This window comes from Acinonyx jubatus, chromosome B1, assembly GCF_027475565.1.
Source record: "Acinonyx jubatus isolate Ajub_Pintada_27869175 chromosome B1, VMU_Ajub_asm_v1.0, whole genome shotgun sequence".
NCBI lineage: Eukaryota > Metazoa > Chordata > Mammalia > Carnivora > Felidae > Acinonyx > Acinonyx jubatus.
This window is the reverse complement of record NC_069382.1, coordinates 157,607,681-157,896,038: the sequence shown is the minus strand read 5'-3', so window position 1 is coordinate 157,896,038 and position 288,358 is coordinate 157,607,681. Positions and strand designations below refer to the sequence as shown.

Genomic DNA, 288,358 nt, shown 5'->3' with positions numbered 1-288,358 from the left:
TGCAGTTCATGGGATTAAAAGGTCAAGTCCACAGTGACTGGTTTCCTGAAAGGTTGACATGGCTATTAATGGAAGGGCCAAGTACCCACCCCCTGCTGGGAAAACAGTCACTCTGGAAGCCAGAGATCTGGAAAAGCATCTTCAAGTATAAAATATGATAAATATATTAAGAAACAGATGATGACATAAAGAACTGTTCTAGAATTCGCAGAAGGAGAACTATCAATGGCCTATAATATTTAAAAACTGAAACCTCACTAACAACAAAAAATAACAAATAAAAAGATAATGTTTCTCACCAATCAGCTTTTCAAAGATTTTTTGAACTTTTTAGTATTCCGATTAGGGAGAGTACAGAGCCATTTGGCGATATGTAATAAAAGTCTTAAACCTCCTCATGCTCTTTGGTTCAATTATTTCACTTCTAGAAATGATGTTAAGGAAATAATCATTGATATTTGCGAATACCGAGTTTGTTTATATTATCAAAAATTGGAAATAACCCAAAAGTCCATAATTAGGGATTTCTTAAATAATGTTTTGTCGATCCATACAAGGAAATACCATGCACCATTTAAAAGTACACTGCAAAACATTATGTAGTGACGTGGAAATTGGTTCATTATATATTAATTGGAAAACCATATATGAGGAAAACAGTATATGAAATATAATACCATTCTCGAAAAATATATGATATAGGATTGCTGCAATCAACCAGGCTTCTCTGAAGGGTAAGGTAATGAGTGATAGTATTATTTTTTTATCTTTTTGGTAAGGTGTCTATAATAAACATTTACTACCATATTGAGAAAAACAGGTATTTTTAAAACCAGAACTGGTTAGTAGGCCTTGGCACTGTAATTATTGTCACAAATATTTGTTGAGCACTTACTATGGACCAGTACATCTAGGCGGTGGGAAAGCAGGCGATATCCCTGTTCTCATGAGACTTATGATTCAGAAGATGTCATTTTTATTGCTCAGTCAGTTAAAGTGGAAAAGATAAGTACCTTTCAAGCAAGATTCCTTCAGCTGCCAACAACAACATCTAGTTCAAATTGGCTTTGGCAAAAAAAAGAAAAAAAAAGGAAAAAAATATTCAGGAGTTCGCAAAAGTGAAGCCCATGAAAAACTGACTCCACATACGGCTAGATTATTTGGAATCTCCAGTACTTGGTATCTCATGAAATCTCAGCCTACTTTTCTTTGTGACTGTTCCATCATCAGCCAGGCTTTCCTGATAGGGTCAACATGGCTGTCAACAAATCCAGGGTTGTATCCAATGTCCTCAACAACACTAGGCAGAAATAGAGATACTATTTTTCCAATAGTTTAAAGACAGAGACAGAGAGAGAAGGAAAAAAAGGACAAGTCCAGTTGGTTCTGACAAGGCCACATTCCCATCCATGAACCACTCACCATGGCCTGAAGAACGTAACGCTATCATGGGCCAATCCTAGGTCACATGGCTTCTGCTGAACAGGGACTGAGAGTGGAGAAGACGTTTTCCCCAAGGAAAACCATAAGACTATTACCAACAGAACAAGAAATGGATGCTGAGATGGTAAAACAAGTGAGATGTCCACTATAACCTTCTGGCAGAAGTGTAGAAACCTGATGAACAAGTTGGAGTCCTTGTGTCAAAGCACGAAAGTTAACCCAAAAAAAGCAAGCTTCATTTGACACTGTATTTAATGTACACAGACAATGTGAACATCACCAGGCAAATTTGCTTTTAGACTCACATCAACCTAACTGTAGATGTATTTGGAAAATATATTTATTATATTGTATTTATATTACATTATATAAAATATATTAATATATTTACTTACATGCATATTTTGACATATGAATATCTCATACATATGACAGGTAAACAGAGGATCAACTATGTTAGAAATCAGTTCATTTGGCAGGTGATGTGAAGGGGACCCAACATTTTGCTGCTACACGGTAGCAAGACCAGCCCCGGAACTCTGACTTACCTCTTTCCTTTCTCATTTCTGCTGCACCTTGAGGACTCTCTACCTCATACAACTTCAGCCAACAATAATTTTTCAGACTTTTAAGATTACACTGTAAATGAAGCACACTGAAAACTTTAATAGATCAGCTCATAAACACCTCATTTTTGCTCTGGCTGAAGATTAAACAGTCTCCATCCATAGGAATAACTAGCTAATTAGCAACATATGTCCCCCATTTATCCCTAAGGCTCACTTCAAGTATGTGCTTCCTTTATTAATTATTTTCCATAAGTATTTTAAAATTTCAAAGCTCACACTTAATGCTAAGAAATCGGGCTTGCCAAATATATTCAGAGCAGAACATCTGTCATTCTATTCATAGTTCTACCCTGTGCTCACCTGTCTCTCTATAACTGGGACCAAGATTAATAATGTTCAGTTCTAGAACCTGGGTACGTATGGGGGATGCTGAGTTTGGGGAATAAGATCAAGATCTCCTAATTAGGATTACGGTACAAGATCAGAACTGGTCCAGCGGTCAGTCTGATTTGATGCTGAGTGAATGAGTATAAGTCACTGCCCTTAATAACTTCCTTTCCACCTGTGCACTTGGTCAAAGACCCTATTAGCAGCTGTGTCTACGATTCCAGGGCTCAGGGACTTCCTCCAGGTTCCACCTCCCATTCTTTAACTTTGAACCCTATTGTTTTGGTCTGGTTTCCCTGGTTCCTTCCTGTTTCCTTGAATCTGGATTTTCCCTCTTTGCCTATTCCCTTTAGGTTGATAACTGGGTTGCCTGACTTGCCTCACTCCATCTTGGACCTTGAACAATAAGCTCTGTAGCCCTTGGCCAGTCCTTTCTATCCTTCCCTGTAACACGCCATGGTGAGTCCAGCTAGACTAGGAGTAGCCTTTGTCCAATGGCCTGGACCCTTGCTTGTCTGAGAAGAGAGACTGAAAACTGAATTCTCTTGAATGGGGCTCCTGGAGTCCATTTAGTCTAAGATGAAGATTACATCTAGGATGGAGCAGGGAGCTCAGTGACAAATACTAACTGAACACCTATTACGTACCAGGTACTACTCTAGATGCTGGGGATATAGCAGGGAATGAAACAAAGACTCTGGCCTCATGGAGTTTATAATAGAAGTTGGAAAAGACAGATATATAAACAACTAGACCAAATAATAATAATTATAAGTCAGGTTAGAATTGTGCTATAATAACAATAAAACAGGGAGGGGCCCCTGGGTGGCTCAGTTGGTTGAGCGTCCGACTTCGGCTAAGGTCATGATCTCATGGTTCATGGGTTCGGCCCCTGTGTGGGGCTCTGTGCTGACATCTCAGAGCCTGGAGCCTGCTTAGGATTCTGTCTCCCTCACTCTGCCCCTCCCCCGCTCGTGCTGTCTCTCTGTGTCCCTCAAAAATAAACACATGTTAAAAAAATTAAGAATAAAAAAATAAAACAGGGTGGTATGGACAGATTCTAGGGTAGTTAGGAAAGACCTCTTGAGGAGAGATATGAGTGACAAGGAGCCGGCCTCAGGAAGATTTGGAGGAAAAGAGTTTTGAAGGAGAGGAAAAAACAGATATAAAGGCGCTGAGGCCAGAATGAGCTTGGCATCTTCCAGGGATGGAAAAAAAGACCAGTGGGGCTGGAGCCTCGAGACAAAGCCGTAATCGACAAATAAATAATTTGCTTTAAACATGAAAGGGGGCTCAAAAAGTCAGCTTAAAAGTGTGCCAATTTTTCTTCCCAATTCAACCAAGATTGCAACATAAAATGTGATGTGTACTTGTACATGTTTGTGTGGGCACAAATCTTATTGGCAGCTCTGGTAAATAAACGTAGGACTAGTTGAGGTCTCCTTGACACCCATCACAACTGTGAACACAGCCTCTGATAACATTGTTTTGTCACTTTTCACTCCCACCAGCAATGAAGACAGATAAATGGCTTCCTGACAAATGGCCCCATTTTCCAGGGCCCGGGGCTCTGAAGGAAGGAGACATGAAGGAGACGTGAGCTTTGGAACATTTCTTGGGGTGGACTCCTTAAAGGGTTCATGGCCATGAGCCCTCTGAGTCTACGCCAGAAGGAGCCACTGCATTAGTTCTTCTGAAAAATTAGATTTTGCTTGCAGCTCATTAAAATTTCAAAAGGCTTATGAAATGGATTCCAGACTAACTATGTACCATTATAATTTGCAACAGAAAATACCTGTTCATAGAAACGATAGGGACTTAAAATGAAAAATACTTTATATTTGCCTGTGTCTAGCCACAGTGCCCTAGGGAAGGTAAAAATCTGTCGTTTCTGGGAGGAGATTTTCCCCTAGATTGTATTCTTCCCGGGGATGACAGCTGTGGAGGGTTGAATAGTGTCCCTCCAAAATTCGTGTCCACCCAGAACTTCAGAACGTGACCTTATTTGGAAATAGTCTTTGTAGATATAATTCATTAAGTGGAGGTCATACTGGATCAGGGTGTGTTCTAAATCCGAGGACTGGTGTCTCTGTAAGAGAAAAGAGGGGAGACTCAGATACGGAAGGAGGCCATGTGAAGATGAAGGAAGGGATCGGAATGATGTCGCGGCAAAGCAAGGAACAAGAAAGACTGCTGGAAACCACCAGAAGTTAGCAGAAGCAAGGGAGGATTCTTCCCTAGAGACTTCAGAATGTGGCCCTGCTAACACTGTGATTTCAGACTTCTAGCCTCCAGAACTTAAAACTGTTGTTTTAAGCCATCCAGTTTGTGGTAATTTGTCAGTGCACTGCCAGGAAACTAATACAACAGCCATGGTGCCTTCGCCCCAGCACCAGAAGAGAGAGAGAAACTTCCAGGTGATGGGGTTCAATTGTATCTACACTAGCAAAGTAGAAAATGGAGTACTTATTTGAGTACTTATTTGATGAATTTGACCAACGACAAGTTGGGATTAGGCGATTGTGTGGGGTTAAAAGGTGGGGCTTTGCGATTAGAATGTCTGTGTTGGATCTTAACGCGGTCATTTACCTTGTGCAAGATACTCAACTGTAAGCCTCAACTTTTCCTACATAAAATGGTGACTTGCCTCCCAAGATGGCTAGGAGATTCAAGAGAAAAGAAATCCCTGTGAAGAGCCTAGCAGGCACCTGTCGCATAGTAAGCCCCCAGGAAAGGGGAGCTGCTATTTTCACTGTTCTGTTATCACTGCTCCTCCATCTTCAGAAATGCTTCCTACCCGTGAAGGAAGAAATGAGTGGTTATTTTCAAATGTGCTTTTAGACTCTGTTGCTCTTCTGTTCTATGTTCAGCAACCACTCAGCAGGACCAATCTATAAACTAAAAGTACAGAATGTTCACCAATTTGGAATGAAAGACAGCCTTGCTATGTTCACAGAAAGTCCAGACCCCCAAAACATATTTTGAAACAATTTCTTGCCAGTCCCAAGATATCAACATTACCCCCCCCCAAAAAAATGTGTTTTAAGGACAACACATTTTCAACAACAGTATTTTCAACAACAGTATTTATTGAGAGCTCATCGTATGCCAGGCACTTTCCAAATGTTTTTCAGTTAGACCTTATGACAGTTCTGCAACTAGGCTATAATAATCCTGTTTTACAGATGAGAGGCTTAGGCTCAGAGACGCTTCTAACTGAGGATTCCAGACTGACTGCAAATGAAAGCAGGAGATAAAAGTAGCATTGGGGACAGGAATGAGGGAGGCAGGAATATTGTCACAAATACACGGTTTCCTAAAAGGCAGAATAAAACCGAATGGAGGGCCAGGAGCAGGCATCAGAAGGCCTACCCTGGTTCTCTTCCAGGCTGCACCATCACCCGACTGAGTGCAGTGCTGTTTCTCTCTGGGCCTCAGTTTCCTTCTGTGAAGCAAGGAATGTGGTCTATATAATCTCTAACAGTATTGTCATCTGTTACTCAAAATTTTTAAAAACTGGGTTGTTTTTGTTTTTTAAAACAATTTTTTTTAATGTTTATTTATTTTGAAGAGAGAGAGACAGAGCATGATTCGGGGAGGAGCAGAGAGAGCGGGAGAGAGAGACACAGAATCCAAAGCAGGCTCCAGGCTCTGAGCTGTGAGCCCAGACCCTGACACGGGGCTCGAACTCAGGGATCTCGAGGTCATGACCTGAGCTGAAGTCAGATGCTTAACCGACTGAGCCACCCAGATGCCCCTTCATTTAAAAAAAAAAAATTTTTTAATGAAAAAATTTTTAATTCCAACTTAGAAAGTCACAATGTTATGACACACGGCATCATGGATTTTAATTAGTCTTTAAGCAATGTGAGGTGGAAAAAACTTTAAAGATGCTGAGGTTGAAATTTTCCAAACAAGTTCATAATACTTACAATACAGTATTGTAATTTTGGTTTTGATTACACTGATCCTACTCCTACACTGATCCTATTTCTGTAGTTAGCTCATATCAAAACAAAAGCTGGGGAATTTTCCACTAAAATCCTATTTTTTTTTCTTTTTATGTAGAAAAGTCTGAGCAATACTAAAATAAAAATAATAATGCTTCGTATTTAAATAGCATCTTTGACCTGAGGTCTGTCTGTAGAGTGTTTTTATAAGACGTGGGTTACTTTTTTTTTTTTTGATAGGTCACATGTGCTAGGGTGTCTAGAACACTGGTATCATGGGAGCTCCCCAAAGTGACACAGTGACATTTATGAATAAACTCAGCTTTTTGCTTCAGTTGTACCTTACATCCAGGAAGTGCTGCACTTTTTAGTTTTAAATGATATTTCACTACCCTGTGTACCTCATAGGTAGAAAAATGGAATTAAGGCAGGTTCTAAAGAAGAATCGAGATACTTGTGATGTTTATCAATAATAATAGCAAGCAGGGGCACCTGGGTGGCTCAGTTGGTTGAGCGACTGACTTGAGCTCAGGTCATGATCTCGTGGTTCATGAGTTTGAGTTCCGCGTCGGGCTCTGTGCTGACAGCTCAGAGCCTGGAGCCTGCTTCGGATTCTGTGTCTCCCTCTCTGCTCCTCCCCCACTTGTGTGCGCTCTCTCTCTTTCTCTCTCAAAAATAAATAAACATTAAAAGAATATTAAAAAAAATAATAATAGTAGTAGTAAACATTCATTAGGTGTCTACTCTGTCCCAGGTGTCATTCTAAGCACCCAAGCATTAGCTCATTTAAGCTTCACAACCAGAAGAGGTAGGTGTGACGTCTCCTTTTCCAGAGGAGGAAACTAAGGCACAGAGAAGGGAGTAGCCTGGCCCAAGGGCTGTCTGCCAGTCACTCATAAAGCTGGGACTTAGCTCCAGCAGTCTGGCTCCAGAGCCCACTGTTATCACCTCCACTCTCTTGTGAGGGCACTGAGGCTCTTGGAAGTTTAGTAGCTTGAACATTTGCCCCTCCTTCTCAGACGCTCACTACCCCATGGTGACCCATTCCCAGAGGAACGAAATAGCTCTCTCCATCAGTCTTGTTGACTGGCTCCACTGACTTGCACTGTTCCTCATCTTCAGTGGGTCCCAAGCCAACGACTCCACTAGACCGCATTAACCTTTTGCATCCAATAACTGAGCTTCACGTCAAATATTTCATCTCCTTCCAATACATCTTCTAACGCCCCATTATTGTTTTCATCATATATTCATGCATTGCAAGAAATTAACACACACACACACCTGAAAAAACCTTCCGTATTGCTCCAAATCCACTCTGAAACGTTTATTGCTATTTTTTATTCCTTGGAATTACTCTAGGCCGCGGTGGTTAAAATTGCTATCATCTGTGAAACATTTTAAATCCCTTGACTCAGAAGCACACTCGTCAAACTTGATTTTTAGTGAGTTATTTTACCAGACGTTACCGTCCTCCTACGATGTCAACTCTAGCTCGGGGGAAGCAGATTTCATTTCTCCCCCAGAGGAAGGTGGAATGACCTTTGAAGCTGGTATAAATGCAACTAAGGAGCAGTGATAATGGCTGTTCTAGAATCACTCTTTATAAAACCTGTACACACAGAGTGTAGCAGCGAAGCAAGCTTCTGGATCATTTAATTTTATAAAATTTATTTGATCATTCATTTCTTTATTCCAACCCTTGCTCTCCCAAGGACTCAAAGCTCATTTTTTTTAAGGTATGCTGCTTAAGAATTGTTATCTTCCGAGTGAGGGATTTATTCATTTCTATGGGCAATGCATTCCTCATATTCCTGACTTTCCTCCATTTTTTATGTCAGGTAAGATCTTAGATCCAAAATAATATAAATGCTCCTCCCCAACAAAGCCCCTCTCTGCCCATGCCTACCAATTTCCTAGGGACCTCTTTGAAGGAGTCCAGAAATCAAATCTGAACTATCGCACATAATCACAAAAAAACAGAAAGAGGGCTATTCAGTGTGTAGAAATGGCTTTCTCTTTCATGCATTTGCTTTCATTATTAAGGAATCCTTGAGGCCCACCATCTCCCCATCTGCCAAAAAGGGCTGACATCAGTTGAGGCAATCAGAGTTATCAGGTGATGTGAGGGGAGGAGGACCACGGGCTTGGTGTGTGGACGCACAGATTCACAGAGCCGGGCCATGTCATAAGCATTCTTTCCAGAGGAAACCAGGCCAAAAGGCTGATAAACTCCAATCTCTTTTCACAGCTTGCCTTCAGAGCCCCTTAATGCAACTCCCTCATTTGTTCATCAGCACTTTATGAGAAAATAAACAAAAACATGGTCTGTTTCCTCATTGTCAGCACATCAGGACACTTCCTGCTCAGAGAGGCCATGGTCCCCACCTAAGAGTCAGGGGTCCTGTCTCTATTTTGCCTCAACTTTTTAACAGCCCATTTTCTAAGCTGAATTCCAAGGCCCTAATCAAATCTGAACCCCCCGCCCACCCGAACTCTAGGTAAGTTAGATGTCCTAGATTCCAATGCTCTGCAGAGCAGGGGCCCCTCTAGAAATACCAGGAATGAGCCGTGCTGAAGCCATGGAGGTCACTTCCTTTTTCTCCATTCTTATAGTACTTTACAAAATAGGTTTAAGGAGGCCGAGGAAAAGGAGACACACATAAAATAATTAGCTTTTCACCAGATTGCCAGTTCTATAAGGTAACACAAATTCTATAGTTATTGTAACATTTTCAGATCAATTCAATCTTTCCAGATTTTTCATTAAATCTCACTATCAGAAGAAAAAGAAGGAGGAGGGCAAGGAGGGAGGAAAGGGAGGGGGAGAGGAGAAGATAAAGGGGGAGGAGAAGGAGAAGGAGAAGGAAAAAAGGGAATAGTTAAATGACAAATGTAAAAATTGGAGGGTTATGATTCCTATGTTTAAATTTCCAATGCCCAAGTGGCTTACCAGTGCCCCATGGTAGACCTAGCATTGGTATCTCCCGTCTTAAGAAGATGCAAACATTGAAGCGGGTTGGAGGGGACACAGAGTGTAGCTGGAGAGCACAGCCAAGATTTTGGATGGATGCTAGAATGTTTCAGTAGTCCAGAAGTACAGTGGGTATCCACCATGCCAACTTCTAGGAGTCTGGTACTTAAAATTCATGAATAGTATGGAACCTCAGCTAAGGGCACAGGCTCTGAAGCCTGACAGGCTTACAGCATGACCCCAGCACATTCTATCTCTGAGAACTTAAATCAGCCCCTTAAACTCTCTAAGCCTCCATATCAGCCTTGTAGGGATGGTTATAACAGTTAAGTGCATGGAAAGAGCAGAAGCCTGTGCCTTCGGGCTCAAGAAATGTTGACTGTTAAATATCAGATGACATTAGTGGATTCCAACATTTCTTACACTGTGCAGATTATGAGTATAATCCTAAGGGGCTGGGTTTTTTTTTAATTAAAAAAAGTAAAATAAAATAAAAATAAAGAAAACAAGAGAAATGAAAGAAAGAAAGTACGGACACAGTGGAAACTAACTTGGCCATATTTGCTGAGGAACAGAATTCAGTATAAGTTGCCTCTGTCTTAGACCCCATGCAATAGGGTTTGTATTATGACAAAACAAAGAACTCACTGAAACACAAAGCAACTCCTGGCATGAGCCTGGAGCTCTTTGGAGCCAAGGAACCAAAATCCTGGAGAAGTAAGTGGACATTGCCACCAACTGTGTAACCAGTTGGGCAAGGCACATAACCTCTCATTGCTTTCATTCGAAAAGAGAGAGAGAGAGAACTTTGGCAAAAGTTATCAAAAATAACTGAGTGCCATTCACCCTAACATTCTATGATTTTGTTTAATGCCAAGAATGGTCTGAAGTAGAATGAAACCAGGTAATGAGAGCAATGGCCCCCAAGCTGACACAGTCTAGGAGAGACAATTTAGTGCTGGATCATTTAGACTCCTGTGAATACGTTGTTGTTGAGAGTCTTTTAGTCTTGCTTCCCCAACTAGATGAAAATCTCTTTGAAGGCAGAGATCATGCATCGTACTCATTCCTCTGTGTCCTCTGACCAGCACTTAACACCGAATAGCCATCAGGAATGTACATAAGTGGAACCTAGTTTCATAAACCATCCACATCAATCCATATTATGACTTTATAGTCATGCTGGGCACTCGTTGATCAATCAGAACAACCTAACTCAAAACAGGCATCAGTGAGAATAGCCAGGCATGTGACTCGACAAAGTGTGTTTCTACCCTTTGATTTATTCACAAATATTTATTTAATAACTATGATGTGCCAGATGTTAGGATGCTCTACACCACCATCCCAACCGCGGAGGTCTTCACATGGGCAATGTGTAGGTCACAGATGTGTACGAATGGAGCATTACTAGAAACCAAACTGGGTCAACCACCCTCTATTTCCCCAAACCATATCTCCTCTTGCAGATGAAGGGGCTTCAAGGTTCACCCCGAGAGTTTTATTAGTATATTATCATGTCAATAGGTGTCATATTACTCAGGGTTTTTTTTTTTTAATGCATTTATGGAGCTTTGTCCCAGTCTAAAACCTAGTATTTATCAACAATATTTTGGCCTTTCTTAAAAACAGAACTATTATACCATAGACTGGCGACTCCAATTCCCAGAAGCCTTCTGAACTTAACATTTCCTGCTGCTGTGTTTCTGGTCTTCAGTATGTCAGCAAAATACTCCATGGTCTGTAGATTATCTGTAAACCAACTGACAAGTATCCACTGCAGACCATGTGCAGACGTTTCTTAGCCCCTATCGCTGCCCTCAGATGATGTTGTGAAAAGTAAAAGTTCATCAGATGCTGGCCGGGTTCCTGATAGACCCGCACTGTGAATTCCTAAGGCTGAAAGGCCGTTTGCAATTCATCACTCCTCCAGCTTATCAGCCAAGGAGTGACTTTCCTCCATTTAAATAGCAGCCAGCTTCCCTCCTATGGCTCCATCCCGGTTGCCAAGGTTCTCTAAATGCTAATCAGGAGATAGAGAACACCCTGTGATCTTGTAAAGTGCTCACCCGGCAATTTGGTAAAAACAGAGTGTAAACATCAAGCTTGGATACCTGCATTTGTTGGTCGAGGATCAATGCAGAAATGACCACCACAGAGGCTGTGCCTGCCACCACAGAGGGAAATGGAATATTCAGATGTTTTTATAGAAATTTCAGATGCATTTAAAATAATAATAATAATAATAAAGCCAGTTCACTTATATCATTGGTTATTTGTGGCAAAAAAAAAATAGGGGGGATGGAAATTATAAAGCTCCTAGATCTAATGCTAATATATAGAGGCATAACCTGATTCTATGAAAAATATTTGAGATAGGAATATATAAACATTTCCAAACAATATGAATAATGACATCTGGGTGCTTAGTTAGCAAATAAGAGAATCAACAATGTTATGTTTAACAGCCTTTTTTAGAAAGTTGCTGTGGTTTCATGGACAGAAAAGTCAACTTGGAATTGAAAGGTTTGTTTGATTCAGCAAGTGTTTATAGAGGGCCTTCACAGCTTCACCACAAATACAATGAGTGAACATCAGAAAGTCATACCTCCTCCCTACAGTTTATTTTGTAAAGTCTTCTGTGAAAGGGTCCGAGTCCTGTGGGTTTTTTAAGGCTCCCAGTCATCAGTAGTACTTACAAGAAATATACTAGATAATCAACCAACAGATTACTTTGCTTGAAAGCTAGTACAGAATTCTGTGTGATGACTTTTAAAGAATCACCTGCTAATTTTAGATATGCACAGAGTGTCACAAAACCTCAGAGCTGGAAGCATGCTCAAGAGGTCACAAAATGAAGTAAAATTTGGCAACTCTCCATATATAAGTAAATCAACCTAGACAGAACAATTCATGCTCAGTGTTAATCAAGTAGGGGATCATAAGTGACCTAAACTGTGCAGAAATCAACAAGGGATGGTTCCCAGAAGGAAACAACAAAGATAAGATGTTGAGCCAGGATTACAAAATCAAAATTAACCTCAAAACCATCGGAGAAATATAGCCTCTTGAGATGCTGGTAATTTCAATTCAGCGTAACTTCTTTTGAATTTTTATTCATTAATGTCAAGCCTGGCTTTAATATTAATTGCTAAGGGTCAAGTTCAGACCCAAAAAGCATAGGCACGCAAGTAGATACAACCTGACGTGTTTATCTTTTCAGCGCACACTTTCTGCTGCAGGCGTGTGCCAGATGTAGCAGCAGCTGTAGGAAGTTGTTTATCTACCCTCTTGACCTTTGTGAAGTGTTAGGAGATGGTAAAAATCATGTTTTTAAATTATAGGCGTCTCCTTTCAAACTAACATCGTCTTAGTATCAGTCAAAACCTATCAATAAAGGCCTGAGAAGGTCAAGAAGATATTGTGTCCCAATGATACCTGTAAAAACATACTTCTATAGTTATTTATGATGCCACAAGGGTTCGCTGATTATTTCCAAATTCACTTCATCCATTCAGCATTCAGTACATATTTACTGCAGTCCTACTGTGTGAAGGGCACAATTAAAGAGTGCAAGTCAGTGGAATCCTAATACCTGAAACATGGGTGTCTTACCTGAATGTTTGCACATGTCAGTTGTGTTTTGCAAATGTATCCTTTAAATTTTTCAAGATCTATTGATAGTCCCAGGATGAAAGATAGTTCAAAATCTTTAGGCATACTTATTAAGAAACATTACCGGGGGGGGGGGGGGAGGGCAGACAAATATAAAAATTTCAGAGGCAAATGCCACATCCTTCTTGCAGAGAAGAGAGCTTGGACTAAGCTTGGACAGGGCCACACAGCTTCTGTGCTGATGGGTCATCACTCAGGTCTGCAGGGATTACACTAAATGCAAGTGGGATTGATCTATCAATCCCTCATGAGAAATTATCACTCACGAGAAATAATAACAATGTCATTAGCTAAGTTTCCAAAACAACCCAGTTCCTGCTTGAAAGTCAATCCCTCAGAAGCATGCTAAGATTTACTTTTGTTATGACACTTGGATGAAGTCACAAAGGTTCATTTGGTCTTTCTCTGTCAACGTCAATGTCCTCTAGGGACACCAGTGTGGTGATATCAAAAAACAAAGAGAAACAAGTCAGGGTCTCCAAAGAGAAGGACACAACAATAATAACAAGAGACACAAACTCAGTTAGTTTCTCATTTGGGTCCCGGAAAAATTAGAAAATACTATGTTTCTTTCCCCAAAGGTCAGCTTGCAACCAAAATCAGAATGTTTTCTCATTTGAATTCTCTTTGAATCACGTTTATCAGTTTACTCAAATTCTCCTAACCTGATAGAATATTTGTCAACTTGGACAGTCACATCCAGCTATATTTAGACACATTTATTATGTGTACATAAGTCAATTATACAGGCATAGATGGATTCGAACTCTAAGTAAAAGAACTGACACAAGATTTTATTTCTCTTTGAGATGTGTGCTCATTCATTGTGGGCACACCAGTGTGTGTAAATGCCTGCACATATGTGTTTGCTGGGAATACAGGGACTAACAGATGTGGCCCCTGCCTTCAAGGAGCTCTTAATTTAGTAGCTGTGCCTAGAGCCATTGGCTTGGCAAGATTTTCTGTGGCAATCTTTGTTTATATGTTAAAAGGCCATTTATTCACTGTGCAGTGACACAATAAAAGATTTGGAATTGTCAGCTTCCACAACTGGCTCTCTTTCTTTCCCTTCAGTATGTAACCTGAAATTAGCCTTTAAATCCTCTGAGCCTCCACTTTTCACTATCACATCAACTTGCCTTAAAGAGATGACGTAAATCATTCAAAACAACAATCTCCGGGCATTCTGTTGCAACAACAACCTGTTCAACTGATTTTCCAGTCGTGCAAATTGCATATACTCAGGCTGAAGGAATGACTGTGGCAAGACTGAGAGAAACATGAAAATAATTCTGAAAATATTTTCAGATGCCAAAGAACGAGACAATCATTCAATCATTCAATAAATATGACCTAGATATCTATTTGGTGCTAGCTGTTGTGACAGAAAATTGCTTCCAAATGTCCTTTTCACTCACTTTAGAGCCATAGTGAATCATGATGACCAAGTCTTGGCCATGGTCATAGAAAAACAGCCCAAATCCCTTTCCTAAGACATTTTTGCTAGGATTCCTGTGAGAGTGTGTTGATGGGGGAAAAGTTGAGTGCTACTGAAGGAAAAAATATGTGCGTTATTGGAAAGGTATATGGACTATTCATATGGTGTGGTATACATAAACATAGAGGAACTTTAGGGAAGAAAAAGCGGTGAATGGTCCCTATTCCTCCAAAAGCATAGCCAACAACAACAACAAAAATAAACTAGATTACATTAAAATTAAAAACATCTGTGCAAAAGGATACAATCAACAGAGTGAAAAGCCAAGTCATAGAATAGAAGGAAATATTTGTAAATCATATATCTGATACGAGGATAATATCCAGGATATACAAAGAAATCATACAACTCAATAACAACAACAATAACAAAAACAACTTAAAAGATGGGCATAAGACTTGAGTAGACATTTTTTCAAAGAGCACATGCAAATGGCCAATAAGTACGTGAAAAGATGCTCAGCATCACTAATCATTAGGGCAATGTAAGTCAAAATGACAAAGAACTACTATTTTATACCCATTAGCATGGCTACTATCAAATAAACGGAAAATAACAAACGTTGGCAAGGATATGGAGAAATGGGAACTTTTGTGCACTATTGGTAGGAATGTAAAGTAGAATATCCACTATTGAAAACCATATGGTAGTTTCTCAAAAAAAAAATAAAAATAGAACTGCCATATGATCCAGGAATTCACTTCTGGGTGTATATTCAAGAGAATTGAGAGCCAGGCTCAGAGGGATATATAGATGATATAGATATAGATATAGATATAGATATAGATATAGATATAGATATAGATATAGATATAGATATAGATATAGATATAGATATAATCTATGATTATAGAAGCACTATTCACAATAGCCAAATGGTGGAAGAAACCCAAATGTCCATCGATAGACGGATGGATAAACAAAATGTGATAATACATAGAATGGAATACTATTTACCTTACAAAGGAAAGAAATTCTGATACATGCTATAACATGGACGACGCTTGAGGACATTGTGCCAAGTGAAATAATCCAGTCACCAAAGACCAATAGTATATGATTCCATGTATATGAAGTACCCAGGGTAGTCATACCTGTAGAGACAGTGGAAGAATGGTTTCCAGGAGCAAGGGAGAGAAGCAGATTGGGAGTTGCTGTTTAATGGGTGTAAAGTTTCGGTTTTGTAAAATGAAGAGTTCTCGAGGTCTCTTTTCACAAGAAGGTGAATATATTTAACACTATTGAACTGGACACTTAAAAATGGCTAAGACAGTAAGGTTTTTTTTAATGTTTATTTATTTTTGAGACAGAGACAAAGCATGAGTGGGGGAGGGACAAAGGGAGAGTGAGAGGGAGAGAGAGAGACACAGAATCCAAAGCAGGTTCCAGGCTCCGAGCTGTCAACAGAGAGCCCGATGCAGGGCTTGAACTCACAGACCATGAGATCATGACCTGAACCAAAGTCAGACGTTTAACTGACTGAGCCACCAAGGTGCCCCAATAGTAAGTTTTATATTACATCTATTTTACCACAATTAAAAATAATAAGAATACGTAAATGGTCCCACAGCATTTTTAGGAAGTTGATTTCTTTAAGCAAATATTATTCTCAAGGTTCCTTAAAATCTACAATATTTCAACCAGAGTCAGACAGAGGCCATCAGTCCAAAGGAATATAGACTGCAAAATTCAAGAAAGGGTTAGCAAGCCTTTCTTCTCATAACTGATAGTAGTAAGAACAACACACAACAGAAGGGATGACTTTAAGATTTGGGGAACAACAATTGGTAATTGCATTAATCAAAGTTCCTCAGTGAAACAGAAGCAATAGGATATATGTAGAGACAGATTTCTTTTAAGGAATTGGCTCCCATAATTGCAGGGGCTGGCATGTCTAAAATCTATAGGGCAAGCTGCAGATTGGAAATTCAAGCAGGATTTCATGTTGCAGTCTTGAGTCCAAACGCTAGAAACTCAGGCAGGATATCTATTTTGCACTCTGGAGGCAGAATTCCTTCCCATTCAGGGACCTCAGTCTATGCTGTTAAGGTTTTCAACTGTTTAGATGAGGCCCACCCACGTTGTGGAAGGTAATCTGCTTTATTCAAAGTCTACTGGTATGACATGTTAATCTCATCAAAAATAACTTTGAAGCAACATCTAGATTGGTGTTTCATTTAAAAATTGATACTTTAGCCTAGCTAAACTGTCATATGAAATTAGCCATCAGTACTGGTACAGATTTTCTTTTAAACCATTTGTATTTGGGGGCACCTGGGTGGCTCAGTCAGTTAAGCGTCCGACTTCGGCTCAGGTCATGATCTTGCCGTCCGTGAGTTCGAGCCCCTCGTCGGGCTCTGTGCTGCCAGCTCAGAGCCTGGAGCCTGTTTCAGATTCTGTGTCTCCCTCTCTCTCTGACCCTCCCCCATTCATGCTCTGTCTCTCTCTGTCTCAAAAATAAATAAACGTTAAAAAAAATTAAGTCATTTGTATTCGTATAATTGAATTTCTAATTCCAAGTAGTCATCTCAGAAAGCTATACACTTATTCTACTGATGTTTTCTTTGTTCTCTTTAGGCAATTCCGTTCTCTTTAGGAAAATTCCGTTATTTTCTCTTTAGTCTTTTTGTACTAGTCATAGAACCAATCTCAAACAAACAAAAAGATTTAATATCCTGGATTATAGCCAAAACGCTATTATTTGCTCAATTCATTTAAAAACAAAAACAAAAACAAAAAATTTTGTTCCAAAGATTTTGGGGCTATTTTAAAAAATCAAATTCACTTTCAGAGTTAAAAATTTACCACCTCTGATAATGGCACAAAAATAGACACATAGATCAATGGAACAGAATAGAAAGCCCAGAAATAAACCCACAATTGTATAATCAATTAATCTATGACAAAAGAGGCAAGAATATACAATGGAAAAAAGTCTCTTCGACAAATGGTGTTGGGGAAACTGAACAGCTACATGAAAAAGAATGAAACTGGACCACTTACAACCATACACAAAAATGAACTCAAAATGGATTAAAGACCTAAATGTGAGACCTGAAACCATAAAAATCCTAGAAGAGAGCACAGGCAATAATTTCTCTGACATGGGCCATAGAAATATCTTTCTAGATATGTCTTCTAAGGCAAGGGAAACAAAAGCAAAATAAACTATTGGGCCTTTGTCAAAATAAAAAGCTTCTGTACAGCAAAGGAAACAAGCAACAGAACAAAAAGACAATCTACTGAGTGGGAGAAGATATTTGCAAATGACATATCCAATAAGGGGTTAATAGCCAAAATACATAAAGAACTTATACAACTGAACACCAAAAAAATAAATAATCCAATTAAAAAATGAGCAGAAGACATGAACAGACATTTCTCCAGAGAAGACATACAGATGGCCGACAGACACACAAAAATATGCTCAACATCATTAACATCAAGGAATAGCAATTCAAAATCACAATGAGATATCACCTCACACCTGTCAGCTTGGCTAAAATCAAAAACACAGGAAACGACAGGTATTGGTGAGAATGTGGAGAAAAGGAATCCTTGTGCACTATTGGTAGGAATGCAAACTGGTACAGCCACTGTAGAAAACAGTATGGAGTTTCCTCAAAAAAAAATTAAAAATTAAATTACCATATGATCCACTAATTCCACTACTGGGTATTTACCCAAAGAATACAGAAACACTAACTGGAAAAAGATACGTACACCCCTATGTTTATTGCAGCTTTATTTATAATAACCAAAATATGAAAGCAGCCCAAATGTCCATCAATAGATGAATGGGCAAAGAAAATGTGGTGTATATATACAATGGAATATTAGGCATAAAAAGAAGAAGAATGAGATCTTGCCATTTGCAACAACATAGATCGATCTAGAGTTTATTGCTAAGTGAAATAAGTCAGTCATACTAAGACAAATACCACATGATTTCACTCATATATGGGATTTAAGGAACAAATAAAAAAGAAAAAAAGAGACAAACAAGAAAACGGACTGGTGGTTACCAGAGGGAAAGTTGATGGCGGGGAGGGGAGGAATAGGTGAAATAGGTGAAGGGGATTAAAAGTACACTGAGTCATGTATAAAGATGTTGAGTCACTATGTTATACATCTGAAACTATACAACACTGTATGCTAATTATGTGGAAAATAAATATGTACATGTATACATATATACAAACATACACACACAAAGAAAATCAAACACTAAAAAAAAAAACTGTGCCGCCTTTGGGAATCTTTAAAAGCATGTATCACCAAAACTATTGCACAGGTGGTATTTCAAAACATTCAAATCATTCTTTTACTTGCCATTTTCAGTTTAAATTCGTAGTATTTCTTTCTGCTTCTTAAAGCAATACATATCATTGCAGAAAACAGAAAGTACAGATAAGCCAACTGCAAAGCAAAATAAAATAACAATAAAACTACTTATAGTAGTTTAATACTTACAGTAGATTAATGCATTCAAATATCAACATTATTGGATTTAGTGTAACACTCCCAAAAGTAAAAATCTTCCAAAAGTTGTCCTGTGTCTTCTGCATGAATGCACTACAATCACTAATAGTTAAACTTTTGAGGGGCGCATGGGTGGCTCAGTTGGTTAAGCATCCGATTTCGGCTCAGGTCATGATCTCATGGTTCATGAGTTCGAGCCCCGCGTCGGGCTCTGTGTTGACAGCTCAGAGCCTGGAGCCTGCTTCAGATTCTGTGTCTCCCTCTCTCTGCCCCTTCCCCGCTTGCACCCTGTCTCTCTTTCTCAAAAATAAATAAACATTAAAAAAATTAATAAACTTTTGAGCTAAGTTGTAACTATGAAGGTGTAGTATTGGGAATTGTAATGTGAAGGAATACTGTAATGACAAATATAAAGGATCCCAATCACATTGTCCAGGATAGGGAAAAGATATCTACAGGAATCTGATTAAATAAATTATAGGATTAATTTAAACTAGTTATAATACTGTGTAGCTGTCTATAATGTTACAAGCAGGGACAGGAAATAAACAGACAATTTTCAAGCAGTGAAACTCCCAAAATTTGTATGCAACCTTTTGTGTGCATGTTCACTTTTCTAAGGTAAGAAATCATAACTTGGAAACATGTTACAATCCATCTATGGCCATACCACCCTGAACATGCCCAATCTCATCTGATATTATATTATTATAATTATAATCCAAAAATAGTTAGGAAACCATGTAGCAGAAGAATATTTAATGCAAGGGGAAAATGTTCAAGTTATATTGCTCAGTAAAAAGACAAGATATAGAAGTACGTATGGTAAGGTGTATTTAAAATATTTTTACGTATGCTTAGTAAATAATGATGAAAAAATAGGCACCAAAATATCAGCAGGAACAACATCTGAGTAGTGGCATTATAAGTAGTTTTATTTTCGTTATCTTATTTTGCTTTGCTGTTGGCTTATCTGTACTTTCTGTTTTCTACAAAGATATGTATTACTTTAAGAAGAAGAAAGAAATACTAAAAATTTAAGTTGAAAATGGCAAGTAAAAGAATGATTTGCCTGTCCATTGACTGATGAATGGATAAAGAAGATGTGGTATATAGGGGTGCCTGGGCGGCTCAGTTGGTTGAGCGTCTGACTTCGGCTCAGATCATGATCTCACGGTTCGTGAGTTCAAGCCCCATGTCAGGCTCTGTGCTGACAGTTCGGAGCCTGGAGCCTGTTTCAAATTCTGGCTCTCTCTCTCTCTTTCAAAAATAAATAAACATTGAAGAAAAATTTTTTAAAGATGTGATATGTATACAATGGAATATTATTCAGCCATCAAAAAGAATGAAATCTTGCCATTTGCAACAACACAGATGGAACTAGAGGGTATTATGCTAAGCAAAATAAGTCAATCAAAGAAAGACAAATACCATATGATTTCACTCATATGGGGAATTTAAGAAACAAAACAGATGACCATAGGGGAAGGCAAGGAAAAATAAAAGAAGATAAAAACAGAGAGGGAAGCAAACAATAAGAGACTCTTAACTACAGAGAACAAACTGAGGATTGCTGGAGGGGAGGTGAGAGGGAGGATGGGCTAAATGGGTGATGGGTATTAAAGAGGGCACTGGTTGTGATGAGCACTGGGTGTTATATGTGAGTGATGAATCACTAAATTCTACTCCTGAAACCAATACTACACTGTATTTTAACTAACTCGAATTTATTTTTTTTAATATTTTTTTAATGTTTATTTATGTTTGAGAGAGAGAGTGTGTGCAGGAGGGGCAGAGAGAGAGAGAGAGACACAGAATCCCAAGCAGGCTCCAGGCTCTGAGCTGTCAGCACAGAGCCTGATACAGGGTTGGAACCCACGAACCATGAGATCATGATCTGAGCCAAAGTCAGATGCTTAACCAACTGAGCCATCAGGTGCCCCTTAACTAACTTGAATTTAAATAAAAACTTGGAGAAAAGAAAAAAAAAACAATTATCTGTGTGTTATCAACACAATTCAGACTACACGAGTTCTGGTTCTAGTCAACTAGTCTCTGTTTGATATTAATAGTATCTGTAATAGCAATGCAATTATCAGGACAATAATGATAAGTACTTTATAACAACCTATGCAGATGGTCCCTCTATTAATTAATTGGGCCTCGTGTGTGTCTCATTATAAGTCAGTTAGCTGGAATTTTGGTTTAGAAATTAGCTTAGTGTGAAATTAGTTGACATGAATCAATCTCTCTTGGTCAGTTTATCCATGACTGGGAAGAAAATCAAATTTCTGAACTTGCAAAATTAAAAAACCCATATGATTGTATCTTGATTATCTTATTATGATCCTTTGAGTTTGGCAAAGATACAAGATAACTACATGAGATAATGGCAGTCTCTTCCCCCCAAAAAGTAGATTCATGGATAGATTATCTCCATTTTTATTTTTTTTAATTTTTTTAATGTTTATTTATTCTTAGAAAGAGAGGGGGGGAGGAGAGCATGAGCAGGAGAAGGGCAGAGAGAGAGGGAGACACAGAATCCCAAGCAGGGTCCAGGCTCTGAGCTGTCAGCACAGAGCCTGATGCAGGGCTCAAACTCACGGACCATGAGATCATGACCTGAGCCGAAGTTGGTCACTCAACCGACTGAGCCACCCAGGCACCCCAGATTATCTCCATTTTTAAAGTGTTTATCTTTTTGTAATGTTTTCTTGAAATGTTGGTATTATCACTTACTGCTAGAAAATACCAGCAACTGACAAAATAAATGATAAAATAGTAAACAAATATTAACAAACAACAATTAGTTCAATAGCTCATTGTTATTTTTTCATAAACAATAGTGTTTTAGATTCTCATAATCTGGGGGCCTCCAGGAACTAGGACCTCCAGGAAGCAGAATTAGACATGTAATCAATTTACTGGGGGGAATGTTTATGTGGACAAAAGGGGAGAAGCAGCAGAAGCAGGCCAAGAGAAATGCCAGACCATGTTTCTGGTCTGACACCCATGACAGGAGAGAAGGAAGGAAGAAGGAATTGGTCGCAAGGACTTCAGACTGAAGTGACTGACCTCTGTGAAAGTCTCAGCCAGACTCATAGGGAAGCTCAGAGTGAAGATCGCCCATTGACAAGTTCCACATTGAAACAGAAAAGCCCCAACTGGGGTCCTCTGGGTGGCTCAATAGGTTAAGCATCTGACGTCGGCTCAGGTCATGATCTCACAGTTTGTGAGTTCCAGCCCTGCATCCTGCTTTGTGCTGACAGCTCAAAGCCTGGAGCCTGCTTCAGATTCTGTGTCTCCCTCTCTTTCTGCCCTTCCACTGCTCACGCTCTCTCTCTCTCTTTCTCTCAAATATAAGTAAACATTAAAAAAGAAATGGCCCACCAGGGTGGCTTAGTCAGTTGAGCACCTAACTTTGGCTCAGGTCATGCTCTCACGGTTCGTGAGTTCCAGCCCTGCCTTGGGCTCAGTGCTGACAGCTCAGAGCCTGGAACCTGCTTCAGATTATGTGTCTCCCTCTCTCTGCCTCTCCCCTACTCAGGCTCTGTCTCTCAAAAATAAACATTAAAAAAAAAAAAAGGAGACAAAAAAAAGAAAAAAAGAAATGGCCCAGCTCTCCTACCTTTGTCATTCCCAGTCACTGGCCAAGAGCAGTCTGGGGAGGACTTGACCTTGGCACGAGTGGCAAATGTGCAACAGCTGACAGCTCACTGCTCTCCTCAGAGTAGTTTCTGTCTTGAAGGGAGATCTGAGTGGCATACTTGGATCGTTGCCACAGGTTAATTTTTTATTTCTTACACGTAGATTCATCTTTTGCTACTAAGATTGTTCTTATTTCCTATGTTGGAATTAAATATGCCATTCTTTCCCCATGTTCCAAAAAGAGCATGGTGTTCCTACGGGGCGCCTGGGTGGCTCAATCGGTTAAGCGTCTGACTCTTGATTTCGACTCAGGTCATGATCTCACGGATTGTGAGCTGGAGCCCGGCATCAGTCTCTGCACTGACAGTAAGGAGCCTGCTTAGGATTCTCTGTCTCCCTTTCTCTCTCTGCCCTTCCCCCCCCTTCACCCACTAACTCGCTCAAAATAAATCATAAATAAACATTTTTTTTTTAAAGGAGCATAGTGTTCCTAATCTACGAAGACTATGATTTCCAGGTGTTCCCACTTTAACAATTTTGAGGCCCATTTCTGCTTTGGAGTCAGAAGATTTGGACACCTTCATCACTTTCTACCTTCATTTTCTTGAACAAGATACCTGACCTTGCTGAACCTCAATTTCCTTATCTGTAAAGTGGGAATATCCATGCCTTACCCCAGAGGATTGTTTTAAAGATGAAATACAGTAATGTATGTGAAAGTTCCTGGCATACAGAAAGTGTTTGATAACAGGTATGATTGCATATAGCTTGTCAACATTATCTTACTTTACCTGGACAAGTTATCTAATTCATAGCCTCAGTTTTCTCATCTATCACATAGAATAATATTACTCCCTATGGCACTAGGTTATTGAAATAATTAGATGAAATAATGGAAACAGAGCATTTATCCCAGGACCTGACCCACAATAAGTCCTCAATAAATGTTACTGATTAGAATTATTTGCTATAAGCACATTAGTTCATTTTAATTTTGAAGTTTGGAGAAATTAGATGTATTATATATTATGTGGCAATCTTAGTCTCATAGGAACCACTAATATCTCAATTGTTATTATTCTCAGATTGACGTCTCCCTTGAAGTAAGTGCACAAAAACACCACTACTTACCAAAGATGACCCAGTAATGTATGATAATAATTAGACTAAGATAACAAGCAGCTTTACTTTATTAATCATCCATTTTCAAATTTGCTCTTCTCATAGACATGCTTGGATTTGCCCACATGTGCTGGTCATTGATTATTATTATCACCATTAGAAATAATAACTATGAGGGGTGCCTGGGTGGCTCAGTTGGTTAAGCATCCAACTTCAGCTCAGGTCATGATCTCGTGGTTTATGAGTCTGAGCCCCAGGTCGGGCTCTGTGCTGACAGCTCAGAGCCTGGAACCTGCTTCAGATTCTGTGTCTCCCCTTCTCTCTGCCCCTTCCTGGCTGAGGGCTCTCTCTCTCTCTCTCTCTCTCTCTCTCTCTCTCTCTCTCTCTCAAAAATAAACAATCATTAAAAGAAAAGGAAAATAAATAATAACCATGATATAATTTGTACCTAAAAGCCTCAGTTTCTTCTAGGTATTTTTGCTTAGTTTCAAAGTTTCAGCTGGACATTTAAAATGTAAATTAGATTCTTTGTTCCTTCTATTCATCCACCAATTTTGCCCCCTGACTAGTTTATCACTTGAAACTTCATAGAGTTAGGGACAGGGAAATGTTGGGGGGAGCAAGGGGGAATAAAAATGGTTTAAAATAAGAAAAAACTATAGAAATGTATATATCCTATAATTCCTTGAAAGTAAGATGGGAATAAAACAGGAGATGGCTAGGGTGCCTGAGTGGCTCAGTCTTTTGGGTGTTGGAATTTGGCTCAGGTCATGATCTCATGGTTCATGGGTTCAAGCCCCTTCTCAGCCTCTGTGCTGACAGCTCAGAGCCTGGAGCCTGCTTCAGATTCTGTCTCCCTCTCTCTCTGCCCCTGCCTCACTTGAGATCTGTCTCTCTCTCAAAAATAAATAAACATTAAAAACAAAAAAACAGGAGATGGCATTGGAAGTTTCCAAAGCCAGAACTCCAAACTCTCACTTGGACCACTGAGTATTAGAAAATGAAAGATGGTCATAGATAAGCCAAACTTTATTTCTCTACATTTACAGATTGATAGTTTCAGATTTCACAAGGCTAATATACCAGACTAGGCTAGTCTCTAGACTCAGGATAGGAAGCCTTTCTTTTAAATTTGAAAAGAGAGAAAGAAAGAAAGAAAGGAAGGAAGGAAAGAAGGAAGGAAGGAAGGAAGGAAGGAAGGAAGGAAGGAAGGAAGGAAGGAAGAAAGAAAAGAAAGAGAAAAAATTTCATTGACTTTAAACTCTTGGTTAAAATTGTCACTCAAACATGCTTGTTCCTAATAAGGAAATCAATTTGATTAAGACCACAAGCTCTTTTCTCCTAGAGCCAAAAAGCAGTCACCCCTCAGTGAGTAATGATTTTTCCATTCTAATCAATAGAGCTTATGTACAGCAACTGACTCAAACATAAGTCTCTTATTAAATTAGCTATTGATTCAAAAATCTATGACTCAAAATCTAGATTTTTATTCAAAATGTATAATTTTGAATTTTCAAAGATTTTTATTCAAAATGTATTTTTCAAGATTTTTATTCAAAATGTATAATTTTTCCACCACCATAGATTACCAAGAATTCAAAACTATTGGCCACCTTTGACAAAGATGCAACAGAACTATATCATTGCCAAGCACAGAGAATTTTTCATGAACTGAGAGTCAGGACTCAGATTTCAGTCCAGGCCACAATCAATGAAATTCAGTTTACCTGGTCCTCTGTCACAGATATGAAGGCACCTCACTAGATAGAAAGAGTGGGCTTTGTCTCCCAGCAGCGGAAAGGAAAAAAAAGAGAAGCAGCTAGAACTGCAGAGGTTGGCACAATTTTAAAAACACAAACAGACAGGGGTGCCTGAGTGGCTCCACCAGTTAAGCATCCGACTCTTGATTTCAGCTCAGGTCACAATCTCATGGTTCTTGGGATCGGGCCCCACATGGGGCTCTGTGCTCCACAGCATGAAGCCTGCTTGGGATTCTCTCTCTCCGTCTCTCTCTGCCCCTCCCCTGCTCGTGCATGTGCAGGTGTTCTCTTTCTCTCCCCCCCCCCCCCGCCCTCTCTCTCTCTCAGAATAAATACATAAACATTAAAAACACACACAGACACACACACAAAAAACTCCTGATAGAGGTAAACTTGAGGAGCAGGGGAAGCCACAGATGAGCAATTGGCAAATGTGTATCATTTCTTCATTCCATTATCAGGCATTTATTGTGCGCCTACTGTATGCCAAGCTCACTGCATGCTGAACAGGCTTAACCATACTACAATTTCAGGCAGCCCAAGAAACCATCACACAAGCAACCAGTGTCGACCAATTACAAGTCTGATTCCTAATAACATCCCCCCCACTATGAAAAAGGGATTCTTTTTGCTATTAAGTGATTCGGAAAATAGGTCCTCCCCCCGCTACTGACCAGTATCTCAGGTAATAAAATTTACTTCAAGATTTCTATGGTTTGGATTTTTTTCAGGTACAAATTAAAGACCTAAACCAGATATTTTTGTATTAAGTTAAAAAAAAAACAGATAAATTAAATTAAATATATCAATATTTCTCCTTATCTACCTCACTTCTACATGCAGATTCTTAGTGTGCATAAAATTCCCAACATAAGTCACTTGACCCTCTCTTCTAAAATATGTCTTGACTAAAAAGAAAGTGCAAATATAGTGAGAGGTGGGTTAGGGATACGTAACACTGCTCAGAGGGCCAAGGTTTTTTTTTTTTTTTTTTTAACATTTATTTATTTTTGAGAGACAGAGAGAGACAGAGCATGAACAGGGGAAGGGGAGAGAGAAAGGGAGACACAGAATCCGAAGCAGGCTCCAGGCTCAGAGCCCCACACGGGGCTCGAACCCATGAACCGCGAGATCATGACTTGAGCCGAAATCAGACACTTAACCAACTGAGCCACCCAGGTGCCCCAAAGAGCTAAAGTTTTAATGCAATTTTGTTATTAAAGCTTGGAATCTAAAATACGGGTATGGGGGCACCTGGGTGGCTCAGTCAGTTAAGAATCAGACTCTTGATTTCAGCTCAGGTCGTGATTTCATGGTTCATGAGTTCCAGCCCCCCATGGGCCTCTGTGCTCACAGTGCAGAGACTACTGGTATTCTCTCTCTCCTTCTCTGTCTGCCCCCTCCATGCTCACCCCCTCTCTCTCTATCAAAATAAATAAATAAACTTTAAAAAAATTAAATGAATAAAATATGGGCATGGAAGGAGATAGGATTCATGGCAGTCATGTTGTACCCCAAGTCCCTGTTCACCCTCCCCAGCATTAACATAATCACAGGAGTGGTAAAGCCATAGAAAAATGTTTGCTCTTCTGAAAAGCTGCCTTCATCCTAGCACTTTAACAAACCCCAGTATATGTTTGGTTCCCTTTTATAAAAACAGCATAACGCTTTCAACCACAAATCATTAAGAGACCACAGAGGACAACTTAAGTGTCAATTTCCATTTTCTTCTCGATGACCCTCATTTCTGTCATCTTTATTAAGACATCAAGTGCCTGCTCAGGTCCCTCTGCCCTTCAAGTAAGAAAAGCAATTCCCCTGAGGAGACCGAAGGAAAAGCAAAAACTGATAGGGTATTTGAAAAAGAGGTTAAAATGGGTGAATTGAAGGTTCATATCCCCTCAGCCCAACTCAGAAAATCAGGTCCCAATTCACATCAGCTTAGAAAATGTGCCCGTCAGTGAAAATCTGGGGCAGAACAGAACAAGGCAGCTTTGCCACAGAGTTTGCATGACTTAGCTTCCAGGCAGTTTGGTAGGTTAGGGCCAGTAGAAAAGAAACCAAAACAAAAATAAATAAATATGTTAATGAATGATTGTGTTTTAGGAGGAACTTTGTTCAATTCCATAAAACCACGCATTTCAATAATTATTACTATAGGGGCGCCTGGGTGGCTCAGGCAGTTAAGCATTCGACTTCGGCTCAGGTCATGATCTCACAGTCCATGAGTTTGAGCCCCACATCGGGCTCTGTGCTGCCAGCTCAGAGCCTGGAGCCTGCTTCAGATTCTGTGTCTCCCTCTCTCTCTGCCCCCTCCCCACCCACACTCTGTCTCTGTCTCTCTCTTTTAACAATAAATAACCATTAAAAAATTATCATCATAACCAATTTTTTAGTGCTAGAAAATATCAGGCACCATATCAAGCCCTTTACAAACATCATATTTAATTCTCACAAAAGCCCTATGAAAAATGTACTATTATTATCCCCATTTCCAGATGTGCACATCAAGATACACAGAAGTGAAGGCACTCGAACAAGGTCAAGAAGCTAGCAAGTTCCAGATTTTAACTCCAAAGTCCCACTGGTCAACAATAGCCTAGCAATCTGGGCTCTTCCCAGAGGAATTGTTCCAGTTATCTCTTGGGGTGTAATGAACCACCCCAAAACATAGTCACATAACTCTAATTTGCTCTTCTCTCTCAGTGAACTCAGCGAGGCAGTTCTTGCTCAGGTTCACACGGTGACAGTCATATGATGGCTAGGGCAAAAGTTATCTGAGAGCAGGAATGGGCTGGGTTGGATGTCCAAGATGGCAACTGACATGGCTGCCCAGTGATGCTGGCTGCCAGGTGCGAGCCCAGGTGGGGATGTCAACTAGAGTGCCAACACATGGCCACCCATGTGGCATGGGTTTCTCATGGCACAGTCCTGGTTTCCAAGAGGGAGTGCTCGAAGAAGGGAGTGTCCTGTGAGCAAGAATTCCAAAGAGAACCAAGCAAAGGTTATAAGGTTTATGACCTAGTCTCAAAAGTCCTGTCATATCATCTCCACCAAATTCTATGGGTCAATAATAGTGAATCCCAGCCACAGACAGGTTCAAGAGGAACAGACTATAAAAAGCATGAATTCCAATAGATACTGGGTTGATCTCTGGAGACTCATATTTGACTCATCTGTGACTCACAGTCATATTTGTAAAGTGAAAATCTTTATGTTCCCCTCTGAGAAGAAGCCAGAGAAGGGAGTTTGACCCCACAAGGCTCTGGGAATGGAGAAATTCTTACAAAGATGTCAAGCTAAGTACATTACTAAGAGGCACATCTGAAAACAATGACAGCAAAAACAAATGGCAGTTATAGACATAAATTTAAACTGAATCCTCCTATGTGATTTGTGCCAAAATGGCCACTTATTGCACACAAATAATGAATTCCTCAGCATCTTCTTCAAAGCGCTGCCCTAAACATAGTCTTCTGAAGGCCTCATATATTTTGTGGAATACATGTGATTTCTTCTTCTTCTTCTTTTTTTTTTTTTTTTTTTTTTACTGATCCTTCCTTTTTATATCCTACTGATTAGAGGCATTAGGCATAAGCAGAAAGAGGGTAGTGGGCTCTGGATTCAAACAGGCCTGAATTCAAACTCGGACTCGATTAGTACTCTGAGTCCTTAGGGAAAACTTGAATTTTTCTGACATTCTGTTTCCTCATCCGAATAACAGGAATAATAATATCGGCATCTACAGCTGAGTATAGGTATGTCTCTGTATGTTGCTGATATACCTAGTCATTATATATTCAATATCCAAATTGAATGCATACACATAATTCATTTTCCTCTAAAGTCCATAATACCTAGTAGGGAAAAAAAAAAAAAAACAAATCACAGTCATGTCTCATTTTATAAAGGACACCAAGAAAGAATTAAAGAAATTGGCAAGAATTTCGGCCGATCATCAGCCTCAAAGCTCTGGTCCCTAGGGACCGTCCCTGGTCCACTTTGCTCTGGAGTGGGGCCTCTGCCCAGCCAGGTCCTGTATCTAGGAATATATGATCCTAAAAATTCTAAATCTAGACAGGAAGACTGTGTGAGGCAGGAATAGAAAGGAGACAAAAGGCATAGACAAAGGTGGTTTTCATCGCTAAGTATCTGCCTCAGAGTAGATATACTAATTCTTGTTGAGTGGGTAAGGCACATAATTGGGTGGGTAGGCAAATGGGTGGATAGACAGATAGATGGATGGGTTTTAGTTGCAAATCTTTCCCTCATTCCGGTATTAGGAGAGAGACTCTCGCTTCCACCTTAAGAAGTTGCCAGCCATTCTATACTCCTTAAACAGAGATCAAACAAAAGACCAGGTCTCCCTTCCTTGCAAATGTTCTACCTACCTCAGTTTGTTCTCTCAGTGCGTATTTTCCTCTTTCCTCCTTCACCTACCATAGAGTATTTAAAGAGAGAGAGCAACAACTAAGGCAGACGACTATACGCTGTTAGCTTATGAGGGGAGCGCTCCCCTTTCCTCTTTGTTTAATTTTGAAAACGTGGTCTTACCCTTCAGTTTCTACAGCTAGTGTCAGGAGTAGTGTCCAAATTCCGGAAATTTTCCCCCAGCATGGTGTTCCTATGTCAGAGGAGGTTGACTAGGACTTTTCCTGTTTCCCTGGAAAAGGGACTAGGGCTCCTGGCTGAGTACAAAGAGGGCCTAAATACACCACACTTTCAAGGGAACCACAACAAAGGGCTTTCTGAAAATCAACAGAACCAGCCCTACTACGATCACCACCACCTCAACCACACCCCTCCAACCTTTTTTCAATGTAATCTAACAAGGAAAGAGAGAGGATAGAAAGTTGGAATTAAGCGCTACCAATCTCATGGGTCCTTGGTAAGAGATATTTCTGTACAAGACTGAAATGATATGGTTCCTTATCCTCACAAGGCCAAGAGATAGACAGGGTTGCAGAAGAATAACTTTTAGAGAGACAAAGTGTATCTGAAAAAGAGGAAACTGGCATCTCCCTCTTGGATGGATGGCCACCGAATTATACAATCTGAAGTCCCATACTGGGGTTGCTATTCAAGTGGAATGTAGTAAAAGATCTTCTGGGGGAGCTTAGCATGCTTCTCCTAGATTTTGGGGGCATCCATGAACGTAGAGCGTGGTGCCTGCTGCTTGTCTGAAGATGTATGAAAACAGACTCCTTGCTGGTTAGCACTGGGGAAAAGATGGAAACAACATCTATCAGAGGATTCACAAGAGAGCTCCCGTAGGTCCCATGGTTACTATCTGGGAGATGGAGTTAGAGGAACATGGACTTAGAGAGAGAAGCAGACTTTGGGGGCTGCCCAAGGAGCTGTCAGGAAAAAGGAAGTGAACCTTCCTTTTACTCTGAGACTACCCCTTTCCCCAGAGAACATGTTGGAGGCATGGGTCATGGGTGGGGACAAAGGAAGACACACCTACCCTCTTGAAGATGGTCCTCAACAATAGAGAAGTCCAGAGGAAGATGGACAATATCCACCAGGAATTCCAATCACATTGTCTATACAGACACTACCACACCAGCAACATAAAGATCCAGATGAAACCAGACCCAACCAAAGGACAAGGAGGGATTCCCTCTTACCATTGACTCAGGCCCATAAATCTAATGAGATCTTGCTCCTCCATCCTTCTCCCTGGCCCCAACCTAGGCTGGTTGAGCAGAATGCCTCCTCCTTCAACCCTAGGAGCTGTTTAGAGAAGAGGGAGGAAGGCTGGTTCTCATAAGGATGAACATGCTATGGGGATTTATATTGGGAATGTGGGGAGAGAAATGTTAAATATTCAGAAATGTGCAGAACATTTCCACCCTCAGAATTGTCCCACCCAAAATGACAATAGCAATCCCTATGGGAAACATACTGGTGGACCCAGGAGAGGGAGGAGGTGTGTATCTTAGGATAAACTATTTCTCCTCCCCACCCCCACCTCTTGCCTATCACCTCCCTCTCTATTCCAAGGTGCCAGGTTCCATGAAAAGTGAAGAGGCAGGTTACACACACCTGCCCCCGATCTCCCAGGACTCAGGTCAAACCTGTGGTTTCAAAGAGAAAGGAGATTAGATTTAAATTGAATCTGAGATTTACACTTTAAACAAAATGCACTGAAATTTTTATAACTGAAAGAGAGCAGAAGGTTATGGAACCCACGAAAAATGTCAAAGAGTAGGAAGTGGGAATTCAGTTGAACGCTATAGAAATCTATAGACGCTATAGAACACTATAGAAACCTTCAATTGGAAGGTCGCCTGGGTGGCTCAGTCAGTTAAGTGTCCGACCCTTGATTTCGGCTCAGGTCAGGATCTCACTGTAGCCATGAGTCACACGCAGAGAGTCAGGACGCTGAGGCTTTTCTTTCCAGGCAGCAGTTTTATTCATGCCACCATGGGCTCAGTGGGCTAAGACCCCAAAAGGCTGAGCCCTGACCGCAGGGGAGGGGTGGGGGGAAGTTGCCTTTTGCACAATCTTTGCTTCTTTGTCTCCCATATATGTAACATACAGTCTGAATGGGTGGTCTATGTCACAGAGTGGTGAAGAAAGTCACACATGCCCACATAGCCAGATTGCCTTCCCTTGTCTTGAGGTTTTCACCACATTCCTTAGAAAGGAGCTCTACCGCATCATGGCTGTGGGATCAAGCCCCACATTAGGCTCCGCACTGGGCACGGAGACTGCTTAAGATTGTCTCTTTCCACCCCTTGCCCACTCGCGCACTCTCTGTCTCATTCTCTCTCACTCTCGCTGTCTGTAAGAAAGAAAGAAAGAAAAAGAAAGAAAGAAGGAAGGAAGGAAGGAAGGAAGGAAGGAAGGAAGGAAGGAAGGAAGGAAGGAAGGAAGGAAGAAAGAAAGAAAGAAAGAAAGAAAGAAAGAAAGAAAGAAAGAAAGAAAGAAAGAATTGGAGAAAATACAAACATTTCATGCTTATGCCCCACTTAGTTAAAACTCCTCAGTTACCTCCTCCATAAAGGGGAGTGGGGTCATGGTTTTCAAACACTCCAAGGAAGGAAGGTCACAGAGAATGTTTCTGTCTGCCTCACTGACCACTGCAGATAAGCAGCTGTTGTTCACCCCACTTGGAAACACTGCATCCTGTTTCCGCCAAGGGCCCTGGGTGGAGACCACAGGCCGCCATCTAGGGTTGTGGCAGTTGGATGGGAGCTCATTGGAAGCCTAATAGGGGTGCTGGCCATGGGCACAGACGCTGCACTCCTGTTAAAGGGTGGCTGTGAGTAATGAAATGGGTTTTCCTCTCCCCCTGCCATGGCAGGTGCTCAATATCAGACCCACTCTAAATGACCTGAGAGGGAAAATGACCGAGTCAGAGCAAGCTGAGCTGGGATGAGGAGGCTTGGTGGGCACTTGCATCTGATACACCTCACGATTTACTCTGACCTTCTGTTCCTCCAGCCTGTTCCGGGTTGTCTCAGCTCACACAAAACAAAAACTCAAATCCCAGCTTCCCTTGGGATTCTTCCTAACTCCCTCCCTTTCAATCTCTTCATCTACACTTAGAGAAGCAAGTTATTGCAGAGTGCCCCCGCTAATACCATATCAGAAAACACTCACCTCGTAAAAACTACCACTTGGCATAGATTTTTGGGAGGACAATTTAGCAATATCTCTTAAGATTTAATGTGCTCACCCTCTGACCCAGCAGTTCTTCTGGGTATTTATCCTGTGAGTATGTCATTCACATCTATATTCCCAGTGCTCACAGTTCTAGAATGAATAGTACCAGGTAGATAGGGGGTGCCCAATAAAAACGTGTTAAGTGATGAAATGAATGAGTATACAATTTAAAAAGATAAATTGGCAAGCAAGCCAACACAGACATTATAATTTCAGGTTTATAAAAAGCACAAATCCTATTTTTCCTGCCGTTTAGAAAATTTTATAAACCTTTTCAGGTCACAACACGTTATTGCAGGTACAGAAGTTGACGTGCTATCTGTGTGCAATCCCTCTTTTACCTTATTTAATTCTATTGTGCCTCTTCACCCCTTCATATCCTTCACGGGTCCACTGCCGCTTCCTGCCTCACTCTCATGGTTATGACAAATGTCCTTGCATCTGGATGTATTACTGAAAGATAAGTAATGATTTTACGTATATGTTTTATTTTACATAAGTAATGTTGCATATAAATCTTATTCAACTTCTTAGTCACTTGGGTGGCTCAGTCGGTTTAGCATCTGACTCTTGATTTCTGCTCAGGTCATGATCCCTAGGTCATGCAGAGCCTTTTTAAGATTCTCTCTCTCTTTCTCTCTGCCCCTACCCCCTGCTCATGCTCTCTCTCTCTCTCAAATAAAAAAATAATAAATTAAAAAAAAATCTTATTCAACTTCTTGCTCTTTTCACTGTTTTTAAGATCAATCCATGTTACACTGTGAATACATCTAGTTCGTGAACTGTGACTATTACATAATGTTCTATACTAGACATCCACTATGATTTACTTACCCATCCCCATTATGATGGACAAGTCCCTTCCAACTCCCTATCCACACAAACAATGCTGTCAAAAAAAAAAAAAAAAACAACTTAAAATGCTCCTATGTGGGGCGCCTGGGTAGCTCAGTTGGTTAAGTGTCTGATTCTTGATTTCAGCTCAGGTCGTGATCTCATGGTTCCGTGAGCTCAAGCCCCGCATCAGGCTCCGTGCTGACAGTGCAGAGCCTACTTGGGATTCTCTCTCTCTCACCCTCTCTCTCTACCCCTCCTTTGCTCCCTTGCTCTCTCTCTCTCCCAAAAATAAACTTAGATAGATAGATAGATAGATAGATAGATAGATAGATAGATGATAGATTTAAAAAAATGCTCCTTTTGCACTGCTGGTGGGAATGTAAACTGGTATAGCCACTCTGGAAAACAGTATGGAGATTCCTCAAAAAATTAAAAATAGAACTACCCCACGACCCAGCAATTGCACTACTAGGTATTTATCCAAGGGATACAGGTGTGCTGTTTTGAAGGGAAATATACACCCCAATGTTTATAGCAGCACTATCAACAATAGCCAAAGTATAGAAAGAGCCCAAATGTCCATCAATGGATGGATGGATAAAGAAGATGTGGCATATATATATATGTGTGTGTATATATATATATACAATGGGGTATTACTCGGCAATCAAAAAGAATGAAATCTTGCCATTTGCAGCTACATGGATGGAACTAGAGGGTATTATGCTAAGTGAAATTAGTCAGAGAAAGACAAATATCAGTATGACTTCACTCATATGAGGACCTGAAGATACAAAACAGATGAACATAAGGGAAGAGAAGCAAAAATAACATAAAAACAGGGAGGGGGGCAAAACATAAGAGACTCTTAATATGGAGAACAAACAGAGGGTTACTGGAGGGATTGTGGGAGGGGGGATGGGCTAAATGGGTAAGGGGCACTAAGGAATCTACTCCTGAAATCATTGTTGCACTATATGCTAACTAACTTGGATGTAAATTTAAAAAATAAATTAAATTAAATAAATAAAATAAAATAAAATAAAATAATATAAAATAAAATAAAATAAAACACTCATATGTGATTCCTTATACCCGTGGTAGAGTTCCTATGGAGCATATGGCCAGAAAAGGGATTGTGGGGGACAGAGACTATACATGCTTCTCGATTTCAAAAAGGAGTGCCAGATTGTTTTCCAGAACGACTGAGCCAATTCACACTCACCAGCACATGAGGATCTCTCTTTCCTCACATGGAATTATTTGACCAGTGATCAGACTTATCAAACCTTACAATGTTTTGTTAATTTTATCATCATAAAATGGCATCTCGTTGTTTTGTCTGCAGTTCTGATTTCAACAGGATTCATGTTCCTTTGTATGTGGTCTGTTTTCTCTTTGGGAAGATTTTAAAATTTTTAATCTTTGCCTTCAAGGATCTTTATTTTCACTTTACTATATCTAATTGATGAGTGTCCTATTCTCAGTGATCTTGAAGAGTGAATAAGCGGCCAAGGTTATCCACACAGTTACAGTGGTGAAAAGATCTGAGAAGGCCTTCTTCCTCTATTCAACCTGCTCACGTAATGCCGAAACCCCTTCTGCAATATCCCTGTCCACATTAATCCAGTCTCTGAAATGTCTGAGAAGGATCCTTTCAGATTGATGGACATTTCAGCTTGTTGCTCTCATCTTCCTTGGAGTTCAAGTACTTGTCTCAGGTGCAGCAACTGACACACATGTATCTCAACAAATAAGGGCTTCCTTCCTTCCCTTCTATTTGCCTAGTTCTAATGTCTTGGGTACAAATCCTCGTACTGGCCCTTTAAGTATCTGAAAACAGCCACCTCACCTCCCTTCCTCTGGGCTCCCTACCTCCTGTTTCATAGCTCCTGCCTACTTTCTAAATCACTAAACTTCCTGTTGGTTCTTTTAGCATACACTCTGATTTGAAAGCCTCCTAGTGCCCCTTAAAATGTGGTGGCTAAAATATGGACCTCCAGGTAAATTCTAAACAGAACAAAACACAGCGGACCTATGACCTCCTCCACCTCCCCTTGAGCTTATTATGCAAATTAAGGATGCTTTCCAGTCTTAGCCAGCAGCACCTGATGGCTCATTGAACTTGTGACTGGCTCAAACCCCCCCACCACCACCACCAACCCCACCCCAGGCCTTTTTCACATGAATGCTTGCTTCTACCTGTGGAATTCATTCTGAGGACTGTTTGGATGGTTCGGAGTGCAAATTGAAATAAAAATCTGTGGCTCAACCCGCCCTTCAAGCGCTCACCTCCAATTTAATTAACTCTTGACTTTTCTCCTTTCTTTCCTCCATTCAGCCGCTATGTGATTGATCAGATTTTAGTACCAGATGGACCAGGGTTCAAATCCCTCCTCTGTCTCTTCCTAACTCTGTGAACTCGGAAAAATTATTTATTCTCTCTGAACTTTTGTTGCTTTGATCACTTTGGAAATAATAACATTTACTTGATAATAATGTGAAGTGCTATAAAGATTAAATGAGATATAATATTATAAAACGCCTGACATATAGAATCCCTTCGCATGTGAATTCCTTTCTCCTAACTCCTTGCCTTTTCTGCCTAGACTTCAAAAAGGAAAAGAAACACCCAGTTCCTCCCAGCTATGTCTAGATTCCTGATTCCCACAACAAAAACTATCCATCTGCCTTCATATTTCCTCACCTCTGTGCTCTCGGGCACAAAACACATTAACTGATCCAAGATAGCACGGGAAGAGGTCACAGTGGATCGAGATGTTCCTCTTGCAGGTGACATTTGCAACTTCACAGAAGTTTCCCAGATTTTCAATGCCTTAATGCTTTGGGGATCAAAGTCAGAATGTAGGGTACAAAGTCAAGCAAACGGGATTCTCCCCACCCCAGTGGTTTGATGTCGGCACAGTGTGGCCGTGATGTGCCTCAGAGGGAGACGGCCGAGATGGGGCATCAGACTGAGGAGCCACACTAGTCCAGGGGCTACCACGGTGCTGAGGAGCTAAGCGGGCTCAGGGGAGGCCAAGAGCTTTTACGTCACACGTTGCCCCACAGAGCTCCAGCCATATATGTACAATCACACAGGAAGTCCCCCTGTGCATTAGCAGAAACTGCTGAGGGGAAGCTGGAGGTCTGCAGAAAATGGTTGTTGTGGTAATTGCCATACTCCATTTAGCCCACCTGATTTCAGCACAGCTTTGGTGGCAATGCCAGGTTCCAACTCAAGCTCTATCAGGATATCTCCAGATCTTCTGCTCAGGGATTTTCTCCGAAAGCCAGGAAGACCACTGAGCCTGCATGTAGCCATGGCCCAGGAGAGAAAAACAACAGCCCCAGAAGCAGCCTTCAACGAATGGGGTAACAGAGGCAGTGGACAAATGCCCCAACTTCCTGCCCAATGGAAGAATTATTCTGAGGTGCCTTCCATAGGGTTCTTCAAAGCCAGTTGCCCACTGTAGCAACCAACTCACTAAAATACCTTTCTCGGATTTTCTTCCTTCCCTGTCTCATCCTCCCTACTTCCTCCTTGTGCTTCCTGGGATTGTCTTCCCCAAAATTACCTGACCCTTGTTTGTGTCTCAGATTCTGCCACTGGAAATATCCAACCAGGGTTTTGACATCAGCTACAGAAATGGTGATTGTTTTTGGTTCCTGTTAAAATGACATCACTTTCTCTTCAGTCTGCTGTGCTCTGAGAGATACAGAAACTTCTTAAATGTTACCTGAAACGCTTGGTTATTCTCCAGCCCAGTAAAAGGGTTACCAACAGAATTAACTACTCTTCTTTCTGTGATCTTCAGCATCTCATATGTGCTTTTAGTACTCACGAGATGTTAAATAACTTGTCCAAGTTCACACAGCTGGAGAGAGGTAGAGCAGGGATTTGAACCAATGACCCCAGAGTCTACACTCTTTCCACCAGACCTCCCAGGATGTGAACCAGACCTCCACCTCCTCCCTGGTCAGGGAATCTGGAGACAAGGGTTTAATTCCTGGCTTGACCACCAATAATTTAGGCCAATTTACCCTTTTAAAGGTTTTACTGACTCCACTGAAAATATAACTGTATTTTGCATAGCATCATAAGAACACAGAAAGAATGAACTCATGTTTATAAAGTACTATACAAAGCCTAAATATACTTTTATCTTTAACACATTCTTGTATACAGATAAAAATCATACTCTCAAAAAGGCATTCTAGAACCCCAAACTAAGATTAGGTTTCAATGTCTCTATTTCTTAACTAACCAGACACCAAATAACATCTTTCCAAACAGCATAGATGATTTTTTTTTTTGGAGCCTAGAAAATAAATGTCATTACTTGTGGTAGTTTCTGAGAACTTAAAAGTGCTAGTCCCAGAATAAATACATACTTGGGAGAGAGATAATATAACCCAGGCCAATAAATATTCAAGAAAAATGCTCACATAGAAAACATGTGGGCATCTAAGTGTATTGATTCAAAAGGAAGAAAGTAAGTTGATACTAAGATTGGGTTGTGATGGGACTTGAACCTAGGGCTCCCCTGGCTGCCTGTGACATGCTGCTCACCATTGCCTGGAAGTCAGGGCCTGACACAAAACTCCCAGTGGGACGGAAATGCCCTCCATGTGTCTGAAATAGCCTTCCTTTTTCTACGATGATAAATTGATAAGCTGGAGACTGGGTGCATTAATATGGATGCTACAACCATAGGCATGTCATTCTATATTCTTAGAAATAGTAAATATACCTAGAAACCATAGTTAACCATATCTTCCCCAGCAGCATCAAACCATTACTAGATGTATTATTCTAAAGATCATAAATGTTGATAATCCAAGCCTAGAACTTCCCAAACTTTTTCCTAAAGTTTTCAAAACTTTCCAACTTCACCAAGTGCTAACACACACTTCTGTCCTGCTTCAGCAAGGCTACCTGCAGTCACACTAAGTACTTGTCATGGTCCTTATCTTCTGAGCCCCAGTATGAGAGTTAATTTTGTGGGTCAACTTAGCTAGGCCACGATACCCAGATATTTGGTCAAATATTCTAAATGTCTTTGTGAAGACATTTTAAGATAATATTAAGATTTAAACCAGTAGTGTTTGAGTAAAGCAGATTACCCTCTATAATTGAGGGGCCCCATCCATTCAGTTGAAGGCCTTAGTAGTAAAAGACTGACCTTGTGGGAGAAGAAGTCCAACAGACCACCTTTGGACTCAAACTGCGACTCTTCCTTGAGTCTTCAGCCTGCCAGCCTACCCTGCAAATTTTGGACCTGCTAAGCCTCCATAATCATGCAACCAGCTCCTCAAAATGAATCTAGATAGGTAGGTGGGTGGATGGGTAGATAGGCGGATAGATACATAGATAGATGATAGATAGACAGATATCCTATTGGTTCTGTTTCTCTGAAGAACCATGACTAATACTCCCAGTTAGAATCACAGATGTGATAATGACACCAAAGGGGCATGAAAAGCATTTGCAAAGTGGCATGTGGGGTGCCTTCCAACAACGGCAGATTTGGCCATAGGTATCTCAAATGCAACAGGTCCCAAACCAATAGGCAAGGGTTCAAATTCTGGCTGTGCCTCTTGTTAGCTATGTGACTATGGGATGTTACCTAACCTCCCTGTGCCCTTCATCTATCAAAGAATGATAGTATTTCCGGGGTGCCTGGGTGGCTCAGTCAGTGTCTGACTTCAGCTCAGGTCATGGTCTCATGGCTCATGGGTTCGAGCCCCATGTCAGGTTCCATGCTGACAACTCAGAGCCTGAAGCCTACTTCAGATTCTGTGTCTCCCCCTCTCTCTACCCCTCCCCTGCTCATACTCTGTCTCTCTGTCTCCCTCTGTCTCTCAAAAATGAATAAACATAAAAAAAATAGTACTTCTTGCATAAGGTTATCATAAGAATAAAATAAATTGCTACATCTGAGACATTTAGAAGCACACATGGCATAGAATGTGGGCTTGTTAGATGTTGTCATAATCCTCTCCTAACCTCTACCTGCTTCTTCTTTCCCTTGTACTTCCATCCTAGGTAGAAGCATCCCAGCGATACCTAAAAACCTTCTCTTATTTTTGCCTTCTCTCTTCTTTCACCAGCTTACTCCCCACCCTCAGAACCTATGGATTCCACGTCCCCGGTGTCTTTTCCATCTGTGCTTTATTTATGCATTCATTCCACAGATACTGACTGACCACCATCATTTCGGGGCCTGACCCTGGGTTTGGACACAAATAAGTAAACAAAGCCTGAGACTTTCTGTTCCCGTTGCCCCACCTTTGGTCATTCTCCAGCCTCTCCCCTGGATTACCAACGGAGCTTCCTAAGCATCTTTCCAATCTCTCTCCCTGCAATCCATCTTTCATCTGATGCTTCCCAGACTCAGGTCAGTTTGTTTCTCTTGGCCTTGGGAATAAAGTCCACAAATGTCCCCAAACATTCTTGATTTCATCTTCTCCCAATATTATTCTCCACAGTAGGCTTTCTGACACCAAACACTGTGCTCCTAGGTGCTCTGTGACCCTGAGTCTGCAGCTGGTCCTCACTCTGATCACCTGCCCAGTGCCTTCCTTGACCTTCCCGGTCAGACAGAACCATTCTTCCCTCTCACGGTTCTTCTCTTTGCACTTGACATTCCAGCTGTCGTTATTTATGTAGCTGAACCCTGGCTTGAGTCCAGGCCATCTTCACACCAGGATGCAGACAGGGCCTGGGCAAATCTGGAGGGCCTCTAGGGTGGGTCTGCCAAGGTTCTATTGCATGAGGGTCTGAGGAGCCTCCTGGGAAATGAACTCATCCTGAGGGAAGAGAGGGCCAAGTCACACAAACATGTTCCAAGGACAGTCAGCCAGTGTCCAAGGAAGGGATAATTTTGAGTGCAGCATGGTGCCTGCCACTCAGCTTGTCCTTGGCCAAGTTCACAGGGACACATGCCTGAGTCATTTAGTTATCCATTCGCACTCAACAAACATTTGGTGGGTGCCTACCCTGGGCCAGGCTCTCGTACTGAGCACTGGGGATACACAAGTGAGCAAGAGAGACCCATCCCTGACCTGAAGGAGCTGAACTTGAAGCTTAGTGGGAAACTCCAAAGACAGATGAGCTGCAACTAAAAAGTGGGTGGTTTTTATTTGTTCTCTTTTATTTTTTTTTACAATTTTTTTTTATAATTTTAATTTTTACATATGATTTGGATCCCCATGTGACTGGGAGAACAGAAGGCAACTCAGCTTTGTGGTCTATGAGTGAAAATGCCCCAGGGTTAGGGATAAAGGTCCTTTTCCCATAAGATGTGAAAGTTGGGGAAAGCTGAGGCAAGAAACGGCTCAGTGGTGTGAGCTTGGAGCTGGGCCAGCCAGAGAAGGGACGAGACGACATCATCATGCACAACACCTGAGCATCAGGGATGACCGGCAACCCATCCCTGCTGTGGGAACAGGTGAAAGGCAGATGCCATGGGGGCCACTGAGGCAGCACTGGAAAGGGATGTGCCTGGAAGTTCTGCAATTCCATATCCCATGCATATTTGGACCCTATTTCTGCCTCAAGAGAACACCTTATGGAAACCAGCATTTTTTTTTTTTTCATTTCTCATGAACTGATCTATCATTTCTACAAGGGCAGGCACTACGTCTTACTGTTCGGGGAATCAAATCAGTAACTAACCAAAACTAGGCATGGAACAAAGTTTTGTTGAATTAAAATGAATGTGATGAAGAACTTGCATTTAAGTAAACAGTCAGGAAATGTAAAGAATACTTCTAGTCAGGTAGGGCTTTCCCCCCTTCTAGTACAAAGCAAACTTTGTACTCATTCTTCATTCCACTTTGGAGGCTTAAGGTAGAATTAAAATAAATAGAGTTTGTTGCTGGTCATTTTATGTTAGCCCTTTGTTGTTATTATAAGAATCATACATCCTCATGATGAAAAAAATGAACAGCCTGGTAAAGGGTGGAAAGGTAATAAAGTAGACACCACCCCAACACAGGGTGCAACGTTCATGGGTGGAATTGAATAGAATTCCATCATTTGGAAGGTCCAGAACTATCTTTCTTCTCCCCCTTCTCTACACTTCAGGCATAATAATTCCCCCATCATCTGGGGCAGAGATGGAAACAGGAACAAAGTGACAGGTGACTTTCTCACAACCACACAAACCAGTTGGCTCCAAACATCCAGACTGCTGTGAGAATCAGCCTGCTTTCTGGACAAAAGGAATTGAACATCATTGATTCAACAACTACCACCCTGGCCCTTCTGAAGTCACTCACCACAAATTCCAGTCATCGGCAGCTGGTGAGAAGGAAGGTACTAGCAATAGCCAAGCCACTCGACAGGGAAGCCAAGTTCATTTTTCATTCATTGTTTTCTGGGGAAACACCAAAAGAAAGTTTTAAATGATAAAGATTGAGTGTGTCTATTTTTACTCTTGGTCCGCTCATACCATGATAGAGAAAAGGGATGTACTAGTGAAAGCAGAACAAGAAAACAGAAGCACTAGACCCGCTTTGCCGCTTAGTAGCTGGATGACCTACAGCAAATCGGTTCACTTTCTGAGCTGCTGTTTTTCTTCTTTGGCAAAAAGGAGCAATCATCCCTACCCTGCCTAGCTCACGAAGCTGTGGTCAAGACAGATGAGTTTCTGTTTTCGGAAATTCTAAAGAGTGCTAGATATGGGAGGTCTGAAGCCTATAGCACTCTGCAATATTATACCGAAGAGTGTCAGACATTATTTCCCTATATTTCCCACAAATGCTCCACCCAAAACTGAAGCCCCACGACTTCCTACTGTCACAGAATCCTCCTTCTGACGGGATTCTTTTATTACTGGAAAAGTACCCTATACCCAAGGATCATCAGCGTAAGGTCAAGAGCTAACTGTCAGCAAGAAAGAAAGGCAGGCCAAAGAAATGAAGACCACACGAAAGGAAAACATGTTGTTTTCATGGCTCTGCCTATAAGGTCTGAATGAAGGTGAGTACACCATAAAGACAATTCTGGTGCCTGTGCTGGTGATAATAATGGTGACGGAGGTGGTTTTGACTACACCTCGCACTGCTCCCACATAAAACCACGAGGCAGAACAGAGCAGAGAAAGACGTGCCCCAGGAAGAGGGAGCAAACCTCTGCTTTCTACAGAGGGCACATTGAAGGACACCAGGTATCTTAGTTCACTCAGGCTGCTATGATAGAAATACCATCCACTGGGTGGCTCAAACAACAAACCTTTAATTCTCACAATTCTGGAGCCTGAACATCCACGACCAAGGTGCTAGCTGGTTCAGTGTCTGGTTAGAACCCACTTCCTTGTTCATGACTGGCCACCTGCTCCCTGTGTCCCCTCACATGGTAGAAGGGACAAGAGAGCTCTCCAGATTCTCTTTCCAATGGTCACTAACCACCTACCAAAGGTCTCACCTCCAAATACCATCACATTGGGAGTTAGGATTTCAACATATGAGTTTGGGGTATGGGGGACATAAACAGTACAGCATAAGGCTTCTTCAAGGTCAGGCCACGTAGAGGTCTTACAGTAGCAAATCAGAAACAATAAGGCCCCAGGTTATAAAATTGGGTCTCCTTAGACTGTGAATTTTGCACAGCTTCATTCAGAGAGACTGCGACATCCTAGCGATTTCTATGGAAGCGCTAATAAAGGAAGAGCTCGTTCCAGTGCACGTGAGCACGAGTTGCAGAGGAGAATGGTGCATAAAAGAACCTCTGGGACAACGCAAAGCAGGGCCAAGAAAAAAAAAATGAGCCACAGCACACGGAGCCAGGGCAGAATGATTCCCTTGGCTTCTCTCCACTGAGGGGGTTACTGAGTCCACAGCGAGGAGAGACGGGTTAATAGCAGACCTATACTCATCACACGCTTAATACTGTGCTTTTTAAGACATTTGCTTAAGCTAACTGCTCAGTAAAGTGTTTATAGCTCATCCTATAGTTTGGATTCATCAGTAAACCGTTTTCATGTGTTCATTCAGCAGATATTTACGGATTGCTACAGAATTCCACACCCTGTGCTCAGGAATGAGAGTCCGGGGCCAACAGCTTAGCAGGGGAGTTAGAATGGTAAACAACTGTAACCCCACAGGCTGGAGTTCTGCAGGAGCACAGAGTGCCCGGGGCTAGGGAAGCGCTGCAAGGGTTAGAAGGGTAGATCCTGAAGGGCCCCGGAGCCTTGTTAAGGATTTGGACTTTACTCTGAAGGCATGGGGCCATAAAAAGATACATCAGGTTGAATGCCCTACCAGCCTTTGTTACAAGTGCTCATGCGCAGTGAACCCAAACTATCTCATCCGGATCCTGGCACCCAGAATGAACAGAATTAATACGTCCCCTTGCAAAATCACTACCACCCACGGACTATTCCTTGTGAGGGGTGGCTCTAAGTTATGTTATGCTCACCTATCAGCAGCACACATCTAGGTGATGGCTCCCCTGAGGTCTCAGAAAGAGGTTAAAACTTCAGATAGACTAAAACCCAGAAATTCTCTCTTTTTAGAACAAGAATGATATTCAGGCAAGCAATGCTTTCATTTACTGTAAGACTCCAAGATTATCCAAAGATTCTCATAAGATCAGAGATGCCCCAAATGCCAGTTGGCTACTAAAATTTTAAAGGCAAAAAAGGAAGGAATTTGAGTCATTTTAGTTGTAAAAATAGAGTATGCTGGATGGAGGCCAGCCACCTATTGTAATAATCAAGATACCGCTCTTTCTATGTTTCAAGGATAATGTCAAAATTCACACTAGCAGTGTTTATTTTATTTTCTAAACCCTGTGAGAACTCTTTCTCAGTGGCAGCAACACAGTTTCCACAAAGGAGGGGCTTGGGGTCAACAACCCACTTGGAAGAGCTTTGTCATGAAGTTAGGTTTGTGTAACCAGCACACTGTTTTAATTCAGATTGTGTGATTATTTGTAATGGCTTGGAGATTAAAGAGAGGGGGCTAAAAGACTCCAGACAACCCTTTCCTCAGGCCACCACTGCCCATCAACAAATGTGATATATCTCACCTAGAGCCATTAACTATGAGATTGGTAAATATTCCTGATGGGACAGATATTAGAGCTGAGCTACTGGAAGGAAAGGTGACTGACTATACCTGAGTGTTTTTGTCCATGGGTATCTTCTTCCCATTTGATGGGATGATTTCTGCATCCAGGGATGCAATGGAAGAATAAATGGTGTTACCTGTGGACATGACATTTAGTCTAAACTAGCTGTGAGGGATATTTGAGGAGCACTGGGAGATCTCACTTCATTTCTTTCCACACTTCAAACCCTCCCTGCCTGGTGCTGAAAATTCCCATATATTTTACTTTTTTGAGGGAAGACATTAAAAGCTACTATGAAAATGCACATTTTATCTGGGAGGGGTAGCACATTGAGTCATTAATAATAACAATTATTCGAATGACTTCATCCAGCTATCCGGCCAGTTACTGGGCAGTTTCCAGAGTAATAGTAAAGATGCCTTTTGATCCTGGGGAGGAGGCCAGAGGACGCCTGTCTGAAAGACAGACTCTGGGTGTGGGCCCAGGAAGACGCTAAAAGGAACCTTACTGCTTCCCCCTTTTGCTGGGACTGACCTGGTCTCATTGTTTGAGTGATTTGGGCTGAGATCATGAGAATTATTCTGGCTACAGCTAAGTGCTTTATTGTAAACTTCAGGCCGTGTGAACAGACTGGATGAAGTGTCTGGGTCACACATTCACCGACTCTGTCATGAATTTACGCATTTTACTTGAACCCTTAGAGCCTCAGTTTCTCATTTTAAAAAACGGGAATAATAAACGGGCTTCACTTCAGAGAGTTCCTGTGAAAATTGAGTAAATTAATAAATGTGAGAGCAAATAAAAGAGGGTCATTCAAAGAAACACGTTTGATCTAGCAATCACACTCCTTGCTATTTATTTACCCAAATGAGTTGAAAACTTGTGTCTATATGAAAACCTGCACACAAATTGGCAAATATGAAATTGCCAATATACAGAAGCAACAAAGACGTTCTTCAATAGGTGAACGGATAAACAAAGTGGGACATCCACACAGTGGTACATTGTTCAGCAATAAAAAGGAATGGGCTATCAAGCCATGTAAAGACATGAAGGAACTTGAAATGCGTATCACTAAATGCAAGAAGCCAATCTAAAAAGGATACATACTATGTGGTTCCAACTATCTGACATTCTGGAAAATGTCTCTATGGAGACAATAAAAAGATCTGTGGTTGCCAGAGGTTTGGAGGGAAAGAAGGATCAATAGGTAACGCATGAGGGATTTTAGGAGAGTCAAATTACTCTGTATGATACTGTCAAGGTGGATACATGTCATTACACATTTCTCAAAACCCAAAGAATGTATAATACAAAGAGTACAAACATAAACTAGGGGCTTCAATTAGTACTAATGTATCAAAGGAACATGGTACTCCTGATTAAAACCCTTCAGTAGCACCCCAACTAAATCTCACTCTCTGCACAAGACCATCCAAAGCTCTCTGTCAATGGTCTCGTGCTCTCCTTATCCTGGATAAGTAGGAGCTCCCTAAATAAACTTCCATGTTCATCTGCTGTTTTTGCCCAACATCCACCTTTCCTTCTTCAGCTAATATTACCCATTTTCCTTCAGGGAATAGCACCAAATGCACCCTCAGTTTATGTGGTTTGGTTGGGGCTGCCCTACCCCACTCATCTTCCAGGTTGGGAATGTGACGCAAGTCCATCCAATCAGAGATAATCCAAAAGCTTTAACTGGAACCATTAGAGAAAGCAAACTCTCTCTCCAATGGAACATCTCAGAGACTGGACTGAAACCTGAGTGTTTGTGGCCATGTCGGCCACCTCACAGGAAGATGCTGCCTAAAGGAAGCCAACAGAGAGAAAACAGAGCCTTGAGAAGGAAGAAGCCCAGGCCTGATGGCAAGCATTGAGTGCCTGGGTCCAGCCGATTCTGAAACTAACTCTGTATTTCCCACCCCCTTAGAATTTTCCATTATGTGAGCCAACAAATTTTCTCCTTATGCTTAAACCCATTTGAATTGGCCTCTTATTATCTTACAACCACCATACACACAAGAAGCATGCTTTCCTATGCTTCAGTCTGTTCCCTCTTCTTGCCACACTCTATCAGTCTGACAAACACCTCACACCTGAAGATCCAGTTCTAACACCACCTCTATGAACGTTTCTAGACCAGTCCCAAACTCCACTCTAGTTAGAAAAGGTTGCTGTCTCTCTAGAGGCCCCCCCTGCCCCCGTACCCTTATTGACTTCCAACAGAGTATCCATCTCTTATTTATACTAGTCATGCTTCATTGTCAGTTTGTCTCCACCAGCCACTAGACTATAAAATCCTCAGTCCCTCAATGGGATGTATCATGGCTTTCTATCCCCAGCACTTTCTGAATATTTGTTGAGTGGAAAAGACATTATCAAAACAGGACTTCGTGGGTAGAAGGGTGATACCAAGAGAAGAAAAGAAAAAGCAGGAGAAACTGTGGCCAGGCATCTAGTTTACAACAGAAACTGAATCTAAATAAGGTGGAGGAGGGGGAGTGTACAGGGCAAAAGTAATTTACACTCCCGATATATGTGTTGCTCTGGCAGGAGTCCTCAGTCTCTTCCTGTTCTCCTATCACCCACTGCCCTGGGCCTTTTCTGGTTTACTTTCTGTTTTAAAGCTCCCTGCAGCAGAGCTAGCTGTCCCTCAATAGCTTTTCCCCCTCTAATCCAATAGAAGTAGAACCTCAAATATGTTGCTGGATGCAAGGATTCCCAGAATTAAAACTACATTTTCCAGTGTCCTTTGCAAGTAGGTGTGGCCATTGATTATTTTCTAGCCACTGGAATGGGAGCTGAAGTGGTGCACACAACTTCCTAAAGAGCAGATGCTTACTTTCTTCTCCATTTTCCTGTCCCACAAGCTGGACGAGGGCGCCATTGTGGACTGTGAGGATGAGAACAACAGACGAAAGGAGGCCAGGGCCCTGAAGTCCCCATGCCAGTCCTGGGGGACCATTACACTGGAACTGTTACATGAGAGAAAAGACCCACATTTAACTTATTTAAGCTGCTGTGATTTGGGGAGTCTCTCTTTCAGCTGGCAAACTCATATCCCTTTATAACTAAGGCACCCCTCTCTTTTGTCTCTCCTGTGGTTTCTTCCCCCCTCCTTTGGCTTTGAATTGAAACTATTTGAACTGGGTGTCCTCAGTAGCCAAAGCAGCAATCACACGTCAAATTCATAATATTCTTCATCTTGCAGCCTTTCGACTGTCTTCAATCATATATATCCACTGCAAAAATCCCCATTTACTGCACAAACAGACTGGTTTCAAAAGCATGCTTACCTAAAACACATTGATGACCCCATCTTGTTTGCATGCTAGAAAGCCAACACATCCCAAGTTGCTCATTGCAACATACATTTATAGTAGCTAAAAACTGAAAACACCCCCAACTTCCAACATAGGAACTGTTAAATAAATTTGAGAATATCCCCTGTGTTTAACATAACGTACTAGCCATTACAGCTAACATTTATGGGGCACCTGAGTGACTCAATCAGTTTGGGCATCCAACTCTTGATTTCGGCTCGGATCATGGTCTCACAGATTCATGGGATCAAGCCCTGCATCAGGTTCTGCACTGACAGCACGTAGCCTGCTTGGGATTCTCTCTCTCCCTCTCTCTGGCCCTCCCTCCTCTCTCCCCCTATAAATAAATAAATAAATAAATAAATAAACAAACAAACAAACAAACTTTTTAAAAAAGTTTTAAAAAGCTAACATTTCTAAAGAGTATGTAATGGTATAGGGGATAACTACAATGAAAAGGGAAAAAAGTCTTGATAAAAAATTGTATCATACAAAACATAGTATGATCTCAGTATGTAACAAAGACTGGAAAGAAAACAACAGTCATGACAAAACCCTATCATGTATCCTCACTTACTGTATGCCAGGCACTGTGCTAAGAACTATAGGTGCATTTTCTCACTTAACCCGCGGGAACACTATGATGTAAGTACAATTACTATTCCAACTGTGTTAATGAGAAGCTGGACTTGATGAGGTTAAACACCTTTCCCAAAATTTCACAGAACACAGACAGGTATATCTGAGACCAAAGCTTCTGCTCGGCAGATCGTGAGGGGTTTTCAGCAAACGTTTTCGTGAGGGGTTTGAATGTTTTTGGAAATATCCTTTTCCTGCTTTTCTTTCGTGTCTAAATTTTCTAGAAGTAGTATTGTTTTTCTAATTTAAAAAGACACAAAGTTAACTTGTTAAAAGAAGGAATGAGGGTCCATACAAAACAAAATGTTTTGCTCTTTCCTAAAATGTACGTCAGGGCCGCACGCCAGAGCCTCAAAGAAGAGCCAGCTTAAGTGAGCCGACAGTTGAGTGGGTTTATAACTCTCAGGTTTCGCCATTCACCTTTCAACAGAGTCTCATCACTAGAAATGCTGTGAGGCTGTACTACTTAACCTTTGGGGGGTCATGACTCCTCTGAGAACCTGTTGAAAGCCATGAACCCTCTTCCCAGGACACTGCAAGGAGCGTGCACATACTTCCGCCCACGCGCACACGTGTGGCACACGGTTTCAGAAGATTAACAGATGCAACCACACCTATGGATACTGTGCCGGGTACAGGGCCCCAGGTAACAGAGAAGTCAATTTTTGTCTGATTGGTTGAAGCTCAGCTCCATCTCTGGCATCGTCGGCTACACGAGAAACCACAGGCCTTGCTTGCCAAGAGACCCTACCATCCAAGGGATGTGCTCTGAGGTCATTGTTGGTGGGAAGATGGATTTCAGCAGATTTATCTACATTCCTGACTGACTCCCTGAAACGTGTCGGGGGGATGATGCTGAGGAAAACAGGCTACGTGGGTAGAAACTTACGAGGAAAGTCAGGAAAACAGCATAAAAGTAACTCCCACAAGTGTATCCTTTACAGTTAGAAAGTATTTTCAAACCCTGGATCTCGACTGACCCCCAAGCCCCTGCAAACACAGCCCCATGAAGAGTCACTAGCCCTATTTTACATACAACCTAGGGCTCCACTCACAACTTCATCTACAAGAGTTGACTATATTTTGGCCAAACCCCATGCTTGAGGAAGACTAACCTCTTCAAAATTCCGATAAGAAACCTAATTGATTTAATTAAGTCTGTCATAATTTTTCTAGAACAACTAAAGTTTCATGGAGCCTCTGGAAGGATCCTCTCACATAGTACACACCTCTACAAAATCCCAGTTAGACCTCTCTGGTGTCTCTCCTCCTGCTCCACTCCCCAGATGCCCCACACACCCCCACAACTCCCCTTTCCCTTCTATATTCCACAGAGTAGCTTTCTTCTTTTACATAAATTAAGGGCTTATTAAGGTATCTTATCAACAAAACTAATGTATTCAGTAATTGGGGATTTTTTCTTGGAATTGTTTTATTTCTTAACTTGCCACCCAGTATCCAATTCCCTTTCTTGTGATAATTGCCCTGATTTTTCTTTGGGGAGCCCTTCCCCTCCCACTTCTCAGTTCACGCAGTCCCAGAATAGCTGGTACCATGATCATATGACTTTAGCCAAGCAAATCAGAGCCTCACATCCCCCTGGTCACAGTGATTGGTTTGGGAACAGATAAGTGACTCCTCAGGTGCAAGGAAGCCCTGTGAGGCTTTCTCTGAGGTGGGGAGAAGGGATCTGATTCAGTCAGTTATGCAGCTGAGAAGATATACAGTCTAAAGCTCCTGCCACCATCTTGCTATAAATGGAACCTGAGACCAAAGTCACACACCAAATATAGCTGAAAGATGGTATGAAACAGAGTCCTGATGCATAATTTGGGCCTGATGCCAGTAATATCTGCAGCCAATGTCTGTAGTGAGTTGAATGGTGGCCATAAAGATATATCTACATCCTATCCCCTGGAACACGGAAATGCTACCCTATATGGCAAAAAGTGAATATTATCTTACATGGCAAAAAAAAAAAAAATGTGAGGAGGAACATATCCAGGATTATCCAGGCTTTAAATGGAATCACATGCATTCCTATAAAGAGAGAGGAAGATCTGAGGCAGACCAAAGAAGAGAAAAAACAGACACACCAAGGCGAAGCTGATAAGAACATGAAGGCCGAGAGTGGAGTGACAGGGCCATAATCACTCCAGTTGTGGTTCCAAGTGTGGTTCCAATTCTAAGGAACACCAAGGATGCCAGGGAGCCACGAGAAGCGAGAAGAGACAAGGTCCCCCAGAGCCTCTGGAGGGAGCACGTCCCTGTCAACACCTTGATTTTGGACTTCTGGCCTCCAGGGCTGGGAAATGAATTTCTGTTGTTTTAAGCCACCAGTGTTGTAGCAACTTAGAAACTCACCCACCAGCCCTGTCCCTGGACTTTTCACTTACTGAGCCAGCAACTCCCCTTTTTGCCGAGACCATGTTAAGCCGCTTGTAACAGACTTTTAAATGATACAGCTGGCCTGTCCTTAAAAATGAATTCCCATAACAGCCATCAAGCTGACAAAATTTTTCTAAATCACATTACATACATACAAATGAGGAAACTTTTCAAAGAGAGAAAATTATTTTCTCCGGGTGATGTCACAAGTACACCCGAGACAAGCATCGCAAGTATAAAAGCCAAGATTTTGTAACTTGACTCCAGTCTAGTTCTCTGACTCCATGTGGCATGTGTTCTGCAGGATGTATTTTGCTCTACTTAGTGAACATAGTAATGACCACCCATACGGGTCCACCCACAATGATGCAGACACCAGTGTTATCACCTTAAGCTGTTAATTCTCCAACTCTTATCAAAATGGCAGCCCCAAAAGTGAAGTACAGGACATCACTTGAAGAGCTCTAGTCCCTCCATTTTGTTAACAAGCCTCTAAAATTCTAGGCTTGGCTAAAGCCAAACCCACAGAACAGTTCTCACTTGGGCCACATCACCTCAGGCATTTTCACACTTACCTGCCCTGTATGGTGGTTTAAGCCTCTATGTTAACCCTTACAGTAAGTATGCATAGTTATATTTTTTTCCCCTGGACTATTTTCATCTTCTACTTAGAGTTTCACTCTAAAGGGAGTACGTGATGTTTAATTTTATAGGTCAACTTGACTGGGACATGGGGTGCTCAGAAATTTGGTTAAAGGCTGCTATGGGGTGTCTCTGGCAGGGTGTTTCTGGATGAAATAAACATCTGAATCTGTAGAGTCAGTAGTTTGCCCTTCCCAGTGTAGGTGGGCCTGGTCCAATCCATTCAAGACCCAAATAGAATAAAAGGCAGAGTAAGGAGCATTCCTCTTTCTCTCTCCCTGCCTGCTGTCTTTGAGTTGGGACATCAGTTGTCTCCTGTCCCCAGACTCATCACACTGTTGGCTCTCCTGCTTCTGGGGCCTTCAGACTTGGATGGGACCTGTCCCATTGGCTGTCCTGGGTCAAGACTTCTCAGCCTCTGTAATTGTGTGAGTCCATTTCTTATAACAAATCTCTTGATTTATAGATATGGATGGATAGATAGATCAATCCTATTGGTTCTGTTTCTCTGGACAATCCTAATACAAGGTATGAAGGATAAAATCAGGTAGAATAGAAATTACCTGGAAAAAATACCTTATATTGCCCTAAATGCATTATATAATAAAGCACATTTTGAAATATAGCTTTATGATATAGTTACTATTTCATTCATATCCTTCTTGTAGTGGCACATATGTTAAACTGCACCTGTATAATTTCTTTGGTCCTAGCATTATGCTTCTATTTTATTATGTGCATCCTTGTCTTGTCTACAATCCATATGTATATACATATATCCTACATTGTTCCTCAGAAGCTTGGAGACAATATATACGTACATACATAGGTATCCCAGCTTTTCAAAAGCCCACATTATGTCACTCCACTTTTATGAAAGACCTACATTGGTACCTGTTTTCACTAACTGAAAAAAATTCAAAGGGGATTTTCACTTTTATGGAAAAAGGCAAAAGGGGGAAGTAGCATTTGTTTTGCAGCAAGGCAGCACGTATACCCTGAGCAGTGAATAAAGGTAGTCCTGCCAAATTCCTTCCCCAAGAACTATAGTCAGCATCTCCGCATCAAGCCACCATCACTTTGAACTGTGCCTGTGAGCATCTGTGCTTTATCTGGATTTATTTTGTGCGTCCATTAGCAAGATGGGTGCTAAAGTATCCGAAAAGCCTAAGAGAGGTCACTCTTTTTATTTCTTTATTTTGAGAGAGAGGGAGAGAGCTCACAGATGCACACAGGCAGAGGAGGTGCAGAGAGAGAGGGAGAAAGAATCCCAAGCAGGCTCCACGCTGTCAGTGCTGAGCCCAATGCATGAACCATGAGATCATGAACCTGAGCCAAAACCAAGACTTCCAAGTCTTGGTTTAACCAACTGAGCACCCAGGTGCCCTGAGAGATCATTTTTCTGGTCTGGGAATGTTCAAAAATGTTTCCATATAAATTAATGGCAATTGTTTCTTTGCCTTACACCATTTGGGTTTATGAAAGTTTTCATAGGAACACTCTACTTATCGGAGAGAAGAGAAACCTGTAGTTATGCACAGAATCATTTCCATATACCATATAAATGGTACTAATACAGTTTTGAGGATCTCTGTGTACAGGGCAATCTGCTGTTTGCAACATCTCTTTTTAAAGAGACGATTCCTTCCCAAAGATAAAAATGTTTACATAGCACTGCACAGTTTACAAAGCTTCCATACCCTCAACCTTTATTTTAATCTGCACATTCTCCATCTTCAGGCAAGGAAAATGAGGCTCAGAAATTTTTAAGGGACTCACTCAGTCCCCGCTACTAAAAACATCGGCTCTGGGGTCTTAGCCAAAATCTTCTGGAGCCAGAAGATCCTTGGAGTGGTTGAAGGGAAGTGTTGATCTGTGGGAACAGAATGTGATACTTACCTTTTAAGGGGTTCCCTTGGTATCACCTCAAGTATCTCAACCCTTGATCTGAGTGTTACATGTACTTGCATAACTAACTATAACAGAAAAAAAAATTGAAAGATCTTTACGCTTTTAGTCACTCTCTGGTTCCACAAAGGAGCTCAGCAGTGAAACCAAGAGGCCTTCATTGCTCATCCCTCCTGGCTTATGCTAGTCTAAATGACACTTTCCTGAGAATTAGGAAAGCTCTCAGGGGCTTGAGGTGCCCCGTGTCTTGGTGAGTGAAAACAGGGTGACCCCAGAGCCCATGTGCCCCCAGCCTGAGGCCTTTGCTAGTGCTAGGCAGCCCTTGACATTGAACTTCATCACCCCGAGCCCCTTTCATTCTCTTCCTCTTCATTTTCAAATCCTTTCCCCTTTATCCTTTCTCACTGTGTCTCACCCTACACTCCCATCTGTTTAAGGGTGGCCCTTCCAAGGCCACAGCTAGGTGTCACATCTAGTTGCCTGGCTCGCCTGTATCCCACAATAGTCACCCTAGAATTTAGAGCTTTCTTCTGTTATCCCAGCACATACATCTTAGTCTCGAACATTGAGGCCTTCCTTGAGAATGTTGCCAAAATTACAAGCAAAATAAGATTCTTCAACCAACTCTTCCAAAAGTTAGCTGCTGGCCTGTTCTACCGATCTCCACTCTTGACACACTAATGAGGTCCAGCAGGGCCAGGGAACGGCTACTTTCAGCCAGTCAACCCAAAGGTCTGACGGCACTGTTAAACAACAACCGGTATTGGGAAATAAGGCTTTATTGTTCACATAATTGCTGCCAGGAATCACAGGCCCAGCACATACGGCCTGAGATTTCAGAGAGCACTTCCTGTATGATAGCATGAAACCATCTAGTCTAAATCCAACAATTTCACTCATCGCTTCATGTTCAGAGTCAATTAAATAAGCTGTGGGTCAAGAAAGGAAATCTGTAGCAGCCAAGAGATCATGTTCACAATAGAACTGAAATCATCAGAGTGTTGAATTCAACATTCCTCCTAACCAGTTGTGAAAATGATGCAGCCTCGTGCATTTATCTCAGCCATAGTAAAGAATATTCTTTTGTGCTTATGCAAGAAAAACTGGCTCCAAGAATTTGGTGTGCAAAATGACTGTCTGGCTGCACAGGGGAGTAGGGGTGAGAAAGTATCTTTGTCTCCCCAGCTGGCACGATCTAGTTGCTCAGTAAAAGGACGCTCGGCAGGCATGGGTTCCTGTGAACGTTGAAGCTGCTTCTCCCTTATAGCCAATCTGGCCCGTGTGGCTAGACTTCTTCTCAGGAGCCTCAGGCCTCTCCTTAGGTTCACATATTCTGACACCAGTTGTGGGAAGGGTTTGTATTCCTGTCACTTGGGACTCTTGATCCTTTCGCAAAGTAGGGGATGTTCCTGAACAAGCTGGGAGACGATCATGGCCCTGCCCCGTTACTCCGGAATAGTCAGTCTGTGTACCATGAGGACACACAGCACCTCCAGGTCTGAAGTCCCACTGAGCCAAGAGAGCTTACATTAATGAGCTTTTAGTAGACACACAAGAGGAGAGACCATTTCATGCCAGGTTTAAACTATAAGTTTAAAGATATATGGTTGATCCTTCAACAACATGGGTTTGAACTGTGCGGGTCCATGTATATGCGGATTTTTTCAGTAAATACCACATGCTACTGTAAATATATTTTCTCTTCCTTATGATTTTCTTAACATTTTCTTTTCTCTAGCTTACTTTATAAGCTACAACATACAATACATCTAACATACAAAATATTCTAGTCAACTGTTTGTGTTAATGGTAAGTCTTGCAGGGGTGCCTGAGTGGCTCAGCCTATGACATGTCCAATTCTTGATCTCAGCTCACGTCATGATGTCACGGTTCATGGGTTCGAGCCCTGCGTCGGGCTCTGCGTTGGCAGCATGGAGCCTGCTTGGGATTCTCTCTATCTCTCTGCTCCTTCCCTGCTTGTGTACTCTCTTTCTCTCTCTTTCAAAATAAATAAATAAATACTTGAAAACAATGGTAAGGCTCCCAGTTAACAGTAGGCTATTAGTAGTTGCACTTGAGGAGAGTCAAACATTATATGCAGATTTTCGATGGCATGGGGGTTGACACCCCTACCCCCCTCATTGTTCAAGGGCCAACTGTATCATACTCCAAATGGGCAATGCAGAAACGCACTCATAAAAAAAATAACAGAGGAAACAAGACAAAATGACCTCTCTGAGTGGTTAAAAAAAAATGATTGTGGCAGACATTTATGAAATCTGAATAGAAGGCAGATAAGCTTACACCTGAAAATGTATTTTCTTCAAGGTATTTATTTCATCTAACAATGGTTGCTTCTGAGCGGAAGATAATTTTCTACTTTATACTCCCTTAAAGTTGTCCAGGTTTGGATAATTTACATATGTTATTTTCATAATTAAAAAATGCATACATATTGTTCAAATGCTACAGCACAGGTCCCCATATCTAAAAACAGTGAACACATTGGGTCCCCATATCTAAAAACAGTGAACACATAAAATACACCTACAGCAGAAAAACAACAAGGGGAAAGTGAGCATGTGATTATTTTATAGCATCTCTGAAGAACTTCTAAACATAGCCTAATATTCCTAATATTCATGGACTAGGATACTATGAGAATTTCCAGCATAAGACCCAGAAGCCCCGGGGAAGGCAATGTTGTGTATGGAACTCTGGATCTCACCACTATTTCAGGCATTTTCTCCAGCTGCTATATAGGGGTGCTGGGAAGGAACAGATCTAGGGAAGGGACTCCCCACTGCTTAATGAGGACATAAGAACTCCTTAAGGGGGACATTTCTGCCACAAGAAGAAAAGTAGGGTAAAAAATGCAAATTAGAAGGAGAATGAAATGTCCTTTTAACCTATCCCATCAGATTGACGTAACGTTTAATGTTTGAAAATGTCAGGTGTCGGTGAGGATTTGAGGAAATGTGTTTTCTTGCGCAGTGCTGGCAGGAGTATAAGTTGGTACAGGCACCTGGGAGGGCAGTTTGGATTACACTATTAACTCATTAAGTACACATACATAAACACACACACAACTGGGTCAGATGCACGCTCGATCATTGCAGAGTAATGCAAACAGTAATTCTCAGTCAGTCTACAGTATCACCAAAGCCCAAAAATAAAGACCATAAAAACTGTATGGTACAAAACTGACAATCCCCTGAAATGAGAGAATCCCAAGTGATTGTGGTTAAGCGGTCTTTAGTGAGAACAAGGGTCAGGTGGAGGATGGAAGCCAATCGAGCAGTTTTGTTATATCCAGATTCACAACATTATAGTGTCTGCCCTAGAGAAACATCACACGAGTACAAGAGCATTCATTGGAACACTGTGTGCAATGGAACAAAAATCACCTACAAGTCCACCAGTAGGGGAGTGTTTGAATTACCACTGCTTCATTCATCCTATGAAGTAGTCAAAGAATGAGGCAGAAGACTATATCCACATGGGAATGTCTCCAAGATACGTTATCGGATAGAATTTTAAAAACAAGCTACAGAACAATAAATACAACTGATACCATTCATGTAAAAATAATAATATATATTTATCTATATGAATGTGTATAAATTAATTTTTAAAGTTTTAGAAACGACTAAAATGATAGTAGTTACATTTGAGGGAGGCAATGGGGTAAAGGGGGTTAAAAGTGACTTTTATTCGATCTGAATATTCAATTTTTAGAATTTACAATGGTAACGTATTTGCATATTTTCTGTGCAATTAACATAAACAACTTTTTTTAAAAAAGCTCTTAGGGCGACAGGCACAAACCCATGTGGGCTGTAACCACCAGGGAAATTCTATGTATTTGTGGTTTTTTTACTTCTTCGGTGCTTTCCCTGAAAATTCCAAAGAAAACCACATTTAGCATAAAAAGACTTCCGACTTTTGCTCACCTGTGTTTTAATTTCTTTTTAAATTTCCTCAGATTATTTAGCAAAGAAAACTTCGTACCTCAAGGAGAAGAAGGAAGGAGCAAGAGAAGGTGCAGGAGAGAGGAGGGTGAGAAGGAGGAAGGAGAGAGGAAGGTGAGATGGACAAAAGTAGGTAGAACCAATTCACTTCCATACCTTGTCAGAAAAAAGGGCTCCTGCCTTAGAATCCTGACTCTCCCACTTAATGGCTGTGTGAACTTGAGCAGGTGTCTTCATTTCCGGATCCTGTGTTTTCTCTTCTGCAAACAAGTGAGTTAGTAAGAAAGTCTAGGTAAGTTGTCTAGCTTGGGGTTCCGCGCCTAGTAGGGAGTAAGGAAGCCTGCTTACAATCACATCTGAGGGAGCTGAGAGCCTGAGGGCAGGGCGCTGGTAGGCTCTTCTACATTGGAATTTGATTAATTCCATCTGATGGGGGCTGACCAATCTCCCATCTGTTATTAGACAAAGAGAAGGGTAAGAGATTTCAACAGCGATCCTGAAACTTCAAACTGCAGAAATCCACAGACATAAGATTCATCAGTCACGTAGGTCATTGTTATCATTAGACCACATTTGCAGGACTCGATAATTTGCAAAGTACTTTCCTTTCCATTACCTAATGTGATCCTCACAACAATTTGGTTAGGTTATCAGGCAGATAATATTGGCATTTCCAGAGGAGGAAATTGAGGCTCAGAGTAGCAAAGCCAAAGTCACTTAGGAGTAGAGCAGAGATTCATTCAAAGTCAGTTTCATGTGGTTACAAAGCCTTTACTACTTCTATGCCCCACTGTACCTTACCCTTGGTCACTCAATAACATGAGCAATGATGCAGGTGGAGTGGGTGGGTTATATACAATTCAACCTTGTATATAATCCAAAACCATCATGGTTGAATCTTCGTTATCTGCTCTAAGATATCATTCATGTCAGGCCATTGTCTATCTCTCTCCTTGAGAAAGTTTTCCCTCTTTCTCCAGTTCTCCCCTCCTTTTCCAAATACATAACACAGGGAAATTCTCAGGCTCCATATTTGTTGGGGCATCTTCTGAATCCTTGGAGGATATTCTGAGATCATGTTCTGCCCATGAATCATTTTTTCCGAGACCCCCTTCTAGTGTCAGAAGCAGATTGTCTCTTAATCTTTGGGGGATTAAAATAAATTTTCCTTCTCTGTATGTGTGAAGTGAACTGTGACCACTTGGCTTAAGTGGCTTTGTTCCTGGCCAGCAACAAAAAGGGAATATGATGAGGAAAAATCATTTGGGCTGGTTTTCAAGAACCCAGTGAAAAGTTTTAAGGTTTCTGTGTTCTCAAATGCAGTCACACACAGACGACGAAGAAAAAGGAGGTGGGGGGGGGGGGAAGAGGAGGAGGAAGAGGATGACGAGGGAGAAAGAGAAGAAAGAAAAGAAAAGAAAAGAAAATCATATCAGGAAATGTTGATATTTTAAAAACAATGTATTTTTTCCGCCTGTGAACCTTAAGCAGGGCATCCAAATCAGGACCCGTAAAAGTCAGCCCAGAGGCACGTTTCCTTAGTGTCTCCTTGCTTCAATAATATGCTAAAGTAGTTATAAATCCTTTGTCTGAAAGATAGGAAGGAAAGACAGATTTTTCATCCAGGGGCCTAGGATAAGATAGGAAGCCAAGTACCATAATGTCTTCATAAGCTCTTCAACAAGATTACTTAACAGACTGGTTTTCACTGCCAAAGCAAAGAACTAAAGCAGTTTGCAGTGTAAGTTAGATGAACTTGGCCCAATTCCATCAAAAAATGGAGAATTGGGGGAGTTGGGGGGAGTAGAATTTCTTTGTCTGAAGAGTAGCCTCACTTTTCTGCTCCATTTGTCACTGGATATCAAGTTCCCCTAAAAAGTAAAGCAAGCAGGCATGGATGTAGCTTATTGATAATTCTCTTATTCTACAAAATTAACATTGTTGAGTCTTAAGTTATGCTAGAGACTTTGCATATATCATCTCACTTAATTCTTACGGCATATCCTCAGAAAAAAAACATATCAACCCTGATTTTCAGGTGAGGAAATTGATGTTCCAAGAGACCTTCACTAAACTACCCAAGATAACAGTGCCAGGGGGTGACAAAGAGAGGAACTGAACTCAATTCTATCTCATTCACACACACACACACACACACACACACACACACACACACACCATTTTGTATTATATGCATCAAAAAGAGAGCACATGAAAACTGCTGGGAAACCCATGTGTGATATAATATAAGGAATATATTTTTACAACGGTTAGGTGGGAGGAATTTATGTTGTGATGTGAGTTGTCAGCAATCATATCATAAATTCAACCAATACACCCATGAAAGGGATTTCCTATTCAATCTGTCTTAAAGACGTACAAATTGGAGTTTCGATAATTTGGCTTAGGTTGTCACTAGAGAATAATGAGAACTAAGACCAAAAGTACCTGAGATTTTTTCTCTCTGATCTTATTTTAAACATGTTAGGTCTTATTATTGTAAAAGACAACCCCCTCCCCCACCTTGGATATTGTAGATTGCAGTTTCAGTCAACTATCTTGTCGACTGATCAGCAAACTCAGCTCAAGACAGAGGAAAGGAGGTTCTGCAAGATAGCATAGAAGTTACAGGAATTCATGTGCTACCTCTTAATGACCATGGGCCCAGCACAAGTTACTTAATCTCTAGAGCATCTATTTCCTCTCCTGAAATGTGGGGCTAATGAAAGTATCTACCTTATTGGTTTACTGTGAAGATGAGTTAACACATTTAAACCCCTTGTTCACCATACCTGACATAGTTCTGTCATCATTAGAGGCACACACAAAAGAAATAATATAAAGCTTTCAAAAAATTGGAGATTGGGCATCCTTCTTCATACTAAGACTGAGTATAAAAATTATTCTTCCAGAAAATGTAATCTCTTCGGTACAGTATGCGTGAAATATAGACAAAACTACAGGGTTGAAATTGAAATTAATTTTTGTATTCATCATTTCCCTTTCAGAAAATTCAACACATAAACCACCAATGCAAAGTACCAGTCATGCTGTATTAGGTAAAGGTGAAAGAGAAACATTTTCCTCCTCTTCATAAAACAACCGTGTTACAAAGTTACTATTTAAATCAGCAATTATTTAAAGTCCGCAATTCTCCTATTTTCACTTGTGTTCTATTAAATAGCTGGTCACCATACTATTTATAAAAACATTATATCATCAGATATCAATCTTCTATAGTTCATTCTTCCAAGAATGGATAACAATGATTTTATGTATTTCTTCTATAATTGACTTTGGCATAATTAACAATAATTTCGTTGGGTTTTAGTTATTGTACAAAGTTACAGAGAATATAATATGCTTACCATTAGTATGCCCTGTAAATGTAAATTATGGAAGGAATGAATTAAGAGAAGGAACTGAGTAAATAAATAACGTTAAGTGGCCTTTGCAGTACCCTCACGCCAGCAGGAACAAGTTTTCAAGGACGAAACAAAGAACACTAGCGCCACCTGGAGTCAGGAGTCTGTTTGACATAGAAGGTAGACCTGAATCACGGGAAAATGTTACCAGCACTGAAATGGGCAACTGAAATGGGTCTGGCTGACCCTGTGTGACCCTACGTGGTAGCACACATGTAGCTATTGAGCACTTGAAATGTGACTAGTCCAACCTGAGATGTGATGTAAGTGTAAACACACACCAGATTTCAAAGACTTAATATGTAAAAAAGGGTATTAAATGTCTCATTCATAACTTTGTATCGGTGATGTATTAAAATATTTTTTATTATATCAGGTTAAAATACGTTACCGCAATTAATTTCACCTATTTATTTTTACCTTTTTAATGTGGCTTCTAGACATTTAAAATTATACACGTAGCTCATGTTATTCTATTGGACAATGCTGAACTCGCCCTTACCACTCAGAATGTGGGCCATGGATCAGCCACGTGGGTGTTCATTACCTGAGCGCTGTTAGAAATGCAGAATCTTAGGCCCCGTGCCCCACCTGCATTTTAGCAAAATCCCCAGGTGACTGGTATGTATATTAAGTTTGAGACATTTTGATACAATCCAGCCCCCTTGTTTTACAAATGAGCAAACCGAGATCCAGAGTGGTAAAGTGGCTTCTTTACAGTTATCTAGCTGATTGCCCTAAAGCCTTATTCCCTGGTGATCTTGAAACTGACAAATACCGCACCCAACATTGTATCTCTTCTTGCAGACGCTTCCATTTCTTAAGAGTAAAAATAAAACAGATTGCTGCTTCACTAGCAAAAGCAAAATTTTGTTGTATATATAATACTCTATGGTGTCTTCAGTAACATTTATAACAGAATTCTAAGGTATTCTTTAGCTCTTGTACAAGAAAATCACTGTAAGTCACCACATAAGAATGTACAAAACCTGTACCTAAACCAGTCCTACAAACAACATCCTTTGACCACGAAACAAAGCCAGAGTTTGGAATCAATAATGTGTATTCCAATCACTGAGTCACTAAGAACAGTTGGACAGATTCCTTTAGGGTAAGAAAGAAGGCGGAAGAAGAGTTTCAGTTTATAACCCAGCTTCTTGCTAAAAGATCTTACTCGTTCTTTGAATGTCCAGTTCCTCACAGTATGTTTAGCACATAGAAGAATAAATATGTGTTAAAGGAACAGATTAGTTTCTGTTGATCAGGTTCTGTATCTCAGGAAATGACCCCTTCTTTACATTGTCTAGTTACAATGTAAAGAAATTCAGGAAAACACTTAAGTAGGACCCATGCTAAAATTAGTAGTGCTTTTATGTCAAGACCCCCATTGTAATTAAGCACATTGTTAAAAGAAAATTCAGGGGCGCCTGGGTGGCTCAATCAGTTGAGCTTCCAACTCAGTTTTGGCTCAGGTCAGGATCTCACTGTTTGTGGGTTCAAGCCCCACATCTGTGCTGTCAGCACAGAGCCCGCTTGGGATTCTCTGTCTCCCTCTTTCTCTGCCTCCCCTGTCCCCTGCTTGTTTTCTCTCTCTCTCTCTCTCTCTCTCTCTCTCTCCCCCCCCACCCCCCGTCTCCCTCAAAATAAAAAAAAAAGAAAAGAAAAGAAAAAAAGAAAACTCAAATAGATACCAACTTTGGTGATGAAAATATAATCCATCACATAGAATGCAGAGGTAAAATGAGAGAATATCGGCAAGTAATTCCAAAGAGCAGATGTTGTTAAATGTTTCCACTCCTTTTTGTAAAGATTTTTACCGAGACAGATTAATCAAGCCTAATCAATTTCCAGGGTACTGTGCATATGACCCAAATGTTTTCTCTCATAAGACATTATTTGTATGCCAACTGGAAAATGTAGATTTAACTTAGGAAATGAATTTCTGTGTTATATGAATTGAACATACCGAGTGGAATAGGAAGCACATTAAAGAAATGAATTTTTTTAATGATGTAAGTCATATAGGAAGGAAAGTTTAACTCCCACTCTCTTCCTTTCAATTGTCCCATTTCCTCATGTTTTATCCATTACTCATGTCAGGTTTTGCTATTAACCTACATAAAATAATAGGACATCAATCCTGCTTGTTGTATGTAATAATGAACAGATGGTTATTGCATATAATTATTGGAAAAGTAATAATAATGAAAACAACTTGCAAAAATATGAATTTCTATACCATTAGTTTGGCAATGAAGTATGCACTGCCTTACATTTCTTGTATTGATGTCTTTAATAGGGAATAATTCATTATTCATTCATGTAACAGTATTGAATATAGATTGAGCATCTATATGGCAGGCAGGCACTGACACAGGCCCTGGACTGCCCCCCTCATATATTTATTCTTGTGGGAAAAGGCATACAGTAAACACATAAATGATGGAATATATGATATATCAGATTGCCGTAAATGACACGGGAGAATATTGGGGGGAATGCAAAGGAGGGAGGTACTATTTTATATAGGGTGATATTTCTTAATTTTGAGAGGAAACCCAAAAGAATCAAGGGAAGTGGTCATACAGATAACTGGGGGAGAGCTGCCTGGTCAAGTGGAACAGAAGTACAAAGGCCATAAGGTAGGAGCCTGGGGAGCAGTTTCAGCAGCAAAACACAGGCCAGTGTGAAGGGAGTGGAGGGTGCAGGCAAGGGGAGGGAGAGAAGAAGTCAGAGAAGTAGCAGGGACCAGATCAGGTAAGACCAAGTATGCCATTGTAAGGATTTTGATGTTCCTCTAAATACAAGGAAAGCCACTAGAGGATTTAGCAGAGGTGTAACATGATCTGACTTAACCTTTAGAAGGAATCGCTCCAGCTGCTGTGAGGGAAATAGATCTTAGGGACTAAAGCAGAAGTGGGAGTTAGAAGGTTATTATAGGGGCACTTGAGTGGCTCAGTTGGTTAAGCGTCCAACTCTTGATTTCAGCTCAGGACATAATCTCAGTTTGTGAGTTTGAGCCCTGGGTCTGTCTCCACTATGAAGCAGGCACTGACAGTGCTGAGCCTGCTTGGGATTCTCTCCCTCTCCCTCTCTCTCTGCCCCTCTCCAGCTCACTCTCTCTCTCTCTCTCTCTCAAAACAAATAAACTTAAAAAAATATGATTATAATAATCGAAGCAGGCAGGAAATGATGGTGGCTTGAACAAGAATGATAATGGCAGAAATACTGAAATCGTATCAAATTCTAGGCATACTTTGAAGGTAAATCTAGCAGGATTCTCAGATGGATTAGATGTGGTGCATGAAAACACAAGAGAAGACCAAGATTTTGGAGCCATGGAGATAACCAGTTCCTGGGAAAACTGAGACATGAGTAGATTTCCCCCAACCAAAACGCCAGCTCCCTGAGGCTACAGCCCAGTGTTTTTTATTGCTCACTGTGCACTGTGCACTGTGCACTGTGCCCACGGTGAGTGCTCAACAAATAGTTGGTGTGTGTGTGAATAAATGAACATACCGGGCAATGTTTAGAGGTGTTACCAAGATAAAGGGGAAAAAATGTGGGAGGACCACACCATTGATATTTCTCCAGTCCCCATCGCTCACTCCTCCCTGCGTGGGGAAAGAATGACTCAACTGTTTGTTGAATTTGAGACAGGAAATTGAGAGGCTCAGCAGACTCTGGGCTCTTACCTCTTACCAACACTGCTGATTGGGGGCTAGCAGAGGGAGAGGGGAGTGATAAATTACCCCTCCCCCCCCCCAATCTCAATGTATTGTTTTGTGGTCTTTTGTGACTGCTTTCTTTCACTTAGCATACTGTTTTCAGGGTTCATCCATGTCATAGCACATATTGGTCCTTCATTCCTCTTTATGGCCAAATATTATTCGATTGTATGGCTATACCATATTTTGCTTATGCATTCATCAGTTGATACACATTTGGATTATTTCCACCGTTGGCTATTATGAAGAATGCTGCTATGAACATTCATGTACAAGCTTCTGCGTGCATGTATATTTTCAATTCTTGTGGTTATATGCCTAGGAGTACAATTGCTGTTTGTACAAATACAAGTGGTTCCTTTATGTTTAACTTCTTGAGGAATTTCCAGGCTGTTTTTCAAGGTAGATGCACCATTTTACCTTCCCACCTGTAGTGTATGATTATAGTTATACTACTGATTATTGTTGTATTTCTGGTTGTGAAGTGGCATCTCACTGAGGTTTTGGTTAGCATTTTGCTGATGGATAACAATGTTGAGGATCTTTTGATGTGCTTATTGGACATTTGTATATTTTCCTCTTTTCCTTTCCCTACCACCTACAGACCGGTTTGAATCCTATTTCGATTGTATTGGTTGACCTTACATTTTTAACATTAACTTGAGGCTTTAAGTCAAATATGACCATTCTCAGCCTCCAAACACAAAGACCTTAAAAGAAATTTACCACTTCACCCCATCTTACCTGTCATCTGGTATTTTATTCCAACTTTATTCTTTTATACAAGTTTGTCAGTAATATTATTTTATGAAATCAGTACTTAGTAATCTACATAAACACTCACACTTGCCAATTACATTATTTACCATTGTTCACTACATCTCACTCTCTCCTTCCGGATCTGATTTCCTTCTTTGTAAAGGACATGCTCATGTACTTTTCTCAATAAGACCCTCTGAATGATAAATTTTATTTCTTCAATTTTCAACAATTCTATTATTCTTAAATGATACTTTCTCGTGTATAGATTCTAACTGACAGTTACTTTGCTTGAATATTTTAAAACACAATTCCATTGACTTCTGAATTACATTATTACTGTTTTTAGTCTAGTTATTAGTCCTCTCAGTAATTTGTCTTTCTTCTCTCATTGCATTTAAGGCTTGGTGTGTGTGTTTTGTCTCTGATTTTCATTTTTACTTCCGTGTCTAGATGTCTATTTTTATTCATTCTGCCCAAGTTTCATTATGTTCCTTAGACTTGAAGATTCACAATTTTAACCAAATTGGAAAAATTCTCAACTGCTGCATTTTCAAACTTTATCTTCTCGGCATTTTCTCTGTTCCTTCCTTCTGGCATCCTATTGACTCTATGCTGGCCCACTTCCTCCTTGTTCTTATCTTCTTCCATTTTCCATCTCTATCAATTTTCACTGCTTTCTGAGTATCTACCATAGATTGAGGTTCATAGTCTCTTTTCAGCTCTCTCTAAAAGGCTATTCAATCACTTTTTACCTTTTCTAGAAATTCTATTTGGTTTTATAAAGCTTGCTTGGTCTTTTCCAATAGTGCATTATTTCTGGGGGTTTGATTCCTTCCATTGTGTCTTTGATCATTTTGAACGTACTTATTTTATTCCTTTCAGACTGTGATTTTAGTTATCTCAGTCTCTTAGAGTTCTATATTCCTGATTTTTGTCACTCATGGTAAACTGATTCCATATGAGGTCGATAACTTTTCAGGAACTCATCTTTAGTGTGACTTCTTTTTCTCTGACAATCTTTTCCAAGTGGTCTGGCATTTTGCTTGTTCCAGGCAGAAGTATCAAAGGCTCAGACCAATTTTTTTATGTTATTTTCTCAGTTGAGAAAGACAACTAAATAAAAAGATAGAACCAGTGCCCAGGAAACTGGATACAAAGCAAACATGTCAAAAGTAGACAGGTAGAGAGTTTTGAGCAAAGGAATGACATGATTTACTTACATTTTAAAAAAATTACTCTACTGTGTTGAGACTAGATTGTAAGGGAAACAAGGGTTAGAAGCAGGACACTAGTTAGGAGGCTATTATAATAATTACAATAATAGAGTAGAGGGCAAAAAGTGGCTGGACCGGGGTAGAAGGAATAACTTGGTAAGACATGGTCAGATTAAGAATATACTTTTCTAACATTTTTTATTGTTAAATGCAATAAAAAGATACATAAAAGTACATAAAACACAAATATACAGCATACCAATGATTATAAAGTAAACCTCTAGGTAGCTATCATGCAGGGCAATAAAGAGAACACTGCCAGGACACCAGAAGTCTCTCATATATAATTCCTTACCAAACAAACTTCTCTCCCTTGCAAGTGACCTGAAAATGATCATTTCTTTGCTTTTCTTTCCTGTTTTTAAACTTTATATAAGTAGGATTATACAGTGTGTACTTTTGTGTCTTGCCTTTTCTCATCCAACATTATGTTTGTAAGATTCATCCATACTGCATGGAGCTGTGTATGTTCCTTGCAATCACTTAAGAACATTGGAGTGTCTGAACATGGCTCACTGTATTTATCTCTTCTACTGTTGATAGATATTTGGGCTGTTTCCAGTTTTGAACTATCCTTTGAATATCATTGTCTGTATCTCCTGGAGCACGTGCATGTGCATTGCTCTAATATACATCCAAGAGTGGAGCTGCTAAGTCATAGCATATGGTATCTTCAGCTTTACCAGATAATGCCAACCTGTTTTCCAAAGTGGTAGCAACTTATCCTGCTTCAGCACTGTTTGATGATTCTGGTTGTTCCAGAACTTTAACACTCAGTGTCTCAGTTGTTTTAATGTTAGCTGTTCTGATGGAATGTTACATTCCGTTTTAGTTTAATTTTCAATTCCCTGATTGGTCACATTTTTGTATGTTTTGGGTTATCTGAATATCTTTGGGGAAGTGCCTGCTCAAGTCTTTTGCCCGTTTTTCTATTAGGTTGTCTGTGTTTTTTTTTAATTTATGAATGTGAGGATACTAATCCTTTATTGGTTATATGTATAGCAAATACCTTTCCCTATTCTGTGCCTTGTATTTCACTCTATGGTGTCTTTTGAGGAAGATAAGGTTTTAATTTTAATGTTGCAAAATGTATTGATATTTTCTTTAAGTTTATTTATTTATATATAGCACATGTGCTATATGTGCGAAGGAGGGACAGAGAGAGAGGGAGAGAGAATCCCAAGCAGCCTCCACACTGTCAGTGCAGAGCTTGATGCAGGGCTCAAACCCACAGCTGTGGGATCATGACCTGAGCTGAAATCAAAAGTCGGTCACTTAATTGTCTGAGCCACCCAGGCACCCACTGATATTTTCTTCTGGTTGTTTTCTATATCTTGAAAAAAAAAAAAACAAAACAACTTCCCTAACGTGGGATCAGGTAGTTTCCTATTTTACATTCTAAAAGATTTACTTTTGCCTTTCACATTAGGTCTTTAATCCACCTGAAATTGATTTTTCACTAATGGAGTCAGGAAGGGGTCCCATTTCTTTTCTCTCTCTCCCTTCTCTATCACCACCCATGTCCATCTCCTGGGACTTACTCATTTGTCCTAGCCTCATTTATTATAAAGTTCAACCTTTCCTCACTGATGTATCATGCAACCTCAATCATATGTCAAGTGTTTGTATACATGGGGATCTGTTTCTGGGTTCTCCATTATGCTCCACTGTCTGCTGTCTATCCCTACTTCCATGCCACACTGATATCATTACTACAGCTCTGTGTCAGTCTTGATGTCTCATAGAATGAACCCTCTGACCTCCTCCTTCACCTTCAAGAGTGCCTTGGCCATCTTTAGCCCTTTCTACTTCCATATAAATTTTAGAATCAGCTTGTTAAGTTCCATGAAAAGTTGGGATTTAATCAGGATTATATTTATTCCATAAATCCATTTGGGGACAATTGTCATCCTAACCAATCTGTGAGCTTATTATAGCTCTCCTTTTAGATATATCTTTTTGTAATACCAGTATGACTTTATTATTTTCTTTGAAAAAGACTTACATATCTTTTATGAAATTTAGTCCTAAACATGAAATATGTTATGTCATTGAAAATTGTATCTTAAAAACATTTCTATTTCTGCTGGGAAATAAAATGATCAGTATTTATAAATTGATTTTTGTATCCAGCAACCTTACCAAACTTTCCTATTAGTTCTAATATCTTATCTGTAGACTCTATTGGAGTTTCTGATTATCTTCAAATAATGATAGTGTGTTTCTTAGTTTTCAGTCCTTAGAACTTTCCTTTCTTTTTCTTATTTACAGAGCAGTCTAGGGTCTTTAGTAGAGCACTGACTCCAAAGGTTTCACTGAATTGACTGAATTTAGGTTTCATACTTTGAAGGTACAGCCAACAGGATTTGCTGACAGGTTGTATTTAGGCTGTGAGAAAAAGAGAGGACTCAAGGTTTAGTTCAAGGTTTTTTTGCTTGAACTACTAGAAGAATGGCATTGCCATTTACTACAGGCAATGCCAGAGATTTGTTGGTTATATAGTGCTGGTAATTAAACAAAGAAAGATGAAAACTGACTTATACTTATTGGTGATGATCTCTCTAACAGACTTTAGCCTGGTTTTCCACTTCTGAAATAATTCATTCCAGGAAGGATTTAAACATATACAAACGCTCTCAGTAGGGTTTGACTTATAACTTCCTGTTCAGCCACTGCCCTCTACAGGGGGTTTGTCTGAATATGAGCTGTGCACTCTGATCAAAATCTGAACCAAAAAAAGATAACTTTTTTCTCTAGCCTCAATCTTTCCTATTTCATTACACACACACACACACACACACACACACACACACACACACACACACACACTGATCTTGTTTTGCAATCTTTCCCCAGGTCAAATAACTACAAGAAAACCTCCCTCACCCAGGCAGTTTGGTCACTGCAAGTAGCTTGTCTGGGAAAATGTCTTAGAAAGGCCAGCTGCATTTGTGTGGGGTTAACCCAAGAACAACGAAGAAAAATGAAGGAATGACTCCTACAGAAGGGATCCTGAGTCATACAAAAAGGCCTCATTGTGCCAGCTAGAAGGCCAATTTGACCATCCTTTTATCACATGGTTCTCAACACACTGGAAAAGCTTATGAGTTCTCACACAAAGAAATAAAACTCTAACAATCCTTTGGACTGCTGAAGTCACATTAACCTAACCACCAGTTTCCCTGATGTTTATTCAACACACATGTAGGGTATCTCATTGGGCAAAGAGTGATAAGCCAGCTACCTCTCCCCTCACTCATCCTTCACCTGCTACCCAATCTCAAGAATGTAAGCTCCTGGGGCACCCAGGTGGCTCTGTCAGTTAAGTGACTGACTCTTGATTTCAGCTCAGATAATTATCTCAGGGTTTGTGATCAAGCCCTGGGTCCAGCTCTGTGCTGACAGCTTGGAGCCTGCTTGGGATTCTCTCTCTCTCTCTCTCTCTCTCCCTCCGATGCTGGCATGCACACATAAACACACACCCTCTCTCTTTCTCTAAATAAATACATACATACATACATGCATACATACTTAAAGAAAAAAAAGAATGTAAACTCCAAAAAGGCAGTAGCATTGTCAGGTAAACCTCACTGTCCAAAATGGTGCTTGTCATATAATAGACATACAATATTTTTTTTTTGGAAATTGACATTTTAAAGGCTTTTTAAAAATTGCCTTGAAGAGGGGCACCTGGGTGGCACAGTGGTTTAAGCATCCGACTCTTTTCTGTCTTCTTAATGTTTTTTTTATTTTTGAAAGAGACCGAGCGTGAGTGGGGGAAGGGCAAAAAGAGAGGGAGACACAGAATCTAAAGCAGGCTCCAGACTCTCAGCTGTCAGCACAGAGCCCGATGTGGAGCTCAAACTCACAGGCCTCAAGATCATGACCTGAGCCGAAGGCAAGCGTCCAACTCTTGCCCTCCGCTCAGGTCATGATCTCACGGTTAGTGATCTGCGCTGATGGTACGGAGTCGGCTTGGGATTCTGTCTCGCCTTCTCTCTGCCGCTTCCCCACTCAAAATAAATAAATAAACTTAATTTAAAAATTGCCTAAAAGAGTTAAACTTTGATTTATTGTAACTGAAAATCAATATTTAAATTTATTGAATTTACTGATTTAAATTGATCAAATCAAAATTTTAAATGTTTAATGCGTCAATTCATAGCACTGTCATTACATAGAGTTAAAAACCACCTCTAGGGAGTGGAACTCTAGGGAAAGGAATGCTGCTTTTTAAATACAATTTTTACCACTTTCACTTTTGGGTTATTTGCAATCGTCTTGATGATTTTCTACTTTACTGGTTTAAATTATACACATTCCCAACATCCTAATACAACTATTCGTTTTCGTGTATGACCTACCTTCTTCATCAATACATACACACATTTGTATTAGTATGGTTGTTTGCAATCACAGCTATGTACTTTACAGTCAGCTTTTTATCACTTAATCTAGTTTCAGTCATCAGAACTTGGCATTCCGTGTTTCCACAGTCTGCATGCTAATGAGCATGGCAATGTCTGCATGCTATTACAAATGTGTATTGTACAATAATTTAAATATTCTAAACTGGGCCACTCAGGGTTGTTTCCGTTTTTCATTGAAAATAATGCAGCAGTGCAGGCTTGCAATTCTTTGAATGATGTTGAATCATACTTTGGGCTTACTTAAATCCAATTAGGGACTGAGGACTACTCAGGAGGGCCAGCGTAACCCCGCCCCAGGGCCGAGTCCTGGGCGCACGGCCCCGCCCCGCGCTGCGTCACCGACGTCCCGCCTAGCTGAGACAGGCACGCAGCGCGGGAGCGGCCGCTGGGGCGCGGGCGGGCGGTTCGGGCCCTGGGAGCGGGGAAGCCCGGCGCTCGGGCTATGGCTCCCTGGGCGGGGGTCGAGCTCTCGGCGCTGAACCCGCTGCGCGCTCTGTGGCTCGCGCTGACCGCCGCTTTCCTGCTGACCCTGGTGCTGCAGCTCGTGCCGGCCGGCCTGGTCCCCGGCTGCGCGCTCTTCCAGGACCTGATCCGCTATGGGAAAACCAAGAGTGAGGGGCCGTCGCGCTCGGCCGCCTACCGAGTCTTTGATGTCCCCAAGAGGTAACCGCGCCCCGGCTGAGCCCGGGATACCGAGGCGCGGGGAGCCCGGAGCGCCCGGCTCGGGCAGCCGGCAGGGGGCAGCAGAGGCGGACGCGGGGCCGGCGCTGACCAGGCCAGGAAGGCCTTGACGCCGGGCGCAGCGCTGCCCCGGCTGGGCTGCCAGGCACTGCCGCCTCCGCGTTGTGGCCCAAGGTGGCGGAATGCCCCCAGGGCCGGTGGACAGCAAAGATGGTGAGCCGCGCGGCAATGTGAGCTTGGAGCCGCACGAGTCTTTCCCTGGGAGGAAATGGCAGCGCTTCCGATGTAGGCCTGGTCTTTGGCTGTGCCCCCAGGTGCACAGGCGGCAGGTTAAATCCTTTTGGCCCCAAATTCTCCTTTCTCCCCCTCGCCTGCACTCTAGGGGTTTATAATCTAACTTGAGGTCACCGGAACTCTCGTGGACTCGAAGGCAGGCCAGCCCTTCACGCCTGTTTCCCCCGTTTGTCTCTCTGACCCCCAAAGTCAGGACAAGGGGCCAGACGCTGGTCACCACAAGGGCGCCACCTCCTTTGGCCGCACCGACCCTCCTACCTGGCATCTTGGCGGGTGCCCCTGGGGAAGAATGTGGCCCAAGAGTGCACATTTTCGGCAAGCCCGATCCCGAAGCTTTATTTGACTTTCAACCGATTTTATAACCAAGAAAGATGAAATCGTTAGGGCTTACATAGAATTCTTTCAGAAATTGTAAAGACTTGTTATAATTTGCATTTGTTGGGCGGGTGGGAGGGTGTTTGGTTTTTTTACTCTGAATTCAGAGCATAGCTGGGAAGAGTCAGCCAAACGCTTCGGAAAATAGCAGTGGCTTTTCTGGCTTTAAGGTGCATCTTAAGTTGATATTTAGGAAGTTATGTGGAGGAACGTGATAAGGTTTTTAACGTATTAAAACCCCTGGTTTAATCATGTGAACCTCTCATTGGCAGTGTCCCAGGTCCACAGACAACAATAGGACTAAGTGTAACTTGGTTTCTGAAACATGGATAATCCCCCCTACTTTTGTCTTTTGGAGAAGGATTCATCAGGTGTTAACACTGAGGAGGAAAAACCAGGTCATTTAGAGGAAGAGTAAAGGGAATGAGGTTCTGGGAAGAGGTAGAAGTATTTAGGACACATTAGTCAAACTTCGTATTTATTAGGGGCTCTTTTTAAGTCAAAATTATCTATCTTTTTTTTTTTTTTTTTTTTTTTTTTTGAGAAAGAGAGCAGGAGGTGGAAATAGGGGCAAAGATCTCACCAGCATGAGATCATGACCTGAGCGGAAACCAGGAGTCCCACACTCAACGAACTGAGCCACCCAAGGCACCCCCACCCCCGTCATCCTATTTTTAATCAAGTTTGATTGCAGTACATTCTTTTCTACTTACTAGCAATGGCATTCCCAGGCTGTCATTTTTTTAATGTTATAAAGTGAAGAAAACGTTATTTCTTACTGTGGATTCTAACAATTTGTGCTGTGAATTTTGAAAAAGGCATTAGTGTCCCTAGATGTAAAGGACACCACATTTCAAATCATTCCTTGCACTCACCTGTTTCTCTGGCTCCTATACCCTAGCTGTTAGTGCTCAAGCATGTCCTCATGACAGCTAAGAAACAAACTTGGTACCTTTCCTTTGTTCATTACTACTCTTTGGGTTTGTAATCTCTCCCTTAATTTACACCTTTTTCTTCTTCCAGAATTCTAGAGTAGAACCTCCATGATGTTTTGTTCTCTAAAGTTAGACCAGCATTTCTTTAGTATTGAAGTCCAGGCCAGTAAGGAAAGACAAATATGTCTAGATACTTTATTTAAATATATTTCCTTATGCAAAGTTTAAATATTCTTAAAAGTGAAAATAAACCTGTAATTTTTACACCAAGGAAGAGACAGCTATAAATCACTTTTCTGCATCTAAAATAGTGCTTAGGAAGGGTGCCTGGGTGGCTCAGTTGGTTAAGCACCTGACTTCGGCTCAAGTCATGTTCAAGCCCCGCATTGGGCTCTGTGCTGACAGCTCAGAGGCTGGAGCCTGCTTCACATTCTGTGTCTCCGTCTCTATCTGCCCCTCCCCTGCTGACTCTCTCTGTCTCTCAAAAATAAATATATGTTAAAGAATTTTTTTTAAATAGTGCTTAGGTAATTTTGTTCGGGGTTATTTTTTCCAAAGGAGGCCAGAATAAAACCTTAAATCAGTTCATGGCATGTTTGGTTCCATTACTGCTGTTGGATAGGGTTTTTTTTCCCTAAAGTGATGGTGCTCTTCTTGTTTTCCTTTTGGTTCATAGATTATTGATTTCCCAGAAAGCCTGAATAAATAGGTGACTCCAACATGAATCACAGTGCTCTTGACTTGTGTAGTGTATATGGAAGTACTTCTTCTAAAATTTCAAAATGGTGTCAAAGCGTTGCAGTTGAATTGAGTTCTGGAGGCAGAGAGAATCATCCAGACTTTCCCCCTGGGGTTCAGCAATCCTGGCCAGAGGTCCAGGAGACCTGTGGGCAGAAATTCAGGGCAAACTTGGATTAGAAAAAATTACATCTTTATTTCAGTAACCTCTAGCTGAAATTTAGCATTTCCTTAAAGGTGAATGTAATCAACAAACCACAGTAGAATTAGTAGTACTTGCAATATTGTGACGGGTTTATATATATATATATATATACACACACAATTTTTGAGATCTCAAAATATTATTTTCATCACTATAAGAATGAATCACTGGATATTGTTATTTTATACATTAATTACAAAAAGTATATATGTTACTATTATCACGAATTTTTTTTAGTAGTTGTGTTACCTATATTTCAATATAATTGGTTTCCTTGGTAATCCCTATGTATTTTGTGATTGAAGCAACATTTTGAGAAGTAGCCAGTAGCCTTTACCAGACTGCCAAAGGAGTCCATGGAAGAAAAATGTTAAGAACCCCTCCTCTAGACTGTAAACTTGCCATAAGTTTACATTTGTCTTTTTTGTTACCATATCCCTGGTACAATGCCTGACAAGTAATGTCCTTGATGACTATGTTTTGAATGAATTTTAAGAAAAAGAGGGTTTAAGTTTAATTGGTTCATTGATTAACTTAACTGCTCACTCCAAGAATAATTTTGGATAAGATACCTTCTCTTTCATTCATTTATTTAACTGGTGTTCATAGAGTACTTCTGCGTCAGGAGCTTTTTAGTTCTTGTAAGATAGATACGTATGGTAGATATGTAAACAAATCTTACAAAACAAGCGAGATAATTTCAGATGGTAATAAGTGTTTCAGAGGAAATCCAGCAGGATTATTTGATCATGAGCAAAATTGGGTGGCCGTGGCAGTGACAACACTGGAGAGGATGGTCAGGGAGCGTTGGAGCAGGAGACGAGTTCATTGCAGGAGGCAGGGCTGGCTCACCAGGGCCAGGGAGGAAATTAGATTTTATTCTGAGTGTATGGAAAGCCATTGATGGCTTTAGGATGGAGAAGCAGGCGTGGCATTGTGTGATTCATGTTTTGAAAGGGTGACTGACTAGCCATTGTGTGGAGAAGACTGAATAAGAGGCTGTTATGATGGTCCAGACAAGAGACAGTGGATATGGATTAGATGTTAGCATAACAGCACCCCCTTGTCATATAGGTGGTGATATTAAAGCACTTATCCCAGGCCAGTCACCTTGTCAATGTTTACTAAGATTGACAGATTACCTTGTCAATGTTTACTAAGCATTAGTTCACTTCCTTAGTTAACCCTATTAACTCCCCTAATTGGGCTTTGGGTCAGTTCCAGCAATCAGTAAATATGTATTATTAGATCCTGCCCCCCTCCCCCCTCAAAACCATCCAGTGGCTTCTAACTCACTCACAAGAAGAGCCCAAGGCCATATATAGTTTGTTCCTACCACCTCATTGTGTCCTGTAGTTAGCCCTCCCCCACCCCATGTAGTCCCAGTCCAGTTTTGTGGGCCTCTCTTTTCCACCTCAGGGCCTTTGCAGTGCCTGTTATCTAGACCTAGAAAACTTTTTCCCCACACAGTCATACTGTTTATGTCCTCACTTCCTAGAATTCTACTCAAATGTTACCTTCTCAATGAGGTGTGCCCTATCTACCCTGTTTAAAAGTATTTCTACCATCCCAGATAGTCCTTCTTTTCTTTCTGGCTTTAGTTTTCTCAGTAACAGTTATCACCTGCTGGCATGCTGTAAAATTTATTTTTGTGTGTGAGTGTAAGTGCCATGAGGACTGGAATTATCTATTGTGTTCATTGCTGTAATCCCAGAACCTAGAGCAGTCCCTGGCTTATAATAAGCACTGAAATAGTTGTTAAAAGGGTGCTTCCTTGGTGCCGAGTCCATAAGGATCACCTTATCCCTGTTCCCGAGGGTTTGGAAAACAGTGCTACAATTAAGCAAATTGCCAAGGGAGGAAAAAGAGGGAGAATGTCTAAAAACAAAGAGTAGAGTTTTTAGGTCTATCATTTGAGGCTAAAGCTGCGTCTTTATAAAAATCGAGACTTATCGAGTAGAAGATGTTTCTCATAGAGGGTAATCAGGCAAGCAAAACAGGAGATAGAAGGTACAAAATGCAGGAATAAGAACGGCAGTCTGCCTGTGAATCAGAAACATCACAGCACAAGCAGGGTGTAGCAAGATATGGCTTAGCAGCTCATAAACCAATTATAAACGCATTTGAGTGATTGGTTGACTGCAGGCTTGGTATAAATTGGTACATGTGATATAGGGACCTAAAAGCAAGTTCAGGCAGGTCTAGGCTGCATGAATTAGAAGTGCAGTGGTGTGATTTTAACTCCAGTCATCAGAGCTTCTGGAGCTAAATGCTGCCCCTTACTGTGTGACCTTGAATAAGTAACCTAACATCTTAGCCTGCATTTACTCATCCGCCACATGAAGATAACCATATAAACTTTACAGGATTGTTTCCACCTGCTTACCAAAGGGATTTTTTTTTTTAACTTTAAAAAGAGTAAAAAGAATAAGCCATGCCCTGTGTGTGTATGTGTGTGTGCACGTGTGGGTGTGTGTTAAAATAGACATGACAAAACACTTAACATTGTAGCCCTTTTCAGGTGTACAGTTCAGTGATTTTAAATACATGCTCATTGTTGTGCAGCCATCACCACTATTAGTCTTCAGAACTTTTCCATCAGCCAAAGAAATTTTTAAAACATAAGTTATTTAGGTCACTCTGCTCACATGGCTTCCCATCACCCTGAATAAAAGCCCATGTCCTTATGAGACCCTATAGCATATGCTTCTCCCACCTCACCACCGATCCTTCTCCACACAGGTGTCCTTTATTGTTCCTCAGGGCCTTTGTGTTTGTCATTTCTCTGCCTAGAAAATTCTTTGCCCTGGAAGTTCACCGGGGTTGTTCATTCTAGCCAGATGTCACTTCCAGAGAGGCCATCCTTGACCACCTGTGCAGAATGGCCTCCCCTCTGCACCCTCTCTGTCTCCTACCCCAAGATTATGCTAGATATCTATAGGTTCATTTGTTGATCATATGCTGAAAGATAATCAAGGCAGGGACCCAGTCTATTTGCTTCCTGCTGAGTTCCTGGGTCCTAGAACATTCATTGCCTGGCAGCGTTCTAAGTTCTCAATAAATGTCTGTGGAAAAATGAAGTAGGTAGAGTGGCTGGCCCAGAAGATGCTTTTCAGAAGCTAGCCATTCCGAGGAAGGCTGCAAAGCAGGGCTCTGCTGACATTCTGCTCCGCTCTTGTAGCTCAGACCATACCTGCACTCAGTTCTAGGAAGCATGTCTTAGAGACCCTGGAAGGCAACCAAAAGCCAGTGGCTGGGTGGGGGGTGGGGTATTGGAAGTGACACTGATGAACTTTTGATGAAACTAGGCTTTTGAGCCCAGAGAAGATCAGAACTGGGATAGAAGATCAGAACAGGATAGCTCAGCAAGGGCAGATTTGGTGATAGAATTTGTAACAGTAGTTGGGAGAATTAAGTGGGTTGCTATGGAGTGATCAGATTAGATCGGTGTCAGGCTGGGTTGTGGGCATAGTCTGGGGGGCTATGTTCTGGATCATCTGGAAGAAGAGTTGCTGAATTCCATCTAATCCTCTGACTCCAGGTTTATTTACCTTGTCACAGGCTAATGAGACCAGAAGGAGGGGGCTTAGTATGTAAGTGATGCATTAAAGACCAGGGAAGACACCTTTCAGAGTCAGAAATATTTTGAATTCATTTAAATAGAGAAAAATAGAAGTATAGGTCAAGGGACCTCAAAAGAAGGTTAGACCTTTGTGCCCTTAGACGGTTTCAGTAAACCAACACCATCTTTCACATTGAAGTAACATTGCCAATTTCAATTTTTATTGGTCCCGGTTTTATTTGTATTTTGTTTGTGAAGTTGCAATTGATTGCAAAACAGGCACTGTACTTTAGGAGAGCTGTAACCATCAGGAGTCTATACCTAGTTTTATGAGTTAATATCTGTCATGTTAGTATAAAAGTTAGGTCAACACAATTTAGGAAATTTAGGAAAACACTGAATCAGAGGACCTTTAAGATTTCTGGCCAGCCCTGAGAGCTTGTGGTTTTGCAAATCTTGTGTAAGAGTTGTATGGCTATTGCAGCAACATTGCTCAGGATTTAGAAACCTTTCACGTTTGGCTTCTGTTGGCACAATCTAGGTTCTATTTGCCGGGGTCTGGCACCCCCTGTGTTGGAACTTGAGCCATCCCCTAACCCAGAGATAAGAGAGATTGCTAATTGACCATCTGTCTAAGTTTAACGAGGTCAATCATGTTCTTACCTCAGGAAGCCTCTTTGTTCTACGAGTTAACTGGTCCCATCATTTGAAAGGAGATTTTTAAAAAATCTGAATGCCTGCAGGATTCAGGTTCTATTAAAACAACAAAACTATACCTTGGGAATGGGGGAAAGAGGTTAGGGAACCTAAAAATAGTATTCCTGCATAATGCTTTAAAGTGGACCTACTCTGATTATTGCCTAACTGGTTTAACCTTGCAGGTATTTTTCTCACTTCTATGTCATCTCAGTGCTGTGGAATGGCTTCCTGCTTTGGCACCTTACTCAGTCTCTGTTCCTGGGAGTGCCTTTTCCATACTGGCTGCATGGTTTGCTCAGAATTCTCGGGGCTGCCCAGTTCCAAGGTATGACTCCCCTGGCTAGTTACAACCATTTCGTCCTGTCCCCGCCTTTCCTGCCTGTAGGGAGCTGTTCTCAGTATTTCACAGCCACCCTCAGGCTTCTCTGTGGGCCTGGGAAGTGGAGGGTGAGGGCAAAAAAAAAAGTGTAAGTGGTTTATAGGCAGGTGGCCAAGGGGGTGTCCCCCCCATCCTTCACTGAGATCATGGCAGCCCCAGAGTTAGCTCTTCGTCCCTGACTTCCCAGCAAGGGCTGTGCTGTGTGCAGGACAGACCGTTCTCCCTCTGATATTTTTAGTACTACTGATTAATATATACAAAAGTCTTTACAATTCAGTGGAAAAGTTCTTAGGATCCCTCGGGTTTGCCTCAAAACATTTATCATTTGTTTCGCTGAACCAAAATCATGTCTCAGAACCCCAGAAATATGACAGGAAATTACTTTTTGATCACCAGTTAAAAAAATGTTTGTTATACTGTAAGCTTTACTTATATAATAACAGTGACTGTAAATAGTTTTTGACCAGATGATTACAAAAGAGCCCTTAAATTCACCTCACTTTACTTCTGATAAGGATACCTAGAACGATTTTAAAAATTGGAGGATTTTTAAAGGAATTGAAGGTGAAAACCATATGGTGGTTTCAGTTAATGTCAGGCGGAGGAGGCTGAGGGACAGAATTAGAAACAAATCGTTCTCGCGTTCCCTCTGTCCTTTGTTCCAGCAGCCAAACCACTGGCTTGGTAGGAACAATCCTTTTCTGTATAACCAGAGGAACTCGTTGCAAAAGATGGCAACTGGAAGGGAAGACCTATGCAGATCCCCTTTGGGAGCAGAGGATACCTCAGCAAATCCCACATTAGCCATTAAAACTTCATCTCTTCCTTTGTGTGTGCGTGTGTGCACGTACGACTTTCATTTTAAAAAGTCTAGGTGTTATGCCACTTGAAAACCCAGTTCTTCCCAGTTCTTTTGACAAAGGGGTGAGAGGCAGGTAAGAAGATGGATCTTAAGGGTCAGAGTCTGCTAAAGGTATAATTTTCTTTTTTTTTTTTAATCTGGAAAGAAATGCATAATTCCCCCATCTCTGTTCCTGTCCCCTTTTCTGCCTCTCCAGGTGCCTTGGTCTCTTGTCTCCCCTTACTCAGGGATCCCACCAGCTGGGATTGTTAGAGGTCATGTGGGCACTCTTCCGGACTGTCTTCATCTGGCTGGTCGTGCCAGGGACTGGAGATCCACAGTCCTCAGGTTCTGAGTGCACAGACTCCTTCACAGTGACATACATGTAACCTAGAAGGCTTTCACATGATGGAGAGTCAAGAGACCTGAGTTTGTCACTAGCCAAATTCCTTAGCTTTGCTTGGCCCACTTCCTCATGACTTAAAAAAAATATATATTAGACCAGATGATTTTTAGGGCCCTCTCCTAGCTCTAATCTTACTTAATACTGTGTTGAATAGTAGGAAAAAATCCAACTTTGGATTAGTCCTGGAAAGAAAGATGCTAACGTGTTGCATTCTGAATTCTAGGGAGTGAGCTGGCGCTGTCTGCATTCTTAGTGTTAGTATTTCTGTGGCTCCACAGCCTGAGAAGGCTCTTCGAGTGCTTCTATGTCAGTGTCTTCTCCAATGCTGTGATTCACGTTGTGCAGTACTGTTTTGGACTCGTCTACTACGTCCTCATCGGCCTAACTGTGCTGAGCCAAGTGCCAATGGACGGCAGAAATGGTGAGTGGTTCCTGGGGTCTGTTAGCTGAGTCACTGGGCATATGAGGTACTCTTGAGGCAAAGCGCCCCACCAAGCTTTAGGGCAGTTTGAAAGTAGACCTGCTCAACTCACTTTGAATATGAAGAGTTTGGACTCTACTAGTAGCTTGAAAAAGTCAACATGCCCAAGGGTATATACATTAACTGTTAGAAAACTGCTGAAACCTGAAAGACACTTACCTAAGCACTAATGCCTGTAAAGATATTAAAGTGCCAAGTGTTCAGGAGGTGCAAGGGTGAAGAATTGGGACATGGGCCTCCCTTGGTGGGAATGAAGTCACTGAACTCATGTGGAGTTAGTCTGGAAGGAAAGAGAGAGTGTGGTCAGGAGTCGGACAGGAAGCAGGGGAACACCCAAGAACAAGAGAAAGGGTCAGCAGAGAATGTTGTCTCACCAAAGCCTCAGTCCCTCTGGTGTGCACGTGTGGAAGGGGAAGGGTGGTACAGGATTAAATCTCAGAAAACCAGAGGAGGAAGGGGTGGCCTGGGCTCCTGGAGAATAGTTGTGATTTGAAGAGGGAGTAGAAAGCCATTTTAAGCTTAGGTCATTTAGGTCTTAGGATGATTCCAGTTATAACAGAGCTTTTCTTCAAGTGAGGCAGCTTGAGGGGAGAGGACAAAAGCGTACTGTGGTAAATCAGAATTGTGTCTGAACACTTCTGAGCTCCCACTAGCCAGGAAGAGAGAAGCAAAATCATGGTCTTTGTTTATGAGGAGGAAGTAAAGTATATTTTGGTGGGGGAAGGGAGGCTGAAGATAAAACATTTATGACTATCATTTTGGTAAAAACAGTGCATACTTACTACATAGAACTCAAGTCATTTGGGGTAAATGAAGTTAGTTTTTAGTGCTGAGGCTAACTTTACCCTGGACCCTTGGTATATCCATCTGCCTGGACACTGTAAGGCAGACTATTCATGACTGTTCTGAGTTCAATTCTCCATGTTCCGTAAAGCTGCCCTTTCCATCCTTGTAAATAGAGACCAAAGTCTGATATTTAGAATACTCAGTAAGCTTTCTCCTCAGGTTTGATTTCAGTATCAGAGGAGCCCCTTGAAAATCCTCTCTGTGCTGCTGTGGTATAACCCAAGGCCTTTATGGCTTGAGGAATGATTGTAGAGTACAATTTATTAACAATCTTTCTTAATTCATGAATTATTTATTGGCTCCAGCCGCTCAGCTAGCATCTCTCCATCTGATTCCACTGAACTTAATCAAATCAGCATTTCCCCCCTGAGCTTTCTGCATTGGCTTTCTTTCATGTGCAGGCCATATCAAGGTTTGAACTATTATCTGTGGTGAACATTACTGGGATTTCCACCCAAAGGAGCTTTCTGAAGCATGTGGCTAACCCACTAGCTTTCAGTCTGTTAGCCTCCATTGGCATTACATATCTCTTCTGGAGTTTCATCTGCTGGCTGGACCACTGTTTTTGCCCTCCCTCCTGTATGGTAGAAAAGAAAGAAAAGGCAGCTGAGACACACACAAAAATCACTTTCCAAACACTCATTTCTGAAGCTGTCTTCTTTTTCACCTACTTGTCTTTCAAGAGGTCATATACAGGCTTTTGGGACAATGTGGTGAGAACTGGTTTCAGGAATTCATTGAGAGGGAACACACTGGGGCATTTGCCAGCTGCAAGGCCTGATGGGAATAAGCATGAGCTTAGGACTCAGGGGGGCTTGAATCTGAATTCTGGCTTGTTTAACCACTCTGAGCCTCAGAACCTTCATCTGTAATTAAGGACACATCCTGATTTCAGAGGATTTTTGTGAAAGGGAAAGGAAAGAATGTCTGTAAGCTGCCCACACCTTCGTACCTCCTTGTCTTCAAAGTCTGGAGGGTCGGGCGCTGGCTGGCTCAGTCAGTTGGAGCATGCAACTCTTGATCTCGGGGTTGTGAGTTTGAGCCCCACATCGAGATTACTTAAAAATGAAATCTTAAAAAAAAAATGTTTAAACTCTAGAGGGTCTTCCTTCAACCACTCTCCATTATACGTTGTATTTTATTTTCTCCAGAGTGCCATCTCTACCTGAACCTGTCTTGATTATAGGTTTGTCTACTTGTTTCTGTTTGCCTCTTGCCTCTAGAATGTGGATTCATGAGGACTGGGATTTTACCTTACTTATTCACTGCCTTGTGCGAGATGCCAGGCTCAGTAGACAGTCAGTAATTAATGAATAAACAGAGTTAAATACTACACAGATTGGAGCCTCAGCCTTCCACCTGACTCCCCTTCCCCACATTATAATTCCAACGTACTCCTAGAAATCTTTTTTCCTCATAGGTACTTTCTCGGATTCAGAGCAGGTCTTCTAGCAGTGATGTAAACTCTCAAACACTTGTCTCAGTTTTTAATCCTAGAGTGACTTGCTCTTACAGCTGAATTTAAAACTATTTTTCACATTTTGTTTATTTTTAACTTCTGAAAAGATAACCTTTTAGTTAAATGGCTAAATCTAGTAAACGTTAAGAGTCTATAGTAAACTGTTTATATGGGACAAGTTTTTAAAAGAAATTAACACAGGTAGATATTGGTGGACTCTCATTAGCCCAGCTGTCATCAGCTGAGCCCTGCCTTCAGTTACCCATATGGAATAGTACGATCCTTGGTTCTCTTACCTGAGTCAACTCTGTAGGGGCTCTCTCTAGACTCCAGACCCTCAGGCTCTTCCCCGCAGTCAATGGACAGCTTTGTTTCTTCAGTCAGGTTCCTAACTAGCTTGCCTGCTTCCTGCTGATCACAAGGAAGTCCTTAATTTGCTTTTCTGATGCCAGTCCCAGAAGACCTGAATTCTTCCTGTCTTCTTGGTAGCTGGAGAAGAAAGAGGAAGATGATACTTTTGAGTGTTTCTGCTTCTGAACGAAATCCCTCTAACATGGTTCCCTCTAATCAGAGATTAGAGGGATACTGTTTGATTTTTCATCTTGCAGTTTACATTTCTCTTTTGAGAAGCCCCATGCTGAGCCTTTACTTCCAGTGATTTTCTTCATTGGCTGGAGCCAGTCAAGTCTGTGTTCTGCATTCAGGGTCTCCCCTGAATAGCTTAAGGCTGCAGCCCAGGGTGGGATTCCTTTAGAAAGTGTTCTCACGGTAGACTATAAGAAATAAGACATAAAACCAGGCTTAGAAATATAAATGCACAGTGGCCTTACCACACAAGAGTATGAGACACCAAGAGTTTGGGCACCTGGGTGGCTCAGTTGGTTGGGTGTCCAGCTCTTGACTTCGGCTCAGATCATGATCTCACAGTTTGTGAGTTCAAGTCCCACCTTGGGCTCTGCACTGGCAGCATAGAGCCTGCTTGGGATTCTCCCTGTCTGTGCCTCCCAAGCTCACACACTCTCTGTCTCTCTCAAAATAAATAAATTAAAAAAAAAAAAAGAGTAGGAGGCAGAGCTGACCTCTGTGCTTGAAGCGTTTGAAAAGGGAACAGGAGAATGTGTCAATGTGGAGTTCTCTGTCAGGGACCACTGAAGCTGCCCCGGGCTGGAAAGCATACCCCTTTCTTCTCCCCTCTGTCCTTGGTAAATTACATCACGATAATTTTCTAGTCATGAGGAACAGAGCAGTCGGATAATTGTGTTCTAACTGTATGATTGTTTAATTCCCTGAGCCTCTGAAATTTTGCATTTTGGCCAATAAGGTAACTCTTTTTTCTGTAGTCTATGTGATAGGGAAAAATCTCTTGATGCAAGCCCGGTGGTTCCATATCCTCGGAATGATGATGTTTATCTGGTCATCTGTCCATCAGTACAAGTGCCATGTCATTCTCGGCAATCTCAGGAAAAATAAAGCAGGTGAGATGTCTTTTAGAGGCACTGCATGTGGATTTTAACCCTCAGAAGTTAGTTGTCTGTGTTTCTTTATTTTTTTCCTTCCTGCCCTAGTTAATGACTTATCTATCAAATATTCATTTTTTAATGTTTTTTTATTTTAAGAGAGAAAGAGAGCGTGCCAGCAGGAGGTGCAGAGAGAGAGGGAGACACCGAAAGTGAAGCAGGCTCCAGGCTCTGAGCTGTCAGCACAGAGCCCGACACGGGGCTCAAACTCACAAACTCTTAGATCATGACGTGAGCCGAAGTCAGACACTTAACTGACTAAGCCACCTAGGCGGCCCTATCAAATATTTATTTTTGACAAGACACCTCGTCAAAATCTTAATCTTCCCATTTGTAAAATGAGACCGTTATGCCAGAAGATCTCCCCGGTCCCATCTAGCCCTGATATTCTGTGATTCTATGCTGTGCCCACATTTTGGGGCCTGTGCTGACGATATGTGCCTAACCAGCATGTGAGTGCTAGTGTTACTTTGCTGAGTTAGTATCATTCCGTCAAAGCAAAAAAACTTAACTTTTAGTTAGCTTGTGTTGACTTACCACAGGTACAGTTTATAATAGGCTTTTGAAGTACTAAAAATGGAATAATCCTATTCATCATTTACCAAGTGCTTATTCTGTGCCGGGCCCTGTTCTTAGTGCTTTACATACAGCTTTACAGTGCTCTCTTGAGGTGGTTCGAGTCTTATCCTCACTTTACAAATGAGGACACTAAAGATGTTAAGCAACTTTTCTAAAGTTACACAACATGTAAGTGGTGGAGTCAGGATTTGAACTCCTGCAGTCTGACTGCAGTCTGAGCTCTTAATTACTGGCTTGGAAGTCTGGTGGAGAAACAGACTTTGTTTGCTTTGTGCTTATTTTCAGTTGATGGTGCAACCTAAGGGTGCAACTTTTTAATACGTAGTAGGTTGACAATGGGAGTGTGACGGGAAGTGGGTTTGCACACAGGTCTGTGATCCTCTTTGTTATTTCATTTCATTTTTTTTTTAATTTTTTTTTTTAACATTTATTTATTTTTGAGACAGAGAGCATGAACGGGGGAGGGTCAGAGAGAGAGGGAGACACAGAATCCGAAACAGGCTCCAGGCTCTGAGCTGTCAGCACAGAGCCCGATGCGGGGCCTGAACTCACAGACCGTGAGATCATGACCCGAGCTGAAGTCGGACGCTCAACCCGATGAGCCACCCAGGCGCCCCTCATTTCATTTTTTTAATGTTTATTTATTTTTGAGAGAGAGAGAGAGCACGAGCAGGGGAGGGGCAGAGAGAGAGGGGGACAGAGAATCTGAAGCAGGCTCTGCTCTGACAGCAGCAAGCTCAGTGCAGGGCTCAAACCCACAAACTGCGAGATCATGACCTGAGCCAAAGTGGGTTGCTGAACCGACTGAGCCACCCAGGTGCCCAGTGATCCTCTTTTTAAAATAAGAGTCTTTGTAAATTGCCTGGGGACCGAAGTGGTAAGCTTTCTTTCCACAACTTCATATGTTCAGGAAGTCTTCTGTTTCTGTTTCAGGAGTGGTCATTCACTGTAACCACCGAATCCCTTTCGGAGACTGGTTTGAATACGTTTCTTCCCCTAACTACTTAGCAGAGCTGATGATCTACATTTCCATGGCTGTCACCTTTGGATTCCACAACTTAACTTGGTGGCTAGTGGTGACATATGTTTTCTTCAGCCAGGCCCTGTCTGCTTTGCTCAGTCACAAATTCTACAAAAGCAAATTTGCCTCCTATCCAAAGCATAGGAAAGCTTTCCTACCATTTCTGTTTTAACATAACCCCAGTCACGAAGAAGGCAAACCAGATGACAGGTTCAGTTCCTGAGGACAACAATGTCTAGGGACCAAAGTACAATTTCTGCAGAACTGTTTGAAACTCTGTTTCCTTTATATACCCAAAAGTCTTCACTGAATGAGCAAAGCAATACCCCTCAAGAAAATGAATCTTCAAAGAAGAAATAACTTCTGGCAAACTGGGGAGTGCTGTGTCTGCCGTGTCTGCCTTCCGAGATGCTTTATAAAACCAACCAGCTGCTGAGAGGTAGATGAGCTTCTCCAAGTGCTTCAAAAGCAAAGTAGCCAAGAATGTACAAACAGCTTCACACATGCACATACATCCACAAAGGAAGAGAGAAGACCATCTGTGGCTTTGGTTTTGTTAGGGACAAATGAACTGAACTCCATAATAAGCAATATAATAAGTGCTCAGTAACTGTTGCATTTCAATAAAAGCAGAAAAGCTTTTGAAAATAACAATATGTCATTTCACACCAACAGATTCAGGGAAAAATGACTTTGTTGGAAATAGTTTATACTTTCACATGTGGCCACAAATATTTCCAGTTATGTAACCAGCAACAGTGGTTTCCACTCCTCTCCCCCTCAAATCATAGCCTAACAGAAAATTTGAAACTTCTTTTATTTAATACTTTTTTGACATCCCTTTCAAGGAAGTACCTTAAAAGTGAAAGCATCTGAAAATAAAATATTTTTATATTTATGTGTAAAGAGCCTCCATTCATGGACTGACCTTCGCTGCAGATTGCGTAGTGCTATAGCCATGTTCATATGTAGGTATCCAAACTGGATTCATTGTTTGCCGAGTAACTGTTTAACTGTTTTAATGAGATGAATCTGAAGTTTTTAGGAATAAAGTTTACACTAGTTTATGTTTTAAAAAATACTCATGATTAAACCAAAGGGAAATAAATGCGCAGTTTAAAAGAAAAACAATTGAAAAATAATGCTAATGCTACAGCCTGAGCACAGTTTTGCTGCAGCAAAAACTGCACATTTGTGCAACATAAGATTTACTGGCTTAGTGACCAAAGTATTGACTTGATTGCTTTCGTGCAGGTGTCCTAGTCTACTAGCTACTAAAGTTTGGCACTAATGTGTACCTTGCTGTGGGGGAAAGAACCTCATTAACCAGACATGAAATCAAATGCACAGTTTAAGAATGTCCTCCCCACCCTCATCCCTAGAATAGTAAACCAAAGCTGTTAAACTGAGATCTTTCTAATCTGAACTTTCAATACATGCATATGAAAGCACTTGCTAAAGTTTTTACAATAATTTCTGCTGTGGCATTTTCTCTCTCATCAATCAAATGCCACTTCAGTCAGCTAATCAGTCTACTCAAATAAACGACATATTTATTTCATTTATCATTTAGATTTGCCATCCTCAGGACCAGGACTCAGGAACAAAACTTTTTCTACACTGGAAATGTAAAGCATATTGCAGTTTGGTCTTAATTTCCACACAAGTGGCATGGATTTTTAATGGCAAACTCTTTGGGGGAAAAAATGTTTTTTTGCTGTAGCATACCATTTTATACCTAGGTTAGTCTAGGAATTTGGATGATGTTCTGGAATTTCATTGCACATTTAAGTAAAATAATGAGTATGCCCTGTGAAGAACCATATCAGGGGCTGTTAGAAGACTTTCCCGGTCTGCAGTATCCCTGTCTCAGGCCCACTGTCCCTACTGTCCCCTCCCACTCTTTACTTTCCCTCTCCCTCCCTTGCTCAAACATTGCATTTCTAGGTGAAGGCTAAAGAGGAAGCAGTGATGTTCTCCAAGGGGTTCAGAACAAAGTAGCGTGGTCTCTGATGAAAGCTTAACCATGGAGAATGATTGAGAATTGTGCTGTGCTTGCTAGATCACAGTCTGCATTGCTCTTTGTGTTGGTTGAATATATTCCGTGTGCCTAAAGAGAAAGAGTTGGCAAATTCTTCCCGGGGAGAACCAAGCAATAGGTTGGGGGTGGAGATTCTTGACCTTCTGCCGCCTTAGTTGAATAGCCTCACCTTTCCATTCTCTGTTCCTATTAAGTTAGGGGAAATGATACTGAACCACCTCCTGACAGCATTCCCTGGACTAACTAGTGACTAGAAAAGTGTGCTGAAAGTAGCCTCTTTTTAAGTCTCCAAGTCGTACCTCATCGTCTGTACTAACATTTGCTATCAGTGAGCGTGGATCATTTTGTGTCCATAAAACCGTGTTCCGTATTACGTTTTTAATTCAGTGAGTGGTTATTGCTAGAATTACTACCAAAAAAGAGGGAGACTTTTGAGATATTTTTATATGGCACTTAACAGATAGTTTAAGGAGACTATACATATTTGTAGAACTCCCTGAAAATTCAAGGACCATTGGTAGGTAACGTGTGTCGAAATGAACCAATATATTAAAGAAATTCTTAAAATAGTGAATGAGCAAGTAGAAATTTTTTACACCTATCTAAGCAATTTCAGCCCACCCTTTCACATTGCTTATCAGGGAAAAAATCATTTAACTTTTTTATAAATTGCATATATTTGTCTAACCTAAGATGTTTCCAATAAATGGACGAGACCCAGTGGAGGTGGCAGTGATCCACAACTAATTCACGTGACACATACATCATCAGGTTTCTCAAATACCAGTGATCTAGAAAGCCAGGTATTGGTTTCACAGAAAGCAAAATGTAATTAGCCACATAAAAACTAATTATAAAGAGCTACTCTATGCACATAATTGAGAAAGTTTAGTATTAAGTCTCTTCCTCAGAGAAGATTCTCAACTCTTGAAGCGCGTAGAGGACAAAGGAACACAAGGGATTTCTCAGCAGAAAGACAAACCTGCCTCCTGAGTCTAGCCGTCTGGTAAGACTTCATAGCATGTGTGTAATTTTTATCAGGGCTTCCTGGCCCACACAATACCTTTCTATGGATTGGAAAAGATACCACTCAGGATATCCGCCTAGTAGCAGGGCATGAGCCTTTATGGCCACAAAAGACAGCAGGTGATGGGACCGCAGCTCAGTGAACAGAGCTCGGGCTGGATCTCAGCCCCACTCACCCTTCAGGCCTGGTGTCCTTTGTGCAGTTTTCAAACTGCACAACCTTCTATAGCAAAGAGACCTTGCTCATCATGCTGCCTATCTGTCTGCAGATTCTGTTCACTCTTGAAAGACTTGATTTCATGGAATCGTCTCGCTGAGAAAGACCATAGGAATAAAACTAAGACAAGGTGGAAATAAGCAGCCCATGCAAAACACCTGTGCTTCCACTCACAAAAAGGGGGAATTTGGTGGACAGCAGGTGAGTGACCCTCAACCAGTAGAATGTCAGCCCCAAATAGAGAAAATATTTTGCTTAGTTTCTGACTATCAACTCCTGTCTTTCCAGCTCATTGTTCTAGTATGGCAACTGCAACAATCTTTCTACCCTGTTGGGACCTCCAATCTGTTGATCTTATGGCATTTTCATTGTCCTTCGCCCATAAGTCTTCCCTTATCTCCTTACCCTGCTTAAATTCCAGGTAAATCACTATAATCATTCCTTCATATAGATCCTCAACTCTTGCGTCCTCCTACTGATTTAGCAAAGCCACAACCCTGGTTAGATTCAGCTCTTTCTCTGTGTGTGCACCCACACAGCTGAACTGTGTGTGGCTGAAGAAATACAGTCCAAGACAGCCACTCCAAATTCATGAACACTAACCTCAAATGGTCTTCAATGCTGCAACCATATTAACGTTCTCTAGTCTGTTCACTCTCCCCCTCTGCTGACTGTGTTACATCTCTGTGCCCAGGAAAATGAAGCTACTGGAAGAGAACCCCCACAGGTTACCACTATCTCCTTCACCCACCTAAGCATTTGCTCCCCCATATGCTACTTTCCCTCATTACTATTGTTGAAGGATACTTTTTTTTTTTTAATGTAAAATCATGGGGCGCCGGGGTGGCTCAGTCGGTTGAGCGACCGACTTCTGCACAGGTCATGATCTCATGGTTTGTGAGTTCGAGCCCCGGGTCGGGCTCTGTACTGACAGCTCAGAGCCTGGAGCCTGCTTCGGATTCTGTGTCTCCCTCTCTCTCTGCCCCTCCCCCACTCATGCTCTGTCTCAGAAATAAACATTAAAAAAATTTTTTTAAATGTAAAATCATGATTCTCATACAAATATGAAATGAACATGTGCCAACAATTTTACTTAGCTTGTTAAGCAATTAAGGAACCAGTAAGATGTTAGAACCAGTTCAGTGAAGAATTCCTAAAAGCAGGCACACGTATGGATAATGAGGCATGCCAAAATGAATGTCATAGATGCATATTAATTGCTTAATACTTACAAAACTAGTGTCTACAGTGGGGGGAGGGAAAGCACTCGTTCCTTCATCAGACCACATTCGTTTGTATGTCTCTGCAAAAGAATTATTTGCATTCCTATCAGTTGTCTAGGAGTTGTAAAATAGCTCAAAGACAAGGGGCAGACAGCCCAAACAGTGTGCCAGAAAGGACACCTGTAATATTTTTTGCTCATTTCAAAGTCATTAGTTTTTTCCTGAAACTACAAACAATCTCTCTGGATTTCTTTCCAAAGCTAGGCCCCCTACTTGAGCACTTCTTCCTCCCACTGGATCATCACGTTTTTGCCCTTTTCTGGACATTTCTATAAGCAGACAAATACCTTTTGAAAACCTTCTAGCCCCATTTCCCTTACCAGAGAAGCAGTTCCTTTCTGGTTTGTGTGTTTTGTGTTGTCATGTTCGTTTTGGCTTTTTGTTGCAGCAAAACAAGAAAGGTTTGCTGGAGTCTGATTAGCGTTGTTCTCCTTCCCACGTTCAGCCCACGTTGGTCACTCTGTAGACCTCATGGCTGCCATGAAACTGCTCCAGGAAGGTCTCCAGCGACCCTGCCTCACCCAGTGGTCGCGTCTCAGCATCCGTTCTGATGCAGTAGCAGCAGCTGGTCACATCACCTGGATAACTTCCCCTGATTGTCCCCGAGACACCACACCTCTGGCTTTTCCTCCCATCTCCCTGGCTGCTCCTTCCCAGCTTCCTCTGCGGACTGCGTCCCTCTCTTCTGACTTCTGATCACTTGGAGGGAGTGTGCCAATTCACAGTTCCTGGTCCCTTTCTCTACACTCAGTGATCTCATCCAGTCTTTAAATACTGTTTATACGCTGACAACCCCTGCATTTATATATCCAGCCTAAACATCACTCCTGCGCTCTAGGCTCACATACACAATTGCCTACTTAACATCTCTACTTGATGTATAACAGATATCTCAAGTTCGACATGATTCAGTTAATTTATTTTTTTTATTTTATTAGTGTTTATTTATTTTTGAGAGAGAGAGAGAGAGACAGAGCACAAGTGGGGGAGGGACAGAGAGAGATGGAGACACAGAATCCGAAGCAGGCTCCAGGCTCTGAGCTGTCAGCACAGAACCTGAAACAGGGCTCGAACCCATGAACTGGGAGATCATGACCTGAGCCGAAGTTGGATGCTTAACCAACTGAGCCACCCAGGCATCCCTAAGTTAATTTCTGATTTTCCTCATTCCCCCACATCTCCTCCACCTACAGTCTTACCATTTTTTACTTTCTCAAACCAAAAACGATGGAGTCTTCTCTTTCCCTCACACTGCACAAACCAATCCGTGGTTCTACCTTCAAAATACATCCAGAATCCATCCCTGTTATCGTAACTCTACCAACTACCATCCTGATTGGAGCTGCCATCATTTCTTGCCTAATTTACTGCAACAGACTCCTAACTGGCCTCCCTGCTTTCCCCTTATTCCTTACAGCTGATTCTCAACACACACCAGACGGATCCTTCAAAAACCTATATCACATCATGTCAGACTCAGAACCTTGCAACAGCTCCCAGTTTCTCTTAGATAAAGGCCAAATTCCTATAATAACCTCCGAGCCCCCATTGGATCTGGCCCCCAGTCACCTTTCTCACCTCATCTCCTACTATTTTTACCCTCATTCACGCTTCCCTACACAATGACCTCCTTGCCATTTGTTTTACATGTCAATCCTGTTCCTCTGTCAGGACCTTTGCACTGGCTGTGCCCTCTGCCCAGATAGCTGCCACATGGCTAACTCCCTCACCTCCTTCAAGTCACTGTATTAGTTATCCACTGCTGTGTAACTAAATATTCCAAATGTTAGCAGCTTAAAACAGCAAACATCTGATAGTTTCTGTGCATCAGGATTTCAGGTGTCACTTAGCTGGGTGTCTGTGCCTCAAGGATTCACTGCAGTTAAGGAGGCACCGGGGCTGAGGTCTCATCTGTAAGCTCCACCGAGGGAGGACCCACCTTCAAACGCACTCACCTGGTTGTTAGGATTCAGTTCCTCGTGAGCTATTGAATGAAGGGCCAGGAGTCTGTGAGTTGCCTGTTATGTGGCTCTCTCCACAGAGTGGCTCATAGTACCACAGAGTGGGTCCCATCAGAACAAGCAAGCAACAGTGTGCAAGACAGAAGACACGGTCTCTTTGTAACGTGGTCTTGGAAGTGACATCCAATCACTTTTACCACTTTCTGTTTGTTGGAAGGCAGTCACTAGGTCCAGTCCACACTCAAAGGAAGGGGATTATACAAAGGCGGGATGATCAGGAGGTGTGGATAATCAGAGTCCATTTACCACTGTGACCTTCTCAATGAGGTGACCTCCTTATGTATGTATGTGTGTATTTTTTTTATTAAATATAATTTATTGTCAAACTGGTTTCCATACAACACCCAGTGCTCATCCCAACAGGTGCCCTCCTCAATGCCCATCACCCACTTTCCCCTCTCCCCGCAACCCCTCATCAACCCTCAGTTTGTTCTCAGTTTTTAAGAGTGTCTTATGGTTTGCCTCCCTCCCTCTCTGTAACTTTTTTTCCCTCTTCCCCTCCCCCATGGTCTTCTGTTAAGTTTCTCAGGATCCACATGAATGAAAACATATGGTATCTGTCTTTCTCTGCCTGATTTATTTCACTTAGCATAATACCCTCCAGTTTCATCCATGTTGCTACAAATGGCAAGATTTCATTCTTTCTCATTGCCAAGTAGTATTCCATTGTACATATAAACCATGTCTTCTTTTTCCATTTGTCAGTTGATGGACATTTAGCCTCTTTCCATAATTTGGCTATTGTTGAGAGTGCTGCTATAAACATTGGGGTACAAGTGCCCCTATGCATTAGCACTCCTGTATCCCTTGGGTAAATTCCTAGCAGTACTATTGCTGAGTCATAGGGTAGGTCTATTTTTAATTTTTTGAGGAAGCTCCACACTGTTTTCCATAGTGGCTGCACCAGTTTGCATTCCCACCAACAGTGCAAGAGGGTTCCCGTTTCTCCACATCCTTGCCAGAATCTATAGGCTCCTGGTTTGTTCATTTTAGCCACTCTGACTGGCGTGAGGTGATATCTCAGTGTGGTTTTGATTTGTATTTCCCTGATGAGGAGTGACGTTGAGCATCTTTTCATGTGCTGTTGGCCATCTGGATGTCTTCTTTAGAGAAATGTCTATTCATGTTTTCTGCCCATTTCTTCACTGGATTGTTTGTTTTTTGGGTGTGGAGTTTGGTGATTTTCTTTATAGATTTTGGATACTAGCCCTTTATCCGATATGGTGACCTCCTTATTTAAAGTCACAGTGTAACCCTCTCTCCTTTCCATCTCCCTTTGCTCCTATGACTGGTAACAAATACTTCCTGTTTTGCGGTGGTTTGTTCTGTAGCAATGGCTAACTGATGCCCTCTCCTCTAAAAACTCTACAGTGTGCTTTTTCACTCATGCTCCTTATTTTATTCTCTGTCTCTCCTCACTGGAATGTAAAATGTTGTTCTGGGGTTTCCTATTTTGTTTTGTTTTGTTTTGCTTGCAGATGTATCCCCAGCACCAGAAGAGTGCCTGGTACATAATAGACACTCAATAAATATTCACTTAGAGAATGCTTCTATTGTCATTGTTTTCTGCATAATCACTGATCTCCTGCCATTACCTTGTTGCAGAATTGCAATAATATCTACCTTATGAACACTGAGCACAGCTTACATTCACATATTCCCATGTGTGAAAAGCAATGATCCAATTGTGCATTTATACCACCCAGAAACCAGTAACAATTATAGTAAAGAGGAAATAACATGAAGTTCAGTCAAAAGAAATGGTTAGGAATCCATAAATCATTATAATCCCACCTACATGTTTTTTAATCAGGTTTTATAAAAGAAAAAGTCAGCACTTTAAGATTTCTTGCTTCTTGACCTCTAGACCTATTACTCTGTGGCCTGCTATAGCTAACTCCATGATTTTTTGACATGTGGATTAGATAAAAATCTTTGATAGTTAAAGAAAAAACAAAAACCCATGCCAGAGGAAGTATGTAGTCCAATAAATTGGAAATAACTTAATCTGTTACTCTGTAATACTCTTTGAATTCTGTGCTTATGAAATGGTGAGAATAAGTCCTTTTCAGTGCAAATGTGGCCCATACTAAGGACTGAAAAGGGTGGACACTAGTTCAGTATTCCATTTCCCATTCCCACTGATCATCATGGCCAGATTGTATTTCCAATTCATCCCTCTCCTTTCCCATCTAAAATTGTCTGTTGGAGTCTCTTTCCATGACTTTGCTTTTTAATACACAAAAGCAAACTTAAGATTTCAGAGTAATCATGCAATTCAGGACGACAGCAATCGGTGAGGGGCAGTTAAAGAGGAATGGATTGATTCCCTTTCGTCTCTTCCATACTCCAGGGTCTACGATTCCAAGAGTAAAATTTGTTAGTGGGTGAGTGCCTCCCATGAGATCAGGCTCAGAATCTTGGAGATGGACGAGACCTCAAAATTCTTGATTTTTCTAAATAATTTATTAATCTATTATAAATGTACCTAAATCCATTTTGAGCCTCTTGTTCACGATCTCAGTAATATCTTACCTTTGGTGATCTTGTATTCTCTAAGCTTATTACACTTTTGTCTTTTATAAAACTCCCTCTTTCATTCTCCAAGAGTTTTGTTTTTCCAATCTAGGATTCCAAAATGTATAGAACACATCAGTTCACCCTATCCACAATCATGATTTTATATGCTTTCATGTTTTTCTCTTCTCAGAACAACTTTCCAGATTGTCAAGTTATTAAATTTTGTTGTTATTTTATATAAGAGGGACACAGGCTTTTAAGTCAGATGAATTTTATTTGCATTCCCTGGATTGCATCTTTATCAGGGTGTGGTAATTTAGATGCAGAAGCCACTGATAGCATGAGGATATGTCAGAACTGAATAAGCATCTGACTGTGCCATTTTTGGCATGCATGCTAATAAACTGTACTTGTTCATAACATGTAGACTTATCATCAGGATGAAAAGGCATTTAGGAATACGGCCAGACCTTAAAACTGGTTAGTTAGGGATTCACAAGGGCATGGCTGTCTGCAGATTGAGCATTCCTTGTGATTTGCCTTACAATATCCAGGCCTACCTTTCATTTTCATGATTTGACAAGGTCTGTCTTCATTACCATAGACTTCAAACTCTTTTTTTTTTTTAGTTTATTTATTTATTTTGAGAGAGAGCAGGAGAAGGGGGAGGGTCAGAGAGAAGAAGAGAGAGAATCCCAAGCAGGCCCCACACTGCTTGTGACACAGGGCTCAACCTCACCCACCATGAGATCATGACCTGCGCGGAAATCGAGAGTCTGATGCTTAACCAGTTGAGCCACCCAGGCACTCCTCAAAACACCCTTCAAACTCTTAGAGTAAGTGAAACAAGAAAGACCCCGAGGCAACTACTTCTGCTACTTGATGGAGCTATAGCACCCTGATTTGCCTATTAAAGGAGACAGTATTTAATTAAAAGTTATAGACACAGTTAGAAACCTCTCTCCTTCCTTCATCTCCCACTTGCACGAAAGGGTCCTTTGGATTATACTCAAATCATGAAGCCACTTTAGTTGTGTGTACAACTTCTCCAAGTTTCAGGAAACATTTCCTCACGTGTGAGGAAACATTAAAATACCACTGTATAAATTTATACATAAATTCAGACTTACATAACACTAATTTGTATCAGGAATTAAATCTGTTTAGAGAAACTGTTCCACAAGCACCAACACTCTAGAAGTACTAAAAGTTATATTTCAAAATAATTTATTAGAAAGTTATCTTAGCATTATCACAGCCTATAAAACATTCTTAATAGTTGCATCAACAGAGAGATCTTCTCCAAAATGAAAATGATCAAAATCTGTTTGAGATCTTGCATTTGCCAAGAGTGACTCATGTTGCTTTCAGTCCTGTCTAGTGAAAAAGAAACTGCATGAAGTGAATTTCTCATCTACTGAAAATGAAAATAAAATGACAGGGTAAATATTGGTGAATTTGCAGACAAGTAAGCCAGAGAAAATTTAATAATCAATCAAGATATCACATTAATGAACTATTATTATTTATTGTATTACATAAAATTCTGACACTGAAAATATTATAATATTTAAGTTCATGTCATTGCTCCTATATCACTATGACCCCTATTACATTAGTACCTTTAACTGTACCTTTTTTCCCTGCTTTTTGAACAGAAGTCCCACATTTTCATTTTGCATTGGACCCAGCAAATTATGTAGCCAGCCCTGACCATAGGTAAGAGCATGACAGTTTTTGTCATTAGCCATTACTGAAGACAGGTCGTGGTTGTGAATGCTTAAGAAGTGTAGAAAGGAGGGGAGCCTGGGTGGCTCGGTCAGTTAAACGTGACTCTTGGTTTTGGCTCAGGGCATGATCCCATGGTTTGGGAGATAGAGCCCCATGTTGGGCTCTGTGCTGTCAGCTTAGGATTTTCTCTTTCTCTCTCTCTCTTTGTCTCTGCCCCTTCCCCCACTCATGCTCATGTGCTCTCTCTCTCTCTCTCTCTCTCAAAATAGATAAAATAAACTCTAAGCAGTGTGGAAAAGAGCAAGAAATGCAAGAAAATTCATGTTCTTAATGTGTTCCATATAAAATCTATCAGCTAATAGACATTTAATCTTTCTTAAAAGTAAAACAAGGTACCTGGGCCTCTCAGTTGGTGGATTGCCCAACTCTTGATTTCAGCTCAGGTCATGATCTCAGGATCATGGGACTGAGCCCCACTTTGGGCTCTGCACTGAGCATGGAGCCTGCTTGAGATTCTCCCTCCCTCTCCCTCTGCTCCTTTCCCCTGCTTGTGATCTCTCTCTCTCTCTTAAAAAAAAAAAAAAAGGTAAAATAGTGTAATACTGTGACTGGAGTGCAGAATTCTGCATAAGGAAAAATATGTTTGTATTTGATCCAAAACAGATATCACTAAAGAACAATTTCAGACAATGCCTCCCATGGGTTGGCAAACTCATTAAAATTATGGTTTCTGCCATTGAAAAGAATGAGTCTGGGGCACCTGGGTGGCTCAGCTGGTTAAGTGTCTGACTTAGGCTCAGGTCATAATCTCATGGTTTGTGGGTTCGAGCCCCGCATCGGGCTCTGTGCTGACAGCTCACAGCCTGTAGCCTGCTTCAGATTCTGTCTCCAGCTTTCTCTGCCTCTCCCCTGCTTGTGCTCTGTCTCTAAAATAAATAAACATTAAAAAAAATTTTCTTTGAAGAAAAGAATGAGTCTAACAGGGATAAACATCCATTCAAATAAGGGTGAAACTCAGGTGTATTATACAAAGTCAGCCTGCCTACCCTTCCATCAGCATTCTCTGACTTTTAAGTATGGAGAGCTATTTTTCCAAAGATCAAAGAAATGGCCACCACAATATGGATCCCCCTCTTCTCCTGGTTTCTTCTGCAATGACTCCTTCTAATAACTCTGCCTGAGAAACAAAATCACAATAGAGATGACTTACATTTGAAAATGAAACAACAGGGAATAGAACTTATACCAGATAAACCAAATTGGCTTCCCATAAAGCTAAAAAAGATCCACTTAATCATAATTGCTTTTATTTTTGTACAGTGGTTATCTAAGACTATTACTACAGGAATCAAGAAACCTAGACAATATGTGTATTTACCCAAAATAATTTTAGTTCTATCTTCTTGACTTTTGCTAACATAATGGATATCTAAGTGGTATAATTTGTATGTCAATGCTTTTAATGGACCCATTTTAGCCCCATTTCTAATGTTTGTCTTGTCAAAATAGACTGAGAAAAGGTGCATGCATGTACAGAATTACAGTGAAAGGCATCATGATCGGTGTTTTAAAATTAGGAAAAACATTGCAATACATATAAGAATCAGAAAATAAATATTTGGAAGATATAAGATATACTTTACAAGTCAGTGACAAAATGACTTTGTAGCATGCCTCCGTTTTCTAGGCTGACTGTATCAAAGTTAAGTTTGAAACAGAAAAACAAAGGTAAAAAGAGTTGTCTGGGGAGTGTCTGTCTCCAAGCTACTGTGTGAATGATGGGTAATTATAGACAGAAAAGCCATGGGCTTTTGTTAGCCCCAACTCCCAGCCTTTCCCACTCACCCCTCCCTCCTGCAACTCTCTAAATGACTACCTAGCACCAGAAGCTTGGATTTTATAGTGAAAATAATTTAATGGGCTAGAAAGCGCTCAGAGAGAAAATCATATTGTTTACAATACAGCATCTCATCAACACAGTGGTACACACACACACACACACACACACACACACACACACACACACGATTAGCTTTTATCGAAGTATAGTCTCCCAGAAAGGGTGGGACTTTGGCGTGTTCACTGCAGGCTTCTTGTTACTACGCATGTATGATTCCAGCTGTATGGAGGGTATGTGGTTAGTGTATTTCCATACTGTAGGTCTCTAGAGGACCAAGCTTCCCACTCCAGCATGTAGAGAGGAAGGACAAACAAATTGGCAGGCTCAGACCAAACCGAATGCACAGATAGGTGCTGGTTCTGCCATCACCTATTTTTTAAAAATTTGAATTCGTGACTGTAATACTTAATTTTATGTGTCAACCTGGCTAGGCCACCATGCTTAATTATTTGTTCAAACACTAATCTAGATGTTGCTGTGGAGATATTTTGTAAATGTGATTAACATCTACAATCATTTTTTTAAATACCTTTTAAGCAGTCTCCACACCCAATGTGGGGCTCAAGCTCACAACCCCAAGATCAAGGGTTGTGTGCCCTACTGACTGAGGCAGCCAGCCACCCCAACGTCTGTAATCATTTTAAGTGAAGGAGATTACCCTCAGTGATGTAGATGGGCCTCCTCTAATAAACTGAAGGCCTTGGGAGCAAAATCTGAGGTTTCCTGGAGAAGAAATTCTGCCTCAGGACTGTAATATAAAAATATTGCCTGGGTTTCCAGCCTGCTGGCCTGCCCTAAGCATTTCAGATTCACCACCCCCCCCCCCCCCCACAATCACCTGAGCCAATTCCTTAAAAATAAATTTCTTTCTCTCTGTATTCACACACACACACACACACACACACCTGTGATACTTCCCAACTTCCATTGCAATTAACTGTGGCCACGGGGCTAGCTTCTTACCCAGATGTAAGCAGATGTGCTTTGTGGCAGCCGCCTTAAAAGACACATACATACCTTGTGTCCTCTTCTTTTTCCAGCCAGTCCTCCATCGTGCTTCCCAGAAAAGGCTGTCCGAGCTCTAGCAGCCGGCCATACTGGATCATGAAGATAAAGGCACACCCTAGGAATGATAGGATAGAAAGCTGGAAAGAACACAGATCCCTGATCGCTGTGGAGCTGCCGGATGAGCTCTGAACTGCCTCTCACAAGAGAAAAACAGTCCTATCTAATTTATCCTTGATATTGTTTTGGATTTTCTATCACATTTAGTGGAATGTAATCTCCAGGATATTTCACGTGAAAAATCTGCATCATTTTCCACAGGAACCTTCTCAAATTGGTGTAGTTCACAAAGGAAGACATTTCTGCTGCTGCTGCAAGTAAGGCATTTCTCTACCCTTGAGATGCCACATTCGTAGCAGCCCCACAGACCTGCCTGTGGGTGGAGGGGCAGGTCTCAGTGTCCACAGACTTTTCATGGCACAGTTTTCAAGGCATGGGAGGTGGGAAACAGAGGGTCTTCCATTCCACAGCTGTGACCTATTTCTTGTTTTAAAGACCTTCATCTAGTCAAATAAGTTTGTATTTGGGGCGCCTGGGTGGCTCAGATGCTTGAGTGCCTGACTCTTGGTTTTTGGCCCAGGGGCATGGGATCGAGCCCTGATTGGGCTCCATGCTGAGTGTGGAGCCTGCTTGAGATTCTCTCTCTCTGTCTCTCTCTCTCTCTCTCTCTCTCTCTCTGCCCCTCTCCTCACTCACAGTCTCTTTCTCTCTAAAAAAAATTTTTGCAACAATTTGTATTCCTCTAGTCCACATAATTTTGACCCAACTTCTTAGTAATACTCAAGTCTTAGGTTAATGAAAGAGCACCTTCACCCCCAATTTCCAACCAGCTCTCTGCCCTGAATAGCATCACCAAACTTCTTGAATTAACTTGACAATGGAGGGAGCTGGGCCTGAGAGGATGTCCCCTAATCTAGGAGCTAACGGGATACAGGTTGGAATCTCAGTCCCTGTCAGGCTCCAATGGACCTGGCAATCCTTTGGGGAGGAGAGGTGTTGTGGGTTGAAGAGTTCTTGGTGAGTTAAAGACTGATTCTTGTCATTGGCTGTGAATGAACTCAAGGCCACGGGATGTGAGCAGAAAGTAGGATGAACTCCGTCTCTCAGAAACAGGCCAAAGACAAAGAAGGCATAGAAGACCCTTTGAAGCTACTCAGGCCATTTGGGAGGAATGTATGAGTGTACAATGAGGCTGACTTTCAAAGATGAAACTATGACAAGATCAGAAATCTGTGTTTTTTGAGCCAATCTATGTCTATCTCTAGATTTGTTTTTATCTTTTTATTCTCATAATTTCATTAAACTAATGCTTCATTCATATCACAGTGTGTTCTATGGCCAGGCACTATTTTAAGTGTTTTTGTTTTGTATTAGTTTTTATATTATAATTATTTTGAGTGACAGAGAGAGAGAGAGAGGGAGAATCTCAAGCAGGCTCCGTGCTGACAGTGCAGAGCCGGATGCAGGGCTCCATCCCATGAACTGTGAGATCATGACCTGAGCCAAAATCAAAAGTCAGATGCTTAACCGACTGAATCACCCAGGTGTCCCCAGGCACTAGTTTAGACCTTGGGAATACAGTGAGCAAAACAAGTAAGATTCCTGCCCTGGAGCTTACATTTTAGTTGAGGAATACAGATAATGAGTAAACAATCAGAAAAGCAAGTTAAGTTTAGATAGTGATAAGTGCTATGAAAAAGGTTAAAAAAAAAAAAAAAAAAAAAAAAGACACTGAGACAGAGTGACCAGGGCAAGGGGAGGGAGAGGTCTACCTACTTTGGATGGATGGGCAGGAAGGTCTCCCTCGAGGAAGTGGCATTTCCTCTAAGTAACCAGAAGATCTGAAGAATGAGTGATCCAAGAAGAGCAACAACTACTGTACAAAGGTCTTGAGGTAGAAACATATTTGGTTGGGCACGGCATGTGAGGTAGAGAAAGCCAAGGGATGAAGTCACAAAGAAGGCAGGAGTTAGATCACACAGAACTGTAATTCAGAGATAGGGACTTTGGACTTTATTCTAAGGGCATTTGAAGCCATTAGATAATGTTAATGGGAATGAAATGATTTATTTTAATTGTGAATTTGAAATTTGGCAAGAATGGAAGCAGGGGGGCTATTAAATTAAAAGTCTCTTTTAAGAGTCCAGGTGAGACATAACACCTACTCTGACGAGGTGGTTACTTTGACAAGGAGATAGAAGGAGTTGAACAGATTCAGGATCTATTTTGTTTATTTTTTTTAAATGGTTTTTTATTTATTTTGAGACAGCGAGCGAGCACAAGCAGGGGAGGGGCAGAGAAAGAGGGAGACAGAATCCTAAGCAGCCTCCACGCTGTCAGCGCAGAGCCTGATGCAGGGCTTGAACCCATGAACCATGAGATCATTACCTGAGCTGAGATCAAGAGTCAGATGCTTAACTGACTGAGTCCCCCAGGTGCTCCCAGGACCTATTTTAGAAGTAGAGACAACAGATCTTGCTGGTGGATTGGATGTGGGGTATGAGGAAATGAGAGGAATCTCTCAGGGGGATGCTCGTTCCATTTACTAGATGAGAAGGCTGGGAAAGGAACAGGTTTTTGGAGGGAAATCAAGGGACCTGTTTTGCTCATGCTTTGTTTGAAAGGCCTGTGAGACACCCAGATGGAGACAGTAAGCAGATAGCTTGATGAGTGAGAATGAAGCGGGTCTTCAGCAGTCTCTCTGAATTTACAGCCTGTGTGTGGAAACTTAGTAAAGTCTGAAGAGGGGCCTGGAAGGGCGGCCCCATTTCCTCTGGGCCAGCAGAAGCCCCCTACAAAGGCCAGGCCCTTATCATCTGAAGGGTTTGGCATGCCTGTGGGTACCAGTACGCTTCATTTCACATAAGTAGAAGTGCTTAAAGACTTGAGAAGGTCAAGCAAGTTGTAAACTGCTATTTGTCATTTACCTACGTTTCAATTAGCCAAGTGCTTTCTCTTTAATTCTCAATGATCTTCAGTTGGCTCTTAGCATGAAGTTTCCGGTTTCCGCTTCTTTCTCATCACTCCCTGTCCTGGCTTCTCTAATCAGCCTTTAATTCTGTGGGATGTTTAAAGTAAAAAGCTTTAATCCACCCCTTGATGATTTGGGAGTGCAGGAGAGGTCTCTAAGGGAGCTCAGAAAATAGCTTGCCTCTTCACTACTTCTGGAAAGTTGAAGAGGAAAACAAAGAGTGAGACAAACAGGTGGTTAGGTTGGAGGGAGGGACTTTAGGTTTGGTGGACAGGTGTGCTGGACTAATACTGAACTCCAGAATCAAGAGCTGTCTCCATCCGCTTGCGAGCAGCCCTGGGCTCAGAGCAGACGGGGACCTCCCAAGAGGAAAAAGGTGGCAGTGCTAAGCCCAGCATGCTAGGGTACCCTGGCCAAATTTACTTTCAGTGGTGAAAGTGGTCACCACTTTCAGTGGTCAGTGGTGAAATGGTTACACCTCTGGGAGAGGCCGGGAAATAGCCCTCCTCATTGGAACTTGGAGTGGATAAAGGGCATTTTCCTCTAACGGATAATGGAAATGTTCACTGTTCATTGGCTGGTTTTACAGATTTTGATTTTCAGTAAGTAGGGCATGGTTACATTGCACAAAACAGGTATCAAGCACAATTCTGCCACGTATTAACTGTGTAATTTGGGGGAAAGTTTCTTGAACTAAGTCTCCGATTTCTCATTTGCAAAAATGAGGATACTGGTACCGACCTTGTGAGATCATTCCTATAACATGTTCAGCGCACTGCCTGGGTCAGAGTCGGCACTATTATTATTACTGGTTATGATGGCCGTCACTACGACCGTGTTAGGAAATCTGCTAGGTGCTAGGGATATAAAGATAAAAGACATAATCTTACCATCGAGAAGCTGAAGACTCTGCAAGGAGATAGGAATTAAAAAAAAAAAAAAAAACATTAAAATCCAGTGTAATGCATGTGTGGTAGGGTTTCTTACCAGGAGGGTGCCTGCCAGTGATACACTGTAGTGAGATTAAATCTGTGTAGGCTGAGACAGAAGAAAGAACTTGGAATTGTGGAGCCCCTCCATCCTCATTGGATACGGGGTCAAGTAAGTAGCTCCCATTGTTTGTCAAGAAATCAGGAAATCGCCTGTGATTTTAATCTTTTTTTTTTTTTTTTTTTAATGGGAGATAGTCACTAGTGAGGTTAGAACAGGGACGGCTCTAAATCCTGAGTGGTGAAGCCAGGGTCCTGAGTAGCCCTCTTGATGGTGCAAAGAGCTCATTACTTTGGAATCTACACCAGGGGCCTAAAGTGGCAGAGCCTGAGGTCCACGGGATGGAGGTGACACGGAGACAGGCTGGAAAGGCCCTACTCGGGCCCAGATTCTGACACTGCACTGACCCTGCTGTTCAAGTTCCTCATGGTGACAATGCGTTACTGTTTTTTTTTTTTAATTTTTTTTTTCAACGTTTATTTATTTTTGGGACAGAGAGAGCGCATGAACGGGGGAGGGGCAGAGAGAGAGGGAGACACAGAATCGGAAACAGGCTCCAGGCTCTGAGCCATCAGCCCAGAGCCTGATGCGGGGCTCGAACTCACGGACCGCAAGATCATGACCTGGCTGAAGTCGGACGCTTAACCGACTGCGCCACCCAGGCGCCCCATGTGTTACTGTTTACTTGTGTTAAACAGCTTTGCTGCCTTGCTCCTGAGCCACCTCACATGCAGAAGCTACTGCCTAGGCATCTTATAGCTGTAATCCATTAATCCTCACTGCATCATCTAACTGGGAATTTGGCTAGGAGCACTTCCTGTTAGAGAGCTCTGGAGTGTGTGGGTGGCCCATCCCGGAAAATAAGCCAAGTACCTTCCAGGCATCAGGGACACATGGCCAGTTTGGCCACATTTACCCTTCTGCCTGGGCCATTAGACTGAGTCACTAGACTCCCTTTCGGGCACCTCTTAAGCACAGAAAATCCTGAATTTGTAAAGGAGAGGCTTCTGGAGGTAGGATAGTTTGGACTTCTGGGATTTCTATTACTGGTTTATGAGGGCTCAAGCATTTGCACTCTAGGGATGAACGGGGAGGCACAACGTTTGTACCCCAAACTGTGTAGGAGGCATCCTGGTCACACAAGAGAAGCATGTATGAGCTACAGTAGCATGAAGCCAGGGGTAATGAATTCTGTAAGAGGAGGTGTTGGAGGAAGACTTCTGAGAGGTCAGACCTGAACAGGTTTTAGAAGTATGAGTAGGCGTTTACAGTGATAGAATGGAGGAAGTTAACTACAGACAGGAAGAACAGCATGGACAAAAGCTTTACTAACTCGCGACATAATGTGGTGTTAGTGAACTCAAAGTAGGTTTGCCCACTTTGCCACGGATTGTTTTGGTAGATTCATTTCTTGTTCCCACATTTCATAGATACTGTTCTGTAGCTCTTCACAAAGTACAGGTTTAATACGTGGACATATATGTATTTAGAATATTGCTTGGTACATGGTTAGCACTCTCTTAGTCACACTTCTGATAACTAAGCAGCTCAACTTTGTCTGTATAAGATGTAAAACTACTTTCAAGCCCAACCAACAACCATCCTTTCCCGTTTTCCACTCTTTCCCGCGCCTAAACACCCAGTGTCAAAAGCCAACCAAGTTAAGAGGCCAGTCTAAGATAGGTACACCACAAAACATCCAAAATGGAAAGGCTTTAAATGTTTCTGGTCTGGGGATGATTCTAGGCAAACAATATCTAAAACAAGTCTTGAGGATTTTGTTACTTCTGAAGTCCCATTTCAGAGGTTTGTTTGAAACTATCGCATTTGACCCTGTAAGACCACCGTCCTCTATAGAAAGCTGCACGTTGGAGGCGGCACCGAGAATAGTGAGGAGTGTGGAACTGGGCTAGGTGTGGCGGTTCCCGCAGCGAGTGCCACGTAACCAGGGCGCTCCAAGTAATTTGACATCTAGGAAAGGCTAAGAGAAGCGTAGGCCGGCCCGGATATTAGGGCAGAAGACTCGGGTGGGAGCAGAAGCAATGAGCCGTGCGGCCCTAGGCTGGTGGGCAGCCTCGGGGGAGGAGGACCCCGCGTGGGGCGCGGGAAGATGCGAGGAGAGGAACGTCACGCGGTGCCGGGTACCTCCCAGGAGCGCTGGGTCCAATGGGAGGAGGGCGCGAGCCGCACCTCAACCTGCCTGGGGACGTCACGACGCCGAGGCGGACGCCCGGCCAATGGGAGGCCGTCACGGGCAGGGGCGGGGCCCGGAGGAATTGGGCTGGCCCGCAACAAGACAGTTGGCGGAGTCTTGTGGCCGCTGCCGGAAAGGGGGAGGATCGAGCTGGCGGCTGCGACGCCGGCCTGCGCTAAGGCTCTCGCCCGCCCTTGCCTCTTACCGCATGGTGCCGGCTTCTCGCTAAGCTGGGGCGGCGAGGCGAGAGGGACGCACTGCCGGGGCGGCTCGGAGTCGAGGCTTCCCGTCGCCCGCACTTCCTCCTGTGGCGCCCGTGCGTGGCCGCCTCGGCCAGCGGGATGGCGGCGGCGGCCCGGGGGAGTGGCCGCGCATCGGCGCCCCGGCTGCTTCTGCCTCTGCTGCTAGCGCTGCTGTGGGCCCCGGCCGGCGTCCGCGCTGTCCCGGACGAAGACCTTAGCCTTCGGAACAAGGAACCGCCGGCGCCCGCCCAGCAGCTGCAGCCGCAGCCGGCGGCCGTGCAGGGCCCCGAGCCTGCCCGGGCCGAGGTGAGCAGGACGGGCCGGGCCGGCTGCGGAGCCGGTGCACCGGGTACCAGGCTCGCGGCCGCCGGGAGCGCCGCGCCCGGCCCCGGCTGCCGGCGGGGGGAGGGGAGCCCGCCCCGGCTCCTTGGGGTGGAGGCGGCGGAGGGCCCTTCTTCCCGGGTCGGGCCGGCCTCGCCCGGCTCCTTATGGGGGAGGGGATGGGAGCGCCCAGCAAGGAGCCCGCTGTAAACCTCCAGTCCGGGAGCATCGGGATGCTGCTGAGGAAAGGGCGTCTTGATGATCAGATGTGCCCTAAAGAGCTGCAAGTACTCGTTCCGGGTAGAAAGTTTGTAACAGAGGACAGCGGGAGGCTTTTCGTATTCCCTGAGGATGAGAACATCGGCCATTTCGTTGTTGAAAACGCTCATCCCCAGCTGCTTACCCAAATTCAGCTTTGTATGACCTGTGGTTTTTGCCAAATATATATGGATTATGAAGAGTGACTCTCACTTTTTAAAAACGTGCTCTGGCTTGCAGGAAGTAACCCTCAGGAACGCAGAGGAATAAGCCGTCTTTGACAGTACAGAGTGCTGCAGCGTACGGGATGCCAAAACTAAATTCATAAGCATACCAGAAAGAACCCTGTCGTTTGGCCTTATTAACGACTTTAATGTATGTTAATAGAATCACTTAGTCACTTGTGTCCAGAACCTCGGCGGCAATTTTAAATGTCTTCCCTGTATCGGGGAAGCTTTCTCCTCATTTCCAATTTGGACTCCTGAATTGAGGCCTCTGTGGTCTCTTCTGGTAGGAGAGGTTTGGCGCTCAGCCTCCCAGGCTACATTCGGCCCGTCGCCGCCCAACTAATCTTTCTAAAACTGAATTCAGTTTTACTTCTCAGAAATCCTCAGTGAATTGTCCCCGCATACTGACTTCAGTCCATCCTCTAATGCAGGATGTTGAGGTTTCTCCCTGAGGTGGCGCCCAGTCTTTTTTAGCCACGGCACCCTTGCTCATATGCAATACTCAAACCACTCTAACCTGAGACGCGCCTTGTGCTCCAGGGCTAGTCTCCCAGATGACAGTCTCCCTAAAAAAGGCTTCAGTGAGCCTGGAGCCCACTGGTCAGAACCTTTCCCACCTTTCAGGAACCCGCAGACACCTACTGTCTGTGAAGACTTCCCCATAACTTCCAGTTTAAACGTGATTTCTCTCTTGCCTGTTACCCCTGGGCTCAGCTGACCCTGCTCACCTTTTCCACTTCTGAACTTGAACTGAAATGCTGATTCATGAAATGTATTCTTAGTGTTTATCATTTAGCTTTCTGTCTTTTAAAATCCTCATCTGTCATTAACTTACTACTTTTCAAAGACTAGTTTGGGTGAAGTAACTTAGAGAGATTTTGAATGTAACTTTCCAGGCCTTTTCATCAGAGCTCTAGTCCTATAGTGATTTTTGAGATATAAATAGTGGTAGGTGTGGCTATTAATAATACCCGTATAGGCGCCTGGTGGCTCAGTAGGTTAAGCATCTGACTGGTTCAGGTCATGATCTTGGTTTGTGGGTTTGAGACCCGCATCGGGCTCTGTGCTGACAGCTCAGAGCTTGGACCCTGCTTCAGATTCTGTGTCTCCTCTCTTTCTGCCTCTCTGCCGCTCACGCTCTGTCTCTCTTTCTCTCAATAAATAAATATTAAAAAAATTTTTAATAAAAAAAATAATACCCTTGTAGACAGGGAAAATCCAGACTTGTAAAATAAAGGCAGCAGTATGCAATGATTGTATTAAGTGGTCTTAAGGATGCTTGTCTTTAAAACTGGAGATGTGAAGGGAAGGGGCAGGCACAATCTAATAAGATTTTTGTCTTTAATATTTTGATATACAGTTGACCCTTGAACAATGGGTTTGAAGTGCACGGGTCCACTTATACATGGATTTTTTTTCCATACAATACTATGAATATTCTCTGTTATGATTTTAACATTTTCTTTTCTCTGGCTTTGTTATAAGAACACAGTATTTAATACATACAACATACAAAATATGTGTTAATTGATATCAGTTTATGTTATCAGTAAGCCTTTCTGTCAACAGTAGGCTATTAGTGGTTGAGTTTTTGGGCAGTCCAAAGCTTTATGCAGATTTTCCAGTGTATAGTGGCTCAGCACCCTTAACCCCACACTGTTCAAGAGTCAACTGTTTTCTCGGTGGTTCTTTTAAGATAGGAATTTATTCTAAACTCTCTATTGTATGGTAGAATCTAATGATCTTGTTTTAATTATATTTTCATCTAACTTTGATATGGCTCAGAATTTTTTTCTCTACAGTACTACATGTTAGAAGAGATTTTTCTGTCATGTTTTCTGAACTACTTAATATAAGTATCATTTGCTTTTGTTGTCCAGTTGGTAGAGGTAAGATATGGTCAGGGTTTGGGGCACCTGGGTGGCGCAGTCGGTTAAGCGTCCGACTTCAGTCAGGTCACGATCTCGCGGTCCGTGAGTTCGAGCCCCGCGTCAGGCTCTGGGCTGATGGCTCAGAGCCTGGAGCCTGTTTCCGATTCTGTGTCTCCCTCTCTCTCTGCCCCTCCCCCGTTCATGCGCTGTCTCTCTCTGTCCCAAAAATAAATAAACGTTGAAAAAAAAAATTTAAAGATGTGGTCAGGGTTCAGTCTAATAACCATATAAGCAAGGGCCAAGCATTGCTGGATATCTGAAAGTTTCAACCATTTTGCTTTGTAGTTACATCCAGTAGATCTTTTAAAAAGGTAGGATATTTAAATTTACTTTTTTCATGCCACTGTGTGAGAGTGGACTTCTGAAAATGGAGGGGGGGAAAATCTCTCCTTTGTTGGTAGGCATTCAGGTGTGAGATGTAATAACATAGTTATATCTCCCAGGGTGCTTTGAAGCAAGATAGCTGAACTTCTGATAGGGCTTTCTACATTGGGTATTTTTTTTTTTTCTATAACCAGGTAAAAAAGTTCACTCTCTACTCCTAGTTACAAATAAACCTCAGTTTACAAAGCCATGGAAAGAGTAGTTGTTGACTACTTTGAGTCCTTTCCTTTATGCAGTTTATGCTTCTAGTGACTTACTCCGGTTTTTCTTATTCTTTCCCTGGACAGAGCATGTAATACAAGAAGCATTAAGTCCCTTTAGTTTAGGGAGATCAGGCAGTTTATAATTTGCTGCGTATTCTGGAAGTCCAAAGAGCTGCTCTGGTTGCAGAGCACTGTTGATAAAGCCACAAAAGCCTATTACCTCACCCAGTACAAATTCTTATTGTATTTCTGCTTTACTGTTTCTTGGCATTTGTTAAATTTTTTTTTTTTTTTAACATTTATTCGTTTTTTTAGAGACAGAGTGTGAGTGGCGAGGGGCAGAGAGAGGGGGAGACATGGAATCCAAAGCAGGCTCTAGGCTCTGAACTTACAGCATGGGGCTCGAACCCACGGACTGTGAGATCATGACCTGAGCCAAAGTCAGACACTTAACCAACTGAGCCACCCAGGCGCCCCTGTGTCTTGGCATTTCTTATCTATGAACTGTCAGAAGGCCTTCCGTGCAATATTTTAAACTTTTTCCCATTTTCATGAAGTTGCACTTCTGCTCCATCCAGCCCAACCTCCCACTTCTAGCCTCTTTACAGCGAAGCTAGAGGCTGTCAGGTGACTCTTGTCCTACTCTTGATTGCTGTGTCAAAATGAAGTGATAATTATGTTGATGAATTTATTTGGTGGTATTCTATCCATCAAAGCGATTCATTTAAAACAAATCAGTGAAACTAAATACATTGAATACATTTCAAATCTCAATTTATAAATATATTACCAAACAGTAACATGTATAAAAATAATGTTGTTGAACTCATTAAAACAAAATGTATTGGGGTGCCTGGGTTGCTCAGTTGCTTAAGCATCTGACTCTTAATTTTGGCTCAGGTCATGATCTCACAATTCATGAGATCAAGCCCCATGTCAAGCTTTGTGCTAGCAGCGTGGAGCCTGCTTAGGATTCTCTCTCCCTCTCTGCACTCCCTTGCTTGCACGTGCTCTTTCTCTCTCAAAACCAATAAACTTAAAAAATGTATTTATGGGGTGCCTGGGTGGCTCAGTCAGTTAAGTGTCTGACTCTTGGTTTTGGCTTAGGTCATGATCTCACAGTTCACGAGTTTGAGCCCCACATTGGGCTCTGCACTGAGCGTGCAGAACCTGCTTGAGAATCTCTCTCTCTGCCCCTCCCCTGTGTTCTCTCTCTGTATCTCTCTCAGAAATAAATTTAAAAAATTTTTTAAAAATGTATTTATAAATTCATATAAATATGAATTAACAAATAACATTAAAAATAAAATATTAAAAAATAAGGGCACCTGGGTGGCTCATTCAATTGAGCATCCAACTCTTTTTTTTTAAATTTTTTTTTTTCAACGTTTATTTATTTTTGGGACAGAGAGAGACAGAGCATGAACGGGGGAGGGGCAGAGAGAGAGGGAGACACAGAATCGGAAACAGGCTCCAGGCTCTGAGCCATCAGCCCAGAGCCTGAGCATCCAACTCTTGATTTCAGCTTAGGTCATGATCCCAGGGTCGTTGGATTGAGCCCGGTGGCGGGCTCCATGCAGAGTTTGGAGCCTGCTTGAGATTCTCTCCCTCTCTCTCCATCCCTCTTCCCATCTCTTTCTCAAAAAAAAAATAAAAATAAAAATAATAGTAATAATAAACCTAACATTCACAAATAAAAATAACTTAATGACAGTGAAAATTTATAATATAATTTTATCCTTTTTTAATACAATCTCTTAAAACCAGGTTTATCCGTGGTACCTTGTTTGTGTTTATTTATTTATTTATTTTTTATCTAATTCTTTTTTTTTTTCGAGTATATGAAATTTATTGTCAAATTGGTCTCCATACAACACCCAGTGCTCATCCCAAAAGATGCCCTCTTCAATACCCATCACCCACCCTCCCCTCCCTCCCACCCCCATCAACCCTCAGTTTGTTCTCAGTTTTTAAGAGTCTCTTATGCTTTGGCTCTCTCCCGTGGTATCTTGTTTAAGTTGCATGTATATTTTTGTGCACATTTTTCTACCTTCTGGAAAAGGCTTTTCTGACTGATACAATAAAATAATGGCAAGGAGACAGTTCTGAGCCCATTCTAAGCATTTTCCTTTAGACTTCTGTATCTCCAAATAATTTCACCTGTTGTTTGATAACTTTTGTTGAACGATTTTATTTTTGTGTTCTTGCTAGATTGGTCTCTTTCTGGGTAGCTGCCTACATTTGGTTTCACAGGAAGCGTCTTCCTCTCTTCTCTGGTTTTGTCACGTGTAGCTGGAGATTCCCATCAAGCTTTGATGTTCTCGCCCTCACGTGTTCATTTGAACTGTAGGACTCAGTAGGAATTACCGTTTTCATTGTCATTTTCTTCTCTTGAAGATCAGGAAAGCATAAAAGAGTACTTTTTAAATGAGGGAACTCCTCTTCCCCCCCTCCCCCCGCCCCAGTTTTTTCATTTGGAACTAATTTTGAGTAAAGATGAGTTTTATTCAGCAATTTTTTTTCAATTATGAGGTGTTGACTTTGCTCTCAAGATGTAAATCATTTGCATCTCAAACCCAAATTAAAATACTGAAATAGCGGTTTCTGTACCAAGGAAAACACTGGTGCTTCATTTCTTGCTTTGTTTTAATGTCGTAACTGGATAGTGGATACCAGAATGCAGTCCCTGCATGCAACCCTCCTGTAACGCCGTCATAAGTGCTTCTGTGTGCACACTTTCTGCCTCTCTCCACGTATGGGACAAGACTGTCATCCGTTCCATGCCTCTGCTCTGTGTCCATGTGCCTGTTCTCTTCTGACTTTCGGTACTTCCTTCCTCAGTACCTTTATTCTCTCCCTTTCCTCGGCTCCTTCCTGTGTGCTGACACATGGCTGCAGCTTTTTCCTATTTGGTAAAGGGGAAACAAGGCTGTTAATTTAACTACTTGCCTGTATTGGTTTCTCCTCTTGAGTTTTACAGACCAAATTTCTAACTAGGGATTTAGCGGCTTCTTCACTTTGCTTTAGTCTTTCCTTATCCGACTTTGGTCGCTGTCTTTTCATGGAACTGTTTTTAAAGAATACCTAAAGCCTACCGACCTGCCTCCCCCAGGGGTCATTTCGCACTGTTAACCCTCCTCTTTGAGAGTCCTACCCCATTTCGGCTGTATAACTTGGATCTTCATAAGTTTCCGTCTTCTTATGTTCATTTGGGATAATAGTTCTCAGGTTTCTGAGTATCAAGAAAAACAATGAAAATACTAGGCATCTAGTTAGTCGCTCAGCGAATGGTGACTGCCCCCAACTGGACCATCTGTGGTGCTTGCCTGCCTGCTCTATAAATATCTAAGACAGTTTTGTTGTTCTTTTGTTTCTTCCTCCTCCTCCTTCCCTAAGTATAGACATTCTCTAAGTCTCATTGTTTCCACTTAATCTAATCTCCCTCTGCCTTGGAAATCTCTGCCTGCAGGGCTCTATCTGATCAATTTAGGCTGCCAGCAGCCAGACACTTACCTTGAGGCTGTGCTGGCTTCAAATCAGGAATCCTGGTTCTGACGGCCTCTTGGAAACCTTCATTTGAAATGCTTTTTACCACCTCATGTTGAATGTGTCTGAAACCAAATCCCTTATTTTTATTCCTCTGTCCCACATGCTTTGTAGGAATACAAATATTTCTCCCAGTAAACCCAGCAGAAAACCTTACCATCATCTTTGATTCCCGCCCCCCACTCCATTTAAAGTTATGTTGATGTTTTCCCTGTCCTTCAGGTGCAGAATTTTCCCTTCCCTAACTTGTCTTCAACATTGGTCTTATGCAGCTGACCTCATGAATTGGTCCAGTGGCTACCATTCTCTACTTTCTGCCCTGATCTGTTAGTCATAATGCCTTAATCATATTTGTGACATCTACTCAAACTTTTAAGGGCTTCTTGCTTGCCTCTGGGCCAGTCTGAACACACAGGATTTTCAGTCTGGGCTCAATTTATGTTTCTTATCTTACCCCAGCCATTCATCTGATGGTTTACTCCCCGTTCTCAGAACATGCCTGCATTCTTTCAAATGGTCAGTCCTGGGAATGAGGTAAGTGCATGCACCCCAATGTATTTTCAAGGTAATCACTCTGTGAGTGGCTCGTACTGAATCCTGCTGAGAATTTGAAGGAGGCTTATGAAATGAATTTCAGGGCCGACTTCCCCAACTGGTCAAAGGTTGCCCCACAGGTGTTAACTTCTCCATACTTCCGGGTAGTGAATAAGTACAGAGCTCTTACTTTTCTGGTTGGACCTGCCTGAAGCCAGTTGCAGCCTTCAAGGAACTGGTTCTCTATAAGGGGGGTAAGAGATTGGGTCAAGAGATCTTTTTGAAGTGGTGCACAACAGGTGTTTGTAATTATGTGCATGGTTAAAAAAATAAAAACAACTCAAAAGGTACAGAAGTATGTAGAGTGAAACAGTATGTCTCCTCCTCTGGTGTTCTGGTTCAGGGCTCTGCAAACTGCAGTTTACCACAGGCTCCTTGTCTTGTAAATAAAGTTTTTTTATTGGAACAGAGCCATGCCCATTCATTAAAGTATTATCCATGGCTGTTGTCAAGCTACAGCATCTGATTGGGTAGTTATCACAAAGGCTTTGTGGTCCATGAGATTAAATATTTGGCCCTTTAAGAACAAGTTTGTCGACCCCTATTCTAGTCATCCTGGTTTCTTCCCTGTAAACACCCACTGGTAACTGTTTGCTGAGATTTGGCATGCGATAACAACTGTATACATGCTATATATACCTACCTACCTCTGTGCCCCTCCACAGACATACATACGATGACTGTATACATAATGCATGCTTTTTTCCAACTTAAAAATATCTTACTGATTTTTCCTTACTAATATATATAGAAGATCCTGATTCTTCACTTATATTTTAGAATATAGTATTCTAATAAGCTACCATTTATTTAACCAATTCCCTATTGATGGACATTGTGTTATTTTGTCTTTTATTATTACAAATTATAACATTATATTTATACATGCTTCTAATACAAAAAGATTAACTCCCTGAGTGTTCCTATCTTAAACTTTGTTTCAGTCATATGCCTGCCATGACACATTGTCCACAGTATGCATTCACTTTTACTTGAGGGGAACAGGATCATTAGGGGCTGGAGTTGTTGGGTTAGGCCTTTCTCATGAGGTTCTGTGTAAGTTGGATCTTGAGGAATCAAGATGAATAATGAAAAGGGGGTAGGAGGAGCAGTAGGGCTACATCGTTGAAGGCTTGTGGTTACCAAAACCTTCACGTGCTCTTGTGTTGCACTGCCCAGAACCAGAGCCATGAGCCATGGCGGTTCTTACGCACTTGAAATGTGGCTAGTTCACATTGAGATGTGTGTGAGATAGGTGTGGCAAGTAGATCGACAACAGTGTTTGAAGACTTAGTGTGGAAATAAGACTAAAAAGAATGCTATGCTTCCAGAGTAGTATCTTGGATGTATTGGAAATATTGTTAAAAATAATTTTATTTGGGAGCGCCTAGGTGGCTCACTCAGTTGGTTAAGCATCCGACTCTTGGTTTTGGCCCAGGTCATGATCTCATGGTTCTTGAGATTGAGGTCCGCATCGGGCTCTATGCTGATGGTGTGGAGCCTGCTTGGGATTCTCTCTCCCTCTGTCTTTGTCCATCCCCCGCTTGTGCTCTATCTCTCTCTCTCAAATAAATAAGTAGAAACTTAAAAAAAAAAAAGTTTTATCTGTTTTTACTTTTTAAAATGTGGCTACCAGAAAATTTAAATTATGTGGCTTGCAGTATTTTCTATTAATACTATTAATAATATTATTAATAATAGTAATAAATAAGCTATTAATAAATAAGCTCCTCTGGCTTATTTATCCTTCCATATGGACCGTAAGGCTCATTCTTAAAACAGTGAGGTAACACGATGAACCTAGTTTTACAGAGATTAAACTGGTTGTGTTGTGGTGTGCTGAGATAACTGTTTGTAGCTGAGCCCTTGCTGTGTCCTAGGCATCATCCTAGCAGCTTTATGTGTTACTAACTCAGTCTTCACAGCAAGTCTGTAAATGTAGGTACCCCTCATCTTGCAGTGCTTGGGTCACAGGGAGGCAGACCTCCTGGCCCAAGGTCGACTGATAATGCCTTGGCTGTGGACCCAGGCATTTTGATAGCACAGCCACATATTGAACCATTACAAGTCACCCAGACGGTGAGTTAGAAAAAGGATGTGCTCTTTGCACACAGTAAGCACTTAGGCATTTGACAGCAAACGCATGGTAGCTGATAATTTTCTGACCTTATTATTAGCACTTTAAGTTTTAAAAATTGACCTCCATAATACCCTGATACTTTGGTTTTACATTCTTTTCACTGTGGTTGGCGGTTTCACACTTATCTTTTTGGATATCCAAGCTGCAAGTTGAGTTTCTTGTGTTCTGTATATAGCAAGTTTTTAAGAGTATGTAGTTTTTTGTTTTCTCTTGTCATACTCAGGAGGCAAATTTTATTTTGTCGTCTTCATTTTTCACAGAGCAACAGAGAGGCGAAGTAATGTGGCCAAGGTTTTATAGCAGGGAGTTATAAAGCCATAAAAATATGTAGTTTTGGTCACTGTTTTGTTTTTACAAGTAAACATTTTCTGTTTGAGCTTGGACCTAATTGATCATAAACAACGTACATTTATTCCTAAACATTTTCTTGGATTTCGGATGATACATACTTTACAGAGACGTTTCTTCATACAAAAGGTGTATCAGAGAGGAGAATGGTTGTATTAATGAGAGCCAAGTTGCAATGCTTATATATATATTTTTTGATGCTTAATGACTGTAGAGTATTTGAAGAGAAAGGAAGCTCATTTTTAAAGAAACATCAGCATAGATGGAACTAAAATGGTAATGGAGAGAAGGCCAGAATTTCTGTGAATGGTACTTCTTCAAGAGCCGACTTCCAAGGCTGTCCTTCTTGAGTTAGTCCTAATACCAAATATTTTCTAAAATGTTAAATTTCCCCAGTTTGTAGCTCAAAGTTGTAGTCTCATAAATGCTTAAATCTTGCTGATCTTCACTGTGGAATGGGATAAGTTTACGTTGTTAGTTGAGGAATGACACGCACACTGAGAATTTTCCTGTAAGTGGTCCTTCTCTTCCCTGGAATGGTGACCTTGAGCAGGGAATTTCCTACCTTCTCTAGCAGCCCAGCTCGGCTTCAGAAATCTTTTCCCTGTGTTAAGCTAAAACCTGACACCAAACCTGCTACCTGTGACGTTTGTTTTAAGTTTTATTTATTTATTTTGAGAGAGAGTGCACATGTGCGTAGGGGAGGGGGAGGGAGAGAGAGAAAGAGAGACAAACAGACACATACACACATAGAGAATCCCAGTGTGGGGCTCAAACTCATGAACCCTGAGCCAAAATCAAGAGTCAGAGGCTTAAATGACTGAGCCACCCAGGTGCCGCCCTCCCCCGGTCCCCTGGGACTTTTTTTTTTTTAAACATTTATTCATTTTTGAGAGAGAGAGACAGAGCATGAGTGGGGGAGGGGCAGAGAGAGAGGGAGACACAGAATCTGAAGCAGGCTCCAGGCTCTGAGCCATCAGCCCAGAGCCCGACGCGGGGCTCGGGCTCACAGACTGAGAGATCGTGACCTGAGCCGAAGTTGGGCACTCAACCTACTGAGCCACCCAGGCGCCCCGCCCTGGGACTTTTTAGTTCTACCTCTTGCGATCATACAGAGTAAATACACACATAGAGACTTTTGCGGTTATTGGAACAGAGGCCCCCAGTCCTTCCTAATCCCTCATTTGATTGTTTTGGAGCCTGAGTTGGCAAACTTTTTTTAATGGCCCAGATAATACTTTAGGTTTTGAAGCTACTTAAGGTCTCTGTTGCATAATTTTCCTTTCCTTCTTCCAGCCCTCCTCCTTCCGTCCCTCTTTGTTTTTATTTTTTGCAACCCCTTGGAAATATAAAAACACTCTTAGCTGACACAGGCTGGACTTGGCCCCACGGTAGCTTGCCAGTCCCTGGTTTTAGAGCCTCTTCTGTCTGGGATGATCTTCAGGGGGGCAGTGCTTTCTTCATGGTGCTGCCCCAGAGCCATACAAAACTTCCGTAAGAACTGAGCAGCACAGAATAATGGATTTGCCACTATTTCAAGTACTTGAAGTGCCTGTTGCTTATTTGAGCTTGGTCACGTTTTCAGCTTGAAATGACCTTATTAGTGCTGACCAAGACTTCGGTTTATCTTTTTTATTAGACCACATTACATATCCTAGGATATTTTTAGACTTTAGTCTAGGACCATCCGTATATACAGCTATCTATGTCTATTTTTTTAATAGTTTTTAATTTTTTTATTGAAGTGAGGTGGACACAGTGTTATATTCGTCTCAGGTGCACAGCACAGGGACTCAACAACTGTGTTATGCTATCTCACAGGTGTAGCTGCCATCTGTCACCATGCATGGCTACCATAGTACCATGGCTATAGTCCCTGTGCTGTACCTTTTGTTCCCGTGACTTATTCACTCCATTTTGCCCATCCCCCTACCTCCAACTCCCTGGCAGCCATCAGTTCTCTGTAATTATGACTCTGTTCATGGTTTTTGTTTGTTTATCCATTTGTTTTGGTCTTCCACATGTGTTTGTCTTTCCCTTATTTCACTTAGCCTAATACCCTCTAGGTCCATCCGTGTTGCTGCACATGACAAGATCTCATCTTTTTTTATGGCCGAGTAATATTCCACTGTGTGTGTGTACCACATGTTTATTCATCCATCTGTTGATGGACACAGGCTGCCTCCCTGTCTTGACTATTGTCAGTCATGCTGCAGTGAACATAGGAGTGCATATATCTTTTCAAATTAGTGTTTTTGTTTTCTTTGGGTGAATACCCAGTAGTGGAATTACTGGGTCTTAGGGTAGTTCTATTTTTAATTTCTTGAGTAGCCTCCATTCTGTTTTCCACAGTGGCTGCACCAGTTTGCATTCCCACCAGGCACATGAGGGTTCATTCCCATTTCTCTGCATCCTCACCAACACTTGTTATTTCTTATCTTTTTTATTCTAGCCATTCTGACAGATTAAGGTGATACCTCATTACGGTTTTGATTTACCTTTTCCTGACGAGTGTTGTGGTGCATCTTTTCATGTGTCTCTTGGCCATCTGGTTGTCTTTGGAAAAAATACCTGTTCGGGTCCTCTGCCCATTTTTAATCAAATTATTGGGGGGTTTTTTGGTGTTGAATAAGTTATATATTTTTATATCCAGTTATATTAAACCTCATCTTAGCTGGAGCCATTTCTTGCTCTAGTCTGTTGAGAGCTTTCTGGAACCTACTTTGTCCTCTAAAGTGTTAACGGAATTTCTCTCAGCTTTCCGTTACCTGAATGCTTGATAAACATACCTGGCTCTTCCACTCAAGTTACAAGTAAAAATTTGAATGAGACATAGCTGAGAACTAAATCTCAAATTACAAATACTTAGAAAATAAGGTAGCTATAGCTGGTCTCTACTCTTTTTTAAAAAAAATTATTTTGTAGACTTGTACTTGGATCTGCATTGTGGCATCCATCAGCTAGAGGTTTTGGTCATTACAAATGGCTTTCAGAGTGGGGCACCTGGGTGGCTCAGTCAGTCAAGCATCTGACTGCAGCCCAGGTCATGAGCTCCTGGTTTGTGAGTTGAAGTCCCGCATCAGGCTCAGAAACTGGAGCCTGCTTTGGATTCTGTGTCTCCTTTCTCTCTGTCCCTCCCTTGTTCATACTCTGTCTCTTGTTCTCTCTCAAAAATAAGTAAAAATTTTTTTCAGTGTTTATTTATTTTTGAGACAGAGACAGAGCATGAACGGGGGAAGGTCAGAGAGAGAGGGAGACAGAGAATCCGAAGCAGTCTCCAGGCTCTGAGCTGTCAGCACAGAGCTGGACCCAGGGCTCGAACTCACAGACCGTGAGATCATGACCTGAGCTGAAGTCGGACGCTCAACCGACTGAGCCACCCAGGCGCCCCAACATTAAAAATTTTTTTTAAAAAATGGCTTTCACAGTGCTTAGGCAGGAAATAAGTCTAATGGCCAGAAAAAACCTTAATTCGCATTCAAAAATAAAACAATTTTAAGTAATGATTTTTTTCAAGAAGTAGCTGATACATACATATATATATATATTTTTTTTTATTTCAGAAAGGATTTACACCAGCTGCCCCGGTTCATTCCAATAAAGAAGATCCAGCTACCCAGACAAATTTGGGATTTATCCATGCATTTGTCGCTGCCATATCAGTTATCATTGTATCTGAGCTGGGTGATAAGACATTTTTCATAGCCGCCATCATGGCCATGCGCTATAACCGTCTGACAGTGTTGGCTGGGGCCATGCTTGCCCTGGGCCTGATGACGTGCTTATCAGGTGAGTGTGCTCTTTCCTCCTAATGACTTCAGTGGATTAAGGAGACAGCGTGGTGTGGGCCGTTGAGTCATGGAATCATCCAGCTAGTTGGGTTGCAGTTTGGTTCCCAGAGTTCCAGAATTTAGTAAACAGAATATGGTATTGGTACATAAACCGCTGAAAACCATGTTGCGCTTTTAAAGTTAAATTTTCAGCTATTCACAGCCAAGACACATACTTCTCATTTCTTCACTAGTTTTTATCCTTGCTATGACTGTGTGTATCCTGGCTTTTTTTTCTTTTCAGTCCAGATAGGTTTATATCTGATACCTTAGAAATAGGACTCAAATACATTTCAGGGACATGTTGGAAACCAGTAGCTGTTGAAGGACATTTCATAGTTACTGTGTTTGGTTACGCTGTTCTTACCCCATTATAAAATGTTCTTAGACTCCCAGTTTGTGTTTCTATTCTACAGACTTCATTTTTTCAAAGAATTAGACCATGCGAAAGTAAACGTTAACACTAAATAATTAAACAGAGTGGAGTCTCTAATTCCAAAGCCACCCCAAGCTGGGAGGAAAGCCAGGAGCTTTCCCCTTATAGCCAGACTTGGTTTGGAGCCTGATGTCGGGTAGTGGCCTAATGATAAGTTCTTTAACCTGCGAGCTTCAGTGTCCGCGTCTGTAGAACAGAGAGGATAAAGCCTACTTCCCTTGTAGGGTTGTGGTCCGTGTTAAGTGAGATCCTATATTGCAGGTGCTCGGTCCTCTGCCCCTCAGCATCTCTCACATCTGAAGCTTAGTTCTTCATGTACAGAACAAGTTCTGTTTCTGGCTGCTTGGACACCCGTCCAAGTTAAAGTTGTTTTAAACCTAAAATAAAGGAGTATTTTATTGATTAAAATAATTTGACCACTTTACACATTTTAGAAGTTAAAGCATTAATCATATTTCATAATAAAAACAATTTTTTTCTTCCAAAGGAAATTCTGACACAGGAAATAGGGAGAGTGGAGAGAGTTGTTAAGTGGTGAAGTCATCGTTCAGAATGAGTATGAATAGTATCAGAAGATTTTATTTTTTCAACTTCTCTCACTTCGAGGGTAGCTTGAAAGCTGGCCTCTCTGCCTGTTCCCTCCTCAGAACCCGGTGCCCTGGGCTCCCCGCCTCTTCTCTCTGATCACTTCCTTTTCCTCAGCTGAGGGCCACCTTGGTCTCCTGCCCTGCCCTCTCCTGTCTCCCCTTCCTGCTGGCCACGCTGTGCACCTGTGCTGTAGGCTGGTGCGGTGGTCTGCAGACTTTCCTTGTGTCTCATTTGGAAAAACTCTGCACACCTCTCATGTGGAAGTTATCTAAAGCGTGTCATCTTAAGTTAAAGGGGTTGCAGAGATCTAATTTCTAGTATATTTTTCCTCATAGAATTTTACCCTAATGATTATGACTTTCTCCTTGAAAATCTCTTATGGATCACACTGTCATTTATCTGCAGCAAAAATTTGCATATAAAGTGAATTTTAAAAGAGACTGATAGGGGCGCCTGGGTGGCTCAGTAGGTTAAGCGTCCGACTTAGGCTCAGGTCACGATCTCATGGTCCGTGAGTTCGAGCCCCGAGTCGGGCTCTGTGCTGACAGCTTGGGGCCTGGAGGCTGCTTCGGATTCTGTGTCTCCCTCTCTCTCTCTGCTCCTCCCCTGTTCATACTCTGTCTCTCTCTGTCTCAAAAAATAAACATTTAAAAAAAAATTAAAAAAAAAAGATACCGATAGTTTCCTTTGTTAAGTCTTCAAATGTTAATATTTTTTACAGATTATAGTTATTAATAGTACAGTTGATCAAAGCAAACTATATCACAAACTACATACATTCGTATTACGTATATTTAGCTAATATATCACACTACCCAACACATTTTTTTAAAGTTTGGAAATGCATCTTTTAATGAAATGATAGAACTATTCTTTTTAAATTAGCTTATATGTCCTTGGATGAATATTTCTGTTGATAGAATTAAGCAGGGTGTCGCCTCAGTTCTGATCTTTATTTTTTTAAAGCTTATTCCTTTATTTTGAGAGAGAGAGAGAGAGTGAGCACAAGTGGGGAGGGGCAGACAGAGAGGGAGAGAATGTGTTCTATCAGCACAGAGCCCGAGATGGGGCTTGATCTCACGAACTCATGAGATTATGATCTGAACTGAAATCAAGAGTCATACGCTTAACCAAATGAGCCACCCAGGCACCCCTATTTTTTTTTAATGTTTATTTACTTTTGAGAGAGAGCTCAAGAAGGGGAAGGGCAGAGAGGGAGGGAGACACAGAATCCGAAGCAGACTCCAGGCTCTGAGCTGTCAGCACAGAGCTGGACACGGGGCTCAAACCCATGAACTATTACGTCATGACCTGAGCCAAAGTTGGATTCTTAACCGACTGAGCCACCCAGGTGCCCCTACATGTTAGTCTTTTACTTATGAGTACTTTGTTTAACTGGCTATATTTAGAAATAATTGAGAAAATTGAAATATTGTTCATTTGTGTGTACTTTCGCCAATAAAGGATTTTATTTAAAAATTGTATCACATCACATATTTTAAGTATATTTTTGCCAGAACCTTGGAGCTGCAGATATAGCTCATTCAGTTTATGGAAAATGTCTGCCATGTTACCTGATTGCTATAGCAGTTCTAGTAGGTCCATAGTAAATCATCTAATCCTGTGACTCTCGGTCACAAAGCATTTGACTTGGTTTTTGAATTTAAATGAACATGATGGGGCGCCTGGGTGGCTCAGTCGGTTGAGCATCCGACTTCAGCTCAGGTCATGATCTCGCAGTTTGTGAGTTCGAGCCCCACGTCGGGCTCTGTGCTGACAGCTCAGAGCCTGGAGCCTGCTTCAGATTCTGTCTCTCCCTCTCTCTATGCTCCTCCCCACCTCACACCCTGTCTCTCTCTCAAGAATAAAGAAAAAAAATTAAAAGAAAAATAAATAAATGAACATGATATGCATCCCCATGACATTCATCTGCTTTAGAATTCTTCTAAAATGGATGATAGGTGGCTGGATTAGGCATGGCACCCAGCTATGAGAGTGCCACAAGGGCGAGGTAAGACACCGAGGGCTGTAGTATTTCCTTCTGATGATCTCTTTGCTTCGTGTAACAAGACTCTGCCTTAGGGAACATGCATTGTTTACACTGGTTGGAGAATGAAAGAGGCACAGTTTCTCAGTGAAAATTGTCATTCCTATCAAGGCCCAGGTACCCTATTTCTTTTCTTTTTTTTTTTTTTTTTTAATGTTTGTTTATTTTTGAGAGACAGAGCGTGAGCAGGGAAGGGGCAGAGAAAGAGGGAGACACAGAATCTGAAGGAGGCTCCAGGCTCTGAGCTGTCACCACAGATGTGGGACTTGAACTCATGAACCACGAGATCATGACCTGAGCCAAAGTCGGACGCTTAACCGACTGAGCCACCCAGGGGCCCTGCAGGTACCCTAGTTCTAATGCCATGACCTTTAGTTCCAACAAACATAATGCCATTATTTCTGATGTCATGACCTTACCAGAAACTTGCATAAGACAGGGAAGCCCCAAAGCCCTGTGTCTGATTTATGCCTTGATTGAAGACACCAGTAGTTTAGACCCCCTCTCTGCTGCCCGAGGACATCTATTTTTCCGTACTGTGGGGAAATGCACCATAGAAGGCTGGGTAAAAGGCATCCTTGTAAAGGAGACAGACGGCAACCAAGAAGGGATGTGAGAAAGGGAAGCCGGCAGGACTCTTTAACCATGGCAGATGAATTTTAGGAAAGAGAACCTATGGAAGTTGAACTTCTGGAAATAGATTCTTTTGCAAAATATTCATCTGTGTCCCCTCGTGAAGTCTTTGAGAATCTCTGGGAGTATGTCAGTCCCGGTTCGGAGATTGCACATTTGCAGCTCTTGTCTCTTATACGCCAGTGGAGGGCTAAACATGGGGGGGCCGGGGCGGGGGGTCACATTCCTGCTCAGCCCCTCACTTAGCTGGGGGCATTTACCTAGCCCCTCTGTGCCATTTGACAACAGCATGATGAGAATCCTGTGTACTTCAGAGGTTTTTTTTAATGTTTTTATTTACTTTAAGAGAGAGAACGTGAGTGGGGGAGGGATAGAGAGAGAGGGAGAGAGTCCCAAACAGGCTCCGCACTGTCAGCATGGAGCCTGATGTGGGGCTCAATCCCAAGAACGGTATCATGACCTGAGCTGAAATCAAGAGTCGGACGCTTAATGGACTGAGCCCCCCCAGGCGCCCCCATGTTAGAGTAGAGTTTACTACTCTGCTCTTCCTCCTCTGTTGTGAGCACACACTCTGCTCTTTCTCCCATTTCCCTCCTTAGCCACTTGTAATCTGATTTCTGCTTCTGACATCTTTGCAAAGGCTTCAGTAACCAGCTTCCCTTATTAGAGCTCAGTTTTCATTTCAGTGAGCCCCCGCAGGCCACATTCATGGGCATTCCCCACCTCTTTATTCTCTTGGCTTCTGTGACACCATGTGCTTATAATACATTTCTGTTTCTCTTCGAAAACACTTTGTACCAGTAAATATTCACATCCCCCACCATTGTATCCTTGGCCCATTTTTTTCCCCTTCACACTAATGTCCTTGTGCTGAGTGTTCTCAGTTTAATTACCTAAAAGTCCGTGAGTCCCATATCTCTATCTTCACTCCAGATTTTTCTTGGAACTTCAACACTGCCACGATGTAGAAGGACCAGTGCGTTTGTAGCTCTGTTCTGACTGGTTGCAAAGTCCGTGCTTAATGAGAAGTAACATCTCACTGTTCCCAGAGCAAAAGTGCTTGAGTGTCTGAGGGAAAGTTTCCAAAGAAATAGGAAATAGAGGGAGAGTCACCAGGAGAAGAAAAAGTTACAATGCCAAGTAGTTTTTTTGCTCTCCCATGGAGATGTCAGGCAGAAGGCAGAAAAGATGGCTCTATAAGGATCAGTAAGTATCAGGGTGTTTTCATTTTAAGACTATCTGAAGATAGAAGGAAAACTGAGTTTAGGAGATTTAAAAAAGCTCACTACATTCCATTTTTAAATTTTAAAACCTTTTATGGAAAATATTTTAAATTTACAAAGTTGCAAAAATAAAATAGTACAAAGAACACCTGTACACCTTTTATACAAATTCAGTGTTGTTAGCATTTTACCCCAGTGCTTTAGCCTGTGTGACTTACCTGTCTATATCTAAGAAAAATTATATGTGTAGTTACATACATAATTTATATATTTATATATATATATATGACATGTACATGTTATATATGCAGATACATAAAGTAGATAAATACACACATATATCTTCACATACAGGAATAGATGGATACATGCTTTACCATCCGTGTTTTAGTTTTGTCAGTCGATTTAATATCCTCTGTAGCAGTTTTTCCCCCTCCCGTAGAGGAGGAGCTAGTCTAGGTCAGGTATTACATTTGGGTCTTACTAGTTTGTTAGTCTTTTTTTTTATTTTAAGTTTTTTTATTTTTAGAGAATGTGTGAGCTGGGATGGGGTGGGGGGGTGGGGCAAGAGAGAGAGAGAGAGAGAGGGAGGGAGAGAGAGAGAAAGAATCTTAAGCAGGCTCCACACATGGGGCTCCGACCTAGGGCTCTGACCCCACAACCCTGGGATTGTGACCTGAGCCAAAATCAATAGTTGTACCCTCAACCAACTGAACTATCCAGGTGCCCCTCTTTTTTAGTCTTTTAATCGGAAACACTTCGACAGCCTTTTCTTGTGTTTTATGATATTAACATTTTTTAAAGAAGACAGCCCCTCCCCTTTTAATGGATTGCTTCTCATTTTGTGTTTCTCTGCTGTTTCCTCATAATTAGATTAAGGTAATGCATTTTTGACCAGAATGCTGCATAGGTGATATTTGTCCCTCTGCGAACGTCACATCTGGAAGAACAGATGTCTGTCTGTCCCTCAGTGACGTCAAGATTTTTCTTGTGTACTGTCTTTTTCTCTTTCCCTGCAACTAATATGCAGTCTTTAGGGAGACACTTGAAATAAGACCGTACGGACACCCTGTTGCCCGTTGTTTAGGGTTAATGATTCTTCCATGATCTCAATTTACCTTGATAATTGCAGAATGATGGCTTTCTGATTCTAGTAGCCCATCCCCGTGTCCAGCGGGCCTGGCACACTACGCTCACAGAGCTCTCCTTCCCATCCCACTCGTTTGTCTCTTTGTTGTCAGTATAAACTTGGGGATTCATTGTTTTCAGTGGGTTATAATTAATTACCTAATTATATTGCTTCAATTGCCCCAGATTTGGCTGGGGGAAGCCCCTCCAGGCCAGCTCCCATGTCCTTGCGTCATGTTCCCATCATTGGTTTTGTTCCTCCGTACTTTTTAGTACGACAAGATAGCACAAGTTCAGCTTGTACCTGGTCTGCATAGGCCTGGAATTAGCCATTTTTCTGAGGAGGCTTTTAGTGGGGAGTGGTGTGAGAAGCCAAGAATGGATGTCAAGTGGCCTCATTACTGAGATGTCTTTGCTTTTTGGCCTTTTCACTGGATAGAGCTAGAAAATAATAGGTCTGTATTGTGTGTGTACATATACATATATACAAATGTATATATTTATACATAATCAGAACATAGACGTACACATAAGCGTAGATGTGATGTGTTTCTAAACATGATTTTAAAATCTTGAATTTTGTAATTATAGTGACCTGGGACTATTTTATCTGTGCAGTTATACATTTGGCGTTCATCCAGATTTTGAAGTGTTGTGCCCATTGTATAAAAAGAGCATGTGAAGTAAAGGATAATTGCATTTATTATTTGTGTGAAAATCTCCTCTGGCCCTTCTGTAGTTTTTAAGTTTTAACTACTGAACTGATAACGCTGGTATAAATGTGTTTCATGGTTAGGATTTGGGTTCTTGATACAGTTCCAAGGTTTTTTTGGTATAACTTATACAGTGGTCCTCTTTTCTTTAATGGTAGGAAAGAACGATACTGAATAAATTTGAGTCTGTTGTAAATGTTATTTTAGGGTATGGTATAGCAATGATTTGTTTTCTTTTATCAGATATATTGAAATAATTACAAAGGAGCAGAGTTTGAATCATACCTATCATTTGAGAATCTTGTCATGATTCTTCACTACAGAAGTTTACAATTTAAAGACTTGTGATGAAGCAATATCACTTGCGTATGAAAGTGGTATAGCTTCCAGGTTATAAGATGTCCGACTCCTTAGAGGGCATCAGAGTTAACTTTCTACCTAAAGTTGACATGACATGTGGCAAGCCGGGTTATTATGTTTTAGATGAGCTTTTCCTTGAGAACAATGTTCAGTTATGATTTCTCATAATCAGAATTATGAGACGCATGCTAATTGTCCATACTCTGCATTTTCTTCCAGTTTTGTTCGGCTATGCCACCACAGTCATCCCCAGGGTGTATACGTACTATGTTTCCACTGCATTATTTGCCATTTTTGGCATTAGAATGCTTCGAGAAGGCTTAAAGATGAGTCCAGATGAGGGTCAAGAGGAACTGGAAGAAGTTCAAGCAGAATTAAAGAAAAAGGATGAAGAAGTAAGTCATGGCGCTCCTAAACGTCTGGACCAAAAAAGCACTCCACTAAGAATAAGTATTATCCAGAGGTTTTCCATGGTTATCCGTATCTGAGTGATATATGTGGGCTCCTCAAAGAAGTTTAAAGAAAAAAAAAATAGAAGCTTGTTTTGCCCACTTTGCATTCTTAGAGCGGTCTGTGATAAGACGCTGAGTGAACGGGGATGTGGTACAATGTCAACCTCATGGGATGAGGTTCCTCAGGGGATGAGAAGCTCCTGCTTTGCAGGAGCTATAGTTTGTATTTTACAAGTTTCTTCCCACAGCATTTAGGATAGTAAGTGATCAGTAAATATTGGTTGATTTTGTGGTGGAGGAACTGAAGAATTGAGAATATAGTGTGTGTTGCTGTGTGAGACCAGTGGTTCAAAAGAGAACTTTGGGGTCACATAATTTTTTTAATGTATGTTTGTTTTTAAGGGGCGGGGGCGAGGGGCAGAGAGAGAGGGAGACACAGAATCCGAAGCAGGCTCCAGGCTGTGAGCTGTCAGCACAGAGGCCAACGTGTGGCCGGAACCCACAAACTGAGATCATGACCTGAGCCAAAGTCGGATGCTTAACCGACTGAGCCACCCAGGTGCCCCTGGGGTTACATAGTTTTAGTTTCTTGGAGCATATTCCGTAGAATTTAAACAATTTTTAAAAGAAAGATTAAGTAATTTTGTACTCTTTTTATTTGTCTGCTGGAACTATTTTCTCTCTTTTTTCTTTTTAATTTAGTTTCAACGAACTAAACTCTTAAATGGACCAGGAGATGTCGAAACGGGTGCAAGCACGACAATACCCCAGAAGAGATGGCTGCATTTTATCTCCCCCATCTTCGTTCAGGCTCTCACACTGACATTCTTAGCCGAATGGGGTGATCGCTCCCAACTAACTACGATTGTTCTGGCAGCTAGAGAGGCGAGTAATACTTGAGAAATGACTGCTTCTGTATTATTGTTAAAACTAAGCATAACACTGTTACTTCACTCCACAGGACCCTGAACAGTCCGTGTGGGCCAAGAGACTACTTCATATGTTAGACTATTTTCTAATCCCTAATAATCCCGATTCTCTTTAAAATGAACGGTCTCCAGCTTCTGCAGGCAGATGGTGTCCTGTGGCCCAACCTAACTGCCGTCTTTGGACTTCTGTTTACTCCTCTTCCCTCCAGGTTTGCTGGAGTGATAGATACCATGGCAGTTGTCTTGACTCGGTTTTCTGGCTTTTCTTAGAACTTCAGTGTTTCAGGGGTTACTTTACAAAATACTATTCAGTGGAAAATCCAAAACAGCCTAAGTGTCCAGCACAAGAGAAATTAGTTCATTCATTTACTAATTTCTACATAGCTCTGGGAATATTCACTCTTTGGTGAATGGAAGATTCAGGAAATCAAAATGTTCCCAGTGCTTATCTCTGGGTAGTGCAATTACAGTTGACTTGTTTCTGGATACAATTTGCTAATCTTAGCCCCGGAATACTAAGGTCTGGAATGGTAAGCTAGGGGAGACTTGTGGTCACCTTGTCCTGCCCTTTGCTCTAAAGACGCACAACCTGAGGCTCAGAGACACCTGGCAACTTGTCCAAAGTCATAAGCTAGTTGGTAGCAGTGGCAAGGACTAGAAGCTGTGGCTCTCGGCCTTCTAGCATCTTCTACCATATCTTGTTCATAGATATCAAATGCCACTTATGTAAAAGCTAGCTTTTGGGGGGAGGTTGTTTGCTTTTAAAATTATAATCTTTATTTCTTTTGAGAAGAATTAGTAACGTTTTACATGAGGTGTCTTATTGTTCACACAGGTCTGTTAAGATCTGAGGAGATGGTTGTGGAATGCAGTACTGTGGGGACTTTTCAGTCTCTTGGTGATCTTAGCTGAGGGAGTGTCTCTATCTGTTAAATTATTGTTTTTATCTGATGGTAGGATTTAGATAACAAGCGTGATTTGAATTTGTCCTTAACTCCTAGGAGATGCCTACCATAAAAGAGCAAGTTCCTTAACATAGGCCACAGTTTAAAATACAGAACGAGGGACGCCTGAGTGGCTCAGTCAGTTGAGCCTCTGACTCTTGATTTCAGCTCAGGTCATGATCTCCCGGCTTTGTGGGATCAAGCCCCATGTTGGGCTCTGCACTGACAGCGTGGAGTCTGCTTGGGATTTTCTCTGTCCCTCTCTCTCTTCCGCCCCCCCCCCCCCCGCCAAAAATAAATAAATAAATAAAACATTTAAAAAGAAAAAAAGAAGAGAAAATATAAAACAAGTTGCAGGCCCGGACCAAGGGTTAGGACGGGGCTATTTGGTCAGAGAAGCATCAAAAATGTTGTATTGAAAGAAAAAGAGGAACTTGGTTTTTTCACTTGAGTCCTGTATTTTAAAACTTCCTTTTAAAATGTCACTGTAATGGCCGTGCCCTATAGTTTTCTTCATTCTTAGCCTTTTTTAGCGGCTTTCAGATTGTCAGCATTGGGACTTGAAACAAAGTCACCTCTTTCTGTGGTGGTGGGGACAGTGGTGGTGGTCCTGCCAGTGAGAGCTGTCATGATGGCAGAAATCACTACGTTTTTCTTCATCCTGTCGTCTGTGTGGCACAGTGTGAAAGGTCCAGATCTGCTGTCCGTGTCAGCTCCCTCGGTCTGCTGCAGTCTAGCAGCGTGGAGTGAGTCCTCAGCTGTGTGACCGCGTTCCCGCACCATTTCCTTGTCTGAAAATGGGGCATTTCCCTACTTCGTGGGATTATTCCGAGGATGAAGCAAGATGATGCATGTGGAGTCCCCGATGCAGTGCCATCGGCCACCAGCACCGTGGGGATACTGCGAGCTCTTCAGGGGCAGAAGCCAGCTTGTCTGTTTCCCTTAACATTCCTAACCTTTTCTGGGTAGTTTTTTATATAAATTATGCTGAGATGCAGTTCAGTCCATTTTAGTCTGAACTCTATTTCTTTGTTTCCAACTGAATTTAGTGTCCTTAATTAGGTACTAAGCAAAAAAAAAAAAAAAAAAAAAAAAAATGGGGGATGAGGTTCCAGGATCAAATGAATTTGGCAAATAACAAAGACCGAAAACTTCTGTTTTAAAGGAATTTTTAAATTTTATTCAATCCAGTGACTGTTCAAGCACCACTTTGAGATAGAGTGACAGCATCTTCACGGATGCCAGCTGAGAAGTTTGAATACACAGAATGAGCAGTGCGGCCCCGTTCTGCCACACGTGGTTCACAAAGGTGTCTGCGTCTCTTCCCTCCATGCTCTCAGTGGCAGTCCTGTCCCTGCTGGGTTCCGGATCACAGCCCCATGTCTCCACTCCGTTACTTAAACCTTTGCCTTTCTCCCAGCCCTGCTGTGAGCATTTTAGCACGTATGAGTCTTTCTCATCTGCAGTTTCACACCTTACTGGATTCTGCTTCCCTTGCAGATGCCAGCCTCTCCGTCCCTCCCCCCGGTCTCAAAAGGCCGGGCTCTGATGGCAAACAGGAGTTGCTCTACTTTCTTGGTTTCTAAACGCACCGGACCCTAGTTTCTGACCTCATCGGGAGGGTTGATGGGGGCTTCGAGTTCCCTGCAGCCACCCACAGGCCCCTCAGTGCTCCTCTTGGGAGGCTAATTGTCTGACTCCCTCCAGAGTCTTCTTTGGGCTCCTCTCCCTCCGTCATCCCTTCAGTGTTGCTTTTCTTACTGTTCTGTCGTCCTCGGCATCTTCGTCTGCATTCTCCCTCTCCGGGCCGTTCTCTTCAGTCCTGTAGCTGCTTCACCATTGAACCCAACTGACTCCTGAACTTCTCCCACTTTTAACTCCTGTCAGCACCCATAAACCCTTTCTTCACTCCTTCCCCCCCCCCCTTTTTAATGTTTATTTTGAGAGAGAGAGAGCACGAGAAGGGGATGGCCAGAGAGGGAGAGAGAATCCTGAGCAGGTTCCACACTGTGAGCACAGAGCCTGACATGGGAATCAGGGCCTGAGCGGAAATCAAGAGTTGGATGCTTAAATGACTGAGTCACCCACATGCTCCGAATAACTTTTTGAGTCATGTTGGTATTATATGAGAAGTATGGGTGTCATACCTGATTTTTCTCTTCTGTAACACCTATCACTAGGGTGTATCAATTCTGCCTCCTTAATTCTCAAATCCACCTGCTTTTCTCTGCTTCCAGTCTCCCACCCCAATCCAGGCAATTGAGCCCCTTGCCTTCAATCTTGTTCCCTTCCAGCTCATTCTCTGCACTAGACTTTTAAAGCATATACCTCCTGTTCTGTCACTCACCAGCTAAAAACCAGTGTGTCTTAAAGTCTAAACTGTAAGCCTATCAATAGGGTCCTTCATGAGCTGGCCTCCACCTAGGTTGATGGGATACCTCTCTTGTGACTCATTGGTTCTCTCTGGAAATGTGTGTTAACCTTTTCTGCAGTTGTCTCTTATTGCTGGCCTTTTGCCTTCTAGGATGTTCTCTCCTCCACAAGTCAAATTTTCCTGCTAGTCCTTCAGAGGTATTCTTTCTGGAAAATTTTCACTGGTCTTCCCAGTCTGAGGGACTCCAGTTTGCTCTGGCAGCAAGGATTTAGGGAATGAATACCGTGTTCCTGGCTCTGAGTTGAAGCACCGGAGACACAGTGGAGAGAAAGGGAGGTCGGGTCTGTAAAGGCTTGCCTTGTTTCCTCCTAATAGCAGACACTACCTGAGGGAAGAGCGGTCTGGGGTGAGTCCCCTCAGCACTTGTCACTTAAGAGCTAAATATGGCCTGAATGGTGACAACTGCTGCCTGCTTGAATTAGCATTATTTTGATCTTAGAAATTTGTCTGCTTTTAGCTCGATTCCTGGATATGATTGCAAATATTCTCTCAAGCAGCTATTACAATTTTCGTACCTCACACACCTGAGTTTTTAGACGTGTTTAGGCTTTGTTATTCATTTCCATTTTCAGTGGCTAATAGTTATCTTTCTCAGGTAACAGTTTCAACTGCTTTTAAATTAATGTTAGTCACGCTTGCTTCCAGGACCCGTATGGCGTAGCAGTGGGTGGGACAGTGGGCCACTGCTTATGCACCGGACTAGCAGTCATCGGAGGAAGAATGATAGCCCAAAAAATCTCTGTCAGAACCGGTAAGTCTTTTGTGCTTTAAATTACGAAGAAAATATCACTTAACTCTTAGAATTGCTAAGAGATTAGAAAAAGAGCTGGTTCTTAGTTTTAACATTCTGGAGTACATTTGGTTACTGCTGTTGCGAACGTGGACTGTTTTTCACATATGTAGATGCTAGTAAAATACGAGTTCATCTGAAAGCCTTACTGGATTTTTGGTAGCTGTTTGTGAACGTAAGTAAAACAATCATCATGTTGGAAATGAAACTTTCTGGCCTTAAAGGTGTGTCTTAGAAGACTGGGATTCGTAGGTGGAGACCATGTTTATGGATTCCACCTAGGAGAATTTCCTGTGTAGCTGCTAGGGCCTAAAAATGGAATACAGAAGTCTCTTCGCTTGTCAGATTGTGGAACATTCATTTTAATAACTGGGTTTTAAGATGAGTTACAGTCGTATTGCTGCTTACCAGCACTGTCTCAATTTCAACACTGTCATCTCTCGAGACAACACTGGGGAAGCAATGCATTCTTATTGTACAGTCAGGCATATTACGTATGCTTTGCTTCACTTAATGGGGCCTGAATGTTTCTAATTTCTTTTCAGGGTTTACCAGATTGGAAGAGTAATGGGCAACACCTTAGCTCCCTCCTAGAGGAATTTTGCCTTATTTCACTTTGTTTCTCTTCTCTTACAGTGACGATCATAGGAGGCATCGTATTTTTGGCGTTTGCATTTTCTGCACTGTTTATAAGTCCCGATTCTGGTTTTTAACAAGCCGTTTTTTAATTTGTATTTAGTTTAAGATAGGTAACTCTTGTCTTTATGTACATAGTGTGCATTATAACTAAAAGTGACGGAGAAGACATATTTTGTAGCGTTGATTTGCCAGTTTGACCCATTTAAAGAAAGTATAATGTCCAAAAGAAATAATCATTGCTTCTGTTTGCAACGTGGATTTTTAAAAGAAACCAGGTATCTAAGTGTGGATTTTTCTTTTCTCCAGCACAATTATGTTGATATGGTCACCTTTCTTTTAGTTATTTGTGGGAGAGGGCATACATAGAACCATTGTGCGATGGGGTCTACCCTTGACTTTCTTTTAGTACTGACCCCTTTATGAGGAATATACATTTTATCCTGGATCACTGAGCTGTTTTTAAGATGATAACTGCCTTAACATTTTTCTTGAGGGAGGAATGAATTGATTTTTATCTTTTAAAATATTTCCTTAAGCCAGTAAGCAGTTTAATCACAAGTCTTTTAAAAATCAGCTTTCTTTTTTTTTTTTTTTTAAAAGAGAAACATATTACTGTTATAACATGGCAAGAATTGTTTGCCAGGTTCATTCTCCCCCCCCCCCACCCTTTTTTTTAATTGGGTAGGAAACCCAATATAAAAACAGTCAATATTTGACAACGTGGAGTTACTAAAAGAGAATACTGAGCGTATTCATATTTTTTCTATATTGAATAAACAATGTAACATAGATACGATGTAAATAAAAGTGGTATGACCAGAGCTTGTTTTCCCTTGTGTGTTATGTAGACTTGTAACTTTGTACTATTAATATTTACAGACCAGTTTCTAAAGTCGGTATTAAAAAATAGGAGCCAACCGTCTTCTAAAGCACTGTCTCCCCATAACCCTCACACAGCTCTGTGAGGTAGAAGGTACTAACGTAAGGATGAAAAGTTCTAGGCAGAACAGTGCATCAAACCACACTGTTGAATTCTAGAGCCTATAATCCTCGATTACGTAAGGCTACCTCATCTTATCATAGTAACTTTGGTAATCACTGTCATTTAAAGTGTATTCTAACTTGACTGTTAATGATTCTATCCAAACAACGTAACTGCCTTCTCCCAGCCTGCTATGTTCTATTACCATGTGCACTAACTAGCACTGTTATTTAATAGCCTCTTTCAACCTGAAGGGCATGTCTTCCGCAGAAAACTCCCACGTGTTCCTTGTGTGAAGTAGAAGGGTAGACCCAGAGCAGATCGGGTTTACTGAGCTATTACGAAAGTCCACAATGTGTGATTTGTCATTTCAAGAGACTGTGGAAAAATCCAGTTAAGTCAGTGCAGCAACCATTCTGTAGTGACACTGTGGGAAAGACCGCTAACCACTATCGTGAAGAGATCTTAGTGACTTTTAACGGAAGTGTAATTACAGGGTAGAAAAACACAGTGTCCACCTGGGAAGATAACACACTTCAAAGAAATCTCAGCTTGACATCCCTAGACCACACCATCACTCCCCTAATACTGCTTTAGATTATTACAAACAGAGCAAGCAAGTAATTGCATTCTTTCTTTTCCAAGACCAGAAAGGAGAATTCCCTGTTAGAAAGTAGCTGGTGCCATCACAACCCGACTGGCAGTGCAGGCAGCCTGGCCCAAGAACTAGCTTAATGCGGGGCTAACAGACAGCGTAGCTTTCTTGAGGCTCTACCACCTTGTACCAGGACAGTACTACTACTACTACTACAAGAATTTGGCAGTTCCGACACGAAGCTACGAGGTAAAAATCGCTAATGCGGTTAGACTCCATTGCTGAGTAAAAAGAAAAGAAAATGTCATTGGTGTTGATTTTAAAATATTTAATAGTCTTCCTTTAAAATCCAAAATAATGTGATTCTTACAAGTTATGTGCCACATAAAGCGGGTGTTATTTTTTGAGAAATGCAGGTGATACTGAAAAACATAGCACTGAGGTATTTTTTATTTTTAAAATTGAGTAAGGAAACAAAGTCTGGATCTAATTAGTTTTACATTTACAAAAAAAAAAAAAAAACGAAAAACAAAACAAAAAAAACCAACCGATGCTACTGCTTGGCTCTTTTGTTATGATTTTAGGTTCGGAATACATTACAAAAGTCTACGGGAAAGAGCAATATAATAATAGTACATGTAGTTTTAGAAAACTATGCACATCATAACCTGGAGAAATGATCATACACCAAGAGGCCTGAGTGGAGGTAGGCTAATAAAACACGTTACCTCTTCTCAAAGGACAGTGCTGAAAAACAAGTGCAACCAATTGTAACACCAAATTAAAATGGCAATAGTAAGTTGGTAACAAAATGATCCACGTTTTATGTAATATTGTACTTCCAAACACAGCTCATGAAAATCAGCAGAGAACCTAAGATAGCACCATTGAAACCATTCATTATCCCTTTGTGCTTCGGTACAATTTAGGATTGGGGCAGAATACAATACCTACAAGATGTCCATCTCGTTTTTGTAAATCAGTTTGGATTTCAATTCAATGTTTGCTTTAGGAAAAGTACGTATTCTTAAGATCAGTTAGCCATGTACATATAGCTCTACCTTTTTGGAAGTTAAGACAATGGGCTACATCTAATTTTTATCTAAAACCAAGAACCAAGCAGTAAGGACAGCAATGTCAAGAGTAGCACAACCAAGAATCACACAGAACATTAGAAAGAATTTCGTGTATGTTTTTACAGCTACTAACTGATGTTAACAATTAAAAATTTACAAAGATAAAACTTTTTTGCACTAACTGGTTTCAACACAGCACTGAATGTGACTCATCTTTGGGCTTCCATCTCTACATAGAGTAAATGTGCAAGTGCCATACTGAGGCCCTTCCCCAACTTACGCCATAGTAAAACAGATTCCAAAATAATTCTAGAATGGTCTAAAGTTAACAGCTGTTCTAGCTGACATGGGGGGGGGGGGGAAAAGACATTTCCTGGCCAACTTTGTTTTGCTTGATGATTGTCTAGGTACATAATACATCAATCTAAGGATAATAGAGCTTTCTCTACTAACTCTTTAGTACTGGCACAACCATTGCCAGCAGTGAATTTGCACCAGTACAGAATAACTCAAAACACACATAAAACATTTGAATGTCATTTTTTAAGCGATGTCACAGTTTGTTTCCTCAGAAATAAAAGCATACATTTGAAACACATTTTCATTTTAAGCCTCAGAGTTAAACATGTTCTACATCATTAAATCCAACTTGTGGCTGACATGCTTTGGTTATCATTCTCTGAGGGGTCCCGAAAGCTAGATGGTACACGCCGCTGGAGGCCTGTGGGACTCAAGAGCTCCTCGGAGAGCCCTAGAATGGAGAATTCTGTTCCGATGTATACTAGCTAAGAAGTATCCTCCAACTTGTAGGCTTCAAATGTCCCAACACTACTTGAGTGGCTAGTACTGTGTATGAAGGCCTTGTTTTTGTAGAGCCAAGCAACAGTACCCTAAAGACAGCAAACAGTTTTTGTAGGAGAGTACAGTGCACATACGTTGTTCCACCTGTATTTAAGGACTTGAAATGGGCTTTACTATGGATATGATAGTGACAGCCATTCGAAGATGCCGATCTTCTTACTAACATTTCCCCAAATGGGCAGAACAGAGGCAATGTGTGCCACTGGTTCTGTCCTACTGGCCTTTGGCTGCATTGGGGAAGTAATCCTATAAAAAGTACCCATAAAATAGAAAAGGCAGCAAGTGAAACTAGAAAAAAGGTTGGAGCTATACAAAGCAGATTTGGAAGGAGTTACCTTTATTTTTTCTTAAATGAGTTGAGAACAGGAGGGAAGTGCCAGGGCATCCGGCTTTGGGCCCTCCACTGCCGTCCTGAAGTAAAACAGATTTGGATTGGCCCAGGGACAGTCCTGGTGAGGGCTGGAGACTGCGCCCCCAGATAGAGGAGCCAGTTCTTTTAAGTAGAAGATTACGAAGCAGAACAAAACAAACCACAAATTAAATACATGACACTGTGAAATCACTCTGATGAGAAAACAACACAGATATTTAAAAATATAAATAAATACATTTAGCCATTTTCATTCAACAAACCCAGAGAACTGCTTTCAAAGCAATTGCCTCTTTAAAATCACGTTCTAAATTCTTCCATAAATACTCACTATTTTGATTGTCACTGAATGCAGCACCTCAGTGTTTGCTGGTGGTGGTGATGGGATTCCACTTCAACAGTCTCTTCATAAACTATGTCCTACTTCACTAAACGTTTCCCTAGGAAGACCCAGGCAGCTTACAAAAATATTGTTAAATACTCAAAGCAGAACCTGCAAAGTATTATTTTATTTAAGAAAAACAAGGAATGTAGTGTTAAATTATGACAAGGGGGAAAATATGCAAAACAGTCACATGGAAACAAAGTTTTAATTTTTAAATGTCCACATTTGCTGAATTTCTTGTGAGCTGTTCAATACTGTTTTAAATATCCTGAATTAATAACTAACTATACCAACAAAATTCATCCCCTGTGTTTCCACAGGAGACATATTTAAAATAAGACCAAATTATACTTTTCTTCAACTGAAGTTGTCTTTTTCTCAGTCCTTTTTGTGCAAAAGAGATTATAAGAGCAATTCAAATGGAAACGCTGAAATGACATGCCAACATTTCAGAGCACATTTAAAACACCCAGAAGAATTCTTGAAATTATCATATTCTAAAATATTACTACCAGTCACTTTTAGGTTAGTTCTATACATCTATTCACACTGATGCAACTGTCCTAGGCCTCTGAAAATAAACAGGCTCATTGGTCTCTTTTGGTGTCTACATGATAGGCAAGACAGGTTTACAATAGTGTCGAAACGGAACTAGCCATCTACAATCTCTTGACTCCGCCACATTCAGAACCAAAGTCAAAGTTCATTTGGCTACCTTGAAATCACTCCCAGAAACCTGCTACGGTTCACTGGATCTAAACATTTCTCAGAAATGTATCATTTTAAAATTTCACCTAAGTGATGATTTGGGGATCCTTTAGAAATGGTAATGCTTAAGATAATAAACTTTATCAAAATGAATAGTTGCAATAAAGTGCTTGTTACATTTCAAAATGATGCTTTCAGACTGTGGTTATGTTGTTTTCGAAGTGTGTGCTATTCCTACAGAAAGGATCCCCAGGCATGAGAGTTGGGTGGTCTCACCTGTCTCAGAAAGCAGCAGCGCTATCTTTTGGTAGGCTGACAATAGGCACGTTACCCATGCGGATGAGGCTATACTAGTGCTATGGCAAAAGGGGGAGTAAATTAGAAAAGTGGAGGCATGTGGAGGGTTCCTACCATATTCATAGTTATATACAAATATATTAAATATGCTATAAAAATAGTCGACTCTTTTCCTTTGCATTTATTTCAGAAGCTCCTTTTAGAGGAATGCTCACCCAACCCAAACAAACTTAAAAGGGTCTCTCTCTCCAATTGCTAATTAAAATGGCAAGTGCCTTTGTGCTGTTCCTTTTCCACCATTTGAAAATTCCAATCTGCTCACTCCTGGCTAGACTCACTCAGCAATAGTAATATCCAGTGTTTATACCTTCCAACACTGACTCCCAAGGGACTAGGAATAGGATCACAGATATTGGAAAGGTTATAGACTTGAATGAGTTTTCCACAAATGTCCATCATCAACAAACTCAATCACCAAAGAAATAGAGAAAAAGAAAAAAAGGAGAAACGAGCAATACCAAAGTAAAATGCTATTTGCATTCCACTTTAAAAAAAGGAAAAGGTTTACCTCACTGTAGTGGAAACATTAGAAATCAAGTTGAATAATATCCAGTTGAAAATAATTTTCACCACTGTGGAGCCGGAGAAAGAGTACTATTTCGAGGGGCCCCTTTCTAAGGCCTCTTGAACAAAGGTTCATCTCCCTTCACTGCAATGCCCTGCATGGAGCTGCACTGCTTCAGTGCCCTTAACTAACTGCAAGCAGACCGCTTTAAGGCAATGACCAAAGACTCTTAGCACTTCTGAAGAATGCAAATAACATTTTCACTCTTCTGCACTAAGTATTCTGTAACCACCTATTCAAAGTCACTGGCATCCTTTATTACTAGTACATTCCTAAACCAGATGTAAGTAACAAAGCGGAGCATGGGACTCGAATTACCCCCTCAGCTTAGGACAGAGTTTGGAGACTGAACAGTAGTATTTACCTATTGCCATCCCCATTCCTCATATTTGCTTTTCCTCCAATATATTCCAGCTCAAAAATCAGAGTACTTTTGAGCATCTGGGTTCTGGTCTGACACCACTCTTAGCAGCAACGTGACTGACCCCCGCAGCCTCGCCTGAAGGGTTTAACAGCACTGGCACCGGGGGCCACCACAGTGCAGAGCAGGGCGACTGCAGAGCAGCTCACGTTTTTCCAGATCTTCAATACTTTGTCACTTAAAAAGTGCCACCCAGAATAAAATGTTTTGTAAGAAAAAATGAATCGCTGTAAGAGTACAGCGGAGGGAAGATGGTGACTTTTAAGTAGCTGAAAGGTGTCTGTATTTGGTATTTTTTCATTACGTAGATTTGGGATTTTAATGAACAACTTTGGCTACAGGAACGAAGATCAGGCAACTGCCCAGTCTTCATCAGAATGCTCAAGTCTCAATTATGGGGGAGGGGCAGGGGCAGCTCTGCAACCCAAGTTCAAGAAAAACCGGGGGCTGGGCGGGGGGGAGGGGGGTGGGGGGGGTGGAACGGGACACAGAGGAGCTGAGGCAGTTGGCGCTTACTAGCTCTTCGACAACACTATATATTGACAGCCAAGGGAAAACAGCTAGCTGTCCCTTTAAATTCAATCAATTCTAAGCAGGGCAAAAATGGGCTGTGAGGAACAACAGGAATTACAAAACATCATTTTGTCTAATTTTCCTTCCCAAATATCTATGAGGATGGAAAATACTTGAAGGGACTGGTAGAGGAGAATGTGAACAGTCTACAGATTTACCTTGTGGCTTGTCTTCTGCTTTGCCTTTGAAGACCTAAGTACACAGTACTCACCGTTCACCATCTTTCCCTTTAAGTACGGTATTTAGAGGATAAATCTTAATAAATATTATAGTTCTTCATATCTTTTGTTATCCATACCACTAAATATTGCCAATAAATAAATGAGGCACAACTCAGATATATGGAATGGCATGGTAAGGTTGAGAAAGGCAATCTGAAAGGGGAGAAAACTAATACTGTTGCCATATTCTACATCAATTTCACCTATGTGTACCTACGCTCAAGTTACATACATATTCTGACAGCTATTCTTGACATTCATGAGGAAGTCAGAAATCTCTTCATCCAGATCATTTAGCTAGAAGAGGAGCTTCTTGATATGTTCATTATTGATTGGTATCCAGTGACACTTCTTTTGTAGAAGGCTAGGTACCAACTTTCTTTGGTTATTTTCTTCTTCAATATGAACTCTCTAATAGATGTGTGGCCAGGTAGAGTTGTCTGTAGAAAGACAAAGTCTATCCTTTTGGGATGATAGCAAAGTGAAGGACAGAAAAGTCATAAGAACGGTCTTAGAAATTCCTCTGACTCCTTTGTCGAGCAATTCTATAGTACAATATTTTCATTGCTCAAAACCTTTTTCAGTTCTGTTACACATTTCCTTTTAAGGTCAATTTTGAGTTAACTACAGCTTGCTATCCTCCCTTCAGTAATAATTTTTGATATTTTAATAAGGTATTTCCATTAATTTTCCTTTGCTCTGTGGTTGTCAATTTAATTATTAGTACCATAAAAGCTCTAAGATGATCTTTTTATGTATGTAATTTCTGTTGGAATTTATTACCTTTAGAATCTAATATTGCCAAATGAAATCTTAGTTCACGTTTAGAAAGCATGTGAGTTACAATATTCTAGTGTTATAGTAAAGGCAAAGCCAATTCTTACCCCTTCTTTTTTCTTTGTAGGAATATCAAGATCATATATAGAAAACATTGACAGGTAATTCTTAACTGTTCAGCTTTAAAGGAAGATGCTGATTTAGGAAACAATTTTGTGATCACATCAATGACTCTGATAGTGTCAGGATGTCACCTTGTATTTATTTCTAAGTTACTTGTACCTCCAGTCCAAGAGACTCAAAGCAGTCTTCGTGGAAACTTAGGAGAATCATAATGGCACTGACACCCACATGCTGTTAAAAATGTACTAAGGTTTCAAAACTGCTACTGAAACCAGACAATGAATTCAAGATGGTGAGTTATCACCTGAATCAAAATCAAGGCACTATGGGTTTTTTTTTCCCCTCAAATAACCCTGAATCATTTCTGACTAAAAGAAGCATTGAAATTGTGAAGGATAATAAAAAGATTCCAACAAATCCTAAAAGTTAAAATTCCCACCAGTGAGAATGTTAAAAAGTGCCTAAAATCTTTTGTGTGCAAATTTTACTCCTATAACTGAAACATTCTTGAAATTACTTTCAGGCTTATTGAAAACCATTTACACAACTATTTCCAACTATGAACTATATATCAAAATATGTGACCAAAACTTCCAACCATCTAAAATAAAGCAGTGCAAATCCTATTTTCAAACATAAATGAAAAATAATGAAATAAAGGATATTTCTGAGTAACTTGAAAATCCTGTTGTCTCAATAATTTAACCTAGAAAAAAATATCCATTCCCAGCAGCACATCATACCTCACTGAACAAACTGTGACATCACAGCCAAAGTATGAACAAAAAGCCTTGTGCCCCGGAAAAGTGAGAACACTACCGTGTTGTAAACAAGAGGGGAAACAGAGGATGTACTAGTTTGCACATGGCGTCAGAATCTAAGGAAATATACTCATACCTAAGAGGAGATAATGCTTTCATGCAGCTTACAAAATGTTTTGCTTTCTCTCCTTTTATCCAGACATATACATAATATTTTTACAGTATCTGTACATAGAGCATTTGAACCACACGACATTCTGAAATTACTATTCAATCATTATCTGAAAAGGGAGAGGGGATGGGGACGGGGTCTACTGGGTCTACCGGACTATCTTCATGGCATCGTTGTACGCAAACCCCTGACATGACAGTGGCGTGTCCTCTGTAACACTTGAAAACAGGCACAGAACCACTAAAAGTTACTAACATTGTTAGTGCCTTTCTGATTGACCGGAGGTCATGTTTCATAGCTGAGCTTAACATTTGGCAATCTATCTTTCCATTTGAAAAATAGCTGGGCGAGTAAAACACTGTCAGAATTGGCTATGGCCCCATGATCATCTCCTGCTGGCTGGTATTTAATGTACATCTGTAGCACTAGGCAGCACTTTCCCTGCTAACTAAGTCCAGAAACTAGAACACTCAATACTGCATCTTGTGAAACTGCTGGACCTTCTCCTCCTAGTCTCAGATCATCTGAGCAACTCTTAAGGACAACCCCTTCCTCCTGAGATCAGAGAGGAGGGATGTGTGCTACTGTGGTTGAACCTTGGAAGGATCGGTCAAACTGTCAGTCCTGTGCCGATTCAGTTGCTGCTGTTGCTGAGACTGGTGCTGCTGGTGATGTGACTGAGGGAAAGTGCTCTGTTGTAGTGGAAATGCAGCAGAGAGGATAAGCTGAGTCGAAGGATTCCCGTGGAGCAACCTTGAAGTCTAGAAAACAAATGAATTATGCAACATTGCTTTACCCTCGTTATGCTGTCTACATCAAGATTTACTCAAGTTTTCTGCTCTACATAGGAGCAGAATCCTTAAATTCCACATAATCTACATCATTTGTACTTTCTCATTTAAAAATAGTATTTTGGAAAATGCTTATGAGGCTTTCCCTTCTTTTGAAAGTACAGAATTTCTTTCTTTAAGGAATCTGAGCTAGATATTTTATGGTAGAGAAAGCAATCTATGTCATGAGACCAACCACACATATTTTTTCCTTTTATAAATCCTAAAGACCACAATTTTAGACAGTAAAATGTAAGCATAGGCAGGAACATACGAAACACATATACTCTGGGGTCAAAGAGACAGTGCCTCTGCAGTCTGTTCAGTTGGTTATGGCGGCATGTCAGTAGCCCAGAGCATGGGCCACTGGGTTCAAACTCTGGCTAACCCACTTGCTAGACTGTGTGACTTGTTCAAACTATTTACTTCTCTGGGACTCGGTTTCTTCATTTACAAAATTAAGATAATCGCAGTGCCTCCATACTGGGTTTTTATTAAGATTAAATATTAACATTAGTGTTATTTAAAAGTACCAGAAAAACGAAGGCAAATTTAGACACTTAAGTCTTATATGTAGCAGTGTGGTTGTAAAAACAAACCAAGCAATCACACGAGGGCACAGGATCTGAACTCAGAAGCCTTCAATTTGAGTTGTGCTCTGCATTTATTTATTAGCTGTGTAACCCTGGGCAAGTCTCAACTCCGTAAGCCTCTTTCTTTCACCTGATTTCTATTTCTGGTTATACAAAGGAAATTAGCCCAAAGAAAGTGAAGTTTTAAATGAATTTTCTCAGTCTTACTGACAACACACCTTGATGCACCGCTCCTAATCTAAACATATGATGGGAGATTTTTGCAAATGTATATAAAGGACACCTGTGCACACACGTGTGTGCACACGCATATACACACACACACACACACACACACACACACAAGGACAGGTCCTTGAACCCTACACTTTGCCAAGGACCTAGAAAAACCTCTTTTTCTGTTATTTAGAAAAAGTTTTTGTAACATAAAGAGCTCAGGATATTTGTGAGTCTTACAGGATTACAACAGAGGCGTATTTGGAACCAGGTGTTATATAATCAGAAAAGCCAAATTGTGTATTTACTATCTACATAGAAGTGCATTTCTAAAGGGTATTGTCTACCTTATTTCTTTAGGGGCCCCATGTCTTTGGGATACTTTTTTCAGAAGGGAGGGATAAGAGAATGCTTTTTATTTATTTTTTTGGGGGGGGCAGGTTAATTTGTTTTAGTTCCAGTATAGTTAACATAGAGTGTAATACTAGGTTAGCAATAGTGATTCAACACTTCCATACAACACCTGGTATTCATCACAAGTGCACACTCCTTAACCCCCATCACCTATTTCCTCCCCCCAACCACCTCCTCTCTGGTAACCATCAGTTGGTTCTCTATAGTTAAAAGTCTATTTCTTGGTTTGCCTCTTTATTCATTTGCTCATTTGTTTCTTAAATTCCACATACAACTGAAATCATATGGTATTTGTGTTTCTCAGTCTGACTTGTTTCACTTAGCATTATACTCTCTAGCTACATCTATGGTATTGCAAATCACAAGATTTCATTTTTTTCATGGCTGAATAATATTCAAGTGTACACACACACACACACACACACACCTTCTTTATTCATTCATCTATTGGTGGACAGTTGGGTTGCTTCCATAATTTGGATATTGTAGATAATGCAGTAAACACAGGGGTGCACATATCCTTTCAAATTAGCATTTTTGTCTTAAGTGTTTTTACTTTATTTTTTTAATGTATTTATTTAAATTCAAATTAGTTAACATACAGTGTAGTATGGGTTTCAGGTAGAACCCAGTGATTCATAACTTACGTATAACACCCAGTGCTCATCCCAACAAGTGCCCTCCTTAATGCTCATCCCCAACCTACCTCCTCTCCAGCAACCCTCAGTTTGTCTTCTGTACTTTAAGAGTCTCTTATAGTTTGCCTCTCTGTTTTTATCCTATTTTTCCTTCCCTTCCCATATGTTCATCTGGTGGGTTTCTTAAATTCCAGAGATGAGTGAAATCGTATTTGTCTTTCTCTGACTTATTTCACTTAGCATAATATACTCTAGTTCTACCCATGTTGTTGCAAATGGCAAGACTTTATTCTTTTTCATCGCTGAGCAATATTCCATCGTATATAAGTTATATATATACCACATCTTCTTTATCCATTTGTCAGTCGATGGACATTTGGGCTTTTTTCATAATTTGGCTATTGTTGATAGTGCTGCTATAAACATTGGGGTGCACATGCCCCTTCGAATCAGCATTTCTGTATCCGTTGAAAAAATGCCTGGTAGTACAAATGCTGGGTCATAGGGAAGTTCTATTTTTAGTTTTTTGAGGAACCCCCATACTGTTTTCCAGAGTGGTTGCACCAGTTTGCATTCCCACCAGCAGTAAAAAAGGAACCCCTTTCTCCGCATTCCTGTAAACATCTGTTGTTTCCTGAGTTATTAATTTTAGCCATTCTGACAGGTGTGAGGTGGTATCTCATTAAGGTTTTTGATTTGTATTTCTCTGATGATGAGTGATGTTGAGCAGATTTTCATGTGTCTGTTAGTGACATGGATATCTTGAAGAAGTGTCTATTCATGTCTTCTGCTAATTTTCTTCACTGGCTTATTTTTTTTTGGAGGGGGGGTGTTGAGTTTGAGAAGTTCTTTATAGATTCTGGATACTAACCCTTTATCTGACACATCATTTGCAATACCTTCTCCCATTTTGTTGGTTGCCTTTTAGTTTTGTTGATGGTTTCTTTCGGTGTGCAGAAGGTTTTATCTTGATGAGGTCCCCATAGTTCATTTTTGCTTTTATTTCCCTTGCCTCCAGAGACATGTCTAGTAAGAAGTTGCTACGGCTGAGGTCAGAGAATGCTTGTTCTTTTAAGAACTCTTGTTCCCTGACAGATTTAGAAGACTGGGACCTTAAGGCAAGTTCTCTCCTTTTTTAAGGTTTTGCTCAATTCTCATTGAATATTATTTCCTCTAGATAATAGTTTATAACTTGTTATAAGTTGTTATTAATTCACTTATAACAATAGCTAGCCTAGTCATTAACAGCTATAGTATGGGCTTTAAGATCTACAGGACTGTCAGTATGACTCAGATATTTAGGCAACTAACCTTAAGTTTTAGCTTTCCATATCACCAGGTTAAGAACTCTATGTGTACCGTACACAGGTGATAAATTAATAATGTGTTTATGCCTGAGTATACAATACTGAATCTTCTAATCACACCATATATTGTGGAACCCTAAAATTGATGATATGATATGTATGTGGCTGGCCTACATGGAATGGTCTCCAGCACAAATCTAGGCTAGCCTACATTCAGAATTGCTCCCCTTAGGCAAGAAGGGAAAAAGCTGGATTTCCAGATGTCATAATCTGCTACTGTGCACTCCACTGAGAGTACTGAGGTCCAGGAATTTATCCTGAAATCCCAGCTAACCCTACGTAACTTTCTTCCATATCCATTAGATAAGCATATATCCAGGTATCTATTGAGATACATGAGAAGACATGTGTCTACATTCTGGCTGATCTGAGTGTTTGCTACATTAATCAAGACAGTGCTGATAAATTTCAGCTCATTATGTGCCTTGTAACTATGTTCAGTGATTTACATGTACTGTTTACCCATGAGATATCAACTATTAGCACCTCCATATTATAGATGAATTTTGGTAAATAACCTACCAAAGGTCACACAGTATATGGTACAGCAGTGACTCAGTCTCAGGGCAGCCTGACTTTAGAGCCCAAGCTCTCAATTATGACATACACAGCCCTCCACAGTATTTCTCCTCTGATATTAATTTATAACCAAAAAATCATTGTAAAGTTTAATCCAACATAATAATTCAAGATAATGCCTATAACTTTTTTTTTTTTTTTTTTAAATCCCTGTTGACATGCCTGCCCTGTAGAGTAGAGCATAGAATCTGATGGGCTGCTTAGAAGGAAGAAAGAAAGGTGTCTGGTGAATTCTAGAAACTCTAGCCGGAGAGAAATCTATATAAAGTGGCTTGATGTGTAGGTGGGCAGCAAGTAGCTCCTTATTTCTATCCAGTAGTTCAGAGAACTGGCCATGTCCACAGCAGTGCTAGAAGTCTTCCAGAGACCAGACAAGGGAAGAAATGATAGCTAGCTGGACAAGCTTTCTGTCCTTCCAGAGATTTAACTTGTACAATAAGCTCGTATGGATTTTTCGGATGATTTACAAAACTTCTCTTAATGTCTAATTTCATTATATGAAAGTAAACGGGCTTGGGAGAGCTCCCATGGGCAAAATTACCTGTAAAAACTGCTGTGGTGGTTGGGTCAGCGGAGCCTGAGAAGGTTGCTGAACTGAAGCAAGCGGCTGTTCCTGGGAGTTCTGCTGCTGTGTGGCTGGCAGTGCCTGTGGCTGCTGCTGCTGGGTAGCAAACGTAGGGTAGGCAGTCACCACCTGCCCCATGAGCATTGTGCTGGGTACCATGACCGCCCCACAAGCTACAGGAGCAGTTACTAATTTGGTCACAAGCTGCTGACCTTGAGAAAATCTGTTACGAGGAAATAAAGAGAAGAAGGGACGTCAGAAAGATAAAGTATTCATTATAAAAGGCAGTGAGCTGAATACTTCTTTAATACCCAGTGATATTGCCAGTTTAGATTTTTAAAAGCTGTACGTTCCAATTTTGTTTCATGTTTTTAAAGATTCCTTCTGGGGCACCAGTAAAACAAAAATGTATAAGCAAAATGAAATGATCACAAAACAAATACAAAGTTTCTGGATATCCATGTGCAAAAGAATAAAGCTGGGCCTTTACCTTACCCCACATACAAAAATTAACTCAAGAGTGGATTAAAGCACTAAACATAAGGGCTACAAGCATGAAACTCTTAGGAAAGAAAACAGGGGGAAAGTTTCATGACATTGGATTGGGCAATGATTTCTCAGATGTGACACTCAAAAGCACAGGCAACAAAAGAAAAAAAACAGATGAACTGGATATTAAAATTAAAAACTTCCGTGCATCAAAGGACACTATAGTATCAACACAGAGAAAGAGAAACCAACAGAGTGGAAGAAATTATTTGCAAATCATATCATCTGATAAGGGGTAATAACTAGAATATGTAAAGCAATCCTATAACAAACAATCTGATTAAAAAATGGGCAAGTATCTTGAATAGACGTTTTTGTAAAGAAGAAATAAACGGTCAGTAAGCAAATGAAAAGATGCTCAATGTCACTAATCATAAGGGAAATGTGAATCACTTCACTTCCACCAGGATGACTATGATAAAACAAACAAAATAACTAGTGTTGGTGAAGACATGGAGAAGCTGGGATACGCACTGCTGAGAGGAATGTAAAATAGTGCAGCTCCTATGGAAAACAGATGGACTATTGCTGAAAAAATTAAGTACAGAATCACCACATGATCCAGCAATTCCATTTCTGAGCATATGCTCGAAAGAACTGAAAGCAGGATCTCAGATATTTGTACACAAATATTTGTTCACAGCAGCATGATTCAAAACAGCCAAAAGATGGATGCAACCCAACTATCCATCGATGGGTAACAAATAAAATGTGGTATATTCATACAACAGAATATTACTTAGCCTGAAAAAAGAATAAAATTCTACCACACACCACAACACAGACAAACCGTGAGGACACCGTGTCAAGTGAAATAAACCAATCACAAAAGACATGCACTGTATGATCCCATTTGTGTGAGGTATCTAGAGTAGTGAAACTCATAGACTTATGTGCTTAGAAAGCAGAAGAGTGGCTTCTAGAAGCTAGAGGGTAGAAGGAATGGGGAATTATTGTTCAATGGGTACAGAGTTTCAGTTTGGGAAGAAGAAAAAAGTTCTGGAGACTGATGGTAGTGATGTTCACAACAGTATGCATGTACCCAATGAACTGCTGAAACAGTTAACATGTATATTTATGTATTATTTTACCACAATGAAAAAAGTTTTAAACCTGCTTAAAAAATACCTTTTTTCTTTTTATAAAATTACTAGGTACTTGCGAGTCCGATATATGTGTCCTCCAAAATGCACATTATTTTGCTAACCATGGATAAACTTACAGCTAAGCTATCATAAGGGATTTCTAAAAATCTCCCTAGTTTACAGAAGACATTTACACTGCAAATTGTATCTTATAAACATAAATGAAAATTAAATGACATTCCAACAGTGAATAAAAGTACCATCAATTTATACATTTATCAATGCAGTATAGTACTTACCATATTAGAAGTCACTAACATTCACTCCCTTCCCACCTTCCTCCTTCTATTTTAAAAATAATAATAATAAAAACCCTGGTGCCTGTTCAGGGAATAACATTATTTCTATTTGCCTCTTCTGTGAAATGAAGTTAGCTGCTCACATTGGTCACTACAGCAAGAAAACTGAGCTAAGCCTCTCCTGGGAAAGGAGCATAACTGCACTTACAAACTGAGGAAAGTACATAACGGTGTCCAACTTAGTACAAATGCACTTTATAATTTATGTGGTCTCCACAAGACAAAACCTATTTTTTTGTTTTTGTTTCCTTTTCTTTTAAATTTATTTCAATTTTAGTTAACATGAAGTGCAATAATTGGTTTCAGGAGTAAAATTCAGTGATTCATCACTTACATACAACATCCAGAATCTATTTTTGAATCCATACCATATCTTTAAAATAAAACACTCTATTTTATGTATACTTCAGGACCAAATGTATTATTCAATGCAAAAAATATGTATAAAAGAACAAAATATTTACATATGAAGAATGATGCCCAAAGAAAAAGTAACATTTGGGAAGTGTTTTAGGCATGGAAGTATTAAATCCTCGATTCTCTGTAAATCTTAAAAGAAATTAAAATCTGAATTGCCCAAACTGCTCACTGATAAAATGTGATGAGAATACTTCATCCATCTCTGGCACCAAAAGACATTCTTCAATCTACTTATGCTTAACTATCACTTCTGTGGCTTTGTATATATTGTTCCCTGAGCTGAGAACACCCTCCTGAGACTTCCTATCACATGTACACCCACAGCCAAGCTCTTTAAGACTCACGCCAAGTACCTCCTCTGTGAAGTTTGCCTTGACCACACTCCTCTCTTCACCTGTTTGCCTCAATCTATGAACCTGCTCACTTCCTCTTTCTAAAGACCTAAGCAGAAGTATTTATCATACAGTAATACGGATTTAACTTTTTATGGCTTCCTAGTCTGATCATTCTCGAGATGAGGAATGTACCAGCCATACTCATCACTTTAGTAGGCACTCAAATGTTCGCTGAAATATATATTTTCCCCTCAAAAAAAAAGAGGTTCTACAAGTAGTTGCTAAACTGTATCCTCCAAAATGCACATCAGCGTTCTAGACTAATGAAATTTTCCTCAGGCTTTAAAACGAACCCTCTAGATTTCAATGGAGCACATTCATAACATCTCCTTTCAGAATGTCAGACCTAAAAGTTGGACTTAACTTGAGGAACTAAGTTCCAAAGAGAAGAAAGTTCTCCTGCTCTCACTGCCTCTGTGATCCTGTAGCTTCTTTACTCTCTGGAAATTATTGGATTTTAACAAAATCTATTACACAGTGTGATACAACAATGAAATTATAAAAGCAGCAGCCTACTTGTATTACAGTAAAATAAGTAAAAAATAAAAAATATTTTAAATAGAAGTTTTAAGACTATAGAGATCCTATAGTCATTAAAACATAGCTTCCCAATATATGAAATAATGATATTTCTTCAAAATACTTGTTTTCTGTTGTTGTTTCTTTTGGGAGAGCGAGCGAGAGTGCGCACGCTAGGGAGAGGGGGAGGGGAAAGGGAGAATCTTAATACATGCTCAGTGTGGAGCCTGCCACAGGGCTCAATCCCAAGACCCTGGGATCATGACCTGAGCCAAAATCAGGAGTTGCATGCCCAACTGAGCCACCCAGGTGCCCCCAAAATATTTGTTTCTAAGTCAGCTATTTGGACTGCCCACTAAAATAAGTCATGAATGGCTATTTTTCTAGAATGACCCACAAATGTTTAGTGTACTTTTGAAATCAGACACCAAAGCTAAAATTCAGAAACTGCTCATCACCCCCTTTGCTACCTATAAAGCCTTTGACCAAATTACTATAAACTCACTTTTTTCTTATCTGGGAAATAAATGACCCTGATACACATTTAAATAAAAAAAAAAAGAGTTAAATGAGACAGTGTATTTTGAGCACCTAGTACAGTACTCAAAAAACTCAAGAAAGGTAAATTAATTTTATTCCATGACATATATCAACTTATGCTAGTATCCACCCTAACCACTGTTACTGCCTGAAAACTCAACATTTGTACTACAATGATGAAAGTTTCAGAGTGATACAAACCCTGCCACAAATCTTATATAACAGTATGCCGTAGATGCTGGATTCTATAATATTTGGTAGAACATTTCTGGACCAAGAACAAAACTTGTTGTCCGTTTATTACAAAGTCCTTAAACAATGAACATATTCTGCAATTTTATTTCAAATTCAAGAACTCTGGTGGGAGTTAGCTACAAACTGTTTTTTCAAATCAAATTACTGTTTTTTAACTAATCAATTTTTACAACTTTGGAAAAACTCATGAAATATGACAACTACCTGATCTGTCTGTCCTGAGTGAATGTAGTTACAGCAGTGCTCTGGGTACTGTTCTGTGGCATGCTAGATGGAATCTGGACCATGCTTCCGGCTGCCGGCTGTGAGATCACCATAGTGTTATACAGCGGAGTGGTGAGTGTGCTCTGTGTCTGACTAGGAAGCGAGGTTTGTTGACTGTGCCCACTCAGTACATTTTGTTGACTCTGCTAGAAAACAGAAGATTTTACAGATAAATTAAATGAAAACATTTTTTCAGTAAATATACATACACTATTAGCATCATTCTAACAACAGCTGGCAAGAAAAGAAGAGGCAGGACTTGTTACTCTGGGAGAAATCTAATACAAAGGAAAAAGACTTATAGTAACTGAGAATGAATTAGTCTTCAATCCTTGCTTGAATACAAGGTATGATTTTAGAAAAGGAGCATGATCTTAACAGGGTGAAATAAAATATAGATGAGCAATTTCTGTTAAATGCCCAAAGTGAGTGACTGACATTAGACATCTTTATAGATTTCATTTGAAGTCTTGGGATTTATAGTCACGGATGTATAACAATTACCTGCATCAAATTTCCTGGAATTTATATGAAATTTCTTAGAATATTGATTAAACTATCACTGTGCCCCAACTATAAAATTTTTAAATGTCAAAATACTGAAAGCATTTAACATCAACAATTTAACAATTTTGTACCAAATATTTTAATGATCACCCTCAAAAATAAAACTTCCTATTATTTTATTTATTTATTTTTAAAGTAGACTCCAAGCCCAAGGTGAGGCTTGAACTCACAACCCTGATATCATGAGACAATACGGTCTTACTGGCTGAACCAGCCAGGAGCCCCTAAACTAAACTTTCTAATTATTACTGTTAAAATATTGAATTATTCGAGATAGAGCTTCATTTTTGTTTCAGCAATAGCACACATTTCAGTCACTGAGCACTCCATAACCCACTATACTTGATATCATTACCTGACTTGATGTACTTTGTAAAGTCTGCTGTTGTATCATATGCTGAGTTGTGCCAATGTGTCCAGTATTCATTCCACTCTGAATTTGGTTGGTTTGAACGACCTGGCCCTGCATACTTATAGGTGCAAGTTGCTGGATGTTAGATGAATTTCCAGAAGAAAGTTGAACAGAACCAAAATTCAAACCAGGGGTTGACTGCTGCAAAAACATCTTCAGAAATAAAGATCACATTGTACCGTGAGATCATGACCTGAGCCAAAGTCAGACACTTAACCAACTGAGCCACCTAGGCACTCCTACAAATTAAGTTTTAAAAGCAAGTATCAGGATGGTCTAAGTCATTCTGAATGAATTAGCAATAAATACAGAATAAAACATAATTATTCTTCCAGTTATCCTAACTCTATCATGTTTCCAATTGTCAGAAAAAGTGTTATAAATTTCAAAACCTCTACTTGTTTGAACACTTTACATGTTGGGGACCATTTGTTTCATCAGATGACATTACCCTAGCTCAGTGCTACTCAAGGCCTATGGACTGGAAGAGATCCAACATGGTGGAGAAGTAGGGGGACCTGAAATTCCCTCATCCCTCAAACACAGCAGTATTGAGGCCAAAAGACTTTGAATTCCAAGAGTCCGGGCTGCATAGTGACAAAGATGTCTCCAGGGACCCACAGGGACACCTAGCGGGCCACAGGGCTACTTCAGCAAACAAATCAAAGCACACCTAGTGGAGGGTCCAAAACACGACTACACGTAGGGAGATAAAGCAACCAGAATCACAACAACAGAGAACAAATTAACACACTCGAAAAAACACCTCCTGAAGGGCCAGGCCCTGGATAGTGTATGACCCCTCTTTAATGTAGTAGTGCTCCCAGGTGCAGGCCACATAAGTTTTAAAACACATCAGGGACAGAAAACTAGCCAAAATGATGAAACGGAAGAATTCCCCTCAAAAGAAATTCCGGGAAGAAATGACTGCTAAAGAATTGACCAAAACAGATATAAACAATATAACTAAACAAGAATTTAGAATAATTGTCATAAAATTCATCTCTGGGCTTGAAAAAAGCATAGACAGAACACACAGAAGACAGAACACAGCAGAGAATCTACTGCTGCAGAGATGAAGGGACTAAAAAACAGTCATGATGAATTAAAAAATGTTGTAAATGAGGTGCAAAATAAACTAGAGGCGGTAACAGCAAGGATTGAAGAGGCAGAGGGGAGAATAGGTGAAATAGATAAAATTGTGGAAAAAGATGAAGCTGAGAAAGAAAAAAATTCTGGACCACAAGCAGTGAATTAGAGAACTAAGTGACTCAATGAAATGGAACAATATTTGTACCATGGGAGTTCCAGAAGAAGAGAGAGAAAGGGGCCAAAGATGTGCTTGAACAAATCACAGCTGAGAACTTCCCCTATCTGGGGAAGGAAACAGACATTGAAATCCAGGAGGCACAGAGAACTCCCTTCAGATGTAACTTGAATCAATCTTCTGCATGACATATCATAGTGAAAGTGGCTAAATACAAAGATAAAGAGAGATTTCTGAAAGAAGCTAGGGACAAATGGGTCTTAACCTACAAGGGTAGACACATAAGGGTAGTAGGAGACCCATCTACTGAAACTTGGCAGGCCAGAGGGGAGTGGCAGGAAATGTTCAATGTGCTGAATAGGAAAAATATGCAGCCGAGAATCCTTTATCCAGCAAGCCTGTCATTCAGAATAGCAGGAGAGATAAAGGTTTTACCAGACAAAAACTGAAGGAATTCATCACCACTAAACCAGCCCTACAAGAGATCCTAAGGGGGACTCTGAGTGCAATGTTTTGCAAAGACCACAAAGGACCAGAGAAATCACTACAAGCATGAAACCTACAGCTAACACAATGAGTCTAATCCATATCTTTCAATAATAACACTGAATGTTAATGGACTAAACGCTCTAATCAAAAGACATAGGTTATCAGAATGGATAAAAAAAACAAGATCCATCTATTTACTGTCTACAAGAGACCCATTTTAGACCTGAGGACACCTTCAGATTGAAAGTGAGGGGATGGAAAACCATCTATCATGCTACTGGAAGTCAAAAGAAAGCTAGAGTAGCCATACTTATAGTGGACAAATTAGATTTTCAACTAAAGGCTGTAACGAGATGAAGAAGGGCCTTATGTATAATTACAAGGTCTACCCTTCAAGAATTAATAATTATAAACGCTTATGCAGTGAATTCAGAAGCACCCAAATATATAAAACAATCAATCACAAACATAAGCAATCTTATTGGTAAGAATGTGCTAATTGCAGGGGACTTTAATACTCCACTTACAACAATGGACAGATCACCCAGACAGAAAATCAACAGAAACAATGGCCCTTAATGATACAATGGACCAGATGGACTTGACAGATATATTCAGAACTTTTCATCCTAAAACAGCAGAATATACATTCTTCACAAGTGCACACAGAACATTCTCAAAACAGATCACTTACTGGGTCACAAAACAGCTCTTGATAAATATAAAAGAATTGAGTTAATACCATGCACATTTTCAGATCACAATGCTATGAAACTTGAAACCAACCACAGGAAAAAGTTTGGAAAACCTCCAAATGCATGGAGGTTAAAGAACATCCTACTAAAGAATGAATGGGTCAACCAGGCAACTAAAGAAGAAATTTAAAAATATATGGAAACAAATGAAAATGAAAACACAACAGTCCAAACCCTTTGGGATACAGCAAAGGTAGTCCTAAAAGGAAAATACATTGCAATCCAGGTCTATCTCAAGAAACAAGAAAAATCCCAAATACAAAATCTAACAGCATACCTAAAGGAACTAGAAGCAGAACAACAAAGAAACCCCAAGGCCACCAGAAGAAGAGAAATAACAAAGATCAGAGCAGAAATAAACAATACAGAATACAAAAAACCCAGCAGAACGGATCAATGTAACTGAGTTGGTTTTTTGAAAAAATAAACGAAATTGATACATCCCTAGCCAGACTTCTCAAAAAGAAGAGAGAGGACCCAAACAGATAAAATCACAAATGAAAAAGGAGAGATCACAACCAACACCACAGACATACAAACAATTATAGAGAATACTATGAAAAATTATATGCCAACAAACTGGATAATCTGGAAGAAATGGATAAATTCCTAGACACTCACTCACATAGTACCAAAACTCAAATGAGAAGAAATAAAAAATTTGAACAGACCCATAAGTAGTGAAGAAATTGAATCAGTTATTAAAAATCTCACATTAATTAAGTCCTGGGCCAGTTGGCTTCCCAGGGGAATTCTACCAGACACTTAAAAGCAGAGTTAATACCTATCCTCAAGCTGTTCCAAAATATAGAAATGGAGGAAAACTTCTGGATTCATTCTAGGAAGCCAACATTATCTTGATTCCCAAACCAGACAGAGACCCCCACAAAAAAGGAGAATTACAGGCCAGTATCTCTGATGAACATGGGTGCAAAAATCCTAAACAAGATACTAGCAAATTGAACTCAACAGCACATAACAAGAATTATTTACCATGATCAAGTGGGATTCATTCCTGGACTGCAGGGCTGGCTCAATATTCACAAATCAATCAATGCCATATATCACGTTAATAAAGGACAAGAACCATATGATCTGTCAACAGATGCAGAAAAAGCATTTGACAAAATACAGTCTCCTTTCTTAATAAAAACCTTCAAGAAAGGTTAGAAGGAACATACCTTATCATAAAAGCCATAGATGAAGGCCCACAGCTAATATCATTCTCAATGGGGAAAAACTGAGAGCTTTCTCCCTGAGATCAGGAACACGACAAGGATGTCCACTCTCACCACTGTTGCTTAACATAGTGTTAGAAGTCCTAGCACAAACAATCAGACAACAAAACGAAATAAAAGGCATCCAAATTGACAAAGAAGTAGTCAAGCTTTCGCTTTTGGCAGATGACATGATACTCTACATGGAAAACCTGAAAGACTCCACACCAAAAGGCTGCTAGATGATTCATGAATTCAGCAAAGTTGCAGGGTACAAAAATCGATGTACAGAAATTGGCTGCATTTCTATACACCAATAACAAAGCAACAGAAAATCAAGAAATCGATCCCATTTATAATTGCACCAAGAACCATAAAATACCTAGGATAAACCTAACCAAAGATGTAAAGGATCTGTATGCTGAAAACTATAGAAAACTTACGAAGGAAACTGAAGACACAAAGAAATGGAAAAACATCCCATGCTCATGGATTAGAAGAATAAATATTGTTAAAATGTCAATACTACCCAAAGCAATCTACAATCAAATGCAATCCCAATCAAAATTGCACTGGCATTCTTCTCAAAGCTAGAACAAACAATCCTAAAATTTGTATGGAAGCACAAAAGACACCAAATAGCCAAAGTAATGTTGAAAAGGAAAACCAGAGCTGGAGGCATCACAAACCCAGACTTTAGCCTCTACTACAAAACTGTAATCATCAAGACAGTATAGTCATTGGCACAAAAACAGACACATAGACCAATGCAATAGAATAGAGAACCCAGAATTGGACCCACAAATGTATGGCCAACTAATCTTTGACAAAGCAGGAAAGAGTATCCAATGGAAAAAAGATAGTCTCTTTAGCAAATGGTGCTGGGAGAACCGGACAACAACATGCAGAAGAATGAAACCAGACCACTTTCTTACAGAATACACAAAAATAAATTCAAAATGGATGAAAGACCTCAATGTGAGACAGGAAACCATCAAAACCTTAGAGGAGAAAGCAGGCAACAATCTCTTTGACCTCAGCCACAACTTCTTATTCAATAAGTCTCCAGAGGCAAGGGAAATAAAAGCAAAAATGAACTATTGAGACTTCATCAAGATAAAAAGCTTCTGCACTGCAAAGGAAACAATCAACAAAACTAAAAGGCAACTGACAGAATGGGGAAAGATATTTGCAAATGATGTATTGGATACAGGGTTAATACCCAAAATCTACCAAAAAACTTACTAAACTCCACACCCGAAAAACAAATAAACCAGTGAAGAAATGGGCAGAAGACATGAATAGACACTTTTCCAAAGAAGACATCCAGATGGCCACCAGACATATGAAAAGATGCTCAACGTCACTCATCATCAGGGAACTACAAACCAAAACCACACTGAGATACCACCTCACACCGGTCAGAGTGGCTAAAATCAACAACTCAGGAAACTACAGATACTGGTAAGGATGTGGAGAAAAGGGAACCCTCGTGTACTGTTGGTGGGAATGCAAACTGGAAAACTGTGGAGGTTCCTATCCTACAACCCAGCAATAGCACTACTAGGAATTTATTCAAAAGATATAGGAATGCTGATTCATAGGGGCACGTGTACCCCAACGTTTATAGCAATGCTTTCAACAATAGCCAAATTATGGAAAGAGCCTAAATGTCCATCAACTGATGAATGGATATAGAAGATGTGGTTTATATGTACAATGGAATACTACCTGACAATGAGAAAGAATGAAATCATGCCACTTGCAGCAACATGGATAGAACTGGAAGGTATATGCTGAGTGAAATAAGTCAGTCAGAGAAAGATATCATGTTTTCACTCAAATGTGGATCTTGAGAAACTTAACAGAAGACCATGGGGGAAGGGAAGGGGGAAAAAAAGTTACAAAAAGAAAGGGAAGAAGGCAAACCATAGGAAACAAATACAGAGAACAATCTGAGGGTTGATGGACGGTGGGGGAGAGGGGAAAATGGGTAAAGGGCATTGAGGAGGGCACTTGTTGGGAGGAGCACCGGGTGTTATATGTAAGCGATGAACCATGGGAATCTACCCCAAAAACGAAGAGCACACTTTACACCCTGTATATTAGCCAATTTGACAATAAATTATATTTGAAAAAAAAAAAAAAGGGCCTGTGACCTGCTGGTTCTTCATCACCTATCATTCATAATTTATGGCATGAGACAGAAGTAGTTTTCACTTGAAGTTTCCCTTCTCCAAAATACTAGTCTGACAGATGTAACTTTAGTGGGTCAGGAGATTGACCAAATAAGACTAATTTGAATCATACCTACTGATATTTCACTAAAACAATGACTGATGATTGATTTCTAAATTCTGTACCAACATGTACCTAAAAGTCTATATAAAATATTATTTTCATATTATGGGTATAAGCTTACTAAAAATAAAGACTATACAAGATGAATCTAATCTGGAGAAACAAGGATGTTGATGGAAATATTCTTAGGAATGAATCAGACTATAAATTCAATCATACTGAGTAGGTAACCAATGAGTATTTACTGAACCAAATTGATGAAATGTATTTCTTGCATCTCATTTTTAAGTAAGAAAAGTCAATTTTATTAAGAAACCAAAATGTGAATGGCATGCTTTGTTGTATTCAAATATAATAACTTACCTGCAGCCCTTGACCATGGACCATTTGAAGTTGTTCTTGAATTTTTCTTAGTTCTTCTTGTTGCCGATGAATGTTTGCCTCTATCATCCGTGTCCGTTGCTCTAATTGGTCTTTTAGATGCTGCATGGCTCCTAACTGAGCTGAAAACTGAAACTGAAGTCCCATGTTTGGAAAAAGTGTAACATATTTTAGAATCACTTATTCTTCATAATTGTGCAATGTGAAAAATAAGCAGTATATATCATGAGTTAAAAATGTTATACCAATTACTAATGTATTGCCTCTTTGCTCCTAATTCACCCACCTTTGCTTAGCTTTGTGCTACTGGAGCTGGATCTTATAAACATCTTCCTTTGTCAGTGGACACAAACTTAGTCATGTCAGTAGATGGAGCTAGAGGGATACTGCAAAGGGAGGTGGCTTTCCAGCAAGTCCCACTGGCATCCTTATGGGAAGCTCCCCAACAAATTTTGCTGGTACCCCAGCAGGTGGCTTCCTGCCCTCCAGCCCTGGTCTCTGGCACCTCAGTGAACCTCCCTCTCATCCAGTGGCTACAGCCACACCAACCCCAATGGGAACTGAGTTTCAGCCTAGCCTGGAGGAAGAAGTTTAGGAGGTTGGGAGAGTTTTCCAAGTTGTTCCTTCTTTGCATACTGTACTCTCCTTTTCACTTGAGGTTAGTGGCTGCCTCCTACATCCATTATGCCTGTATTCTTTAGAATTCCCTGTTACCAGTTAATATATTTTTTTATATTAGCCCTATTCAAATTTCCGGTATGGCTTCTGACTTCTGACCAGATCTTGACTGATTATGAGTATACACTGGCATTAGAAGACCAGAGATCATATTGTGGCTCTACCATTTCCTAGAACAAGTTTCTTAATCTCTACCATTTAACAAATGAAAAAGTAGCCGTTCTTAGAGTTACTCATATCAAATTCTGTCATCCCTACAATGTCCTCTTTGTACACACTTGAAGGTTATAAAAATCTAAACAGATAACTAACCATATTTTTACTATTTCCTTTTTCTCAAAAATTTTTTTAAATGTTTATTTTTGAGACAGACACAGAGTGTGAGCAGGGGAGGGGCAGAGAGAGAGGGAAACACAGAATCTGAAAGCAGGCTCCAGGCTCCAAGCTGTCAGCACAGAGCCTGACGCAGGGCTCAAACTCACAAACCACAAGATTATGACCTGAGCTGAAGTCGGACACTTAACCAACTGAGTCACCCAGGCGCCCCTCACATTTTCAACTGAAACTGTTCTCAGACAAGTACAAAATGTAGGCTTTTAAAGACTAAGCAATTATGAATGAATAAGTGCAGACATGAATGAAAACAGTTATTCTACTTCCAGGAGTTTCAATCTTATTTCACTATGTTTTACTTGAGTCATAAGCAGCTTTTATTTACTACTGCTTGACATTTAGCCACACTTAGTGATTCATCACTTAAGTCTATATAGGCTCATTTAACTATTTCTATGAATATTTAGCACAGGATATAGTATACCAAAAAGAATTTCAATTTATTGGAAATGTGTCTTAATCTTAAAATAGCCTCCCATAGTGAACTGCATCTAAAAGTGAGAAATGCTCTCCCAAAAGCTTTTTTTCTTTATCTTCAAAAGATTGTACTGATACTGAATACTACTTTTCAAAAAGTATACAACTCAGACTTCTAAAGTTGACAATAATCATATCTTACATTAGATTACACTAGGTATGAGAAAACATTACAAATTTGTACTTGAGCTCTGCCTCTTAAAAATATTATTCAAAATGTTGTATTTATGTCATACAAATATATTTTATCCTAACAAAAGTTATTTATACCTTTGAATAAACTTTACATTGACATTAAAGGATTTCTATTAAATGCAAATAAGATATAAACAGAAGGCAGAATAACAGGAAAAAAAAATCTCAGAACTAAGAGGCAAAGTGGCTTTATCACTCAACAAAATATGAGGTCTGGATAGTTATGAACATTTTTCATAACATAGCAGGTATTATTAAATTTCATGAAAATATCCCTTTAAAATGTTAAGAAATAGTCATCCAGTATCTTGAGATTAGTGAACTAATAATATTGAAAGTATGCCTAAATATTTACATAAAAAATCTGTTAACCTTCAGAATAAAAAGCATTGAGGACTCGATGATGAAAACTACTGTAACTACAGATAATATTTAAGCACCTTATATAATCATGTTACAGGAAGTCAAGGTTATGGTGTTTAGATAATTTACAACATTGTCAATATACTTGTACAGGTGTCATATAATGGCTAAAATTATATATAGTATAATTTAGATAAAAACCATGTAAGATAAAGGTATTTTTAGAAAACTGTTTTTTACCTATTCTTAACTATCATTATTTGAAATACTGTTAAGTCAAGGTATATTTAACACCAAACAAAACAGTTTGGATTATTTTTACCACTATCTAGTATTTTTAATGTGTTTGAAGCACTGAATGGAGAGTCATAAATTACAAGTTAGGAATTTCTAATCAAAAGTAATTTAGTGTCAATTTTATAATACCTATTCTTTTGTCTCCTTGCTAATTTCTGTATGTAGGTCTCCTTCAGGACTGAGCCCAAGCAACAATTCTTCCAGAAAGTTTTCATTCACTTCCTCAGGCTGCATTAGGGGTCCATCTAATGTGCTCATGTATCAGCCTATATACCTTGGGCACAGACTATACAATATTGCACTGTAGTTATCTGTCATTCCTTCTAGATGTAATAAAATCTTACAGTACATATATTAATATTGCGAGCACCTGCAATATCTCAAGAACTCAATAAATGCCCTGTGTATGAATGAATATATGAATAAAATTACTTAATTCTTCCACTATCCATAGGAAGAACAAAATGAACAACTATATTTCATCTTTAATATCCTTCTATTTCTATCTGTAGTGTCTCTCAGTGGAGTATTATAGCATATTAGGCAGGATAATTCTTTGTTGTACAAAACTGTCATGCATCTTTTTTTTTTTTAATGTTTATTTATTTTTGAGACAGAGAGAGACAGAGCATGAACGGGGGAGGGTCAGAGAGAGAGGGAGACACAGAATCCGAAACAGGCTCCAGGCTCTGAGCAGTCAGCACAGAGCCCGACACGGGGCCTGAACCCACAGACCACGAGATCATGACCTGAGCCGAAGTCGGACGTTTAACCGACTGAGCCACCCAGGCGCCCCTGTCATGCATCTTTCAAGACAAATAGCATCCCTGGTCCTTGCCTAAGAAGGGTCAGTGGTACCCAATAATTACTGACAATCAAAAATATCCCCCAGACATTATAAATGGCCATACATGAGATTCACTGCACTAAAAGTATGTATTTTTAAAAATCTCTATTACCTTAAAAACCATTTATCATTTTAAAATACTCAACTGTTTCAAACAAACAAACAAACAAACAAAAAATACCTGGGACATGCCTTGTGGAATTGTTAAATTTGCAGCTTGAGACATCACTGGTTGTGTTAATGACTGACCAACAGACTGGGAATTTATGGACTAGGAGCAAAATAAAAAATAATGAGTGACAATTATACCCATCCATAAGTAGTTTCACCAGAAATACCATTTCACCAGAAATGGTATCTTTATAAGAGAATTACACTTTGCCTCATGCATTTTTAGCTGAGTGCAGGCATGCATGTTTCCCCCTCTACACTGGACATGTCTATCTATTCCTTATTTATCCTTGTATCTTGTAAAGCATCTGCCACATTACCTTGCATGGGCTCTCAGTAAAAGTTAAAAGACAGAACTAAAAGTGACTGGTATTAGAAATTAAATATAAAATGGCTCTAAATTATTAATTTTTCTTATTTTTTATTTAACTTTGGTGGGAAGAAGAGAAAGAGAGAGAATCCCAAGCAGGATCTGTGTTGACAGCGCAGAGGGGCTCGATCTCACCAACCGTGAGATCACGAGCTGAGCCAAAATCAAGAGTTGGACACTCAAATAACTGAACCACCCAGGTGCCCCAATTAACTTTTATTAAAATAAATATCTAATGTTTTACCTGTAAAATAATCAAAAGCATATGTTTGAGAACTACTTCACAAAAAGGAAAGATCTCAAGTGTTATTTATCAACAGCTGTGTTGGTCTTTATAGAAAGGGATAACAAATTAATGAATTTTAAAGATTTGGATGATTTTTTTCCCTTTTAATAACTCTGTATTCAGAAGAATACTGAAGAGTTACCTGACTACTAAATGATGACCTCCTTGGTGCCATCTTTTCATGAGCTGGTAAATGCGGTCTGGGAGGAGTGCTAGTATCTGTTGGGATCTTTGTTGGTGTTGCTGATGTCAGTCAACAAAAACAAAACAGTGTTAGTACTTTATAAAATAAAATTTCCAAAGATTAATCTCAAAATGGATTTCAGTGAATAAAAATGATCTTTAAGTTATTTTTCTAAATTATTTAATTAAAGTGAAGTCTATGACAATAAGATGGCTCATTTGAATTACTTTTTTCTTAAGGATAAAATAAATATTTGAGACAGGAAAACTTTGAATTTAAAAATGGTTACTACTCCTATAACTCAATAGTAAAAAACCTAATAATACAAAATGGCTTAAGGACTTGAATATAGACATTTCTCCAAGGAAGATCTACAAATGGCCAACCAGCATATGAAAAAATGGTCAACATCACTCGTCAGGAAAATGCAAATCAAAACCACAATGAGATACCACTTCATACCTGGTAAGATGGCTATTATCAAAAAAAGAAGAAAAAAGTGCTGCCCAGAATGTGGAGAAATTAGAACCCTTGTACACTTAAAATTGGTGGGGATGTGAAATGCTGCAGCCACTGTGGGAAACAGTAATGGAGGTTTCTCCAAAAATTAAAAATAGAACTACTAAATGTGATCCAGCAATTCCACCTCTGGGTATTTATCCAAAAGAATTGAAATCAGAATCTCAAAGAGATATTTGCACTCCTATGCTCACTGCAGCACCATTCACAATAGCCAAGATGTGGAAACAATCTAAATGTCTGACAGGTGAATGGAAAAAACAGCATGTGGTAATATACATACAATGGAATACTATTCAACCTTAAAAAAGAATGGAAAATTTCAAGATATACAACATGGGTGAATCTTGAGGATGTTATGCTAAGTGAAATAAGCCAATGATGTAAAAACAAGTACTGCATGACTCCATCATATGAGGTATCTAAAATAGGCAAATTCATTGAATCAAAGACTAGAACGGTGCTTGCCAAGGGCTGGGGGCATTGAAGCAAATATGGAGTTACTAATCAATAACATCTCCATTTACTACAATGAATAAGCTCTAGAGGTCTGCACTACATTGTACTTATAGTCAACAATAGTGTATCGTATGGTTAAACATTTAAGAAGGTAGATCTCATTTTAAGTATTCTCACTGCAGTAAACTAAAGGTTTACTTTAGGTTGCAAGAAACTGTAGTTTTTGAGATTTAGCAATGCATTCCTAATTTACATTCATCACTATGTTAATGAGTATGTACTGATTTACACTGATTTGCATTTTGTACCTCCCTCCATTAAAAGCATAACATAAAAGTATAATTTCTCTTTTATAAAATGAGAAAAACAGCTACAAAGGAGAAATTTTTTTTCCTAAGGTTTCAGAAATTCTATGTTTAACCTCTTTAATGTTCTACCCATGGTGTTAAGTGGTTCCAACAACCTCCTTTTCCTTATAATATATAGTTTTAATACCCTGGGAAATGAAAGGGCTTAACTGTTTAAACAAAAAGAAAAAGGTTACTAATTCAATGATAACTATGCAAGTCTTCATTTAAAACAAGAACTAAAAAAAAGTCTCAAAAAGCAAACTTAAAGAACAGTGACAGGTTCTACCAGTAAAAAAGGAATAAACAGTTTTGCTTTATTTTTTGAGGGATGATTAAAAGCAACATAACAATACCAACACTACTACCTAAATATTTTACAGGCTACTTTATAAATAATTCTTTGTTAAATGTGAGCAGTGTGCCTCTTGCTCACTGCTCACTGGAAAAGTTAACAGAGTTCAGAAATGTAAAACTAATCATTTTTAAGTAGCATTTTATCCATCTTCCTTCCTGCCTTCCCTCTGGAAACCAACCAGTCTGTTCTCTATATTTAAGAGTCTGGTTTTTTGTTTGCCTTTTTCTTTATTCATTTCTTTTGTTTCTTAAATTGGCAAAGGGGATTCAGAGTATACTTACTATGATGAGCACTAAATAATGTATAGAATTGTTAAAACATTATATTGAACACCTGAAGCTAATATAACATGTTAATTATACTTGAATTAAAAAAATAAACTTAAAAAGAGTGTTTCTAGCTTTTTAACAAACAATACTACAGTAAACTTTTTCATGTAAAAATAATACTAAAGTAGCATTTGATGAAAAATGCTGACACCAATAACAATTTAGAAGCACTCTCTTGAAAGAAAGTCTGCTTTCAAGCTAGCGTACTCACAGGAAGGGTCTGAGACTGCTGTGTGAGATGATTTTCTTGAACTCCGGGAGGAAGCAGAAGGAGTTGGGCTGTGATCAAACCTTTCCAAGGCTTCTTTGAGACTGACTGTGTTTATACGATTATCAGACCCAGAATCTTGGCTCTAAGGAGACAGTAAAATAAATGTTTTCTTGTAGTTCAGTTATCCAAAGTTAGCAATATAACTGGCTACTTTTCCTTCTCCAAATCAGTTTTCACCCACAACAAGGCAAAGGTACCTGTGTAATATTTACCTCTGCAATATTAGGTAAAGAAATAAAAATTGCTGTTCTACAGTCAGAAATTTTTTTACTTCATTCTTTATTTATAGAAACAGATGCAACAGAATGATTAAACTCTTTGTTAATTTCTACCATACACAAAAATTAACTGTCATGGATCAAAGACCTAAACATAAGAGCTAAAACTATAAAACTTTTAGAAAAAAAGGAGAAAAGCCTTTATGACAGTGGACTGGGTAACGACTTCTTGGATGTGACACTAAAAGCACAAGCAACAAAAGTGCATCAAAGGACACTACAAACACAGTGGAAAGGCAGCCCATGGGAGGGGAGAAAACATTCACAAACCTGTATCTGATAAGGAATTAACACCCAGAAAATATAAAAGAATCCTACAACTGAATAGCAAACCTCCCCCCAAACAATCCAATTAAAAAACATAGGTCTTACATATATATTTCTCCAAAGAAGATATACAAATGGCCAGTGAACACACTGAAAAAATGCCCAGGGCACTTGATGGCTCATTCGGCTAAGCATCTGACTCTTGATTTCAGCTCAGGTCACGATCTCAGTTCCTAAGATTGAGCCCCATGTCGGGCTCTGCCCAGCCTTCACTCTCCCTCTCTCTCTGTCCCTCCCCCACTTGTGCATGCACTCTCTCTCCCTCTTTCAAAATAAATTAATTAAAAAGAAAAGTTGCGGGGCGCCTGGGTGGCTCAGTCGGTTAAGCGTCTGACTTCAGCTCAGGTCATGATCTCACGGTCCGTGGGTTCGAGCCCCGCGTCAGGCTCTGTGCTGACAGCTCAGAGCCTGGAGCCTGTTTCAGATTCTGTGTCTCCCTCTTTCTCTGACCTTCCCCTGTTCATGCTCTGTCTCAAAAATAAATAAATGTTAAAAAAAAAAAATTTTTTTTTAAATAAAAAGAAAAGTTGCTCAATGTCACTAACCATTAGGGAAATGCAAATTAAAGCCATGAGATACCACTTCACACCCATGAGGACTATTATTTAAAACAAAAACAAAACAGAAAATCACCAGTGCTGACGAGGATAAATTGGAACCTTTGTACACTGCTGGTGAAAATTTAAAATAGTGAAGCTACTACAGGAAACAGTATGACGGTTCCTCAGAAAATTAAGTAATTACTACATGATCCAGTATTTCCATTTCTAGGTATATACTCAAAAAAATTGAACAGAGTAACTCAAACAGGTATTTGTACACCCATGTTCATAGCAGCATGATTCACAATAGCCAAAAGATGGATGCAACCCAAGTGTCCATTGTTAGATGAATGGATAAACAAAATGTGTCGTATACATACAATGGAATATTACCCACCATTATCAAAATCTCCTGTATTCTCAACCTCATCTTTGAACATCCATTTGCTTGGCTTGCTCTAACTAAAAGCTAGCTGTCTATAGAAAACACCACTTCCTTGCAGGACTTTTAAGTGGTGGCTATTTTCTCTTTCACAACCTTCAGATCGCTGCTCTGGAGGGGTAGAGAAGTCCTCCTCCTCCTCTTTCCACAATTTTCCCCTTTCCTCCTTTTCCAAAACTCACAGCCAGAATCTCATATTATCATTATATGACTATCTCTCATTGGAACAGTTATCTACTGACCCTTATGGTCACTCCTCACTAAGTACCTGTATTAAAATTTCTGCTCCTGGCTAAGTCTACCATCAACTTATTCTTAAATCCACGGTTATCAACATCAGTATCAATTCACATGTTCATCATCATGTTTTCGCTCTTCCTTGATGTCTTCTCCCACAGAGATCTTGATTTCCACCTGTCCTCAGTCACTCATTCTTATGGTCATATCTTAGACCTTATCATTACCAATAAGATTAACCTTATAGGGCTCCTGGGTGGCTCAGTCGGTTAAGCATCTGACTCTTGATTTCCACTCAGGTCATGATTTCACAGTTCGTGGGATCAAGCCCCTGCGGGCTTGCAGTATGGAGCCTGCTTGGGATTCTCTCCCTCCCTCCCTCTCCCTCTCTCTATCCCTCTCCCCTCCCCCACCCCTTGCATGCATTATCTCTCAAAATAAATATTAAAAAAAAATTTTTTAATGTTTATTTATTCTTGAGAGAGAGAGAGAGAGAGAGAGAGAGAGAGAGAGCGCGCGCGCGCGCGCAAATCCAAAGCAGGCCCCAGGCTCTGAGCTGTCAACATAGAGCCCAATGCGGGGCTTGAACTCACAAACCGTGAGATCATGACCTGAGCCGAAGTTGGATGCTTATCCGACTGAGCCACCCAGGCACCTCATAAATAAGTAGTTTTAAAAAAAGGAATAAACTTTCCATAACCTCAGTTTCAAAGATCCTCCTGTTAGACCACTATTTCTTATTCTCTTTAGTATGCCAGCTCCAATAATCCTTTAGTGGAACATAAAATACATTGATTCTACCACATTTTCACACTCTCTCATTTTGTATCTTCTCTCCCCTCTTTACCAAGTTTATAAATTCATGGTTAATCATCATAACCACACCCTTACAGGTTATCATCAACTCTCTTGCTCCTATCTCCCTCCACCACACTCCCCTGGAAAAATCCCAATGCTGTTTAAATCCAATTTTTAATCTATTCCACATCTGTTCACTCTCCTACTCTCCTAGAAAACAATTAAAAATTTTTTTTTAATGTTTATTTATTTTTGAGAGGGTGAGAGAGAAAGACAACACGCACAAGTAGAGGAGGAATAGATAGAGAAAGGGAGACAGAATCCAAAGCAGGCTCCAGGCTCTGCGCTGTCAGCACATAGCCTGATGTGGGGCTCGAACTCATGAACCTTGAGATCATGAAGCCAAAGTTGGATGTTTAACCAGCTGAGCTACCCAGGCGCCCCTCCTAGAAAGCAACTTAACACTTGCTCGGCTCTTTTCAAACTTCAAACAACTCTTCTCCTAACCTCACTCTTAGCTGGTTATTCTGCTTCCTGTTTCACTGTTGGACATTGCTATAAGCTCCTATTATCATATCAACCTAACTAACAGCATCTGTCCTCATATACTCTGCCTTTCTTTGTCACTACAGATTAGGGGTCAGCAAATGCTCTCTGTGAGGGCCAGAGAGTCAATATTATAGGCTTTGGGGGGCCACGTAGTTTCTGCTGCAACTACTCAACTTGCTGTTGCAGCACAAAAGCAACCATAGGCAGGGGCTCCTGGGTGGCTCAGTCGGTTAAGCGTCCGACTTCAGCTCAGGTCATGATGTCATGGTTGCTGAGTTCAAGCCCCGTGTTGGGCTCTGTAATGACAGTGTAGAGCCTGGAGCCTGCTTCAGATTCTGTATCTCCCTCTCTCTCTGCCCCTCCCCCCTCATGCTTGCTCGCGCACTGTCTCTCTCAAAAATAAACTAACATTAAAAAAAAATTAGGGGCGCCTGGGTGACTCAGTCGGTTAAGCATCTGACTTCGGCTCAAGTTATGATCTCATGGTTTGGGCCCTGTGTCGGCTCTGCGCTGACAGCTGGGAACCTGAAGCCTGCTTCGCATCCTGTATCTCCCTCTCTCTCTGCCTCTCCCCCACTCACATTCTCTCTCAAAAATAAATAAACATTAAAAAATTTTAATTAAAAAAAAGCAAACATAGGCAATATATACACAATTGAGTGTAGCTGTGGAATTTGATGATATAATTTTCATGTGTCACAAACACCATTCTTTTGATTTTTTTTTCAATCACTGAGAAACATGTGGAAACCATATTTTTAGCTTGTGAGTGTTATCAAACCAGGCAGAGAATGAGATTTGACCTAAAGATCACAGTCTACTAAACCTCTCTATCATTAAATGATCTTTCCACTAAGCCCAATCTGTCTACTTGTGGCCTGGATCCCATCTTCTCTCCCCTGCTCGAGAACTTTGCTCTAGCATTTTTTTCTCTATCTCTAGCAGTAATTCTCTCTCCATCAGACCATTCTTATCAGTATACGAACATGCTATTATTTCTCCCACCTTAAACATCAAAAACTTCTTTTAAGCCTATTTCTTCCTAATACTCTTCCACTCCTCTCCTTTTTGTAGGAAAACCTTCCCTACTCACTGTCTCTAATTACCCTGTCCCAGGAATTTCTCTTTTAAGCCCACTCTAATCAGGCTTTCACTCATATTGCTATTCCACCCAATCTTTTCTTATTGATCAATGAATACTTGTTGTTAAACTCAGTGCACACTTCTCAGTGCTCACCTAATTTAACCTATTTAAGGTGAATCTGACAAAGCTGACTGTTCACTCCTCATGGGCACACTTTTTCTTGGTTTCTATGAAAACTCAGTTTTATTCATACCTGACTGGATATTTCCCTTCAGTCTCCTCTGTGACTGATTCTTCCTTGTTTCTTTCATATCTTAATGATGGAATGCCCCAGTGCTTAGCCCTTGGGTGGGTGGGTGGGTGGGTGTGTGTGTGTGTGTGTGTGTGTGTGTGTGTGTCTCTCGCCATTCATTCACCTGGTGATCATATTTGGATTCATGACCTTAAAACCTATCTACACATTAAAGTTTCTCAAAAATCTATGTCAAGTGGACCTCTTCCCTAACTCCAGGAGGACTGTGGTGGTTAAGAGTAAATACAGTAGGAAAGTACACATATGTGAAGTATACTTGGAAGTAGGGCTAGTTGAATTTACTAGGATTGGACACTGGCATGAGAGAAAAAGAAGCAAGGAGGAACAATCTCTGTATTACTTTTAGTTTCTATAAATTCAAGGTACCCTAGATTTAAGCACTTTTCTCAGAAAATGTGTTTTATAAAATATACTGGATCTTTCTCTTCTAAGCATACAAAGCCTCTTTGAAAAAACTCTTTCACATGGGATCCATGATTGCAGAAAACTTGTCCGGGTTATTCACTGCTGTATTCTGAGCATCTAGACCCCTATCTAGTACTTTCTGGCACATGGAAAGTACTTAATAAGGTTTGTTGAAAACTGAATAATACTCCCCATATCAACCCTGGCATGCTGCTTATTTAACTCACTTTTTATTCTTGATTCTTTTCATTCCACTATTTTCTACAGGTCAAAAACAACTGTTGTAGGGAACTTCTGACATAGCTCACATTGATTCCTGTCTCCTGGTATTCACCACCTTGTATAATCCCTTCCCTTTAGTACAGGCTGAACCTAGTGATTTACTTCTAATTAATAGAATAGACAAAAATGATGGGATATTACTTCTGTGATTAGGTTACAGAAGACTCTCATCTTGCTGTCGTTCCCTCTCCCTGGATCTCTTACATGCTTCCTTTGATAAAATGGCTACCTAGAAACGAACTAAAGGTGGTCTCGGGCCATTAGCCAGCAAACCAAGGCACTCAGTCCAACCGCCCATGAGGAACCACATCCTTCCAACAACCACTGAGTGAGCCTGAAAACAGATTCTGCCCCAGCTGAACCTTGAGATGACTGTGGCCCTAACTGACAGGTTGATTATAGCGTTGTGAGAAAACCCTGGGCTGACACCTTGATTGCAGCCAAATGACCAATTATAAGCAGAGGGCCCATCTAAACCATGCCTAGATCTCTGACCCACAGAAACTATGAGATAATAAATGTGTATTATTTTACATCATTAACTTTTATTACATAGCAATAGGTAACTAGTATACTATACTTATATCTGACATAAAGAAAAGAAAAACCAGAATTCAAATTCTGACTATAACTTCCAGTCATATGTCTTTAGGGGAGGCTTCCCCCAAAACCCCCTAAAACCTCAAGTTTCAACATTTTCAAGAAGGGAATATCACCTAAGAGATAAGGATGTCTGAGGAATAAGTGACACTTGGAAATTCATATAAAGAACCTGGCCAGAGCCTTGCACATTGCAGGCAATTAGTAAATGGTAATTTAAATGTGAAATCATACATGTCTCTCACTAAATAGGAGGCCCTTCAAATGTTTTTTAGAAGTATATAAGGTTTTAAAATGTTAGAATTAAAATAAAAAGTAAAATATAATTATAATTCTGTCACAAGTGAGGAAATGAAATATTTGAAAAATAATTTTCCTATAAATTATTGAGTCTTGCCTTTCATTAGGAAGAAATAATTTTTTTTAAACTGTAAGATACATACTTTGTCAGCAGCTGTCTCAGGAAGAGACTCTTCAATGCCAAGTTCTCGTCGTCTTTCAGCCCTAACTTCTGCATAACTACAAATGGAAAAAAATAGAATTTTAGTTCTTAATCACTCATTTACAATACTGCAGAAGTGCACTGACTGTTACGGGTCTTACTTATTCACCATGGATTCCAGCCTATTTGCTATGCACTACACTATCCTAGAACACATCTATAGTTTTCTATCTTAATCTAGTTATCTCAGAAGTTTTATATGCTACTGTAAATGATCTCTAACTACACAGTACTTGAGAAGAATTAAAAAAAGGAAAAATATGCTGATCTACTCCGGTGTTCCTTTTACATGATTGACTTTGGTATAAAAAAGATAGTTAAAATTTCTGCTTTAAATTGTAACACTTATGTTAAGAATTACATATGTATATATACCTGTATTCTATTTCTACATAATGCCAGTAAGTAAATTTAATAAAATTAATGCTTGTAAGTAAATTTAATAAAATTTTAACGAAAAGACGTATCAAAAATTAGGAAAAAGATCACTGTAGCTCTTAACAAGTCATGCCTGAAAGTTTCATTGCCAACATCACTATCAGTGTTTCTATAATTCATAAGTTCTATAAAAGAATTATTACCTTACTACGGTGTGAGTACAAACAATAAATTCTGGCCTAGAATTCCACTGATGATAAGTGATATAATAATGAGTCTGAAGCCAAATCCACTGTTGTCCCTTGGTGAGGAATCTATAATAACATGATTTGCCTTTCCCGTACTGCATTACTAAGAAGAAAAGAAAAATATATTGACTCATTATCATTAGTTATGAACCTGGTTTTTAGCCAAACCTAGCATTTACATTTAAATCTACATTCACAATTCAATGGCTTTTCAGTAACATAAATATCAGTTGTAAGAAAATGTTATTCTACAGGGATAGCTTAATGTCCCAAGCAATTAACATATCTTCCACAGTGCCCCACTTAGAGTCAGTTACTACTGATCTCAGATACTTTTCACACACAGTAAATTTCCAAATATTTAAAAATAAAGTGTTCACATATTGACTTCCTCCCTCCAACAGAGACTGAAGAGCAATAAGTGATCACATCTGAGTTTTTTCGCACAGGTACAGGTACCCTGGCAGGTACAGCATCTTTGAAGCACTTAATTCAAAACTTTAACCAAAATCAGAAAAACTTAATTGTTTCAAGTAACTGACAACAGTATTTCCCAAAACATTCTTTGTAGGTTGTAAGTTCTGAAGCTTTTTAACAGATATTAAGCAAAAAAAGAATTTTGTGGTTAATTTGGGGAATGTTGTTAAATAGTTTTATTTAGTCTTTCTTTTCAAAACTTCTAGTATGCTAATTTATGTCATGATTCTGGGGGTGGGGAGGTAGTAGGGATTGATTATGAAGTGCTTCCCAGTCTTCCTTGACCATAAAATCTATTTTTAAGGGATCAGCATTCAGTGAAACAAACTTCAGGAAATGCCAATCAGGAATCAATCTCTCTCTCTCCATGAGGAAACTGAGGTCTACAAATTAAAAAAAAAATTTTTTTTTAGATTTACTTATTTTTGACCGAGAGTGACAGAGCACAAGCAGGGGAGGGTCAGAGAGAGAGAGGGAGACACAGAGTCTGAAGCAGGCTCCAGGCTCCAAGCTGTCAGCACAGAGCCCGATGCAGGGTTCAAACCCACAAACCGCGAGATCATGACCTGAGCCGAAGTCAGACACTTGACTGACTGAGCCACCCAGACGCCCCTGAAGTCTACAAATTTTAAATTGTTTGTCCAAAATTACCCAGCTAGTCAGTAGAAGTGTCAGATCTTTTCAATACATCATAGAGCCTACTGCCCCTATCACTTGGAGTGCATAATGGGTTTTTTGTGCTGAAATTACTTTATTCTGAAATCTCCCATTTAGTTGATTTTGTTATATAACATGCCTTATTTTCATATAGAGGCCTACTAGACCAGCCTAAGACATCATGAAAGAATATTGAATATCTAATTAAGCTATAGAGGACACTCCAAGAGGTAGGATTTGGGGAGGAGAATCAGAGAAGCAAATAAAACTTACCATTAAAACAAACTTCTGAAACAAAGAATAGCATGTGGTAAAGAGGTAGTAGGTCTAGACTCTAAACCTTTCTCTGCCACCAGTGAATTGTGGGATTGTAAATTATTTAGCCTTCCTGTGTCTCAATTTACTCATGGAGACAATAACAATATCTACTTTCTAGAACTGTGTTGATGAATAATGGAGATAATGTACATAAACTGTTTAGAATAGTGCCAGCCGGGTACAACAAGATGTTAATGTCCCTGCTGCTAATAAGCATAATGGCAGGAAACATTAAGCACTCACTATGGGCTTTCTAAAAGTTTCTTTAAATGTGTACCTAATTCCTAGGCAGACTTATATGCCTGAAATAAAAATATATGAAACAGTGTTCTAATATTTTGACATACCATCCCAATTTTACTCTAGATGTAGAATTTAAACACTTCAAAAACAAGGCTTATTAGATGCCATATTATAAACCTGTACTTACTATTATAGATTGAAATATGTAAAACAGGAAGCAACAAGTTTAATTTAAATTTGATCTAGGATTCCTATTGGATTGGGTTATAAAGTGAAATCTTCCAATATTTTTCAAAAATACAAAAATGTTTACAAGTCTGCATTTTACCATCTTCTATTAATACATTAGTTATTTATTAGACTAAAAGCAGTTATTATCACCAGAAATATTAAAATCTACTTACAGTGCTCATGGCATTTTGCCAAGTTTTCTAGGTCATCCACATGATAGTAATCATAGCCTGATGTTCCCAGAACTTCAAATGGCAAATATCCTATTATAGGTGGTGCCCTAAATCACATATAAAACAATCGATAATTATAACTTTTTCCAGAATAAGAAATACCTCAACTAGAAATCAGTTTGGGGGGAAATCTTTACTTTTTGAAAAATGGATAATGGATTTGAACATCTGATTAAGTGTATCCTTGAAACCAATTAATTTCAAGAATTATATGACAATTAGCTTTTTATGGGATTTAAAAATGAAATTACCTGTGATCTAGAAATAGGAACTTCCATTCTAAACTATGTCTGGATGTAAACTCTTCATTAGGTTCTTCAACAGTGCACATTTCCTACAAGTAAATTAATAATTAGAATTTAGAAATACTGTTGTGTCCTTAGAAGAATTTTAAATATTGTTAGCCATAAAAGTCATTATTAGAATTATCAACAATAGCCAAACTATGGAAAGAGCCCAAACGTCCACTGACGAATGGCTAAAGAAGAGGTGGTGTATACACATACACATACACACACACACACCATGGAATATTATCTAGCCATCAAAAGGAAGGATATCTTGCCATTTGTAATGACATGGATGGAGCTAAAGTGTTATTATGCTAAGCAAATAAGTCACAGAAAGACAAATACCATATGATTTCACTCATAGGTGGAATTTAAGAAACAAAACAGATGAACACAGGGGAGGGGGAAAAAAAGAGGGAAAAAAACATAAGAGACTCTTAAATACAGAGAACAAACAGGGTTGCTGGAGGGGAGGTGGGTGGGTGGGAGGGATGGGCTAAATGGGTGATGGGCATTAAGGAGAGCACGTGTGATGAGCACTGGGAGCTGTTTATAAGTGATGAATCACTGAATTCTACTCCTGAAATCAATACTGCACTGCATGGTTAACTAACAAGAATTTAAATAAAAATTTGAAGGAAAAAAAGTCATTATTAGATAATTTTTCCCTAAACAATTTTTTTGAGTTTATTTATTGAGAGCGAGCAAGTAGGGAAGGGGCAGAGAGGGAGAGACAGAGTCCCAAGCAGACTCTGTGCTGTCAGCATAGAGTCTGATGCAGAGCTTGATCCCATGAACTGTGAGATCATGACCTGAACCGAAATCAAGAGATGGACACTTAACCACCTGAGCCACCCAGCCGCCTCTCCCTGAAATGTTTTAATCACATTTTAATTTTCTGGTACTAAAGAATGTGGCAATAAACATATGCAGACTTCTAGGGGAGTATTTCTCACTCAGTATGTTTCTCTATTTACTCACATGCCTATAAACCCTCATTCTAAATTCAGATCTCTGTCTTGAATTATAGCTCTGTATTTTCTAACTGTCTGGATGTCCCCATGCATCACAAACTCATTATGTCCTAAAATGAACTGCCTGAATCCTCATCTCCCACAATTTTGCATCTCAACACTGGAGGCATACCTGTGCTGTGCCATCAGTCTAGAAATCTGATAGTCACAACATACTCTCATTTTCACCTTTTTTCACCTAAGTGGTTGATACTAAATCCTTTCAATTTCACCTTCTAAGTTTAAAAAAAAAAAAAATCTGTTTGATCTCATCCATCTTCAGGGTCTTAGACCCTAGACTTGCCATCACTGGCTCACATTATCACCATAGCTTCTCTCCAGACCAGTCTCCCTATTCTTTAACTCATCCTCTATTCTGGCCACAAATACTCTCTAATACTCAAGTATGATTATGACTTCTGTGCTTAAAAACCTTCATAACTTCTCATTCTGTTTCGATAAAGTTTAAATTCTTTAGCATGGAGAAACAATGAAGAAATAAATTTCATTTTTAGACTGCTTACTTTTCTAACCTTATCTCCCACCATCCCTACCCCCTCCACCCTACTCATACTCAGCAATGCACTCCAAACTCCTCTGTGCCCCTGAATGACCTTCTGTTATCACAATATAGTGAATTACAAGCTTGGGCTTTGAGAGAATGGGAATTAGAATCAATCCCAGTTCTACCACGTGATAGCTATAACTCTGAGCAAGTAACTGAACTTCCCTAAGCCTCAGCTTCCTTATATATAAAATGAGGACTATACTAACATCTATCTTTAAAGTTGTTTTAAGAATTAAATGAGACAATACATGTAAAATATGCAGCATGTATGAACACTCAACAATTGTTAGCCACTGCTATTATTTCCTAAGAACAAAACAAGCAGAGCAAGACTGGATTAAGATCCTTTAAATGCTATTTCAGTATTCTGTCCTAGAATATGATATCTTCCTAAATTTAAAATCTTAGTCTGGCTTATTTCAAGCCACTTTCTAATGGTTGAACTCTTTCATTTTCCCACTTCTCTACTAATCATCTACTTCTTGGGCCCAGGAAATAAAATAAATTATTTAACTGAATTTTAAAATTAAAAAAGCAAATTATATGCAGTAAAAGGCACTTGTATATTTTAAGAAATTTCAAAAGCAATCTTTAAAAATTAGCTAGATTTTTGGCCTTTCTCCTTTAATGCAGATCATGAAGTAAACAAAAAGTACCCTAAAATTTTGCACAAAAGTAGGACAGTGGTGATATATAACCATTGGTTAACTTCAAAGGATACGTATTTTAAAATCAGTTATAATTTAATGAGTGCCTTGATAACTCATTTGCTTCAAAATTATTAAGACCATGTATATTTAATGACTCATCATCATTACTACTTCAGCGTTTGAAAGAAGTCGTTCAGTAACTTTGGAAAGAACAAAACAATTACATAAAGATAATTCTCATAATATGAAGTGAAATCCTCTTTGGAGAATAATATAAGAAACATACCTTGATGAACTGAGGTGTAGCTAATCTGACAGTGGCTACAAAACAAACTCTATCATCATAAGAAGGCCTGTGTGTGCGTTGTATAGTTCCTTCAAAACCATTGTGTGAAGTCGATACTACAACAATAAGGAAATATACATCATCAGTTACTCCAGTAAAATCTAATTTTTATTGATGTTCAAACATCTATGTCTTTAAGAGCTTAAAAGAAATACCAAGTTAAATATACTTATAAGAAAAGCATTTTAACTCACCACTGTTTAAAGATTTGAAATTTCCTATAAATTTCACATATTCATAGGTAGATGGCTCTTTTGGGTCTATTGTTCCTCGAAGCATATGACAACAGAATTCTAACTGATTTTTTGCTGAAATGACAAAAAATTTGATATATTTTTGATTTATCTTAAAGAATGATATATAGTAAAAGTTGTGTAAGTTTATAATCATTATTTTCTTCAACAGAGGCCCTTAATGACATTTAGTCCATAAAAGCAGAATTATCTTTAGAAGATAATCTCACCTTGTCCTTAATAAAGAGACCTTCAGATACAAGCAACTATATGTTTCCCCACTTCCTTCTTTCTCATTCTTCACTCTAATATCAAAGAAAGGTTTTTGCTTCCCATCATAAAGCTAATGCTCCTAAGGGCGCCTGGGTGGCTCAGTCAGTTAAGCCTCTGACCGCAGCTCAGGTCACAATTTCACGGTTCGTTGGTTTAAGCCCCACGTTGGACTCTGTGCTGACAGCTCAGAGCCTGAAGCCTGCTTCAGATTCTATCTCTGTGTCTCTCTGCCCCTCCCTCGCTCCTGTTCAGTCTCTCTCTGTCTCTCAAAAATAAATACAATGTTAAAAAAAATTTTTTTTTTAATAAAGCTAAGGTTTTTATCTCTACCTTGAACAGTCTTCTCTACCTTCTCTAGGACCAGAGCTACACCACAGTCATTCATTCCTTTAGCATCCATATATTCTCTTCACTGGGTCCTAACTTTCTACTTTGAAATCTGTTTAAGTCTTTCTATCTTAAACAAAAGGTTTTTCATGCCTTTTTTTTTTTTTTTTTTATCACAGACCTTCCTTTTTATTACATGCTCTAGTTTCCATATATTCATCTTCCTTAACTTCATGAAATGTGGCTTTACTCTTCACACCTCTACAGAAATTGCTCTTCGGAAGATCACCAACATTTGTATGGTTAACTTCAATGATCTTTCCTCATTGTTTCTACCTCTTTTAAAACTCACATGCCTTCATCCCCATCACACAAATCTTACCCTTCTTACCTTATTGACGATTTCTATCCCTTCTGTCAATCTATCTTCAAACTATGGACATTGACAAAAGTTCTCCTTCTCTTTATCTTCTATCCCTTATAAACTTACTGGCACTGGTAAATTTAATTACTCCTAAATCTCTCTCCTTAATTCTCACATTTTATGTAAGACCAAATCTCAAATTACTATTTACTTTAGGACATTTCTACTTGATTATCCCACCAAATAACACAAAATATCTGAAAGTTAATTCGTCTTTCTTCTAAGCCAGCTGTTCTTCCCTTTTGTCCTATATCTGTTATCACCCCAATTAGAAACCCTATCAATTTGGTCTCTTCTCTACCTATCACAAGCCCCAAACTAATCTGTCACCAGGACCCACTATTTATTTCACCAATGAAGCGCCCATTAGTCGTTTTTTCCAACTGAGCATCTAGTACCACTAATTTAGTAGCAATATTACCCTTCATCTAGCAAAAACATATTCTTTATGCTTCCAAACTCTTGCTGCTCAAATTCAATCTTGCCTACTACTCATATATATTATTTTTGTCATTATTATTTCAGCACTCAAGGACCAGTAACACCTCCTTTCACTCACAGCATCAAACTCATACTCTTGTTATTACCATGAATGGCTTTTAATCAAAGTCATCAGATTCAAAATCTAACTACTTTCTTCCTAAAACCTCCCCACGGATGATCCCTAGCCACTTGGTCACCTGTACCTAATACCCAACATCTGTGCCTACTGAGTTTATCTACTCAATGCTCATGCATAGTCTTTCCTTTTCATCCTTACTTCTTTTGTTATCCTAACCTCCAATCTGGTCCTTTCAAAATTTTCCACCTGAGATATATTTTTTTCAGACCACTTTTTTTCAAATCCCCTTTGACTCCTCACTGTGTAAAAAGTCAAACTCCTTAGGATGAAATATTAAGCCCTATTTGCTTCTCTGGACAAAATCACACCACTTGTGCCACCCCACCTTCATCATTATGGCCCAAATGACCTACTTGCAGAATCCTAAATTTTCTAAGCAATTTCCTCTGTTTTATATCCTATTACTCCTTTGGCATGAAACCCTATTTTTCTGGGGAAATAATTTTTTTTGTATATCAGCTATTTAGGGGGTCAGGAAGTCATTTAAGGCTCTTCTCTATCAAAAAGTATTGTTGCCAACCTCACCTCTGATCTTGGAAGCAGAAGCCTAATGACTGTTTTTCTGCCAGAGAATTGCATTCGGTTCTCCAGCCAATTTCGCGCTTATGAAGGTCTCTAAAGTGGACCCTTTCTCCTGTCCACCTACTGCTATGTCCCAGGGTTCCAGCTTTCTTCTCTCCTTGCTCTGTATATTTACCTCAAGCAATGTCATTCAATCCACGATGTCAAGCACTATTTATAGACACATAACTGGCCTCTATATCCAGCCCAGGTCTCTCTCCTCTAAGATAGTCTATTGGTCAATGTTGTAAGAGCTTGATTTTTAAGCAATTATGAATAATTGCTTAAATAAAAAAAAAGAAAATTTTTAAATCATGAAAAAAGTGATTATCTATACAGTTTCAGATTACACAAGTTACAACAATTTCAGATTACATAAGAGGTAATTTATTGAAGAAAATGAGATACTCTGGTCATATTAGTTTGTCAAATAAATCTAAGAGAAATGTCTGATTATACCATAATTTTGTATTTTTTTTATTTTGTACTTCTTTTTTTTTTAATTTTATTTATTTTTTGTTTTTAACATTTATTTATTTTTGAGACAGAGAGAGACAGAGCATGAACGGGGGAGGGGCAGAGAGAGAGGGAGACACAGAATCTGAAACAGGCCCCAGGCTCTGAGCCGGCAGCACAGAGCCCGACGCGGGGCTCGAACTCACGGACTGCGAGATCGTGACCTGAGCCGAAGTCGGACGCTTAACCGACTGAGCCACCCAGGCACCCCATTATTTTGTACTTCTTAAAGGCAACGACTTTTTCCACTATTCTTGGCAGTTTTATGATACAGCTTAAGTGCCAGGCACATTGAATATATCCAACAAGTGGTCATTTCATTCTGTTTATTTAATAAAGCAAATGGATTCTTCTCTTCGTCTCTAATTCTTCACAACTCCTTCTAACAGGCTATCCCTTCTTAACAATAGCCGCTCATACATACTTACACATATATGTACATGTGTGTATCTCTACTCGTGGACAGTTAGTATGCTACAGAATTTTAGGATTCAAAATACAAAGAACCCTTATAGGCTCCTGGGTGGCTCAGTCGGTTAAGCATCTGACTCGATTTCAGCTCAGGTCATGATCCCATGGTTCATGAGTTCAAGCCCCATGTTGGGCTCTGTGCTGACAACTTGCAGCCTGCTTAGAATTCTCTTCTCCCACCACCCCCGCCCCGCCCCTCTCTCATTCACGTGCATGCTCACTCTCTCTCTCAAAATAAACTTAAAGAAAAAAAGCACAAAATACGAAGAACCTTTAAAATGATTAATCAGTATTACCAGAAAAGTTAAAGAAAAAATTTCTAAAAATGTTTATTTTTGAGAGACAGAGTGCAAATGGGGGAGGGGAAGAGAAAGAGGGACACAAAGAATCTGAAGCAGGCTCTAGGCTCTCTCTGCGCTGTCAGCACAGAGCCTGATGTGGGGCTCGAACCCACACATGAACCATGCATGAGATCATGACCCGAGCTGAACTTGGATGCTTAACCAACCGAGCCACCCAGGCACCCCAAGAAAAATCAAAATTTTTAAATCATGAAAAAAGTGATTAATTATCTATACAGTATTACAACAATTTCAGATTACACAAGAGGTAATTTATTGAAGAAAATGAGATACTCTGGTCATTTTAGTTTGTTAAATGGATCTAAGAGAAATGTCTGATTATACCATAGTATTTTTATTTTGTACTTCTTAAAGGCAACGACTTTTTCCACTATTCTTGGCACTTTTATGATACAGCTTAAGTGCCAGGCACATTAAATATATCCAGCAAGTGATCATTTCATTCTGTTTACTTAATAAAGCAATTTCCTTTACTTAATAATTTTTTGAAATACATAACTTATTTTTCCCCCAGTTTCAGTGGTCAATTGGTGAATGATGGTGAAAATGAGAATGTTTCAGTTTTCTCTCATTAAATACCAAAAGATTTTTAAAAAAAAATATATTGCCAAGTTCGATTTTTGTGAAAAACACATTTTTATGGCAAAACTATTATAACAAAAAAGATGGAATTTCAATATATTCTGAAATAGAGTTAAGACTCCTAACATGGTCATAATTCCATTATATATATATAGTAATATTTAAAAAGGATCTAATAGGGCATATGGAATGATGCTATGTGTTCATTTGGTTAGATAATGTCTGTGTTTATGACAAGCTTACAAAAGAAAAGGAAAATGCAACCAAATACATTTAACTTTTTGCTTAATAGCTACTACTTACATTTTAAATATTCAGGGGTTAATGAATCACTTTCCAGCAGATGAGTAGAGAGTATTTTATAAACCTCTGAATGTTCCCCTTCTGGGATAAAATTAAATATACTTTGATCCACAAGATCAGACTGAAAAAGAAATTAAAAAAATAATAAATTTAGTGATTCAAGATACGTTTATTTTAAAAGTATATCATTGTTCTTGGTGCGCCTGGGTGGCTTAGTGAGTTGAGTGTCCAACTTTTGGTTTTGGCTCAGGTCATGATTCCAAGGTCATGGGATCAAGCTCTGCATCAGGCTCTGTGCTGAGTGTACAGCCGCTTGGGATTCTCTCTCTCTTTCTCTTTCCCCCTCTGCTCCTCTCCTCCACATTTGTGCTCTCTCTCCAAAATAAAACATTAAAAAAAAAAAAAAAGCAGATCATCATTCTTAAAACACAACATGAGCATATGGCTTTCTTTCAATTGTCCATAAAAACTGACAAATGTCAAAATATAGAGCACCACTCAAAAAACAAGAGAACGTGGAAGAAGGTTAAGATGACCTCCATGTCTCTGATTAGTGTCATCAGATCTATGGTCAATATGACTTTGGAAGTCTGACAAATTATTTGCAATGGTAAATTTCATCAAATTTGAACGATTAAAATATAACAGGACTAAGAAAGTTTACTAGCAAAAGCTTTGGCTACATGATAGAGCTTGGCTATGAGGTACAGCCTTATCATATATCCAAACCTCTGGTAAATTATGGTGGCATACACTGCAACCAAGGACCAAAGCACAGCCACTGGCTAAGTGGAGATTTGATTTTGGTATTATTTCAATTGTTCAGTGTGTCCTTTCTTTTCTATTACATTTTTCCAGCCATCTATCCTATATCTCATTGTCAAAAAGTCTTGTTTTTATTTTTTTAAGTGCTTATTTTTTTTTTTTTTTTTAGAGAGACAGAGACAGAGAGAGGGTGAGCACAAGCAGGAGAGGAGCAAGTAGAGAAGGACCAGAATCCCAAGCAGGCTCCATGCTGTCAGTGCAGAGCCCGATGAGGGGCTCAAACTCACAAACTGAGATCATCACCTGAGCCCAAACCAAGAGTTGGATGTTTAACTGACTAAGTCACCCAGGCACCCTCAAAAGCCTTGCTTTTAGATAACAACAAAAAAGGCAAGTAGTATGTTAAGCATTAGAATCCTTGCTAAAAATCTGGCTTTAACTATGATTTCTAACTGACAGTAATGTGACAAACATCAGGTTGCCTATGATGTGCCATGGCTGCGGAATCAAAAATGATTCAGATAGTTCCTATCCTTAAGAACCACTGACAACAAGGGCACCTGGGTGGCTCAGTTGGTTAAGTGTCGACTTCGGCTTAGGTCATGATCTCACGGTTCATGAGTTCAAGCCCCGCGTAGGGCTCTGTGCTGACAGCTCAGAGCCTGGAGCCTGCTTCAGATTCTGTGTCTCCCTCTCTCTCTATTCCTCCCCTGCTCATGCTCTGTCTCTCTCAAAAATAAACATAAAAAAAAAGAAGAAAAAAATATGAATGACTAGTATAGAATGGTATGAACACATCAATGCTTCCCCACTATTCTGCTTCTCCTAATACCTGATAATCTGAAGTGTCAGGGTCAACAGGCAGCAAATTGCTTAATTAATTAATGTGTCAAACTTTCCATTAGCCACACACATTTAAAATCTCTAAGTGAGGCTGATCATACTTGATGTTGGCAAACCATCCACTCAGGTCCCAAACACAATTCAAAGGAAAGAAAATAAAATGACAGCCATCTGGATCCTTTTATCTCTCTCAATCATTTTTATAAAGAAGAAATATAAATCCTGCTGATTGTCATATAAATCAACAGCCTGCCTGCCTTCCTGCCTTCCTTCCTTCCTTCCTTCCTTCCTTCCTAAAACTTTAAGTTTGTGCCACTTAACCCTCCTCCTCTTTTATCTATTTCCCCCACGCATCTCCCCTGACAATCACTAGGTTTGTTCTCTGTATTTGAGTCTGTTTGCCTTTTTGTTCATTTGGTTTATTTTTTAAATTCCACATAGAAGTGAAATATTTTAATATTTGTCTTTCTCTGTCTGACTTAATTTCACTTGGCACAATACTCTCTAGGTTCATCCATGTTCCTTGCAAATGGCAAGATTCCATTCATTCTTTTTTTATGGCTGAGTAGTATTCCACTGCACATATAAACCACATCTTTACCCATTCATCTACTGATGAACACTTGGGCTGCTTCCATATCTTGGCTATTATAGATGAGGCTGCAATAAACACAGGGTACATATATCTTCCTGGATTAGTGCTTGTGTTTTCTTTGGGTAAATACCCAATAGCAGAATTACTGGATCATATAGGCCCTTCTGTTTTTTTCTACATAGGTCATTTAGTGACCATTTAGTGGAAACTATTCACTATTTCCAATTACATTTTCTTTCAGGTAGACAACCAACAGTTAAATAACTGATGTGGAGAACAGTAGCTTAAAAGGGACTAAAACCTCCTCTGAAAAAAATGCCAAATATATGTTGGATACTACAACAGTGTTCCTTATGTATAGGCACAGGGAACAAAAATTCTGGCTCTATCAAATAAGCTTTCATAATCATTATATAAGTATTCAAAAAAATTCTAGATTGTATTTCTGCATACTATATTCATATCAGGCAAATTCTGTACTTTTTTTTTTTTTTAAGTAGGCTTCACATCCAGCACAGAGCCCAACATGGGGTTTGAACTCACAACCCTGAAATCAAGACCTGAGCTAATATCGAGGTGTTGAACCAAATCAGCCAGCCAGGAGCCCCTGATTTTCTTAAACCACACTTGTGTTTGTATTTCCAAACTAACAAGTTAAGGAGAGTAGAAAAGGAAAAGTATCTTAACAGCAGCACTTTTAGTCTTGGATTCTGTAACACGGCTAATCATCCTCCCTGCACTAAGTAATTACAAGTTTAATATATTCTCTCTAGGAGCACCTTTAAGCAAGTGTGAAGGAATCAATCTGAACTTGTAAAGTTTTATCAATTTTAAGTTCCCAGTAAAGAGACCAACATTTTGTGTTGGCACTTCCACTAAATTATTGCACAAGTAAGTCCAGTTTCTCCAGGTACATGTTTGCTGATAACATAAAGTGAGGCCGGGCTAAGGAGATCTAAAATCCCTTTTGACACTGAGTTTATTATGACCGTATCATTTTGTCAAAGAACATCAGACCAAGAGGAAAAAAAAAAAAAAACCATCAATAAAGTTCCTACTCCTGATTTTTAGCAACAAATAGGTTAAAATGTGCCTAAATTCTTAAGTATGAAGTGACAAAGAAAACTATTTTTTATAGGACCTCTGGTATCAGTGTTTTAACTTTATAGTCAGAGTTAAAATTAAACTTGAAAATTTTTAAGTTATATTGACCAATGATTAAGGTGGCAAATTTTAATTTCTCAACAGAACTAAATTATAAACACTATCGCCTAACTTGGGATTTGCTGGTTTCTTTCCTTCCAGACAACTTTTTAGACAGAAAAGGCTTGTATGTTAAAACACGAAGAAATTGTTTTAAACAACTTGTTACAATTAATTTTTCATGACAACCCAAAATAGAAAAGCACATGTTGTTTTTTCTTATTATGTTCAATCCTAAACAAGTATTATTTATTTTGTTTTCTCAGAAGACACTTGTGTTTGGGGTGCCTGGGTGGCTCAGTCGGTTTAAGTGTCTGTCTCCTGATTTCAGTTCAGGCCATGATCTCACAGTTCATGAGCTCAACCCTCATGTCGGGCTCCATGTGGTCAGCACAGAGCCTACTTGGGATTCTCTCCCCCTCTCTCTGCCCCTCCCCCACCTGTACACACTCACTTTCACACCCTTTCTCTCTCAAAATAAACAAACTTAATTTTTTTTTTTAAAAGACACTTGTGTTTGTGTTTTCAAACCAGTAAACAACATACAATTCAGCAATGTCAGTGATGTGAGGCTAAGTATCCACAGTAACTGGAGAACAGTAAAAAAAACCATTTTAATAAAGGATACTATTAACTCCAAATGGAATGAAATAGGTCTACTGGATTAGTTACTAGCAATCTCCTCCACCCAAAAGTTCACCAGCCAGTCTATAAGCTTTAGCTGACACAATGAGAAAGACCCAGGAGATGTTAATAACAGAGGAAACTGGGTATAGGGTATAAGGGAAGTCTCTGTACTATCTTCCTGATTTTTCTGTAAATCTAATAAGACAGTCCTAAAATTAAAAGTTAAAAAAAAAATCGAAGAAGGAATGGGAAGGTTAAGAAGGTTTTCACTGAGGGGGGAAATGTTAATGATCAAACACTTACAAACACTTAAATCCCAACTAGATCTGCTGTAGATATGCTATTTCAAAATGCAATTAAACATCCTCTTGGTAAAGATCCAACAGCAGTGTGCCATTACGAAGGAATTTTTAACAGCCACATCACATAATCTACTCACTTTTATATATTCAATAAATAATGACTGACTGACTGCCTCTCAGAATAATTAGCTAGCCCATATAGATAAGGAGATTAAGTCCTTGCACTTAAAAAGCTTACGCCTACCATAATTATCCAAATTAAAAAAAAATTACAGTTTACTGTGTCATGATGGCGGTACGTGTAGGTAACATGAGAACAAAGAAGAAGAGCATCTAATTCAGAATGGAGTTTATGGAAAGTGCCCAAAAAGCAGGCTCTTAAAAAGTGTGACCTTACTGCAAATGATACTCTATGATTAAGTTAAAGATTATATAGTCTTATAAATCCATAACTGAAAGAAAAACCAATACTATTGTACATGGTTTAAAATCATATAATTACAACTTAAATTATTTAATCTCACCTTCATTGTATATTAATCCTATAAAAAGTTTCCTTCTCTGGCTTTTTTTTACCATGTAAGTATTTCATAAAAGAGAACTGCCCAGAAAATTGAGTAAATCAGCCTGTTCTTTTCTCTGTCCATACTAGTTTACTTACATGATGCTATATTTTACTGTTTACTCTCAAACAATTTTTAGATGTTGGGCTAATCGCCTACTATTTGAGCTTACGTGGAAAAGAGAGCCCTTTAAAAATGTAGTAAAGCCAAGTCATTTTCTCTGTGACCCAAAGAGATTAGCAAATTACTTACTACCTGGCTTTCCATAAGGTCCTTTCAGAGTCTGGTCTTTTAAATGTGGAGACTGTTCTTTTTATGAAGTATGAAGTAGCAGAATAATCAGAGGGAGGGAAATACTGCTTTTTCACTATCTCTTGAAAGAGACCTTTACAGAACAGTTTACTTTGTATTGTCATAAATTTTCAAGAGATGGGCATTTTAAGAGTAATTTATAAGTAATTTCAGAATATCTATACTGTAACTCCCATCTTAAATAAGACAATTACATTTTATTTTTTAAAAAAAATTACATTTTAAATAAAACTTCAAATTTATAAAAACTGTCAATTGCACTGCACACAGCACCTAGCACAGAGGGTGACACAGAGTAGATATTCAATAAATATAAGTTCAATAAAACAGCAAACAACAGGGGTGCCTGGATGGCTCAGTAGATTGAGTGTCCAACTTCAGCTCAGGTCATAATCTTGTGGTCCGTGAGTTCAAGGCCCGTGTCCGGCTCTGTGCTGACAGCTCAGAGACTGAAGCCTGCTTTGGATTCTGTGTCTCCCTTTCTCTCTGCCCCTCCCCCACTTGTGCTCTGTCTCTGTCTCTGTCTCTCTCTCTCAAACAAAACAAAACAAAAAACACATTAAAGAAAGAAAAAACACTGAAAACAGCATTAGAATAAGGAGGGCAGAGGTTAGAGAGGCAGCTAAATATTAGTTACCGCCAGAGAAAGAGAGATACAGAGCTCTCATCCCCCACAGAAACCACCTTTCAAACATGGCTCTGGATATCTCCTTCCATGTGCTTTAGAACACTTAAAATAGGCATTAAACAAGAAAGAAATCACGGGATACTTACTGGTAAATGTTCAAGTAATGAAGTTATACTCTCAGACACATATATTATGCTTCCATCTGTCATGATTGCTAAAAAAAAACCATCAAGAGCCTGAAATTAAACATAATGGTCAGTTAAGTGAAAAGAAAAAAGTATTTCAGAGGACAGAAAAAAAATCTAATTAAATAACAAAGGACTTAATGTGGAATTTCCAGATCACTGCCAAATGCTAGCTTTTCCCTTTACAATACCTTAGTACATATCTTTGTGCATTTTTAAATGCTCCTAGCAAAAACAAAAAAGTCACATTCTAGTCTAATATGGGAGAGCTGGCATCTAAAACATAGAGACTTAATGTTCTATCATTTTTATATGTATACTAAATGAAAACTACCTTATTTGAAGATGCTAGTATATCTGAAGCACACATGACATCAATGATATGTCTCTGACACACAACAGAACACATTACAACCTTTTGGATATATTAACAGAGAGGTATCTGACTGAAGCTTAAGGAGATACATGGGTAATAAAGTGAAAGGGAGATTAAGCTGTTGTAAGCTGAGGTCAGATCATGATAGGCCTTGAATACCAGGTCAAGACATTAGGACTTCATTCAAAAGAAGTCTAGAAGCAGTGTGTACATGGATTTAGGGAAAACGGAATTGCTAGGAAAATCTCAGTGGCTTTTGGAATGGTCTGGGAAGTTAACAAAAATCTGAATTAAATTAGTAGTAGTAAGACCGAGAAGGACGTAGGCAAGCATTGAGAGATGGGAAGTTAGAGTTCAGGAAGTAAGCTGGTGTAGAGGATACAATACTTAATAAATAAAGCAATCCTGTATTTTCACTTAAGAATCCTAGGCACAAAAGTGACAGGTGAAGAAATAAGATCTGCAAAAGACAGAAGCATGTCAAAGACAAATCCTTGGGGGTAATTATCTACATATGGGGATGAGGAGGAGGAAAAGTACCAGAGAACATGACAGAAAAGAGAGAAGGCACTGTTGTCAAGGGAGGCAATGGAAGAGTAAATGACAAGGTGAGTGAGGAGAAAGAGGGATGGTTCACTGTAAAATGAGATCAAACAGGATAAAGACTGAAAAAATGAGAAATGAATTTTGGTGACTTTCAAAAGATTTATGTCAGTTGAAGGGTAAGTCAGACTATACAGTGAGTTTAGAGACAAGTGGATAATTGGGCTATTATAAACCATTCCTTTATGAACTTCAGAGGGAAGAAAGGAAAAAGGACAAGTTTTAAGGGGACCAGGTTTCAAGGGAAGTAACTGAAGTATATATGCAGGCTGAAGGAAAGGAAGATCCAGTGAAAAAATGCTGAAGATACACAGCAGAAAAGATATACTATAGGAGGAGCTCCTCTCTGCCTATCAAAACAGTTATCACATTACATTTACATTTCTTTTTAAATTATAGGGCTCTCTAAAAAATGGCAATCTCGGGAAAAACCATATATATCTTCTCAAAAAAAGAAAGCCATATATATCTGCTTCAACACTGTTATCTGCAGCACCCAGCAGATGTGCCACACAGAGTAGATAAAAAATATCTGTAATATATAATGTATGGACCTGGGAGTTAGACCAATCTCCATCTACTTCTAAGTAATTATGAAGAATTGTTGAACATACAGAAAAAGGCACCCTCCCTACCACCCCTCACCTTGTATTAGGGGATAGATTTGGATGTCAGAATGAACAGATTTTGAGTAGATGGCTATCTTCTAGAATAGCTCAGAGAAATGCATTCTTGGCTCTGTGTAAGAAAACCTTGTAATTTAAGAATATTCATGAAATTATTTTTCCAAAAACTCTTTACTACGATAATTCAAGTATTACTGTTTTGTTATGAATGGGGTCAAAATGATACAAAAAAGAACATGCTTCATGTAAGGCTAGATTATCTTTGAAAGCAAATTAATATTTACTACAGTCATCTGTATTTGCTCTTAGATATTTGCTAGAAATTGAGTGCAGCTCTCTTCTGTGAAGAGAAGGAACTGGAATCAGAACTCTCAATGACATAAGGCCATTTCTAGAACCAGAAACTGCCCTTTTCATCTTCAGGAAAGGCAAAGACTAACCAGAGAGAAGTCTCCACCAGCATACTACAAAAGTCTTAACACAAGAAGGACCCCAGGGCCCAGACTTCTTTTCAATGGAGGGATGCAATTTCTGGGCAAGGTGGATGGGTAGGTACACCAAAAACTAAAGGGGTCTTGATGAAGACCCTATGGCAGAAGAGAAGACATATGGAAGAGAAAGTAAGACAGGGAAGGACATCCTACTCCTAAGACTGAAGCCTATAAAGCGTATCCCTTCCCCACATTGTATAACAGAAAGAGTTAATTAAAATTCTTTGTCTTCAAACATAGTGGCAGAATAGGAGGACCCTAGGCTCACCTCATCCCACAAATACAACTAGATAACTATGAAATAACCTAAATACCCCAGAAATCCATCTAAAGACTGATAGAACAAGCTCCACAACTGAAAGTAGAGAAGAGGCCACAGTGAAGAAAGTAGGAAGTGCAGAGATGCAGCGAAACAGATCAGCTGCTGCAGTGGGAAGGGAGGAAGCTCCAGTAGCAGAGAAGAATGAAAGACACACTAGCACACAGGGGAGCACATGAGGAAAACAAATCCCCATACCAATTGGCTTGGAAAGCAAGAGGGGTCAAATCTTGTGAGGCGCAACCAGCAGGCTTAAAGCCTGGAATTCTAAAGATCAGCAGGCTTGGCTTGGGGAGAGACCGGAGGCAGTGGTGAAGGCAGGACAAACAACCCATGGACATACAGTATAGAAACAGCGATCTGAAGAGCACCTGGGCACACAATGGAGAGGTGATTTGCTCACTTCAGAGTGTATCCCAGAGAGGCAGCATTCACAGAAAGTCCCTACCAGGAACAAAGGAACTGGTAAGCACCATTTCCCTCCCCCACCCCTCAGCCTAAGCACACAGCCACCAGTGGGAACCAGTGCAGCCAACACTTGTTACCTAAATTATTTATACCTATCTCCATACCCCTGTGGTCCAGAGAAGAACTGTCCTTTCCAGTCACACTTGTCTCAGTCCCAGGATGGTGTGTCTCATCCCCCAGAAAACCAAACCCCTGCCCACACCATATCTCCCCACTCAGGAGTCTGGCAGGGCCTCAGTTCCAGTGGAGGTGGTGATAGGTCTCATTTCATAAACCGACCAGACCACACCTATTAAAACATGCCACATTCAGGCCAGGAACCAAACACTGCCTAAAATAGGCAAAGAGAGCCTCTGTAGATGACTGACCTGAAGAATAAAGCAGCCAGGACACAACAGCAGGGCACACGCAGCACACACTGGAGATTCTCCCTGAAGTGCTAGGCCCTGGAGAAGAGGGCAAACTACCCGGCAGGGCACTACAAAACATCTTATTCAAAAAGCCATTACCCTCAAAAACAGGAGATGTTGCTGACTTTCCTAACACAGAGAAACAGGCAGAGAGACTTAGACAAAATGAGAAGACAGAGGAATTTGTCCCAAATGAAAGAACAGGACAAAGCCACAGCCAGAGATCTAAGTAAAACAGAAGTAACATGCCTGATAGAGATTTTAAAGTAATGATCATAAATATACTCACTGGACTTGACAAAAGAGTGGAAGACATTAGTGAGACCCTCAACACAGAGATAAAGAATAGCATAGCAAAAATAAAGAGCTTAATAAAAGAAATGAGAAATACACTTATCAGAAAGAACAGCAGGATGGAAGAAGCAGAGGAATGAATTAATGACCTAGAAGACAGAGTAACGGAAAGTTATCAAGCTGAACAAAAGACAGAAAAAAAGAATTGCACAAAACAAGAACAGACTTAGGTAACTCAGTAACTCCATCAAACACAGTAGCATTCATATTATAGACATCCAGAAGAAAAGGAGGGAGAAAAGGGAGAAGAAACTTTATTTAAAGAAATAATAGCTGAAAGCTTCCTTAATTTGGAGAAAGAAAGGCATAGAGAACCCCTGACAAAAATCAACAAAAATAGATCTACGTCAAGACATAATGTAATTAAAATAGCAAAATACAGTAATAAAGAAAAAAATTTAAAAGCAACAAGACAAAAGAATACAGTTACATACAAGGGAAATCCCACAAAGCTAGCAGGGGATTCTTCAGCAGAAACTTTCCAAACCAGAAGGGTGTGGCATGATAAATTCAAAGTACTGAATGGGAAAAATCGGCAACCAAGAATACTTTATTCAGCAAGGCTATCATTCAGAACAGCAAGGCTATCATTCAGAACAGAGAGATAAAGAGTTTCCCAAACAACAACAAAAATAGAGTCTTCCAGACAAACCAAAACTAAAGGAGTTCATGATCACTAAATGAGCTCTGAAAGAAATATTAAAGGGAAATCTCTCAGGGGAAAAGAAACAGTGTGAACAGGAAACACAAAAGCAGTAAAAGTGAGTATTTCTATAAAACATCAGTCAAGGAACTTGCAAAATAAAAGGATGTGAAATATGATACCATATACCTAAAACATGGGGAAGAGAGGTGTAATGAGTGAGTTCAAACCTAAACAACCATCAACTTAATATAGACTGCTAAATGCAGAAGATGTTAAACATAAACTTAATGATAACCACAGATCAAAAATCACTAATATGGAAAGAATGAGGAGAAATACATCCAATGTATCACTAAAGAGAACCAGCAAACCATAAAAGAGAGAAAGACAAGAAAGGATCAGAGAAAATCTTCAGAAATGACCACAAAACAGGTAATAAAATAGTAATAAATATGTATCTATCAAGAATTACTTTGAATGTAAATGGACTAAATGCTCCAATTAAAAGACACGGTGACAGGATGGATTATAAAAAAAAAAATACCCATCTATATGTTGCTTGTAAGAGACTCATTTTAGACCTAAAGACATCTGCAGATTGAAAGTGAGGTTATGGGAGAAATATTTATTATGTAAATGGATGTCAAAGGAAAGCCAGAGTGAAAAGAGAGGCATACCAAGAAACAGACTCTTAACTAAAGAGAACAAACTGAGGGTTGCTGGAGGAGAGGTGGGCAGGCGGTATGGATTAAACCCATGATGGGTAGTAAAGAGGGCACTTGTGATGAGCACTGGGTGTTATATGTAAGTGATGAGTCACTAAATTCTATACCTGAAACTAATACTGCACCATATGTTAACTAGCTAGAATTTAAATAAAAATTTAGAGAGAGAAAGAAAAAGAGAGAGAGAGAAGAGGAAGGAGAGGAAGGAGAGGAAGGAGAGGAAGGAAGGAAGGAAGGAAGGAAGGAAGGAAGGAAGGAAGGAAGGAAGGAGGGAGGGAAAGGGGGGAGGGAAAGGGGGGGAGGGAAGGAAAGAAAGCCAGAGTAGCAATACTTATATGGGACAAAATAGACTTTAAAACAAAGCCTATAACAAGAAGCAAAGAAGGACACTATACAATAAAAAAGGGGACAATCCAACAAGATATAACAATTGAAAATATTTATGCCTCCAAATACATAAAACAGTTAATAATAAACATAAAGGGACTAATCAATAATAATACATTAATAGTAGGGAACTTTAACAACCCACTTACATCACAGAATATCAACAAGGAAACCATAGCTTTGAATGAACATTGGACCAGATTTAATAGACATATTCAGAACATTCCATCCTAAAACAGAATACACATTCTTTTTAAGTGCAAATGGAACATTCTCCAGAACAGATCACATATTAACCCAAAACATGCCTCAACAAATTCAAAAAGACTGAAGTCATACATACCATGTATCTTTTCTGACCACAACTCTATGAAACTAGAAGTCAATCACAAGAAAAATCTGGAAAGACCACAAATGCATGGAAGTTAAATAACATGCTACTAAATGGATCAATGAGGAAATAAAGGGAATAAAAAGGACATGAAAACAAATGAAAATGAAATGAAATGAAATCCTTCAGGATGCAGTAAAAGCAGTTCTAGGAGGGAAGTTTATAGCAATACAGGCTTACTTCAAGAAGCCAGAAAAATCTCAGATAAACAACCTAAACTTAACACCTAAAGAAGCTAGAAAAAGAACATCAAACAAAACCTAAAGCCAGCAGAAGGAAGGAAATTATAAAGATTACAGCAGAAATAAATGATATATAAACTAAAACAAAACCAAACAAAAAACAGATCAATGAAACCAGAGCTGGTTCTTTGAAAAAAAATCATTACAACTGAGAAGACACTTAACCAGACTTATCAAGAAAAAAGAGAAAGGACCCAAATAAATAAATGACAAATGACAGAGGAGAATTAATAACAAACACCAGAGAAATGCAATTGCCATAGATTATTAAAAAACTATATGCCAAGAAATTGGACAACATAGAAAAAATGGATAAATTCCTAGAAAAAATATGGCCTACCAAAACTGAAACAGGAAAATAAAAAAATTGAACAGACCAATTACCAGCAAAGAAATGGAATCAGTAATCAGAACACTCCCAACAAACAAAAGTTCATGACCAGATGGCTTCATTGACAAATTCTACCAAACATTTAAAGAAGAGTTAATACCTATTCTTCTCAAACTACTCCAAAAACTAGAAGAGTAAGGAAAACTTCCAAATTCATTCTATGAGGCCAGTATTACCCTGATACCAAAACCAGATAAAGACACTACAAAAAAAAGAATTACAGGCCATATCTCTCATGAACATAGATGCAAAAATCCTGAATAAATTATTAGCAAACTGAATCCAACAAAACATTAAAAAAATCATTCACCATGATCAAGTGTGTCTATTCCTAGATTGCAAGAGTGGGTCAATATTTGTAAATCAACCAATATGATACATCATATCAATAAGAGAAAGGATAAAAACCATATGATCATTTCAGTAAATGCAGAAAAAGCATTTGACAAAGTACAACATCCATTCACGATAAAAACCCTCAACAAAGTGGTTTTCAAGGGAGCATACCTCAACATAATAAAGGCCATATATGAAAAACCCACAGCTAATATCCTCCTTAACAGGGAAAAAGAGTTTTTCCCCTAACATCAGGAAGCACACAAGGCTATCCATTCTCACTCCTTTTATTCAACACCATACTAGAATTCCTAGCCACAGAAATCAGACAACAAAAAGAAATGTAAGGCATCCAAATCTGTAAGGAAGGTGTAGAGCTGTCACTATTTTCATGTGATATGACATTATATATAGAAAACTTGATTCCACCAAAAAACTGCTAGAACTGATTAATTAAGTCAAGTCACAGGATATAAAATCAATCTCCAGAAATCTGTTGCATTTCTATATATCAATAATAAAGGAGCAGAAAGAGAAATTAAGAAAACCATCCCACTTACAATTGCACAAAAAATAATAAGATACTTAGGAATAAACCTAATAACCAAAGAGGTGAAAGACCTATACTCGAACACTATAAAACACTGATGAAAGAAATTAAAGATGACACCAAAAAGTGGAAAAACATTCCATGCTGATGGGTTGGGAGAACAAATATTGTTAAAATGTCGATACTACCCAAAACAATCTACACATTTAATGCAATCCGTATCAAAATACCAACAATGTGTTTTTACAGAACTAGAACAAACAATCCTAAAACCTGTATGGAACCACAACAGACCCTGAATAGCCAAAGTAATCTTGAAAAAGAAAGCAAAGCTGAAAGCATCACAATTCCAGACTTCAAATTCTACTACAAAGCTGTCGTAATCAAAACAGCCTGGTAATGGCACAAAAACAGACACACAGATCAACAGAACAGAAAACTCAGAAATAAACCCACAATTATATATATGGTCAATCTTCAACAAAGCAGAAAAGAATATCCACTGGGGAAAAAAAAAAAAAAACAAATGCTGTTGGGAAAACTGGAGAGCCAAAGAATATAACTGGACCACTTTCTTATACCATACACAAAAATTATTTCAAAATGGATTAAAGACCTAAATGTGAGTCTTCAAACTATAAAAATCCTAGATGACAGCACAGGTAATAACTTCTCTGCCATCAGCTGTAGCAACTTTTTCTAGATAGGTCTCCTGAAGCATGGGAAACAAAAGCAAAAATAAACTATTGGGACTACATCAATAAAAAGCTTCTGCACAATGAAGGAAAAAATCAACCAAACGAAAAGGCAACCTATGGAATGGGAGAAGGTATTTACAAATGACATATCTGATGAAGGGTTAGTATCCAAAATCTATAAAGAACTTAGAGAACTTAACACCCAAAACCCAAAGAATCCAATTTAAAAAGGGGCAGAAGACATGAACAGACATTCCTCCAAAGAAGACATGCTGATGGCCAACAGACACATGAAAAGATGCTCATCATCACTTATCATCAGGGAAATGCAAATCAAAATTACAATGAGGTATCACCTCACATCTGCTAGAATGACTAAAATCAACAACACAAGAAACAACCAGTGTTGGCGAGGATGTGGAGAAAGGAGAACGCTCTTGCGCTGTTGGTGGGATTGAAAACTAGCGCAGACACTCTGGAGAACAGTACAGAGGTTCCTCAAAAAGGTAAAAATAGAACTACCCCAGGATCCAGTAATCACACTACTGAGTATTTACCCAAAGAATACAAAAACATTAATTCAAAGAGAGACTTGTTTCCCGATGTTTATAGCAGCATTATTTACAACAGCCAAGATATGGAAGCAGCTCGTGTCCATCAATTTTTTTTTTTTTTTTTAAGTATCAGCACTCTTGTTTCTTTCTTCCTTTCGATAGTTATCTACATCATAGGTACTACATGTGTCTTGGCAAATGATAATAAAAAAAAGAATCTGTGCAGTGTAAAGAAAATTTGGAGATAATGCTGTTCTGTCTGGCCTATTAGTGAATTTATCTTCATTAAGTATTAAGAAATGACTGAAGATATTATACCAATTTATGAATTTGTAAGGAAATTTTCATACCAATGAAGCAGAGTAAGTAAATGTTTATGATTAACACAGAATATCTTATTAAACCACTGCACTGACAATATAATCATAAAATAAAAATTAAGGAGTAATTAAATGAGTTAAATCCTTTATGTATTTAGACATCAGCTTGTGTGTACTCTTTCATAAACATATTACTTTTACCTAAGCAAGATAATTTTGGACATTATCAATGAGTTTAGTAATGAGTGGATGATCAGAAGGCTATTACAGACTACTCTTTTACAAACTTAAAAGCAATGTAATAGTTTTGTTGCAGAAGAACACTGACCTTTTGGGGGGGGGGGGTAAAACCCTTAAAATTAGAAACTATTATTTGGTCTATAACGTAAGTGTCCGGTAATTCAAAGAGCTAACTGGTGGTTTTTAAGATAAAAGGACTGTTCTTTGGCTAGCTTTCAATGAAAGAAGTTCATGAGTGGCAGTGTGCAGAGAGGTTGAGGCCAGAGAGATGAGAGGCTGCAGTGAATCCTAATGGGGCTACTTACTAATTGTGTTACTTTGAGTAAATTTCATAATCCTTTGTTCCTCGATTTCCTCATCCGGAAGTAAAAAAGGCATAAACAGATGCTACTTCATAAGATTATTTTGAGGTTCATAGTGTTAATATGTGAAAAGTGCTCATTATTTTTCAGATTTTAAGGACAGCTACGATTATACATAAATATACTTATAGCCCAATAAATTTTCATATGGTAACATTTCTGCTGAATATATACTTAATTAATCCAGCAATTAACTGTTCCATCTTAAGTATGAACCGAAAAATAACTCATTGATTTGCAAAATACTTTATGTTGCCTTAGACTTCAGTCAATATACAGAGACAGTTGCAATATAGTCATTACATACACATACATGACACAGATAAATGCTTCAGGTCTGAAATAATACATCCAAACAAACAGGATAAAAGATGTAAATTATTTAACAACTTCCACATACCTACCTCAACTGCTTTCCTTGGTTCTTTCTATGTCTACTTTGTTATGTATTTATTTTTCTTGTCTTTAAATGTTACTATCAAAGTATACCACCTCTGTTTCCTATTAAAGTTTACATGGAAATTTGATATTGAACTCTGTGTACTTTGCGTGCAAAGATGATACCTATATTATTCTACACAGGAAACAATTAAAAAAGTAGAGAAGTAAAACTGATAGATATGAGTGACTCAAAACATCTGTGGATTTTAGAAATAATTGTATGAGGTATTAGAGGGTTTAATTATAAGCAAATATGTTCTGAATTATTTTCAAAAATAATTTTGTTACAGAAGAACATTTACTTACTTCCTTTTAAAAGTTTCTACTTGAATTAAGAAGAGTTGCCTTTCAATGTATATTTCAATGTTTTAATATTTTCAAAATCATTTATCGTCATCTTATATTGTATTTAGGTGAATTTTAATTTGTTTAAAAAAATTAAACAGTAGTTTACATTTCATAATATTTAAAGATTGTATTTTTAAGTAATCTCTACACCCAATGTGGGCTCAAACTCATGACCCTGAGATCAAGAGTCACATGCTGACTGAGCCAGCCAGGTGCCCCTTTATGAGGGCATAGTATTTAACGTATGATGAATAATCTACATTTTCTTCATATGAATATTGTTAGTGTGGTCTCAGGTAAAGAACTTGATAGCTATAGGTTTCTGACTTTTATCAAGCCTCTCAAAACTCATGTATTATTAAAAATATGAAAATTTAACATTACCTTACCACATACTACTATTTACTTATACTTACATCAATTAATTTTAATTGAAGATATAATTTATTGATTTACAATGAATTAAAGACTTCTCAATATTAAATTAATATTGTTAAAATATACTAAAATTCATCATCTCTATATCTTTTCTGAGGAAAATAAAACTTTTCAAAAAGTAAATCTAGACATACCTCTAACATTAATTGTGTAAATTCTTCATTACTAAGGAATGTAGGTTTCCAGTCCTGTCGAATTTCACTGGCATCTGACTGTGCAGTGATTTCTGTAAAGATTATTTGATACATTAGTGGCATACTCCAAACACCAGGTAGGGCTAAAGGGTGGTACTAAAGTCCAACAACCTGCCTTCTCTCCTATTTAAAATGAGAACCATGGGCAATAACATGTATTGGTCTAGGTAGGTATTAGAAGGCCCAGTGATGAACTGCATGGGCTAATGTGGCAAGCTATCTCCTTGGATTGGGTCTCCTGGGAATACCAATCTCTGGTTTTTCTCTGGGAGCTCTGACAACCTGTATTGTGGAAGGCCTGAGACTGCTTCCTACTTGACATAATGACCAAATAGGAATCAGAAGAAGAAGATTAGTATCAAGCATCAGAACAAATTCTTTTTCCTCATCCTTCTCTTGACATTTAAATGATGGAACCTAGAGCAGTCATAAGGACATAAGCCTGGAGGAAAGGAGCCAAGGTCAGTCCATCATTCTGCTTTTACTGAAATGACCACAGGCTTGCCTACTGCCAAGCAGCAAGATTCCTCCCAATTTGAGGTGCTCTATTCTTAATAATCAAGGAGACTAAATTAAGATTTGGGGCAAAAACTCCCAAGTAATAATCCCAGAGTGATTTTTGCTTAGTGTCCTCTTGCATGTTTTTAAACTGGTCAAAATTTGGAGATCCCTGGTTTGGGCACACATTTTAACAAAATTATTAGAGTTTATTTTGCAACATTTTTCTAATAGATTTAGATATGAGAAAGCTATTCCTTAATGATGAAATCTCAACTATTTAGGTAATAAATACTTTTCCATTTTTTAATGCAGACATCTTAAAACAACCAAAACAAAAATCTATGCCATAGATATTACTCCACAAAAACATATTCTACTTTGCTGTGAAAAGTACGGACCAGGCTGTTTTGATTTTGTGTTATCAGATATATAAATCAAGCATATTAAACTGTCACCCAACTTTTGGCGTACTGGAAATGCCTGTACTACTAATATGAAGAGTAACTAAAAAGTCTAGCTACTAATTCTGTGGAATATAGTCATGTTTTTCACATTCACACCAATTATATACATTCAGAAAAAAGATTTAAATCCACAAGCAAATCCCATCAACTTTAGTTAAACACAGGCTTATTTTAGAGTATTAATAATAAGTATCTAAGAATTCCCTTTTAATTTAAGGTAAATTTTACTTTTCTGAGAATGATATACCCAATTTTGAAAAAAAAAAAAATGATCTACTTAATGCCAGTATTAATCTTCAATTATCAGGGGCAAATGTATGCATATTATTTCATTTCATTCAGCAATCATTTATTGAGCTGCAATGTCTGAGGGGACTAAGTGTGCTAACAAGAGACACTAAGGTTAGTGAGAATACTAACTGCAGAGGTAAAATGTAATAATAAAAGTGAAGACAAGCAATTATGACACATTTACAGAAGGATCAACAGAATTTGGTAACTGTGATGTAGTACTAAGGAAGATGGAAAAAATTCAAAAGTCTTTTCAGGCTTGAGTCCTGGGGCCTGAAATGATGGTGGTATAAAAATGTAAAAAGGGAAGTTGAGAGAAAGAGGTGACTTGAGAAAATGAAAATGAGTTCAGTTTTAGATGCACTGAGGTTGAGGACATGCAAAAGAAAGATCCAGAAGTTATCTGGATACAAAAGACTGAAAAGTTTGCATCTAAAAATACAGATATGGTAGTTTAATAGGGAGACAATACTTGAAGCTATGGAATGAGATAACCAAGGGAAAGAGTGAAGAGAAAGCAAAAGCACAAAAGACAAGACATTTAGAGGGCAAAAAAATAAAGTTTCAGTTAGAAAGTGGGGATGAATGAAGAAGTGCAGTATAACACAGACCAAGAAAAAAGAAAACCAGTGGAGGATGGATTAAAACTTCCAGTGCACTAGGTATAAGAAAAAGCTACTGCTATTATCTGATTGGTAGCAGAATGGGTGGGGCTTATGGCATTTGTGAAATTACCAAAAATAATTTCAGAGAGTGATGGAGCGTAAAAATCAGCTTGGTAATGCATGACTCAGTGAGCCCGGGAGGAGTGAATAAAGGTACTAGTTACAAATTCTCCTTCTGAGAAGTTTTGTGGTTTCACTTGCAGCTAGAAAAGGAAATGTTCCAAGTTTTTCATCTATTATCTCTGTTACCAAAATACTTAATATTCTTTAACTTTTTCTTTTCATGACTCATTTATAGTCAAAGTGATTTTCTTCAATTAACAAATACTCACTTTATTTTATAAACAGTGTTTAATTACTAGACATATACTGAAATCTTCTTTAAAAAAAATTTTTTTTTACATTTATTTTTGAGAGACAGAGAGAGACAGAGTACAAGTTGGGGAGGGGCAGAGAGAAGGAAAGACAGAATCCAAAGTAGGCTGCAGGCTCGGAGCTGTCAGCACAGAGCCTAACACGGGGCTCAAACTGACAAACCGTGAGATCATGACCTGAGCTAAAGTCGGACGCTGAACCGACTGAGCCACCCAGGCGCCCCTAAAATCTTTTAAAATGGCATATAAGGCCCAAATGATGTGGCTCCTGCCTTTCTTTCAAATATGCCCATAATTTTCCAACTCAACTATGCTCCAATTACACTGAACTCTCCCTGCTTTTGCACACAATACTTCCTATTCCCTCCGGGTGAAATGTGGTTCTCTTTACTTAACCTAAAAGGAAGACTCAGTTGAAAAATCAGCTATTTTTAAGCCCTTCCTGACATTTTTTTCCTGTGTTCTCACAACATGTTTACGGTTTGTGAACACTACTCACATTTTAAATATCTACAGGTGAGGAATAAATAAATTAGTTGTAAATTAGTTATTCACATGTTTGTCTTCCTTGGCTTAAATTTAATTGAGGGCCAGGACTGCTATTCTTCACCCCAAGAATCTAGCGTATAGTAGGCACTAAATAAATGTTTGTTGAATGAAATAAAGAACATACCAGGAAACCTTTAAAAAGGCAATTGATTTCTTTCTCTTAAAAAAAAGGTATGGAAGCATCCAATTTTAAGAATCACTGTCAAGATTTCTACCACATTATGCTTTAAGAGAGAGTCTGTTATTAAAAAAAAAAATCCACCTTATAAAGTTAAACTTTTACCTTTATGTTTTCGTAAAAAATCAATGCTCTTCTGCAGAACAGTAGATTTGTCCATCTTCCTAGCATTACCAGGAAGCATGGATCCCAGTTCTTTAATGAGAACATTAAATTGATCTCTACGTTTCTTTTCAGATTTGTTTCTAGATACTCTGATGAAAAAGAAAAGCAGTTTTCAAACAATCCATTTGACGACACACATAATTTAATACAATGCTCACTTCGGACACAACTGCATATCATGTATTCTGTCAATACAGTGGTAGTAAGTATTTATCCACAAGTTACCAACAATGTACAGTTAATTTGGGCAGTAATTTTCTTCTCAGTTAATCACTAAAGAAACTTACATATTAAGCATTTAGCATATATGTTCTTAGAAAAATGCCAATAAGACAAACTTCATTCAAATCTCAGGTTTTATTTATTTAACTTATTTAATACAAATACCAAGTATTTGTATTTTCTTTAGTAAGTTATTATGAATATTACTGAGATGCATTTGTGAAAGTGCATATAATGTGCATATAATTATTCAAAATTACTAAGTAGGAGAGTTATCCATCTCCTGTAAGTTTTAAATTACAAACAAATCTAAAAATGAAAATCTCTCTACCCTCAGGCTTATCCATATAGCCTTCCACTTTATTTCATTATTCCAGCCTCCACCACAGAGCTATAACCAAATGTCTGCATATCTCTCTCTCCATTAGGCTGTGTACTTCTTGATGACAAAGCCCCAATTTTTTCATCTAAGCACTTAAACGTAACAACAAACAGTAAGCACTCAAAATATGCACGCCAAAAGAATAATTAGTACTATTTTATGTGAAGCAGCTAACCAGTAAATAAATACTAAGTGGCACCATGACCTTCAGACAAGTAAATACAATTATTTATAGACCAATTAATCATTCTATGATTAATGATTAATGATTCTATGATTAAAGCAGACCTCTGTCTGCTTTGTGAAGTCAGATTTTTTTTTTTTTTTAACATAAGCATCATGCCCAGTGCAGAGCTCAACGTGGGGCCTGAACTCACAACCCTGAGATCAAGACCTGAGCTGATATCAAGAGTCAGATGCCTAACTGACTGAGCCACCCAGGTGCCCCTGAAGTCAGATTTCTTAATTCTGTAGAGGGAAAAAATATAATGGCTCAAATCTCTTAAGAAACGTAAGATATTAAACTGACTTCATCAAACAGTGAGTGCTTGCTATAGGAACAGAGACTATGCTAATAAAGGCTAAGGATACTGGGAAAAGACAACCTCTTTCAAGAAATTTATCTAATTCCTATGGAAATGCAGAGTACTGAACTTGTGTACTGAATGGAGTCACAGAGGCTGAGAAAAGGGTGTGGTAGTGGGGTAGATGTTTGCATGGCATTACAGGTATAGGAAACTTACCCAGGAATGAACTCCTGTCACAAGTAATTCAACCTGGCTAATATGGTCAATGGATGGGCTTTCTGTGCCCAAGTATACTAGAGTTGTGGCGGTGGGTGAGGAATAAATAAATACTGGAAAAAATCATAAAGTTTTTATGTTACATAAAAGGATTTTAATTTAATCCTGAAAGCCAGGGGAAGGCACTGAAAGGTTTTAAAGCAAAGGAATGACGTGAACAGAACTGCTTGTTGACCATTCTGGCATCACAGTGATGAAAAGATCAAGGCTTGGTAAAACAAATTCATTTAGCAAATACTCATGAAAATTTATTGTATGGCAAACAAGCCTGGACGTCAGGTGACCATTTAGGAGGCAGCCGCAACATACTAGCCTATAAACCATGGCAGTGGCAGTGTTAACAGAGCAGTGTGGGTTTGAGGGTTAAGAGGCAGATCTATCAATTCCAGGTAAATCAGATCTGGTTTGCAGTAGGGAAGCAAAAGGGAAATATAAGAGGATTCCCAAGTGACTGATAATGCTGTTTATTAATGTGAGATATAACATGTGATACTGGTTTTGGTGCACAGATGGTTTGCAGAATTTAAATATGATGAAATTGCCTGTTTCACATTTAAAAAGACATACACAAAAGACTTAGATATGCAGATCTAGTTATATTCCTCTAGAAAAGAGTAAGAAATAAGCATCTGAAAATTAGCATATATGAAGTATCTGAACACACAGACAGAGGTAAAAATAAAAGCCAATATTCATGGCATACTTATGTGCCAGGCACTACTGTAAGCACTTAGGAAATCTCATTAATTCCTATGAGGAAGACTTTATTACTTACAACTTTTCATTTTACAGGTGACAACTGAGGCATAAAGAACATGCCCAGGGTCATACAGCTACCATGAAGTAGTAATTCAAACCAGACATTTTGATTCCAGGGGAAGAAAATACACAGAAACCAAATATTGCCAACTCTACTGTTGAATCATAACCACTAACGCAAACTTCACTTCATTGTTACATTTAGGCTGGAAGTTCTCAGCCCTTGTAAGGACCTCACTGACAACAGGCCACAGAGGTTTCATTTTGGAGGTGGGTATAAAACTCCCTTTGTTCTTGGTTCAACACTAAGGTACTTTAACTCATCATAGTTTCAGTCAGAGTTCAGTGTGGTTCTGCTTAATTATGACAATATTGTGAGATTCTCTGTCTTCCTCCAGTGTCTTCCAGAGCCACAGTATTTCTGGTTCCCTAAAAACATGATCAAACCTTCAGAGTGTTCGAAAATAGGATACCCTTAGCTACCTTATCTATCTATAAACTTGGCCTTCAACACTGTCCAAGTCAATTCCTTAGAGTTCTGCTTCTTTTTTCAGGCAAGACTGATTATTCCTATCTTAACAGATTTTATCTCTATCCTAAGGTATTTTGTAAAAACTTTCCTCCACCAGATTGAGGTTGAGGGATACGGGTTGTCCTATATATTTTTAGCTTCAAATCCAGGTCTTTTTATTTCCTGGAATACACTACATAGTTGTCTTCAAAATCTTCTTCTTAGATTTTAATCATTCGTTAGAATATTCTGCAATTTACCCGGTTATTGTGAATATTTTTCTTATCCCACTACCTTTTTTTTTTCCTTTTTGCTGAATACAGACATTTAGTAACTATTACTTATTACATGTTTATCTTTGTACCTGTGTATAATACTACAACAACGTCTACCCTTGTCTAAGCACCCACGTAGTTCAACACAGCTGGAAAAAAACACCCAGTGCCCACTCTCAGTGACTACAAACTGCTATAATGCTACCCGGAGCCTCCCTCTCCTAATACTATAATTAACTGTCAAGCCTCCTGTTTAAGGCAGCTCACATCAACACTACCATGGCTCTAGATCTCACTCCCTCACCTCCACGATTTACTTTCCCTTCTACTGGAGCATAAAGGCATGTGGAGGACACAGGAGCCTACCCTGAAAGAACTCCCAATTGCCAAAGCTGAAACAATTTGAGCAACAAAATAAAACAGCACTACAGTATAACTTAAACTATAAAATAAATATACATGAGTTCATACAGACATAAACGAATGGGAAGGACACAATTTTTTTACAGAAGTATTTCAAATATATGTAGATATCCCCTTCTATGGGAGGTGGAGCTTAATTCCCCCCATCACTACTTTGAAGGTAGGCTACACTTAATAACTTGCTACCAAAGAATAGAACAAGTTCAGGGGAAAACAATAACTACAAATGTGAATCCAGGCAAATCCTACCTTAGCCAAGTGATGAAGGTTAACATCCTTAGTGATGTCTTATGGATATTACACACTCCAAATATGATGTGATGAGAGGAGCACTTTTACAGGATAACCTTATTAATTTATAAACTGCATACTGATATTCTAAGCTTTTCCACCTTGCTAATATATCTAAGCTCTTAAGACAGACAGCTTTTGGAAATCACTATTTACTTTTATATTTACTTATTATTCATTTAATTACTATTTTGCATCTTAAGATGAACTACCTTTTTGCTTTGTCCTTGTCATCTTCTTCCACCAACCCATCAAATATACTACCATCTTCTCTAAAAGAAAAAAGAAAGTCGACAGAGAAAATAAGAGCAGACTCATTAAGCAACAGCAATACCAAAATGACATGTGAATCAAATCAGTTACATCCTAGGATTTTTCTAAAATTAAAGGATAGTACAAATTCAAATTCAACTAACTGCTAACCTGTTTCCTAATAAATATTAGAAAACTAAAGTTTATCCATGTTTACCTAAATTTTTAAAAAATTTACCACAAATGTGAATTTTAAAACTACTTACTTAGCTTACTGTAAATATGACATGCAAAAATCAGAATTTAATTTAACCGGAGGTTAATACCTTGTTTCAGACTGTTAGTAATCAGCGAAAACTATAGACAGTTAGTGTATCTGCCATCATATAAAAATTACTTCATTTGAAATTATCTTTAACAGCATAGTTTAAAAAAATTATTTTGAGACATCATATTAATAAAACCACAAATTGCTCATGAGCATCACAACATCTAGCATTTAACTTACATTAATACATTTCATTCATTACTGATTCATTTGACAAATATTTATTAGTACTCATGTGTGCCAGGATCTATTCTGAACATGAATACAGAGCAGTTAATCAGACACAGAGGTCCCTGCTCTCATATGGCTTATTTTCTAGTAGACCAAAACAAATCAACAAGGGAATATTGACAAGTTTTCTTTTTTTTAAGGGGAGACTTTAGTTACTGCAGTGTTACTTTAGTCTCAGTGGTAAGGGAAGGACTTGCTGAGGTGGGGAGATCTAAGCTGAGAGCTAAGTGACAAGAAGAGGTTGGTTATGGGAAGATCTAGGGGAACAACATTTTAACAAATGAAATCAAGAGCCCTGGTGGCTAACCCCTTAATCTAAGTAGCAATATTAAATAATTTCAGGTGACTCAGGAGTTTTACATGAATTCACTATTCACTACTTTAATCACACCTTTCTAAGGCCTATAAAGGCACACAGAACGTCTGCTGGACCCATTGTTGAGAATATCTGCCAATTTTGTATCACAGAGGTCCATATCTGGACTTTCCAGGTTCCATGTGTGCACTGCAACTTAGGAAAACTTCTGTATGTATATGCATTTTATTGAGGAGAGAGTCCATAATTTTAATGATATTCACAGAAATAATGAACTCTTATTAAAAACTGCTGTTATGTCTGAACACAGATGTTATCTCTAGATGTTGTATCATCTAGAATGGGAATTGGCAATCACTGAGAAACATAATACCACAATCATATTTAATCTCTCAGGAGCAGTGAAGGAACATCCTTTCTGAGGAGACAACTATACATAGAGCCCACCTGAAAATATGGCATAGCCCAAAACTATGGCAGTGCTGCAGGCAGGCCTCTCTAAGGAAACTCCTTGCCCCTTAGGTCTTAAGTTCTGGTAGAGTATTTATCATCACTGTTTATCTCACAGGAAAGGGAGATAGGCTGGCCCCAGACGTCAAGTCACTTCTGTATACAACTCTAGCTACAAAACTTTTAAAGAATCCCCTATGGAAGAATCACACAGTATACTATAATAAAAATACAGGAACTTTAGTGTCAGGCCAACATAGGTCATAATTCCAGCTCATCACTTAACTATGTGACCTTAAACAAGTTATTCAACCTCTCTGACCTATGGTTGCCTCAGCTGTAAAATCTCATGGAATTATTGTGAGGTTAAATGAAGCAACATATGAAAAGTACTCTACACATTACCTATCAAAGAGTAAGAGCTTAAAATATGTTACTGTATGTCATCAAATTAAGAACACCATTGACTTTTATAAAGACTTGTCAGTATTTCATATGCCACCAAGAAAGAAAAAAAATGCTACCAATTAAACTATGATAAGGCAATTGTAAGATGAATCTCAGTGTCACTGTTAAAATGTAAAAAAAAAAAAAAAAAAAAAAAAAGTCTTAAAATCAAAGAAGCAGGTTTATCCTTTTCCCAAGAATATGATTCAAAGATTCTAATTTCAACTAATAAAATCCTAATTATAGCTACCACTTATCAATCTCAATTACTAGAATGCTTAAAGACATGGAGTTAGCCCCAACAGATAGATACGGAGAAAAAGGACAACACATAAGGAGAAAAAAGATTCCATAAGGTGCTAGGGAAACATGTGCCAACTATCACAATTTCTCTCGGAGCAGCTCTGACCAAATCAAACTCAAAATTACAGTTCAAGATCTGTTTAGGACACAAGCCATACACTGGACTTTGGCTATAGATAACATTAACATATCTTACTATTACACTATGTTTACTCAATATAGAAACCGAATGTAATAGGAATTATGTTTAAGCATGAAACTCCCTATCAGTTTGATAGAGATCATTACTCTAACAATAAATTTTAAAATACCTTTATAGGATTCAAAATAAAGAGTCTCTAAAAACATACCTGTCGACAATCGAGCTCATTTTACTACAGCTTACGGTAAACAACATAACATATTACGTTTTCGTCTTGTGGTAGACATTTGTACTTCTCCTTGGGTGGAAAGAAAAATACATAGTCATTAGTTTTCAAAAAAAAATTAGTCTACAAACAGTAATGTTGAGAGACACTTTATGTTATCATAGAGAATTCAAATGTTTTGGCTTGTACCAAAGGATGAAATATTTTCAAGCAAATACCTTTAGCTGGGGCATATTTAAGGCTTTTTCCCTTCTAAAAAAGGAATACAGGGGAAAAAAATTGAGGTTCATAATTAATTTTATATTATAAAATAATAAAGGCTACTCTTAACATTTAGTATATATATTAGACTATGAAACTGTAAATAGGCTATAATTCAAAAAGATATATGTACCCCTATATTCATGCAGCAGTTATTTACAATAGCCAAGATATGGAAACAACCTAGATGCCCATTGATAGATGAATGGATAAAGAAGATATGAGATGTGTGTGTGTCACACACACAGACACACACACACAGACACACACACACAGTGTGGAATACTACTCAGCTATAAAAATAAAATCTTGCCAATCTTGACAACATGGATGAACCTCGAGGGTATCATACCAGGTGAAAGAAGTCGGACACAGAAAGACAAATTCCATATGATTTCACCTATATATGAAATCTAAAACACAAAAAAACAGAAACACTCATGAATACAAACAATAAACTGGTGGTTGCCGGGGATAAGAGGGAGGATGACTGAAACAGGTGAAAGGAAGTAAGGCCCACAAATTGCCAGTTACAAAATAAGTCATGTGAATAAAAAGTACAGCATAGGGAACATAGTCATTAATATTGTAGTAACATTGTATGTCGACAGATGGTAACTACCCTTATCATGGTGAGCACTGTGGAATGTACAGAATTACTGAATCACAGTTTATACCTGAAACTAATATAACATTCTGTGTCAACTATTCTTCAATTTAAAAATAATATCTAATCAACAAACATTTGTTGAAAGCCTATTTTCTATTAAATAGTATGCTAAGCTTTAGGGATAGAAGGATAAAAGTCAGTCCTTATAGGCAAAAATCTGGAACTGAATAGGGAGACAGATACCCAGATAATAGTAAGAAGGATAACGAAGGTATGTAGGAAGGAGTCCAGAAATATTCTTGATGACAATGAGTTTGTCAGTCTAAATTGCTATTACTAAAAATATGGTCCAGGCCGGGCAAAGGCCCTTTATTGGCAGGGCGGAGTGGTGCTACCCCAGAACTGGGTCCCACAGTGTGGGATCATTTAAGACATCAGGTTTTGAATCTCAGCCAATCACCTAGGAGACGAGGGAGACCATAGAGCAGGACAAGCCAGCTGCCCGCACTACTCTGTAAGGGCTGCCTGAACAGCGAGGTTTGAGACACCCGGTTCAGGGAGGACAGATTGGGGTACTGCCATTTTTCTCTTCATTACCAACACAGTGGGGCTTCAGGGCCCCCAGTGAAGGCAGGACCTGCTTACACCAAACCCCGCCCCTCTGTGCCTAGCAACTGCTTATCTATGGGAGTGGGACTGACACTGAGGGAACCAGATGGCCTCTCCTCCAGACAGCACAGCCACTGATCTCAAACACCAACCGACAACTGTCCTGCAGTTATGTATGTTAGTCTGGTTTTTTTGTTTAATTTTTTATTACTATTATTTTTTTTCTCTTCTCTTTTTTCTACCCTCTTCTTTTTTTTCCCCCCCTTTGGAATCAGATTCGTAGTCTCTGATTTGACTTTTGGTCATTTCTTGTTATGTATTTTTTTTTTTCTCTGCTTTGTCAGTCTGTTTAATCAGGCATTTTTATTCTTTTTACATCTTTTCTATACCTCCTTTTTTATTTTCCTTTCTCTCTCTCTGGATTAAGCCTTGTAGTTTCTCCGATTCTCTGCTTGGTCTTTTTTTCCACCCCTCTCATTTTTCTCTTTGTATGGGACCAAGTCCCCTGCACTTTCCTTTTTTTTTTTTTTTTTAATTTCTGAACAAATGTAAGCACACCTGGTGAAAGGTCTAAACAATCCACCACCATGAGTAAGGAGGAGCTTTGTAGAAGAATGACCACTGTGATAGAGCAGCCAAATATGCAACAGCCGAGTGCAAGCAACACACTCCAAAAACGCTTCCTGAAGTGCAAGGCCCTGGACAGCATATAACCCCCTTTTCTTTAATTTTTTTTAATGGTTATTTATTTTGAAAGAGAGAGAGTACACGCGAACAGGGAAGGGGCAGAGAGAGGGGGAGACAGGCTCTCCAAAGCAGGCTCCAGGCTCTGAGTTGTCATCACAGAGCTGATACGGGGCTTGAAGGCATGAACCATGAAATCACGGACATTTAACTGACTGAGCCACCCAGGCACCTCTGACCCCTTTATAATATAGTAGTTCTCACAGGTGCAGGACACATAACAAGCTATTAAAACACATAAAAGACAGAAACCTAGCCAAAATGACGAAATGGAAGAATTCTCCTCAAAAATTCCAGGAAGAAATGACAGCCAGAGAAGGGCTCAAAACAGATAGAAATAATATATGTGAACAAGAATTTAGAATAAAAGTCATAAGACTAATAGCCAGGCTTGAAAAAACCATAGAAGACAGGGGAGAATTGAGGCAGAGATCAAAGACCTAAGAAATAGTCACGATGAATTAAGAAACACTATATGTGAGATGCAAAATAAACTAGATACAATGACAGCGAGGATGGAAGAAGCAGAAGAGAAAATAGGTAAGACAGAAGATAAAATTATGGAAAATAATGAAACTGAAAAAAAGAGGGAAAGGAAGTTACTACACCACGAGGGGAGATTTAGAGACCTAAGTGATTTAATGAAACCTAATAATAACTGTATCATAGAAGTTCCAGAAGAAGAAAACAGAGAGAAAGGGGCAGAAGGTTTATTCGAACAAATTATAGCTGAGAACATCCCTAATCTGGGGAAGGAAATTGACATCCAAATCCAGGAGGCACAGAGAACTCCCTTCAAAATCAACAAAATGGGTCAACACCACGACATATCATAGTGAAACTGGCAAAATGGAAAGATAAAGAGAGAATTATGAAAACAGATGAGGACAAACAAGCCTTAACCTACAAGGGTAGACACATAAAGGTAGTTAGCAGACCTGACCACTGAAATTTGGGAGGCCAGAAGAGAGTGGCAGGAAATATTCAATGTGCTGAATAGGAAAAATATGCAGCCAAGAATCTTTTAACGGCAAGGCTGTCATTCAGAATAGAAGGAGAGATAAAGGCCATCCCAGACAAACAAAAACTAAAGGAGTTCATGACCACTAGTGGAAAGCAGCAAAAGGACCAGAGATATCACCACAAGCACAGAACCTACAGATAACACAATGACACTAAATCCATACCTTTCAATAATCACTCTGAATGTAAATGAACTAAATGCCCCAATCAAAAGACCTAGGGTATCAGAATGAATAAAAAAACAAGATCCATCTGTATACTGACTACAAAAGACTCATTTTAGACATGAGGACACCTGCAGATTGAAAGTGAGGGGATGGAGGGCCAACTATTATGCTACTGGAGGGCAAAAGAAAGCTAGAGTAGCCATACTTGTATCAGACAAATTAGATTTTAAAAGAAAGTCTGTAACAAGAGATGAAGAAGGGCAGTGTATCATAATTAAGGGGTCTATCCATCAAGAAGAGCTAGCGATTGTAAATGCTCATGCCCACAAGAAGGAAGAACACAAATACATAAATCAGTTATTCACAAACATAAATAAGTATATAAATAATAACTGTGATTATGGGGGGAATTAATACTCCTCTTATAGCAATGGACAGATCATCTAGGCAGAAAATCAATAAGGAAACAACAGCTCTTAACGACACACTAAACCAGATGGGCTTAACAGATATATTCAGAACTTTTCATCCAAAAGCAGAATACTCATTCTTGAGTGCACTTGGAACATTCTCCAAAACAGATCACATACTGGGCCACAAAACAGCCTTCTATAAATATAAAAGGTTGAGATCATTCCATCCATATTTTCTGATCACAACACTATGAAACTTGAAATCACAAGAAAAAATTTGGAAAGTTCCCAAATACGTGTAGGTTAAAGAACATCCTACTAAAGAGTGAATGGGTCAACCAGGCAATTAAAGAAGAAATTTAAAAATGCACGGAAGCAAATGAAAATGAAAACACAAGAGTCCAAACACTTTGGGACACAGCAAAGGCAGTCCTAAGAGGAAAGTACACTGCAATTTAAGCCTATCTCAAGAAGCAAAAGTCCCAAATACATAACCTAACCTCACACCTGGAGGAACTTGGCACCACCAAAGAAAGCACAAAGCCAGCAGAAGACGACAAATAATAAAGAGTAGAGCAGAAATGAACAACATAAAATCCAAAAAAACCAGAACAGATCAATGAATCTAAGAGCTGGTTTTCTGAAAGAATAAACAAAACTGACAAACCCCTAGCCAGATTTCCCAAAAAGAGAGAGGACCCAAATAGATAAAATCACAATTGAAAGAGGAGAGATCACAACCAACACCATATTATTAGAGAATTATTAGAGAACCAACACCAACAATTATTAGAGAATACTATGAAAAATTAGATGCCAACAAACTGGACAATCTGGGAGAAATGGATAAATTCCTAGACACTCACTCACACAGTACCAAAACTCAAGTAAAAAGAAATTAAAAAATCTGAACAGACCTATAACTACAAGAAATTGATTCAGTTATCAAAAATCTCCCAACAAATAAGAGTCCTGGGCCAGTTGGCTAGGGGAATTCCACCAGACATTTAAAGCAGAGTTAAAGCAGAGTTAATTCCTATTCTTTTTAAGCTGTTGCAAAAACAAAATGAAAGGAAAGCTTCCAGACTCATTCTATAAAGCCAGCATTACCTTGATTGCCAAACCAAAGACCCCACTGAAAAGGAGAATAAAGGCCAATATCCCTGATGAACATGGATGCAAAAATCCTCAACAAGATACTAGCAAATCGAATTCAACAGTATATTAAAAGAATTATTCACCATGATCAAGTAGGATTCATTCCTGGGCTGCAGGGCTGGTTCAATGCTCGCAAATCAATCAACATGATACATCACATTAATAGAAGAAAGGATAAGAACCATATGATCCTGTCAATAGATGCAGAGAAAGCATTTGACAAAATACAGCTTCCTTTCTTAATAAAACCCTCAAGAAAGTCAGGTTAGAAGGAACATACCTTAACATCAGAAAAGCCATATATGAAAGGCCCACAGCTAATATCATCCTCAATGGGGAAAAACTGACAGCTTTCCCCCTGAGATCAGGAATACAACAGGGATGTCCACTCTCACTACTCTTGTTTAACATAGTTAGAAGTTGCAGCCTCAGCAATCAGACAACAAAACAAAATAAAAGCCATGCAAATTGGCAAAGTAGAAGTCAAACTTTCACTCTTCGCAGATGACAAGATACTCTACATGGAAAACCTGAAAGACTTCACCAAAAAATTGCTAAAGCTGATACATGAATTCAGCAAAGTCACAAGATATAAAATCAATGTACAGAAATTGGCTGCATTTCTACAACCAATAATGAAGCAACAGAAAGAGATATCAAGAAATTGATCCCATTTACAACTATACCAACAACCATAAAATACCTAGGAAGAAACCGAACCAAAGATGTGAAAAATCTGTATGCTAAACACTCTAGAAAACTTATGAAGGAAATTGAAGAAGATATAAAGAAATGGAAAAACACTCCGTGCTCATGGGTTGGAAAAATAAATATTGTTAAAATGTCAATACTACCCAAAGCAATCTACAGATTCAATGCAATCCCAATCAAAATAGCACCAGCATTTTTCACAGAGCTAGAACAATCCTAAAATTTGTATAGAACCACAAAAGACCCTGAATAGCCAAAGTAATGTTGAAAAAGGAAACCAAAGTCGGAGGCATCACAACCCCAGACTTTAGCCTCTACTACAAAACTGTAATCATCAAGACAGTATGGTACTGGCACAAAAACAGACACATAGACCAATGGAATAGAAGAGAGAACCCAAACATGGACCCACACATATATGGCCAACTAATCTTTGACAAAGCAGGAAAGAGTATCCAATGGAAAAAAGACAGTCTCTTTAGCAAATGGTGCTGGGAGAACTGGACAGCAACATGTAGAATGAAACTACACGACTTTCTTAAACTATACACAAAAATGAATTCAAAATGGATGAAAGACCCGAATGTGAGGCAGGAAACCATCAAAATCCTACAGGAAATAACAGGCAGTACCCACTTTGACCTCGGCTGCAGCAACTTCTCACTTGACATGTCTCCAACATCAAGGGAAATAAAAGCAAAAATGAACTACTGAGACCTCATCAAGATAAAAAGTTTCTGCACAGCAAAGGAAACAATCAACAAAACTAAAAGGCAACCAACGGGATGGGAGAAGATATTTGCAAATGGCATACAAGATAAAGGATTAGTATCCAAAATCTATAAGGAACTTCTCAAACTCAATACTCGAAAAACAAATAATCCAGTGAAGAAATGGGCAGAACACATGAAGAGACACAAAGACATCCAGATGGCAAACAGACACATGAAAAAAGATGTTCAACATTGCTCATCATCAGGGAAATACAAAGCAAAACCACAATGAGATACCACCTCACACCGGTCAGAGTGGCTAAAATCAACAACTCAGAAAACTACAGATGCTGGGGGAGTATGTGGAGAAAAGGGAACCCTCTTGCACTGTTGGTGGGAATGCAAACTGGTGCTCTGGAAAACAGTGTGGAGGTTCCTCAAAAAGTTAAAAATAGAATTACTCTATGATCCAGCAATAGCACTACTAGGAATTTATCCAAAGAATACAGGAGTGCTGATTCATAGGGGCACATGTGCCCCAATGTTTATAGCACTGCTATCAACAATAGCCAAATTATGGAAAGAGCCTAAATGTCCATCAACTGATGAATGGATAAAGATGTAGTTTACATATACAATGGAATACTACTCGGTGATGAAAAAGAATGAAATCTTGCCATTTTCAACAACATGGATGGAACTGGAGGGTATTATATGCGAAGAGAAAGACAGATATCATATATTTTCACTCATATGTGGAGTTTGAGAAACTTAACAGATGACCATGGGGGAAGGAAGGAAATATAAGATACAAACAGAGAAGAAGGCAAACCATTAAGAGACTCTTAAACACAGACAACAAACTGAGAGTTGATGAGGGGTAGGGGGTTGGGGAGGTGAAAAAACGTGTGATGGCATTGAGGAAGGCACTTCTTGGAATGAGCACTGGGGGTTGTATGTAAGGGATGAATCACAGGAATCTATTCCTGAAGCCGACTACACAGTATGTTAGCTAACTTGACAATTTAAAACAAAATACATATATACGTATACACACACACACACACACACATATCTCAGATGATGCCAATGCTGGTGGAGACCACCAGCATTGGCATCATCTGAGGCCTTGTTAAAAACCCCAGTCCTACTGAACCAGAATCTACATTTAACAAGGTCCCCATGTGATCTGTATGACCATTTGAATGTGAGAAATAACAGACCAGAGCACAAGAAGTAGTATGTGAAAGGATTCTAAGCTACAAGAATAGCAACTTGCAAAGGCACAGGCCTTGAGGGAGCATCATATTTGAGAAACTTAGGAGGTTTAGCATTTTCTTTAAAAAAAAAATTTTTTTTTAAGTTTATTTTTGAGACAGAGAGAAAGCACAAGTTGGGGAGGGGCAGAGAGAGAGGGGAAGAGAGAAAATCCCAAGCAGGCTCTGTGCTATCAGCACAGAACCTGACACGGAGCTTAAACTCATGAACAGTGAGCTCCTGACCTGAGCAGCAATCAAGAGTCAGACACTTAACTGACTGAGCCACCCAGGTGCCCCTCGTTTAATTTTTCTTTTAATGTGTAATGTTTATTTTTATTTTTGAGAGAGACAGAGAGAGAGAAAGAACGGGGGAGGGTCAGAGAGAGAGAGGGAGACATAGAATCCAAAGCAGGCTCCACGCTCTAAGCTGTCAGCACAGAGCCCAATATAGAGTTCAAACTCACAAACCATGAGATCGTGACCTGAGCCAAAGTCAGACACTCAACCGACTAAGCAAGCCACCCAGGTGTTGCATTTTAGCATTTTCTTTAGAAAAAATTTGGTCATGTTACAACTTAAAAGTTTTAATTACTAGAGCATAAAATGAGAATAAGAGTAGAAGGGTGAAGGCAAGTGAAATGGAAAAAAGCCTTATGATAAAGGGTCTCTTACCCACATTGAAGGAATTAAGGTTCACTACTTTAAAATGAAATTGTTAGCCTAAAGTTTGTCACCCTATATTCTATAGTTTTTCTGAAGTGTAAGGCAGAATTTATTTACACAAAATACGTACATCCTATTGTCATGAGTTAAATATTTATTAATGCTAATAAATCCCCAGTTTTGAGACATGAAAAATTCTACTTTAAGTATTATACATCTTATCTAAAATTGAGAAAATAGTGCAAATTAATGTGTAACACTAAGTGAAAAGAGATTAAAGATGCTCTAAGAACATGGGATTCTAAAATATTCTATCACTGTTTTCAAATGTATAGTCATGAAAGAGCAAGTGAATAATCCTTGATAAATGATGCTGTGCCTCTGTGGTTATGGCTATAGAAATGAGACTATGAGGGGCTAAGAATTCTTAAAAGAAAATGAATAGGGAGTCAGAAGTAAAAGTAAAAGGAACTAGCACTAGATAAAATACCAGTTTTAAGTGTCTGGGTGAACATCAGGAGATGAAACGTGGAATTACCGAATTCTGGAGTTAGAAAAGACTTCAAAGATGACCTAACTACAACCCTCTGGTCTAAGAGACATACCTATCATGGTAATAACAGATTAGTTCTATGACTGGAACAAAAAGAACAGTGGAAAGGTAACAGTCATGTTGGGTGAATTAAAAAAGAACAATTTTAAAGTTAAAAGGCCAGATCTGATCCTTTTTTATATGGAACCAAGACTATGCTTCTTTAATTATCAAAAGGTAGAAAATAGGGAAAATTAGAAAAAAAAAAAAAGACCCCAAGAATTAGGGCTTAGACTATAGGAAGGGCCAACCTGATTGAACCCAAAATGGTTTAGAAGATACAAGCTAATGCTTTATTAGGCTATTTTACTAATGTTGGTAACAGTATTCTTCCAAACATTTATTGTGCTAAGTGAACAAATTAAGACTATATCTTTAACAGTCTAGTCCAAGATCTTTTGTCTACTTTTCTAGCCAAGTAACATACTATATTTAAGGAAAAGGTAAGGAAGAAGTGAAATAGGTGGAACGAAGTACTCTAGAGCCAACTGGGTAAAAATTCCCTCTAACTTCTTTAAATAAAGTGTCAAATTAATTCAAAACAAAGTAATGGTGGAACAGCCAAAAGGTCCTATCTGGGGACTACCCTAGGCCTCACATTTTCAGTACAAAAAAAACCATCCAGAGTCACACCTGCACATGCTACGGATTCTAAACGATTCATGCTATGGATCCTAAAATGATTCTGTTTTAGGAGATATGCTGTGTCCCTACACACAGCAAGGAATTTCAAGTGCATAATCTAATACAGATCAAATTTTATTATTAAAAGTCTTCTTTCTTAAATATTGACATTCCTAGGCCAGCATAGTATGCAATAATGTGTCTTGGAAAGGATCAGTTACAGTTTCTGGGATTCAAAGTTCACAAATTAAATTACCAAGATCAAGTTACATGTAGGAATCAAATGCTCCTTTACATAAGCAACTTGAGCTCAACGTCATTCAGCGATAGGACTTCCCAGCTCTCCAGTGTTATTATTACTTTATGATGACAGAGGGCAAGGATGGCATAAGTCTTTTATAAATATCAGTTTAAAAACAAGCTTTACAAATATTTATGAAATGGGGAGACATTAAGAACTAAGAAATTTTATAAAACATTCAAAGTCTGCCAAATACAGAAGCAGATATGTTTTTAATTCAGCATGCAACATTAAATATAATTAACAGAAAATCTCAGAGCCTGGAAATCTTTGGAAAAGAACCCTTATACATGAAACAACACATTCTGTATTAAAAATAAACTGTGCAGTATCTAATGACATGATTCTAGTCCTCTGAATCGCAGTTGCTGTCACCCTCAAGGCTTTCCATTCCTACATCACGAATTTCTCCCTTAAAAAATGGATTTTTCTGATCAACATCTTAGTATTTTACCCTAAAAACAAAACAAAAACCACCCCTGACCCACCAACCCCTTCAGGTACTGCCCTCCTTTTCTGCTCCCTTTCACAGGAAAACTGCATGGCAGGGTACATTTGCTGTTTGAACATCTTTAATTCCCTTCTCTCCCTTACTTTAAAATGTAGTGTTTATTTTCACCAGTGTATACATGTTCAAAGTCTAAAGTGTCCACCTAGTTTTACAAGACTTACTAAAAAATTGGAAGTCCTCTGTTCTCTGATCCCCCAATTCCCACTTTCCACCACTTTCACCCCTTGAACTGTCTCTGCAGGCGGTTAACTCTCTGATATCCTTTATTTTGCTACTTCTTGATTCCTTCTGTTTTAGGTAGGTTGTCTACACGCTCCCAACTTATTCAAGCTGTCCCAATGTAATTATTAAAAGTGTCTCCTTTTGCTCTCAAGAGAGTCTTTTTTAGGCATCATCTACTGAACTCCACTAAGAAAAATTTAATTCTTTTTGACTCCCCATCCTTACCTCATTTACATGCATACTTGCCCAAATTCCCAATATCATACTTTTGGCTAGGTGGTTATATTCAGAGTTAACATTATTATGACTCTGTAAATGCAATTCACAACTGAGCCATACAGCATACTACAATTACTTCCCCTTTCTAAATAATTTTCCCTGGAGTTAATAATTGTTTTATTGTTGACTTACTTTCCTATACACCTATCACCAATTCAGCCCCAAACTTTTTCCTGTCTAAATCTCCTAACATCTTCAAACACATTACACATTCTACCAACATAATCTCAAAGCTACTCTCGATATATTAGCTTTATTTTTCCACTCCTGAGTTCTTCATTTCTAATTTGTTTTTCTTTCACGTTTCATAAATTTAGCATCTCCCTTCCAACTTCTCTGAAACCATTAGGTAATAATTTTGTATTTGTTTCAGTTTTTACCTGCTGTAAATGGGGTAAATTTTACCTACCTGGTCTCCATTTCCCCTAACTTGGTAAGTTCTTTTGGCATGGTCTTTGGCTCTCACATAACAGGTTTTCCTATAATGCTTAGAGATCTCTAGGCACCAAATCATTTAAGGGTGGGGTCTAAAAAGATCACTGAAATTCTTTGTGATAGGTCTTACTGACCATGAACTTTAGCAGAGGTATCAGGTTGGAATATTTCTTTGGGGAAATTCTTTTAAGTCAGTATCTTCAGCTCTTTTCTCTTAGGCTGGTTACAATTTCCAGAGAAAAATCTACTAAACTACTGACTGAAAAATTATAAAAATCTGGTAGCCTACGTTCTTAATCCCTCTATTTTCAACATGGTACTCCCATTCTCAACCATGTTTGCTGCATCTCAATTTTATCCTTGCTAGAAAATAAATCTCTAGTCTTCAGCTAAGATAAGGAAGGGGTAGATGCTTGGTACTCCAAGGTCAATAAAAGGGTTTATGGAGTATAATCCCCTCTTAGACAGACTGGCAACATATCGGCCTCTTTTTACTTCCACTCGTATTTCTATTTGCAGAAGTAAAGAGCGCTGTCCATTCCTGACATTTTAGAGGCTCTATAATGCTGTTAAGTTTAGTCTCAGCATTCTCACAGCTGGCTCAGGGTTCTAGGGTCTGTAAGACAGATACCAGACTTTCTTTTGTTTTTCAGGCTCCAAATTTTTTTTGCATTTGTTTCCTGTCCCCTTCTGTTTGCTCTTGTGAAGTTAGGCCTTTTGTTTTAAAAGAAGAAAAAAAAAAAACCATCCCTTTACTTTAGCTTTAATGGAGTTTCAAGGGGAAAAAAAAAACAGGAATTTAATTGCATTTCTTTTGCCATCTTTAACTGGAAATTCCCCCATTTCCTCTTCATCAATTTTAATCAGGCTTTCACCCTCACCACTCCCACTGAGACTGTTCACTCTTATTAGAGGTTAAAGGACATTCATGCTGCCAAATGCAATAATGGTTGCTTTGGTCTACTCTCTATTTTACCTCATAGTAGCATATGATGTAACTAATCACTTCTACATTTATTAAATACTTTTCTCTTTTTGCCTTCTGCAACAGAACACTTTCCTGATTTCTCACTCATCTCACTGGTTGTTCCTTCTCCTCTAACACTGGCACGTCCCAAGGATAAATCCTTCTCAATCTATGTACACTTCCTATATAATTTCATCTAGACATATGCCTTTAAGTATTTCTCTGTGCCAATAACTCCCAAATCCACACCCTTAGACATGATTAACTTCAGAGTCTTATATCCAGCTACCTTTTTGATATTTCTACAGAATTTACAGGTGTCTAAAATATTATACAGCAAAACAGAACACTTGACTTTCTCTGTAAATTTGCTCCTTGCCAAGATTTCTTCTCGAACCTCAATTCCATATACTCTTCCCCTCGTTTATTATACTCCAGTCACATTTTCTCTTTCCGTTCCTCAAGCATTCTATGGTCATTTTGGTTTCACTGCTTGTAAATCTCCTCTTTCAGATCTTCACAAGGCTGGCACATTCCTGCCATTCATATCTTAACTGAAATGTTCTTCTTCAGTGAGGGCTTTCAAATATTTATGTCTTTCAATAATGAAAGCAGTCACCAGTCTCTGTAACACATTATTTATTTTAATTCTGTGCATTGAACTAACGACAAATGTTTCACTGGTTTATTTGTCCTCCCTCTCTTTAGAATGCAACCATAATGAGAGCAGGGACAGCTTCTGTCTTGTTTATCACTGCATTCTCAGTATCTAAAACAGTATCTAAATATAGTGGATACAATACATGTTTTGAAATAAAGTAATATAAATAGGAAAAATTTTTTAATAAAACATTCCTCAAATTAGTGTGTCAAAACAGTTTATGGAATAATTTATATATTTTGCTGGAAAAATGTCAATCCAAAGTATATTCTAAGATACAACCTTCATTACCTTTTGTGTTTTTTGGATCTTTTAAATTGCTTCTTCAGAAAACTATAGGTTCAATGTATTCTTCTATATGGCTGACCATCAGTCTCAGAATTCTGTTTAAACAACAAAAAAATTATTTATTAGATTTACTTAACTTACGGAAGTTTTCATGAAAAAGTTTTACATAAAATTTAGAACTTAAGTCACAAAAAGTGTACATAACAAATGTTAAACTCCACAAATTGTTTTAAAAAAAAATTAAAGCCTAAAAATAACAATTCTAGTACAGAAGTTAAAAGACAAAAGTATAAAAATAACTATAACTACAAAAATGGATTCATAAGATATACAATAAAAAGATGTAATTTGTGATGTTGATAACAAAATGTAGAAGGGAGAGAGACGTGAAAGAATAGATTTCTGAAGTGTTATCAGTTTAATACAGATTGTCAAAACTATAAGATGTTTTATATAAGACCCATGGTTAAGCAAAAAGAAAATACCTAGAGAAGAGACACAAAAGGAAAAGAGAAAGAAATCAAAACACAAAGGAAGACAACAGGAGGAACAAAGTGACAGAAAACTCTAAGACAGTCAAAAACAAATAAGAGAATGGACACAGTAAGTCTTCCGTATCAGTAATTACTTTAAATGTAGATGAACTAAAGTCAGCAATCAAAGACAGAGTCGATACATTTATCAGAAAAAGATCCAACCATTTGTTGTCTACGACAGACTCACTTTAGATTTAAGGACATACAGAAGATGAGAGTAAAGGTGAAAAGATATTCCGTGCAAATATAACCAAAAGAGAGCAGGAGTGGCCATACTTATATCAAACAAAATAGATTTTAAGTCAAAAACTAACAAGAGGCATAAAAGGATGTTATATAATGATGAAAGTGTCAGGTCATCAGGAAGATGTAACAATTACATATACATTCAACACCAGTGCACCCAAATATTTGAAGCAAACAAAGATGGAACTAAGGAAAGAAATAGATAGCAACACAGTAAGAGATTTCAATACTCCAGTATCAAGAAGGATAAAACATCCAGACAGAATATCAATACAAAACAGACAACTTGAATAACACTCCAGAGTAAATCAACTTGACAGACATACACAGAACATTCCACCCAAAAGCAAAAGAATACACATTCTTCTCAACTGTACATGGAATATTCTCCAGGACAGATCACATATTAGATCACAAAATAAGTCATAATAACTTAAGAAGACTAAAATCATACCAACTATCTTTTCTGCCCACAATGGAATAAACTTTGATAACACAAAGAAAACTGGAAAATTCAAATGTATGAAAATTAAACAATAAATGGATCAAAGAAGAAATCAAAAGGGAAATTAGAAAATACCTAGAACAAACAAAAACATAACATATCAAAACTTATGGGATGTAGCAAAAGCAATACTAGGAGAGAAGTTTATACGGTAAATACTACATTAAGAAAAGAAAAAAAAATCTCAAAAACAAACCCTAACTTTACACTGCAAGGAACCAGAAAAAGAAAAAAATAAGCCCAAAGTCAGCAGAAGGAAATAAAAATCTCAAATAGATGTAAACAGAGGATAGAGAAACAATAGGAAAAAAATATAAAAAGGAATTTTTAGAAAAGGTCAACAAAGTGAAAAACCTTTGACTAGACTAAGAAAAAAGGAGAGATAACTCAAAATCAGAAGTGAAAGAGGCAATACTACAACCGACACCACAGAAATACCAACAAGTTGGATAACCTAGGAGAAACAGATACAATTCTTAGAAATACATAACCTACCAAGACTGAATCATGAAGAAGTAGAAAATCTGAACACACCTATAACTAGTAAAGATAGTGAATCAGTAATCAAAAACCTTTCAACAACGAAAAGCCTAGGACCAAACAGATTCAATGGGGAATTCTACCAAATATGTAACGAAGAATTAGTTAACACCAATCTTTCTCAAACCCTTCCAAAAATTGAAGAGGGAACACACCCAAACTCATTTTATGAAGCCAACATCACCTTCACACCAAAGCCACACAGACCCCACAAGTAAAGAAAACTACAACATCCCTGATGAATACAAATACAAAATTCCTCAACAAAATAATAACAAACCAAATCCAAGAGTATATTAAAAGGATAATACAGCATGACCAAGTGGGATTTATCCCTGGGATGCAAGGTATGTTTCAACATACAAAAATCAATATGATATATAGCAAGTCTATAAAACAAAGCATAAAAATCACACAAATGTATCAATGAAGAACAATCATTTGACATAATTCAACACTGTTTCGAGACAAAAACACACAACAAACTAGGAACAGATAACAATTTTCTCAAAATAACAAAAGCCATATATGAAAAGTCCACAGCTAACATCATGGTCAACAGTGAAAAACTGAAAGCTTTCCCTTTAAGATGAGGAACAAGGTAATGATGCCCACTTTTATCACCTGTATTCGACATCATACTGCAAGTTCTATCTAGAGTAATTAGGCAAGGAAAAAAAAAGGCTTATATGGAAAGCCTTTATATGGAAAGTAGGAAGTAAAATTATCCCTGTTCACAGATGACATGATCTTACATGTAAAATAATACCCTAAAGATTCCACAAAAAAAGCACATCAGAACAAATGCCAAAGTTGCAGGACACAAAATTAATACACAAAAATCAGTGACATTTCAATGTAGTAAAAACAAATAATCTGAAAGGGAAATTGAAAAAAAGAAACAGGCTCTGAAAACATTTCCTGGGTATGAATTATAGCTCAGCCCCTTTATTAGCTACAGATCTTAGAATAGTCACTTCATCTCCACACATCATTTTTTCGGAGATAATAGTGATAGGTACACACAGTTGTTCTGAGAGTTAAATATGTTACATGTATGGGACAGTACACAGAAAACAGCAATTTTAAATGACTAGTATTCAAAAATAAATATGATTAGTATTAATAATATTATCAATTAGATGGAAAAGGATCAAAGAGACACAAGAAAGCCAAGAAGAATTAGCTGTCACTAAAATTAAAGGAAAAGAGTGTTTGAGAAGTTAAAAATGTCAATATTGCTGTGCAGACAAGACAATGACTCTAAAATGTCCATTTAATAACAAAGAGTTTGATACATTTGGTAAAGGAGGTATGAAACAGACACTGAACACTACTTTAAGAGTGAACTTGAAAACCTCCCCTTTTTTAAAAATATAATTTATTGTCAATTGGCTAATGTACGGTGTATACAGTGTGCTCTTGGTTTTGGGGGTAGATTCCTATGATTCACAGCTTACATACAACACCCAATACTCATCCCAACAAGTGTCCTCTTCAATGCCCATCACCCATTTTTCCTCTCTCCCCTGCCCTCCCATCAACCCTCAGTCTGTTCTCTGTATTTAAGAGTCTCTTTATAGTCTGTCTCCCTCCCTGTTTGTAATTATTTTTCCCCTTCCCTTCCCCCATGGTCTTCTGTTAAGTTTCTCAAGTTCCATCCACATTGCTGCAAATGGCATGATTTCATTCTTTCTCATTGCCAAGTAGTATTCCACTGTACATATAAACCATATCTTCTGCCAACATCTGTTGTTGCCTTATTAATGTTAGCCATTCTGACAGGTGTGAGGGGGTACCTCATTGTGGTTTTGATTTGTATTTCCCTGATGATGAGTGATGTTGAGCATGTTTTCATGTGTCTATTTGCCATCAAGATGTCTTCTTTAGAAACATGTCTATTCATGTCTTCTGCCCATTTCTTCACTGGATGATTATTTGTTTTTCAGGTGTTGAGTTTGGTCAGTTCTTTCATAGATTTTGGATACTAACCCTTTATACGATACATCATTTGCAAACATCTTTCCCCATTCCGTCGGTTGCCTTTTAGTTTTGTTGATCGTTTCCTTTGCAGTGCAGAAGCTTTTTATCTTGATGAGGTCTCAATAGTTCATTTTTGCTTTTAATTCCCTTGCCTCTGGAGACTTGTTGAGCAAGAAATTGTTGCGGCTGAGGTCAAAGAGGTCGTGGCCTGCTTTCTCCTCTAAGGTTTTGATGGTTTCCTGTCTCACATTGAGGTCTTTCATCCATTTTGAGTTTACTTTTGTGTATTCGGTAAGAAAGTGGTCTAGTTTCATTCTTCTGCATGTTGTTGTCCAATTCTCCCAGCACCATTTGCTAAAGAGACTGTCTTTTTCCCACTGGATGTTCTTTCCTGCTTTGTCAAAGATTAGTTGGCCATACATTTGTTGGTCCAATTCTGGGTTCTCTATTCTATTCCATTGGTCTATGTGTCTGTTTGTGTGCCAATGACCATACTGTCTTGATGATTACAGTTCTGTAGTAGAGGCTAAAGTCTGGGATTGTGATGCCTCCAGCTCTGGTTTTCTCTTTCAACATTACTTTGGCTATTCGGGGTCTTTTGTGGTTCCACACAAATTTTAGGACCGTTTCTTCTAGCTTTGAGAAGAATGCCAGTGCAATTTTGACTGGGATTGCATTAAATGTGTAGATTGCTTTGGGTAGTATTGACATTTTAACTACTCCAATCCTCTCCCTTCTCAGAACTCCTGTTGAACATATACAGTCTGTTGTACATTGCTTATCTATCATTATGATTATATCGCAATGTATTGCTTTGTATCTTCTTAACTAGGAGGGCATGCCAAAGCAGCACTTTCCAGAACCAAAGAGAGTTCCTTAAATACAAATTCCAGTCTCACTCTTAGAGCACAGAATGAGCTTGCAACTTTCTAAGATGTCTAAGTGACAACCATCTTGAAAGAAGTGTTTAGATATTCAGTTCCCACTGCTACTTCTTTATAATATATCTGTATACTTGGGGTGCCCAAGTGGCTCAGTCGGCTAAGCATCTGACCCTTGATTTCGGCTCAGGTCACGATCTCACGGTTCATGAGTTCTAGCCCCACACTGGGCTCTGTGCTAACAGCTCGGAGCCTGCTTGGGATTCTCTCTCCCCCCACTCTGCCCCTACCCTGCTCATGCTCGCTCTCTGTCAAGATAAATAAATAAACTTAAAAAAAATAAAATGATTGGGGTGCCTGGGTGGCTCAGTCAGTTAAGCGTCCAACTTCGGCTCAGGTCATGATCTCACAGTTCGTGAGTTCGTGCCATGCATTGGGCTCTGTGCTGACAGCTGAGAGCCTGGAGCCTGCTTCAGATTCTGTGCCTCCCTGTCTCTATGCCCCTCTCCCTGCTTTGCACTCTCAAAAATAAACAAACATTTTTTAAAAATTTTAATAAAAATAATAAAATAAAACGATTAACTTAGGAACCTGGGTTTAAAAACGGAAACTACAATAAATCTTTTTCTAACCTAATAACCTATTGACCCACTGACCTAATTTGGAATTTAGGTGCGTTAAATCTGATATCACAAATATTCTGGGACTGATGGGTCTATTAACATTAATTAAAAGTAGCACTGAAATTTAATTGACTGGTATATAAAAACCCAAGCATCGGGGCGCCTGGGTGGCGCAGTCAGTTAAGTGTCCGACCTCAGCCAGGTCACGATCTCGTGGTCCGTGAGTTCGAGCCCCGCGTCGGGCTCTGGGCTGATGGCTCAGAGCCTGGAGCCTGTTTCCGATTCTGTGTCTCCCTCTCTCTCTGCCCCTCCCCCGTTCATGCTCTGTCTCTCTCTGTCCCAAAAAAAAATAAATAAAAAAACGTTGAAAAAAAAAAAAAAACCCAAGCATCAATCCTTAACTATGTTTATCACCATTTATGAAAAATTCTAACTTGTTTCTGCATAGTACTCAATGTTTGTATTATAGTTAAAAAGATAATTATTCCCAAAAGAACAATTTTAACTTGCAAATATTTAAATACTTTTTAAATTATTTGTTTAATGTAGGAGTAAAGATGAAATTAAACAGTTCTCAACTTATTCAATACTAAATGGGAACATCAGCCTACCTCTACAATGGATGTAAAATATTAGCAAGATGAAAAATATCCTTGACTCTATATAAAGCAGTTTCCAAGACCAATTTAAACTGAAAATTGACAGTAAGAACCAGAAACACACCCCAAACTTTCATGAACAGACAAGATTCTGGCTCAACACAAACAACAAATGATACCAGAGCTCTCATCTTTCAAATGTCTAAATGTGACATTTTTCTGAAACCTCATTAAATAAAAAGGAAAAGTTAGCACAACTTTCTTAGTAGGACACAAGACTATTCCAATGATTCAACTAATGTATTTCTTCAAATAATGTCTGAGCTCCCTATTCATGTGATGGACTGGTCTCATCCACAGAATATACAAGCACCATATTCCTTTTTCAGAGATGAGTCTGAGGCTAGAGCCTGTCCCTAGCTTCCACTAAGTCCCACAGATGATCTGAAGGTACAGAGCCAAAGCCTGAGTCTCAGAGTGAACTACACACTGAAGGAGATACCATTACCCTGAAACTACATCAACTCTGCACCAGGCCTCTTTACTAGGATCAGCAGAAAGAAAGAGGGGGCCCTTTGGCCACTAAAAGGAGCATGCCCTAATCCCTTGAGCCTGTAAATATGTTACCTTACATGGCAAAAAGGGACTTTGCAGATGTGATTAAGGTTAAAGATCTTGATGGAGAGATTATCCTGAATTATCTGTGGGTATAGTGCAATCATGTGAGTCTTTAAAAGCAGAGGACCTTTCAGACACATGCACCCCATGCTTACTGCAGCATTATTTACAATAGCCAAATTATGGAAGCAGCACAAGTGTCCATTGATAGATGAATGGATAAAGATATAGGGCACCTGGGTGGCTCAGTCGGTTGAGCATCTGATTCTTGATTTTGGCTCAGGTAGTGATCCCAGGGACGTAGGATCGAGCCCTGCTCGGGATTCTCTCGCTCTCCCTCTGACCCTCTCCCCTGCTCTCTCTCTTTAAAATAAAAACATTAAAAACAAGATGTTATATATATGTATACACACATACATACACACACACACATACATACACACACTGGAATATTCTTCAGCCATAAAAAAGAATAAAATCTTGCCACTTGCAGCAACATGGATGGAGCTAGAAAATATAATGCTAAGCAAAGTAAGTCAGTCAGAGAAAGACAAATACCACATGATTTCACTCATATGTGGTATTTAAGAAACAAAATAAATGAGCAAAGGTGGGGGGAGGGAGGGAGGGAGAGAGAGACCAAGAAACAGACTTAATTATAGAGAACTGATGGTTACCAGAGGGGAGGTTGGTGGGGGGATGGGTTAAATAGGTGACGGGGATTAAGGAGGGTACTTGTGAAGAGCACTGGGTGATGTATGGAAGTGTTGAGTCACTATATTATATACCTAAAACTAATATAACATTGTATGTTAACTATGCTGGAAATAAAATTGAAAAAATTTTTAAAAAGCAGAGGACCTTTCAGCTGTGGTCAGAGAGAAATTATGAGACAGGAGAAGGACCAGAAAGATGCAATGTTGCTGGTTTTGAAGGTGGAGGAAAAGGGCCATAAGACAAGGAATGTGAGGTATCAAGAAGCTTGAAAACACAAGGAAACAGATTCTCCCCTGAAAGGAGAGAAAGGAATTTTCCAGAATGGAATGCACCCCTGCTGACACCTTGATTTTATTAGTCCAGTGAGACCTATTGTGGAACCACTGGGCTGCAGGACTGTAAAATAATAGATTTTTATTGTTTTAAGACTTTAAGTGGTAATTTGTACGACAGCAACAGAATTTAATACAAGTCCAAATATCTCTGGCTGCTCTTGGTAAGTTTGCCTTTCTCAAACCTTCTCTCCCTCAATATTTACAATAACCTGCCTAGGAAACAATCAAGATTAATCTCACTATGTCCTACTTTCCTTTTATATCAGTCACCAGGAAAGGCCCAAACCCTCCACATCACAACCCTCCCCCCATTACCTGGATTCTTGTCCTCATTACTCTTTATATCCCCTCATTGATCCCTTTGTCCTTCCTTTCCCAATTTCCAAACTCCTTTAACTGTTCTCTGGAACTCATGATATCATGAGCAAAATCTCCTATTGCCTCCATACCGCTGTTGCACCTCTTCACCTTCCTTGTACCAACTGAAGCCCCACTCTCCTCTCGGAGCTCTGCTCTAACTCCAGTCCTTTCGAATGACAGCTGTTTTCCTCTCCCATGTCACAGATGACTAGGTCTTGGTGGTGAGGTGGACCTCCTTGTTCCTCACTGTCATTCCTGAATTACTCCCCTTTCTCCCCCCTCCCTGAAATCCCCAGCTTCAGATCTCATGCCTCCAGACAATGTCAGAAACTACCCTCTCCATGTTGTAACCATTCAAAAACTCCCAGAGCAAGCCCTCTCATTCCCTTGGGGTTATTACTCTCTCCAATACCTCTTCTGTCATTGTTTTTGCATTTTAATATCTGTAACAACTATCCGCCCAACATCTTGGCCTTTACTTCCTCTCTTCCAACAATCCTGTGCACCATCCTACCTCCCACTCATTCCCTGGAATTATTCTAGAACTCACCATTGGAAACAATCACATGCCTCTCCATATTCTCAATTCCAAACACCTGATCCTTCTATATAGCTCACACAAACTGAGATAGCACGTGACCCGCCTGATTCAAAACCACAAAAAACACATTTTTTAAAATAGGCAGTATAGCTTTAATTTATTTGTGCCTATGTCTTTTTTTCCCCAACTTGTCCTAGCCTCCTAATCTTTGCTGGGCTCTCACAGTTTCTCATCCCAGAAAAGGCAGAAAGGAGAAAAGCAAGTTTATCTGAGATGGTCAGGGAATATCTGAGAGACAGAAATGCTTAATTCTTTTTCAAGTGTTGTCTAAACACCATGCCTTCCTTTTTGCCATTAAATCCTTCGTGCACTTATAATATGAATAAGCCACTCCATGAGCCATTCTGTGGTGAAATGCAATGATTGCTCACAACTCTATATAGCCCAAGTCATGCTGATAAAACTTTTTGTAATTCCAACTTAACAGCATTTACTTCTACAGGCACAAACAATACAAATATTAAAGGACATGTGAAGGAGAAACCAAGGCTTCTGAAGGTCACTTTTCCTTTTCAGCTTCATTCTATTTCTCTGGCCTCATCCTCCCATTCCACCCTCACTGTACACACACTCCCTGTTCTCTAGCCACAATGAACTTCTTGCCATTCCTATGAGGTAGCAAACAAAGACTCCCAGGTACACAAAAGTCCATTCATCAACGTCCAACATATTATCAACACGAATGACTTAATAAACTAGAATTCACATTCATAGGAAATCACATTGTCATTCACATCAGGATTCAATTAATCAATATGTAAAATTCATGCTGTTAGTGAAAAACTAAATAGATGTGCTATGTGTTAGTTTCCTATGGCTTCTAGAGCACATTACCACAAACTTAATGGAATGAAAAAACATAAATATACTCTCTCCCAGTTCTAGAGATCTGAGCCTAATACAGGTCTCACTATGCTAAACTCGAAGTGTGAGTAGGACTGTGTTCCTTTCTGGAAACTTTAGCGAAAAATCTGTTTCCTTGCCTTTTCAACCTTCTCAAGGCTGCTCATATTCCTTGGCTCAAGGCTCCCCACCTCAATCTTCAAAGCCAGCAGCAGGCCATGTTCTTCTTCTGCTGCCATTTCTTTTGCCTCCCTTTCCCACCCTTATAAATACCCTTGTGATTGATGACATTGGGCCCACCCAGATAATACAAGATAATCTTTCCAACTGTAATTTCTCTTTGTCACATTAACCTAACATAGTCACAGGTTCTGGGAATCAGGACATGGACATCTTTGAAGAACCGTTATTCTGCCTACCACATTTCATGACCCAAGAAGTCTCTCTTTGGTGAAAACAAAATTAAGTATCTTTGGGGAAGATAAGACATTAAAGAACAACAGGTACAAGACTACACAACCATGTCAGGAAGTTTGGAACTTTTTCTTTGTTTTTGTATTATATTATTAAAGTAGCTATCTTTTCCCTTCAGGTTTCCTCAAGGGAACTAAAAAATAATGTGGATGATAATTCCTGCTCCAGGAGTTCAACTGCAACTTTCAAGTCTAACTTTATTGCTATATGGCAGCAACAGGTTCTATGTCTGGTTTTCTGAATGGCAAAAGGTAATGTCCAAATGAACATGAAAGCATACTTTTCCCTTTTGGACAACTATTTAATGTGCTATACCATATATTAAAAAAAGCATAATTTATAAGTGTCAAACAGGTGTCCAAAGAAGATTAATTAAATCCCAGCCTTTGTGGATTGGCCTATTTTAAAAAGATAAGTGTATGAAAATTTCTGAGTTGGATCTGAGGGTAGAGGGAGAGGAAGCAGGAGAGAGAGGGAGGAGGAGGGGGAGGGGAAAGGGAGAGAGGAAATGAATGCATAAATTTTATCAACCTAGAGGAAGTATAGAATTTCATTAGTGCTAAAAATCTCCAGGAACCTGTTAGGAAATTTGATTTTTTTTAAATTTTGTTTTAATGTTTATTCACTTTTGAGGGAAAGAGAGAAAGCAAGTAAGCGAGCATGAGCAGAGGAGGGGCAGAGAGAGAGAGGGAAACGTAGAATCTGAACCAGGCTCCAGGATCTGAGCTGTCAGCACAGAGCCCCATACGGGGCTCGAACTTACAAACCGTGAGATCATGAGCTGAGCCAAAGTCAGACACTTAACCAACTGAGCCACCCAGGCGCCCCAGGAAATTTGATTAAGTAATATTATGAAAATACCAGCTCATGAGATATTTAAAAACTTAAAACCAATATATACAAATATGATAATGCTTTGACATATTATATGGCCACCAGAACCACGTAAAATGCCACTAAAAAGATACCAATTTTTAAAGCCACAAGTATTCCTCTAACTTTTTGCAGGATAATCACTTTATAAAACAGGCAGTTGTTTTGACCTATTAAAACTCGAGTAAACTGCCAGGTTGCTTTTGTGCAGCCAAGTAGGCCAAGCAAGTTCCCAACCATCTGAAAACTAGTTCAAATATCTTTAGATGCATCCTGAACCACAAATTATTCAGAAAATTACCATACGGTATTTCTTCTTCACTAAAATAATCATTATACCTACATTTCAAGATAAACTTACTCTTTTTACATTGTAAGATTTTTCAGTATGAATCATATTTGCTATCCATTTCTACTTATCTCTCTATCCCTATTTACTTTCAAAGCTTTGAAATAAATATACATGGGTCTCTTAGTTGACTATTACTGTTTTTTAAACTTGCTTAAACTGATTTAAACTAGTTGCTGGATCCTCCCCTGAAATGAGAAGGTCTTAAAAAATGGTAGGCCGAGACCCTATCTGAATCTATGGAGTAGCAAGGGAGACGGGGCTCACACTGCAGACACATCTTTGTAGAATGCAAGCAGGAGTAATTAAGGATAAGAGAGGACGTATGAATCACAGCCAGAAGGCCTATGACCAGGTTTCATAAGGTGCAACTTGGCCTTGACAAGTATTATAGAACAGAGACACACCCTTGATACAGAAGACAGAGGATGTGAGATTTCTATGGATTTATCTTTATGTCTGCTATTGAGCCAGTAAATTCGTACTTCATATATTGTATTTTTCAGTTCTGAAATTTCCATTTGATTCCTTTACATGGTTTCTGGTTTTCAGAGGAGAACGATGCTTCCATTCATTTCAAGAGTGTTCACTTTTACCTCAAGGAGTACAGATAGAAAAAGACTTTAAAGCAACCGTTACAATAATTCCATCATCTGGCTCATCTCAGGTTTGGCATGTTTATTGTCTTTTCCCTTAAAAAGTGATCAGATTGCCCAGTTTCTTTGTATGTCAAGTAATTTTGGATAATATCTTAGATATAACTTATATCTTAGATACTAGGTTATGAAACTCAAGATTCTATTAACCTCTTCTGGATAACTCAATTTATGTAAGTTTAAACTGCAAGTTCTGAAATTGCTTCTGTGGGTGGCAGTTCGAATGTCAGTTCAGTTTTTAAAGCCTTTATTTTTACTATGTTACTTGGGTTTATCCTCTGCAAGCATCACTCAGAGGCAAGTCTGGATCTGAACGGAGGTTTATATCACAGTTCAGTTCTCTAAGTCTTTGCTGTCTTTCTTTGGGTCTGTTCTGTGCATGTGTAGCTCATGAGTGAGGTGGGATGTTTATGGGTTCACACTCACAATTAGGAAATCTCCTCTCAGTTCTCTTCTCCCTGAGATTTCCCCAGCATGCTCGTTTCCAGAAGTCTCTTTCCCAACTCCTCTGGCCAGAGAAATTATTTTCTCTCAGAGTTTTAAGTGTTTGTGCCACCATGGCAGTGCAATTTACTGAGTAGAAACAGTCTCAGGGCAGGCTTGAGAGAGAAAAAAGGAAAAAAAAGGGGGGGACCCCCTTTTCCTTATCCTCTGGCTAGAAATAGGGGCTTCTCTTGAAGTTTCTGCTAACTGCTACACCCACTGTGCAGCTCCACAGTGGAGCCCACCATTTCATCAAAGCTGGATCGTGGAACAAGAAAAATGATAAATTCACAATTATTCAGGCAACTCTTCAAATTATGACTTCCCTTCTCAATTTGCCAATGATTAATTTTCAGTCATTGGACAGTTGGTTTTTGTATTAAGAGTTTTGAGGTCTAATCAGTCAGAGAATTAGGCTTACTCCATCTTGGTCTACCTACTGTATTATATCTATGTCCCAACAGACTTTTCACCTACTGGCTTTAGTAGTCATTGACTGATCATTATCTAGATCCACTATTTCATTAGGAATTGCATTGTGGTGATTTTCTAATCCTATTATTTTCTCAGCATTTCTTATCAGCTGGGATTATTCCATAAAGTAAACTTTTCCTCTGAACTATTTGGTTATCCTGGAATATAATCTGTGCAGAAAAACATTAAATGATTGATTCTTTAATTTACAAATGATTTTCAGAGTAATGACCTGGTGCCTATGAGATTTTTTTTTTTAACGTGTATTTATTTTTGAGACAGAGAGAGACAGAGCATGAACAGGGGAGGGGCAGAGAGAGAGGGAGACACAGAATCGGAAACAGGCTCCAGGCTCTGAGCTGTCAGCAGAGAGCCCGACGCAGGGCTCGAACTCACGGACCGTGAGATCATGACCTGAGCCGAAGTCGGACGCTTAACCGACCAAGCCACCCAGGCGCCCCGAGAATTTTGTTTTTAATATTATGATGAACTTCTGGAATCTTATATCTGTGTTTCAATCTACTGTAGTCATTATATTTTTTAAATCTATTTTTATGAAAAATGTCAAATATACACAAAAGTAAAAAGAATAATGTAAATAACCAACATATCACCCATTTAACAATTATCAAATCACAGTCAATCTGGTTACATCTAGTCTGCCCCTTCTCCGTTCCTCCCCACCCTCCCTTACATTATTAAAAGCAAATCCTCGGGGAGCCTGGGTGGCTCAGTCAGTTAAGCGTCCGACTCGGCTCAGGTCGTGATCTCGCGGTCCGTGAGTTCGAGCCCCGTGTCCAGCTCTGTACTGACAGCTCAGAGCCTGGAGCCTGTTTCAGATTCTGTGTCTCCCTCTCTCTGACCCTCCCCCGTTCATGCTCTGTCTCTCTCTGTCTCAAAAATAAATAAACGTTAAAAAAAATTTTTTTTAATAAATAAATAATAAAAGCAAATCCTCAAAACTGTGTCACTGCATCTTTAAACACTTAAGTACAAATCTATAAATTACAAGGACTATTAAAAAACCATAACCACAATATCATTATCATACCTTAAAAAGTTAAGAGATGTATAAAACTTCTATAAACAAAATTAAATTAAAAAAAAACAAAATTAGATTCTGAGAAAAATTTTAAAAGGCTTAAATATATAGAGGTACTACCACAGTAAAGGTATTGAAACTTTAATATTGAAAGATGTCCAATAGGGGGGCCTGGGTGGCGCAGTCGGTTAAGCGTCCGACTTCAACCAGGTCACGATCTCGTGGTCCGTGAGTTCGAGCCCCGCGTCAGGCTCTGGGCTGATGGCTCAGAGCCTGGAGCCTGTTTCCGATTCTGTGTCTCCCTCTCTCTCTGCCCCTCCCCCGTTCATGCTCTGTCTCTCTCTGTCCCAAAAATAAATAAACGTTGAAAAAAAATTAAAAAAAAAAACAAAAAGAAAGATGTCCAATACACATCCAAGTTGATCTGTAGATTTAATATTAAGCTAGTCAATAATATTAAATAACAAATAACACTAAACTTGCTTACTATTATTTTAAACTTGCTTATTATTAAGCAGGATATCTATTTATTCAGGAAACTGACAGGTTGAGTATAAAATTTTTATTGAAATTCAAAGGATCAAGAAAACCAAGGCAATTGTGAAAGCATAATTGGAGGATTTAAAGCTATAGTAATTAGAAGAGTATGGCACTCCACAACAACAGACCAATGGAACACAATGGAGTCCAAACATAGACCCACAAATAAACACTCACCTGAATTACAACAAAGGCTAGTATATTACAAAAGGGAAAGGACAGTCTTTTTGATGATTTTTGATAAAACGGGCTTCCATATAGAAAATAAAATGAACCATGAATCCTATCACATACCATGTATAAACTTAAACGTAAAAGTTAAAACAATCAAGCTTATAGAAGAAAACATACAAAAATACCTTCTTGGCTTTGGGCTAGGCAAAGATGTCTTAAAACACAAAAGGCACTAACCATAAAAGAACAGTTTGATAAAATTGACTATATTAAAATTAAGGGTCATGCAGTAAATATTTTTAGCTTTCTGGACCTAAGGTCTCTGATGCAACTACTGTACCTAATTCTACCACAAGAGCCATACACAATACATAAAAAAAGTGGCTGTGTTCCAATAAAGCTTTATTCACAGATGCTCAAATTTGAATTTCATATCATTTTCATGTCACAAAATAGTATTCTGTTGAGATTTTTCTTCCTCCAATCATTTAAAAATGTAAACGCTACTTAGCTCATGGGTCATACAAAAACAAGCAGCAGGCTAGACTTGATATTTTGCTGACTCCTGACGGGCTTGCTTGTAAGCTAGAGTTGCAGTGGGTGACTGGCCCTTCTTTACCTCAACCAACTAATTCTTTATTGCTCAACTTAAAATGTAACAGGAAATAACTTATTTTACTTTTTATTCATTTGTAAGTCACCCTGTTTATCTCAGAAGATGTTTTAATTCTTACTCCTGAGTAGTAACTTTGAAAAATTTCAAGAGTTTGTGAAAAGACAATACTTTACATCTGGATATTAATTATCTTACCAATGAATAACTTTTTACTCCTCAAAAAAATTAAAATTCTAAAGGTACCAAGGCAGGTAGCAGGTCATGCTTTAAATAGTTTTATAATACTCCATCTTATCTTGTCAGAACACTGCAAACCTCACTGCACCCAATAATTATGAGTTATGCAAAAAAAAAAAAAAAAAAAGCATGGCATACCTCTGAGCTCAAAATGAAGACTGAAGATACCTAGTGAAACTCACCAAGTTCTAAAGGTTCATCTAAGATGAATGTAGAATGTTCTGAAGAAATGTTAAACTGTGATAGAATCAGCTTCTAAGTTTCAGCAACTTTACAGGAAAAAATTAAAATAAAAATTCTGGAAAACAAGTAACAATGTCTCTAGTATTTTTTTCCCACCCATGTATACAGCATTAATTGGGGCCTCCTATGTGCCAGGAATCGAGGATGCAGCAATGAACATGTCAGATGCCATCAATCCCTATAGGGAGCTCACTATGTAGGGCAACTCCAAATGGGATGAAAGCCTTATGGGATGAAAGCCTTTAAGAATCATGATGTTGTGAGGAGAAAGCTGGGAGAAATACAAACCAGTCTGGTGGGAATTCACTAGGAATGGTCCCCTAAGGGTGGGGCATTAAATGCAAACATGAGTAGGATCTGGCCAAATAAAGCAAGGCAGGAGGAAGAGAAAGTGTTCCATCCAAAGGGAATAGCAAGTTCAAAAGGCCAGATATAAGAGAAAATGTGGCATTTGTGCCGAAGTAAAATAAGCCCACGTGGCTGGTCAGAGTAAGAAAAGAGATGAAAAGATCATTCTCTGAGACAAGATAGATACGGGAGGAAATTAAGAAGTGAAGAAATTTGCCTTGAGTCACAGAATCATACAGGCCTACAAGGCAGAACCTATTTTATTTTATTTTATTTTATTAATTTCAAAAAGGTATCATCAAAATGTGATAAATCAATCAAATGGAATTCCAAATGTTCAACTAACCCACAGGTTTCTTTCTCCCTCTCCTACTACTACTAAAAAGTAGTTGAAGCACAAGATACTTTATCCCCAAGCGGGATGGGTGTCCATCAAGTTTGAAGACATTGTAGAGTCACATATTCTTGGAGCAGAATTTTGAAAGTATTTATAATACCAGCTTTCACATTATTCTCATGCGTTGCTGGTGGGAGTATCAATTGGCACAAACTTACAGAGAACAATGTATCAATATCTTAACAAAACCATAAATGTCTTACCCTTTGGTCCAGCAATACAGTGGGTTATAAACATTTTAAAAATAAAACAGGATACAGAAAAAAAAAATTATAGTATAAGACACCTAGTTTTTGTAAGGGTATTTCTTGAAATTTTTGTTTCAGATCTGTTTCTGAGTATGTATATGTATGCATACACATATATACACATACATACACACACACACACACACACACACACACACGCTGGGTCATAAAATAAAATATGTTTATTATAGGCTATAGTCAGAGAAGTTTGAAAGCCATTGTTTCAAGCTCAAAAAGACAGCCTTAGACAAAGGTACAACCTGATACTTTGGGAAGGCAGGGTTCAATGCCAGGAAATGAAGAAGTAAAAGGAAAATAAAGCATATAAGGAGACAAAGTAAACACAAGCTAGTCCAATACCAAGCTATATAGATCCATGGGAAAACTTGGCATATTTGGAGTGAATGCAGAGGAGAAGAGGAAGAGAGAGAAGTTATCTGATCAAAAAAGTGACAGAAGAATCCAGCAAAGTTGTCCCAAAAGTATTAATTTTTAAACAGAATTCCAAATATTTGTTTTCCTCATAAGACATTATTTTCTTTGCTAACTTTTTAAAGGCAAATTTTAAATTATATATGTGGCTGACACTTGTGGTTCACATTATATTTCTATTGGACAATGCTGGTTTGGACCTGGAGCGCTATTTTCTCTTTGCATTCATCTGCTGATTTGTCAAAGAGACGTGAAGTATCTTCCATTGTCATGTTTCCTCTCTTCACCACTTTGGACAGAAATGAAAATTTCTGAATTCTCAACTGCATTCAGTGAAAACTAAAAGGGAACCTACAAACATGGTGTGTCTCCAAGGTTCCTTTATAACTTGTTGAAATATGATGCAATAACTTGGGTAATATAAAAAAATTAAAAACTGAAAAACTGGCACAACAGTGACAATCCCCCCCCCCCACCATATCCTATCATCCCATGTGATTCCATCATTCTTCTATTTTCATATCCTCTTTTCAGGGGAGATGGAAATAACTAATGAGTCATGAGGAAATAAAATATTTAAATGTAAATGAATACAAGATAGAATAAGTTTTATTCAATTTAAAAACAGTAAATTTTGCCTTTGTTCTTTGGAAGACCTCAAAGAAAGAATAACACTCTGGAAATACTAGTCCTTACAAATAGCTAAAAATGCTTTTAAAAAAAAAAGTATAATACTAAAGCCAATGGATATTAACAGTATGTACACTAAGGGCTAATCAAAAATTGGTAAATAAAAGAAAATTAATAATGCACTCTTCTTGCCTATCCTATCAAAATGTATCTCAAGGAAGGCAAAGAGACCTAGTTGATGAGAGTTAGTCCTTCCAAGAATTTCAGCTAATAAGAACAAAAGAAATGAATTACATAGATGGGCAATAATCATCAATAGATGTTAAAACCATTAGGAGAAAAAGTAATTGTGGATTTCACAATATATGACAATGTCACCATCTGTATGCACTAATCAAGCTTAGCATCTCCAAAAGTGAGAAAACCAGATATTATGTACCTCCTGATGTAACATGTAATACTCAGTACTATGTGTCAAATATTCTTGTTGAAAAAGAATCAAAATAGGATCAAACCTTTAGATCATATATTCTTAACTGGAACAATATCACACCCAAGAGGTAAAAAGATCTTAAACAGTAAGTTAAAACAGTTTCTTATCCTCCAAAGCACAACACTATGATCTGTCCCCTGGGTCTCAGGAAGTGGACAGACAATGAAGTAAAAAAATTTCTAAAAAGGCTCTTTAAGGGGACAATAATGAAAGAAAACAAAAAGATCAAACTTCTAGTTTACATTAAGACTGGAAGGGAATAAGTAAAATGACATCAGGAAAAAGCAATGAGACAAATCCAGAATGGGAAATATTCTATCGAACAACTGATCCAGTTCCTTCAACATGGAGGGGGGGGGAAGGTAACAGCAGGGGAAGTGGGGGTCCATCAATTTTTCTAAAATTTAAAAGGACTTAAAGCCTTCAGTTTTAGAAATATACTCAGAAATACTTACAGATCAATGACATGTGGGATATACTTCAAAACAATATTAGGAAAGGATGAGTAAGAGTATAGATGAAAAAAGTTATTAAAGTTATTAAAGCTGGGTGACAGATGGAAGTTCATTATTCTATTGTGTATACTGTTCTATAGTTTAAAATATTCCATTGAAACAAAATCATGAGTTACGTGAGAAAGATTCTGCTTAAGGAATTAGAGCAGAACTACAAACATACAATGGAAAACAGGAGCTAGAAAAACAATAAGTACACCAATTAAACCTGGAAGAACCAGATTATTTAGGGTACAGAAGAAAACTCAAAAACAAAACAAAATATCGAGACACTCCTGAAGAAACTGCATTGCATGAAACAAAACCAGGATGCTATATATTTAACAAACAGTAATACAGATTTCTACACCAAGAACTGTTATAAATGCTATACAAATACAAACTCCTTTATCACATCAAGTGACCTAAGATTATTAAGTGGTGGAGCTGGGATCTAAACCCACACAGTCTGGCATTCTGGTTCTATTGCATAAGCCTGGAACTACTATACCATGTTGCTTTTTGAAATGATACAAGCAGAAAATAAGCTACTGTAATATTAACAATGTACTTATAGACATTCACAGAAACATATAGTTGAAGGCATCTATCAGAATACATAATAAAAAAAAAAGAGAAAACATGAGAAGAGATAAATGACATAAAATCAATCCAAAAGCCAGCATTCTGCTGGTGGGCATTTCAAAATGGGAGAACATAGAAAAACCAAGAAATATTACCAAATCATAATAAAAGAACATTTCCCATACGGAAAGGAAGACACATGCACTTCAACCACAAAGGGCCTACCAACTTGAGAGTCCAGAAAGAAGAACAAAAAATAACTCATACCAAGACAAATAACTAGAAGAGTCCAAACTAGAAAGATAAGATACTAAAGCTTCCAAGCAGAGAAGGAAGGAGTGTAAGTCCCAGAGTAACATCAGACTTAGCATCTTGACCCAAACAAAACTGAGCAAAACCCTTAAGTTCTGATGGAAATTAATCTGAATCTAAATTTCTACACGCTGCCAAACTATCAAGCAATTATGAGCAGGCCAAAGCCATTTTCAGACAGCAAGAATTTGGAACCTTGTACACTGGGATTAATCATAAGCACCTTGTGTATTGAAGTTACTTTAGGACACATTCCAGCCAAAAGACAGAGAATGCCATAAAAGAGACATATGTGGAATCTAAGAAAGAGTAAATCTAACCCAGAAATGCAGGAACATCTCTGAATAGTAAGACATACAGGCTTCCAAACCTATCAAGACTGAAGCAGGAAGGAGGAGGGCTCTAAAAGGGGTGTCTCCAGGAAAACTAGAGATTCTACCCAACAAATAATATATATTATGATTCAAGTATGAAACATCTGAGGAAATGTAAAGGTATCTTTTTCTCCATCAAGGAAAAAGGCAATTAAAGACCATAATGGTGGAAGATGAACAATGTAAAGCAAACTAGTAAGAATATGAAGTCAGAATATAAAGCAAACTAGTAGTATGATTTTGAAAAAGTTACTAATTCTAAGATCAGCAACCTAACCTTGATATCAAATTTTTTTTAACTAAAAAAAAATTTTTTTTAACGTTTCTTTATTTTTAAGAGATGGACAGAGAGACAGAGTATGAGTGGGGAAGGGCAGGGAGAGGGAGACACAGAATCCAAAGCAGGCTCCAGGACCCGAGCTGTCAGCACAGAGCCCAATGTGGGGCTTGAACTCCTGAACCATGAGATCATAACCTGAGCCCAAGTCAGACACTTAACCAACTGAGCCACCCAGGCGCTCCTGATATCAAATATTTTATTTTTTGAGTTCCATTAGAATCATGACCTTGGACCCACTGAGAACAAAAAATAACCCTAGTTCAATGATTAACTGCAGCTTATTGTGTTTAGCTTTTAAAATCAACCTACTGACAAGCCTAAATATGTTAATTCTTGTTACAGAACAGAATGAGATTGTTCATCATACACCTACTCAAATATTAAGAAAAATAGGAATGGAAATGAAGGAGCAGAAGACACAAGATGGAGAAAAGGATAAAAGTCCTGGTGGTTTTTTTGTTTTTTTTTTTTTAATTTTAAGCAATCTCTACACTCTACATGGGCTCAAACTTACAACCCCAAAATTAAGAGTCACATGCCCTACCAAATGAGCCAGCCAGGCACCCCAAAAGTCCTAGTGTTATCTTACATAACAGGGATTTAAAATACAACATTTGGGGCCCCCCCAGGCTCAGTCAGTTAAGTGTCCAACTTCAGCTTAGGCCATGATCTCATGGTTCATGGGTTTGGACCCCGTGTCGGGCTCTGTGTTGACAGCTCAAAGCCTGCTTCAGATCCTATTTTTCTCTCTCTTTCTGCCCCTCCCCCATTCTCTCTCTCTCTCAAAAAAAAAAAAAAAAAAACCATTAAAAATAAAATGCAATTATCTAAGAAATTCAAATATTTTAAAGTTGCAAAAATATTAATATAAGAATGAAATATTATTAAGTTTTAAGCTTTGGAATACAGAGAGAAAAGAGATTACAGACAGTATAATCTAAATCCTCATCTTTTTCAGCAGGAATTCAAGAGACATAAATTAAAGTTAATTAATCAAGGTGCATCTGAGTGGCTCAGTCAGTTAAGCATCCGATTTTGGCTCAGGTCATGATCTCACTTGAGTCCTGCATCAGTCTCTGGACTGACAGCTCAGAGTCTGGAGCCTGCTGTGGATTCTGTGTCTCCCTCTCTCTCTCTACCTTTCCCCTGCTCAAGCTCTCTCTCTCCCTCTCTCTCAAAGATAAGTAAACATTTTTTTTAAAAATTTTAATAAAAAAAATAAGGTTATTAATCAAGAAATAAAAGCAGGTCCCAAAGGAAGAAAAACCCAGGACCAGATGGCTTCACAGGAAATTCTCTAAAACATATAAAAAATTAACACCAATCTTTCTCAAAGTGTTCCAAAGAATTAAAGAGGAGGGAACATTTCCAAACCCATTCTATGAGGTACCAGTACCCAGATACCAAAACCAGAAAAAGACACAACAAGAAAACTACAGAGCAATATCCCTGATGAACAGTGATGCAAAAATCCTCAACACAATACTAAGAAACCAAATTCAACAGCACATTAAAAAGGATTATGTAGCATGATCAAGTGGTATGTATACCTAGAATGCAAGGATGGTTCAAAATATGAAAATCTATCAATGTAATACACCACATTAAGAGAATGAGGGGGAAAAACACATGATCATCTCAACTGATGCAGAAAAAGCATCCAACAAAATTCAACACCATTTCCCAATAAAAACACTCAATAAGCTAGGAAGAGAACTACCTCAACACAATAAAAACCTTGTATGAAATGTCCACAACTAACATCAATCATAATCAACAATGGAAAACTGAAAGCTTTTCTTCTAAGTTTAGGAACAAGGCAAGGATGCCCACTCTCATCACTTCTACTCAACACACTGCTGAAAGCCCTAGCTAGAGCAATTACTAGGCAAGAAAAATAATATTTCCTCTTTCATTTCTGATTTAGAGTCTTCCTTTTTTCTTAGTCTAGCTAACGTTCTATCAATTTTATCTTTTCAAAAAACCAGCTATTAGTTTCATTCATCTTTTATATTGTTGTCTTAGTCTCTGTTTCATTTACCTCTGCTATCATCTTTGTTTTCTTCCTTCTGCCAACTTTAGCCTTAGTATGTTCTTTTTCTAATTCCTTGAAGTGTAGTTAATTGTTTATTTGTCTTTCTTTGTTCTTAATCTAGGTATTTATTGCTAAAAACTTCCCACTTAAAACTGCTTTTGCTACATCCCATGTGTTTTGGTACCTCGTGTTCCCTTTTTTGTTTAAGCGATACAGTTTACTCTTGAACACAGATTTGAACTGCACAGGTCCACTTACACATGGGTTTTTGTTTTTGTTTTTTGATAAATACAGTACTATAAATTTTCCCTATGATTTTAATAACATTTTCTCTCTAGCTTACTTTATTATAAGGATATAATTTTTAATACACAAAACATACAAAATATGTTTCAATCAACTGATTATGTTATTAGTAAGGCTTCCTTCCAGTCAACAGCAGACTATTAGTAATGTTTTTAGGAAGTCAAAAGTTAACCATCCATGTGGTACACCTGAGTAGCTCAGTCAGTTAAGCATTCAACTCTTGATTTCTAGCTCCACATGGGCGTGGAGCCTGTGTAAAGATTCTTTCCATTTGTGCTGGCTCAAGAAAAAAGAAAGGAAAAGAAAAGGGAAAAGAAAGAAAAGAAAGGAGAGAAAGAAAGAAAGAAAGAAAGAAAGAAAGAAAGAAAGAAAGAAAGAAAGAAACAGAGAAAGAAAGAAGAAAGAAAGAAAGAAAGAAAGAGAGAGAGAGAGAAAGGGAAAAAAGTTACATGTGGATTTTTGACTCCCACACTGTTCAAGGGTCAACTCTATTTTGATTTCTCTTTTATGTTCTTTAACCCATTGAGTATTCAGGTAGGTGTTAATTTCCACAGAACTGTGAATTTTCCAGTTGTCCTCCTGTTGTTTCTAGTTTCAAAACCCTATGGTTGGAAAAGATATTTGATATGAAATCAATCTTCTTACATTTGCTATGGCTTATTTTGTGACTTAAGATATGCTCTATCCTAAAGAGTGTTCCATGTACACTTGGGAAAAATGTGTATTCTGCTGCTGTTGAGTGGAATGTTCTATTCTATGTATAAGGTATATTTCATGTTTAGTGTTTACTTAGTTTCTGTCAAGATGATCCATCCACTGTTGAAAGTGAGGTATCAAAATCCCCTACTATTATTGTATTGCTGTCTATTTCTCCCTTAATTATATGTTATTTTCTTAAAATTTTTAGATACTCCATTGTTGGGTGCATATATATTTATAATTATTACATACTCTTAATGAATCAACTCCTTTTTCATTTTAGGACTCTGTCTCTTGATATAGTTTTTGACTTAAAATCTACTTTGTTTGCTATTAAGTATAGCTACTCCTGCTCTCTTTGGTTTCCATGTGCATAGATAATCTTCTTCCATCCCTTCAATTTGAGCCTACATGTGTCCTTGAAGCCAAAGTGAGTCTTTCATAGGCATCATATAGTTGGGTCTTGTTTTTTAATCCAGTCAGCCACTCTATGCCTTTTGACAAGTAAATTTAATCCATTTGTATTTAAAGTAATTATTGACAGTTAAGAACTTACTAATGTCTATAGTTGCACCAAAAACCATAAAATACCTAGGAATAAATCTAACCAAAGAGGTGAAAAATCTATACAAGGTGAAAAAACTATAGAAAGGCTGATGAAAGAAATTGAAGAAGACACAAAGAAATGGAAAAAGATTCCATGCTCCTGGATAGGAAGAACAAATATTGTTAAAATGTCGATACTACCCAAAGCAATCTACGTATTCAATGCGATCCTTATCAAAGTAACACCAGCATTCTTCAGAGCTAGAACAAATAATCCTAAAATTTGTATGGAACCAGAAAAGACCCCGAATACCAAACGAATCTTGAAAAAGAAAACCAAAGCAGGAGGCATCACAATCCCAGACTTCAAGCTATACTACAAAGCCGTAATCATCAAGACAGTATGGTACTGGCACAAGAACAGACACTCAGATCAATGGAATAGAATAGAGAACTCAGAAATGGACCCATAAACGTATGGGCAACTAATCTTTGACAAAGCAGAAAAGAATATCCAATGGAATAAAGACAGTCTCTTCAGCAAGTGATGCTGGGAAAACTGGACAGCAACATGCAGAAGAATGAACCTGGAGCACTTTCTTACACCATACACAAAAATAAACTCAAAATGGATGAAAGACCTCAATGTAAGACAGGAAGCCATCAAAATCCTCAAGGAGAAAGCAAGCAAAAACCTCTTTGATCTTGGCTGCAGCAACTTCTTACTCAACACTTCTCCAGAGGCAAGGGAAACAAAAGCAAAAATGTACTACTGGGACCTCATCAAAATAAAAAGCTTCTGCACAGCGAAGGAAACAATCAGCAAAACTAAAAGGCAACCGACAGAATGGGAGAAGATATTTGCAAATGACATATCAGATAAAGGGTTAGTATCCAAAATCTACAAAGAACTGATCAAACTCAACACCTAAAAAACAAATAATCCAGTGAAGAAATGGGCAAAAGACAGGAATAGGCACTTCTCCAAAGACATCCAGATGGCCAACTGACACATGAAAAAATGCTCAACATCACTCATTATCAGGGAAATACAAATCAAAACCACAATGAGATACCACCTTATACCTGTCAGAATGGCTAACATTAACAACTCAAGCAACAACAGATGTTGGCAAGGATGTGGAGAAAGAGGATCTCTTTTGCATTGTTGGTGGGAATGCAAGCTGGTGCAGCCACTCTGGAAAACAGTATGGAGGTTTCTCAAAAAACTAAAAATAGAACTACCCTACCACCCAGCAATTGCACTACTAGGCATTTATCCAAGGGATACAGGTGTGCTGGTTCGAAGGGACACATGCACCCCCATGTTTATAGCAGTACTATCAACAATAGCCAAAGTATGGAAAGAGCTCAAATGTCCATCGATGGATAAATATATAAAGAAAATGTGGTGTGTGTGTGTGTGTATATATATATATATATATACACACACACACACACATATATATACACACATATATATATATACACACACACATTTTCTTTATATATATATATATACACACACACATACACATACATACATACACGCTGGAGTATTACTCAGCAATCAAAAAGAATGAACTCTTGCCATTTGTAACTATGTGGATGGAACAGGAGGGTATTATGCTAAGTGAAATTAGTCAGAGAAAAGACAAAAATCATATGACTTCACTCATATGAGGACTTTAAGAGACAAAACAGATGAACATAAGGGAAGGGAAGCAAAAATCATATAAAAACAGAGAGGGGGACAAAACAAAAGAGACTCATAAGTATGGAGAACAAACTGAGGGTTGCTGGAGGGGTTGTGAGAGGGTGGATGGGCTAAATGGGTAAGGGGCATTAAGGAATCTACTGAAATCATTACTTCACTATATACTAACTAATTTGAATGTAAATTTTAAAAAATAAAAAATAAAGTTAAATCAAAAAAAAAAAGAAGTTACTAATGTCATCTTATTTTCTGGCTGTTTTGTGTAGCCCCTTCATTCCTTTCTTCCTCTTTTGCTGTCTTTGTGAACTGATTTTCTATAGTGGTATGCTTTGATTCCTTTCTCTTTATCTTCTGTGAATCTACTGCAGGTTTTACTTTGTGGTTGCCATGAGGCTTACACAAAACATTTTATTAACAGTCTATATTAAACAGGCATTAACAGTCTATATTAAACTAACAACTTCAATCACATACAAAAATTTTATTCTTTTATGCCCCCTCCCATACTTTATTTTCTATGTTGTAATTTACTTTTTATATAGCCATATAAATTGTTGCAGCTATAGTTTTTAATAATTTTGGCCTTTAAGCCTTTATACTAGTTAAGTGATTCACACACATTACATTGTAAGAATAATCTGAATTTTGACTGTATACTTACCTTTACCAGTATGTTCTATAATTTCATATAATTTTATGTTACTAAGTAGCATCTTTTCATTTCAGCTTGAAGAATTCCTCTCAGCATTTCTTGTAAGTCAGGTCTAGTGGTGATAAACTCTCTCAACTTTTGTCTGTTTGGGAAAGTCTTTACCTCTCTTTCAACCCTGAAAAACAATTTTGTGGGGTAAAGTTTTCTTGATTGGCAGTTTTTTCCTTTCAGCACTTTGGATATATCTTTACATGTTCTCCTGACCTGCAAAGTTTCTGCTGAGAAATCTGATGATAGCCTTATGGGGGTTCCCTTATATGGGAATTTTTTTTTTCTCTTGATGCTTCTAAACTTTCATGTTTGACTTTAGACAGTTTTATTATAATGTCTTGGAGAATATGATTTTGGTTTGAAATTTGGGGGTGATCTATTATTAGCTTCATGAACTTAGATGGCCAAATCTCTCCCTAGATTTGGGAAGTTCTTAGCCATTATTTCTTTAAAAATTAGACTTCTCCTTTCTCCCTCTCTTACTCTGGGACTTCAATAATTCATAGTTCAATAGTACCTTGTCACTCCATAGGCTTTCTTCACTCTTTTTCATTCTCCTTTACTTTTTTTTTTAATGTTTATTTATTCTTGAAAGAGAGACAGAGCACGAGCAGGGGAGGAGCAGAGAGAGCCACCCAGGTACCCCATCATTCTCCTTTACTTTTGCTCTGCTGATTACATATCAAATGACCGGTCTTCTAATTCTTTCTTCTGCTTGGTTGAGTCTGCTATTGAATCTACTAAAATCTTCAGTTCAATCATTGTGTTCTTCAATTGTAGGATTTATTTGAATGGTTTCTATTTCTTTGAATTTCTTTTTTGATAATTTGCTGTGTAATGCTACTCCTCTAAGGGTTTATATTTAATCCCTATATGTTTAATTTTTTTTTCTTCACATGTAAAGCTTACTTGAATTGTCAAACTACAATATACTGACAACTGCAGAGGGTCAGGCTGTAAAAACTGGCTTAGCCACTCTACCTGGGAAACTGGGAATCTACTACAATACTCATTCAACAAATGACCCTGTATACTAGTCTGCCTATATGCTTTCAAGTAATATTCTCAGATTATAGGGCAAAACTTCTTTTATCTTTACCCTAACCCTTTCCTGTATTTCCTCTCTCATGGTGACTTCATAAAAAGATGTAATAATATATTTTGAAAAATTATAGCTGTTGGGCGCCTGGGTGGCTCAGTCAGTTGAGCATCCGACTTCAGCTCAGGTCACGATCTCGCAGTCCGTGAGTTCCAGCCCCGCGTCAGGCTCTGGGCTGATGGCTCAGAGCCTGGAGCCTGCTTCCGATTCTGTGTCTCCCTCTCTCTCTGGCCCTCCCCCGTTCATGCTCTGTCTCTCTCTGTCTCAAAAATAAATAAATGTTAAAAAAATAAAAATAAAAATAAAAATAAATAAAATAAATAAATAAAAAAGAAAAATTATAGTTGTGAATAAATCATGCAGTACAAAGTGGTATCTTGAATAATAAGCAGTACCTTAATTATTTTAGTAAAAACTTTGTACGAATGTCACTCCTTACTATTGTTTAAAATATTCCCTAGAAATTCCAAAAGAGAAAAAGTCTTTGAAATAGATCATAAATCTTTAGAGGCTATGAGTACATGTTTTGATTTTTATTTCCTGGCCCATTTAAGTAGTGCTTTTGTTGTTTGAAAGGTATTTAACTTTTTTTTTTTTTAACTTTTACATATTTTTGAGACAGGGAGAGAATGCACGTGAGCAGGGGAGGGACAGAGAAAGAGGGGGATGGAGGATCTGAAGCAGGCTCTATGCTGACAGCAGAGAGCCAGATGAGGGGCTTGAACTCACAAACCATGAGATCATGAACTGAGCTGCAGTCAGATGCTTAACTGACTGAGCCACCCAGGCACCCCTAAAAGGTATACATATACATGATTTTTAAAAAACAGTACAAAAAGGCAGCATAATGGAAAGGCAGCATGCCCAACTGTCCCTACCTGCAGTCCTACTCCCTAGAAACTATCACTTTCATCTTTTTTTTATATTTCACTTACTTTTATATTTATCTTCATAATTATACATAACACGTTCCTGTCTTTATTTCTTGAGTAGCATCAAATTACCTATTGACTCCTCATTATGAAAAAGGATTTAGTTCACTTATTATCTTCAATCTGCATTTTTTTCTCCTCATTCCAAAGGCAATCAATCCTATTGGGCATTTCTAAATGGCATGTGAAACTAAGAACTGAATTTAAACTTGCTTAAGCATCCGACTCTTGACTTCAGGCTCAGGTCATGATCTCACAGTTCACAGGTTCCAGCCCTCACGGCACTGATCGTGTGGACCCTGCCGGGGATTCTCTCTCTCTCTCTCTTCCCCTTCCGCCACTTGTACACACCCTCTCTAAATAAATAAACTTCTTTAAAAAAATTTTAATGACTTCTACTTAAATAGCCAGATATAGCTAGTAGCTACCATACAAGATGGGGAGCTCATCATTCCTATCTTTCAGAGTGTGTGTGTGTGTTTTTTTTTAACATGCTAGTCATTTTTTAAAGTTTGTATGTATTTACTTTGAGAGAGAGCGGGCACATGCACACAGGGGAAGGGCAGACTGAGAGGGAAAGAGAGAATCCCAAGGAGGTTCTGCACTGTCAGCACAGAGCCCGACACAGGGCTTGAATTCACAAACCATGAGATCATGACCTGTGTAGAAATCAAGAGTTAGACACTTAACCAATGGAGTCACCCAGGCGCCCCTAAAGTTTTCTTTACAATCTAGTAACAATCAATTTTTGTACATATCCTATAGGTGCTTGAAAAGAAGTTATGGTCTCTATTTCCAAGGTAGAATTCAGTTATCCATCAAATTTTATTTATTAATTGGGGTATTTAGATGTTCTACAGCCTTAAGATTTTGTTCACTTGATACACTATGGTCTAAGACCCATTAATGTCTTCTGCCAGTATGGATTTTGTGAATAAATGTCTAGTATGTTTTTGCCTTTTGAATATTATTTTTTAAATTATTTTTAACAGATATTTGGTACTTCATTATAAAATGAACTTTACAGAATACTCATCTTTTTGTTGCTTAATTCCATCCTCTCTTTATATCTTACAGATAGTTCTGTTACTTTTACCAAAGTTTTTATTATTGTACTATAGACATCTTTACAATCATATCCACATATAATGAACTTAGTCCTCTATTTCCTTTCTTCGGGAGTGGGGGAGCAGAGAGAGAGAGGGAAAGAATCCCAAGCAGGCTTGGCACTGCCAATGTGGAGCTTGATGTGGGGCTTGAAGTCACGAACCATTAGATCATGACCTGGGCCAAAATCAAGAGTCAGATGCTTAACTGACTGAGCCACCAAGGTACCCCAAGTCCTCTATTTCTTCACATTTTACCTGTAGGTTCTCTACTACAAGCTAGGATACAATGTGTTTATTTTTCCTCCTCCCTTTGTCATCACTAGATTTCAACAAAACACATTATCTTTCTTAACTGTTTACCTTTCTGCAGTTAGGTATACTTCTATTACTACACTTACTGATTTTATATGCTACTGGCTCCCAGCTATCACACAAGAAGCAATTAGCTTACTTAGCACACTTACTCAAGCTCCCACATTCTTCTCCCTTTTCCTTCTGAAATCGTTTGTTGTTTCATTATTCATATATGTAGCAGACTAAGGTCTGCTCAAATACTGACTTATCAATGAAGACTTCTTTGTCCACGCAATTTAAAACTGTAAACCCTGCCCTACCTCCCTCATATTCATATACTACAACCTCTTATAGCCCGATTTGTTTTACTCCAAAAGTAATAATGACCATCTAACATATTTACTAGTTTCTCATCTAGCTTCCTCCAGTTGGAATATAAACTCCCCAAGGGCAGGGTTTTTTGCCTATTTTGTTCACTGGTATAACACAGGAACTAGAACAGTACCTAGCATACCTAGATGCTCAATAAGTACTTGCTGAATAAACAGGATAAAATCCACCACTAAAAGTATATTTAAAAAACTATAAAAGCAATGTTGAGAGAAATGAAGGCCTAAATGAAAAGAGAGGTTATACTGTTTGTGGATCAAAAGACTTGGCATTAACAGGTGCCTGGGTGGCTCAGTCGGTTAAGCATCCGACTTCGGCTCAGGTCATGATCTCGCGGTCCATGAGTTCGAGCCCCACATCGGGCTCTGTGCTGACAGCTCAGAGCCTGGAGCCTGTTTCAGATTCTGTGTCTCCCTCTCTCTCTGACCTTCCCCCATTCATGCTCTGTCTCTTTCTGTCTCAAAAATAAATAAACATTAAAAAAAAAATTTTTTTTAAAGACTTGGCATTAAGAGGTCAGTTCTCTCTAAAATGATCTGTGGGCTCAATGTAATCACAATCCCAGTAGCCATTTTTATAGAGGGACCAAGTTAATCTTAAAATTATATGAAATTAAAGGAATCCAAAAAAAAACAATTTTGAAAAAGAAGCAGTGCTAGAGAATTTCCATTACTAGAAAAGCTACAATAATCAAGACATTAAGATACTGATATAAGGACAGACATATAGTTCACTACATAAAACAGATTTCATAAAGACCCACATACATATGGTTAGGTGCTTTCTGACAAAAGCAGAAAGATAACTCTGTGGAGAAAGGATGACCTTTTCTCAACAAATGATGCTGTTAACAACTGTGTACCTATGTGAGGGGAAAATTTTTTTGAAGAATCTCAACCCTTTCTTCATCCCATATATAAAAATTACTTTGAAATAAATCAAACACAAAAGCTAAAACTATAAAACTTCTGTTAAGAAAACATGAGAAAAAGTCTGAGGCAGATAAATATTTCTTAGAACACAAAAAATGTGAATCATAAAAGAATTGATAAATTGTATTTAATCAAAATTTAAAACTCTTCAAAGACACCATTAGGAAAACAAAGGAAGGCATGGGGCGCCTGGGTGAATCAGGTGGTCAAGCACCAACTTCTGCTCAGGTCATGATCTCATTGTTCCTGAGTTCAAGCCCTGCGTCAAGCTCTGTTCCCACAGCTCAGAGCCTGCTTCAGATTCTTGTGTGCGCGCACGCACGCTCTCTCTCAAAAACAAACATTAAAAAAATCTTTTAATAAAAATGAAAATAAATATCTTAGCCAGACTGATCAAGTGAAAAAAAAGACAGATTACCAAAATCAAAAATGATACTGAATCTCTACAGATTGTATATTTACTTCACTATAGATTCTATAAATATTTAAAGGGTAACAACTCATAAACAAGTTTATCAATAAATTTCACAACACAGATGAAATGGACAAGTTCCTTCAGAAACTTAGCATGCACGTGAAGAGACAGAAACATACAACCATATAACCAATAACCAACAGAAAAACAAACAATATAAGCAGACCAGTCGATGATACAGATATTGGAACCAACAGATAAGCATTTAAATAACTATCAATATACTCAGGAGAACTGGAGTATTAAAAATCTTTAAAACAGGATTAAATTGATGTTCTAGCACTCAAAATTACAATATAAAATTAAGACTATAATAGATCAGTTTCAACAAAAGAGAAAACAGTTTGAGTAATGAAAGAAGGGTCAATTTTAAAACAGGATTAAATTGATGTTCTAGCACTCAAAATTACAATATAAAATTAAGACTATAATAGATCAGTTTCAACAAAAGAGAAAACAGTTTGAGTAATGAAAGAAGGGTCAATAGAAGATACCTAAAGTGAAGTACAGAGAAAAAAATATTTAAGAGATGTGTGGAACATGATCATTGACTTGTCACATGTTTAAATTAGAATCTGAAAAGGGGAACAGAATATTTGAAGAGGAATAACAGAACATCCTCAAACAAAAAGGCATCAAGCTACTAATTCAAAAAGGGGTATGAACATAAAACAAAATACTTCTAAAGAAAAGCATACCTCAACATATTATAGTCAAACAGCTAAAAATCTAATACAAAAGAGAAAGTCTTGAAAGTAGTCAAAGAAAAATAAAAGACACATTATTGTCAGCAAGACTATAAGGTGATAATTACCTTCAATAAGACTGGCAGCTGACTTCAACAAAAAGCCAAAAGACAAGAAAACATTTTTTTAATGAAGAAAAAAAATAACTACCAACTTAGAATTCTACACTCAGTAAAAAATATTCTTCAAAACACAATGTGAAATTAAGATGGTCTCAAATAAAAATGAAAAAAAATCACCATCAGTAGGTAGACCATTATTAAAATATATAGTAAAAGAAGTTCTTCTGACGGAAGGAAAATAATCCCAGACAGAAACACACAAAGGCAGGTAGGAAGAGACCTGGAAAGGGTAAATATTAACAAAAACTGTCTAAAATCATACCCATAATGCTTTCTGGAGTTTAAAATATGTACAAATAAAATGCAGAATAATAACAATGCAAAAAGGTTGGAGTAGGAGTTAAAGTGTAAGAAATTGGCATTATTGGGGAATGGTAGAAGTAGTAATCTATACTATACTAATAAGTATACTTGTTATAATCTCTGAAATAACAATGAAAGATACAGTGAAAGAATACATAAGTCAGGAGCAAATAGTGGGAAAAACAGAATAAAAATAATTTGATTAACTCAAAAGAAAGCAAAACAGAAGGGATAAAAAGGAATGCAAAGTAGACGATTCAAAGTCAAAGTTGATGGTAGTGGAAAACTTAGGAGTAAAAAAGTAAATGAACTAATACTGAAACTAAAAGACTAACACTTGATTAAATTAATGATAATCTGCATTTATTCACAAGCAAAGACATCCATAAAATATGAAATAAACTGTTTACAAATATTCCACTTACTATAAAATTATACATACACACAAATGCCTCAGAAAATGCTAGGAAAAAAAATTTAACTGGGCTTATCCCTGAGATTTTAGGTGATTTTTTCCCATCAGAGATTTTCTTTGTAGTTTTTGGCACTTTAACTCTTTTCCAAGAAGCAAGACTCATTTTTTATAAAAACTGCAATACTTTTCAAAAGAAAAAAAAATCAGTTTACAAAATGTAATGATCAGCTCCAACAAAATAACAGGCTTACAGAAAAAGATAATGTGATCAAGTCTAAAAAGCAGCAGAACATATAAACATTTCACACAATAAACTCTAATCTTAAAACTAAAAAACCTTTATAATTACAAATATATATCATCACCGTTTCTGATGGAGACAAAAATTAATCAGATAAGAGTTGGAAATGGCTCTTCTCATCAACTAATGGTTCCCTCATTTCTCTTCTTGCATCTAATAAATATCTGTGAATTTTCTATTATACTATATTACATGTTAAAGTTACAAAATAAAGTACAAGTCCTAACATTTTTCACTTTAATTTGTGGGCTATTTCCTAAATAACTTTTTCTAATATTATCTCAACTAAAATTTAGGTTTCAACATAAAAGAAAACTAGTCATCAGTTTCATGAACAAAAATTTGCCAAAGGACTTCCAAGAAATATACAATAAATACCATGCATCTTGGAAGCATGCTCTAGTAACTGTTTTATTATTGTAAATCACATAAAAAGATCAAGTACTCCCAAAATCTCCATATAAAAACAAAACTTTAAGCAACTTATTTAAATACATTTAAACTGGGAGTCAAAAGAAAGATAAGAGCCATGTCTGGTACACATTTTGAAAATAACAAGAGGAGAATAACTGCTAACATTTATTGGCCACTTAACTTTGTTCTAAGTAATTTGCATGTACTGTCTCATTTAATCCTCACATATTAAAAACTAGTATAATCTTCCTTTCAGAGATGAGAAATTGAGGTAACATCTGCCCAAGGTTATACAACCATCTAACAGTAAAGCCAGGATTTGAATGCCAAGCAGGCTAGCTCTAGAGCCTGTGTTCTTAATCACTACATCATTCTATCAATATAAGTAATTAAGGCCTTGTTAAAGTAGTATGCTGTTAAGTTTCAGGCAATAAACAAGCTTTACTCAGAATAAACCAAATATTTTAACCATCTGATCATGTCACTAAGAATAAATAAATGAAATAATACCTAAAAACTTCCTACCTTTTTTCCTGCCTAAAAGGCAGTCCCTATTAAAAGTATATTCATAAAAATCCGAGAAACTTCCAAAAATAGACACCAGAAGGCACACTAAAAACTACTCGATTAAACTGTAAGATTTTATCTATTTTCTCTTGAAAGTAGTTTAACTTAGTTTTTCTCAACTTAAACTGGAAGATACAGATACCTAGAAGTAGAATAAAATGTCACAGAAAACCTACATAAAGCTAATGTCAATTTTTGGGAGGATAAAGAATTCTTTCTTGGTATTTAGATTTTCCTTTTAAGGAAGTGTTTTGGAGCAATCAAAAAACTTTTCTGTTGAATTTCATTTTTTTTTTAATGTTTATTTATTTTTGAGACAGTGCGAGCGGGAGAGGGCCAGAGAGAGGGGGACAGAGGATCTGAAGTGGGCTCTGCACTGACAGACTGTCAGCAGGGAGCCCAGTGTAGGGCTGGAACTCACAAACCTCGAGATCATGACCTGAGCCAAAGTCGGTTGCTCAATCAAGTCACACAGGTGCCCCTGTTGAACTTCATTTTAATTGTGTGTACTGACTGCTTCACAGATCCCCACCCTACTTAGAAGGCTTGTTCAAGAACACTACTATCCAAATGATTTATGCTCATAAAAAGTTAACTTAATACAGTTCAGTAAAACATACTTTAGAAATAAAATATAGATTCACTTTATTACAGGTCATTATTAATTTATTATACACTTATGGAACATTTTTTTCAACAAAAGCACAAAAGTTTGGTTTATCCTGGATATTAATACAAATTCAGTATCAGTCTACTTAAATTCTAATTCAAGAGTGACACATTATTTTAAAAATTGATAACTTAAGTGTCCATGTGAAAAGATCAGTAAATTGTTACACAAACCTAGAGGAGAGTACTCCACAGCCATTAAAAATAATCACATTGTAGAAAACTACCAACATAAAAATAAAAATGTTCAAGATTCATTGTTAAGTGAATAGAATAATTTGCACTACAGGGGCTCTTGGGTGGCTCAGTTGGTAAAGCGTCAGACCAGGCTCAGATTGTGATCTCACTGTCCCCAGTGTCAGTCTCCATGCACAGCAAGGAGCCTGCTTAGGATGGATTTCCACCCCACCTCCCGCCACCCCACCTCCTTCCAGGCAGGCTTTCCCTCAAAATAAAGAAATAAATAAATAAACATGGGGTGGGGGGAGAATATGCACTACAGTAGATGCATTATGAGCCCATTTTGTAAACATCAAGTGTCTTCAAGTACACATATATTTATATAATGGCTAAAAAAATGAAGCAAGAAACTATTCCAGAAGGTTAACAATGGCACCTCTTTGTAGTGGGATTTCCAGTGATATTTTAAAAATTTAGTTCATGCTTTTTCCTATTTCCCAAATTTTCTATGTTAGGGATGTGCTATTTTCATAACTGGGGGGAAGAGATTTAAAAAGAGACAAAGGCAACTATGTACATTTAAGCCATGATTTAATACAAATAATAAACTCTATATTAGGCATATGGTTTAACCCTTACTAATAAAACCCCCATCTGTGGTTGGTTTTGTTTGTTTTCAAATACAAAACCTCTTAAGGTGAACCAACCTGTGTTTTCATTGTCCACTATTCTGAATGAGAATTAAAAACTTAAGTACCTGACTAAATATGAACTCTTTGAAAAATATGGGAATTCCTGTTTTACTATTTGACCATATAAATGTAAAAATTAAAATATTTCTGAAAAACAAAGTAAGCCACATCCTAAGCGGTATACTATAGGTCAAAAACAATTCATAAATATTTAATTTTTACAAAGTGATTTCTTTATGGAGACTTCTAAGACTTAAAATAATAAGCAGAATTACATCTTTGTAAAATACACATCAAAAATACATTAACAACTCAAGAGCTGACACTATACTTATGAGGATGAATTTAGGTAATTTAACATTTGTATAACTAATAACATGGAGAAAAACTGGAAACTCCTATCCATCTAATTCACAGAAGTTGTTAACAGAGCTATAAAAATGACTAACAAATGGCTGTAAAAGCAACCTATAAATATAAATGTCATTATAATAATTACAGTCAACTTGTAAGAAATTGCTCTGACACTTTATTCTATAAGTAATTCATACAATTGCATCTAGAATTTTAGTTGGTAAAAGAGAAAATGCAATCTTTACTAGTACAAGGCCTATAAGAAACTACACATAAAAAAAACTTACTTTATGCCTCTGCAAAGAACTGGAAGGAAACGGACACAAACAACAAAAGGTAATACTGCTATAATGTGGAACTTTGATTTTTCACAAGGTTGTTGTTTGCTTTCACAGTTTAAAATATTTGCAGCAAATATTTAACTGACATAGCAGTAGGAGTAAAACTGTGGGAGAGAAGGTATATTAAATATGTGCTTTCAGGAAAGGAAATAAGGTAAGAAACAATTTACTTTTATTACTAACATCTCCCGACATATTAGATGGTAGATAATAGTTAACTGACAGAACTAAATCTCCTAATATTTCTAACAATCCTGAAATCTCAAAGAGGCTATAATTATCAAATTAAACATCAAATGGCTCTTTCCTGTGGACTAGTATAAAAACAAAAAAGCAACTATCAATTAGTCTTACAAACGTCTGCTGCAACAATGCAACTTAACTCCTTACTTGCTTACTCTTTAAAAGCTTAAGATTTGAGCTTTCTCAGTCTATCCTTCCTATCCTTTCTTAATTATTTAAAAGGATGAGATATAAACTCTCCCTCTAAATCCCACGCCTGCAAAAACAAAAGGCTGGAAACAGTCTCACCCTTTTAAACCTCATGTATATTTTTCTTCTGGAATCGATCATTTCTATCTTGTGTCATAATCCTTATGTACATGCTCTTTTATACTAGACATCAGACCCACAGGGGGCAGGGTCAATGTACTGAAATCTATGTATCTCACATAGCTTAGTAAACACTAAACAGTAAAGATTTAGTCTTGATTCATACTCTGAACTTTCTGCACACTCTATCACCTGAAAAGAATTATTAGAAAGGTAGTGTTCTCTTGCAGAAGGAAATAGGAGGTGGGTGGAGGTATGCATACTCCTTGTCTGCTGTCAGGTAAGTACAAACCAGACTAAAAGGCCTCTTCTCCTCCTTTCCCTCTCAAAGACTAGATTCCAGCCAAGTCAATCAGTGTCCCTTAGTTAAGGACAGAGTTTACCTATCTTCACTTCAAAGGACCTGGAAAGGTTCATGTAACCTAGGGAGTTTCTTGTCTGCAAGAACAGAAGAATAAAATCAAAGTTTAACCTGTGAGCTACTGACCAGGTCAAAACCCAAAGAAAACCCTAAAATGTAGACTCTAAAGAGTCCTATAAAACCCAGGAAACCCAACTCTTTCAGATAAATACAATCTACACCAGATAAAGCTCACATCAGCAGGACCTTACTGCAAACTGTAAATGCACCCAAGCTGACTGACCCCTCACAAATGAAAAGAGGAGTATGTTCTAAGAGGTATATACCACGTTAGTTAAACTTTCTGACATACTCCAAGTCATATCCCTGTCCTGTGGGTAGTACAGAACCCAATGTAGAGAGCTAAGATTTTCAATATTAAAAAGTCTAGGTTTATAAACGCACAGAAAAAGATAGAGAAGGTTATACAACAGTGTTAATAGCAATTATCTCTGGGGAGGGACGTGAAATAAAACCGTAAGTGTGCAAAGGAAGTTTTCACTTATATACATATTGTATTGTTTTCATGAGCATCAATTTACTTCCATAATTTTAAAAACAAAATTAAGTAAAACTTGGAAATGTGATTCTATTTTTTTCAAAAAGGATTAACAGACCTACATGGAATTCAAAAGAAAAATAAATGCCATTTTGCAGAAGTCTGGCTACTAGATACCTACAAATCAAACAGAAATAATACAATTATCTTAACCTACAAAATAAAAAGGAATACTGGTTACATAACAAAAATGCCAACAGTAACTGTCACCCACTACTCAACATTCACTACTTTGATTATACACTATTAGCCACCAGAGGGAGTTTCAGTACCCTCCCCTCAAAAATTACATCCACTCTAACAAAGCCCTTTTGCAATTGTAACCTAGTTAAAAAGGTTAGGTTGGCAGTTAAAAAAAAAAAAATCTTAATTTTTATAGCAATCCATAATTCATAAAAAGTTTTTACTTTATTGCACTAATAGAATGCTGCCCCTCAAATATATTTTAATTTTTCGTAAGAACTATATAAACAAATTTCAGAAATCGAGGTTCATGTCTGCTTTCCTTAAGAGAAAAAAGTTTCCCAGTCTGAAAAGCAAACTACCTGGAAAATCAAGTCTATTTTCATTGTAATGAGGTGTTCATATTCTCCAATTATCACAACTTTGGAGTTTTAAAAAAAGTGAAATTTTATACAACTATAATTCCCGAAAAAACAGGGAGACACAAAGCTGTACTCTGAAAACAGCATAATCCAGCCATAATGCCCAATGTAAATACCATTATATATTTTAGCTAAGCAAAATATAACTAAATATCTTTAGTCTGTGACTTCAGCATCTTAAAAATTAAAGTAGAAAGAGCCAAACTTATCCTAAATTTTCTTTCAATGTTAGTTCATTTTTCTAAGAAATATAAAGGGAAATCATACTGAAAATGGTCAAAACCACAACAAGCAATAGAACAGAGACAGGCAGACAGACAAAACCCACATAGCAAATTATTCTGAGAAGAGGATTTTGGTTTAATCTAGTTTATGAATCTGTAACACAGCCACCAAGAGTTTTAAATACAAAGACACAGTGTACCTCTCATTTCCCACCTCCCTTCTTCAGGTTACCGGCCCCCACCCCCCTTATTTCTTCTCCAGTATCTTCCCAGTTTCTTTATAATGGAAGAGCAAACATAAGTATATATTCTTATTCCTTCCCCACACCTTAACACATAAAGTAGCACATTATTCACACTGTCCTACACCTTTTTGTGGGGGGTGGGGAGGGACTTTTTTCCCCACTCTATAACATCTTCTGGAGATCTTTCCATGCCAGGGCACAAAAAGCTTCCTCATTCTTTCTCTCATAACTGATCATGACTAGTTCTACCACAACTTTCATCTGTCTTCTTCTGGCTAACCTTTAATGACATTCTGTTCATTCAACTACATAATACCTGAGTTAGTTTCCTTCCCCCAACAAAATTTTAAAACAAACCAGATTTGAGGTTCCCAAGGCATAGCTTTCAAGAAGCCAATTCATTAGCTAAATTATATCCTTTTTAAAACGTTTGTTTTTGAAGCAGGTGAAGGAACAAACACTCCACAATTCTTTATCCCTAAAAATAAAGCTACAAGTTAGAATGCAATCTTCCAAGTGAAATTACCTTTTTTTTGATCTGGGGGACCAGCATAATAGTCATATCAACAATGACTGTAAAACTTTCTTCTTGTGCTTTCCTTTCACTATAAAAAAAAAAAAAAAAAAAAGAATCAATGTTTTCAAGGCCAATAAGCCTTGAAGTCCTTTAGCCCGGTATCCTAATAGCAAGAAACAACCACTGATTCGATCTTTCATCCGACAGGTCAGAGGCCGAGCCATTTATCTTACTGGATCCTGCTCACTATTACCATCAACAGGACGACTTCTACACCAGCGAAAACACTCTGAAGAATGTAAGCTCTGCAGCGCTACGTGTTGGAAATTACACACCGGGGCCAGAGCGCAGGACCAGCTACACACAGACTACAGCTTCTCGGGCGGAAAGGGATCTAGAACAGCCAGCTGCGGTGGTGACAAGGCGCAGGGAGGCGCGGGTCGCCAGAAGGAAGACCTGGCGCAGCGCCTCGAGCTCCCGAACCCGCGGAGCCGCGCGCTCCCCGGGAACCGAGCCCCGGAACCACGACCACTAACGGAACCAGCCCACGGGCGGCGGCCGCCGCTCGGACTGCGGACCGCGGCGCGCGGGCCGGCAGGGCGGGGGTTCCCCGGAGGAGCTGGCCGCCCCGGCGCCCCATTGGGCGCCGCTCCAAACGTGCCCGAGTTGTGACAGGAATAAAGTGGGTCACAAGGCCTAGCGGGTCCCCAGCGAAAGCCCTCTCTGCACCGCGTCTCCGGCTTTCCCGGCCGCCCTGCCGCTGGAATCGGCCCCAGCCCCAGGGCGCGCTCTAGCCACCTGGCCCCACCGTGCACCCCAATCCCGCCCCTGCCCCGCAGGTAACCCCAGCAGCCCAGAGGGCCCCTCAGCTAGGGTGCGACTCCACCCCAACTCCCGGGAAAAGGCACACTAGGGCGATAAGCAAAACTTGGGCTTTAGCTCCCGCCTTCCCCTCCCTTGGCCGCCGCCCCCCCGGCCACACACACACACACAGACACACACACACACACACACCGCCCCCCGCTCCCTCCCCTTCCCCGCGCTCTCACCGTGTAGCTTGCGGCGGCTCCGGCTTCTTCCCTCCCCCACCCTGGAGTCTGGCTGCGGTGACTCGGAACCACTAACCCGGCAGCGTCCAGGAGACACCGCGGCTCCAGCACAAGCAGCACCTGGGGTTGTGAGTAGCGCCCCCCACCCACCTCCAAAAAATTCACCGCTACTGCCGCCCGCTCCTCCCCCTCCCTTCTCCTCCCCTCCTCCACCGGCACTAGGAGCACGCATGCGCCGCCGAGGCAAGCCTACCGACGGACTTCAGGCCCCGGGCCCACCCGGTGGGACGCCACTCACCAAGAGCGCGCACGCGTCGGCGGCCAGATTTCCTTCGCGCTCTCACTCTCGGGGGTTTCCTTTTTAAGCCGGTAGCCGCAAACCTAGTCTGTGATTGCGCTCCCTGCCAGCGCATGCGTCGTCAGTGACCCTCGCGGGCTCCGACCGCCGGCGCTCTGAGTTTGCCCCTCCCCTCACTCTCCCTTTCCCCGGCGCAACTCGATGCGCATGCGACTTGCCCCGTTAGGCAGCGCCGAGCCGCGGAGGGGATCCCGGGCGCCGAGGAGACTCCGGCTCCCTTGAGCCGTGCGTCTGCGCCGTCCGCGGAGGGAGACCGGTATTCCCTCGGAGCCCCCTACTCCGCACTCGTTACTGGAAAGCCGGGGAGGCGGGGCCTGGTCGGATCGGGGGAATCGTTGGCTTTAGGTCCGGGTGGCTTTGGCTTTCGCCTATGGTAGGGAGCGGGGAGGAGGAGGAGGTGGAGGGAGAGTTTCTTGCTGGATGAGGCATCTGGGGGTGCAAAAGGAGACCCTCTCCCTTTTAAAAAGCAAATCACTTTGCCAACAACGCCAGGGAAGATTTTCCGGGTGTTGGCAGGCGGAAGACTTTTTTCATTCACCAGCGGCATCACTCGTGTTTCCTCTCTTGGGGCTGGGAGAGGTTGTTTGCGAAGGTGGATGGACATCCAGAGACATCTTTTTCTTCTCTCTGGAAGGAGCAAGGCTCGTGTTTCTTATTGGTGGGTGGGCCTGCGGAGACCGGATATGCGCCAGTGCCTGGAGGAGGGAGGTAAAAGAAGGTCAAGATGTGTTCCTTCGGAGTTTTTCACCTGGCCTTAAAAACCTGGTGACAGTATAATGGCAGATGAGGGATGAAGCAGTGAGGATACACCAGGACATAATCTGCACGGCTTCCCTTATTAGAAAAGCATGTGAATACTTCCTACTTACTTTAGGGGAAATTACTTCCATTGATGCTTATAACACACTTGGTCCATATGGGAAAGCACGTTTCAGTAGTTGTCAATGATTGGAAAAGAAGTCTTTGCAGCCCTAATTCCTAGTATTTTTCATGTTTTAGTGAATGTCTTTTGGATTTACAATAGAAACTATCTTCTTGTTTCAAAATTGCTCCCTTCAAGGTAACATTCATCTCAGTAAGCATTTATGATTCTTGCAGAAAGAGAAAAAGAACATCAAAATTGGGGAACTTATCCCTGATCCTTCACCTGAGGATTTTAACCACTCCATCATATAGCAGACATTTTTGCCTGTTAAATATTCATTTTCTATTCCAATAATTCCTCTTGGAGAACTATTCACTCAGTCCATTATGGCTGGGGCAGTGAAGGAAGGAAGGAAGGAAGCCAGTGAAGGAAGCATATTTGAGTTGATCTTCTGCCTTAGGCTGGAGTTACCAAGTAGGGTGCTCTCTCTGCCAATGGATTTAAATCTGGAAAAATGAAGGCCTGAAGCCATCTTTCCACTCATGGATTATTCTAAGAAAGAAGGCAACGTGGAAAAAAGCGGATTCAAAGATGGAGATTTGGCCTTGTTAGCATTTAATGCCCTGAACCCAACGTGGGCCAGATAACTGGAAATTTCAGTTAAATTAGTTCTTTCATGTGTCTGTTTTATTGCTTAAACTAGTGAGAGGTTTTCTGTCACTTGCTATCATGAATCCTAAAGGATGCTGGTAGTAGGAGAGCAGGCAAGGTTAATAATATGGATAAGGTAGGTTGCAGCCAGACCAGAGGGTTTGCATGCTTCCCCTATGACATGGATATTTATATTCTAGAGAAAGTGATCCCTCCTCAGATTCTACCTCATCTAGAACTCCTATCTTCAAAAACACCTTTGCCCTTTTAATGGTTCCATTATACTCTTAGTCACTAGTATCAAATCACGTTCATCTTTGACTCCTTCCTCTCTCATTTTCTGTATTTAATCATTTACCAAGACCAATTGATAATCCTCTTTTTTTCTGCTCAGTCCTCTGCCACTGCTTGAACATTTCCCCAGTTCAGTTCACAGTTTATCTGTTCTCCCCGTATTCTCTCCAAGAAGAAAACTGAATCAGATATTTCTAATAACTTTTCCAACTTCTAGATTCTACTTTTCCCTAAGAAAAATCCTGCTTCATAGTTTCACAGATCCTAAACAACAATTTATGTAATTTAAATATTCTGTTAATTCTTTCTCATATACCTTGCTGTTACTTAAACAGCATTTCCAGCACCCTTTCCAACTGATTCTCCTAGTTGATGTCTTGATAGAGACAATATAATTTAGTTGTTAAGAGTACAAAATTGGAAACTAAAACTGCTGGATTGAAATCCCAACCCACCACTTAATATCTACATGACTTTGAGCAAGTTATTTCTCTGTTCTTCACATTCCTCATCTGTAAAATGAGGATAGTAGCAAACCTGTCTCATGGGATAATTGAGATACAGAAAATAGATGTAAGGGTGTGTGTGTGTGTAATAGTACCTGGTACATAAGAGATCCCATGTAAGCCTTGGCTATTAACAAATGATATTCCCTTCTGTATGATTCTTACATCTCTTGCTCAAGTCCTCCCCCTAGTTCTTGGGTCCCATCAGTTACAAAGTCCTGTCTATCCTTTCATTGGCATTCCTAGTTTCACCACCATAGTTTAAGGTAAACTGGAACACAGGAAATTTAAGATATGCATAATAGGGAATATAAGAAAAGTTTGTGGCATTTTTTTAAAAGAAATCTCCATGGGTTAGCCAATTTCTAATATTGTTTCTAGATCCTTTAAAATAGAGGGCAGTACAATAATATGAGGTGGTGATAATAGACTTTGTAGTCAAAGGTCTGGGCTTAAATCCTGACCAGTTCTAAAGAGACATTGAACAAGTTAAAAGAATTTGTCTGAGCTTCAGAGCATTTATCTGTAAACATAGAAGAATAAGCATCTCAGAGAATTGTGATGGTCAAATGTAAATTATAAACTGCTACATAAAGGTTTAGTAGTAAGGATGATGGTTTTAGATGTTTACAATTTGTTGCTGGAAACCTAGGAATGGTTGAAATGACTCATCAATTTTGTTTTATTTTTTTTTAATAGTAACTTTTAAAAAAATTTTTTTTAATTTTTTTTTTTTTTGAGAGAGAGAAAGAGAGTGAGCAGGGGAGGGGCAGTGGGAGAGGGAGACACAATCCAAAGCAGGCTCTAGGCTCTGAGCTGTCAGCACAGAACCTGATGCAGGGCTCAAACTCACAAAACCTGAGATCATGACCTGAGCTGAAGTCGCATGCTTAACCAACTGAGCCACCCAGTTCAGCCGCCCCTGAAATGACTCATAAATTTGTAACTCCAGCCTACACCTCTCCTTTGGGCTCCATACACTTATGTCCAATTGCCTACCTGATGTCTCCTCTTGGGTATCTCAAATATCTTGCGTGCCCCCTTCAATCTGTTCTGTACAGAGCAGCATGAGTATTCTTTTGGAAATAAGAATGAAATCGTATGCTCCTACTTGAAACCCTTTTGCTTCCCATTCCATTCATACTCCTAATCATGGTCAGAACACCCGGTTTGATCTAGCCCTTGCTATATCTCCAAACTTACGTTCTTCATTTTTTACTTTTCCCATAACACTCCCCACCTAGAAACTGCCTTTAGTTCCTTGCTAATCTCTCTCTGTTCTCAGGCTTTGGCACATGCTGTGCCCTTGCTTGGACTACCCTCCTACCTTTTCTCGTGGCTGGCTCCTCAGTCTTCATGTCTCAAAAATCTAACTACCCTATTTAAGTAGGTCTCCTATGTCTCACCTCCTCCCTCCCCCACAGAGTACCCACAGTTACTGTCTATTGTTGTGCCCACTCTTTCCTCAATGATACTTATTAAGTTACATGTATGTTTGACTTTTGTTTTTAACTAACAACTCCACCACTACATGGTACTATGAACTATGTGCTTTCTCCACCACTGAATTTGGAGCATCTATTTCAGTGCCTGAGGTGAATGAATAAACAGATGAATGAATAAATGAGATAAAAGGAATAACATGCTAGTAATAAGTTTTTAGGATCTTCTTTATATCCTAGATTATGACGGCAGGCAGATTATAATGTTGTGAGGAACTAGCCTTAGGGGCACCTGGGTGGCTCAGTCAGTTAAGCGTCAGACTCTTGATTTCAGCTCAGGTCACAATTTCATGGTTTGTGAGATTGAGACCCACCTCAGGCTCTGTGCTGACAGCATGGAGCCTGCTTGGGATTCTCTCTTTGTCCTTCTCTCTCTGCCCCTCCCCTGCACATGCACGCTCTCTCTCCCTCTCAAAAATAAATAAAAATAAATTAAAAAAAAAAAGAATTAGCCTTCATAATGTTAATAATGTGTTTTAAAGTACAAAGGGGAGATAAACTGAAATCAAGTAATGAAATTGATAACAACTCTTAATGACCAAAAATGTGGAGACTCAAGATGTCTTAAAGGGGTTTGCTGTCCAACTGCTCAATCACCTAAGGATCTCGTTAAAATAAAACTTCCAATTTGGTTAGTCTGGGATGGGGCCTGAGATTCTGCACTTCTAACTAGCCTCCAGGAATGCTGCAAATTCCAGGACCACACTTTGACAAACAAGGCACTGTAAAGTAGGGGAAGGGAATTTCAACAGAGCATCGTTGGCAGGCAGGAAGGAATAGAGAAAAATATTAGGTTGGGATATATGCAATACCTATTTTTTTTGTAGGTCCAAAACTGTTGGATGTTGGCAGTTAAAAAAAATAAAATAAAAATCCACTCAGTAAAATGGGAAACAATTATAAATAATTTATCCACCTTCTGACAAACATTTTATACCTTACTTAAATGAGAATGTAAATGAAATAGCATATGGACGTAGTACTGACCTGGGATGGCCGCCATGAGTACTTGCCAGAAGAATGTGTGGGTGTGGGTGTGGGCATGTGCACATCGTTTGAAAAAGACTGTGACTGGAATCACAACCAGCCACTTAAAACATGCTATAATTTTATGATTTTTACAAATATGAAAGTCTTCATGAACTGTTCTTGTGGAAAAAAAACTTACTGCCACCTGGTGGATTTGAGTTAAGATCTTATTAAAAGGGAAATCTATCTTTTTAATTCAGGTATCTTAAATACTACTAATACTTCTTCTATTAATTTTAACTTAAAGAAAATAGATAAATATGTATTTACTAAACAAAAAAAGATTACATTTAGGAGGACTTTTTGCATTTGGTTTTAACTGGAGATACGATAATGTTCATATTTATATGCATTACATAGTGTTAAAATTACATTTTAACTTTATAATATGGCTTTTCATTCACACAACTATTATCCTAATTAAAAATGTATCCATGAATTTGTTAAAGAGAATTGCAGCAGTTGGGTCAGTATAGGTAATTATTTCTGTTACATGTGTCCACAATGTTACAAAAAAAAACACGCTCAAAAAAAAACCCATTGTGTGCAACCCTCAACTTTCCCTCCCTTCATCCCAAGATGTATGTTTTTTCAAAAGCCCTTCTGAGCTACCTCAGAAGAAAGGGATCTCCCTGATCCTTTGCAAAATTAGATCATTTGATTTTATTCTACCTGTTAACCCAATTCAAATCTGTATTTAACTTTCCTCCCACTTCCTCATTCTCTGAGCCTCTATGATTCCTACTTCCTCCACCCCCAAGAGCAGCAGACTCTTTTCTTGACTCCGTGTTAAACTGTCTCAATTCTTACCAATTTATTTTTGTAATTTAATCATTCAAACTTAGCCTAGATTGTCTCACAAACATCAGTGAACATCCACAATCAGAATGATGGGTCCTTAATACAAAGTAGAATAATAAAATCTGTCACTGAACATTGTATTCTGAATTTACCACTCTTTTCTCTGAAAATGCTGTTTATTATTAAGCCAAGATAAAACATCCTGTAAGTCTTCTGCAATGTCCTAATATTATATATTTTTCCATGATGAATTCTTCTGTGATTACTATTAAAACATAGGCAAGTCTCACATATATTTTTCTCATTTCTCCTCATTTAGAAACTTTACTTATCATCTGATAAGTAAAGTTCTACTGATTCTATCATCTATCAGTGAGAGTACTTAGTAATTTTCTAACTTTGTAACAGAACTATTAAAAACAATAATCATGAGTGGAGATGTTTCTTATGTACTTTTCAGAATCCTTAAGTTGTGTTTTTTTATTGAGTGGTTAATTTTTTTAAATTTTTTTTTAGTGTTTATTTATTTTTGAGAGAGAGAGAGAGACAGACAGAGGGCAAGCAAGGGAGGGGCAGAGAGAGGAGACACAGAATCGGAAGCCGGCTCCAGGATCTGAGCTGTCAGCACAGAGCCCGATGTGGGGCTTGAACCCACAAACTGTGAGATCATGGCCTAAGCTGGAGTCAGACACTTAACCGACTAAGCCATTCAGGAGCCCAAGTGGTTAATTTTTTTAACAGCTAAGAGATCTCAAAGAAAAAGTATATAGTCACAAATTTAAGTATTTTCACTCAAGGCCCCTAAGTAATAAACTTTAAAATCTCTCAATGTAGGGGTGCCTGGCTGGCTTAGTAGAGCATGTGACTCTTGATATCAAGGTCTGAGTTCAAGCCCCACACTGGGTGTAGAGCCTACTTAAAAAATATTTAATAATAAAAATTTAAAAATAAAAATAAAAGCTATTGATGTAATTGAAATGAAATTTAAGGTCATCTTTCATTATTTTTATTCATAGGCCTCTTTGGGGGTAAGCAACACAGAGGACTTGTGGGTCAAAAAAAGGATAAACCACAGGGTCCAGTACAAATTCTGGTTTTGTTGGAGGCAATAAATTCTGAAATACCTGAAAGTTTTTGAAATGATATATAAGCTATAATTCTAATATAAAAATAAAACAAATCTATAAATTTTCTGATCTCTATAAAGGCATTGACAAAACAGTACATAAATACTTTGAAGCTATTTATTAAATATTTCTATTTGGTATCATCATTATCACTGCTTGAACTGTTAGTGTCATCATAAAGAGAAGTGTTTCTAATTGAAGATACCATCATATCTACAATGCCTTTTTTGGGGTTTTCTTCTAAATCAGTCTGTATCGCTCCAACTTCTGCTAGTTTCCATTCAAGTTCTGCAATAAATAACCCATCATTAAATCAGATAAAAATCTTGGAAAATAAAAAGAATTTCTCATCTATATGAAACAGTAGTTGATGCTAATAAAAAATTAATGTGTATATTTAGATATATTTAGAACTGAGTGACTGTGAAAGGACTACAATGTCAAAATACACATTGGATACAGCAAAGTTATACTTAAAGGGAGAAATTATGGCTAAGATGTTTATTTTAAATTGACTTAAAATAAGTGGCTTAAAATTTTAAATCAAGAAGCTAGGAAAAGAACAATAAAGTAACCCCCTCCCCCCCCAAAAAAAAAACTGAAAGAGGAATATAATGAAGACTTTAGCAAAAGTAGAAAAAATCAGTATACGTGACCAACAAAATCAAAAGCTGGTTCTTTGAAGAAACTAATAGACATACCTCAGGCAAAAATGACCACAAAAGGGAAAAAAATAAATTCATATAAAGAATTTACATGGGACATAGTCAGGGTAAAGATTCTAATATGGCTACGAGACTATGAAAAACTTATGCCAACACATTTGAAAACTTTAATGGAAAAATTTTAATAAAAATATGAATACCAAAAATATATCTGAGAGAAACCAAAAGAATTTAACTGATAGCCAAAAACCCCAATCCCTGAAAATTCATCATTTTGTTAAATTTATTCCTAAGTACTGTATAGACGAACAGAATATTTATGAAGCAAATTATAAAACACACTCTTGAGGAAAATTATAAAATATGTTACAAAATGTGATATATATATCTGTGAGGAAAATTACAAAAACCATAAAGGACCAAAATAAATGATGAGATCTATCTCATTCATGGGTAGGAACATTCACTGTTATTGGATATCAAGTCTCCCAACAATCTATAAATATGATTCTAATAATCAACAGAATTTTTCACATAAGTTGACTAATTCCAACATCTACATGAAATTTTGAAAAAGACTTGCCCTACTAGAGACAACTAGGTTGTTATAAAGCTATAGTAATAAACACAGTGCTGTGTTGAGACAAATAGTAGAGGTATATTAGAGACTTCAGAAATACATTGAAGCATTTTGGGAACCATGAAAAATGACATTAGGAAACATTAAAAATCAGTGGAGAAAACACCTCACATATATTAGAATGGTACTATGCAAAACACACACACACACACACACACACACAGAAAACAACAGATGTTGGCAAGGATGTGGACGAATTGGAACTCCTCTGCCCTGTTGGTGGCAGTGTAAGATGGGGCAGCCACTGTGCAAAACACTATGCTATTTCTCAAAAACTTAAAATAGAATTACTATACAATCCAGCAATTCAACTTCTGAATAAATACCCAAAAGAATTGAAGGCAGGGACTAGAACAGATTATTTTTGTACATTTACATTCATAGCAGCATGATTCATAATGGCCAAAGAGTAGAAGCAACCCAAGTGCCCATGGACAGATGAATGGATAAACAAAACGTGGTCTAAACATAAAATGGAATATTATTCAGCCTTAAAAAGGAAGGAAATTCTGACAAATCCTGTAATATGAATGAACCTTAAGGACATTATGCTAAGTGAAATAAGCCAGTCACAAAGGGACAAATACTGTATCATTCATTTATATGAGGTGCTGACAGTAGCCAAATTCATAGAATCAGAAAGTGGACGGTGGTTGCCAAGACTAGAGGAAAAGGGAAATGGAGGGGGCTTTTGTTCAGTGGGTATAGAGTTGCAGTTATGCAAGATAAAAAGTTCTAGAGATGGATGATGGTAATGGTTGCACAACAGTGTGAATGTACTTAATGACACTGAACTATATACCTAAAAATGGCTAAATAAATAAGTCCTGGGGATGTAATGTACAGCATAGTAACTACAATTAATAATACTGTATTGTATATTTTAAAAATTGTTAAGATAAATGGATACATTTCATGTTATGTGCATTTTACAACAATTTTTAAAAAATGTTCATACGCACACAAAAAAAAAACCCCAAAAAACAAAAAAACACAGATGAGATAACATACTACTCATGATAGTGATTGCCTCCAGGGAGACAGGGAGGAGAATGGGACTAGGAATGAAAATCTAGGTAACTTCAACTATATCTATAATGTTTATTTGAGCAACAAAGAAACAACTCAAGCAAACATGAATAAATGTTCACATTTGTTATTTTTGGCAGTAATTGATTACATGAATGTTTACTATATTATTGTTTGCACTCTTATGTATTAATTTCTTTTATTTTTTTTAACATTTATTTATTTTTGAGAGATAGCACAAGGAGGGAGACACAGAATCCAAAGCATGGCTCCAGACTCTGAGTGTCAGCGCAGAGCCCGATGCAGGGCTCAAACTCACAAACTGTGAGATCATGACCTGAGCCGAAGTTGGTGGCCCAACCAACTGAGCCACCCAGGTGCCCCAGTATTAATTTCTTTCAAATTAAAGGGATGAGGTCCAATGACTTTAACATGATGGTGTGAGAAAAAGATTTTAATAAAATAGAATTAAAGCAGTTCTAAGAAATGACTAGATCAAAGATATGGCCTTAGAAGTAGGTTAGGAAGTGGGTGCCTGGGTGGCTCAGTCGGTTAAGCATCGGACTTTGGCTCAGGTCATGATCTCATGATCTGTGAGCTGCAGCCCTGCGTCAGGTTCTCAGGGCCTGGAGCCTGTTTCAGATTCTGTGTCTCCCTCTTTTTCTGCCCCTCTCCTGCTCATGCTCTGTCTCTCTCTCAAAAAAATAAAACATTTTTTAAAAGTAGGTTAGGAAATAAAAATTCTTAAAGAAGATAAAATTATAAAGTATTGTGCTGTGTACAATTGAAAAGAAAATAAAGGGAATTGATTAACAAAATTGGATAGTATGTGGATAAGTGAAAAATACATTAAGAAAATACGCTACAGAAATTTCGTAGAGAAGAGGAAGACAAGATTATGAATTGGTCCAAAATCACACAATGAGCAAAATGGAAATCTAGGAAAACCACAAAGGAATAGGGCATGGAAGGAAGAATAAAGAATGGTGGGGTATTTTGGGTATAGGGAAGGAGTATGAGACAAAGAATAAAGGCACAAATGAGTAAGGTATGTCTGTGGTAGTGACTGAAGACCAGCCTGGCTGGAACAGAAACTAGAAAGCACTGGAGAAATATAGCTGGATAGGTCGGCTGAAATGCTCAAGCAGAAGATTTTGTATTTTTAACTGATTTGACACAAGGAACTATTAAGGATTTAAGCAAGTGGATGTTATAACAAGAGTATTATTGAGGAAATTATTGAGTATTATTGAGGAAAATTAATCTGGAGACATAGAAGAAGACACCAGAAGCTAGAGGAAAAAAACCTTATGTTTTATGAAAATAAACTTTCATGTTACTTGTTAATTTGTGGAAGTTTTCACCTGTTTTTAATAAACACTTTAAAAATAATATCATTACCTTCCAGCTTGAGATTTATCCCTCCACATTCTATAATTCCAATGAATTTGCCTTCTATCTGACCGTTTTTATAAACAAAAATTGTTGGTAAACAATTGTCATGGTAGTGTTGAATACAACTATTCACGATGGCTTTAACAAATTTAGTTTCTGGAAACTTTCTTGCTAGAAGACTAAGATGCTGGTTAACCAACAAACACATTGGGATGCTAAAAAGAAAAATAATACACAATATCTTTAAAAACAGACTACTTATCTCAATCTAATGAAGTAAGTGAAACATCTTCATGACAAAAATATAGCTTTGGATATTCTTTTAATGTAACAGCATATCAACTTTTATTCTCTACTATTACCTTTAATGAGTATGAACCAACTGCAAAGTCCTCCCATATTAATTACAAACACAATTACAGCCTGGGAGTGAAGCTTGCTGCCATGGGAATTCGATGCCTAACTAAGGCTAACCACATGTGACTTAGCATCAATTTAATCAAGCCAGTTCCTACTTTATAGGACCCAGGGGGAAAAAAAAGCACACTTCTAGGGAATCCTTGGCAATTCTAAGTTTAAATAAGAAGTTCCAACTCTTTTGACCACCTTAGGCTTATTTCCACAAGAGATTACCACATCCAAACTGTCTTATCTCAAACTTCCTTGAATTTCTTGACTCGAACATACTTCACCCACACTTTTCTTTGACATCCCACTCCATGCAGCATCCTGTTCCCTATTATCCAGAACTATTCCCTATCAGATATTTAAGGGGCACCTGGCTGGCTCAGTCAGAAGATCATGCGACTCTTAATCTTGGGGTTGTGAGTTGAAGCCCCCACCTTGGGTATAGAGATTACTAAAAATAAATAAATTTTCCAAAAACATTGATTGGAACTGTAACCGGAACCTGCAATTCTTCTAGCTCTATCACTTCACTCCCATTATACCCACTCTTCAGTCTCTTTTCTCTATCACTCACAGCTTTATCAAACTGTTTCAGAGTTACTCCTTTACTTTATCCCATATGCCTTCCATTTCCTGTGGGACCTTTCTCTGCTTGTTATTCTGCCCTCTTTTTTCCTGTTTTTTTTTTCAGTCTTCTCCACTTTCTTTTTTTTTTTCTTCTTAATCTATTTTGAGAGAGAGAGAGAGAGAGAGAGAGAGAGTTGGAGAGGGGCAGAGAGAGGAAGAGAGAGAGAATCCCAAGCAGGCTCTGTACTGTCAGTGCAGAGCCCAACTCAGGGTTCAAACTCATGAACTGAGATCATGACCTGAGCCGAAACCAAGAGTTGGACGCTTAACCTACTGAGCCACCCAGGCGCCCCCAGTCTTCTCCACTTTCTATAAATATATTCAAGTTACTAATTTTTTTTTAGACTTCCTTACAACTCTGTCTTCTTCAGATAGCTATTCTCTCTCCTTTTCATAGTCCAAATAAAAAAGAAAATAATCATCTCTATGCCCTGTTCACTTCCTTTCTTGAAAGGGTCTCCTTTTTTGGCTTTTGTGATAACACTTTCTATTAATTTCCTTTTTACTTCTTTGACTTCCTTCTTCTGTCTATGCCTCAAATGTAGGTATTCTTCCTGGACCCTCTTCTCATACTAGACACATTCACTGTACAATCTTATCCATTCTGATAGCACTGATGAACTGCATCTCCCCTCCTCTTTCAAAGAAAAAAAAACCTGCTATATATGTATATATTATACATTTCTTCTGTATTTTCTCAGTTTAGCACTCAAGCCAAAAGCCTCTTTTCTCTACAACATCTAACCAGTAATCAAGTCAGGTTGCTTCTACCTCCTTATACCTATCCTCTCCTCTTTCTCTCCATTACTTTATTCCTTTCCTTTCTTATCTGAGCTGCATCAGATTGTCCTAAATAGTCTGTTTCCAGGCTTGGTTCCCAAAATTCATCCTTGACCCTGCTGACAAAGTGAGCTCAGCATGAAAATCTCATCATGTAACAACTGCCCTTCCCTCTAGCTTACCTCCATGGCTCCTCACTGCCTTTAGAATAAAGTCTGGGCTCCTCCGTGTAGCTTTCAAGGTTCTTAGTGGTCTCCCCAGCATTCTGCTTTGCCTCCTACCATTACTTAAAACCCTCCAAAGTAAGATACTGTATCTTATTTCTGTATCTTTCTTCAAGCTGTACCTCTAATACACCCCATTCATCCTGTTTACTTCCTCCTTGGGGAATCTTATTTTTTGAGGCCAAGACCAAGAGTTACACACTCTATAGAAAGTTCCACACGTCCCTCTTTGCAAGGATAAATCTTACTACTCCCTCTTCAGTACTTTTATTCTACTATGTATACAATTCAATTCTAGCACGTAGACCTTATTATTATGTTTAATTGTCTTTCTCTACTATATTGAAATTTCTTTAATGACAGACAGATGTCTTACATGCCTTTTGCATCTCCAGCATCTACAAAATCCTCAGACATCCTCTTAATACTAGACAATGTTGTATATCAATTTATAGAGCAAGAAACAAAGCTAAGAAAAGCAAATTAAATGTATTATACATTTAATTTACATTTCAGAATATATAACATCATTCATTTTGATAATTACAACCTGCTACAAATCTAGATCCTGCTTTATTTTAGTGGGTGGCCTACTTTAATATTAGAAAAGTATGTACTGTCTAACTTAATTATCAGTTTTCCACACAAAGCAAGAACATAAATTGACTTTGTAAGTTTCAGTTTTTCTCAAATAGGTGAAATGCACCCACTAAATTAGATATCTAATTCAAAGGGATTTTTATCATTCCTGTCAGAATGAGAGCTGAGTCGGTATAGCAGACTTATGGGGTATGTGATATGAATGGTAGAAGGCAGGTGGACATTGATGGTGATAGTGAAAAGTGTGGAATTAGAAAAGTATGGTGTTGGGGCGCCTGGGTGGCTCAGTCTTAAGCGTCGACTTCGGCTCAGGTTAAGATCTCACGGTCCGTGAGTTCGAGCCCCGCGTCGGGCTCTGGGCTGATGGCTCAGAGCCTGGAGCCTGCTTCAGATTCTGTGTCTCCCTCTCTCTCTGCCCCTCCCCCGTTCATGATCTGTCTCTCTCTGTCTCAAAAATAAATAAAAAAGTTACAAAAAAAAAAAAAGAAGAAGAAAAGTATGGTGTCATAGATTATGGTGCAGGGAGAAAGTGCTTGTCTGAAGACAATTCTGACAGCAAATGGTAAGGGAATAAATTTGGTGTTGGAATTCAAGGGCCAGAATTTAACCCCAGAAGAGCTATAAAATATAAGGGAGACCTCTCACATTAGCAAATGAATTAAGGGCCTTTTTATGGTCTTCACGTTTTAAAATATGTGTTTGGCATAGGAATGATGTAGAAGCCCAAAATTATAATTTGGGCACAGGTGTAAGATTGGATAAAATCAGAATCAAGGTTGACCAAGCAGCTCAGCTACTAGGCTTACTGGCCCAGGGTGAGTTAGCTTCCCCTAAGGGGACACTAAGCAAGCTGAGCCTTCACTTCGATGAAGAGTTGGCCCAGTTCCAAAAATTTAATAGCAAAAAGACATTAAAATTATAGAACTTAGGAACCCAGTTAAAAAACAAGCTCTTATGTTCCTATAAAATTTATAGAAGGTAGCTAGAAATACAAATATGTTTTTAACAGTTATATTCCACTTCACAAGATGAAATTATGAGTAAACCCATTAAGTTAAAAACTAGACTTTTCGAAGGACTATTTGTAATATAAATAATTTTTTTCTGTTTTATAAATTTTATTATAGGGGCGCCTGGGTGGCTCAGGTCATGATCTCACGGTTGTGAGATTGAGTTCCACATCAGACTCTGTGCTGGGCATGGGGCCTGCTTTTGGGATTCTCTCTCTCTCCCTCTCTCTGTGCTCCTCCCCTACTCATGTGCTTGCTCTCTCTCTCTCTCTCTCAAATAAAAATAAAATATAGAGAGGTTAATTTGATTATAGATTAATTTTCTTAAAATGTATGTTCTATAGCAACACATGAATACATTTTCTTAGTGTCAAGAAAAAAAATATTTTATGTAACTATCTTAGATTGAGTGCTCTCTGAGGTCACAAACACTTAAAATATTATTTTAAGGGGCGCCTGGGTGGTTCAGTCAGTTGAGTGCTAGACTTCGGCTCAGGTCATGGTCTCACAGTTCGTGGGTTCAAGCCCTGCGTCAGGCTCTGTGCTGACAGCCTGGAGCCAGCTTCAGATTCTGTGTCTCCCTCTCCCTCTCTTCCCCTTCTCAGCTCGCTCTCTCTCTCTCTCAAAAATAAATAAATGTTACAAAAATTTTTTTTAATATTATTTTAAAAAGATGCTTATCCGGGGCGCCTGGGTGGCGCAGTCGGTTAAGCGTCCGACTTCAGCCAGGTCACGATCTCGCGGTCTGTGAGTTCGAGCCCCGCGTCAGGCTCTGGGCTGATGGCTCAGAGCCTGGAGCCTGTTTCCGATTCTGTGTCTCCCTCTCTCTCTGCCCCTTGCCCGTTCATACTCTGTCTCTCTCTGTCCCAAAAATAAATAAACGTTGAAAAAAAAATAAAAAAAAATATGCTTATCCTTTGAGTCCATCAAAGTTATATGATAGTTTGAAACAGCCTAGCTGAAACTATAACACATCAATCTCTTGTATGAATTTTTGAAAATTATTTGTGAAATTTAATTAATGTATCCAGAAATAACTGTTAAAGTAAATAATTTTATGCCATGGTATGGGCATTCAGAACCAACATCTATTCTGGGTCTCAGAAAAGATATTTAGTAAGCTATTTGTATATAACACTTCTCACGCACAGATCCCATTATTGTAAATGTCCATGTTTCTCATATTTATGTGTGAGAAATCAAAATCAGATAAGTAGTACAAAATCAGATAATGCGAAAGATTCTTTTTAAGGCCTTAAACTACTCAAAAATTAATTACCAAGCATTTTAGTTACAATAACAGTCATGTCTTCTTTTATGGAGCCTGGTGTCCTCTTAAAATTCGTGTGAGGAACTGGTGAGCTGGTAAACAGCAGGGCCCTAATCTGCATAAATTGCTCTGTACAGAGTTTCTCTGAGGACCTGGAGAAAAAAATCTTTTATTCAGAGAATGGATGAAAACAATGAGGGCAATTGGCATCACCTATGTTCCTGGACTGGCTTGGCACCCAGGCAGAGTTGCTGGGACCTAACTCTAGAGAGATTTGTGAAACTCTGGGAGCTTGCAGGATCTCTGTGACACAGAGTTGGGGAATGGGCCACTCTACCCAATTATCATATACCAGGCTGGTAAGGCCTGGGGACACTTGGGTTAAACTTAGTACAAGTAGGCACTATAAATTAACTGCTTGGGGAGTAGAAGTGAGTACGAGGGAATTGTTCTATTAAAAGAGACTTCAGGGGCGCCTGGGTGGCTCAGTCGGTTAGGCGGCTGACTTCGGCTCAGGTCATGATCTCGCGGTCCGTGAGTTCTAGCCCCACGTCGGGTTCTGTGCTGACAGCTCAGAGCCTGGAGCCTGCTTTGGATTCTGTGTCTCCCTCTCTCTGACCCTGCCCTGTTCATGCTCTGTCTCTCCCTGTCTCAAAAATAAAATAAAACGTTAAAAAAAATTTTTTTTAAAGAGACTTCAGAGACATGATATATCCAAATGTACTGCATGATCCTTAACTGGATCCTTTGTCAATTATTATTAATTTTGGAATTATAACTAATTTTGTTAGGTGAGAAAACAGTATTGCGGTCATATAGAGAAATGCCCTTATATTTTGAAGATGCATGCTGAAGTACTCAGGAGTAAAGCTTCACACTGTGTGTAATTTAGTTTGAAATGATCCTGCAGATAGGTACACAGGCACATACCCACATACAGACAAAAAGATACAAAAATGGCAAAATGTTCATTTTCAAATCTACCTGGCTGGCATTTAGGGTATTCATTTTATCATTCTTTCTACTTTTCAGCATGTTTGAAATTTTCTGTAATAAGCTAACAAAAAAATAACTGCCAGAGAATGTCATTTTTCTTTTTCTTTCTTTCTCTCTCTTTCTTTTCTTTCTTTCTTCCTTTCTTTCTTTCTTTCTTTCTTTCTTTCTTTCTTTCTTTCTTTCTTTCTTCTTTTTCTGAGAGAAAGTGTGCATGCATGGAGGAGGGGCAGAGAGAGAGGGAGAGAGAGAGAATCTTAAGCAGGCTCCATGTTCAATGTGGAGCTGGACGGGGGGGTGCTTGACATGGGATTCAATCCCATGACCATGAGATCATGAATTGAACCAAAATCAAGAGTTGGATGCTTAACTGACTGAGCCACCCAGGTGCCCCTCTTTTTTTTCTTTTTAATTCATTTACTTATTTAAATAGTTTCCATACCCACTGTGGGACTCAAACTCACAACTCCGGAGATCAAGAGTTACATGTTCTTCTAACTGAGCCAGCCAGGTGCCCTGAAAGAGTGTTATTCTTTTAAGAAGTGCCACAAATTCTTTAAATGAGACATGAAAACATATTAAAATATCTAATTTAATCCCTGAAGCCAATTACTCCATTTGTATATTAAGTACACATTAAAAAGGAAGCCACAAGGCCCAAGGTGGAGTCACTTGCCCCCAAGACAGCAAACAAATACTTATTGCAGTTTTGACCTCTCCAGAAGTGGAATTTAATCAATCTGGAATTTTCTGGTTAATACCAAATGAGGTAATCTGTTACATGGGCTCTCCATTCCCCAAAGGAAGATGAGGTGATCCATCTAATAAGAACACCCCTGTATTCCCCCTAAGAGAAACAATCCTTCCTTTTCTTTTACTAATAACTTCCTGTCCACCCTCTTTCCTATAAAAGCCTTCCATTTTGTACAACTCTTTGGAGCTCCCCTCTACATTTGTTCTAGATAGAATGCTGCCTGATTCATTAATTGTTTAATGAAGTCAATTAGATCTTCAATTTTACTTGATTTTTACTTGAATTTTGTTTTTTAACATTATGTGTATATATATATATACATACATACATATATATATACACATACATATATATGTGTATATACATATGTATAATTTTTCTTTTCTTGAGTGGTCTTTGTCATATGCCTTATAAAGCCTCAAAACCAGACATAAATATCTTAAAACATTAGTATACTAACATTTTACAGAAATACTATAGTAATTACCTTGATCTGTATAAATGAATTATAACTGACACATCTTTTTCTGCATTTGTGACTTCATTCACATACTGATTTCCAGAAATTTCTCTTAATTCCCCAAATTTTTGTTTTATCTTAAGAGCTTTCCATTCCTGTAACCGCTTTTCTCTAATTAAAAAAATAAAATGAAATTACATAAGAAAATTGTTATAGTCTTCAGGTCATTCCTATACACAGAAACAATTTAGGGCGATGAATGTCATGCTAGTACATATCAAACACTTTAAAGAATGTTAGAATAACTATTAATGCTCTTATAATTCCAATTCCTCTTTTCATATGGGTATTTGTGTTATGAATATTGCAAAGAGGAGTTAGCTATTGACTTTTAAATTTATTTTTATTTAAGGCTAGGTCTTAATCATAGCTATAGAGGGCATTGAGCCAACAAATTCTCATACATACACAGGTTAAATACTAAGGAAGCATATACTTAATAATAATAGCTAACATTTATTGAGTGCTTACTATGCTGCCAGGCACTGTTTTAAGTGCACTACATTAACTAATTTAACTTTATCAAGTTAGTACTATTCTCACCCTGTTTACATGCTCTTAACTATCGTGCTGAGCTGAACTTCGGTCCAAAGCCTTTGCGAACACGTGTAATTACTTGTTATAACTTTATTGCAGGTAGAGAGGTGGTAGAGAAGGGTGATCACTCTAAGACTAAACTGGGTTTAAATGCCAACTCCTACTTATGAGCAGCATAAGCTCAGGCAAGTTATTTAATCACTCTAAGCTTCAGTTCTGCAACTGCAAATGGGAATAATATTAATACTTATTTACACAGGATTGTTGGGGATTAAATGAGATAACATATGTAGATTTCTTAGGATGGTGCCTAGCACACAATGAGTATTCAATAAATACCCATAGAGGACCTTGAAACTAGTTATTCACCCATAGAGGACCTTGAAACTTTGTTTAAAAACTTTCTCAAAATTTGCATGTTTTGATTTAGTTGTGGAACACTTGGATCCAGAGTTTCCAACACACCTACAAGTTTCTTAAAGGTTACTGATTCCATACCTCTAAGTTATCTGGGAGTACACACTCCTTTCTTTCTCTGTGTATCAACTAGATTTTCTTATTTTCTGTATAATGAAAAAAAATTTTTTTTAAGTAATCTCCATGTCCAACATGGAGCTTGAACTCACAACTCCAAGATCAAGAGTCACATCCTGTACTGATTGAGCCCACCAGGCCCTTTATTTTCTTATTTTCTGTATTGATGCTCTGGCATCTGCGACCTTGCTGATCCTGGAGAGACTGCCTCTCCCAGGGCTAGGTAATTTCTAAAGATAGCAAATACTCACTGCAGAGCACATTTCTTAAAAGCAAACCAACTAATTCAGAGCCCAATCCTTCAACCACCTCCTTTATTGGCCTGAGGCACTATTCCTATTCCCTAATCTTTCCTGGCCCAGGAATCAGACAACTAGAGGCAGCCTCTACAGCCCAGAGCCTGCCAAAATTATTCAACTAGCCAATCCTACATCTGCTCACCCTGCTTAGTTTACCTTTCCCACAGAAATCACAATGAAGAGTTATGTCCATACTATCCCCTCACTCCTTCTGCCTCTTAACCAACTCTGATGCTTCCCTGTATGGCCCTGCATTGTAGGGCATGCCCACTACTCTTGAGAACTGAGTAATAAACTATCTTCACCATGGCAATTATCTCCTGTTCTGTTGGCATGGCCAAACCTAAATCCTGGGTATATTTTAGAACATTCTGTCTTTATTGCATGTGTTAGAACCATATCAGGTAAAACCACTCACTTTACATAACAAGTAAATCAAGCAAAATGAAGCCTAGAGAAGAATGCCAAGAACAGGAATTCAAATCTAGGGCCTTCTCACAACTTTCAAACTGAAATCCTTCAATTTTCCCTGTACTGGCTCAGACATTCAGAACTTACAGTTACTCCAAAAATCTTTTGGGAGCCCAGTTTTGTTTGCACTGAGTATTTAGCATCACTATCATTAACTTCCCTCAATTTGATCTCACTGGCTTATATCTGCCAAAAATTTCAAAAAGTTTTTGTTCCAGTGATGGCACCATGCCCTACTTAATGGTGTGACTATCTTCCTCCTCTACTTCTGCACCTTCTCCTCCTCATTTTTCTTTGCAATTCAGTAGAATTAAACACCTGGGTTGGTTTTGCCATCAGAAAGGGATATAGTGTTCAACGGCCTCATTTTTCTTTCTCCTTTCTTCTTTTTCTTTTCTTTTCTTTCTTTCTTTTCTTTCTTCTTCCTTCCTTCTTTTTTCTTTTCTTTTCTTTTCTTTTCTTTTCTTTTCTTTTCTTTTTTCTTTCTTCTTTCTTTCTTTGTTTCTTTCTTTCTTTCCAATGGCCTGCATTTTTCACCTAACAATTATCAGTTGGGATTTACTCACAAAAACAGAAAGCAGCAGAAAGCTTAATCTGGGGGATTAAGTATTTTACACACCACTCAGTATAAAGATGAAGACTCTAGGCTTGGCTACCAAGAATGACTTCCAAAACAACACTCAAAACTGGTCTGCCAAAGGAATGAATAGCTTTCCCTGCTGCAATCCAGAAACTGGGGAATCTGGAACTACTATTTCAATTGTGTTTTACTATCAACCTACACTGGGGATCAGAAAACCACTACAACAATTATTGCCTCTAGGGACGTACCTTCTTTGCAAAGACTAGAAGAAAATATTTGCAGAAGGTACATCTGATGAAGGAGTATTATCTAAAATATACAAAGAACCCTAAAACCTCAACAATCAGAAAACAAACAAACAACCTGATTCAAAAATGGGCCAAAGACCTGAACAGGCAACTCACCAAAAAATATATTGATGACAAATAAGCATATTAAAAGATACTCCACATCTATGTCATCAAGGAAATGCAAATTGAAACAACAGAGAACAACATATCTATTAAAATGGCCAAAATCTACAACACTGACACCAAATGATTGAGAGGATGTGGAGCAACAGGAACTCTCATTCATTGCTGGTTGGAATACAAAACGGTCACCTTTTGGAAGATGGTTTGGAGGTTTCTTATATAATTAAACAAACTCTTACCATACGATCCTGCTATCATGCTCCTTGGTATTTATCCAAAGGAGTGAAAACTATGTCTACACAAAAACCTACACGTGGGTGTTTATAGCAGCTTTAAAATAATTTATCATAGCCCAAACTCAGATATCCTTAAGTGAATGGGTAAACTGTGGTGTATCCAGATAATGTAGTATTATTCAGTGCTAAAAAGAAATGAGCTCTCAAGCCATGAAAAGACATGGAAGAAACTTAAATGCATATTACAAGTGAAAGAAGCCAATCTGGGAAGGCTACAAACTATGACCCCAACTATATGACAATCTGGAAAGGCAAGGTATGGAGACAATAAAAAAATCAGCAGTTGCCAGAGATTTGCAATGGGGAGGGGACAAATAGGCAGACTACAGAGAATTTTTAGGGTAGTGAAAATACTTTGTATGATACCATAATGATGGATACATCATTATGCACTTGTCCAAACTCATAGAAAATACAACACTAAAAATGGACTGTATTGTATGAACACTGTAGACTTTGGGTGATTTTGATGTATTGATGTAGGTTCATCAATTATAGCAAATCTATCATTCTGGTGGGAGATGTTGATAATGCTGGAGACTATGCATTTGCTGGGGCAGGGGGTATATTGGAATCTCTATACCTTCCACTCATTTTGCTGTGAATGTAAAACTGCTTTTACAATTCTTAAAATTTTTGTTTTGTTTTGGCTTTAAATGAGGAATTTGCTTTATATCACCACTATCAGGATGACTACAGAATTTTCCCTTGTTAATAACAATTTTTGAAAGGATACAGGTTCCTTTTTCCTTAGATCCAAAGTGACAACTGAGATATGAAAATAATGTGGCACAAACTGGTGGCAATTAAACTTGGACTTTTGATATGGAATATGCAAGTGAAAGAACTTGCACATGTAGTATCTCTCTTTCATCTCTGTGGCAGAAACTGGCTGGTCATTGGTATAGCTTTCTCTTCCAGGGCTCACAGGAAGACTACATTTGCCAGCTTCCTTTGTGGTTAGATTAGGCCCAGGAGACTGGATTATGTCCAGTAGATCAAGAGTGAAAGTGAAATATGCATTTCTGTGACTCACCCCTGCAATGTCCCATGCTGTCTTTCACACTGTCTCCCTAGTCCACAAGCCGGAGGGAAAGGATGCTGACATGATGTGGCCCTAATGAAAAGAGCCCAGATCCCTAGTCATCACCCAGAGAAGAGTCACTGAAGTAACTCTTCAGGGTAACAGAAGAGTCACTGAAGTTCCTGAGTAAGGAACTTTCCTGTGTGAAACCACTGTGAATTTGAAGTTGCATGTTACAGAAGCATTAATTATCTCAATAAATTCTGCTGACATAAATGATTACATTAGTAGGATTGCCATCATTGAACAATCCTTGCATTCTTTGAATAAATTCTAATTATTCACCATATATAGTGATTTTAGTATGCTATTTTATTTGTCAATATTGTATTTAAGATTTTTGCATCTATGTTTCCAAAGTGAGATTGGTCTAAAGCAATGTTTTCCAAGTTAAGGCATGTGGACATCCTGTACGAGAATCACTTAGGTATAGCAGGTTCCAAAGATTGACATATTCCTGAGATCCCAACCCAAATTTACTGATTATTACCTCTTCATTCTGATCTCAGGAATGTGTATTTTACACTATATTATGGACAGTTATCAAAATATACAAAGGTAAAGAGACCCCAGATGCATGCATCTTCCATCAATTATTTCTATTCATGGCCAATCTCTACATCTTACATCTCTACATCTTACATCTTTACCCCTGTTAACTTCCCATCTCACGGGCTATTCTGAAGCAAATATAAGACATCATGTAATTTCATCTGTAAATATTTCATTATGTATCTCCAAAAGATGAGGATACTTTAAAAAATTTAATTCACATAGCACAATCATACCTAAAACAATAATTCCTTAATATAGTTATATAATGTTCAAATAATCCTATTCTAAAATACATAAAATATACATAAAATTTACCATGTTAACCATGTAAGTGTTCAACGGCATTGAGTATTGTCTCCATTTTTTAAAGTTTGTTTACTCAAATGAGGATCCAAATTAGATTTATACATATGGTTATTATATCTCTTAAATCTAATTTAATCCAGATTCTTTCCATCTACTTTTCCCCCCTGACAATTTCTTTATCAAAGGAACCTGGCTTGTTTGTCCAAGGTTTCCCACAGTCTGAATTTTGCTAGTTGCATCGTCATAAGGTCGATTCACATGAGAAATATAAATTTTTCTTAACAATGTTGGGTGGTTATTTTGACCAACCAACCTGAGTCATGAGTTTTATTTCCTTTCTGTATGAACCTTGTCTGATTGTGACAATCAGTGTTATATTATCAATAAATATAACCATGTTTTATGCAACAAATTAGTAAACTCTCCATCTTTATAAAAACATAGAGATTATCTGTGCCTTGAAAGTAGAGAAAAATCAGCTAGAGAACAAATTTTAGGAATCAGTTTATCTTCTCACTAATGTTTTTCCATCTCTTATTGAGTCAATTTTGGAAATTTATATTTTCATCAAAAAATCATATTTTTAAATGATGCAAATGATCATATATCAAATATTCTCCTGGCCTGGCTTCTTTCATTTAGTATAATGCTTTTGAATTTTACCAAAGTTACTATATGTATCACTAGTTTTCTTTCTATTCCTACAGAGTAGTATTCCATTATGTGAATACACTACAATTTGTTTATTCATTCACTTCACATGTATTCATTGTATCAATGGACTTTTACGTTGTTTTGTTTTTAGCTATTATGAACATTCATGTACAATTCTTTGTATTGACATAGATCTTCAATTCCCTCAGAAATGTGATTGCTGGGTTATATGTTAAATGTATATGTAACTTTGTATGAAATTGCCAAACTGCTTTGCAGAGTGGTCATATGAATATTTCAGTTCCTCCATGATCTTTACATTTTAATTGTAATATAATTCATATATAAGCATACCTTGAAGGTTTTGTGAGCTCTATTCCAGACCATTGCAATAAAGTGAAACTCACGATAAAGTGAGTCAAGTGGATTTTCTGGTTTCCCAGCGTGTATAAAAGTTATGTTTATGCTATGCTGTAGTCCATTAAGAGCACAATATCGTTATGTCTAAAAAATGTACATACCTTCACAAAATAAAAATAAATAGCAAATAAACACATTATTCCTTTAAAAAATGCTAACCATCATCTGAGCTTTCAGAGAGTCATAATCACTGATGACAGATTACCATGACAAATATAATAATAAAAAAGCTTGAAATATTGTGAGAATACCAAAATGTGACAATCATGAAGTGAGCAAATGTGGTAGAAAAATGGCACCAATAGACTTGCTCAAGGCAGGGCTGCCACAAGCTTCCAATGCATAAAAAAGACAGTATCTGCAAAGTGCAATAAAGTGAAGTGCAATAAAGTGAGGCATGCATGTATAATAAAATTCAACTATAAAAAAATATGGGACGCCTGGGTGGCTCAGTTGGTTAAACATTCCACTCTTGATTTCGGCTCAGGTCATGAACTCACAGTCATGAGATTGAGTCCCACGCCAGGGTCCGTGCTGGGCACAGGGCCTGCTTAAGATCCTCTCTTCCCCTCTCTCAGCCCGTCCCTGACTCACTCTCTTTCTCTAAATAAATAAATAAATAAATAAAGTAAAAAGAAAATGAAAAACAAAATCCAACTATTTGAAGTGTGCAATTCAGTCATTTTTAAAACATTCACAAAGTTATGCATCCAT

The 288,358-nt window shown here is 39.0% G+C and overlaps 4 protein-coding genes and 3 long non-coding RNA genes across 14 annotated transcripts in view; 3 read left to right on the top strand and 4 right to left on the bottom strand.

The window, feature by feature from the left end:
- Positions 1 to 71,933: 71,933 nt before the first annotated feature.
- SRD5A3 (steroid 5 alpha-reductase 3) lies at positions 71,934 to 87,505 on the top strand. 2 transcript variants are annotated; one of them, XM_027057000.2, is made up of 5 exons: positions 71,934 to 72,252; positions 79,261 to 79,403; positions 80,928 to 81,125; positions 84,831 to 84,965; positions 86,520 to 87,505. In XM_027057000.2, the coding sequence occupies exons 1-5, from the start codon at positions 72,032 to 72,034 to the stop codon at positions 86,777 to 86,779; spliced, it is 957 nt and encodes a 318-aa protein (XP_026912801.2). In that variant the 5' UTR covers positions 71,934 to 72,031; the 3' UTR covers positions 86,780 to 87,505. The 2 variants fall into 2 exon arrangements, with proteins under 2 accessions (XP_026912801.2, XP_026912811.2); XM_027057010.2 differs by lacking the exon at positions 84,831 to 84,965.
- LOC128314545 (uncharacterized) lies at positions 81,071 to 84,407 on the bottom strand. Its single transcript, XR_008296317.1, has 3 exons — positions 83,787 to 84,407; positions 82,984 to 83,103; positions 81,071 to 81,465 (listed from the first exon to the last, which is right to left on the bottom strand). It is a non-coding gene; the product is annotated as an uncharacterized LOC128314545 (long non-coding RNA).
- A 9,855-nt stretch (positions 87,506 to 97,360) lies between the features above and the next one.
- Positions 97,361 to 101,731, top strand: LOC128314546 (uncharacterized). Its single transcript, XR_008296318.1, has 2 exons — positions 97,361 to 97,434; positions 100,387 to 101,731. It is a non-coding gene; the product is annotated as an uncharacterized LOC128314546 (long non-coding RNA).
- A 4,968-nt stretch (positions 101,732 to 106,699) lies between these two features.
- Positions 106,700 to 142,056, top strand: TMEM165 (transmembrane protein 165). 2 transcript variants are annotated; one of them, XR_003419389.2, is made up of 7 exons: positions 106,700 to 107,114; positions 120,324 to 120,549; positions 127,938 to 128,113; positions 128,873 to 129,055; positions 133,123 to 133,228; positions 135,534 to 135,732; positions 141,925 to 142,056. XR_003419389.2 is itself a non-coding variant. In XM_027057044.2 (6 exons), exons 1-6 carry the CDS (start codon positions 106,908 to 106,910, stop codon positions 133,978 to 133,980), a joined length of 975 nt encoding a protein of 324 aa, XP_026912845.1. In that variant the 5' UTR covers positions 106,702 to 106,907; the 3' UTR covers positions 133,981 to 134,727. The 2 variants fall into 2 exon arrangements, 1 of the variants encoding a protein (XP_026912845.1); XM_027057044.2 differs by lacking the exons at positions 135,534 to 135,732; positions 141,925 to 142,056 and adding an exon at positions 133,904 to 134,727 and having other exon boundaries at positions 106,702 to 107,114.
- On the bottom strand, positions 112,308 to 114,078 carry LOC113598721 (uncharacterized). The gene is made up of 2 exons (XR_003419417.2): positions 113,646 to 114,078; positions 112,308 to 113,037 (listed from the first exon to the last, which is right to left on the bottom strand). It is a non-coding gene; the product is annotated as an uncharacterized LOC113598721 (long non-coding RNA).
- On the bottom strand, positions 135,916 to 264,085 carry CLOCK (clock circadian regulator). Of its 6 annotated transcripts, none has more exons than XM_027057016.2 (23): positions 263,743 to 264,085; positions 262,405 to 262,483; positions 222,755 to 222,846; positions 209,523 to 209,612; positions 207,058 to 207,117; positions 203,120 to 203,268; positions 199,933 to 200,024; positions 189,044 to 189,133; positions 183,060 to 183,180; positions 178,580 to 178,693; positions 178,326 to 178,441; positions 175,770 to 175,852; positions 175,459 to 175,565; positions 173,315 to 173,462; positions 172,675 to 172,750; positions 166,315 to 166,456; positions 164,050 to 164,150; positions 163,262 to 163,351; positions 159,813 to 159,965; positions 153,364 to 153,573; positions 152,382 to 152,587; positions 148,032 to 148,278; positions 135,916 to 143,614 (listed from the first exon to the last, which is right to left on the bottom strand). In XM_027057016.2, the coding sequence occupies exons 4-23, from the start codon at positions 209,567 to 209,569 to the stop codon at positions 143,435 to 143,437; spliced, it is 2,532 nt and encodes an 843-aa protein (XP_026912817.1). In that variant the 5' UTR covers positions 209,570 to 209,612; positions 222,755 to 222,846; positions 262,405 to 262,483; positions 263,743 to 264,085; the 3' UTR covers positions 135,916 to 143,434. The 6 variants fall into 6 exon arrangements, with proteins under 6 accessions (XP_026912817.1, XP_014924033.2, XP_026912824.1 ...); XM_015068547.3 differs by having other exon boundaries at positions 152,382 to 152,584; XM_027057023.2 differs by lacking the exon at positions 263,743 to 264,085 and adding an exon at positions 263,445 to 263,614.
- Positions 264,086 to 270,676: 6,591 nt separating this feature from the next.
- Positions 270,677 to 288,358, bottom strand: part of PDCL2 (phosducin like 2) — a 36,088-nt gene continuing 18,406 nt past the window's right edge. The window contains exons 4-6 of the mRNA XM_015068545.3: positions 281,460 to 281,603; positions 274,313 to 274,521; positions 270,677 to 270,865 (exon numbers count right to left, since the gene is read on the bottom strand). Coding sequence (XP_014924031.2) covers positions 270,708 to 270,865; positions 274,313 to 274,521; positions 281,460 to 281,603 — 511 coding nt within the window. The 3' untranslated portion in view covers positions 270,677 to 270,707. The remainder of the gene's footprint in view (positions 270,866 to 274,312; positions 274,522 to 281,459; positions 281,604 to 288,358) is intronic.

Excerpts from the sequence above, each read along its gene's own strand:
- TMEM165 (XM_027057044.2), top strand. The coding sequence starts at position 106,908 with ATGGCGGCGGCGGCCCGGGGGAGTGGCCGCGCATCGGCGCCCCGGCTG. Across the intron at positions 107,115-120,323 it reads CCGAGCCTGCCCGGGCCGAG|AAAGGATTTACACCAGCTGC; the intron begins GTGAGCAGGACG and ends TTTTTATTTCAG. Across the intron at positions 120,550-127,937 it reads CCTGATGACGTGCTTATCAG|TTTTGTTCGGCTATGCCACC; the intron begins GTGAGTGTGCTC and ends ATTTTCTTCCAG.
- CLOCK (XM_027057016.2), bottom strand. The coding sequence starts at position 209,569 with ATGTTGTTTACCGTAAGCTGTAGTAAAATGAGCTCGATTGTCGACAG. Across the intron at positions 166,457-172,674 it reads CTGAGACAGCTGCTGACAAA|AGCCAAGATTCTGGGTCTGA; the intron begins GTATGTATCTTA and ends CTGTCTCCTTAG. Across the intron at positions 159,966-163,261 it reads TTCCACAAGGCATGTCCCAG|TTTCAGTTTTCAGCTCAGTT; the intron begins GTATTTTTTGTT and ends ATGGGACTTCAG.
- SRD5A3 (XM_027057000.2), top strand. The coding sequence starts at position 72,032 with ATGGCTCCCTGGGCGGGGGTCGAGCTCTCGGCGCTGAACCCGCTGCGC. Across the intron at positions 72,253-79,260 it reads GTCTTTGATGTCCCCAAGAG|GTATTTTTCTCACTTCTATG; the intron begins GTAACCGCGCCC and ends TTAACCTTGCAG. Across the intron at positions 84,966-86,519 it reads TCTCAGGAAAAATAAAGCAG|GAGTGGTCATTCACTGTAAC; the intron begins GTGAGATGTCTT and ends TTTCTGTTTCAG.